We start from the raw sequence: 244,765 nt of genomic DNA, 5'->3' as shown, positions 1-244,765 counted from the left end.
TGGAGCCATCACAGTCTCCACCCTCGTCATGCACCTGCTGCTATGCAGATGGCAGCTGGGAGGGGGACCCCAGCTCTGGCTGTGGGGGGAGCACTGCCGGCAGCCCCAGCCAGGGGGACGCAAAGCTTGCTCGCTGGGATTTGCTGTAGGGGCCAGACCCTGAGGTGTCCTGGGCTGAGAGGCTGGACATGTCGTAGCAAAGGGCTTTCTGGTGAAACCTCTTCCAGAGCTCTTTGGCAAGCACAGAAAACTATGCAGTTTTGCTCTTTGCAACACTCCCTGCCCTGGGCAGGCACATCCATCATGACCAAGACCAGGCTGGAAAATAAGACTGGCACGGGGCGGGTCTTGCTGCTCGTGTGCTTTCCTCCTGCTGGAAAAGGCAGCTGCTGAGCAGCTGATGCAGCAGGCTGCAACTCCTCTGCTGGCAGGTTCAGGAAAATTAGGCCCAGACACCAGCTGCTTGGCACTGGGAGGAATTCAGGGGCCAAACAGCAGCTTGGTGAAGCTGAGCTCCTCCAGGACCAGTCGCAAGAGGAACTGCAAGGAAAACCAACCCAGAACTCAACGCGACATCTTACAAGAGGGAGCAGTGATAGCCCTGAACCCTTCAAGCAAGTGGCTTTAACCTGCTCACAAGCACCCAGATGGTTGTGCTGCGCTCTGGCCAGGGTGACTCATGCATGACACGGGAGAGGGACAACAGCAACCAGGGCTCTGCTATGCTCCTGGGAAACCTCTCGAGTGCTGATGACTGTCAAGCCAATTATGATGATGATGATAACCAGCAAGCTGTTGGACTGATATTTTTTAATAGTCTCAGGGAAATATTTTCCCCATGTGCCATACTGGGTTTGTTCACCTGATAACTTTGAACAGATTGTGCTCCTGCTGAAGCGCCTCTGACACAGCCCAGTGCTCCCCTTCACTCCTCGCTGATGCTCCATGTCCCACCTGAGAGCACACCCTGTGCAGAGTGGCTGCACAGCACCGAGGACCCAGTATGGGTTTCCCAGTAGCAAGCACACAGGGCACACCACACAGGCTGCAAGCAAAAGCTTCACCTGCTCAAAGTCAGAGTGATCCTTACCACCAGCTTGGCTAAAGTGGAGCACTTGCACCTCTTGCAGCAGGCCAGCAGCCACCATCTTTAGCACGCTGACAGTAAGATTTTGACTGACCTTAGACCCGCTAGGCATGGCACGCCCTAATGGGGTGGCCCTTTGCTAGTGGGTCCTGTTCCATTCAGGTCCATGAACTCGAGAGCAGCTTGCTGCCTGCTGTCTGCTTTTCCCTCAAGTCAAACATTAGCCTGAAGGCAATGCCTGCAGGCTGTTGGAGGCCATCCTCCTACTGCCAGGACGCAGGGCCATCTGCCAACACGTTGTCCAAGTTGCCCCACGTGAGCAGGGAAGTGTCCTGGGACCCGTGGCCCAGGAAGAGCCTTCTCCATTGTCAGCGGGGGCACTGCTCTGGCTGCACTGGGCCTTGTGCTGCTCCCCTCTCCCCATCTCCATCTGTCCATCCACCAGCTTGCACTGACCCCATCGTTTCCACCGACACCCCTCCCCAACAGCCGTGCTTCGGCGCACCGACAAGCACCTGCCCCGCAAAGACGGGGCTGAGGCCGGATGGGGCTGAGGCCGGCTCGGGCTGCCCCCCTCGGTGAATGCAGGGACGAGCCGCGCAGGCCACGGCGGGAGAAGCAGATTGACCCCCGCCACCTCCGCTCCTGCCCTCCGGGAGTCGCCTGCACGCAGCCGAGAGCGCCGGACAGTGGCTCGACGCCTTCCCCTGCCGTGGCCTGGCTCCCGCAGGAACTCGCTTCCCTGTGAGGGAGCCCCGGGCGCCGCCAACCCACCCGCACCGGGCCGGACCACGAACCCGTTAGGCTGGCGGCGCTGCCCCGGAAGAGCCGCTCGCCCGCAGCCCCGCCCCGCCCCCGGGGGCGTGCCCGGCGCCCGTGCGCCGTTTGGCCAATAGGAAAAATCTGCTGCCCTGCGTCAGCGCCGCGCGGCGGTGGCGGAGGCTGTTGCTAGGCAGGCCGGCACGGCTGGCCCAATGGGAGCAGGGCGCTGCGGCCGGGCCTGGGCGCTGGCGGCGGCGGCGGCGGCGGGCGCGGAGCGGCTGGGGCCCGGCGCTCACCATGCCCTACAAGCTGAAGAAGGAGAAGGTGCGGCGGGCGGCGGCGGCGCCGGGGTGCCCCCGCGCGGCCCGGGCGCGGCCCGGTGATCGGCCGTCCGCTCCCGCCGCCCTGCCCGCCGCGGCCTTCCCTCGGCGCGGCCCTCGGGCGGGGGCGCGCACGGGACTGCGGACGGCAGGGGGCGGGGGCGCGTGCCCGGGGCGGGCGGGCGGGCGGGGTGGGTGGTGCAGGAGGGCGGCGGGGGCGCGCGCGGGCGCGCGCGCACGCCGGGCGGGGCGGCCGCCGGTACCGGTGCCCCCGCGCGATCCCGGCGGGGGAACGGGGGCTGCGGCCCGCCCCGCCCCGCCCCGCGCGCTCGGGCAGGCGGCAGGAGGTGGCGGGGGCCGCGGGGCACGGCCGCCCCTCCCCGGCGATGCCCCCGGTGGGGGAGGTATGGCCCCACCCGTGTCCCGGTGCCCCGCGGCCCGGCGCTGCCCGCAGGCAGGGTGGGGGCCCGGATCCGCCTTTGCCTCCGCCCGGTTGCGGGCGGGCCGGGCCGTTCGCGGCGGGGCTGTGGGTGCCCCGCACCTTGTAGCTCCCCGACGGGCAGCGGCTGGGCGGGCGCGGGGCCCTGTCACCCGGGGATGCTCGGCCGGGGTCAGCCTCCGGTAACGGGGCGAGAGGTGCCGGCAGCGCTCCCGCCGCCGGGGGAGTCGCTCAGGGTGCCCTTCTCCGGGGGAAAGGGCTGGGAGTGACCGCCCTGAAGCAGGGCTTGCTGCAGGGGTGGAGGTGGGCTGGGTCTGTGGTAGCGCACAGCCCAACTCTGCGAAGAGATGCTAAAATTCTGCACAGGGTGAAAGTTTCTCTGAACGCATTTTCATCATTTCAGGAGTCTCCAAAGTCTACCAAAAGCACCACAAAGCCTGGCGGCAGCAGTAGCGGAAAGGATGGTGGAGCAGAGAATTCGGAAGAGGTAAGGCTTTCACCTTGGATGCAGCGGTGTACGTGTGCAGCTCATCTTTGAAGAGGAATAACGTCTTTCATTCTAGCTACTTGGAGCTGCTCTACCAGATAACATATGTCACCGGGATCTTAAGGAATTAGAGAAGATGGTAGCAAAGACTAAAGTTAAGATGAAGTTAGTTCCCCTTGAAAGTTGGCCCAAGGGGAACAATGGCTGTGGAGGAGACAGGATGATTCTCGTACTCTACAGCCGTTCAAAAAGAGATTTGACACGAAGCTGACACGAGCGCTGCTTGCAGAGATGGGCAGAGCATGGTAAAATTGGCTGCAGAGAGGGAACAGCCACGGTTATCAAGGAGGAGGAAGCCTGACAGACAAGAGCAGCTTCCTTGTTCCTCTCAGAGCAAAGCGCAATAAACTCTGTTGTCACCTTGTGTCAGAGTGGGAGAGCAGTGTGAAGTGATAAAAAAGGAACACGTTGTTCTGAAGCATTTTCTGGGAGAGTAAGACTAGGAAATAATGGATAGGGCACCTGAAAGAATAGAGGTAAACTGCTAGAGATGAAATGGTTCTTTGGAAAACAGCCTTGTTGCTGAACACAGCATTACTCACAAGAAGGCACAGTCTGTATTCCCAGCTGCGCGGAGACTCTTTCGCTCTCGGTTTTGGTGTTGCCAAGCTAGATGTGTTAGGATGGCTTCAGCAGAACATGATAATATGATAAGCTGTGCTTAGAATTAGTGAAAACTTGGGTAAACTGGAACTTTTCTGGTTTGAGTTTGTCTGGCACTCGGACAGTGTGGTTGTGGATTTTAAGACTTGGCTCGGAAGAGCATTGTACATGTGTCCAAGGAAGCATGCACAATATCTGCATGTTGTTTTTTTTTTAATACTGCAGTTTGGCAAACAAGCTGTTCCACTTCCATGTCCATAGAAGCCGGTGTGCTCATGTCTTGTCTGGAACAGGTTGCACTTGTAATTCAGAGGATTAGGGATAGGAGACATGTAAGGCTAATGAAGACTAGGAAGAAATCTGTAGTACAGTGGGATGGTTGTAGTCACAATAAGGTTACTTTAGAGTCTCCTTCAAAGCATAGATCTGTGTTGCAGAGCCTCAGAAAATATCTCTGCTACTAGCCACTCGATTTCAAGGTCCAAGCCATGCTTATGCCTAACCTGTGGTGTGGCTGGCAAGGAATCAGTAGCTGAGTTTGTTTGCCTTGGAGCAGGTGGCAGTTTTGTAGATCCTCTTATTATATCCCATCCTAGTGTCGGCCTCTGCCCATTTTATTTTGTGCATACAGCTGCAAACAACTTTCTGGGAAAGCTGTCTGCAGACTCCAAGGAAGTGAGAGAACTCCTGCCTTGGCATCATGGAATCAGGCTTGCCTTTCATGTATTTGGCATTCTTTGTCTGCTGAGTTCACAGCTCTGGGAAGAGGAAGAAAAGCCTGGGTCTCACAGTGTGAGGGTGATGGATAGCCATCAAAGCAGAGCACTCTGATGTCCCCATCGAAATCAGCGGTGGGCTGCGGCACCGCTCTCCTGGTTACAAGTGGTGCCATAAGAAAGGAAGAATAGCGCAGGATACAAGCTTCCTTCTGTGACCTGAAATGGCACGTAATGTCTGGCTGTACCTGGATACAGAAGAACCTTAGAAGTGATGCGTCCAACCTTCCCTCCCACAAAACATAGCCAGCCACTTCCTCATACTCCAAATGAAATCCAGCCCTTCTTTAAGATGGAAGGCTGGGTTTCCTTTGATCATAGGAACAGAGAGCAGAGCAGAAAGGAGACACCTCTGCAATGTGCACTGCCACAGATCTCTTCTCCCTTTCCCTGTTGAGTTTGCAGTGAAGTTTGTTCTCTCTTGGTGCTTTACTGTTTCTGAACTGCTCTGCTGCAGAATGGAAGAGAGGTCTTTGCTTGATAAGAAGAAATGTATACCAGTTTGAATGCAATTTTCCTGCTCTTCAGGAAGCACAGAAAGGTATTTTGACTTTTGCATTGGGGGACCATGAGGGATTAGATAACATGCTGGGGGTGAGACTGCTTCCTCGTGTCAGAAGCGGGAGGGGGTTTGACTCGTGGAACACCATGCTTGGTGGGATTGATGGGCTGAGCTTAGCCCGGACGCCTCTGCTGCCGTTGTGAGTTTTGTGCCCTGTAAATTCCTCCATGGAGTTAGTGTTGGTTGGTTGCCTTTTCTAGAGTGAAAGTTGTGTGCACCAAAGAGAATTTTCTTTTTTCTTCAAGTCTTGATAGGTGCTTAATGGGCTTGCAGCAGGAGAGCAGCCTTTGGGCAGCCCTCTTCCAGCATGCGCTTTCATCTCTCATACCGTGCTCCAAGGAGCTGGGGAGGACTCAGCCCTAATTTACTCTGGTACCAGAAAGTTGTGACTTGTTTTGCAGGCAAGTTGTCTGGCTGGTGGAATGAGTAAAGCTTCTTGAAGAGCAGCTCTTTTTTGACAGACCTGAGCAAGTGCAGCGGATGAGGACCTCCTGTGGGGATCTCTGTGGAGGGAGGGAGATGAAGAGAGTAGGAGTCAGTCCAGAAACCCTTGAGCATAGTGCTTTGTTCTCTGCAGCGAAGGAGCCTTTAGTGGAGCTGATCTGGGAGGGCAGATATGTTCAAAAGCAGACACATCCCCACAAGAAAAGGCAAGTGTCTGAGTTCCCTCATAAGTACAGGAGTAGTGCAGTGCTCTTTCAGATGCCCATCTTGGGGTGAAGCTATCTGAGGTGACGAGCTAGCAGAGCTTAGCTAGCTCCTGGCTTTGAGGGGGCAGTTTGCTCAGGAAGAGACAGCAGAGTGGAGGAAAACACGAGAGCAGAGAGTAGGAAATAAAAGGTTTGTTTAGTTCATTCCATCTGGAACATGATGAAGATATGAATGGAGAGAATTTCTGCATGGCTATTTAAGGAGAAAAAAGAAATAATGTCAGAGACCAAGGCCATGTTAAATGAGAGGATGAGAAAGAGCTACTCCTCCTGGCCTGAAAGACTGGGAGAGGCAGCTGGGTGGGGAAGAGAGTTAACGACCTGGAAGTGGGAGCAGGGATTAGCAGCAAAAGTGAAGAGGAGAGAGGAGGTGCTCTGCAGCCTCGGGGGCAGCTTGGAGCCTGGTTGGTGAGATTTGCAGCTCTGGGAGAGGGTGCTCCTTTTCACTGAGCTGCTGTATTACGTGTTTTGCAGATATCTCCATGGGGCTCGTTACTGCAGCCTGGAGTTCATTATTCAGAGACAGGCGTTACAGTGTGTTGATGTTACTTCTGAGGCAGAGAGCTTGATTTTAATAGGGAAGCTGTGTAACAGCAGACAAAGAGAGCAGGTACTGACTTGAGGGATGGGAAGGGAAGAGTCATCTGAGGAGGAGGAGCTGAGAGCAGATCTGGGCTGAGAAGCTTAGCGAGCGGGGGATGCTCAAGGGACCAGTGAGGCAGAAGGGCTTACTGAGTGGCGATGCACCCAGCCGCGGTAGGAGTGCCTGCAGAGGTGAGGTCATGCATGGGTAGGAGAGCGGAGGAGAAGCTGGCACAGCTCTGGGTGGCTGGGGGAGGAGGGTCCCTGTCTCTGGGAGCCCGGGATGAAGAGAAATGGCGCAGAGCAAGCCCAGGGCCTGGGGCTCATTGACTTGTGCAGGCAAGTTCCTAGCAAGGAGGAGAGGTGGTGGGAACCAGCGAGGAGGAAGTGCTACAAGGCCAGGGAGCCTGTGCTTGGGGGAGTGTGAGTGGGGTTGCAGTTGGGGCTGGCCTGTCCTGTTGGCATGAGTAGCCACTCCACCACAGCGAGGAAGGTGGGGCTGCCGCACCGCGCTTGGGCGAACAGCTTTGTACTGTTCTCTGGTCTCCTCAGCATATGCAGATTAACAGCTGCTGGCAAACGGTGTCTCTCAAGCAGCTGGCTTTGCCGTGGTGGTGTGAGCCCTGCGTGTCAAGGAGGGGCTGAGCCTGATCACGTAGATGTGTGCCTGCAACCCTGAAGTGGTCTGCTGTTATGGATGTCAGGGAAACAGTCTGTGAGGTTGATACCTGTGCATTAAGAGAAAAGCTTTCAGTTTTGGCAGTCTGCTGTGCTTTCAGAGATGGAAACTTCAGAGCAGAAAGCATTAGGAAACTTAAAACGAGCTGCTTCTGATTCATGTGGACAAGGTAGGAGGTGCTGAAAGCGGAAGGACAGCAGGCTTGCCGTAGGAAACACCTCTTGAAAGCAAATATTCAGTTTGATGCCGGAAAGTACATATAGAAGCAATCTGTCCTAAAACCCTCTGAGCACTGCAGCATAAGAGTGTATCTGATCACCCCATCATCGTATTTTCTTTAGCAAACTCAATTGTGTGATTTTTGCATATGTGTATGGCTGTTTCTTAAATAACTAGCAGCTAAACCTGAAGCTGTGTTTTGTCTCTCTTCGTGCCAGCTGTTGAAGACTGTAGAAGCTGGTGGCGGTATCCATAGGCACACCTATGGGTGTGCATAGGCATGTCCCATCAGCTAGGAGGACCCACATGTCCTGCTTCCCTCAGTGTTATCTGATGCATCTCGTTTTTCTCTCTATACCATCTTTTCTCCACAGTGGCTCAGCAGTCAGATATTGCCCTTCTTTCCTGTGAAAGGAGAGTGATGCAGAGTAGAGGACTTGCCTTCCCAAAAGCATCTGGACAACATCTGAGTGGCTTGTGCTGCCCTGATACCCAAATATTCAGGGTGAGAAATTAACTTCTCGCTCTTGGAAGGCTGCCAGCAAGGATTCAGCCTGACTCCACTGAGGAGAGACCACTGCTCATTATAAGTTGCCTCCAATTTGTAGTCTGGGCCTGCTTTGTCTGGCAGAACCAGCTGTTTTCATCACAAGCTCATCTTGCTTCCTCCTCTCATTGTGGGACAGTGCTGCTTCATGAAAAGAATCAGATCAAGTCTAAACTGAAGAGAGTTCCAATCTTATCTCCCCCCACTTTGGCTTGAAGCTGAGTTTGAAACAGAACCACTTAAGATTTCCTTCAAGCAGAGCCAGACCAGAACCAAAATATTTCTGATTTCTGGTTCAAAGTAATGGCCTGACAAAACAAATGGTGTTCCGTGTTGGGCACTGTTCTTCACAGGGAGTCTTTGCACTTGCTCTACAGTTCCTAACCTGTAGAGCAGTGTATCCCTGTAGGTAGCTTTCCCTGTTCCTACCTCGCTGCCTCCCCACATGCTGTGGGTGCAGTAACTCTTGCTGTTGCACTGTGGTGCTGTGCTGCACTTCTTTGGAAACCATCAGGACTTAATTCAGGGTAGGGACTGCCTGCCTTGGGTAAGCTGCCGATCAGCTTCTCCTCACAGGAACAGATTGGCCATACCTCACTTGGAGGAGAGCTCTGATGAGCTTTTGCACTGCTGGTGCTTTCTCTCAAAATCCTGCTGATCAGTGTGTTTGTAGCGCTGTTTTGTATGCGTCAGCTGGGAGTTTATGGGGAAAGGAGGGGGTGATGTCCAAGGATTCTACCCACCTCTGCTCCCCATCCATTGCACTATCCCTGTTGTATCCTAAACACATTTACCCTGCAGCTCCTTGGCTTCATGTGCCAGCAGGAATGAGGTGGCAGAGCTGAGGAAGGGTGCATTGCTGGGCTCACACAGCAGAGCCAGAGTAGGCTGAGTGCTGTCTCCAGCTGAGCCCTCTGCTATAGGCTTGCTGGCGGGATGTTGCCCTCTTCCATATTAGGATTTCCATGGGCTGGGTCAGTGTGGTGTTAAAGGGTCAGTTATTGAGCCATTATGGCCCAAGTGGGACTTGAACCAGCAGAGCTTCAGCAAGGTCAGAACAGAGCTGAGCTGAGCTGAGCAAGCACTGGCTTGAGTTCCTGGTCACCTGATAAAAATAAGAAAGGGCCCCTGTAAGTGCTATATAACAAGCATGAAGTGGAGAGGATGTCTGCTGGAGGAAAGTGCAGGCAAAGAGTTTGTGTGGCTAAAATGGGTGATGTGGAAAAAGCAAATCGGCAGGAGAAGTCTAGACAGCAGTGAGGCTGAGACAAGGCGGAGATGGAGGGAGCAGCCAGGATGGGCTGGGAAAGCCCACAGCCTGGGCCCTAAGGTTTGAGTATGGCCCATGGGATTTGTAGACTAGCTCCTGGTCTATGGATGCAGCAATGATTTTCGTGGTCTTCACTGTTGCCTTTCCAGGGCTGTCACGTCTGCTCTGTACTACACGCTGCTTTGCTTTTTCCTAGGTTGTTCCCTGAACAAGGGTAAGAGAGCAACTTGCTGGTTTTCAAAACTTGTTTGCTGTGTGCTGTACAGAGTGCTGTAATCAGAGGCAGCGGCACACTGAGATTTCTGCTTGGACCACGGAAAATTCTTATTTCTGCTTTTTTGTTTTAACAAACTCCTGTAACGTGTTGCAAGACATGGCTTTGCTTTCCATATCCCTAGCACCCGGTGCGCCAAGAGACTCTAATGTCTTTGTGATACCTCGCAGATATGAGTGAAGCTGATGCTTGCTTTGCAGGTACAGTGCAAATGCAACCAGCTGGTCTAGAGCCCTGCAGGACTGGGTGAGATGCACTGAGTTGCAAGTGCAACAGTGAAAAACGTGCCCAGTTTCTTCAGTCCAAGAAGATGCTGACAGTGTCTGGTTGCTTGTGAGGCTTGTAGATAAAAGCTTATGAGTTGTTTTACTCTGTTCTCCCTCATCAGGCCCAGCAGCCTCAGCAGCAGCCACAGCCACAGCAGCAGCAGCAGCAGCAGACAACTTCAAATAAGCGGCCCAGTAACAGTGCTCCCCCACCAACCCAGCTGAATAAGATTAAGTACTCGGGGGGACCCCAGATTGTGAAGAAGGAGCGCCGCCACAGCTCTTCTCGCTTCAATCTGAGCAAAAACCGGGAACTGCAAAAGCTCCCAGCCCTTAAAGGTGAGGAAGCTGTAAGGTGGGAGTGACCTACATGATAAGCTGTGCCTTCTGCAGGCAGAGTGCGGTGGTGTAAAGGCTCTTCCCAAAGCGACACTGGCAGTGTCCTGCTAACCTTCTGCGGGCAGTGCAGCAGGGATGGCTCTGGGAAAGGTGCTTGGCTTGGCAGCAGGTTGAGAATTGATAGATAGCCTAAAAGAAAAGGAAGATACTCAATGCAAACTTCAGTACCTACCCTTCCATTTGAACTTATTTAAACCCTTGTGCTTAAATGTACTTAGGACTGCCTCAGATTTTGCAGGTTGTGCAGATAGGCGGTGAAGTGCAGAGACCTTGGTGCAGACTGCTCTTGGTTCCTAGAGCCACTGGTTACTGGGAGAGGACCAGGCCTCCTCCTCCTTGTTTTTCCATTGCAAATTGTGGTAGTGCTATTGCATTAGGGCAATTACCCAGCATTAGCAGTTAGTCTACATAATGGTGCAATTAAACATGACTTAAGCGTGGACAAGGAGAAAGCGTTTTCAGCAGTCACTCAGCCAGACCCGTTGCTGACATTGCTCACAGAAACAGGCAATCCTTTTAGGAAGAGAGACTGCCTTGCAGCTCAGCAGCCGTTCTGCAAGCAAAAGGTCAGTTTGCCTGATGGGCCCTAGCAGTGCCTAGTTTCCAGTGGCAACGTACCAAGAAGAGAATGCTGTTAATATATGGCCTCTGCCACCTTAGCCCCTCTCTTCTGGGCTGCTCTCTGGGAGGAGGGTTAGCATACAGTGTGCTCCCTTTGTGGCTGTGGGGTGCAGGGCATGGGTGTCACTGGTCTGTAATGGGAGCTAGTGAAGTGAATTCCTTTTCCAGTGTACCTTTTACTGGGAAGGGATCGATGCTTATCAGATCAGAAACCACTACCATGCTTGAAATCACCTTACGGGGTAGTTGCTCCAGAGGCCTTGCAATCTCTCTGCCTCCATTGTCCCACCTCCATAGGGCGGAGTGGGATAACAGGGATACACTGCGTCTCCCTCTGCCCCGGCAGGTTCAAGGAGGACTGTGATGGGGGCAGGGAATGCAGGACAGGGAGCAAACCACACTGATACTTGGACAAACCAGGAAGATGTCCTGCCGATCTCTAAGGACAGACGTCTCTGCTTTCTCTGACAGATGCTCCTCCACATGAACGAGAAGAGCTTTTCATCCAGAAGCTGCGGCAGTGCTGCGTGCTTTTTGACTTCATCTCTGATCCCCTCAGTGACCTGAAGTTCAAGGAGGTGAAGCGAGCAGGTCTCAATGAGATGGTGGAATACATCACGCACAACCGTGACGTTGTCACTGAGGCCATCTATCCTGAAGCTGTTATCATGGTAGGGCGTGGGGCCAGTGTATGCTTGTGTGCCAAAGAAATGAGGGCTGTTCAGAAGCATGGTGGGCTGGCGGGGAATAGGCATTTGTCAGACAAGAGGGTGACCCCAGTCCTACCCATCCCTTATTACCTGCCCACCCCCAGAAAGAGAAGAAGGGCGAGGAGGGGTGAGGGGGAGGCAGTGACAGTGCCTGGTGTAGGGAGAGGTGGAAGCTCTTGTCCCTGGCACAGGCTGCACTTGTGGAGTTCGTATACAGACTGTAACCCTGCAGCCTCGGGAGGGATTTCTTTGTGGGCACAGCTATGGCAAATTACAATGTGTTGCTCTGCTATGAGGGATTTGCTATGGGGAAGGCCATCATGAGGTGCAGGGATGTCATTCATAAATCTTTTCACTCGCCCCAGTTTTCAGTTAACCTCTTCCGGACACTCCCGCCATCATCCAATCCCACAGGCGCGGAGTTTGACCCTGAGGAAGATGAACCTACATTAGAAGCTGCCTGGCCACACCTTCAGGTGAGGAGGAGTGGGGGATATAGATCTCGTGAATTTATCTCCAGGAAGTTGAGAGTCCATGGGGTGCTGGAGCCTGGCAGCCCTGCTGCTGGCTGCTTCCCCAGCCTGTGAAGGTTGCTGATGTGGAGACAGGGAGAGACCAGGCCTGCCACTCGTGGGTCAGAGGTGGCTTGTACACAATGCTGGTAGCAGAGGTGTCCTGGAAACAGGCTGATGGCTTTGTGCAACATTCACCTGCAGATGGCTGTAGTCCCACGTGGCCCTGAGATAAGGCTGGGAGTGAACACTTTACTGGGAATGAGGGAGTTGTGCTGTATTGCCTATGTAAGAAGCAATTCCCAGCAGTGTTAAGGTCCCTCCTGAAGGCTCAACAGCCCTCATCCTTTGGGCTTCAGCAGCATTGGCGGCAGCACCCCTGTCTGCTTCAGTGCTTCTCTCCTTGCCTAGCTCCCTGGGAGAAACATGGAGGAAGAGGACTACTTGGTGCCAAAACAAAGCCTGTGCTGGCACCTGGCACTTGCTGACGTGTCTCCAGTATGCTGGATGCAATTTAGTTTATTTATCTAGGAGCAAACTTTTGACCAGAAGAGACAAAGAATTGCAGGGAGGAAAAGGCAAAGAGAGCCAAGGATCTCTTCATCAGGCTGTGTGTCCTGGGAAATAGATTTTAAGACAAACTGGGTGAAAGGAGTTGTGAAAGCAACAGTGAGCATGGTTTAGCAGAGCTCAGCAGTGGAAGTCGGGAGATAAGCTTATGGGGGTCTTCCCCAGCGCTTGCACTGGACACGTTGTCAAGCAGACAAAGGCAGAACAAGAACCAGGCACTGCAGAATGAAGCAGAAAATGCAGAGAGGAAATAAGGTGCAGTTCTGCAGCAGTGGTTAATCGCTTCTCACTGCTGCGGTTGACATGGGGATGTGAGCGTCAATAGAAATGGCATGTCCTCAGCACCAGAGTGCTATGATTGCTCGTTTCTCAGAGTTAAATCAGCAGCAGCGACAATAAATTTGTGGCAAGCGTGTGCTGAATTTTTTCATCATCACATCATTTTTTTCTGTGCTACTGTCCTTGGCAGCTAGGCCCTGCCTGTGTGTCGGTGGCTCCATAGCTCCTTCAACTCCAGAGTCAGACCTTTGAGATGCAGTGCTCTTGTTTGGCCTTGTCGCCTCTCAGAAGCACTAGGCAGGGTCAGCTCTGGAATGGACTTGTCCCTCTAGGAGGACAGCAGGACTAGAACTTGCTGTTTTGGCACTGACAGCCTTCTCAAATCAAGCTGCCCTTTGTTGTCCAAGTGGGACACAGCATGCAGCTTGCGTGGCTTAGTGGGGCCAAGCCAGTCTGGAGTCAGTCCCCAGGAGGCAGAGGACACAACATGTTTTTTGGGGTCTGTTTCATTTCTTTGCTTTTCTGTTCTTGCTTGGTGTGTCTCAAGGGCTTCCAGTGAAGCCTGTGCCTTTGGCATGTCCTCTGGAGGTTTCTGTTCTCTGTAGAGACTTGGGCTGAAGGTGGGAGAAGAGTTTCCCAGGCTAGTGTCTTTATCTGAGTAGGTGGCTGTTGTCTTTGATGAAACTTGAGGTGATGAGACCTCATGCAGACTTGGGCAGTTATGTGCCACCGTGCCCATCAGAGCAAGGGAAGCTGAGCTGATCCCACTGGATGGGGAAACACAGGTTCCTATGTTTTCTGTGTTCCCATTCAGGCTTCCCAGCCTTTCCCTGAATCCTTAAGGAGAAGGAAAACATTTAAAATATGAAGTAAACACTGGTGAGAGGATGGAGGAGATTTCTAAGTGTTCTCTCCTTCTCCCCCAACAGCTGGTGTATGAGTTCTTCCTCCGATTCCTGGAATCACCTGACTTCCAACCAAATGTAGCCAAGAAATACATTGACCAGAAGTTTGTACTATCTGTAAGTATTCATTGCCCCTGCCACTGTGCACCACCTTTATGAAGAACATACAGCAGATTTTGGTCAAGGTGTTATGCAGACAGTCCAGCTTTGTCAACAGGTGCTTGGTGATGTGGGCTTTCTTTTTTCCTGTGTCTAGTCTTGAATTAGCAGATAGAATTCTCTGTGCAGGGCAAGAGTGTGTGTGAGCTGTAGTCCCTGAAACTCCTCACTCTTTGTACAGGTGGAGAAGGGCACAGGGGGCCTTGCAGGGGAAACGTGGGGACATGCAGCTTTGTAAAGTGTGCAGACCATCACTGTGCTTCAGGAGACGAAAGAGGTGCTGATGGTTCCAGCTTGTGACTAGGAGGCTGCATGTTTCAGGAAAGTGACCACTGTGCTCAGGGTGCTGAAAGAATGACCCAGCTGAAGGAGCCACTTTTGTCAAGCCAGAGCACTGCCCACTGTTGCTGGTAAATTTATCCAGACAGGCAGTATGCAGACACTGACTGAATTTCTCTCCCCACAGCTGCTGGATCTTTTTGACAGTGAAGACCCCAGAGAACGAGACTTCCTAAAGACTATTCTGCACAGGATCTATGGGAAGTTCCTGGGTCTGCGAGCATATGTGAGGCGGCAGATCAACAATATATTTTACAGGTGAGGTGCTTCTTAGTGCCACTGGCCTAGTGAATGAGTGGGACAATCCAGTGAGATAAATTTGGTGCACTAGGCTGTGATTCTAATCCAGACTGTGTTTAGCTGAGTGACTCAGTTATGTCACACTGCTTTGGTAGGGATAGCATTCACCTGTGCTTAAGAGCAGTGAGGATGTGATAGCACTATCTTCAGTGCATATAGCAAGTGTTTGGGACCTGTGAGCTTTAGCTGATCTAGGGGCCATGAATTTAATTGCTTCTGTTTCTTGCCCTGTCACCTTGGAGTTCGGTTATTTGCTAGGAAATGCCTGTCTCCAGTGTTTTTCCTTCCTTTTGCTTATCAGATTGGATCCAGTGTTTGGTAATGACCTCTCATTCTTCTCTTTAGGTTCATCTATGAAACAGAGCACCACAATGGGATTGCAGAGCTGCTGGAGATCCTGGGAAGGTAAAGGACACTTTTGAAAGCCCCAGAGAGCCTATAGTGAGTGAGACCTCCCGGCCCAGCCTGCTGAGTGAGCTAGCAGTGCCTTCCTTCGGCAGTTCTTGTAGGAGCCACCTCCTCCAGAGAATCTCAGTCTGGCAAAGCACACAATACTCTCTAGCCTGCTGATAAAAACCGTAGTAGCCTTCTCTTCCCCAGATTTGTCTCTCATTCTGAGTTTGAGTCCAGTCGCACTTGCTGTCTTGCCTCAGCAGGCAGTAAAAGGGAAGAGTTCCTCACAGCCCTGAAAAGCCTTAGCAGCGGGCAGCCTTCTCCATGGCTTCAATTGCCCTTCTGTTTGCAGCCCTCTCTTATGCTGCCATCCTTCTGTAAAGTACAAGCCTCGAGGACTGGGGTGCCTCTGTGCTGGCCTTCCCCAGAGGTTCTGTTTAAGTGTGTGTGGGCTCAGCCTGGCACAGGACAGAACAGAGCCCAGGCTCCATCAGAGGTGTTTCACTGCCGTGCCTGCTGAGGAAACTCTCACTGAGCGTGGTATGCAGGTTGGGCCTCAGCAACCACACTTTTTCTGGTGAGTGCTTTCTCAAGTGACTAATAAGAGCTAGGGCAAGCCACTGATTCTTTTGAGGTGAGGAATACTGTATTTCTGCCGGGTGAAGATGTCTACAGGACTTTTGTTTCTTCTCAGCATAATCAATGGGTTTGCTTTGCCTCTGAAGGAAGAGCACAAGATGTTCCTCATCAGGGTCTTGTTACCCCTGCATAAGGTGAAGTCTCTCAGTGTCTACCACCCACAGGTAAGAAGTGCTTCAAGTTCCCAGGGCAGAATGTCATTATTGAAAAAGCCATTGTTTGGGCTTCCTTATAGCTATTCACTGGGCTGCATTACTGTGTTGTACAAAGTTCTTGCTGTAAGATGTCTTGGGCTCTGCGCTAGTTCCTTACTGCAGTGATTTGTCCCAGCCTTGTGGTGCCTGGGCCTGTGTTTATATGTGTGTGCTTTTTGCCACTGGCTGATAGCAAGATATCCTGACATTTCCTGCTGACTTAATGCTGTGGCCTGCTTTGTCTTTCTGTGCTGGAATTTTGTGAAATATTGGGGCCCTGCTGAAACAAGAGAGGTAAAATTCCGAGCTGCAGTTATCAGCCTATGTGTGTCGTGTGTCAGGTGTTAATTACCACTGAGATGTGCAGAGAAATCAGTGTGCTGGACTTCTAGGCTTGTATGGAGATTCATTTCTTGCAATTTAGAATACATAATAGAAGAGTAGAGAAGATCAGGACTCAGGCTAGGAACTGAAAAAGTATGGGTACTGAGCAGTGATGTCTGTTCTTCCAGCCTTGTTTTTATGGGGCAGGGCTTTATGATAGTCAGGTTTGTTCCTTCCCATGTGTGCAGCTGTGCTTACATTTGAATGTGTTACCTGCAGACTGCTCTAGGTGGCTCAGGTTTTATCCTTTATGCTGCACGAACGTCCTGAGCTGAGGCCCTGCCTGCTTGGTCTTAGAGCCTTCACTTGCTGTCAGAAGACCTGGGTTCATTTGGAGCTGCAACTGTCTGCTCGTCACACATGCTGTGGAGGGCATAATGTGACTTCCAGATGAGGGTGGTGGTGGCACTTTAATCTCCAGTACACTTGAGTAAACTCTAATCTTACCATGGTTTTGTTTCGTTTTTTTTTTTCCTGCAGTTGGCATACTGTGTTGTACAGTTCTTGGAGAAAGACAGCAGCTTGACAGAGCCAGTGAGTAACCTTGCTTAACCTTTGTGTGTCATTCATCCCAAAAAAGCTTCACGCTTCCTTAGAGTACAGCAAAGGTGAAAAAAGGGTAAAGAGACTGGGAGTGAACTAGATTGTTTACTGGGTTTGCCTGATACCCTGTGGGCAGAAGGGGCTGTGCTGCTCATGTGCAAGCCTTTAGCGTTCTCTCTTGAAAGCTTCAGGAAGGTGGGCTGTAGTCTTCCTTTGTGCTTCAGATGTTGTTGTAGCAGAAGCAACACTATACCAGGCTGTCCTTTCAGGGCAGAGCTTTCAGCTACTGACAGATGCTGCAGAGACAAAACACATGGCCATCTGGTATCTGACAGAACCAGCATGAGCTCACGGTGGCCCTGAAATAGTAAGAGTTCACTCCAGACTGTCAAGAGTTGGCTGAAGAACTGTGAGGATGAGGTTAGGAACCTGGAACACAAAGGTCTACTTGGGCAAGCCACTGTTCCTTGATGAAAGTATTCTCCTTCCTGCTCTGGCATCAGTTTGCTGCCTCCGTAGCGTTAAGTGACATTGTAGACACTTCGCCTTCGGGGTGTAGTGCTGGGAAACAGCAGGTTCTAAAACGTGTGAGCAGTGTAGTGGGGACCTCACATATTCCAGCTACTGACTGCGCAGACCTGCAGTGTTAACCAGGCTATATGCCGGCTTGGCAGAGGGTGCAAGCAGGAGACAAGTGTTCCTCCACCCACTGCAGGCCAGGAAACGTCTTCTACAGAGCTGAGCTTCACAGCCTCAAAACAGCAGATGGTCAAAGAACGTATGCTTGTGTCATTGTAGCAAGGAGCACCAGAAAGTGTGAGCATTTTAATGACTAACACTGGCTGAGGTCGTTTTGTTCTCTGGTTGAAATGTGTGCATTCATGGTGAGCCTGACTGTGCTTGGTGGAAGCCGGTCAGCTCTTGTCAGCTTTCTGGCTCCTCAGCTCTGACACCAGCAGTGCTGAAGCAGACCTCCCAGCTTTTTCTTTGATGTAGATCCTCCATTTCCTGTGTTCCCAAAAGCCTGCTCTGAAACAAAGTGCATAAAGTAGCTTCCTGATCGTACTGAGTACTTCCTGTGGCTGACATCCAGCCCAACAGCCTCCTGCCAAAGCACTTACTGTAGGGTGAGGGAGAAGAGAGAAATAGAAATTTGGCAATATTTCCCAGATTCATTTTGCAGCTTATTCAAATAGTAAAGCTCCATAGCTCGTCACTGCTTCCTGGGTAGTGGGTTAGCGGCCCCTGGATTAGAGACCCGAGTCTGGTTTGGAGCTTGGGGAAAGCAGTGGGATGACCCAATTTCATTACCTTCGGTGGGTGTTGCAGTGAGTCTCAACCAGACATACCAAGGCCATACTGCCACAGGTTGTGTCCTCTTGAAGCATCCTGCTTGTGAGGGTTTTGAATAGACTCCTGAGAAGACTGGGGTTATTGAAGTCTTGAAGAATTACAGGGCTTGTGCATGAGCAAGGCTCTGAATGCACTAGGAGATGTTGCCACCAGTGCTGGAAGGAAGCCATCACTCACTAGGTCCACACTTGCTTAGAGTGGGCCTCCCAGAACCTTGCTTAGTAAAGCTTGACATGGTGGCTCTTGCGTTAACAGCAGCCTGGACGACTGCCAGGTGAGCAAGACCTCAGATGTGCTCAGTAATAGCAAAGACAGACTCGACACACCTTGCACCGCCTTAGCTGTAGGAGAAATGTCTGAGTCACTGAAGCTAGCTTTGCCTGAATGGCAGACCTGTGTGATGACAAACACCAAGGATACCAAACTGTTGGCTTCTCAAGTCTCGAGCTGGTGGGAACATAATGCTCAGATGTTTCTAATCTTGCTTTTGCATTGCACACTACTGTCCCTTCACTGCTGTGAACTTCCTCTCGAGTGCTGGCTTCAGGATCAGGTTGCTGCAGTACACAGAGTTTGAAAGAGCAGCTCCTGCCATCAGCTGTGTGTGCATTTAGTGCCCACAGAGTTAGCGTTTCTGTAAATGCCGTGCCAGTGGCTCCAACGGAGTGAAGATCTACAGGGTCTTGGATCCCGCCTTTGACCTTGTCTAGAAGCAGATGGGCAGGGAAGGAGGCAGTATTAAAAATAAATAAATAAAATCAAGCGGAATACAGCCCTTCCCCTAGCATATTCTTCCTATATCTTGTAAGCAGTAGTTTACTTAGCCAGAGGTTGCATCTGCATTGTCACCGTTACATGTAACCTCCATAAACTTGTCTGCTCCCTTCTGGAGTCTGTTTGGACTTCGAGTCTCCACGAAGTCTTGCAAGAATGAGCTCTGTGTGAAATGGTGCTTCCTTTTGCTTGTCCCAAACCTATCCATTGCATTATTTACTGGGTGCTTCCCAGTATTCAAGCTCTGCAATGTATTAAATAATAATTCCTCAGTGACCTCCATAGCATTTCCAATTTTATTATTTATTTTATTCCATGGTTGCTCTGCACCCACTCTGGTTTGAGCCTTCCTCGTTAAGCTGTGTTTGGGGAAAAAAAGTGGTTCTAAGCTTTGTGGTATGTAGAATCATAGCAGCCTAGGCAGTGCTACTGTCTTGCGTGTAACTTGGCAGAGGTTGGGCTTTTTTTTCTTTCTTCACCAGTAACACACCCAGCTTTCTGAGAAAGTCTCTTCTGTAGCTTTCTCACCTCTGCTGTTGTGACCAGACCTTTAAAAATTTATTTTGCATCCAGTGTTGACTTTCAGCCTCTTAATACTGTCTCTGTACCCTCCCCACTCAGGTGATTGTGGGCTTGCTGAAGTTCTGGCCGAAAACTCACAGTCCCAAGGAGGTGATGTTTTTAAATGAGCTGGAGGAGATCCTGGACGTGATTGAGCCATCTGAATTTGTGAAAGTTATGGAACCCTTGTTCAGGCAGTTGGCCAAGTGTGTCTCCAGCCCACACTTCCAGGTGGGTTGCAGCTCAGGGATGGGATAGGGCACTGGCTTGTAACCCACTTGGCATGTGGGGGTGACACTACAGCTTTTGGGTTTGTCTTTGTGGATCAGTGGTGCATGGAGGTGTGACCAAGGTGAGTATTGGGGTGACATGTGGTGAGAGGCAGCAAGAGTCCTCACCACAACCACAGAGCAAGCTCAGCCGAAGAGAAAACAAAGCGGATTGGTGGAGCCTCTTCTGCTGCACTGTGCTGTTCAGCACCGTGTCTTGCAGCAGGCTGGAGCTGGAGCAGGGGTGCGCTGCCACCTCCTGTTTTGGCTAGCCAACACCGAGGAGATCCATCCAGTGTTGCCCTGTCACAGTAAAGCCAAGCTGGCTGTAGCATTGGAGGGAGGCCAGCCAAAGAGACAGTGTGCAGAGAAGGTGCTTTTTATTATTCTGGTGTAGGTAGTATAGAGTGAGGTATACTCACTTGCACAGTGAGGCAAACTAGCTTCAGTCTGTCTTTTGTTACAGAGGGGTACAAAATCAGGCCAAAAATAAGGTCAATGTAGGTCGTGTATGTAAAGATCACTGTTTCCTGGAAAGGACTGGGGAAGCCTGATGGAAACCAGCTGGACATGGATTACTGGTGTGGTGAGGAGAACCAAAGAACTAACGTGATCTTTGTGTGTGGAAGGAGCTACCATAGGAAACTAAGGAGGTTGAATAAAGTAGCGTAAAGATTGGAGGAGAGGCATCCTGTACTTGATAGCAGCCCTCATCTGCTGCCAGCTCTTTTTAAAACAAGACTGGAAAACCTGGAGAAGGTGCAAACACTTTCTAGTCTGAGAAAATTAACCCCAAAGGTGTCCCATACAACCAGGCTGAACAGTCTCTGTGTCTTCAGCTTGTATGAGAGCAAAAGTAGGAATTGACTTCTTGGTGAGTCTGAACACCTTGGTAGGGGAAAGTTTTCTCTGAGTGTCAGTCCAGCAGACAAAGTCTTAATAATATCTAATAGCTGGAAGGCAAAGCTAGGTAAGTGAACGTGAGGTGAGTTTTGCTTCATTTACTCATGTGGAACAACACGTTAAGGGGATGTGGGGAGTTCTCCATCATCTGAAATACAAAACTGAGACTGGATGTCTCTTCCTAGGTTTTTAAGCCATTCTCAAGCTAGCACTAAATGCAGATATTAGCCTGGTGATCTGCATTGCCCAGATTTGTGGTTGAATATGAAGAATTGTGGCTGAATCTATCACTATGTGAAAACTTGTTAGACTTGTTTGTCTTGTTAGAGCAGGATGGCTGCTCCAAGATTTTCCATATTTTCACCAGGGGGATGTGTTATGGGCCTGGTGACTGAAGCATGCTTCAAAGCCCCGAGGGACTGTCGTGGGGCAATCCTGGGAGGAATGGAGCTTTACAGAGGACAGTTTGAGGAAACAAAGGAGGCTTGGAGCTAATCTGAGCTGGAACCTGGAGTGGATGACATTACTGTCCTCAAACGTTGTGTAAAGAGCGTTGGAGTCATCAGTGTATGATGTATGTAGGTAGACTTGCCTGGTAAAGAATGTGAGGTTTTCCTCAGGAAAGTGAGAAGTGTCTGGCAGAGACTAACGGAAACAAGGCTGGGCAGCAGGGATGAGTGGCCTCGTAGAAGTTGGTGAAGGTCAGCCCCGCTGCCCATGCTGTGGGGAAGCATTTGCTCCTCAGCTGGGTGGTGGCAAGCCCTGGTTTCTGCACTGCACAGTTTCCCCGTGCACCACAGGTGTTACTGGAAGGAGCCTCTCCAAGGATGGCTTTCTCTCCCACTGCAGGTGGCAGAGCGAGCGCTGTACTATTGGAACAACGAATATATCATGAGCCTGATCAGCGATAATGCAGCCAAAATTCTCCCGATCATGTTTCCAGCGCTCTACAAGAACTCCAAGAGTCACTGGAACAAGTAGGTCTTTCCGCATGCCCTGGCACTTGCTGTGCATGCAGGATTGCTTGACCTACTAGCAATCTTGGGGCATGCTGCTACGGTACAATGACACATGGCACTTGGTGACACCAGGTGCTAAGCCAGAGGGGTTGTTAGTAGGATCAGCATGGAAAAGTGCCACAGCAGACCACAGCGGCCCGCTTCTGCAAGCGGTCAGGGACCTGCAGTGACCTGTCTTAGGACCATTGAGTCTACTTGGAGTTTGATACCTGCATATCACTAACGCTGCAGGTCTCTTGGAGATGTGCAGTAAGTCTTCCATCTGACTTCTGGTTGCTTGTGAACTAGTAATCACCTATATGCTCTCCGTGACCAGAGACCTTGCCTAATGCAGTGCCTGACTCCTTGAGTACAGGAAGGACAGAGAAAGCAGAACTAACCAGGCAGATGTCCCATGTCAAATTATTGCTCTGTGTCTGATTCCTCTACACTACTGTTTTATGGTTCTCCCATCAACTTCCTGCTTGCCTTTCTTCCAACTGCTTCTTCAGTTGATTCCTTACCTGGTTAATTCAAGTTGTGAAACTCGCTTCCTGTAATGAATTAGCTAAAAATACTCAGTCCACAGCTGAGATCCTGAAGTCTTCCAGCAAAAAACATAGAAAGGGAAAAAAAAAAAAAAAGTAATCTTCTCCTATTCTAGAGAGTGGAAAAAAGTAAAATAATTAATTCTAGGGAGGCTGAGCAAGTTCAGGGCTTAAGGGTATAGTGTGGTAGCAAAGACAGTGTTGTGAGGTGGAACTTCTTTGCAGAGAGCTCCCCACTGGTCTGCTGTTTGACTGCTTCCTTCTCTTCATTGCATCAGGAAGCACAAACTTGAGCCACCGGTCAAGAGGGCTCTGAAGACTGGAGTAGACACAAGATGCACAGACATAAACATTCAGATATGCACACATGTGCACCAGCAGGGACATGTGTCTGCAGACAGGCACGCACATACACAAACATGTATGATGTGTGTGCACGTGTGCATGCAGACAGATGTACACAGACACACTCTCACTCAGTGTTACTGCCGCTCCCGATCAGAGTTCAGAAAAGGACTTTATGTTCTTGTCTGAAACCCTTCACGAGTTCTTTCTCCTTCTTGCACCAGTCAAGATTCATGATTCTGCTGTTTCTGTCTTCCTGTCTCCTTCCCAGTGGTATGGCAGAAGAAGTCCTGAAGGTGTTTTCCTCTTATTTCTCCTTGTCTTTGTTTTAGCACTAGCCACGTCTTCTCAGGTTCTCTTCTTCCTTCCCATAGCTTATCTACTCCAACACTTTGTCAGGCAGCCTGAATAAGTCCAGCAGGGCTGTCGCTTTCTTCCCTTTTCTGTCTGTAGAGCTGGGGAGGCACAGAGCTCAGTCTGTTGAATCTCTCATCTTTTGCCTCTAGGTCAGGTATTTCAGAGACAGCTTCAATACCTGTTTTTATTCCCTAGGAGAGCTCTTGTCCCAGAGAGAGCTCAGACACAGTGCAACCTATTCCATAAATTGCTAACACAAAGTTGGCTTTTCTTCTGTGGTATTCTTTGTGCCAGTTCCCATCTCTACAGGACTGGTGAATGTCTGCATTCTGGGCAGCTCAGTGACAGAGCTCGTGACTGAACACCAGGCAGCCCAAAAAAGTAATTGTGTTTATGTTGGAGGCACTAAAGCTAGATTAGGTAAAGCCCCCTTGAGGACAGCCCTGAGCAGATCCCTAGCATCATAGAATAGTATAGAGTCGTTCAGGTTGGAAGGGACCTTTAAAGGTCGTCTCAACTCCCCTGCAAGCAGCAGGGACGTCTTCCACTAGATCAGGTTGCTCAGAGCCCCGTCCAACCTGGCCTTGAATGTTTCCAGGGATGGGGCATCCATCACCTCTCCAGACAACCTGTTCCAGTGTTCCACCACCCTCATTGTAAAATTTTTTTTCCTTATATCCAGTCTGAATCTACCTCCTTCTATTTTAAAACCATTACCCCTCGTGCTATCACAGCAGGCCCTGCTGAAGAGTTTCTCCCCATCTTTCCTGTAGGCCCCCTTTAGGTGCTGGAAGACTGCTATAAGGTCTCCCTGGAGCCTTCTCTTTTCCAGGCTGAACATCCCCAGCTCTCTCAGCCTGTCCTCACAGGAGAGGTGCTCCAGCCCTCTGATCATCTTCATGGCATCCTTCCTTTCCAGTTTCTGACTACAAGAAATAAAGTGTCAATGCATATTTTTGCAGTCATTAGTCAGACCACAGTCAGAGCAGACCTGTCCCACTGGTCTTCTCTTTCTTCCCTGTCTCTTTCTCCCTGTGCAATAGTCTCTGCTGTGTTTGTGCGGGGGGTTTTCCTGTGCTAAGAACTGGGACTGTGTAAAAATCTTCTGTCACATTGCTGTCATATGTGAGTGGCTATTGCTGTTAGCGCTTGTCTGTGCTTCTGAGGCTAACTCAGGGCTGACAACCCGGAGGATACCATCATGACTTGTTCTTCTTTCCCCATTTCTTTGCAGGACAATCCATGGGCTGATCTACAATGCACTGAAGCTGTTCATGGAGATGAACCAAAAGCTTTTTGATGACTGCACACAGCAATACAAAGCAGAGAAGCAGAAGTGAGTAAGAGGTTCTTGACAAGTAATGTGAGTTCATCCTGGAGTCTCCTTAGGGTACGGTAACAGATGGCAGATGCCAGTAGGCAGAGGGGAAATGGAAAGGTGGTACAAATAATTTTGTCAAAAAGAAGGATTCCTCAGCACTAACTATGTGTAGGGATGAGAAGAGGTAAAATGTATGCACTGATAAAAATCCTTTCAGATTCTGCTGAAGCAGGTGGCTTGGAAAAGAGTGACAGAGTTTGCTGGGTCATGAGGAAATAAATTGCAATGTAAAGGATACTCAGCTTTGCAGAAACACTTATGCTCTGCCTTGGAAATATTTACCCGTTCCTATGTACCGCAATGACGCCGGTAGAATCCTGCTGCTTTAGAAAGACTTTTCTGAAGAGCTTTGCCGCGGTGGGCATAATGCATCTTTCACGCCACAGGACGCTTTCAATTTTCCAGTAATAAAGATGGAATACCTGGAATTTCAAAGAGCTAGTGGTGAGGATAAAATCTTAGTTCAGCAAGTACATGTGCCATGATGCTGTAAAGAGGAAAAAATTCCACTTTTTCTGCTTCCTTATGCTGGTTTTGGTGCTTGTATGACTTGCCTTGATGAGCTGAGTCAGTTCAGTTAAGCTAGAAAGAAACTTTTTTTTGTTTTTTTTTCCTGGGTCTGTTTTCTGCTGACTTAGTGACATAAAATAGTGCTTCTTGTTCTTGGGTGAACCAGGGTGCCACAAGTGTGGCAGTGGGGAGTGCAGGGCTGCCAGTGGGGAGCTCTTGGATACATTCAGTTCTTTTGTGAAAGAGGAATAAATAACAAAGTTGAGATACGAATCAGAGCTTGGGGATGGGTAGCCTGCATATGGAGAAACTAAAGTTTTCTTAAGATCTAAATTGGGAGCAAGCAAGAATTTTTTTCACCATTCTAGGGCATTTGTCTGCACATATATTTTAAGTCACAGTGACAACACATGTGCTATGGGATCTACCTGCTGTTTCCACCAGGAGCTTTTTCTACCTGTTTAGCTTCTACCCATGCTGACCAGCATTGGTGTGTGACTGAGATTGCTCTGGAGAAGGTCAACAAGGAGTCCAGAGCTGTCCAAGAAATGGATGGGTAGAGCTGCACTGTTTTCTGCTCATTTTAAGATAGTAACTTTTTTTCTCTAGTGCCTCTCTGCCTTATTAAGCTTCAGAAAACCTTGTGTCGCGTTTCTATCAAGGATATACCTTTTGCTATCCTAGATAACCAAATTTGGTAAAATGTTGATTGAAAGCTTGGTGGGTGGGGTGTAAAAATGTCTTTTAGCAGCTGAATCTGAGATGAGCTTCCCTACAGTGAACATGATCCAATTCCTTAGCTAAGTGGGATTTCCCTGATACAGGAACCCAGATAAGGAGGCCTTTCAGGACAAAAAAAATGAGCAGGCTCAACTCTGCTGTTGCTAACACAGCATTAACGGCTGTTTCTGGCTTGAGAAGTGTGAAAAGGTCCCCCTGGGGGACTGGAGCTGGGAGGGAACTTTGTGAAAGACCTGTAGGGACAGGCTGGGAAACAACTAGAAAGGGAAATTGGTGGCAGAAGGGAATGCGGTAGGACAGCAGACTGAGAGGAGGAGCAGCTTGTCTGGTCAAGGAGATAGAAAGGAGGTAGAGACTTTGGGCTGAGGTACAGTGGAGAGCCAGGTTGAGAGGTGGTGGTAGTGTTATTCTTAATGTCGACAGATAGTAGGAATTTGATACGTAGAGGGAATAAATTAGAGGAGAAGTGAGGAGATTGGGGTTTGTTGGGCAAGGGGCCTGGGACTGGATAGGATATGGGACAATGGTGGGGAAAAAGAGCATACACCTGGGAAGATGGATTAGAAACTCAGTATGCCTAAGTTCTTTGAGTAAGTCCATTATGAAAATGTCACCATGTCTTTAAAAAATCCAAAAATATAAGCAAATCCATGTGCACTTAACACTGTGGATGCATGTTCTGGAGTGTAATAGAATAAATCATTGCTGGAATGAACGGGATTAGGAAAAGCCTGTTTCACAGGCAGGAGAAAATGTTATTTAGTGGTGTCTTCCCAGTGGAAGGAGATAGTTTTGTAGCTGAAGAGCCTGCCTTGGAGTTTGGGATGCCATTCCTACCCTTGCCCTATCTGCTTTTCTTTCCGCAGAGTGCTGCGACCTGTTCTGGTGAGCAGCAGGTCCTGTAGCCTCCCCTCCAGTGGAGAAGACGTGCTTCATCTGCAGCTCATTTCTGCTGCCTCCCTGGCAGAGCTGACTGCAGGCCATGCCTGTGAGTGGACAGGAATGTGGCCTTGCAGTCAGTTGCTGTTTTCTTTTCAAACACGGAGATTTAAACAGAGTAGAAATAGAATCATAGAATGGTTTGGGTTGGAAGGGACCTTCAAAGGTCATCTAGCCCAAACGCCTGCAAAGAGCAGGGACATCTCCAACCAGATCAGGTTCCTCAGAGCTCCGTCCAACCTGGCCTTGAATGTTTCCAGGGATGGGGCATCCACCACCTCTCTGGGCAACCTGTGCCACTGTTCCACCACCCTCAGTGTAAAAAATTTCATCCTGATGTCTAATCTGAATCTACCTCCCTCTATTTTAAAACTATTACCCCTCATCCTATCGCAACAGGCCCTGCTAAAGAGTTTTTCCTTGTCTTTCCTGTCAGCCCCCTTGAGGTACTGGAAGGCTGCTATAAGGTCTCCATGGGGTCTTCTCTTCTCCAGGCTGAACAGCCCCAACTCTCTCAGCCTGTCCTCATACCATCTTCGTGGCCCTCCTCTGTGCCCGCTACAACTGGTCCGTGTCCTTCTTATGCTGGGGGCTCCAGAACTGGACACAGTACTCCAGGTGGGGTCTCTCCAGAGTGGAGTAGAGGGGGAGAATCACCTCCCTCAGCCTGCTGGCCATGCTTCTCTTGATGCAGCCCAGGATGCGGTTGGCCTTCTCGCTGCAAGGGTGCATTGCCTGCTCATGTTGAGCTTCTCATCTACCAGCACCCCCAAGTCCTTCCCCTCAGGGCTGCTCTCGATCCATTCTCCTCCGAGCTGTATCTGTGGAGTACTTTTTTTTTTTTTTTTCTAATAAAATCTGTGGGGCTGTGAAGTCAAGTGCCTCCAGAGTAAAGCAGTGTGCTGAAGGCTGCCTGTGGGAATGCTGGCTGGATCACTGTGATGCAGGATTGACCTTTAACTGTGTGATACCTTGCTTTTTCCATAGGACCTCGGCCTTTTTCAGTGAGACTGATGAGTTTGAAACGCTGGGGCTTCTGTAGCCTAGATAGAAAGAGGAAGAGAAACCTGTGAAGTATTTTCCTAAGGAGCCGCTAGAGACCTTGTGCTATGAACTAGAAAATAGCAGGTGGGGGAAGGACTGCACATGCAAACAAAGCCAGTAAATGTGAAACAGTGAAAAGGAGAGAGCTTGTAAGTACACAACTGGGCTGCAAGCAGACGTTGATAGGCCTGCTGAGAACAGGCTTAGCCATGTTTTTATTTAGTTACTGTGCCTACAAGTGATACCCAGCTCAGGCCTGTCGCCGCTGCACCCCTGGCTGTGCAGCTGCAGCCAAGGCTGGTCATGGAGGGACAGACTCTCCCTGGGACATGTGGGAAGGCTTTCTGCTGTTCCGTGTAGATGAACTGACCACTTCTTACTAATTTCCCCAGACATCTTCAAGCTGTTTGAATTATTAGAACCCTTTAGAAAACAGTTGGGATGTTGGGGCAGATGAATAGTGCCTTGTCCTGAATGTGCCTTCTGTAGAAGTGTGAGGGCCTTGAGCGCTGCCTTTCGAGAAGTGTGGTGTCAGCGTGCCCTGGGGCCACCCTGAAACCAAGGTAGCAGCTACCTTGCCTCCTTCTGCATAGGCCACAGCAGCAGAAGGGGAAGATACCTCCCAATATAGCTCTTATTTTGCAAATGTCCTGCCAGTGCCTTTCTCCTACTGCTAGTAATGGGGTCAGGAATGAAGGGAGCTGATGAGGTGCACATCACCTAGAAAGCAGGGTTGAGGGTGCTGCTCCTGTAGGCTTAGCGCTGTCCTGTGAGGCATTGCTGTTTAGAAAGGTGGGATTCTCCAAAGACTCACATGGATGAGTGACACTTTCAGATTAACTGCAATGGAAATGTCCTAGTGTAGGAGGTGAAGCCAGGCTGGTTGATGAGGTTGGGAGGAAGCTTCTCCTATAGAGAGATGTTGGACAGCGATAACAGTATAGTTAAGTCCGTGTGGCATCAAAATAAAGATGACACTTTGTTTCATTCTTTGGAAATACTTGTTTGGCTGAAAAGAGTGATCACAGGTGTAAAGCTTTCAGATTTTTAGAAGCACTGCTCTTAGTCAGACTGGGTATTCTCTTTGTAAGGTGGACTTTTGCAGTATCAGCTGAGCACATGATGGGTAAACTGGTGGATCTCAAAGCACAGTGAGGAGTGGAGGGCTTCCCTGGTGCTAGTCAGACTGCTCTGGTGATCTGAAAGGAAGGAACTGCTGCTAGAGATGCATGGGGCTGAATAACTGGCTCATGGTGTACCAGTCTAGTAATGTAGTTCGGCCAAGCAAAATGAGCTTTGTTACAGCCTTACATGGCGTGGCGGTAGACACAATACTGGCAAAACAGACATTGCTTTGGAGGGGCAGTGGCCCTCATGAGGTGAGGGCCTTTGTGGACAGACATATTGGTCTGCATTTCTAGTGGCAAGATTGGAGTAATGTGTATGTTTCTGTTTACCAGGCATTTAAAGGGATGCCAGAAAAATTGGGGATGAGACCAGAAAGAGCTAGGAAAGATCACTGCTAACTTCTGATCACAGTCTCCTGCAGAGATCTCCAGAGCTCTGTCAGAAAATCAGATGTGGGATATTCGTTTGGGGGTTGCTTTGGTTTGGTTTTTTTGACCCTGTGTTCTCTGATGGAGTAATCTACTGCTTGAATACTTGGCAGCTTCGTTCTAATTTTTGGCCTCTTTGCTTACATATATTTCAAGAATGTAAGGTGATTACAGGGCATAAGAGCTTCCTTAGCATGGATAGTAGGGCATTAGAGAGACCAGTAGCTGGGATGAAAGTCAGATAGTTAGAATCAGAAATAAAGCAAAAATTTTAGTGCAGATGTTTAAAACATAGATGGATAACAAGAAGTGGTGGATGTCCACCTCTGTTTGCAGGGAATGTTCACTGCCCCGGGATTTACAGGTGGCCCAGTTGAACGGTCACTTAAGGTATGGGCCAAAATCTGTGCCAAGTTCAAGAGGTGTGCCTGGGGGTTTGGGCAGCTCTCTGGTGTGCTAGGGCCAGAGAGAGGGAGCTGTGGGCAGTTGAGCCCCAGCTTTATTAGAAGTGGCAGTTTGTCCTTCTGCATCTGTGGAGCACCAGGAAAATGTGTGTTTGACATCCAAGCTGATGTCATTGCTTTCCTCCAGAAGCCAGTCACTCTGCTCCACTCTGCAGCACAAAGCCAGGGAATAAGTATCTGCGCAGCCCACTGCTGCCACCCTGTGCTCTGAGGTGAGCAGGAAACGTGCCTGTCTACCTCCTGCTAGCTGCAGTGTGTCCCCTCTTCTTGCCACATCTCACTTGTAGGTAGAATTAGGGGTCTCTGAAGGACAGAGCAGCTGTTCCCCTCACCTGCATTTTTCTGCTCTCTATTGCTTTTGTCTTCCTGTAAGTGAAAGTTGCACTTTCCCTGGGAGTTCACACTTGTGTGCTCTCTTTCTCTGCAGGGGAAGGTTCAGGATGAAGGAACGAGAAGAAATGTGGCAGAAAATAGAGGAGCTGGCCCGGCTGAACCCCCAGGTGGGTAACAGTGGGACCTAGGAGGAATGAGACAAGAATGCACTGGGGGTCTTGGGCTGCTTCCTGAGCTCGTAAGAGTGAGCTCTAGCACCTGATCTCAGTCCTGTGCACACAGCTGCAGCAGTGGTCCATCCCTCCCAAAACCCAGTGTCTTAGGGACGCTGGCAGTATTTCACCATCCTGATCCTCTGCAGCTGACCTCAAAGTAATGCCTTATAGAGAGCATGCGCATGTTTATGGTCTCCTCTCTCAGTTCTGGCTGCACCTGCAGTGTGCTCTGTGGCTCAGAGGGCACGGGTAGGAACGGGTAGGAGAAGATGCTCCCTTCCTGTCTGTGTACCTACTGCTGCCTTTGCAGTGCCAGAGAGGGCGACTGGAAGAAGTGTGCCATGCTATGTTAGGGTGCTGGGGGAGGAGGCTTGGTGTTGGATGGCGTGCTGACTCTCCAGCTGTCTGTGTTGTCTGCAGTACCCCATGTATTACGCACCTCCACCCTTGCCTCCTGTCTGCTGTATGGAGACGGAGACCCCAACCGCGGAGGATATACAGCTACTGAAGAAAACGGTGGAGACAGAGGCTGTGCAGGTGTGTAGGTGACTAGGGTCCTTTCACAGTTCCTCTCAGACCACCCAGGACATCAGCATAGTCAGTCTGGGGTCCTTCAGCCAGAACTGGCTCCTTCCAAGTGTTCTGAGGGACAATGCCTCTACTCTCATCCCTGATCATTACAGATCAACCTGTAGTCTGAAGAGTGGAGTTCATCTAACCTTCCCACTCTGAAAAGAGTGCAAGTGGGACTCTTCTGTGTCCTTTGGGTCTATGTTTGGCTCAGCCTGTTCTGCAGCACGCTGTGTCACCCAGCTTGTCCTAGAGCAGTTGGAGTTAGAGACTGGGGAGGTTCAGGCTGGAGGGGTGAAGGGGTTTGCTACTGATCCCTGACTCCTTTGGTTTGTCTGTAGATGCTGAAAGACATTAAGAAGGAGAAAGTTTTGCTGCGCCGGAAATCTGAGCTTCCTCAGGACGTCTACACTATAAAAGCCCTGGAGGCCCACAAGAGAGCAGAAGAGTTTCTCACTTCAAGCCAGGAGGCTCTCTGACGGGCTCAAGAGCTGGCCCGAGAAGCTCTGCCCCATCCCTTTCCCCCAGGGGTCACGGAAATGCACTCGGTTCTCATGTATAAATAAGGAATGAACATGGTGAGCTGTGCCTGTCCTCCACTCCCATCCACATCCCTCCAGGGTAGATCTGGTTTTACGTTGTAACTTGTATCTCACCACTGTCACGTCCTCCTGCTTTTCCACCTTGGGTGTGCGTGCGTGAAAGGAGCCTGCCTGACCTGTGATTGTATCAGCCTGGGTAGGAGTCGCTTCATTTCCAGCTGCCACCTGGTTCTTACTCTGCCTGGGAGCCAGAGCCTCGCTGCCCTGCAACACAGGCTCTGTGCTGGCCGGAGGCTGCCGCGTGCGGCTCAGCATGCTGCTACAAGCCCCAAGTGCTCACCTCCGCCGTGCCTGCCCCCGTGCTGCCTGTGCAGCCAAGCCCTGCAGCGGTCAGAGGTCAGGCTGAGCTTGGAGCAGGAGCATGTGGCAGAGTTTGTGGGGGCTCTGCTGCCTCTCCACCCTGCCTTGGGGTGCAGCTCCACAGCTGGAGAGTCTCACGTACTGCGGAGGAGATGTTCGCTTTCATCTTTCTTTTGCTTCAAGCCCCTAGTTCTGTTCCCCTGTCAGTGGAGTGGGGGTTCAGTGCTTCGCCATCCCAAGTAAAGCTGGGTGCAAGCACTACTTACTATTGCAGCCCTCCCTTTAGAGCATCCTTAGAAGCTCTCGTGGGAAAGTGAATTCCTTCAGCTGTTTGTGTTGGTCCATGCTGACTTGTCTCCATCCCAGTGTCTTGGGTTAACTGTGGGCCCAGAATTAACTTCCCGCTTTGTAGCAGGTGTCAGCCACTGACTTCTGCTTTCTTCTTCTACCTGCTCAATTAAAATACTCCTGCAGCTCTCCCTTTGTCGCTGTATCCCATCCTTAGCTCTGCAGTGGCCAGGGTTTCTAGGAAGCTTGTGCTGCTAAAGTCATTTCTGCAAACTAGTGGAAGCAACGGATACTTGGGGGGCCAGGCTGAGTTTGTGAGTGTTCAGTTGTCTCCTCTTTATGATCAATGGCTAGGTGCTACTGCTGAATTGCTTCTGTGGGTGCTCCGAGCAAAGTTCGCCTCGCCCTCTTACTTGGACACCTGCTGTGGGCAGCCCGAGGCCCTCATTAGTTATCACACGGTGCATCAGGGGCGACTTGTGCTAATTTAGCATTTAGAGCGCACTTGCTGATAGCCCAGGGGGTTGCGCAGCACTTGGGTGCTACTGTGATCCAGCTTTCTCCCCTGCCTTTTGTGGGTGCAGATCCAGTCCCGGGCCGAGGTGCCACCTCAGAGAGGCTGGCTTGTGATAGGAAAGGGAGTCTTCCTTCCTGCTTACCTGCTGCGCTTGCTTTCTTGACACATAAGCTTCAGTGGGTTTGCAATAGCGCAGGGAGCTTACAGGGTCAGTGCTAGTCTGACACTGCTTTGCAGCATCGTGGGCTGTTGCAGAAGGTCCTGGCGTATCTGCTTGTCCTCACCAGTAAACCATTCCCGGGTCAGAGGTTCATCCTCTCTGACCTTACTGCTGGCATGCAGCGTATCTTTCCTCCAACCCAGCTGTTTTTTCCCTGTATATCCTGTAACCCCTGCCCTGTTTAGCTCTTTCGGTTCAGCCCTCATTAGGCGTGCCACCATCTCTCAGGAGCAGCTGGCAAGTGTGAGTACATTCGAGATCACCCAGTCACACAGGACCCCGCCTCCCCTCCGCTTCATGCAATGGGCCAGTTCATCAGGAGACTTAACAAAACACCTCAGGGAGGTTATTGCTTATTTTGAACGTTAGTCCGAGCTCATGGTCAGCTGCCAATCAATTACCTCACGCCTGGCACAGCATGTAGACATGCACCGGGTGATGCCGGATGGCGCACAGGAGTGGCAGGCGCCTCTGGGCACGGCGGAGAGGAAGACTGCCGAATGCCACCCGCAGCAGGGCTCGGGCCAGGGAGGACGTTTCTTCCCGTTGCAGTAGAGGCTTTTCAACTCGTCCTCTTAGCATTACAAGCCGCCGCCTCATTTTTAGACTGCTGCCGCACATGTGCGCCCTCGCTCGAGGCTGCTTGCTGCTAGGCAGTGGCTGCCGTTCCCTGCTGCGGGCTGCTCTGCCTGCAGAGAGACTGGTGATGCGCAGAGGCTGTCGCTGTCCTGCGGGTGGCCTGTCTCTGCCGGCGCTCCCCGAGCGTGGCTGGAGGAATGCTGCCAGGGTTGTGCCACGCACAGGGGCAGGACTGCAGCGCATCACGACTACACGCTGTACGGCTTCGGTGTTCTCATAGCTTTGTGTGTCTCGTTTTGGGTCAGGGAGCTTATGCTTAGTACCTTCACATTGCCCTTAGTTTGCTGCCTATCCATTCCAATGTCCTGGACATCAAAGAAGGGGACCATGTGAGAAAGGGGGGAGTGCGTCCACCCTCTCCGCCACACGTACTGCTCACACGCAGACCTGCATCTGCCACGCTACAGCTGCCCCTTGCTCAACACTTGATTTCTAGCGTTAGCGCTGCTCATTTCTGCCTATGCCTTTCCCCACATCAGCCAAATGGACAGAACTGGAGCCGCCTCTTCCGCTTCACCTGGCTCCCTCCTCCCGAGGGAACGAGCAAAACTAACTACTGCATTCACCCCCTGGACACAAGTATTAAGCTGCTTACAGTTCATATGTACATATGGTGTACTTTATTTTCAGTAGAGCATTACATAGTATGAAAGTGTTGGATTTTGTACAGATGTCCCTGTATGTACAGAACTAAATAAAACCGATCTCTTGGAAAGACACATTGGGCTCCACCTCTGATTTTCCAACACACAGCCCCCGTCCTGGGAGGGGAGACCCTAGCCTGGAAAGGGACCTCTCCAGCACTGACAGCACGGAGACAAACCCAGTGTTTGTCCCAAGGGAATCTGGGCAAAGCCAGCCAAGCCCCCTCCCTCCACATGCACACAGGTATGGAAACCAGTCAGGCTCCTCAGAGGCAGAGGAAGCCAACACAAGGACATCACAGCGACTTAGGCGCCAGCCGGAAAGAGGAACAGGAAGGCAAGTCGAACAACGTCAGTGGGAGAAACTGGAAGGCTGATGCTGGCAAGTCCCGAGGCAGCTGGCTCCGAGGCAGCGGGCGGAGGGAGGGCTGGGGTCAGCAGCCCCCGCGCCACAGCTCGCCCCTCACTTCCACTCGGGTCTGGGGCCACTGAGGCTCTGGCGGGCCTGCAGCGTGCGCTGCACCACATCCTTCCACTGATCCTCCGAGATCTGGCTGGCCCAGGCGGGGATGCCCAGGCTGGGAAGCTTCACGCTGGCCATCGTCCTCTTCACCAGCTCCACGTGCTCTGCGAACAGAGAGGGAGTGAGACCGCGGCCGAGCCCTGCGTGGGGTGGCTGGGGGGGGCGGGGGCGGCCGGCGACGCGGTTACCTGCATCCATGGGGATGGAGCTGCGGCTGCTCGGAGCCGCGGCGCCTTCCTCTGCCGCCTCCTCTTCCTCCTCCTCGCTGTCCGCCGGCGGGTCGGGCAGGTGCAGCCTCAGCATCTGCGGAGAAAGGCGGGCAGCGGGGGTCGGGCCCGTTCCCCCCGCCCGCGGGACCGCCCCAGCCCCGGCCCGGCCCGGTACCTGCAGCCGCTCCTGCAGGCCGGGGCCCGCCTCGGCGCAGCCCGCCGGGCCAGCGGGGGGGCCCGCCTCGCCGGGGCCCTGCTCCGGCTCCTGGCTCAGCGGCTGGTACAAGTACCCGCCGCTGCCGCCGCCTTCCTCCTCCTCCTCCTCTTCCTCTTCATCCTCCTCTTCCTCGTCGCCGCTCCAGCCCGCCGCGCCGTCAGGGGCCTCCGGCGGCCCCGGTTCCTCGGGACACACCCGCTCCGGCCCCATGCTCCGCGCCACCGCCATCCACCGGGCGCGACGCTGGGGAGGCCCCGCCGCCCGGAAGCACCACCTGTGCCGCGGGGCATTCTGGGTGTTGTAGTCCTGAGGCCAAGGGGGCGGGGGAGCTGTTGCTGCTGTCGCCGTCTCCCGCCTCCCCCGGCCTCTCCAGGCGCCGCCATACCGGTGTCCGGCCGCGGGGCCGGCGCAGGGCGGGGTGCGGGAGGCGCCAGCCTCGGGACGGGGACCTGGGCCCAACACCCTCGGGGGGGTCCCGCGGGGCCGTGCCGCCCCGGCCGGGGAGGGCGCCCGTGGTCTCGAGCGGGGCGAGCCGGGCCGAGGCAGAGGCCGGACTACAAGTCCCAGGGAGCGGCGGGGGCGGCCGTCGGAGCGGGGCTGCCCGGCCGCTTTCCCGCCGTCAGGTACGGGAACGGGGCTGCGAGGAGACCGGGGCTGAAGAGAGGGACCAGCGGGCGGGGCGGGGCTGTGCCCGGGCAGGCAGCGCCAGCAGCGGCGGGGGCTGGGGGCTGGAACCTGGAGTTACCGCCGAGCCCCTCCATGAGGGGCCGGGGGCGCAGGGCCGTCGCCCTCCACCGGTTGCCCTCGGCCGTGGGGCGGGCAGGACCGGGCCAGGCCCTCGGGCAGCGGTTGGGGCCCGTGTAGGGGCGGCCGGCCGAGCCCGCTCACCTGCCCCCCCCCCCGCCGCTGCCTCCGGCACGGCAGAACCAGCTCGGCAGTAGCCAGAGGCCGGGAGACATTCCCGGGTCGAGGAATTTCTCCGGAGCTCAGGGGCGCGCTGTAGAGAAGCGGGGAGGCGAGGGGCGAAGCCGGCTCAGCAGGTGCAGGCGCTCAGCCGGGCTTTGGGCGAGAGTGAGCCAGCGGTGGGCAAAACATTTGGGCAAAAACAGGTAAGGAGGCGATGCTGCCGTCTGCGGGGAGGGACGCTGGAGCGGAATTCTGTGATTCCCGCGTCTGACGGGAGCTTCCAGCCGCGTCCCGGTGAGCGCGCCGGGGGACACCGAGCCGCTTCGGGCGTCCGAGCCGCCGAGCTGGATGTGCAGGCTTGCAACTTCACGCTGCCTTCGCGTAAATAGTCAAAGCATCTCATCAGCGCCGGGCGTGAGCGAGGAAAGCGGGTGGTTCTGGGGCTGTATCTCCAGCAGCGAGCTGGACGTGCCTGAAATAGCGCTGTCTATATGGGCCGCCTGAGCTGACGGGGCTATTTTAAGTGTCGCTAAACCTTGTGGCTGGTGGCATCTTTTGGGAGACGGGACCGAGGCAGCCGCACGGTAGGGTTTGCTCTCCAGAGCAACTTTTTGGGGGTGTTAGGTTGCTCTGCTTGGGGTAGTGGTGTAATTCTGGGGGGGTGACAGAGCAAGGGCGCAAAAATCCGGGCCACTTTCTGCTGGGTTTCTCCCCCTCGCTGTGGGAATTGACTGCAGCAAGGCTAATCTGAGCGGCTTTCAGAAACGGCTCTAGGTTTCTTTCTGTGTGCGCAGAGGAATGAGGCAGCCTGGTGAACCCTCTGCGCAAAGAAGCGGATCCAAAGATACATATTTTTGTTCTGAGATTATCATCTGGCTGCTGTACTTGGAGATGGTCAGTAGTTTTCTATCCCAAATGAAATGTTTTCATGGTTAATTGAAGGGACTGAAAATAGAAAGTCTAAAGCAAACAAAACAAATAGCTAAAAAAATCTGATTGTAAAACCCACAATGACTTCTTTTTTTTTTTTTTTTTTTTTAAATCTATGCCACTTTGCTCAAGTCACCACAACAGTTTTGGAAGGCATGCTGGTGAGAAGTTATTGGGTGATTTTTCTGGTGATCTTGGGTGGCTATATGCTGTGCTGGTAGACTCGTTAAGTTAAGCTGGGGCGGTTAGGTTGTTTCAGGCACCACGTGCATCTTCAGACAACAGCACAGCCAGCAATTCGGGAGGTTGTCTGTAGGTGCTGTATTCAAAGAACAGAGGGCTGGCTTAAAATCTGGTTGTTCCCTTGTTTAGCAGTGAAACACCTCAGGTGAATTGCTACACTCCCTTTGCTGGATGTCAGTGCTGACAAAAAACAAGGGAGGTGTTGAAGGACATTCTCTGCTAACAGGCTTGTGAGCTTCCACTTGTGGTCAGGTGTCACGCCTGACTGCAGTGACAGAGCCAGTCTGCGGTCACCCCATGGCTCTTGTTGCGCCACATACTCTGGAAGTGTGTACCTGGGCTTATAGTGCTGTGCTCAGCCAGTGGAGGGCTTCAGGCATTTCTGTGGGACCACAGAGGGTTATTTTGAGCACTTTTTAATTTTAGCCTCCATGTGCTTAGTGGCACAGGAACAGCTCATTGCTGCACTCACGTAATTTCCAGCGTCATCAGCATCGAGTACTTCAACAGTAGGTGAAGTGTAACCTGATTTTTAGAAACGTTCTTATTCCTGGTGATTAATGACAGAACCTCCCAGGGTTTCAACTCAAATTTCTCTGCGTTCTCTGTGCTTGACGGTAACTCTGGACAGATTATGCCAGACCAGGGAAATGGGGAGTTGTGAAGATTGTGTGATTGCTGCTTGCATGAGTGCAAAATGAAATTAAAAGATCTATTCGTTTTTGGCGAGGTGAAGTGGGGAGCTCATACATGCATCTGGGAAAGCAAGCTTGAAAAGAAGCACATATGCCCTTCTGCAAAGGAGACCCCGCAAGCGTTTGTGTGATCAGGATGCTCAGCACGTCGCTTCTCCCAGCTGAGACTGGGGGAAGAGAGGCAGCCGTAGCTTCCTGATCTAAGGTGAGCGAGCGTATGCCAAGCTAACAGAGCATGTGCGAGTGCAGTTTCTTTGGTTTTGTTTCATCTAGAAAAATCTCTTCTCTCACTGCGTAAGAAACTTGTACTTGTTTTGGTGGAGCTTTTTGGTCTCCCTGTATGTATACAGACGTAGTTCCTGGGGGTGTTGGGGTGTGATTCCAGCTGGACATGCTGAATCAGTGAAAGGAGGTTCCTCAGACCTTCAGCCAGCTTCTGCTGTGGATGCAGATGATCTGCGGCGGCCGCTTTAAAAGAGGTGCAGCTCTGAGGAGGAGAGGGGTGGCTCAGCAGGATCCAGAAAAGGGACACATGCTTAGCTCAGCGTCTGCACAAATCCATGTAGGGGGCAAATCTCCTCTTACCCTGCTGGCTTTTGGCAGTAGCAATAGCTTCTGAGATTTAAACGATTCAAGCTTAATTCTTCTGTGGTATGAAAGCCCTCCCTCTGATCCATGACGAATGTTAGCGTCGCTAACTGTCCCTTTGGTTTGCAATGTAGGGTGGAAAAGCACCTGGTTCGGCTCAGCTGGGACCGCCTCCTGCAGCCAGTGCCCTCCCAGTTCTCTGCTACAATTTGCCCCGGTCTTGTCAATATTTCTGTGGTTTATAGTCTACATCCCTGTTGCTGGTGTCCTAAATGAGAAATCACAGAATGCATTTTGTGTAACTTAGTATTGTAAAGTTGGGGGGAATTGTTGGCAAATTGTTTCATATCGGTTTTGCTGTTCCCCTCTCTCCCTGGCTATGCCCTGTGTAATCCTTAAAGAAATTTAAGGCACGCTGCCTAATGTCAAGTGTATTAATGCCTCCTGTGAAGGAGTCCTCGTAGGAATGAGACTGGAAAGTGGTGTATTTATGTCTTCATTTATATCATATCAGTTATTATTAGAAATCCAAACTTGAAATGCTACTTAAGAGTGTGCATAGTTGTAGGGCAGAAAATAACTTTTTCTCAAAAAAATGCGTTTAACTCATGTTTGCAGATAGTGCAGAGAGGGAAACTGCAGGAGGAAAATTGACTTTGGGACAGAAGACTGCTCTAATGAAATGATTTCAAAAGAAGGCAGAAGAGGAGAGAAGCTGGAGCTGGATGCAGAAAGTATGGGGAGGAGTCGGGAGTCCTTGGGAGATGGGGCTGTGAAGGGAGGAGAGCGGAGTGGACCTGTGCGTGGCCAAAAAGGGGAGATCAAGTGCTTGGTGAAGGCAGGAAGACGTGACAGTTTCAGGGTAGGGTTGTGGCCAGTGGCAGAAGAGGAGATGGAGTCTGGCTGGGTGTTTTTATCACAGCATAGAGAAGAGCACTTAGCTTTGGAGAAATCCTGTCAGCTTGTTTAATTTGCCTTTTAACAGATGAACTTGTGAGGACCACTTCACACTTGTGATTGTTTGCTTTTCATAAAGCAAATGAGTGTTTCTGCGTGCCCTGGGTCTGAAGAGTGGCAGCAAGAGGCTGTGCTGGCAGGGTTTTGTGTTTGCTCCGAAGGGGTATCCCCGTCCCGAGCCAGCCTTGTCACCACTGCCCCAGCCTGCCTTCTGGGAAGGGCTGATCTCTGGAAACACCTTTCCCAGTAATTGCAGTTGTAGGAAACAACCTTGCAATGTGCTGCTACCTCATCGTTTCCTGTGGTGTAACCAGCCGGGCCTTCAGTTGCTGCCTCTCAGTGCCCAGATTAACGTCTTAGGACGAAGAAGAGTTTTCCCAGCCTTTCTGGTGAAAAAGGCAGGCAGCTTGGTACAGTGCCTGCCTGCCACACCAGCCTGCTGTGCCCCTCTACCCCAGGAGGAACCCAGTGGAGAACTTGGAAGTAAGATTCATCCACTTAATTTTCCAGGATCAGGCTCTGTTTAAAGGGCGTTGAAAATACTGACGCTGGTGATGAAGTCCAGCTAAGCTCCTTGAGGAGTCTGTCACAGAATCACTTAACCAAGAAGTGATTTTGAGGAAAATATTGGTTGGATTTTTCGGTGGTAACTCATGACTGAGGCAGGAAACAGATTTAGATATGTGGAGCATTCAAAATAGCCTGAAAGGTGACTTTAGTGGTCTCCATGGAAACTCATCTGTTCTGTAGCTTTGCAGAGGACTTATACAAGAGCTGTTGCCTAGCTTAAAAAAAAAAATTATAGTAATTTAAAAAACAGAAGCCAAACTTGCTAGATCTGAATTTGGAGTGGTCCCAGGCATACGGTGAAGCACGACCTGTAGCAGAGGGGGGCTGTTCCTGGGCCCTTTTGGAGCAGCTCTGCTGGAGGAAAGCTTGCTGTGGCTTCCTGGGCTGCTGACTGTGATTTAGGTTATGGTGGTCGCCACAGGAAGAAGTGGCTTCGCAGGAGGGACTCCTTGGTCTGTGCTTATCTGTTACAAGCAAGACTGCAGGATGCTCTCTGTTCAGACTTTGCCTGTGTCCTGTTGCTGTGATTCCAGGTACAGAGCATGCTCGGGCTGCGAGTCTCTATTTTGGGAACAATTTGAAAAATAAATAAGTTTAAAAAGAAATTACTCAGACTTTGCTGATATTTAAGGAGTTCTGGAATTAGGTGACTGGTTTCTGGATGCTACTGAACTGTGTGTCATATGGATGGGGGCAGCTGGAAGCCTGAGCTCTGCTCCATGCCAGGAGCCCCCTGTTGAGTGGTGTCTCTGACTCTCCGCAGGTGCAGATAAAATGGGAGCGGGCAGGTGGGCCAGGTGCTGCGGTGATCGGGCTGCTGATGGGCCATCCAGGTGCCTGGTTGTGAGCAATGGTTCTGCTGGGCTGAAGCAGCATGGCGCTGCTCCTTCTTGCTCCTCTCCAGCCGCTTCAGAAACTTTAACGAGGGGGAAGGTTCTCCTCATGACAACTCACTACTTTCCAAAAAGGAAAGGAACGAGGAAAATGTGTAGGAATTTTATTCCTCATTGTAAGGCATCTGCAAATTTATTTGCAGTCTGCAAATGGTGAAACTGGGTGTGGGGTGGGAGTGTGCTGACTGCATCTTCCAAGAAGCTAGAGCCAAGCAATAAAACCAGAGAATTTTCTTTGTGCTGTCGGAAACACTGACTTCTTTTCTAATGGGTGTTTTTCAGCTGGGGGAAAACTGTTAAAGAATTGGTCTGACCCACTTTTTCAGAAGCACCCAGGCAGAACTGTGCTCCAGATCCTTAGATCCAAAGGAGAATCTCTGCAAAAATCAGCTGTGGTGACTTCTCTAAGCGCTGGTCTAAGCCATCTGTCTGAAGCGTGAAGCATATCAGTTTCTTAACTGAGATAGGATGTTACAAAATTTTTACAGTTATGCCTGGATTTGCTGTGGGAGAAAAAAAGCCTTATTCTGCTCATTAGCAAAGAGCTTTCTCTCCAGACCAGGGGGTTTCTCTTCTCTTGTGTTTAATTAAGTTGAACCCTACTGCTCAAATCAGTGAGGCCAAATGCTAGTGTTGTAGCTTGCCCCTGTATCCGAGAGTCTATGGCTTTATATGGGAGTGGTTCTCTGGGGGGTTTTGTTGGGTGGATTTTTTTGGTTTGTTTTTTTTTTAAACATTTTCATCTGCTGTTTCTTACGACCGATCCAAAGAGCACACTCTCTTCCTTCTGGCTCTGTTCTTTTCACCTTCACAATTGGCTCTCACTGTGCTTTTTCATTCATGCAGACAAATTGTTCCGGCGTGTACATGATGTATACATGACCAGGGCACGGCCGGGCGCACAGCACACTGTTGCCTTGGCCAAAGGTGCTTGGCTTGGGCTGTCTGTACAGCCATCCTGAGGGGCTTTTTTTTGTATGTGAGGGCATCTGTGCTTGTTCTTCCAAACCTTGCTCAGGTTACTACGGTACCTGCCTTGTGTCTCCTTCCCAAGGGGAGAATAAAACCATCTCCAACTGGGAGGCAGGTGAGTGAGGATACAGCAATGTGACCTTTGTAGTTGGCCTTCAAGGAAGACAGGAATACCTGCAGGATGGATCGTGTTATTTTAGCATTCTCTCTCTGTTACAGAGCCAGGTGACATCGTGGTGGCCCAGGAAGCATGCAGCCGTGGAGCTGGGGGCCCTGAAGACTGTCTGGCCTGCAGGGAGGAATGCTACGGTGGGCAGTGCACTTGGAAGGTGGGCCGCGGAGAGTGAACCACGCGGCTGTGGCCGTCGGACACAAGGTCTATTCCTTTGGCGGATATTGTTCTGGAGAAGACTATGAGACGCTGCGACAGATTGACGTCCATGTTTTTAATGCAGGTAAATGTGTCCTTGTGGCGCATGAAGGAGCAGTTTGCTGGGCTTGGTTATTAGTTTTCTTGCCCACTGCTGTTTAATGTGTTACGCTCTGTAACATGCTGTCTGACTCTGATTTCCAAAAAAGTCATCAGTGTAGATGGGAGCCTCTTCCCTTGGCCAGCTCTGTGTTTTCAGCTTCAGGGGCAGGGCACAGAGGGGCTGAAGTTCAGCAGACTGCTAGGATAAGGCTTCTCTAGACTTAACCACGTAGCCAAGGGCTTGTTTTGTCCTTGTCTGAGAACACTAACTCAACTAGGTGCGAAGAGGCGATGTTTAGCTGCCTCAGGTCCCCCATCCAGTTTACAGCGTGACTGTGCTCAGCTGCCCATGGGGTGGAAGGGGCAGGGTGGGAGCCAGTGCACTCAGCTGAGTCTCCAGGTTTAGAGTCCTGAGCTGTTTCCTTGTGGGGGCAGCTGAAAACCACTGCCAGCACGATGGAGTCAGGAGGGGCATGTGGCTTGGATGGAGGCCTTCCCATTTTGGCAGCAGCTATCGTGCAAATTCACAACGTGGCTTAGCAAAGCAACTGGAGCTGGAGCCATTTGTGTAGGGTAGTCAGTGTCTGTCTGACAGCACAGTCGTGACTGTGCTGGGAGAGGCTGTATTTCTTGATCCAGTGCTCTTTGAACTGAAGAGGTTACTGAGCTGGTCCATTAAGTGCTTATCTGTAATTAGGCAAGTGAATGAAAAACTGCACAGATGCTTGGATGGGTCCAGCTGAAGAGAGATAAGAGTGGAGAACCAATAACCAGTTTTGCAGACTGGACAGCATGCTGAACGCTCTCCTAACATGCAGGTGGCATGTCGATAAACCTAGTTTGTCTGTAAGATAGAGTGAATTCACTCCTCTAAATCTGGCTGTGGAGAAGACTGACTTGTGCAGTGGCGGATGAAGGCATGGGTTACACAGGGCTGCAAGGGTGACCTGCTCACAGTGAAGAGGGGAGCGTAGCTCAGGGTCTTGTGAACAAAGACATTCATCTCTGTCCAGAGAGACTGAGCTCTCACACTCAAGACAGTTGAATGTTGTAGCTTATAAAACGTGCTGGTAGGGCCCTGCTCTTGTGGTGGAAGCATCATTACTGTGCCCAAAGGAATGCTGTTGCATTGTTGTCCCTTCTTACCACTCCCAAATATTAAAGGGTCATGATGCTGCAGCCACCGCATGAGAGGTGACACTGGCTTCCTAAGCCCTTGCTCAGTTAGCATTACCAGGTTCCAGTGCTAAGGTCAAGATACCAGATTTTGAATTATTTCTTTCAGTCTTCCAAAGAGGAAGACTGCGGTTTAGGTAGGAAACATCCCATCTAGCTTGACTTTACCATTGGCTGTGCTTCCTCAGTGCCCTTTCTGCCTCTGGGGTAGATGCTCACCTTTTAAGATGGTTGACCCTTTCCCTATGTTAATATTTCAGGGGAACTGTTTTCTGCTGTATTTTGTGTTATTTCCACGTGGAAAACAAAACTGGAGGCTGTGTGTGTGGTAGAGAGAGGGTGTCTGGGTGCTGTTGTGTAAATGGCCGTGTAACACTCGCTGTGACTCTTGCACTGTCATTAAACCCCGTCATACCTGTTGACTGCTCTGGCTACTGCTGAACACGATGTGCAGGCTGCCCGGAAGGAGAACCTGTAATCACAAGGATCTTCTATTAGTAACACAAGGTTAGGAGGGAGACCTCAGGTATGGATGAGGGTAAGGGAAACACAGCTGTCTCATCTAAAGCTTAAAAAATAAAACAAAACAAAAGCAAGCAAACTCTATTCCTACAAAGCTGCTGCGTTGCTTTACTTAACCTGCCCTACTGCAAGTCCAAATGATGCCTTCAGATGTGTTCCCTTGCATGTTGCTGCAGTGAATTATTCCTGTGCTGCCCATTCTTCCAGCTTTGAGTCTCTGAAAAACGTCATGAGCACTACTGAAGTAGTGTATGCATTCATTATCACCTCTGTACTTTGTCCTTTCCCTATTTTTTTTGTTTGTGTGTTTGTGTGCTGTACCTTCAGTCATGGTCTAGGATGAGCCGGAGTGGAAACCTCTTCAGTGTAATTGATGCAGAATGGAGCCAGAGTCCAGAGTCCTCTGGTCCTCCAATGCTTCCTCTAGTCTCGCCTATGATGGGGGCCTGTGGAAAACAGTGCTTCCATACTCCTTAATTAGCTACTGCTCAGGGTTGGACACAGCTTCGTCTTGCTTACTAGACTGCTTCTGCACCTCGCCATTGGTGATTAAAGCACTGTGCAGGGTTGTGACCCGTGAGCACGTGTAGTGGGCTTAGTGTTTGACATGGGCTCAAATTTGTGTTTTCAGTGTCTCTGCGCTGGACCAAGCTGCCTCCAGTGTGGACGAACAGCCGAGACCATGTGAGAGAGGTGCCCTACATGAGGTATGGGCACTCAGCAGTGCTCATAGACGACACAGTCTACATATGGGGTGGTCGCAACGACACTGAGGGAGCCTGCAACGTGCTCTATGCCTTTGATGTCAGTAAGTTCCAGCTTCTCACTCTTCCTTCTCACAACTGCTCTTGATGAGGTCTTCCCTTTGCTCCACCGCACTGCTCCCAAACTTGTTTTCCTGTGCCTCAGTCTCTCTAAAGAGTGACAGTCTGGAGGAAATGGTGCAAATGAGGAACTGGTGTCACTGGCTGTTTCAGCAGGTTTGGAAGGGGAGCAGGGTAGCCAGTGTGTCTGCACACTTGAGTCTCTGTAAAAGACTTTGAACAGAGATTACTGATCTTGTCTAGTAGCCAAACTAGTTTAAATTTTTCTGTCAGCTTTGTATGCTCTCTCTGATAGTAACTACAACTGAAGTGTTCTCTTTGTGTGATGTACAAGTCCTTAACTGTGGCTGAAGGTTGCAGCGAGAAGGGGCTAGAGCTCTTGAGGTTTGTGGTTCCTCTCCAGGGTGGTCCTTCTTTCTGAAAGCATGAAGGAGAGTGATGAATAAAACACAGAAGTAGTCAGGGACAGGATGGCAAAATAAGGGAAGGCATGAGTCAAGTTGGATAAACGTGAAAGCTAAACTCCTTGAGCCTTTCAGTTGGCTTCTCTGTAGAGAGAAGCTGGAGCAACTTGGGAAAACAGGCACCATCAGGAACTGGGTGGACAGGAGTGTCAGGAAAGGAAGGGATTACATCTGGATTCTGAAGGCAAGACCATCTAAATACCAACCAGTAACTGGCTTGCTGGACTTGCAAAGAAACTGTTTGCTCTGATGCTTGGTCATGGGTTCCCTTCTTCATAAGGAAATGTCTCGCAGCTTGGAGCTGCTCTCTAGGCACAGGGTTTCCTCCTTTCCCTGACACGTGCAGCTGGGAAGCCACCAGTAAACCTCTGCCTACACAGAGGTGGGAGCTGCCTTGTCTCCCTGCCAACTCCAGCACTTCAGCACTAAGTGAAAATTAACAGAAAGACTAGACTTCAGTCCTGGTCCAAACCCTCTGCAGCTGTCTGTACACACTGTGCCTGTCTCCTGCCAACCCTGGAAAGTGAGGCTGGCAGTCGCAGTCCTGTGTCTGTGGTTTAAGTTCCACTGTGGGAGTTGCATCAGGCTGGATAAAGTCCTGCCTGAGTGCAATTTTGTCCCCTGGGGTGCTGAGCAGATCATAAGTCGAGGTCTTTTCCATCTCTAATTCGACGTGCTGCACTTGGGTGAGCTCTTGCTGCTACCATGTGACTGGGCTTGGAAGCAGCCCCGTGAAGGAAAGGAACTCGATAGCCTCTGCAGCTTTCTCACTAGAGGCTACCCAGGGATTCTGTTGACCTCGCAAGACCCTGTGTGTGGTTCCAGCTGGAGGCTAGGTGGATAGCTGTGGCTGCAGGCCATGTTCAAAGAAGTTATTCTCGTGATGAATGTTGCTTTGGCTCCAATGTTACCGCTTCCTGAAATAAACACTGCTCTTGGCAGCTCTCAGCAGTTAGGGAGGACGGGGGGAATGTCTCCCGCTGCCTCGAGGCTTATCTGTGCCTCTCTGGGCTCTTGGGACAGGTGCCTGTTTGTGCTTGGCAGCGAATCGCTGGCTTGGCTCCATGTTGCCCTGGCAGGGAGAACAGCTCTGGCTGCATTTAAAGTCCTTCTATAAATCAAGCCAACCCCCAGAGTGTGCAGGCTAAGGGGCTGAATCTGGCTGGTGCAGGCTTACGGGGAGCCGTGCGAAGGGAACCGTGAAGGGTGGAGAGTGAGGAAGGCTCCCCTTGAAGAGGAGATGAGAATGTAAGAAGAGGAGCAGATAAGATAGGGAGAGCTGTGCTGCAGAGGTGGGGATGTGTGCAGTAGCTCTGTTGACATGATGAGCTTCTGCTGAAGTGACTTCTGCCTGGATTTGAGAGCTGTTTCTCCTCAGTCTGTTAGTCAGCATCTCCACGCTGTGAGGTCAGCCGAGCTTAGCATTATTGCTTCATTGTAATTGAAACTGTAAATGCAGAGTTGATAAGTGACTCACAAGTAGGCTTTGCAGGAGATTCAATAAAAATAACATTGCTTAAGCAGTGCTGTACTACTCACACTTAAAACGTGAGCTGTTTGTCAGCTCAGGCAGAGTCAGCAGCTGTGCCCAGCAGCTGAGAACTCTGTCAGCGTGCCGCTCTGTGGAGGCTCAGGCAGGCAGCCTTGCCTGAAGAAACTTGCAGCCTCTCTAGTGAAGCAGGTGCTGTGTGTGAAAGAGAAAAGGATTTCTGTTTTAGAAATGAAGAACAGTAGTAAAGAGCTGTCCCATCCCAACATGTACTGTATTTTCTTAGCGTTGCCTCCCATTCTGTTTCAGACACGCACAAGTGGTTCACGCCAAAGGTGTCTGGAATGGTCCCAGGCGCGAGAGATGGGCACTCAGCTTGTGTCCTGGCAAAGAGCATGTTTATCTTTGGAGGCTATGAACAGCTGGTGAGTATTCTCTGTAACTGTTATTTGGCAGTCCCTTGGGAAAGAGGGTGTTCCTACTCAAGACACTGGTAGAGGCATATTTGTATCCATGGTGGCTTTCATTTTATAACTTAGCAAAGTTATGGCATTAGTTACTCGGATTATGCTCATTGTTTTGCAGAGAAGATGGTCAGAAAAGTAGGCCTAAAATATTGTGAATTTTCTTTTTCTTCCCTAAAACATATAGATATGTAAAGGTAGAAATATGAATATTTTTGTTTATATATTTTATTCTGGCTCATTTCTTAGCCAGATTAGATAAATACATAACATTTTTGATAAATATATATTGATCTGCACTTAATTTAATTTGGCTGAGAAATGAGGCAGAAAAATCTCTTTCCAATGTCTGCAGTATTGCTGTGAGGTTTTGTCCTAATCTGGTGCACGTTCCCTGTGTTCTGTACCTGCTGTCACAACTTGATGATCCTCCAGCAAACACTTGCTTGCCCTCCCATTAAGAATACCTTGAGCCCAAGGTCATCCTGCTCTAGCTGTCAGTGTGCCTAATGCTCCTTTGAGCAAATCCTTACGCTGCGATCTTAAGAAGTGGGTAAATATCATTTCAGCCTATAACCAGGCTCCAGAAAAGCTGCGCAAGGTCACATCTGTTTATCGGGAAGAAAACTGGGGCTGTGTTGCGGCAGTCCCTGGATTATTCCCCCTCTTCTGAGGACAATAGCCTGCCAAATCCATGGTCTTGATTACAGCAGCAGGAGCAGTTCGAATGTGGCTTGTTTTTAACCAAGACCAAACAAGCCTGTAGCTGTCTGGCTGCTGTCTCCTCTGCCTGGAGGAGCAGGAATCTGTGCTGTTTGTGTGAGTGCAGGCTCTTCCAGGCTACTAGCTGAAGATGAGTTTTTGTGGGATCCTCAGAACCCCGAATGTATTTGCTCCTGGATGTTTAGCTTCCTAGAAGTAATCTTAGCTTCTACCTCTCATCAGGGGGCCTTAGCAGAGCCAGTCTGACTGTCCCATTACTGCCCCTTTCTTCTGTTGCTGCATGGAGTGGAGGCAGGGTTCTGCTGTGAATGTACATCTTGTGTGCAGGACAGCCTTAGGGGGAGAGACTGAGACCAAATAAATGGGAAAGCTGCAGGGAGAGGCAGGACACCTTTGAGGAGAAATGGGCTTTGCCTCCCTCTTGTTAAGTGATAAGTGTGCTGCCTACCCTGACATTTTGGAGCAAGCGCCATGTCTCTTAGGAAGTACATCCAAAGGCATGCTCCAGGTCTGTAGGACAGTGTCCTTCCTGGAGCTGGATGTGACCAGACTTCAGTCCCTTTGTGACCAGGCTGCCCTGCTGTCTTCCAGGCTGACTGCTTTTCAAACGATATCCACAAATTGGACACCACAAACATGATGTGGACCTTAATCTCTGCCAAGGTCAGTGTCTGCTTTTCACTCTGGTTTGTAGAGGAAGCTTTGTATCTGCTGCTCTCTGGGGTAGCTGAAACACTTGTATCTCAGCTTCTGTCTGATGTGGCTGGGATCTGCAGGAGGGGAAGCTCTCCAGGAGAAGGCAGCCACCCAAACTTCCCAGTCAAGTTGTGTCATCTCTGGGCAATCTGCATTCTTTCTCTTGTTCTGTTTTACTGTCCCTGCAGGGTACGCCAGCTCGCTGGAGAGACTTCCATTCAGCCACCATCATTGGAACAAAGATGTACGTATTTGGTGGCAGAGCTGATCGTTTTGGGCCATTTCACTCCAACAATGAGATCTACTGTAACCGCATTAAAGTATTTGATACTGAAACAAACTCCTGGCTGGACTCCCCTCCAACTCCAGTGCTCCCTGAAGGCCGGAGGAGCCATTCAGCATGTGAGTGTGGGTCTGCTGAGAGAGGATGACAGTGGAAGGAAATTTCTGCCTGCTTCAGAAGGGGTGTCTGGACGGCTGGGTGGAGATGTGGGTTAGCAAGGGGTGCACAGAGCCTGGCTTCTTGTGGAAAGCTGCTGCCCGCTGAAAAGCCTTGCGCGTAGCCCTACACGTGAGGGTCTTGCAAGCAAAGATGGATAACCAGCGCCACTTTGCTTTGTATTTGATGTTGGGACAGGGACCTGCTGGGCTCTGCCTTGGGTGGCACACTGATGTCTATGTTTATTCCCCACAGTCAGCTACAATGGGGAGCTATACGTATTTGGTGGCTACAACGCACGCCTGAACAGACACTTCCACGATCTCTGGAAATTCAATCCAGGTATTTATGCTTTTAACTTGTTGCAGTGACAGTGCTCAAGGCCCTCAAGCGCCTGAGTGCTCAGATGAGCGTACTCTCCAAGGGCTAGGAGCCTGCCTGGGGGGAAATGCCTCTCCTGACAGCATTGACAGGAACTTGCTACCATGCTTGGGACCCCTGTTCCTCCTCAGACTATCTCCAAATCTCAGTTAGAAAGTGGAAAAGGAAGTACTTGCTGAAAGACACACCTAATCAAAGGCTGGCTGGCAAAACTTTGTTTTGTTCTTAAATACACAGAAGTGTTGGCAGAAAAGAAGATATGGGGAAGCAATGGGATTAGGAGACAGAGAGACTAGCTGGGGAAGCCACTCAACTTGAGCTGCAGGATCACCATACCACACTCTCTGTGGCTCAAACTATGCAGCAGAAGGGATGGTTCTTCAGCTGATACTCTGAATATCAGTCAGCTGTGAGCTGTTTTGGGGTCCTCAGTCACTTTTTGCAGTCCATTAGACTGATTTTGTTTGCTAATTGCTTTGCATAGTAAAGTTACCTGAGAGCAGCCAACTTGCTGCTCCCCAAGCTGATCTAGAGCTAGTGTGAGAGCTCCTGAAGGCTTCAGTGCTGTGCGTTAGTGAGGAATCGCCCCTCAGTATCCTTGCCACGGAGAGCAGCAAGGACAAAGGCTGCTGTCTTCTCCGCCTGGTTCGGTTCCCTGTGTTCCCACGACCAGGCTGTCCGAGTGGTCTCCGCTCTGCGAGGATGCTCTGCATTCACAGTGGTTGCCAGCAGATGGAGCTGGTTCCTGGGTCTCCCTCCGGATAAGGACTGCAGCAGGGTGCTGGGAAAGGGAGGCTGCCTGCCTGCTTCTGGAGCTCTGCCCCGCATGGCTCCCTGTGGTGTCCAACCTGCTGCCGTGGAAGCCCCGTGGGTCCTGGTGCTCAGGCTTTGCAAGCGAAAGGCTTTGACCTGCCACTCCATCTCTGGGAAGAGCTCTAGGGCTGTGCCTGGCATCTCAGTGACACTTCAGTAACAACCTTATAGAAGCCGTCAACATCCTAGAATGGAGGGATGCCATCCAGAGGGACCTTGACAGGCTGGAGAGATGGGCCCATGCCAACCTCATGAAGTTCAACCAGGCCAAGTGCAAGGTCCTGCACCTGGGTCGTGGCAATCCCAGGCACAAATACAGGCTGGGCGGAGAATGGATTGAGAGCAGCCCTGAGGAGAAGGACTTGGGAGTGCTGGTGGACAAGAAGCTCAACATGAGCAGGCAATGTGCCCTTGCGGCCCAGAAGGCCAACCGCATCCTGGGCTGCATCAAGAGAAGCGTGGCCAGCAGGTCGAGGGAGGTGATTCTGCCCCTCTACTCTGCCCTGGTGAGACCCCACCTGGAGTACTGCGTCCAGTTCTGGAGCCCCCAACGCAAGAAGGACGTGGACCAGTTGGAGAAGGTCTAGAGAAGGGCCACGAAGATGATAAAAGGGCTGGAGCACCTCTCCTATGAGGACAGGCTGAGAGAGTTGGGGCTGTTCAGCCTGCAGAAGAGGAGGCTCCGGGGAGACCTGATAGCAGTCTTCCAGTACCTCAAGGGGGCCTACAGGAAAGATGGGGAGAGGCTGTTTAGTAGGGCCTGTTGTGATAGGACGAGAGGTAATGGTTTTAAAATAGAGGGGGGTAGATTTAGATTGGAAATTAGGAAAAATTTTTTTACAATGCGAGTTGTAGAACACTGGAACAGGTTGCCCAGAGAGGTGGTGGAAGCCCCATCCCTGGAAACATTCAAGGCCAGGCTGGATGAGGCTTTGAGCAACCTGATCTAGTTGGGGATGTCCCTGCTTCTGGCATTGGGGTTGGACTAGATGGCCTTTAAAAGGTCCCTTCCAACCCTAACCATTCTATGATCCTATAAATGCGTCATTTTGCTGCTAGCGAGAAGAGGAGGTTGACAGGGAGGGTGGACCTTGGCTAGCTGTTGCCTGTGGGGCAGTGAGCCTCTGGTTTTGCTGTGATCTGTTTCCATCTGTAACCTGCTTATACCCGGCTCTTGGCTAGGCTCTTGTGACAAGCTGGTGCACTCTTTTTCACCCCTTAGTTTCTCTTTCTTGGAGGAAGATCGAGCCCAAGGGGAAGGGCCCATGTCCTCGACGCCGGCAATGCTGCTGCAGAGTGGGGGACAAAATCATTCTCTTTGGAGGCACCAGGTGAGTTGTGTGGGGTGGCTCGGCGAGAGGGTTTGCCATTGCCTTCAGCGCAGTGTCCCTCCGTGCTCTGCCCCATGCACTTAAAGGCATATGGCGACTGTCCATCTACCCTACAAGTGTAAGAAGTCATGTAGGTCAGGGCTCCTCTGGAAAAGGGCGAGGGGGAGGCTGAAGATGTTGTGTAAGCTTGTAAAGCACCTGGTGACAAGCCTTCTTGTACAAGTAGAGGCAGAAGTATGTAACGTGGTGTTCAGGAGGGGTTGTGCAGTGATAAAGCTTTCTGTGAAGGAGGTGGTAGGGAGGAGATCCTGCCATCAGAAGGACAAGTATCCTTGTCTGCTGTGCTGTAGCAGACCTCAGACTGAGCTATCCTCCCCTACATGCTGCCCTGCTTCTCCCACCAGAGTTTTTCTTTAATTGGCAAGTGTAGTGTCTGCCCAGCTGCAGTGGTATGTTGGTGCAACTGGGAGCTGTTTGAGGAGCTCATACATACAACAAGGCAATCTTCCCTTGTGTGCCAGTGTTCCTTAGCAAAGTTTCCATTCACAAAAGGGACCAAGTGTTAAGGATTCAGCTGTCAAACACTGGAAGTGATAGTGTCAGAGTGCAGGGCAGCTGGATGTGGTCAAGAGCCTTAACAGCTGCTAAAAGAAAGGAAGTGGCCCATCACCACAACATGCTCTGTGCTGTCTGGAATGACAAATTGCAGCTCTTGACCACAGGTCTATTTGCCAGCATCTACCTTGCAGATATCTAAGATGCCTTCAACCCTCCAGATGGTTTGGAAAGCTTTGGGGCTTTCTCTGGGACCCTGGTAATGGCTTTTGGGGGATACTTCTGAAGATAGGTTAGGGAAGAGGACAAGGCAAGGCAGGTTCCACTGATAGGCTGACCATACCAGCGTGTGATGGAGTGAAGGGCCTTCAGGCCCCAGGAGTGCTGGGGGTGTGTGCTCAGTTATAGGGTGTCCCTGCAGGTGTGGAGGAGTTCTTAATGCAGGTGAGGTGTGCAGAGGTGCTGAGTTTATCCAGTCTCCTCAACAGATACTGGGTGCTGCTCTATATGGTAGAGGGCTTGGTAGGGCTTGATGGCAGGTTTGGATGCTCTCAGACGCTGCGGCGTGGATTTGTGTTACTTTAGCAGCTGAACTCTGATGTTAAACCTGGGCACTCCTAGGAAGTGCTAGCAAACCACAACAAATTTGACACCAGCTTTTTGGATTTTGGTCCACCTCTGCAAGGCAATGCAGCAGTGCCTTGTCTTCTCTACCAAATGACTTCAGTATTCAACTTGTTCCTTAATCCAGGCTCAACCCCAATGCAGGCCGGTTCATCAGCACTAGTTTGGGATAGGAAGAGCTGCAGGCAGCCAGGAATGTGGCCTGCTTGGGCTGGAGGGAGCGTCTTGCAGGCTGGGGAAGGGGGAGACGGGGTTGGGGACTGTGCTTGCTTCCTGTAACAGTTATCAGGTGTATTCTAGAGCTGCCTGGCGAGATAAGAAGTTTTCCAGGAAGTCTTTGTAATGGAGAACTCCCTGCGGTCTGCCTCCTGACCTGCACTCCCCTGCCCGGGAAGGGGGAGGGGGAGTGCACAGCACGGGGGGGGGGGACCCGGCGGGGCTCCTTGGAGGATGAGCTGGCAGGCTCCGCTCGCTAGGCAGCAGAGCTGCGGGACGGGCAGGCAAAACCCCTTTGTGTCCTGCCTTCCCTCGCGGGATGCACGTACTCTGTAGGCTCTTCAAGAGGCGCTTCTGCAGGGTGCCTGCTCCTGTGGCAGCCAAATGCTTCGTTTCTTTTATCCTGCCCAAAGCCTGGTCTTTTTGCCCCAGCTGTGGTCTCTCACTGCGGCCAGGAGCAATCCGGTCACTTGTGTCCTATTTAAGTGACCGGGAGGTCCTGTAGCGCTAAGCTCAGTGTTCCTGTTAGATGTGTCACAGTTGTGGCCCTGGTCTGGTTTCCTTCCAAACCTGCCAGCACCTCAGTGTGCAGAGACCATCCACAAGGGAGAAGGAGAGCGAGGGGGGATGCTCTGAAACAGAGTTTAGCTGAAGAGATGCTGGTCCAGGTTTGGCTTGAGGCTGTGTTTTCCTGACAAGGGTTAAAAATGCCTGGCTCTGGTGAGGGAGCAGGGAGTCTTGCTGGGTGCTTGGTGCAGGACTCAAGAGCACTCACCAACACGCCGTGTTGCTGTGCAGCTGGAACAAGCAGTTTTGCTGGGCTCTGGCTGGCAAAGGGGTGTCCTGCACTCTGCTGTGTGGGAGCTGGGGCTCTCCTGGTCTTGAACTCCAGGCTTTCCCTAGCTGCTCGCAGTTTGGTGATTAAAACCACAGACGTGGTGCCTGCTGGCTTTCCTTTGAAAGATAAGGGATGGTCTAGGGTTTCCTGTGACGTGGATGTGAGATTAGATTGTGGTGTGGTGAGTGCACGAGGGTGGAATTAAAGGGGCTCTTGCCTGTATCCGGGCAGATGGGACCCATCAGCAGCAGGTCTCTGCCAGCAGTGAGCTGTGCCCCGCAGTTTGTGCTGGGGTTATGGGAACCTGGCAGGGGCAGGCACTGTTTCATGTCCTGTGAGATGTGAGGCTTAGTGGGCCCTAGGTGGGGAAGAAAGTGACACTGAGGTGAGAAATCACTGCATAAGCTCCCAGCTAAGCAGTGAGGACACATTAAATTGCCTTGTCACAAACCAAAGCAGGACTTAAAACACCTTTCTTTTCTTTCAAATTCTCCAAACAACCATCATCCGTGGGAGTGCTTTCCTCTGGTCCAAGCACTACTGTTCCAGCACAGGCTGGTCTCTCTCTGCTAGGGGATGCAGTGACCTGTCTGTCGTATGCTTTGGCTGTTCCAGCAAGACTGCAGAGACAGGAAACCATAGGTGAGGTTGTCCCCTAGAAATCCTGGAGTCATAGCTCCTCACTAGCATTCCAGGACCACCATCAGATGGGAGTATCAGCAAACTGGGATTGGTTTAAAATGACTGCTGCACTGATCAGTGCCTGACATGTGCTCAGTTACAGTCTTCTGGAATGCTGTCCCCATTTTGGCACAATCAGGGAGCTGTGGCTGGAGCCCACGGTGATTCCTGAGTCAGGCTGTGAAATGTCTGTGCTTGCTCTGCCATGCTGATGTTTCCTAGCTGCTTTCTCTACACTTCTCTTACAACATCTGAATGTCCATGCTCAAGTAATTGCAGTAGATCTTGACCACATGAAAACTGGAACAAGGAACAGCGTGTGGTTGGGCAGAATCTGTTTCAAATCTTGTGCTGTTATGCTTGGCGCACAGCTTCAGCTCATGCCGTAGAACCCAAAAGCAGTCCAGCTGCTGGCCTAGTCAGAGGAACGCAAGGTAATAAAAAAGGATGTTCTCCAGGCTGCAGGTCACTAACCTGTGGATTTTGCTGGAGAGTTTGTGCTGATGCAGCAGGGACATATGGCTTTGTGGACAAAGAGGGAGAGAGCTGCCACTAAGCCAGGTGAAGACGTCAGTGACTGCTTCAGGTGTTTATTCCTGCTGCTGCCTTCGCTCCTCTGTAGAAAAAGTTGAACTTCTGCAAAGCACCCTCCATATCATCCTCAGAGAAAACAGCTTGGCTTATCACACTCTGGCCTACTGCAGTGCTGCAGCACTGTGGTACAGTGCATGCTGCCTCTGTCCCCAGCAGCGTCAGTGCTCCTGAGAGCTTGCAGACAGGAGAACCTAGCTCACAGGTTTCCATGTCGTGACTCATGAGTAACATACGGCGTGTGGCAGTCTGCGGATGTTTCATGCAGGCCTGGGAAGCTAGGGCTGAGGTGGGCAGGGAGAGCTCTGCAGTGTTGCCTGCAGTATATTGCTGCTTTCGTTGCTTCTCCAGGTTGCAGGAAATTTGGATGGTCACTAGCTACGTGCTGAGGCTGCCACCATCTCTGGAGATAGGTCAGGGCTCCCATGATCTAGATGACCTGTGAAGGTCCCTTCCAACCCTAACCATTCTATGATTCTATGATCTGTGGCCCTGCGGCATAGCTAGAGCGCCTTGCAAAAAGTCCTCTTGGGTCTCCAGCTTATCTCACCTACCTCACTGGGGACACCAGCACAGCTTTTTAGACTTCCTAGACCAGATGCCTGTCCTGTCCTGTGTGATGTTCTCACAAATCCTTGTACTTTCCATTACATGCCTCCTCTTGGCTGTAAGGTGAAGCTGGAAAAAAAAACAAACAAACAAACAAAAAAAACCAAAAAACCACTACCACCAAAAAAACAAACCACCTCAGTGTGGGCTGTGCCATGCTGCCCCATGTGGTCTTTGGAGCCAGGCAGGGATGGGCTGACCCCTGCCTGCCTAGGCAGTTTGGTCTGAATGCGTTTCCTAACGCATTACCTACACACAGCCTTCTGTGACGTGGCATTGCTGAGAGGCTGGTTAGTCTCTGACAGGGCGCTGGGTTCTCCAGGTGATGCCAGCCTGTCTGGCCCTGCCTGCTGTGAGGCAGCTCATGGGGCCTGTTTATCACACAAAGAGGAGGACAGATGCTTGTGCAAGCATGCCTGCCTTCGGGAGCTGCTGTAACGTCCCCTCTCCAGCCTGCTTAGAGTCATCCTCAGCCTCAGCCCGGGGCTCAGCTTTACCTCCCTGGAGCTCTTTGGAGGGTCGGATCCACTGAAATTGCTGAGCAAATAGAGCCCTGAAACAAGCCTCAGCTCTGGAGGCAGCTGTTTGCCAGCATCCTCCTCGTGCCCTGAGGGTGGGTGCTGCACTTCTGGGGGAGGCCCCAGAGTTGCTCAGTTGCTGGAGAGCCGTTTGGGAGGTACCTTGGGAAGGAGGAGTGTGAAGCCAGCCAGAGGCTGGTCAATGTACAAGAAGGGAAAAGGGATGTTCCCTGCAGAGTGGGACCTGTGCTTGGAGCTGCAGCAAATAACAGAGGCGGGTGAGGTGAGGAGGAGCCTGGCAGCTCATTGTGGTGGTGTGTGAGGAGGAGGCAGCTCCCTCATTCCCTGCTGCGGCTTGCAGAAGAGATGGTGTGTGTTTCTGCCCAACTGCTGGGGCCGGGCCAGCCAGCCAGCCCTGGCTCTGTGCAGCTCTGTGTACTCTGCAAGGAGCTGGGAGAGTGATGGCTTTGGGTGCTGCTGGGGGAAGCAGAGGGACAGGAGGGATCAGAGGGCCCCTGCATGGGGCAAGCAGGCCAGGAACAGTCCTGGACTTGCTCAGCCCTTGGGAAGGGACCATAGCTGGTGTACAAGCATTTTGGTACTGACTGACAAACTTTGCTTGGCTTCTGCAGCCCGTCTCCAGAGGAGGGAATGGGTGATGAATTCGACCTGATGGATCACTCGGATCTCTACATCCTTGACTTCAGTACGTGAGCACTCCCTTCCCAGCTTGCACCTCTTACGACAGCGTGCCCTGTGAGCAGGCCCTGCTGTGAAGCACCGTACTGTGTCCTGCGTGGCTCCAGGTGCCCGCCTCTTGGAGCCAGGCAGCTGTCTCTGGCTGGTATACACAGCTTCGGGCAGACCAGCCAGAGCTGCAGCTCTGCTTGCACACCTGAGCTGGGCGCGTGGCACTTCATGCGCTCCTTCACACAGGCTTCTTGTGGGAGCACAGAAAACCGCTCGGAGAGATGGGTGGGGTGCTCTGCCCTGTTCCCTGTGACACCGATTGCATGATGCCTAGACCCCCCCCCCCCCATCCTGTCCAGACAAGAACTGCTGTGGCTAATTGCCCTCTTTCCGCAGGCCCCAGTCTAAAGACGCTGTGTAAGCTAGCAGTGATTCAGTACAGCCTGGACCAGTCCTGCCTTCCCCACGACATCAGGTACTGCGTGCCTTGCTGGGAGGTCACCCCATGGGTGCTCCCTGGCCTTGGGGTGCTCCAGCCCTGGCTGAGGGCTGCCTGGGGCCCTCCCCAGCACTGTGCAGCTTCAGGGCAGGTTGGGCTGGAGACCACAGCTGAGGCTGACGTGCAGCGAAGCTGCTGCAGCCCTGGGCACTGTGTTTGTGCTTCCTCTCAGTGTATCCCATTGGTGTGTTGCAGATGGGAGCTCTCGGCCATGACAACAAACAGCACCATCAGCCGTCCCATCGTCTCCTCCCAGGGCTGATGCTGGCTCGTCCCTCTACAACCCTGCCCTCGCCCCTCCACACACCGACCTCTTGATTCACTGCCTGCATGAATTTTTAGCCCTTTCAAGCAAGGAACATGTGAGCTCAGTTTATCTTGCCCTAGCCAGGCCTCCCTCTGCCCTTGTCACGCTTCAGGCAGCACGACTGTATGGGCAGAGCAGGCCACCGGGGAAGAAATCGTCTCGCCCCAGCAGCACAACTGTGAACTCCCCTCCTTGCTGATGACTCCAGCATCTCCTGCCTTCCTTCCCCTTGCCTGAGGAGCTGCAGCCGTGCTGATCTGGTCCCTGGCCACTTTCCAGGGGCCTGAATTGACTCCTACCACCAGCCGTGACCCTGGGGTTGGCCTCAGGCTATGAACTGTTCCTGCGCTGCTGAGAGAGAGAGCAAGGACCTTCACACCTGCAACGGGCCAGCGCTGACCAGCTTCCTGGCACTGGATGGCAGGCCCCAGCCCTGATTTGAGCCTGATGTGGGGGCCTGGGCCCAGCTGGACCCCCTGCCCAGCTCCCATTGTAAAACAGCAATTGGGGGGAGTTTTATAAATGTTGAGGCAGACGTGGTTTCTGCTGCTCTGTGCGTCCAGGCGAAGTGTGGGGAGAGAAGTTGTGGGAGGGGAGAGACTGAACCAAGTCCTTTCTGCTGCAGCTGTGGGCCACCAGTGGTTTGTGCCAGCTGTGGCTGCTGTGAGCTGTGGCCCTGGCTGGGGTGGGAGAAGGGGAGCTGGGCTCTTCACAGCAGCACTGCCCTGGTCTGCTTGCCTTCTGCCTGGGGCTGTGCTGCCCTGCGAGAGGGCAGGGAGGAAGATGGTGCATGGCTCCTGGGCTATGCTGCCTCAGGAAGGTGGGTGCAAGGGCACCCCAGAGGGATGGGTGAGGCAGCCTTCCCAGGCAGCACAGAGGGCTGTGCCTGAACCCCTTCCCGTGGAGGTGAGGTATCTGATGTGAAGAGGAGCTCCAGCAGCCACTGTAGCAGAGCTAAGGCAGGAAAAGCTACAGAAGTGCTCAGGGTCTTCCCTGGGATGCCAGAGTCACAGAGCAGCCAAGAGATGGTGATGGATGCGTTCCAGGAACAGGTGGCAGAGAGCCCAGGCCATCTCTTCTGCCCCGTAGCCAGGGTCAAGTGCTCCTCATCCAGCAGCACAGGCTTGCAGAGGTGCCTGGGCTCCTCAGCCTACAGGAGGCGGCCAATGTGGCTGCAGCGGAGCAGCCTGAAGTGGTACGAGAGCAGTGAAAACGCCACGGCAAGAGAACAGAAGGCACCATAATTGCGACAAGAGTTTGTTCTTCACGAAATGGCAGCACCTTGCTGTGGTGGGTGATGAGCGCCAATGGCAGGGCTGGGGTCTGACAGGAGCCAGGGTGTGCCGACAGCACATCTGCCTTGGGGAGAGCACCCCCAGCCTGGGCTCCCCCTTTGTGGTCCTTGGCACCTGCGGGTCACCTGCAAGGGCTGGGTGGGCATTGTCCAGCAGTTCCAGCTCCCCTGCTCACCCAGCTGCCCCAGCCACAGGCGCTCTCTCTCAAGCCGTGCCATGAAACAGTGCAGTTTTTTTGCTGCGGCATCCCCTTCCCCAGCACTGAAGCACCACGTTCACTCTCCTCACAGGGCGTCGGGCACTGGGAAACACCCCCAGACCACCCAGGCTGACTGCGCTGGGCAGCGTGGTGCTGAGCACAGAGGCTCCCCGAGGTGCTCCTGGCTCTGTCTGAATGGCTGCCACTGGGGCTTCTCCGGGGAGAACCACAAGCTCTGGGACACTGAGTGGAGACAACAGGCCCTCGAAAGGCTCAGTGCCCCATGCCAGCTGCCTCTAGGAAAGCAAAGTCTTGGTGGGGAGAAGGCTCTGAGAAGAAAAGGAGCTCTTCAGGGAGACGGTCACAGGCACCCCACTCCAAGGGTTCCCTTGGGTTCAGGGGCACTGTGGCCCTGACGTCCCTCTGCCAGGACCCTGCTGCAGGCGCAGGGGTGGGACACCACTCGCCACCTTGGTCTGGATGCCTCCAGTGCGTTTTCTTGGCGCATCAGCTCCTCCCAGCATCCAGCTCAGTCACCAGTGATGCTGGAGAGCAGCTGCTGGGCAGACAGACTTGCCACAGGCCTTCAGCCCATCACGGACCTTCTGCTGGGCTGGCAGCAACGATGGGCCAGGAGCTGGGCAGATGCGTGCCCCATTGGGGGATCCCTGCTACCTCCATCATCACCCCCTCCTGAGCGACCAGGTTTGTTTTAAAGACCCTGGCTTCCTTTTATTGCTTCCCCTCTCAGATTGCAGCCGGCTGCACGGGCTATTTTTAGCAGGCTGCCTTCTAAAAATAGCCCCGAGCTGTTTGGAGTTGCGTCACAGAGAGGTAACTCTCTCCATGCGCCGCTTGGCCCCTGTGCCCCAGAAGCGTACAAAAGGAGGCCGGGAGCAGCGGGGTCAGCAGGTTCAGACGCAGCCAGAGGCGAAGGAGGCAGCTGTGCGCTGCCAGCTTCGGTCATCCTGGTGCCGGCACCATGACCATCTTCTGCAGCCACTGCCACAGGCCGCTGCAGGCGGAGACGAGCTGCCTGCCCAGGAGGGGCAAGCAGGCGCCCAGCGCCTTGAAGCCATTCAGGTGAGCTCCCTCCCAACCACAGGGCTGCGATGGCCTAGCTGGGGAGAGTCCCGGGGACAGCTTGCGTAGCGCTCCACAGCCCTTGCAAGGGGCTGCCAGCCGGCGCGTGGGGAAGAGATGCAGGAGCTTGGAGGGGCAGAGGGATTTCAGGTGGTGGAGGGGTAAAGGCAGATGCAATGGGCTGGGGCTCACATTCTGGCACTGGATGCTGTTCCCGTCCTTGCGGGGTTTAGGGGGGCGGTCCTGTCACTCAGGCTCCCCCGCAAAGCACAGGTCATCGTCCAACCTGGCCCCAAGCGAGAGGGGCACCAGCCACACCAGCAGTGTGTCCGTGAGCGCCTCTGCCTGCATCTGTTGCAGCGAAACAGCCACCAAAGTTTGCTCTCCTAGAGGCAGTCAGCATGGGTGCTGAGCCTAGGGGAGCATCTCCACTCCGCGTCCCCAAACCTGCAATTCTCCCCATTGCGTGGGGTGGGGAACGTTGTCCCTCTCCCTCCCGGGACACATCTCCCCAGACGGCTGGCTTTGCAGGTCAACCAAGAGTGCCTCCAAGGCTCGCCGGGACCAGATCAACGTGGAGCTGCAAGTGCTGCGCTCCCTGCTGCCCATCTCCGCGCGGGAGAAGGAGCGGCTCTCCTACCTCCACACCATGGCCCTGGTGTGCCTCCGGCTGCGGGGGGCTCAGCTGTTCCCTCCAGGTACCCACGGCACTGCTGTACCCCACGCTAGCTGGGCTCTGCACAGGGCACTGCTCCTGCCCCGGAACAGCGCATTACCCTCTGCTCCCCCTCCAGATTCGGCTCCTCCTGTGGGACCGGCCCTTGGTGCAGAGCTGCTCTCCCTGCTGCCGGGGTTTCTGCTTGTGCTCTCAGCCAACGGCAAGCTGGTCTACATCTCAGAGAACGTGGCTCAGGTCCTGGGCCTCTCCGTGGTAAGGCCTGCCCGCTGGGCATACGCGGTCACTGTCCCCGTACGTGTCCCAGTGCCTTTACTGCGTGCATGGCACGCTGCTTCAGCAGACGCTGGCCTGTGGCTGCACCGGGGCAGGTGTAGCCTGCGACGACAGCCCCCTCTTTATCAGGTGCAGCTGCTCGCCCAGGGGGACACAGTCTTCGACATTCTAGATGGGCGAGCGCAAGAGGATGTGCGCAAGAAACTCCTCCTCGCCCAGGAGGAGCCTGGCAGAGGTAAGGGAGGCCCTGACTGCCATCACACAGACGCTGACACCCTGTCCTGGCCCTTCGTGGCTGTGGTCAGAGAGCAGGGCCAGCCAGCCCTGCTGCGAGCATAGCGGGGGAGCCCCTGACCCGCTCCGGCCGGTCTGTTTCCCTGCAGAAGTCACGTTTGTCAGCGAGATGCGCACATCCAAAGCCTTCCGGCTGCAGCACGGGGGGAACCGGGCCGTGGCAGTGCACGGGCGCTTCACAGCCCTGCGCTGGCCAGCCTCCCCCTCCACCACAGCCTTCCTGGCCCTCTGCACACCGGTCGCGCAGTTGCCAGCAGACAGCGATGCCGGTTCCCAGGATGATCTATTCCAGAGCACACACATCCTAGACATGACATTTACCGATGTCACGGAGAGGTGAGGGGTGCCTACTCGCACCACAGCCCCAGCCATACATCTCTGACAGCAAGGGTCACTTCCCTTCACCAAGCCTGTGTGCGGGACACAGGCTGGACCCTGTGCAAGCAGCGAGGCTCTCCCAGAAAATTCCCGAGCCTCTTCCCTCTACCGCTGTTCTTTTGCTCTCTCCTCCATCGTGCAACAGCCACTCCTTGCTGACACGGTGCAGACCCTGCAAAGCACTCAGTCCCTACTCCCCTTGTCTTCCCCAGTGTCACCTACCACCTCGGCTACCGCAGGGAGGAACTGATCGGTCAGTCATGGTACAGTCTCCTGCACCCCGAGGATGCTGACCTAGCGGCTGCCCAGCACAGGGCCGTGGGTGAGTGTAAGGCCTGGGAACGCGTGTGTTCTCTGGCTACGTGGTGTGGCTACACCTGAAACCAGCCTGTCCAGGACAACAGAAACAAAGTGAATTTAGTCCTGCCCACTGTGGCTCCCTGCTCTGAAAGGGACAAAGCAGAGCATTGGTTACATGCCCCATAAACTGTCTGTAAGGTCACAGGTACCTTCTGAGCTTGGGAATACAGGCCACCCTGCTTTGCCACAGTGCAGAGAGGAGGGATGAGCCCGCTTTAAGCCCCAGCTTTTTAAGAGGGCAGGACTGTTAGAGACCTGACTCCTCTGCCCCTGGCGTCTGTCCCGCTGGGGCCAGAGCCGCAGACTGACCACAGGCCCCATCAGCGCGGCCTGCGGGGTGCACAGGCATCAGGCCGCTGTGCCCCGCCGCAGGCTAAGGCAGGCCCTTGCCCGCAGCGCTGGGGGCCGGGGCCGCCGCAGGGACAGCAGTGCTGCGCGTCCTGCGCAGAGACCGCACCTGGGCCTGGGTCCGCGTCTCGGCTCGGCGGGACGGCGGGGGCCGCTCCATCACCTGCACCAGCCGCTGCCTCAGGTGAGGAAGGGCTGGAAGGGGGTGTGGGGGGGCGGGCAGAGCCGGGCCGTGGCCCCGGGCCGCTCCTCACCCCCGTGTCCGCCGCAGGCAGGAGGAGGCGGCCTACCTGCGCGACCGACTGCACCACCCCGCGGCCCCTACCGCGGCGCCTGCCGCCGCCTCACCACCTCCACCGCCGCCGGAACGGGAGCTCAGCCTGCTGGCCGCGCAGCTCCGCGCCCTGGCCGACCGCCTCTCGCCGCCCACCGCCAGCCCTGCCTGGGCCCGGCCCTGCCCCGAAGCCCGGCCCTGCCCGTACGACCCCGCCCAGGCCCCCCCGCTGCTGGGCGGTGCCCTGCAGTGGGCGGAGCCCCTCGCCGCGCAGGCGCACTGCGCGCACTACCCTGGACAATAAACGTCCCTTAACCCCCCCCACCCGCCCACCTGTCTCCCTTTCTGCGCCTGCGCCGCCGCTCTTCGCCCTGCCGCTTCCGGTCGCGCATGCGCTCTCCGCCTTCACCGCGCTGCTTCCGCGTTTGCCGGGTGTCGCTGCCGGGAGCGGGCGGCGATGCGGCCGCGTCAGGAGGCCGCGGGGGGGCGGCCCCGGCGGGACCGGGCGGCGGGATGGAGAAGAGCCGCTGCCGCGGAGGAGGCCGAGGCGGCGGCGGCGGGGGGGCGGCGGCCGCTGCGCCGGGGCGCGCCGGCAGCCGCGGAGCAGCCCCTCGGGAGGCTGAAGGCGGCGGCGGGCGAGAGCTCCGGCGACAGCAGCGACGACGGCAGCGAGAGCCTCCCGGGGGCCGAGGGCGCGGAGGAGGCGGCGGAGGCCGGCGGGAGAGGTAAAGGCAAAGGCAAAGGAGTCAGCCAGGCCGCAGCGCGTCTCCCGGCGGGGTCGGGGTGTAGCGGCCGCCCGCTCGGCGGGAAGCGAAGTGGCGAACGGCCGGGTCCCTTCCCGCCTTCCCGCTCTCCTCCTGCTCCGCCCGGGGGACCAGTTCGGGACCAACAGCGGGACCTCGGCGTCAGCTGTTTGGGGGGGTCTCTAGCACAAAAAACGCACAGGGGCCTCTTCTCCCCAGCCCCAGGTGCAGAGGGTCTCGTACACTGTCTCAAGGGCAGTTGCTCTGTGCAGATTTAGAGCTACTGTAGCCTGAAAGGTCCTCAGCAGGGTATACAAACTGGAAGAACCAGGGCTTGTGCAGCGGTAGCACTTGGGTGCAGTGTCCTGGGGCGATTTTTCCCATCTGCAGCAGTGTATGCAATGTGGTTTCCTCATCTTAAAATGATCAAGATGAGAATGAAAATCTTGTTATAGCAATTATAGGTATGTCAGCGTGTGTACCAGAGGCCCTTGAAGAGAATTGTGAGGGAGGGGACATTAGTGTTAAATACATGGCAGCGCATGGTGTGTCACAGGTGTGAGAAATGACTGGTGGTCTTGTGAAAGGAGTCTCCTTGCTGTGTGTGTGGGGCTGTGGGGGAGACAGGCCTTATCCAGAGGCAGGCTTTCAGGAAGAGAACTTGATAAGACAGGGGAAAAAAAGAAAAAGAGCATTTTGTTTTCCTCTCTTAATGGTGAGCTGTGGCAAAGTTCAGAGAGAAGGCCACTTGACAATCACCCTTTCCCTCCCACAGCTGGGTGTGAATGGGAACAGCAATTTTGCTTTTACCATCTGGGCCCTCTATAATCTTGTTTCTGGAACAGAAGTAGTTATGCTATGAGTCCAGTACTAAGTTTGTCTCAATAGGGAATGACTGGGCTGATACAAGCTGTTTCATCAGCCATGTGTTTTTGCATCCTGGACACTCTTTGATGTGCTCAACAGGTTGTATAGTTCTCAACAGGTTCAGCTGAGAAAGGCGTAAGGGGTCTATGTGTCACAGGATTCTGCGGAAGCAAAGGGAAGTTGGAGAGGCTGTGCTGGTCGGCAGGAAATGCCCATGTTACCAGCAGGTAACAGTAGCAACAGGTGGAAAGAAGAGGAAACAATCCCCAAAATAATGTAGGAAGGGAAAAAATGACAAGAGGGAAGATGAAATGGACTATAGAGACAGCACAGAAATGGGAAATTTTATTCTAGGGGAAAAAAGGAATGAAAAAAATGAAAGTGTGAAGAAAGAATGCAATAAACAAGGAAAGTAAGCTAATCCTGTCTTTTAATGGAAAACCCATCAGCTCAGATTTTAAGGTTCATGAACTCTCCTTGTGCAGAGGCCGCGGGCAGGACCAGCCACTCTGGAGCAGGAAGCCAGCAACCTTTTCACACACAGAGCTGCCAAATCTGCTGCCCACTAGTGAACGCCTGTTGGGACTGTTCGCTTTTGCCCAAAACAGATGACTTTTTTTTTTTTTTTTATGCTGATGTCAAATGATGTTTTTATCAATGAGTGGCACATTCAGTCTCCTACAAATAGCTAGTAGGGGGTGTTTCATGGACTGATACTACTGTATGGAAAGCACTTTCCCCGTTAGGTTTTGGGTGGTCAAGTCTGGTCTGGTATCTCATACCAGTATTGAAATATTTCATCAGTGGAAGCTCTGCAGGCCTCCACTCGGTCTGATATATACCAAATCTCTTTTCTAATCCTTCGCTAAATGTTGCATCTTTTTATATGGTGTCTTTATCTCGTTTTCATTGACACCTTGTAAGCCTTTGCTATTTTAACAGTATTGCTTTGGAATTGCAGCCATATGGAGTATTGTAGTGCTAGCGATGTCTTGTCTGCCTTTATTGAATGTTAGAGCAGCTTCCACATCCTTCTTCCTTTCCTTTAATGTTTTCTTCGCCCTTTTGACTGTTCTTGCTCAGTCTTTCATTTGTCTGTCTGGTGATGTTTTTAGTATCCAGTGATACTCAAGTATTTCCCTATATAGTGACTAATTGCTTTATGCAACAGTAACTTGTATTATTAGCACAGATTTTTCCTATAGTGCAGCAGTCTAAAGCTATCTGCACTGAATTTAAACAGTGTGGTGGCAGATGCTCTTGGCCAAGTCCTAGAATTTATTGTTTTTCTTAAGTCCCTGTGAACCCCAACAGCATGATTGCTTTAAATTGCTGAGCTGCTTGGCGCTCGGCTCTTGCCTAAATGCGGGCACAGTTTTTTGATCTGAAGGTGGTTTCAGGTTCTGAGCAGGCAGGTGATAAGTGATGGCACAAGAGTGACACGGGAAAAGATGGGGGACCTGAAGGAGATCCGAAGGGGTGACAGTGCTGTGGTCCTGTGTGAGGGATTTCAGTGATGGTCTTTGTAGGGCCATTGTGGGAAATTACAAGCTGCACACAGTTGTCAGAACGGGACCTCGGAGAGGGGAGCTGGGAGGGTTGTTATCTCGGAGAGGGGAGCTGGGAGGGTTGTTATCTCGGAGAGGGGAGCTGGGAGGGTTGTTATTGAGCAGGGTGTCGCTGCTGTCCAGGAACGCTGTTAGCCAGCACGGCACGTACTTGGCAGCCTTGCTGCGTGCGCTGGCCACACGTGCACCAACACCTGGCCAGTACTCTGCCACTGAATCTGCTGAGGGGATAAACAGAGGCGGCTCGGAGCGGAGGAGAGAGAAAGGACCCAGAGTTCACTCTGCGAACAACAGGGGATGCCCTGAAGGTGCTGCGCCTACCTCCCTTCTCTGCTCTGACCCCGCTGATCATCATCCTCCTGCTCAGCGGTGCCTCCGGCTTAGTCAGGGTGGTGAGACTCTCACAAAGGGAAAACAATACGCTGGTAACTGCTTATACTAGGAACTTAACTGCTTATGCTGGTAACTGCTTATGCAAGGCTATAATAGAGCAATAAATACTGTTGTGCTTTTAAATATCATATGCTGGGTGAACTTTGTGCATAGGAATCCTGTGAACCGGTTACAGATCCCTAAGTAGATAGGGAGCGAGGGTGTTTGTGGGAGCCCGTGCACAAGAGGATATCAAACTGCAGTAAGATAAGTGGTAAGGGTCTTTTTGGGAAGCAGTGCCATGAAGTAGGGCTGTATTCACACTTCCTTTGTCCCTTGTGTGGCAAACTGGATATACAGTGTTCCCTTAACCCCCCTCAGAGGACTAATGAGTGCTGGCAAAGCAGAGTTCCTGGGTGCTCAGAACAAGCAAAAAGAAAACATTTCTTGAGGCAGTGCTTGGGTATGCTCATTATGTTTTCTGGATGATGTGAGTGGATTCTGAAGCAGAAAGTCTTGGTTATTGCCAAATGAGAGTGACTAGGATGATGAGACCATGCTCTGAGCCAGTGTGACCTCACATTGCTTCTTGGATTTGGCAGCAGATTTTGGCAGAGCATGCAGAAACCTTGTGTCATGGGGCACTGTATTGGGTTTGCGTGGCAAGGTTTTGCTATCAGGTGGTGGGCTACAGGGATGGCTTCTGTGAGAAGATGCCAGAAGCTTCCCACATGTCTCATTAGCTCAGCCTTGGCCAGGGCCTCTACCAGCAACAGTGGGAGTACCTCTGTGTTAACAGATTTAAGAAGGAGGGAAAAAACCACCTGCACAACAGCAATTGCAGCTGGGGAGAGGAATGAGAATATGTGAGAGGAACAATTCTGCAGGCACCAAGGTCAGTGAAGAAGGAGGAGGAGGTGCTCCAGGCACCAGAGCAGAGATCCACCTGCAGCCCATGGAAGACCCCACGCCAGGGCAGGCAGATGCCCCAAAGGAGGCTGTGGCCCCTTGGGAAGCCTGTGCTGGAGCAGGCTCCTGGCAGGACCCATGGACCTGTGGAGGGAGGACCCCATGCTGGAGCAGGTTTGCTGGCAGGTCCTGTGACCCTGTGGGGTCTCACACTGGAGCAGTCTTTTCCTGAAGGACTGCGCCCCATGGAAGGGACTCACACTGGAGAAGCTTCTGGAGGACTGTCTCCCGTGGGTGGAACCCCACGCTGGAGTACGGGAAGAGGGTGAGCAGCAGAGACAAGGTGCAGTGAACTGACCACAACCCCCATTTGCCATCCCCTGCACCACTGGAGAGGAGAAGGTAGAGAAATAGGGAGTAAAGTTGAGCACAGGAAGAAGGGAGGGGTAAGGGAAAGGTGTTTTAAGATTTAGGTTTTATTTCTCAATATCCTACTCTGATTGGTAATAAATTAAATTATTTTTCCCCAAGTTGAGTCTGTTTTGCCCATGGTGGTAATTGGTGAGTGATCTCTCCCTGTCTGTATCTCTGCCTTTCTCAGAGGTGTTGAGCAGACAAGTGCCACCCAGGTGGTGTTTGCCAAGAATTTCTCCTTCAGAAGGGAGTCACTGCAAACCTTCCTCTTCCTCCTTGTCCCACCATCATCCCGAGAGCAGAATGAGCATATCAAAGTGCTCCTTTAAAAAATGTTTTCTGATTGCTAGTCCTGTACACCCAGAGGTGTAAATCCAGAAAGAATTGTTGACAATATTTTTACATTGTGGTTATAAGAAGTGTTAAAGATTACTTTCACTGAAGGATATTAAAGAAACCTAGCAAAAGAAAATTGCAGAATATCTTGTGCATTCATCAGCACTTTGGGTAGAATTGGCTTTGCTGTTTCTTCTGTTGTTTTTGTTGGTCTTCTAGTCAGCAGTCAGAGGAGAGAAGGAATATTCTATGAAACACAAGATGTAATTAACCCTGTGGGGAGCTCGCAGCAGGGCTAGAATATGCATCTGCTTTTTTGGCATTGTGGGGTTTTGTTCTCCCCCGGTGAATCAGGCTACAAGCCTATTCCTGTCGGTAGTGAGATGGTGAAGGCTGAATGTCTGGATTGCAGTAGTTCACTGGCCTCTGGGGTGCTGAGGAGGCTCTGCCGTGGGAATCGCTTTGTTGCAGGCTGAGCGGAGCTGTGGTGGATGTGCAGCAGGAGACTGTCTCCGAGTCTTGATAGATGGGAGAGGACACATGGTTTTCCTGCACCTTTTGGCTGGTCTCGTGGTGTGAGAGATGTGATGATGCCCATTCAAAGCCAATGAGACAAGGACAGTCTGCTGAAGTGAAATAGTCAGGACTGAGAGGTCACCTCTCAGAATTTGCAATGGGGCCAAGATATAGCCCAGTGCAGAGCTCGTACCACTCTTTATACAAGGTAAAAACCTTGAACTGATCTTGTGCATGCTACCAAGTGGAGAGAGAAGCAAAGATGTTCTGGGGAGAGGGGCAAACTATTTTGGTGCTAAAGACTGCAGTGATTAATCAAAGGCTGAGAGATGCAGTGGCTTCTTTCTGACATGCGGTGCCATAGGAATGGCACCGCTATACTTGTGTCACTGTCTCAGGCTCTGAGACATCCCTCTTGGTGGAATTTTGGGGTGGGAAGCGCCTTGAGAAGCTATTTGGTTCAAGTGTGCCCTGCGCTCTCTTTCAGATCAAGCTCACGTTTCTTTTGAGGAACTACTGCGGGTGCAGAGTGATACGAGAACGAGAGTGCGCAAGCAGGTGACCAGTGGGAAGAAGACTACAAAACCTACCAAAGCTACAGTGAAGCAGCAACAAGGCAAAAAGGGGTAAAGATGTTCTTTTGTGATCAGGAAAATGTGCATGTGTGCTCTCAGCACTCCAGAAGTTATGCCGGGAGCTCCTCACAGTGTTGCCGTTGCCTTGGAGCTGGGGTAGATCTCCTTTAAGGTGCTACACAAGAATGCCTTTGTGTTTCATTTGGGAATGGTCTGTTGCTGTTTCAGAGCTGTGTGTGTCCTATCCTGTTCAAATCCCCAGCAGCCGCTTGTTACTTGACAGTTAAATTGGCACTCAATTCCTTTACACCCTCTGTATTAAGGCACTTTTAACCCGTGGCATGATATGCTTCTCTTTTAAGCTATATGGTGGTGCTTTACCTGTGTCCCCTGGGCCCTGAAATAGTTAACCTGCTGTTTTCCAAACCCCTTCCACCTTATCGGCATCCTCTGCCTGGCTCCCACTTGCTGGAGTTGCAGTGAGAGCCAATTGTTCTGGAATTCCATTCATCCTTCTGCTGTCTCATCTGTGGCTTGTCTGTGTTGATTGTCCTTTTTCCCCCCTCTCCAGAACATAAGTCACTGGCTTTTTTCCTGTCCTCAGTGGTCTTTACATCTCCTATTTTCATACTCTATAGGTGCTATTGATGTTGTGGCGACTATAAAATGTATTCAAGAACTGTCAGATCTTTTTACAGTCCTCCATGGGCCCTGGTAACAACTGTTGTACCATTACTCTTTATTTGCAGTAGTTAGCTGGTTTTCAGTCCTCAGAGTCGTATTAAGTGATTTGAACAGGTTTCCTCTGTTACACTGGCATTCCCTAACCTATTTCTGAATCTCTGCTGAATATGTGTTTCTTCTGTCGGAAACAGGTGGTTAGAATAATGTTTCTGCTTTAGCTTTTACCCAAGAGTCTGGGAGATTTTGTGTAGTGCAACATCTTTACATAGTGTCTCTATTTATGCCACGGGGTTCGCATAATTCTGTTTTTATTTAATTCCCCTAATCCTTTAAGTGATGCATCACTAAATCCCACATGCTGTTTCTCTCATGTTTTTGTTATGGAAAGGACTTTGTTAAAAAAAGGACTTTGGGGAAATCTGCTAGAACTGAGCTGGCTTCAGCAATGCTGCGTAAAGCTGACTTGAGAGCATTGTACAGGTTATGTAGCCACGTCGGTGGACATGAAAATACACTGAATTTGTGGAATTTGGAAAATTTACTTATGCCTGTGGGGTTGTTTATGCTCCTCCCACAGTGTCATTGTGTTCCTGACTGTAGGTGTAATGCCCACATTGTGGGTACTCTCAGCGGGTGGTTCACAGGTCTTTTCATATTTCTAATAACTTATCTGGTTTACTGACAAATTGCAGGACACATCATTCAAACAATATGGGGAGAGTAATACCCTGTTTTCCCACCTTATACTGTCCCCCTGGTACACGTAAAGCATCAAGCTCTGGAGGCTTGTGTTTGCTTAATTGGTTGTCACCATGGTCCTGATACACTGTGAAATCTCTTTTGGGATGTGTACGTAAACTGTACAGCCCTTATTCCTGGGGGCTGACCTTTACTTGTGTTACGGCATGCTTTCTTGCTGAGCCTGGCCGCCGTAGAATTGACCTGTCTTTGTAATACCAGGTCAGCGCAGAAATCTTCAACTTTAATCTCACCTTCCAGTGTATTAGTCAAGAGTGGATGAGTTGGTGGGCCAGGAGTAGATGAGGGTTGCTACATGATGAATGAAAACATGGAGAGGAATAACTGAGTACGACATGTTTACTGATGCACATGGTGGGGTTTTACTTGACACAGTGGGGCTGTATCAAGTTCTCTGTAGGATTGTTTTAACCACGCATTTGTAGGTCATTTGGTTGTAGTAGCCCAGTCTGGCTGTTGACTGAGTCACCTCTTTGCTCTCTGTAGGTACCATGGTGAGGATTGAGGGGAGAGTCTGCCTTTTCAGCAGTGTGCAGTAATGTTCCCCTGAGGGTCCGGCTAACCTCCTGACACATTGACCTGGACCTCATTCTGTCCTCTGCTCCTCTTAAGTACATTTTTCTCTTTTTCAGGCCATTGGAGATGTCTGCCAAAAAGCCTGTACCTTTTCTGCGACAAGTCATTTCTGTTACAAAGAAGGTGGGTGCTCCCCCTCAGCTCAGGAGCTGACTTCCCTTAGCAATACTGATAGGGCACAGACATGGTGATGGGGCTGCTGAAGATGACACAGGCTGTTTCTGGAGGGTAGGGCTTGAACCACTGTCTGGTGAGCACTGGTACTGCTAGCGTGTCTCTGGGGAGAGCAAGAGATTGGGCGCAGGACCAGCTGCTCTCTATAACCTGCTGCCCTGCAGAGCTTGACGAGTAACTCAAACATGTGAGACCCAAGCATTGCTGGAAGACGTAATGGCTGTCACAAATGGCAGCAGCACTCAAGCTGTGGTCATTGTTCAGTACTCATCACACTCTAAGTTCAAATGTCCATCTAGTTTCTAATCTGAATATAATTGTGACTTACCACTGCTGAATCATCTTAATATGTTAATTTTCACAGTTAAAGAGATTTCTTTCTGTCTCTCTGTTTTTGTATGACCTGATGCAGGTAATCTGTGAAAACCTAGATAGGTTTGAATTCCCAGATCCATCACCTTGACAACACGTGTTCAGCCAGCTCTTGGTCTGGGAGTTGCAGGTGTTTGGAGGCAGCACTCATCCTGCTGTTCCTTGAATTGGCTCCTCCTGGGTGGTGTACTTGCATGTGGAAATGCCTGTTGTATGCAGGCATGATGACTTTGTGAGAGACTGTCGCCTTGATTACTGGATTCAGTCCTTGCTAACTGCAGATGTTTTCAATGGTGGGTGCGTAATATTGCTAGTAAAAAAAAAAAAAAAAGGCAAGGTCTGAGCCATGAGAGGGAGAGTAAGCAGGCTATTAACAGGGTAATCATGGTTGCTGCTCTTACTTTTGCCTTCCCTGCCTTCAGGTCCACAGAGACCCTCGATTTGATGACCTGTCTGGAGAGTATAAGCCTGAAATATTTATGAAGACATATAGCTTCCTGGACAGCATCAAGAAGCAGGAGAAGGAGGTGATGCTGCATGCCTCTTCCTTGGCCAGAAGAACCTTGCTTGGCAGGGACAGCTTCTGCAAAGCCCTCTCACAGTGGAGGTGGCAGGCAGGCAGTGACGCAGCTTTCTGCTCTCTTTTTCAGATGGTTCAGAAGCAGCTGAAAAAGTGCCGGAATATGGAGCAGAAGGAAAAACTCCAGCAGCTGCTGAACCGCATGGTGAGTTCAGTGCAGCATCTCCTCCTTTGTGAGGCAGTGCACTAGAAGAAAGGATGTGTGACCTGAGGTCTGCCTAGACACTTGCTGACACAGGCCATCCTTTCTGTACAGACACAGCAAGAACAGGCACAGAAAAAACAGCAGAAATTGAGAGAGAAGGAGCTGTCTTTGAAGAGACAACAGAGGGAATTGGCCAAGCAGGGAAAGAAACCCTTCTTCCTAAAGAAATGTAAGTACTCAGTGTGAACATGCTGCAGGAAGACCTAGAGGGAGTACTGCTGAGAGGACTCCAAGCACTGGGAGTTGTCCATAATATTCCACGGAGCTGTGGAGGGATTGTTCTAGTGCTGGTATGCAAGGGACAAGCCAGGCCTGGAGCCAGGGAGGGAGAGGTGAGAAAGGGCTGCTCTGTAGAGATGATTTGTGCTTCAGTTTAAAACCTTGCTTCCCTCTCCTTGACAGCTGAGAAGAGGAAATTGGAGCTAGCAGAGAAGTATGCAGAGCTGAAGAGGAGTGGAAAGCTGGAGAGCTTCCTGAACAAGAAGAGGAAGAGGAATGCCATCAAAGACAAGCGCCGTCTGCCCTCACAGAAGAGCTTGTGACTGCTGGACAGACGTGCTGGTGTCTGGCACTGGGATTCACTCTGCCCTGGCCAGGCCTGGAAAATGGCCATCCCTCTTCCCAGTATCTGCCTTGCACTGTACAGTGATGCTGTTAGGCAGCAGAGCAGAGGCTGAACTGAAGGAAATTGTGCTTTTTGTGGCTGAAATGTCCTCTTCGCTTGTGGTGACAAGTCTGTCAGGCAGATGCACATGGTGTTGACAGCTGTCTCTGTCTTTGCTCCTGCTCATCTCTCCTATTGGCTAGGAGGGCATGAGCCCTACCCTGCACTGTCGGCTCTACTCCAGGTCCTATCAGACACCAACTCAGGTGGGAAATGGCCTCAGGTGGGAGGGCTCTGGTACAGTGCCTGCAAAGAGTACTGACTAGTACTGACTTCAGACCAGGTTGTCCAGGGCTTCTTCAGTGGGGTCTGGGAGTGTCCAAGGACAGGTGCCACCGCCTCTCTTGGCCTCTGCTCCACTGCTTCAAGTTCTCAAGATGAAACTTGGGTTTTTTTTTCCTCCTCCAGGAAACCTGCCTGGTTTCAGTCCATAATCGTAGGTCTGGGGCTGGGGCAGGGGGAAGGGGTGCTGTTAGGTCTCCCCAAAGCCTTCTTTTCCTGAGCGTGAATAAACCTTTTTCCCTCACAGTGCTCCTGCCTCTGACAACTTTCACATCCTCAGCTGGAGTCAGCCCAGAGGACCACCGTCTGTCTTCTGGGGACCCAGCCTGGGTGCAGTATCTGGGTGTAGTCTCACAAGTGCTGAGTAAGGGAGGGATGATCCTGCTGCACTCTGGTGATGCAGCTCCTGGTGTGTCTGGCCTTCCTTGCAGCCAGGACAGGCTCCTGGCTCTGCTCAGGTGCTGCTGCCTGTGATCTCTCCAGCTGGGCTGCCTCTCCTCAGCTTCTCAGGGTGGCTGTTTCGGGGCTATTAGTGCTTCTAGGAAACTGATTCTATATGAAATAAAATACCTCAGTTTTCCTTTATTCCCAGTGTCTGTGCTGTTACACTGGAAAGTGAATTTATGGGGAGTTCATGCCTCTCTCCAGCATCACATTTGACCACTGGCTCTCTTGTTTCTCCTTACTCCTGACTGCCCCTGTGGCTGTGCTGACAAGGAGGTGATGTGGACGTGACCCAGGTGATCTGTGTCTGACAGGTTGAAGTGAGTGCTGTGTGTAGGCTCTGCAGGGCAGAGTGTGCCCTGGGCGCAGCTGTGCTGTGGGGGTGTGCAGGTGGGCACCTGGTGTGTGGGGCCTGGGGAAAGGTCTCGCAGTGAGCAAGAAACTGAATGATGAGCAACTCCTCCATCATGCCAAGCTGAGGGTGTTGCTGAAGCATCTACCTCCACCGCAGTTCCTGTGGGTAATGTGAGTTCTGCTCTGGTGACAGGTTTTAGCGTAACTGGGGGAAGGCACTAGAAAATGGGATGTGCCACATGGAAATCCTCAGCTGCCTTTAACCTGCATGTGGCTCATTGCTTCCCACTGCGCCTGGCTTCCTCCTCCTTGCCTTGTGATGTGCGATGCAGTGCCTGCTGCATCCTGGTGCCTTCAGAGGAGAGCTAGCGGGGGAGCGGTGTGGCAGCACCAAAGCCCAAGGCCCCTTTGTGGCATCAGTCCACTGGTTTAGGCTCTGTTTTTGATCCAAAGCTGAACACATCTTCCCCTGCACTTTAAAGCAAGAAGGGAAGGCGGCTGAGGCCCGTACAGGCTGGAGGGGGCTCACCCCTGTGTCACCGCTGCCAGAGCCTTGCTGAGGGGCCAGGTGGGAGCAGTGTCCCTGCATCCCCATCCCCAGCTGCTGGTAGGACCTGCCCAACAGGGAGCAAACCTGGTGCACCTCCAAAGTGATCCTGCTTTCCCCTCTGGAGCCAAATGGCTCCCCCCTGCTGAGGCCTGTGTTCCTGCCCGCAAGGAGGACATCCTCACTGGGACGTTGCCTGCTCCTGTTCGACACATTAGTGGTGAGGAGCAAGGCCTGTCTCCCTGCCCGCTCCTGGGGCCAGTACCCCACAGCAGGGGAAGCTCTGGGGCATTGTCCAGCTTGGCCAGTGTGGTGGTGGCACTGGGGCAGGCGGCAGCATGGCAGCACCAGCTCATGGGAGGAGATGCTAGGGGGAATGTGGGGACTTGCTGTGGGTGTCACTGGGCTTGGCTGGCACCTCTTGATGTAACTGCAGCTGGCTGCACAGGTGCTGGTGGCTGACAAAGCTTCCACACCTGCACCCCCACCTCAGTGACCCACTCAGAGCCCACCGGACTCTCACGAGGCCCTGCCTCTCCTCTCCCAGCTGCTGGCCAGGAGGAATGGCTTCAGTCCCAGGTGCCTGGATGCTCTCCCCAGGCCTGGGTGGTCACTGAGCGAGTCCCCCGGTGCCAGATGTGCCTTGCAGCTGGACATCCAGGCACCCATGGGAACTCGGGGGACTTGCCTGCTGGCAGGGACACAGACAGGAGGCTGCAGGGCTCAGGTCTTTTATTGCAAAGAGGGAAATACGAAAAAGGACAGTCACCCCTTCTGAGCCCCCCCGGGCCTGCGGCTGGCTGAGAGGGGTGATAGGCAGGGGAGGCCCATGCCTCCTCGCTCCCCCAGCATGGGGACCCTGGCTCGCGCAGCAGGGACCAGGCTGCTGCCAAGCACCGAGCTGGAGACAGAGCCAACCACAGCAGCGGAGCAGGTGACCCGCAGCGTCCCACTGCAGCCCCCCAGCCTGAGCCCTGGCTGGCTGGAGGGCAGTGCTGCATGGGGAGCACTGAGGAGGGAGGGAGCCTGGCACAGGGTAGGGCTGCCTGGCCCCAGACAGACACGGCACACAAACCTGGCCTCTTCCTCTGCTCTGCTGCCCGTCTTGCTCGGGGGAGTGCTGAGGTCCCAAACTGCTCTGCGGCCTTATGGAGGCCCTGGCCATGCGGCCCTCAGCGACCACAGCAGCTTTGCCCAGGGAGGGAGGGAGCAGGGTCGTTACCCTCTGTCCAGGCGGGGAGCTCAGCTGCCCACCTCGTGTTTGCGCGTTCGGTGGCGCCCAGGCTGTGGCTCCTGCTGGCTTGTCACGTGTTGCCCTGGGCCAGCTCCTCAGGGCAGGCAGGCTGGTCCCTAGACTTGTGCAGTCCTGGGGAAGGCTGGGCCTGGGTGCTGTGCTGCAGGGCCAGCTCTGGCCCCTGGGGCGCGTGCTGCCGGTGCCGCTGGTACTGCACAAACGTAGAGACCTTCAGCCCAATGGCCAGCATGTTCTTGCCCATGAAGATGCTGGAGACCCGGGCGTCCCTGAAGAAGACCATGTTGCTGCCTCGGATGAAGATGGTGGTGATGTTGACAGTGAGCATGCTCAGCATGGGGTACAGCATCATCCGGTGCGGCATGATGCCGATCCCTTGCATGCTGATCTCACAGAGGGACACACAAGGGAGGACCAGGAGCAAGATGTAGCAGTAGAAGAACATGATGCCCTCAGCCCAGAGCGGCAGCCCCTTCTTCTGGGGCTCCCACAGGTTGGCCTGGATGTCCAGTACGTCCAGCATGTCCACAATGACCCAGAAGAGGCGGTTGCGGAGATCTTCCTTCTTCTTGAAAGTCCTGACATACTCCATGCGCTCCGTGGCCACTAACAACATGTAGAGGGCTGGGATGCAGATGGAGAGCAGCAAAGTCAGTGCTTTGCGGGCTATGAGATCCAGGCTTTTCCGGTCAGCTTTGTAGTTTTGGTAAACAAAGTAGACTTTGATCTCCAGGACGAAGACATACAGGAACCAGAGGATCATGGCGTAGCCCCGCTTAGCTGTCTTTACCTCTGCCCCAACCCAGATGGCCACGTAGCGGAGCACCAGCAGGAAGCACAGGTCACCCACTGCCACCATGACACAGATACCCAGCTTCCTGGAGCCCTGGCTCTGCTCCACCAGGTAGGCATCCATGAGGACGAGGCTGGCCATGATGAGCACAGTGGAGAGGCACACATGGGGTTTGCTGACAGGTGGTGGGGGAACCATCCTGCACAGAGGAACAGACAGGGCTATCAGGGAGGTGTTGAAATTCCCCATCCCCACCCTTGGGCCCCCTTCTGCCCCCTCTCCCCAGCAACTGTGGATGGCTGAAAGAAGGTGAGGGCGTTCACAGACTCTTTTCCCATCCTATGTGCCTGGTTTGGTTGTTCCAAACTCAGAATCCCAGCCAAAGTGCTTCTGAGACTCCTGGCCAGGCCATGCTGGTGGCACATGCAGGCTAAAACCCAGCTCCTAGGCCATACATGGGGATATGGCAGGGGAGGCTGGAGAGCCTTCAAGCGCTCGGGATGCTACTGCCTCTCCCAGTAGCCCATCATGCTGGTTAGTCTCTGCCACTGGGAAGGGTACATGCCTTGATTTCCATGGGATTTCCCAGCCAGTGGCACCGGTTATATTCCTCCCCCACCAAAGGCACACAAGACCATATCTATGCTTTTAACCCAAGCAGGTCCTTAACCAGTATGATCCAGGACCACTCTCTTTTTAGTCGCCTTTATTTTCATAATGCGCAGCGTGAGGCGAAGGATTATTTTTAGCCTGGCTGTCCTGTGGGGTGGGAGGGAAGAAATCAAGAAATAAGCCCACCATCTTCAGTTTCCTTCAGCCTCACGCTCCCCGAGAGCTCTGCCTACAGCTGTTTGCCCATGCCCACCCTGCCCCAGCATGATAAATCGAAAAGCAGCACCAGCCCACGGCTTCAGGGCAGGAGGAGCTCTGCAACAGGCCCTCAATTTCAGCTGGATGCTCAGCTTTCCCAGGCTGGGGCAGAGCAAAGCAGGGAGCCCCAAAAAGCACCCTGCCAGCCTCGGGCAAGCAGCAGGGCTGCCAGGCTCCCTCCCCCTGCCCGAGCACAGCTGCAGGCAGCTGCTGCCAGAGACGGAGGGGAGGATGGAGCCGGAGCTTCGCTGGGCACGGCTCGGCAGCTGCTCTGGAGGGGAGCCAGCCCCCCGGCTGAAATGGAGGACGAAGCCGGCCGCTGCACGACGGCTGCCCGCACGGAGCCCGCTCAGCCGCACCCGGGCCACGGCAGGGACCCCGGGGGCACCATCCTGGTCACCCGGGCGGGTGGGTGGCACTCGGCCGCGGAGGTCCGGGAGCAGGACGGGGAGCCAGCCGCCTGGCTACCGGTCACCTTTGCGCACCCACGCTCCCGGCACCGACAGCAAGGGCCCCGGGCACAGGCTACCCCAGCTCCGGGGTTTTGGCCGAGTCCTGCGCAGTGGTGCCCGGGAGCACCCCGGCACGCTGAGGGAGGCAGCGCAGCCGAAGCCCGGCAGAGACGGGTGCCCCCACGGGAGAGCGATGGGAGGCTGGCGGGCACGCGTGGATGTGGCAACACCCGGAGCCTGGTAGGCGGCGGGGGGGGTCTCTCCCGGGGTTCAGCCCCACGCCAGGCCCTCGGAGGGGCCGGCCCCCGCGCAGCACCTGCCCCCCTGGGCTCAGAGCGGGCCCACCCCGCCCGCTGCCTCCCGCCACGACAAAGCGCGACCCCCCACCCCCGTGGGCTGCCCGGGCACATGGACACCCCCGGCCCTGCCCGTCCCCAGCCCCCTGCCCGCGGAGGGGCCGCAGCCAGCCCGCACTGGCCGGGCCTGGGGGCGCCGGGAGGGGAGGAAGAGCCAGGCCCTGCCCGCCGAGGAGGGGGCCCGGTGCGGCCCGCCGCCCCCCCGCCCGGGCCGCGCTTACCTCGGGCGGCTCCCCGGGGCGCCGGGGCAGGGCGGCGGCGGCGGCGGCCCCGGGCCCGGCGCGGCATCGCCCGGCGCGCCCCGGCGGCGGCTCTGCGGCGGCGGCGGCGCTTGGCCCCTCCCGCCGGGCGGGCGGGCGGGGACTGCGGCGGCCCCCGCCTCACCCTACCGCCCGGCACCGCCTGCGCCCCTCTTGCGCCGGGCACCTCTGCTCGCCTTCCCCCGACAACCCTGGGGCCGCCTCCCCACCCCGCCCCGGGCACACCCCGCTCCCCTCCGACCCTGGGGCCACATCCTGCACTCCCCCCTCCCGCCAAGCTCCTGCCCCGGCCCCTCGACACTGACCCCCCCCCCTCCCAGGGCCATGGGTGCTCCCTGCCGCAGCCCATGAGAGGCCCCAGAAAATACCTGGGGTACCGGGGAAGCCTGGGCTGGCAAAGGTCCTGCCCGCTGGCTGCCCCCCCGGGCGCACCCGGGACCCCTCCTCGCTGGTGAAGCAGGGCAAGGGCACCCACGCACCTCCGTGACCTGGCACCCAGGCGTGCCGGTCTGCGCGGTCCTGGGGAGCCCCAGCTCCAGCTCCGCAGGACACCGGTAGAGTTGGGCTGGGCACAGCCGAGTGCAGATAAACCAGGCCAGCAAAGGCAAAAGGTTTCCCTCGCCCAGGCAGGCGGACATCCCTCTGCAAACGCTCTTCCATCAGCCTGAGCGGCTTACTGTGTTTAACTCTGAGCTTGTTCCTAATTGATTTAGGTCTTAGCTACACAGGGAAGGTTTTCCAGTATATTTCCACTCTGACTTTGAAGTGCTCACTGTAAATACACGTACTGTGGAAGATAAGGAGGCGCTGGGATCTCTGGAGATGGGCTAAGAGCAAAACCAGGCATAGAGCTGAGCGAGAGGACGAGTGCCGGTCACAGTCACTGAGTGCCAGGAGAAGCGCAGCCCACCTCACCTCCACTGCTGACAGGGTGGCCATAAGTCCCCTGTTGTATCCGATGCCCCGGGGCATCTCGTGTGGCACTTGGAACATAGGAATCCCACCTATAGTGTCCATGACAAATGGAGACACTGAACCAGCATCCAGCTTCAGCTCATGTGTCCCGTGGTGAGCATGGGCTGATTTACGCAGGCAGGTGGAAGACTTGTGCCAAGGGAGCAGAGCTCTGCATTACAGAGGTGCAACGGGGTAGTTTGGCTGTGGGATCATTCTTCTCGTCCAGGAAAAAAACAGCAATCGTCTCCAGAAGGGCTGAAAGAGCAGGAAAACAAAGCAGTCAAAGCAACCTGCCTCCAAAAACAAAAGCGGACCTTGCAACTCAAGCTGAGTGGAGAGCATCATGAGGCACGAGAGGGGAAGCCAGCACAGAAACAAAACCTAGATCTTTCCTGCTGGACACAGAAGCACCAGCTCTCACTCAGTGTCAGGGCAGTCTCTTGCAGGCTCTCGGGAGCAGCAAAGGGTCTCTGTGTGTGGAGGTACTCGGGGGTTGACCACAGAAGAACCCACGTGAGAGAGGTGCTGGAGGCAGCTCCCAAGCAGTGGGGCTAAGGACAAGATGATTCATCCCTGGGCTGGAATCATAAAACCTCTGAGTCTTCACTAGAGGCTAGGACAGGAGGTGACAACATTTGTGTGGGAAGCCGTAAAGAGCTGCTTTAACAAGGCACATAAAAATAAGCAACCAGAGCAAGAGCAGATACTTACGTGCTTCTCTAAAACCCGATGCTGGAATCAGGGTGCCAGAGTTCACATGTGGATGCAGCTGCAATCAGAGACAAAATAGAAGGAAACTGAAAAGGGGTACGCCAGGGCTCCTGGGCAGATAGCTGCTCCCTGGCAGCTCCTGCTGGCTCCAGACGTGGGAGGAAAAAGCACCTTCAGCTTAGCCCTGTGCTGCCTAGGACACCTGCACCCCGTTGTTATTGCTGAACAGTCCCTCTAGGGCAGGGACCGCAACACACCTGGCTGTTGGGAAGAAGCCAGAGAAATCCATCTGTCGCGTTGAACACCCTCGAAGGGGGACTGCAGGAACTGGGGGAAGTTTGTCAGCAAGGAACCGCAAGTAGTGGTGGTGATGGGGAAAAGCTGGCAGTGGCCTGGGGGCCATGCTGAGAGCTTCAGCTGCTCCAAAAGAGCCTTGTGGCCACGCTGGAGCCAGGCCACAACGTGGAGAGTGAGAGGGGGCTGGACCTGATGGGCATTCTTCCAGAGGGCAATTTAAAAAAGCAAACTGGGAACAGCTTCAGAAGGTGCTGAAGGGTACTTGAACATCACAAAAAGGCCAAACGTAAGCAAGGTGCTGGAAGGAGACATCAGGGTGGAAAAGCAAGAAATTGGGCGTACCAAGTAGGAAAACAAAGAAATGAACATAGAGAGTCAACCCAGGTAACAGTTTGTCAAAATAGAGAATGGAGGGGATGGAGCTAAGCCATGGTGACAATGTCCCTTGGGATGCGGGCTGGCCCTCTGAGAAGACACTGTCTATGGAAAAACTTTAATTTCCAACACAGCCACATGCGGTGTCATGCACCTGATAGGACAGAGAGTGGATGCTGCTGCTTCTGCCGGCAGCAGCTCGGAGCAGGAGTGGAAAGACCATCACGGAAAACAGCGTGATGAGGGGCACTTGGTGCAAATCTGTGGCAGCTCACGCGCTGGGCTGCCTCGATGCACGCAGAGGGGAAGCCAGTGGCCGATAACGCACGCGGTCCTGGCAGCCTGGGCTCGAAAGGATTTTGAAAATCGTGGCATTGAGTCCGGAGCACACAAACCCTGGAGGTGCCGCGGGGCAGGCAGCCACCCCAGCCCTTGGCAAGGGGCGGTACCCGAGTGGCGGAGCAGGGACCCGCAGCCCACGCACTGGTGATGTGGCATTGTCCCCGCAGCCCGGCTGGGTGCGGGGGGGACACACAACCCGCGGGAACGGCTGTTCGTGCCACGGCCACCGGGGGTCAGTGCAGACCCACGCAGCCTGCTGAGGACAAAGCCACCCCTGGCTCCTTGTCATGGGGCGGGGCGGGGGGGGGGGGGTGTGGGGGGGTGTGACCAGCAGCATCCGCCTGTACCACCCCGGTCCCGGCGCCAGAGTCCCCCCGAACATCCGCCCTAAACCCTCCAGCCCCAGCCGTACCCCCAGCACCCTTGGGGTGAGCTCCTCTGAGCCCCTATGGCCCAGGGCACAACCAAAGACGCCTGCGCTGAGCCTGGTGCCCCAGGACAGTGGCCTTTCCCACCACAGTGGGCTGCGGCCGCTGGCAGCAGGAGCCCGCAGGTTGGGGTCACAAGGGAGAAAACATGGCCTGGCACCACAAAAGGGGCTCTTGCACCTAAAACTGGGGCAGGAGAGGGACATCCGTATCGAAGAGAAATGCTCTGCTCCTGAGCAGCTGCCATGTCTTGCTGCACCTCAACCTTGTCCAGGGTGCAAAGGCTCACAGGAACACATGGCTCTTCCAGGAACAGCACGGCTGTGGAAAGTGCTGGCCCAAAGGGATGAGGTGCCCTGCGTGGGCTTTACCAACGCACAATGGCACGCTGTGGTGCCTTGTCTGCCAAGGACAAAGATGCCGGCTGCTACAAGGTCTCGGAATGGTGTTGAAGTGCTGGGGAGAAGCTGGTGGGCATGGTTCATTTGGATAGCAGACAACAAAGGGGGCTTCTGGGGGCACATTTCAAGCTGGTTGCCTGGACGCTAAGGAGCAAGGGTTCCTTGGCTGCTTTCCCTGACGTGCTCGAAGATCACATCCCAGATGAAGCAAACCTCAGCTGGTGCTTGGCACACAGAAAGGTCTCGGCTTAAGAGGAGGTGGGGAAGCAGATAATGAGATGACGACTCTACCAGGCTCTGTTTAAGCTGAAAGACAACCAGGCTTTAGTGCTTACAATGAAAAACATAGGAAAAATTTAACCCCAAAGACAGTCCACCTCGTGTGGAAGAGCACAGTTTTGGGTAGCTCATCCTGTAGGCGCATAGTCAATGGAACATGAAGACAGAAAAAAATGAAGAGCAGGCTGTGTAGCCAAGCCCCCAGATAAACAAGGCCTGTTGAAATAGCCTGAGAACAGATGCATAGGTTCATCTGTAGAAAAAACAGAAGGCCGAAACAAACAAGTGAGCTGCACTAAGGATGGAGGTACTCTAAGGGAACAGGCTGCAGGGAGAGAGCCAGAGAAATCTGCCTCAATCACACCGAGCATCCCTCCAGGGGAAATGCAGGAAAAGGAGGAAGCTCCTCAGCAACAAACTGCAAGTGGTGGCTGCCATGGGGAAAGGCCATTTGTGACCTGGGGAGCATGCCGAGAGCTTCAACGGTTCTGAAAAAGCATCACAGAGCAGAGTAGAGGTGGCTGACATGATGGGCATCCTTCAGGAAGGCAGGGGAGAAGCAGCCCTCCCAGGCCAGAGAGGTGGCCCAGGACCGCCAGCCCTCGGGGGCTGCCTGGAAGGCTGCGTTCAGGGACTGTCACTTCACCAGGCTGCCTTCGGCTGAGCAGAGAAGTGCCTCTGGCCTCCTGGAAGTGAGAGGGCATCCCTGAAATCCTGGAGCACTCAACGCTATTAAAGTACCACACAAATAGTTGGGAATGGTGACTAAGACTGGAAGGCAAACAGGAAAGTAAACAGCTAGGGGGAGGGGGGGGCATCGCAATGCATTTTCTAGGGACAAATCAAGCCCCCAGATCTAGCAGGGTCCTCTGGAGCAGTCAGCTGCTCTTGGGGAAAGGCAATGATGATACCCAGCTGAGATCAAACCACAATCGGTAGAAATGCTGAGATAAGGCCAGGCCAGCAGGACCATCAAGGTTTTCATATGAAAATGCAGCTCATCCTTGTTCCAGCTGAACTTCCACAAAAGCCTCTGCTAAGATCCCTTAACAAATGCTCTTAGAGAACCAAGGCTGAGAGGTCCTCTTATGCATTGGTGACTCGCTTAAAGGAAGGAAAACACCTCAAAGCGTCAAACAAGCTCTTTTGCAAGGAGGTCTGCACAACTCTGTGCTGGGATCCATGATGTTCATCAGATGCAGAAACAGGCTAGGAAAGGGGGTAGAGAACAGGGTGGAAAAGTCTGATGATGGTTCAGATTATTCATCTAGTCAAACTGAAAGCTGATGTGAATACCTGCATGTTACTGGAAGATCTGAAGCTCCACAGCAGGTGAAAGGTAGAACTGAGAAATGTAAGTAAAAGAAGAGGTCCAATGCACAGATTATAAATTAGACATCAGTATTCAGGAAAGTGACCCTGAAATGCTCATTGATAATGCTCTGAAAATACCAGTGCTGTGCTCAAGATCCAGAGTTTTATACTGCTTTGCAAGACTGTGCTGCTCCCGCTTCTCAAATCCTAATCCCTCCACTGCCATGAGCTGCATTTTACAGTCTGCCTGTAAATAATAATAACACCGCATCAGTGTAAGACTCTGTCACTGCTGAATATATTGAACAGCAGAGGTCCTGGCATGGTCCTTGCAGAAGCTGGGGGCTTCTCTCTGTTTTGTGGTTTGGCTTTTACTGACTTGGCCACTCCTTTCGGGTAGTTTTTGTGAGGAACACCGCAGTTTTTGGGGTTCATCTTTGCCTCTTTTTCAGGATCCCTCAGCCAGCATTGCCCCACTCCAGCGATTTGGCACAATTCCTTTCCCATTTTTCCAGAGGCACTGCGCCGTTTCAGACAGATCCTCTGCTAAGGCCCTGTTAAAGACGAGGTCCTGTAGGGGACCCTTCCTGCTTTCTGCTGGCGCAGCACCACAGCAACACGTTGGTGCAGCTGCTGCGCCACAGGCCTGCCCCAAGCTCTGCCCCTCCGCGCGCTCGGGTGGGTCCTTCTTCCCAGGGGCTTTGAGGACAGAGCCACTTTCGGCTCTCAGCTTCCTGTCGCAAGGCTCGGCTCGCCTTTAGCCTCAGCCCGCCAGGCCCCCGGGCCTGCACGTTCCCCGCTCCAGCACTCGGAAGGCCCTTTCCTCCTCACACCCACCTGCCGCCCTGCTCCCGCTGCCAGCTACCCCTTTCAGCCCCGTTCCCTGGGGGCCCCCTCCCCACTCGCCCCGGGGGGCTGCGGCCGGGCCGCAGCTCCTCCAGGGCCGGGCTCTGAACCGGCCCTCGGGGACCGGCAACAGCGCGGCCCCGCTCCCCGCTGCCATGGCAACCCCGCCGGCTAGGCCGCGGCCCCTAGGCGAGCGGCGGCGCGCCCGACCGCGCCCCTTCCGCGCGCTCGCGCAGGCCGCCGCTGTTGCGCTTTAAAGGGCTCGCCGCCACGCCCAGCCCAGGCAGAGCCGCGATGCTGTTCCCATTGGCTGACTCCTCCCCGGCGGCGGCGTCCTTTTCCCTCTTCGATTGGTTACTGGCCGCTCCGGCCACCTCCCTCTCGGTTCCGATTGGCTAGTTGCCCAAGTCGCCCTCCTCGTCCTTTCCCGACTCCGATTGGCTCGTCTCACGCCGCAGGCCGCGCCCTAGCCGCGCTCTGATTGGTCAAAGTCTTCTCCCCGCCGCTCCCTGCCACGCTCCGGTTGGCGGCTGCCGAGCGCTCGGGCCCACCCCACCCCGCCCCGCCGCGCGCGCGAGCGACCGAGCGAGCGAGGCGGGGGGGTGGGGGGGGGGGGTGTGCGCGCGCGCGCGCGCCGAGGCGGAGGCCGGCGCTGAGGCGAGGGGCTCGGGCCGCCCCCCATCGCCAGTGTCGGCGGCGGCGGGATGGCGGCGGCGGCGGCGGCCGGTGCGTTGGGCTCGAGCCCCGCCGCGGGGCCCCCGGCGGTGGCCGGCGGGGCGGCGGCGACAGCGGCGGCGGCGATGGCGGTGGCCGGTCCCGGGCCGGTCCCGGTGCCCATGAACCTCTTCGCGACGTGGGAGATCGACCGTTCGGCGCCGAGCTGCGTGCCCAGGTGAGCCGCGCCGCCCGGGGCCTCGCCGGGGGCCGCCTCGCTCCCCTCCCTTCCGTTGCGGGGGCCCTGGTGAGCCCGCGGCCGGGGATGGCACGGGCGGGGAGGAGGAGGCGGCCCCCGGCCGGCCCCGCCGGGATCGGCGGCCCCTGCAGCATCCCTGCCCCGCCGGGCCCGGGGCCGCGCCCCCTCGGCGGCGGCTGGGCCTTGCCCCAGCCGGAGGCTGGATGCGCGGCGAACGGCGAGCCAGCCCCGCCGTTCCCCCGCCCGGTGGGAGCAGCGGCAGCACCGGGGGCCGGCGGGGCTGGGTGTGCCAGCACCGGACCACGGCTGCGTTGACTCCATGTTGCGGCCGCTGGCTGGTGCCTGCCGTGATGGCCGTGGGAGGTCTCCGTGGAGTGGGGTATGTCCTCGCGGCCACGCTGCTTCTGAAAGCTGCCCCTGAGCCCCTGGAGTGAACGACACCGGCCTTGCAGCCGGTCCCCTGACGCCAGGTAGTGGCCACCTGGCATCCACGGGCCCACGGGGTTACCTGTGTCACACGCACTCCGGACCGTAGGTAACAGCCAAAAAGGATGGGCTACACAGCCAACTGAACTCACAGTTATATCTCTGGCAGAGCTGGAAGACAAGCTGAATGGTGTAAATGTCCTTGCCGACTGTATGGTTATGGGTATGTGCAGGCTAGATGTGCTTATGGGAACAATGCAGAGACCTGTCTTGGAACTGGGGGGTGCTGGATGTGTCTGGAGGATGTGTCTGTCCTCCTGTGCTGGAGGAGCTAGGTGTCTTTTGTCCCACTTATCAGACATTGACCAGGAGGCCTTCGCGTGAGAGCTAAGGGGCAGGTTCAAGAAGTCACTCTGAATCATGTATCTCTGGCCTGTGGTATGTTGTCTGTAAGTGATGTGTTCAAGTGCTGAGGAGTAAAATTCAAGAGGGGAACAATAGTTGTTCCTGTAGGGCAGGAGAACACCAGCCTTTGTGAAGGGGCTTCAGAAGGTTGAGGTGTTTCTAGGGAGAAACTTGGTGACTGAGGGCCAGATGGGTTGGAGTAGAACTGTTCTGAAATATTGAGAGCTACTAGAGAAAGCCTGTGTGATTCCGGTGCACAGGGAGGTCCGGGGCTGAGCAGGCAGCAAATGGGAAGCAGTTTGTAATGTGTGCCTGTGAAAAGCCAATGCACCTTTTGGTGACACATGCTAAGGCTTTTGTATGGAGCAGAAAGCAGTGATCATTCTACAGCTTTAAAGTAACTTGAGGTATTGTTTATTTGTGAGTAGGTTATTCCGAAGCTGGAATTTGGAGAGCAGGACAGAATTACCAGGTTGACTTCCTGCAGAAAGAGTAGAAGTTGCAGATACAGAGCACAGAACTTTGTGATGGTGAAGCGTGTGTATGAACACAGTCTTCACAAACGGAAGTATTGCAAGAGCTAGAGAGGAGGAACTGCTTTGGGCAAACCAAAGACAAGATGACTGGGAACAGTGAGACCAAGTTTAGCAGTGGGTTACATGGGTGGTGGGATGCCAGTGGGTGAGCAGAAATGGTGTGCCATCAGTTTGCAAATTGTTTGAAGAACAGCGCTTTCTTCACAAGGACAGTTTCCATCAGCATTATGTAGATTCCTGTTCTAATGCACAAGCTTCTTTGTGCATTGGTAGCCATGGGGGCAGCCATCTGACACACCAGCTTGGAGGAAATTTCTGTTGAATTAATCTGAAATTTCATCTCTGGAATGTCTTCAGATACAATGTTTGTTAGGGTGGGAAGAAGCTGGTGGAATCTGATTCTTCCTTCAGAGGCCACAGCTCTAGCACCACGTGTTGCTGTGCCTGTACAATCAACTGGTGTCTGGAGAAGTCCTGTCAGGCCACAGTGACCAGTGTGGGACTGATGCTTCTGTGTTTTCAGCTAGCCCAAGCTTTCCCAAGTGAGTGGGTCAAAGGTGGACACCCATCAGGCAGGTATTTGTGTTCACTGAAATGAAAGGGAAATCAAGCCCCACATCTCAGCTGGGTTAATGGTGTATCTGTGCACCACGCTTACTTATTTCTTGCCCATGTTCTTCTTCTACTGATCTGCTTGTGTAATGTTTTAGTCTTGACATCATGTTCTTCCAGGTAGAAACTCTGCCGTGCTGTCCTAGTGCCCAGCGCAGATGGTCTCTGGTCTTATTGTGCTTTCAGAGTGGTGGTGGTGGCAAAATAATATCCATTCCAGTGCAATAATCCTTCTCCCTTGGGCCTCTATGTCACTTATGCATGCGTAGTCTCAGTTCTTCCAGCTCTGTGCATATCTAGGGAAAGGAGACCTTTGCATTGATTTTAATGCTATATAACATGCTTTCTTTTTCTAGACTCTTTATTGTAAGTCTTTTCTGTCCCTCTGCTCCTTCTTAGGTGTTTCATTTTCTGAAAATGCAGCTCTGGCTGCTGCAGGAGCGAGGCTGGGCCAGATCAAGCTTTGTGGGGTTACTCTGTGTTTGGCTGTTAATGCAGGACTATTGAGAAGTTGCGTCCAGGCCCTCAGGATTTCAGAGAGACAGTCTGGGCCAGTAAAAATAGACACTGTGAAGTATAAGCCCCAACATACTGAACAGTTCAGTAGTGTGACTGTAAGACTGCTGGTGCCTTATAGGAGAATCTTGGCTTCCTAAAATGAACTGTTGCCCATAATGGAAGTCTTTCCTGCTGAATCAGGAATGCGCCACTGAACTAAGTCCACGTTTAGTTTTGGAAGTTGCCTTGCTCTCAGAACGGAGGTATCATCCCTCCTGCTGGAGTCTTCCTTTTTTCAGGGCCGAGCTGAGAGAGATCTGTGAACTCGTAATGCCCTTCCTATGAACTGAGTAATAGCCTAGACCCAGCTGCCTTTTGCTCAAGTGGCTCTCAGGGGAGGCAGAGCTGAATTTTCTGGGCAGTGGGCTATTATGCAGAGAGGCAGAAGGAAGTAAACACCTGGAAACCAAGCAAAATGCTCTTTGCGTCTTCAGTTAGGCTGCTCACTGGGACAGGGATTATTGGCTTCCCATCGCGATGCCTTAGAAGGAAAGCAATCCTGGTTGATTCGTGGTGCAGGGTGTGAAGCATGCTTTTGCTAAAATAGTCAATCTATCAGCCTTAACTTCCACTTACAGTTATCGTAGTCAAAGTCTTCATAGCAGGAGGCGGGAGAAAGTGTTTTTATTGTGATACCACGTACATAAGTACCCTTAAGGGATGTAGCAGGCTTTCACGGTATGGAGACTGCAAGAAATGAACTAGAGCTTTGCCAAAGTAAAATGTCTGTCTGCGTCAAGGTAATGTCTTACTGTGTTTTCGTTGTTTTGTATGCTGGTCAGGCAGTACACTTAGAAAAAATGTGTGAAAGGGCGTTGTGCAAACATGCTTGGGGTCTTGTTCTTTCTGAGTAATGGTATTTTTCAACCTTTGTTAGTAGGAGTGCTCTTCCTTTTTTTTTCTGTTTTAATATCTGAGAGCCCATAAATGCAAGTTCTTAATTAGGAAACAAGATAAGATTGTGTGATTGTGTTCACTCTTACTCTTTTTCCATGACACAGCTGTTGTGCTCAGTGTTGTGTGGATGTTGTTTCAGTGATAAGTCATCACATTTCTAGTTAGAGGTGAGAGATACGAGCTGTATTTTGGCTAATGCGTCAGTATTGTTAGCTCAGATTGCAAAGACAGATTCAACCTGCACAAATTATGCTGTTCACGGCGCTGCAAGGATTCAAATACACTGCATGTAGTCCAGAGCACCTCGTATCTCGGTACGATGCATGAGCTGAAAAACATTCCAAGTCCTGCTGCCACCCACACAGTGTGCTCGAACACAATGTCTCCTGCTTATGATAGTTAGAAAAGCATTGACTGAAGGCGATGCATGTGGTTTGGGCTCGCTTTGTGAGACTGTGTATGTGCACCTTCAGGACATGATGTTTCAGAAGATGCTCTGCATTCTCTATCATTAAAACTTCCAAATGCGTGTTTTGGAAAGTTATAGCCTAATGAATGCCTTCTTGGAAGGAGAGCAGTTATTGCAAGTGCAACTGGAAATACCACATAGGTGCCAGCTACGGCGATCCTTTGCAGTGCCGTGAGGTGAATGATCTCCTCTCTGCAACCCTGTTGTCCTGTTTGGGCAGACAGTATCTCTTACCTGACACTTCATGGAGACTAGGGTAGGACTTCGTTTGTGCAGCTGGTTGTCTCCTTTCCTTTGCCTGTGGTCTGGCAAGCCTTGCGGTGAGCAGCACATGCCGTACAGTATGGAGGAACGTGCTCTCCTCTGGCACAGCTGCGTTCAACTGGCTTGGCAGCATCTCGCAGTCCCATGGAGCAGGCTCCTCTGTCAGCTGTGGACTCAGGGATCTGGTTCCTGTCTGTCTTTTCTACAACCCTTTAGAGTTTCCTTTTCTGAAACTGATTTGGTGATGAAGAGCCTCTGAACTGGGTATTCCTTTAAGAAACACTTATTCCAGCTGAATAACATGTATTTATCTGCCTGAGATGTTCTTGAGTGGTTTCCTGGGTAAATGAGGCATTTTCATGGTAAACTTCCAACCTCAGCAAAATCTGCTCTGTTTGGGTAAGCTATGGAGTTGCACCTCTGGGAATGTTAAATGATTCCAGATTGTTCCCTCAAAAGATACTACAATGCCGTGACAAACCAAAGCAGCTCCAGACAGAGAGTGCTTGGGAGAGGCCACAGTTTCTTGTGAGGAAATGGTCTCTTGTAACTGATGATATTTGCTGTGTTTGAATTATGATTTCCTTTTAGTCCAATATAGAAAACAAAATGTTCTAAACGGCCATCAAATTGCTTATTATTCTTAATATGGTGGGCTTGGCTACAAGCCTGCAACATAATACGTCTGATGTGTTGTCCACTGTCTGTCGCTCTCTGTGGCTTGTCTGTCACAGAGGAGAACGTTTGGGATTTCTCCTCTGGCAGCGTTTTATTTCCCTTCTGAGCGTACGATCATTGAGTCACTGTCTGTTATTCCACTTTTCTGCTCATTAGTGGAACTCGGGACAAGTGTCCTTTGCCAGTATGATTGATGGGGGGTGTGCTCCTTTCAGAATATTAATAGTGACTTTCCTGAAGGCTTAATTTTATTTGAAGTACCTGTCACGCTGCCTCCTAGCCTTGCTCTCCAGTGTTTCATTCATTAGCTAGGCTGTGTTAGCTCGGTTGTCTGATGGCTCATAAAAAATGTTGCATTGTTCTTATCATGCTAGTATGCTATGAGTGCTCATTCCGCTTCCTCTGGCATGTTCAGTTACTTGTCATTGATTACTGACAGGCATGTAGTATGTGTATAGAGCACTCTCCTGTGGGATGGAGATTCCCTGACCTTTATTCCGTCAAAGGAATAAATTGCTGAGCACTAGTATCTTACGGAGTTTCTGTAGCAGATCCTTTCTTCAATGGAATCTGTGCCGATGCTTTTGTGTAATTGTTTGCAACGTGGAATGATTCTAGACTGAATGCATGTCTCCAGTCCACTTCAGAAGAAGTTATTTCCAATAAAGAGCCAGAGGTGAGAAATGTACTGCATTTTATAGCATGCTAGATGAGCATCCGGACAAGGCTGTTTTCTGAATAGCTTGTGTTCTTATCTGGTCTAAGCTGTCAGCATCCCAGCTGATGGGGAAGCTGTGCTTGTGTTTTGGTTTGGTTTGTGGTTGTCTTTTTTTTTTTTTTTTTTAACTACAGAAAAGCTAGTGGATGCTGTTTTGGGAAACAAGAAGTGAGAGTGTCTTACCCCTCTGTGTAGGCTGTGGCAGTGAGAACCTGTCTCTGCCGCTGGGGAAGCAGACAGCTTAAGTGATACTGCTCTTGTAGTTAGAAGTCTCTTAGATAAATGAGGCTTTGTTTGGATACTTCAATATACTCATTGCAGTGGACTCGAAGGACAGATGCAGTATTTCAGGTACCTTAACACATTGCAACTGTGGTTACAGAGACCACTCCCTGCTCTGCAGTGTGATTCAGCCTCTGTGCACGCAGCCCAAAATTACGCTGGCTTTTTCTGCAGGCCCATTGCAATGCCATCTCCTTTATAATTTACTGCCCACTGTAGTTTCTTGTACTCTTTGTGTTTCTCCTGTCTCATGTGGTCTAACCCAGTGAAGGATTCTGTTTAGTAAATAAAAACTCCTGTTCTATTTTGGGTGCTATTCTTGTTTTTCTAGGTTCTCCTTATTTTCCTACTCATGCTGATTTTTACACTTCCACTATAAATCCTTCTTATCATGCTGCTTATTCTTCAGTGTGAGCATATTTTAAGTAGCATGAGATCCAAAGTCAGTGCATGTGGGACCATCTTCTGGGCAAAAAACATCCAAGTTCCATGCCCAGCTCTGTATTTTTCACTGTTTTTCTGTGCATATGAACTAAATTCTCATCAGTGTATGCAGTTTGGGATGTTGGCAGAACCCATGTGTTTGGCTCCATTTTCCAAAACTGAAAAAGCACTAAAAATTAGCTGTTGTGCTTTTACAATGGTAGTAGGGTTAGAGTAAGAGTAACTCCCTTGTAAAGAGTTCTGCTGCTCCTTTCCTGTTCTTTTATACCTTTTCTCTGCCAGGGCAGAAGATCATATTCGTCCAAAGCCTCCCATTGATTCTTCTGCTATCTGATTTTCAGTAACAGTTCAAGCAGCGTCTCTGAATCCATATGATTTAGAATAGGTTTTTTTAAGGTTTACATTATTATATCTTTTTAGAAGAACTCTTTTCTATTTGTTCTACATATAGAATGTAGAAAATGTTCTACATTTTCTCCTGTGTTCTTTCAGCTATCATCTGGTAGCCCATTTATTTTCAACCTTATCAGTACATCCACTTTCTTCTTATTGCTCTTTTCCCTCAAAAGCCCTAGGCACGCCTGCTGATAATTTTGGCACTGTTCTTACATTTTTTTTCCTGGCTTCTGTCTTGCCTTGCACACCTGTAATTGAGTAATATTTGGTTCTGAATCTTAATTTTTTTTCTCTTATCAGCGTAGTTTGCTTTTTTTCCTCAGAATTTAGAGACTATTCCTTGTCAAGCTGCAATGGCCACATCTTGTTCCTGTATGGCTTGTATTTTTCAGCTGGACTATGTTCTTGATGTGCTTGGCTTGTTTTTTAACAGCTTGTAGGTTTTTTCACTGTTAATGAATAGCAGCTTTTTTTCTTTTCTTAGACTTTCTGAATTTTCTTGTATGTGCATCCCTGAAATACAGTCCCACAAGTCAACAGTTCTTTCAGTCCTCTTATATCTTATGCTTGAGACTGCTTGCCTCAAGTATTCCTTCCTTTCTTGTGTGCTCCTTTGTCAAATGCAGACTGAGGATGCCCATTTGGATTTCACAGCATACTGCACATATGAATAATTTACAATTTTTCTTCCTTGACTTCTAAAGCTTTTTCTCTGCCTATTACGTTCCTTAATCTCCAGTCAGACAAAAGGACAACATTCCTATCACTCTGTATTTACACTTTGTTCATCTCACCTGTGTATTGATGAAGTGTTCATACTTATTTGGGAATAACTTCATCTGTTGCAACACAGATTTGTGGAAGTGTGGACAGGTCACTTCTTATTTCAGGGACCTGCTCCATGCCCAAAGATCTGAGCAGAGAACTGCATTGTACAGGCTCTGGTTATTAACAGCTTGTGTTGCAAGTGGATGAAAAGCCTATGCACAAATTTGCCAGTTTTGGTGAGAATCATTCTTTTGAGTGAAGAATCTTAACTGTGTAACTGTTTAGAATTAAACTTTTTAAAATTTTTTTTAAACATAACATTTTTTTTTCTTACAGTTATGAAGAAGCCTCAAAAATGGATGCCCCTGCTGGTTCAACACTGTCTCTTCCAGGGGCCTGTATAACTGCTATTGTATCACTTCAGTCCCTCGCCTGTGCTCTCTTCCCAGGTGTATCTTACCATGGTACCATGTTCCTGAGCCTGCAGGTATTCAGATCTAAGGTGCTCGAGATAACAGCGAAGGAAACATTTGGGATGTTTGGTGGGTTTGCTACTTCAGAAGTAGCAAGCTGTAATAAAACCTCTAACTCTGCGTTTATTGTTAGGGAAGTTGTTAGACTATGCATTGCAGAAGCTGCTGTATTGCATATGTTCCCTTTTTGTCAGCATGCGTGGAGATCTCTACTAGGACGGTCTGGACGATGGAGGATGCCGTGTGTTGTAAGTCACTGTAGCAGGGTTTGCCAGACAGGTGTCTACTGGCACTTGAACAACTGCCCGCAGGAGAGAACTGGAGGATGTTGGTGTGGATCAGTGAACTAACCTTGACCTCATTTCACTGCTTTTGCCAGCTCGGCTGCATTGGCACATCTCCAGTGGACGTGGAGGTGCACCCCAGCAGACTCTGCCAGGTGGTGAGTGTTAGGATGTAGCCTGTCCTGCATCCCAGTTAGCACCTTCAAGCTTGTTTGAAAGGTACTTGTTGCTGTGTCTTAAGCACATGTTCTTTTCCTCCTGTAGACAAGGCTGCAAGTGGTGTTCTTGTAATCACTCTCTGCTTTGTGGTGGTTAATTCATTAACATGTTTTATTTTAGCCTGGAGACACAGTGAGCAAGCTGTTTAGCAACAGGTATTGTGGCAGACTGCTAGTGCTGTGGCTCCATGGGGGCGTGGTGCATTTGTGCCTTGCCATGCCATTGACTGCTGCTCTCAGCTAAGCTGGGAGTGCAGCATCTTTTCTTAAAGCAGCCTTGGATTTGGGGACAGCTGGTGCAGCAATTCTGCTGCGTATATAGACAGAAAAGTTCAAAATCTGTTACGTTTGTGAAAAAAGTCCCGTGACATTAGCCATACTAATGCTAATGCCTAACTTCAGCATGGCTAAAATGAGAGATGATCAATGTGCTGCTGCAGACTTCCACTTTTTTCCCTCTGTCCTGAGGTTGCTTTTGGGCAGACCCCAAGTGAAGAGCTGGAAGTTCAAACACAGTGATCTTAAGTAAAGCAAGAAGCAGTTAAAGATGTGATGTTTCCCAAATAGCATACCCTTTTTGTTGCTTAGAAAAAAATAATTTTTAAAAGTTTGCTGCAGCATGTAGGCTTGCCACTGACCTGCGGGTTGTTTGGTAAGCTCCTTCTAATGTTTCTAGGGAGGCTGTTAACGCAGCAGCAATGAATTTGGTCACATGCTTTTTGTTAAACAAGTTAACTTGTTTGAAAATAGTGCAGAAAGATGACCTTGTGGTTTGGACACTGAAGCAAGGCTTAGATTCATATCCAGGATCTGAAGTTGCTTGCTCTTCTTCTAGTTCAAATAACCCTTTCCCTGCCTGAAGCCATAGCTGTGACTCACGTTTCTGTTCTCCCCACTTTGTTCCCACTGCTTGTTTCTGTGCTGCAGTGTTGCTGTTTCCTTGCTTGTGCTAGGAACTGTGGAGTTGTATTGTAATGCAGACGTGATCTTGAGGTGTGGCAGGGTTGCTCCCAAAGCCAATGCCCTGCAACACAGTGTCAGTACTCATACAGGAAGAAATCTGTCCATCTTGGGAAAAATTGAGTCGGAACAAGACTGCCCGTACACTCTGGTGTATTTGCCAGAGCTGGAAAGACAAAGCTGAGCCTAGAGGAGAAGGCTGGGGATTTTTCCCTGGCTTCCACAAACTGGAGAGCTGGACTAGGAAGCCTGAGGGTGCTCAGAAAAGAGCAACTGGAGAGAAGCCATCTGAGAGCCAGATCACCAGCAGAGTTTTCCTTCCTTCCATCCATCCAGTCTAATCTGGATGCTGCTGGCTGGGAATCCCCTGAGCAGGCTTAGAGGACCATGGGAACTGGTGGAGTCTGGAGGAAGGTTTAGGGAGGAAGATGTGGAAATTAATTGGAATTTTTTTTTGTTTTTTACTTTTTACTGAGGTTTTAAGGGCTCTTTGTGCTGAGGAAAGACGTTGCTCCTGGTAGGGGCAATTAATATCCGCATAGCTTGCAGTGGAGCATGAGAGAGGCTTAATGGCTGTGTGACTGCTGAGCATGCTGTGCATGCTGGGACAGGCTGTCTGGGCAGATCCTAATGCTTCCTCGGGAGATGCTTCTTGACAATGTGCTTATTATCTGGAAATCAGCTTGTGTGACAGGAGGCGCCAGGAGGCTATGGCACAGTCTCATGTCCTGTTGTGGTAGATGCTGCATGATGTGCTATAATGAAACGCTGCCTATTCTGTGGGGGTTTTACTCCATGCTTTGGACAAACATGGGTGAGGGGGAAGCAGAGGTGAAGTGATTCATCCAACAGTTAAAAAGTGGCAGAGACAGATTAAATCTCCCCTCTCTGCCTGGAACCAGATCTTAACTCTAAATTGCTTCCTTCTGTAAAAGCAGTGAAGTCTCGCTGTAGCAGAGCCTGGGGGATGTGGTTACATTACTGCAACTTTACTGTGCACATGGTGGGGCAGCAGTTGTTTGATATGGCTTGTCCTAAATTAATTTTCCTTTTTTTTTCCCCGCTCCCCAAATGTTTGGATATTGCGAATAACACAGCAAATGAGTTGTAGCCTCATGCAGAAAATTACTAAGAGAATACACAATGTCTGTCCAACTCTCCCAACTTCGTATCTATTTGCCCAGTTTTGTCCTGGCTTGTGAAGGGCAACAGCCTCAAAGAACCATGTTCCATAGAAATCAGTGGTTAGAAGGAGGCTGGAGGTCCTATCAGATCCCCTGTGATGGAGAACTTGGCTCTCTTCCACCCCTCTGTTTGCAGACTGATGTGCCTGGGTGCATTGCGGAGGTAACTCTCAACCATCCCCAGGGTTTGCTGTTTTTTTCCAGTGGGGTGGTATTGAGAGTGGGAAGAGGAAAAGAAGGGTAGAAGGCAGCCTGGAAAGAGCTGATACAAGTGCGGGAAAGGGGGTGGGAGAGAATGGTGCCTTTTCAGGCTGAGCTGTTTCATGACTAGCAGCAGTAGTTTAAGCAAAATTGGAGCGGTGATCTTTCCAGTGATGCATCTGTGTGGGTATTTAATGTGAAAGGATGCAGAGTGGTGGGAGGGTGGTTTCAAGGAGCCTGTTTCATTCATTGTTTGTGTGGCAAGGTGCGCTTGCTCCTTACATACGTAGGTAAGTATGCCTTTAAGCCAGTGAGGTGAGAAGTGTCAGCTATGAGTAGGAGGCAAAATTAACAACCCTAAACACCCCTCTTAAGCAATTGGAGGAGGAAAGGTTTAACAGCCACCTCTGCCTTATGACTTCTGGCTACTCAGAGCCTAGCCAAGAGGATGGAAAGAAAATCTCTTAACCTTATTATTGTTTGTGACTACAGTAAGCAATCCAGTTACTGCCATCCTTTAATCCTGACACTGTTGGACCCCAATTAGAGCAGAGAATCCTTGGTTTCATACCCTAGCAGGCAGAGATGTGGTGTCTGAAGGAAGGCACCGAACCTCTCTGTCCCTTGACTGTGACCTGAGGAAACTGTGATGAGGCTTCACACTGATCTCTTGGAGTTGGTCTAAGGAGCATGAGAACAGTTAGCCCCAAAATTTGAGTCCTGTCTATCTGTCCAGGTAAGGAATGACTGCCTGACTGCCACTGGGCTCTCCAGCCTCTCTTTTTAAGTGACCTTCACACATCTAAGTGTCTTTTGGGGGTAGTTTGGAGCTTTTATCAGATCCTGACAGTTCCTTCCTCTTGAAAAGAGGAATCTTGAAAAATGTGTTCTAAAGACCGCTTCTGCCACTGTGGCCGTGGTTACGTCTCTGAGTAGCTAGCAGAGCTGTGAGATATGTAAGAAACTGGGCCGTAGACTGTGGTAGTTTGTGCCTGTGCCTGGGGAATGTTGTTCTTTGTGCTAGATGCAGAAAAGCAAAAATCGTTGGTGATGGAATAGCAGAAGTGGTCAACATCCCAGCTAAATGCTGCTGTAAATAGAAGGCAGAACAGTTAGTTATTGGCCCCCAGAAGATTTTATATTCTCTTCTGAAAAATGATGAGGCACATGTGTCCAGTCCTGACTGTAATGGGAAATATTCCTGTTGACATGAATATGAATAGGCTTTGGGTCCCAAGTGACAAAAGATTAATAACTCTGCTTAATTACAACCTATTTTTTTTTCTAATACACTGAGAGTAAATGACTTTTCAAGGAGAGCTAACTGTGAGATGTGCAGGATGTTGGAACTCTCTTTGGGAAAAAGGCAAAACTAAGTAGATCAAGGTTTAAAATTCAGGGTAGCTTTGTGTGAGAGAAGCTCCATGGTCTCTGTCTTCAGAGTACATGTGATTTCAAGCCAAAAAAACTTTCTGTTGAGGTTAAAAGTGTTCAGTGTAGATCTCTTCCAGAGTAGTTACAGCCCCAGGTGTCCAGAAGGACACAGTTCTGCAGAGCGCTTTCCATGTGATACCCAACAGCACAGCACACTGAAAGAGGTTATGAAAAGGAAGTGTAGACTTATATGTTGTTTTGCCAGCACTAGTTATATTTGATGGTATAAATAAAGCTTGTGAGGTTTCAGAATTCAATTTATGTTATCCAGAATAAACATTTGTTGCTGACAGGCCTCTAGAAGGATCCCTGAGTTGTCAGCAATGCAGGTGAATTGATATCTGATATGGTTTCTCTGTCTAAGCACTAGGGCAGAGAGCAGGATGAGGGACTTCCTCAGAAGTAGCAGGTAGAACAACAAATGCTAAAAAAGGAATCTTCTTTAAAAAAAAAAAAAAGACAAAAAAAAAAGATAGGTTGGTGAAAATGCGAGGATTTCTCAAAGTACCTTTTGAGTGTCCTGGCTCTTGATTCTTAACTGACTATGGGAATTGAAGCCACTGAAAGGGAAATAACTTGTTTCTTTCTGGGTTTGAGAGAAATCTCAGGCTGCCTAAAAGGAGACTTTCAAACAACTTCTTCTTCCTTTATTTTGCAGTAGTAAATCGTTTCTTCCCACAAAATATGTTCTGTAGAACATCTGTTGCTCTTTGGGCATGTAACTGAAACACGCACACAATCACCCCCCCAGCTCCCCCTGCCCACCTGAAAGACAGAAACTAGACCTCAGTGACAAGTTACCACCGTTGTCAAGGACACTTTGGAAATGCATGCACTGCAAAAGACCCATGAATTTGAGCAGTGGTGACATGACTCTTAGTCCTTCCTGCTTCTCCATGTACCTGTGGACTCTGAGAGGTCTGCGTGCTAGCTTCCAGACCTGTAGGATGCTCATAGGGTTGCAAGTGACAGCTGCAGCTTCTGAATGATGCCTGGTCATGAGAGGTGGTGATGGAGAGTCTTTGAAATGCTACCTTGGAAGCACATGTCTGTGCAGAATGCTGGGCTCCACCAGCGTGCTTGTCCCGGGCATCACACCTGCACTGTGCTAATCATCAGAAGGTGTGTCATCCACTTTCTGGGACAGAGGTGCTCAGCTTTTTAGAAAGGCAGTAAATACATTTAAAGCAAACAAGTTGCTAGCTGGTACTGGCCACGTCTCTGGTGCAGGTCTAGGGAGAGGGGGCAAAAATGGAGAGGAGTTTGTGTTCTTCTGTCCCACTGAACCCAGAGCCATTTTGCGACTGTATCACCAAAGCACAGTAGGAGCAAAAGCCTGTGGTGTTTGCTTAGGATCTCTCTGGTTCCCACAGTTCTCAAGCTTTTCTGTTTCCTACAACCTGCAGATTATGTAAAAGACAGGTGAGGTTGAGTGACAGCCAGCCATGCTTTGTACTTGCTCATTTTCTTCCCTTTATATTTTCAGGTTTTGTATTACCTTGAGATTTCCCATGTTTCAGCTACGATACAAGTATTTTGAAGGATTAAACCTTCATGTTTAGGATTAGATAAAAGGGATGTTGAGGGAAGGAGTCTGTTTTGTGCCTGATGACCTTGTTCTTGTGCATGGACAGCGTGCAATGTTTGGGAGGAGAAGCAGCTCCTGAACAAACTGTTTGTTGAGCACGTCTGCTAATGACAGGTCGTGTGGGCTGGCAGCTGCTGGTGACCTGGTAGTAAAATGACCAGGCCAGTGAAGCAGGGTAGCAGAGAGATTTTTGGGTTTGGAAATTTATAAGAGGTTGTTTATGACTCATTCAAAAGAGCTTTTCACTACGTTACATTTAAAGCTGTGAATGTGCAGCCGTTGCCAATCATAAATCTCCAACTTTAGTTTTGACATACTGTCTTAAGATTTACAGCCTGAAACACAAGGATTTGCTGCTTGTGCTGAGTTTCACCACACTCTTTTACTAACATTAAATTGCCCCGATGGGGGATAAACTTAAAGCAAATTCACCTAAGCTAAATGCTTCCTTTCCTCTGACTTACCTGCTGTGCTTTGAGCAGTGAACCTCATAAGCTGTCTTACAGTATGTATGCCCTAAATATGATCTATTTTATTTTTCTTCTCTAATGAAAGGCCTTGAGACATTGTGGACTAGGAAGAATTCTTGCTCTTCCGTGTGGACACACCTGAAAACAAAAGTGTTTAGAGTTGCCCGGGACCCTCAAGAATATTCCTTGTTTGCCCATCTTTCTTCCCCACCCTCACAGAATTTGCCATGTGCTTTCTGTTGCGTTGATAGTAGGAGGTTTTTGTGATTCTTAAGGCAGACTTTGGCTTCTTTTTACTTTGCCTGCTGGGGTTATGCTCTTAGGGAATGTTATCCTCTGAATATCAAGGCTAGCAGCTTTCTTTTTCTTAAGAGTAAAGATCTGATTTTGAAGGTTTATGCAGATTTTGCTCTGAAGGAAGGTGTCTAATAAAAGAAGGAATTTTCCATCAGGACAAGCTGTGTATTTCTTGGTGGCTGCAGCTTCTAGATGAAATGGGTGAGATGCTCCTAAAGCATATGTTTCAGAATCAGATCTGTCTTTAGGCTGTGAATTACTGGGCTACATCCAGTTACAAAACTGGATGTAAAATCCTGCTCCTGACTGCAGACAGCTCCTGAGGCCACAGCTCCAGAGTGTAACAAACATGTTGAGTGTTAGGTTGTTCTTCAGGCACGTACTTTATTGCAGATCTGAGAAAACTGAGCGATGAGGTGTGTGGTTGAGTTTTTTCTCCTGTCCTTTGGGATGCATTTCAAGCTGTTTCTCAATGGCTGTTGGCAGACTTCCAGTCTCTCGCTGCCTTGCTAAATCACCTGTAGTGTGAGTAGTTTAGTAACACATGAGAATTACAGCAAGCGTAAGGTGGTATGACTGCAGTGTGTGAAGTACGCTGTTGTGTCCTGGGAATGTGGGTGGAAAAGCCTGCCTGAAAGTGGTGTTTGGGGTGACTGGTTAGTACGAATTTTGAGTGCAAATCCAGCACTAATTCCCAGCAGCTAACATCCCTAGCAGGGGATTAGCTGGTAGTTGTTGTTTTCTCTCCTGAGTTAATTTTCTCACCAACACAAAGGAGAATGGAGTGATGTGGCAAGAATGCTGAGAAGCTGCCCCTTCATAGAAGAGCATTGCCTGGTGGGACTCTCTAGAGCTAGCAGCAGCTCTGCTGGAAGGCAAAAAGAGGATGTGATGAAAATTTACTCTGAAACATGGCTGCTGGAAGGACATGATGTTTTTGATTTCTTCATCCATGGTAGCCGACTTCCATCTTCTATTGTATGGACCTGGGTGGGATTAGTCAGCGTGTTTTTGGTAGAGAAAAGACCAAACCAGAAGAAAAACTGAACCAAGACCCTGCCAGCTTTCCAGTCTTTTGTAAGGAAGTTTGTCACTCAGTGGGCAAGGGGAGAAGTGCCAACTTTCCAGGCAGTGGTGCTGCTAGGGATGAGCACCGCTCACCTTTACTCCTTCCTGCCAAGAAACGTACTCTTCCAGTGCACCTGAAACCCCACCCTTCCCCCTCTTTTCCAGAAGAGGTGGGAAGGGGCATGCAAACTGTGAAGTATCTACTAGAGATATTGATCTCCCATCAGTTTCTCTGCTTTTAGACAAAGCAGGGGGCTGGATAATTACAAATGTTATTTCTTAGAAAATAAAAGATCAAGCTTTTCTCAAGCACAGTCTCACCATTTCCTCTCAGTTGCTTCTTCTTGGGCATATGGAGAAAAGAAAAGCTGCCCGCAGCCCTTCTGGAAGTTGCCTGAAAGTTTGGCTGACGATGGTGTGAAGCAAATCCTATAGCTGCTCTGATGCCCTTTGTAGGGTTGTTGGTTCACATGTTTTGGGTGTTAGGGGAGCGTGTTAAGGTAGAAGAGGCATTTACAGTTCAAATATCATAGAATCTCCTGAGTTGCAAGGGATCCAGGAGGATCATCGAGTCCAACTCCTGACTCCATGCAGTCTCACACTTTAACTGGAAATGGGTGCTTCCAAACCTTGCAGCAGGTAATGCAGTATTAAGTCTGTGGCTTCAGGTAACACAGCAGTGGGGCCCACGCCAGGGAGGAGAAGGTAGGGAATGGTAAAGCCCACCAGATGACCAACCAGCCAAGCACTTGACATGGGAACTGGCTGTGGGCAGGTTGTGCAGATGCTTGTGTGCAGTTAAGCTCTGCTGTCCGCTTGGGATGGAGGAGAACAGACTGGTCATGGTATGCTGCAGTCTGGGTCCTTGAGATTGTGCTCTGCTGTGAGGCTGTGAGGATGGATGATGGCAATTGTCCCCATTTTTAAAGAACATCTTGAAGTTCCCTGGCTATGTGTTGGAGACTTGCAGTACAGTGGGGAAGGGAAGCTTTCTCCTACTGATTAGTACATTGTTTTGGAAAAGGAAGCTATTTCTAGGAAACAACTTGAAGAGCCATCTCTGAATCCAGGCAGAGCTGTTCAGGATGGGAAACAGAGCTCTTCAAAAACCTGCAACTTTGCTTGTAAGTGTAAAGATTTTGGGGCTGTTTAATGCAACAATGAGTTTGAAGTTGTTGAGTTTCAACTTCGCAAATATTAAATTCAGCTCCTGTGAGTGCATATTGGCCACTGTTGCTGGAGGAGTTACTCCTGGAATCAACTACTTCTTTGTCTGTGGAAAGGAGTTGCATCCAGTACCTGACGGGTAGGCACTTTTTCAGCTGTGTAGCCTTTCATTCTCTCGATATACATTACAAAAAGGACTCTAAATGTCAGAGGCAGCTTGACACCAGCCTAAATTTTTTTGTTACTCACTGATAAATGATGGACCATTTTTCTGTGGTTTTAGTTTTTGGTATGCTGCCATTTTCTATTTGGTGTTTGTGTTTTCATATAGTGTTTGTGTATGCTGTACAGAAGGTCAGGCCAGACAGACCTTTAAGACAAATGTCCCTCTTAATCTTAAAAAATATGGAAAAAAACCCCAATGAGAAGTCTCACACGCTGAGCCTTAGGAGGTAACATGTTAGATCCTGACATTGAGTGGTTTTCTAATAAAAGCATCTTCTCAAATATCAGCTTTTTTTTTTTCCCCAAATAATATGTGTTGTTTGGCGTCTTTCATCTTCTGTAATGCACGTAGCTGGGATGTGTGACCCAAAGCTGTTGTGTGAGCTGTCATCACAGCACAGCCAGTGTTGTCAATAGAAATCTCTGTAGCAGATTGCAGGACTCAGCACAGGACAAAATAGGTGAAATGAAAGTACTCAAACAAAGCTAACAATACTGTCTTGCTGAAGTTGCGTTAGCACTATGGTATGCTGAGGGAGAGAAAGGTGAAGGGCACCCTAGGGTGGCTAATTGCTGTTGTTTCGCCTTAATTGGAAGCCTCGCTGAGTTGCATGCCTTTCTGCTGGGGTGCCGGGTGATATGTGTAGCTGGCATTAAAAGTGCTTCCTGTGGGTGACTCATGCTTTAGGTTGTTTCAAAAGAAAGTGGGAAAGCTTTATTCCTTTCTCAGACCAAGTTCCAAACTCACCGTACCTACACACGGCACGGCACCTTGGATGGCGTGAAGTGGCAGTCCTGGCCTCACAGCTTGGGACTGGCACCCCTTCTCTGGCACTAGTTCCAGCACATGCCTGATGGTGTGGCGAGCCATCTCAGTGCTGGCCTGGAAGGAAACAACTAATTATTTTTTAGGTTTGTTCTTTGCTGGATTAGCAGGTTGAGTCAGATCGTCATGTGCTCAAACACATGGTGGTGGTGGGGGGGGATCACAGGGAGTGGAGAACAAGGCATTGGCTTCTGGTGGTGGGAGCTGCTGGCTTGGTTCATCAGCTTCTCTGCCTGTATCCTCTGAAAAGGATGTTGGTGTTCCCAAAGAACTGGTGTGATACTTGATTTCTGCAAAGATCTCTTACAAGGGCCTGAAAATGAGCTTGGAAATGAGCCGTATGGACCCCGGCTGGCTCTGAGCCGTAACCTGTTGCCCCAGATATCTGTCTGCTAGATGCTGCCTCTTGCGTGCTCTCTAATGGGCACAATCTGCAGCACAAGGTCCACAAAACTGAAGCAGTGCTGTTTTGTCTGCCGGTGGACAGCTGTATAAGGAAAAGGTCTGTCTGACTTAGCCCTAGTGTAAACAGATTAAACCCTCCTTTTAATTTCTTCACAAATGTCTTTTTATGCCTGTGATTAATGTGGATTGTGGTGGGTTGGCCCCAGCTGGATGCCGGATGCCCCCCAAAGCTGCTCTATCACTCCCCTCCTCAGCTGGATAGGGGAGAGACAGTATAATGAAAGGCTCGTGGGTCGAGATAAGGGCAGGGAGATCACTCAGAAATTGCTGTCACAAGCAAAACAGACTAGACTTGGAGAAAAATGATCTGATCTATTACCAATCAATCAGAGTAGGATAATGAGAAATAAAACCTAAATGTTAAAACACCTTCCCTCCACCCCTCCCTTCTTCCTGGGCTTAACTTTACTGCTGATTTTCTCTACCTCCTCCCCCTCCAGTGGTGCAGAGGGACTGGGAATGGAGATTGCCATCGGTTCATTGCATGTTGTCTCCGCAGCTCCTTCCTCCTCAGGGGGAGGACTCCTCACGCTCTTCCCCTGCTCCAGCATGGGGTCCCTGCCGTGGGAGACTGTTCTCCATGAACTTCTCCAGCATGAGTCCTTCTCACAGGCTGCAGTTCTTCACAAACTTCTCAAGGCGTGTGTCCCTTCCGTGGAGTGCAGTCCTCCAGGAACAGACTACTCTAGTGTGGGTCCCCCATGGGATCACAAGTCCTGCCAGCAAACCTGCTCCAGCGTGGGCTCCTCTCCACAAGTCCACAGGTCCTGCCAGGACCCTGCTCCAGCACAGGCTTTCCATGGGGCCACAGCCTCCTTTGGGGCATCCATCTGCTCTGGCATGGAGTCCTCCATGAGCTGCAGGTGGATCTCTGCTCCTCCATGGGCCTCCATGGGCTACAGGAGGACAGCCTGCTCCACCATGGTCTTCACCACAGGCTGCAGGGGAATCTCGACTGGGAGCAACATTACTCCTCCCCCTCCTTCTTCACTGACCTTGGTGTCTGCAGTGCTGTTTCTTTCATGTATTCTCACTCCTCTCTTCAGCTGCAGTTGCACAGGTTTTTTTTTCCCTTCATAGATACGTTATCTCAGAGGCATTACCACTGTTGCTCATGCGCTCGGCCTTGGCCAGCGGCAGGTCCGTCTTGGAGTCAGCTGGCATTGGCTCTGTTGGACAAAGGGGAAGCTTCTAGCAGCTTCTCACAGAAGCCACCCCTGTAGCACCCCCGCTACCAAAATCTGGCCACATGAACCCAATACATAGATAAATAGTCGTCTTTACGTTTTGTTTTGGGCAGTTTCAATTAATGGTGATTTGGAGGATAACTGAGTAGAGTAAGCACTGAGTAGAGTAGCACCAGTTCTAATGGATATATTGTCAAGTGTCTTCTTCCCTGGCACCTTCTCCAGGTGATTCCTTGAAGAAAATTCTCTGCAGAGAATATGTCTCTAACTGGAAGAAGGGCTCTTCCAAAAGCACCAATGCATAGCGGAGTTGTGCTGAAGCATAGGGATTCCCAAGGAGATTGCAGCAGTGTGTGCATGTGTAAGACCTCATCCTTTCTCATTATATTTGAAGCTGTTAGAGAATTTCCTGGGCACAGAGGTGTGCTCAAATTGCCATGGTGTACCTGGGGCGGCAAGCAAACATCATTCAGCGAGTCAGTGGCAGGCATATTCACAGAGCTTTGAAATTTGCTAGAGACAGTTCAATCAGGAGTGCAAAGGTGTGTACTAGACAGATTATCAATAGTGCTCAGATACCAGCTTTGTCAAAAGCAGCGCAAAATCAAGAAAAAACTGCCAGAAACAGCTAACAAATAACCCTCTATTTCCTTTGTAAATGAAATGTGTGCATGTCTGGGGTTTATTATGTTTTCCAAGTGTTCAATTGCAGAGTTTCTGTATCCCGCAGCATCACCAAAAGTGACACTGGGCTTGCTGTCAAACTGGGGTATTGCAGAGGGAGGCAAAAGCCTTGCTGACAGAAATGCAAATGGTAGATGAGTCTCAGGTTATCTCTGGAACTGCTGGAGTAATTTGTACTTTCTATGTGGCAGTTGGAAGCAGTCATAGGGGCTGACAGGAGCAATTGCTTTAAGCCTACTAACTCGTGCTAATACTGCGAGCCGGAGGGATTGATGTGTTGTCTGACTGAGGCTTAAGGCAGGTGTTTAATATCATGTACTTAAGTTCAAGCTTTAAGAGATGATGTAAACAAGGAGGAAGGGAAAATGCCAGTTTTATTTCTGGGATTTTGGAAAATGCTGGAAGACCGCTGTGCTCTGAATTATTGTCAGCCCTTACAAAGTGGTTCAGAGGACTACTCGCTCCACTTCAGTACATCTAGTTTTATGATTTTATTGCCTGTTGTGCTGAAGCAGCTCAGACTACTTTTTAACAGAGAAAAAAGCTATGCAACATACATGCTGCTCTGAAACCGATGTGTGCTGTCCTCAAAGATCTCCGATGCATCATACTCTAAATGGAAAAACTTGGGGAATCAGTTGTGGTGGCGATTCAATGATCTGCCTTACGGTACCTTCACAGCCTGGCTTTGCTGGATGCCGAGCCTGTGCCGGATGTCCCAGCTGCTCTGGTGTCCCTTGGAGATCTTCCATTCATAAGACTGGGCTGGGTTGATCTTACTTAGACTTGCCGTCCTGTTGCCAGCAAGCTGGGTAACTGGCGACCATCCAGGTGCTAGAAGGGCTTTGCTGTTTGAATTTCTGAGTGTGGTGGTCTCCAGTGACATGGATTTGTGGAGTTGCTGTGGCAACCTGCATAGGTTCCCTCAAGCCCCAGCCCGGTTCTGGGCTTCCCAATTAGATTTGTTATTCATCCCGCTTGTGAGAGAGGGAGTGGGGCTTGTTTGGGCAGTTTGCCTGCTGGAGGAGCAAAGCAGCCTCTGAAGGGGTAGGGCAGGGAGCACCACCTTCCCAGAGAGCATGCAGACAGCTGCCTTCTCCTCCTCCAGCTCAGCAGATTAGCCAGAGCCTCTGCCTCTCTGCAACCTCCCTGCTGCCTTTGCTTATTCCTGCCTGTAGTTAAAGGGTTCAGTTGTCTCCCGGGCCTAATGCATTTAGGTCAGAGTGAGCTAAGCCACAATTTAAATCAAGCTTTTTGGTAGTAATTTGGAAAATTGTGCTCTTTTCATTTTAGGTGAAAAAATATTGGTAACTTAAGCAGGAACATGGCTCTTAAAACAGTGCTCACTGCAAGGGCGCTCATTCCTCTGAAGTTTGTTTGAGTGGAGTATAGTTCAAACAGGGCCTTGAGCTAAGCCCTTGAAGGCAGAATTTTAAAAGCTCCCAAGGTAATTTAGGACCTGATGCTTCCTAGCTAAGGTCCTCCCTGGAACGTGCAGCCTGTACAGAACCATCCCCTTCACTCCTGTGAGTTCAGCGTGCAGCACTGTTGGCTCCACATAATCACAAATTTTCTTCCGAAGCTCCAGTGCCTTCTTATAAGGATGATCACCAGGCCCTGGGTGGATATCTCTTTGAGCACGACAATGTGAATCACCAGGGAGAAAATGAAACTTCCCATTTTCTGTGGATGTTTTCTAACAGATAAGAAGCTGATTATGAAATGGTTGACACAGCTGTAATATAGGGAAATTAAGGGTTGGAGAGAGATAAAAGTCTCTTTTTGTTTCTTTTAAATTGAATTTTAAACATATCCTTCTTGTTATGCATCGTGGGGTATTGTATGCATATGTGGGTTGAAATTTTCTTGTCTCCTTTTCAGCATCTGACCACCCATCCCAGCATAATAGTCTTGTTTTCATGTTTCTTGTGAGGTGCCCAGCACTACTGTGTACTTAATGTTCAGGGCAAAGTAGTGCCCTGATGAACTAGTGCAGTGTTCGTCAAAAGCTGTTTTTATTTTTGAGTCCAACAGGTTCTGCATAACTGATGTCTTTTTATGAATCTTGATTCAAATATAAAGCACATAGTTTTCTCCCATTTCTGTGAAGTTTAACAGCAATTGTGGAGAAAAACATAAGCTTAGTGAAATGCTGCTTGGAGTTCCAAGACAGCAAGAGTTGCCTATGTTTTGGGCTTTATATGCAATTGAGTATGCACTTGTGTCATGATCATAACAGTTTAGAGTCTGCTGGACGGTGGACAGCAAAAGTATCAGCTTCTCTTGGTGCCTTAGGGAAGCTGGAAGCATCGAAGTGTTTGGACCTGACCCTTTAGTTGCCATCACACCTCTCAGTGATGCATGTCGAGGGCTGGAAGATGTAGAACTCATGGAGTAGCCTTGGCTAATCAGCCAGGCGTAACGCCTGCCGGGATGCACAGGGTTATTTTATCCCGTATACCTAGCAGATGAAGGTGATAGAGCCAGACATGGTGACAGACATTGCAAAGTCTTTCTGCAGCTTCTGAGGATTTAATAGCCTCAATATAATAGTGGCAGGTCAGTCTTTGTCTAGATGGAAGGTTGATCTCAGCATCCGTACCCTCAGCTACTTTAATGGTGCTTTCTTACAATATAGATATTTTTCTGAGACTAGATTGTTGCCAGATGGACATGTGTGTCGGATCATTTTGTAGTGTATGTTCACTGCAGTTACTGTTCCCTTTATACTGTCCAAGCCACACAGTTCATTTAAAGTAACCTTTGACTTATCGCTACACAGCTTTGAGCTTGGAGAAGTTCTGGGTATTGCGTGTGTGTGATAAAAATAACAGAGAAGCAAATATGTGATCAGGACTTGAATTCTTGCAGTCTCAGAAACCACAGGAGTGTCATGTTACTCAATTCCCAGATGGAGATGCCTTGTAGTACCTATGTGAAATCTTCCCGCATGCTATAAACATGGAGCCTGGATGCTGCAGAGGCCATGCATGGATAGAGAAGAGCTGTTTATTGAATGGTAGCACAAGTCCTGATCTTCAGTCTGAGCACAAGACTGTGTGTGCTAGCGCCTGTGCAGTTGACTCGCTGTGTGAGAGGGTGTGCAGGAGCAGCTCTTGCACATTTGGGTGAAGCTTGCAATCCACTTTGTGTCTCCTGCGCATATCACAAACATACCTGAGTGTCCATTCCCAAAGTGCTGTGAGGGTGATGAGAAATTTAATAGACCAAGGGGCAGAGGGTGATGCTGGGGACACAGAATTGCTGCTTCTTGTTTCTGCTTTTGCTGTTTCAGAGTCATCTTAAATATTTGTGTTACATCTCATTGCATTCTGCCTCTTACTTGCCAAGGCTGGTTGCCTTAGTCACCAGGGCTTTGGTAACTAGGACAACAAGATTGAGCAGGCAAAGGTAGAAATAATGGTAATAACTTTCTCAACTCTTTCTGAAATTGGCTTGTATGAACCAATATCTTGCATGTGGGCGGCTTGTGTCAGCAGTCTGTTCTCCCTTTCTGCCTGACACATCCTAAAATCCTACTGGCAGCACCACCTTAATAAGGCTGTGTGCTGTGCCCTCCTGCAACTGGAAATAAGCCCTGCAGGGACATGTGAATGTTGCTGGTCATCTCCTTCCTGGAGCATGGCAGCCTGTGCTGGGGCTGGAGCAGGGTCCAAGGGACACCTAAGGCAAGCCCTCAGGGGCCAGCACTTGTTTTGTTTTGCTTTTTAACTTATGCAGTCTTACCTATGGCTTTCATTTATCATTGCTTACTCTTTTGGTGCAGACCCTAAAAGTCTTCTACAGGCCCAGGAACATGCTGAGACCTTGACAGTGTTCTTGAGCTTCAGCTGGTACCTGGACTTGTAGCTGTCAAGTGTTGTGTGAGTCCAGTGGTTATACACTGTTGACCTACTGTGAAAACAGTTGGTTGCCGACAGCAGGGTGCTAGACTGAAGGTGGCTGCTGTGGGTGCAGTAACTCTGAGGAGTTACTGCAAATCCAAGGGTGCCCTTAGTGCATTGCCCTCATTGTGGCTCTTCAGGGAGGACTCTGGAGAGCAATGCTGGGATGAGATGTCCTGCCATCTCTGTCACCAAGGAAACAGTGGCTGCATTTCACAGCTGCTGAGGATTTTTTTATTCCAGAGTAAAATATTAATTTACAGACTGCAGCTGCATCGAGCTTCTTCGGCATGAGCATGCTGATCTGTTCAGTTGTGTCCTGACCTCTTGGCTGAGTTGCAGCTGGATCTCAGATGTGAGTTTTCTGACGCTTTGGGTCTCTGCCCAGCAGCTTTTTAAGTATCCGAGGATCCTGAGATTTCAGGCTAGCTGCAGTACTTTGAGAGGGCATTGGAAACAGGTCTTGGAAGTTCATCCCTTTCTGCTGAGCTCAGCTGGCTGTCCCTGCTCTGCTTATCTGCCCTGTTGCCAAGAGCCCATTTATTGGCTGTGCACGTTGTGTGCGTACACAGAGATCCACAATGGATCATTGTGGTGAGGAGCAGCAGCAGTAGTCCATGGTAAGATCTGCAACAAAGACATAGTTAGGCAGTATCTCACAGTAATACATTGTTTTATTGACCACAAATATTGCAGTCATCAGTGTGAGGAGTTTCTCTCTGCTTTAACTGAGCATAAGAGAGCTGTTGATCATACTGTGTTTGATTCAAGAGGTCTGTAGGGCCTGGCTGTCTTCTGTGACTTGTACTGGGGAGGGTGAGTTTGTGGTTGACCAGCTTGCTGCTGACTGGTAATTTTAGGGAAGTCATGGATCGAAGAGCTGAGAAGTCTTTTGGAGCAGGTTCTCATTGGGGTATCTCCTCGTCATTTTGAACCATTGTCTGATCTGTGAGTTCTTTACTAAGATCACTTCCTAGGGTGAATCTGCAGGCTGTTCTTGCTCAGACACCTCGTTATGGACCTGTCTTCCAAAGGAAAACGAGCTGAACAGTCATGGCTTGGCAGAGGGGCAGTTAAAGTTCTCTGACAACGTAAGTCAAAGTATAATTTTTGGGAAGAGCACTCTCTCGCAGTCTACGTGGCTGCAGGAAAGGTGCTGTGTTCCCAGGGTTGTGCATGATGCCTCCTGTGTGTGCCAGGGATGCAGCTAGTAGTGCAGATATTGTGGAGGCAGCTGGTAGGTAGAAAGCTGGCAAAAAGACCTTCTCTCTGCGGTCTCAGTTGCTAGGGGAGCCATGCTCAAGGGCTCTGCTGTGTCAATCTGTTTGCAGCTCCCTGTGCTCTCTCCACCCTGTCTCAAACTGCTGGGATTTGAATGTGGTGCCTGAAAGTGACAGCAGCGGAGGCCAGCATGGCAGCATGTACGTTACAGAGGGCACTGAGTGCCGCAGCGTCGGCACTGTGGCTTTCTCCTGCTGTGGCCCTGTGCTTATCCAGCTGTCCACCGCAAAGGGTGGCGTGCCTTGTAAGTCTCTCTGCGCATCAGCAACTGAATGTGCCTGCAGGAATTCTGGAGGCCTTCTTGGAGGAAGGAAGGAGAGGATGTCTGGTGTAGCTGTGTGTGTTTTGGGGAAGCTCTCTGCTGAAGAGTCTCTGTGTTAGTGTTATTTCCTCCCACGTTCCTGGGAGCTGTATAGGTTCAGTAGTGTGTCTGACACTTTTCAGAGGCTGCCAAGCTCCGTTTGCTCTTTCTCTCTCTCTTTAAGGCTAGAGAAAGGGGAGGCTTGAGACAAAGTAACTTCAGTTAATTTAGAATCAATGACTATGTGTTTTTGCTTGTCCCTTCTGATATGATGGGCTAGTTCATAGACTGAAGTTGTTTTCAGGGAAGGATTTTCCATCTGAGGATGAATGACCTTGAGAATCACTGTGACAAATCAAGATTGATTTGTCATCGCTTCTCATCCCTTGGTTGCGAGGCACAGTGGCTTTGCTATCTTTGTTCTGGTGGACAAGGTGCTGCTAACAGCTCAGCCTCACACAGAAGTGTTGGACGCTGTATGGGCAATGTCATAAAACTGAAACTGGGATGCCAGTCATTCACTAAGAAACTGTTTCAAGAGCAAAGGATTATTTTATTTAAATAGTTTTATATTTCTTGATTTAGAAGATTAAGTTCCTCTTGCAAAAGGAGTTGGCCTCTTTCAATACAAGAAGAATGGACATACATAACCACCATTACATGGTTTGTTACAAACCATGTTACCAAAGCTTGAAAAAAGACCATTAAAGAAGACTAAAGAAGATTATAGGTACTCATGCAGCCTTGCTGTAGTTCTGCTGGTTTCTTAGCCTTGACATTTTGAATCAGTTAACTTCATTGTAATGTAGTTTGGCACTGCAGAGTCTTTAACAAAATGGAAAAAAATTCCAAGTAAGTATCCTACTATGTGTCATTATTATTATTATTATTATTATTATTATTATTATTATTATTATTATTATTATTATTATTATTATTATTATTAGGCGTGATCACTGCTTGGGCTAGGGTGGACCTAAGAAGATGAATATGGCTGTACTGTTTTGGTTTAGAACGGCCTTAGCCCTGAGTCCTGACTGACTGGCAGAATGTTTACAGGAGTGTAAGAAGGGCAAGCACAGCCTCCTGGCTCTGAAGGTGAACAGCTTGGGTGCTTCCTTGGATGGAACCTTTCTCTGTAGTGAATGCATTGGAAAAGCTTTTTACAGCTTGAAGTGGTGGCAGAAGAACTTATGGGGAAAAAATGGGGAAAAAACCTGAACAAGTAGCCCAGGACTAGATTCACAGGAGCAGTTTGATCAGATGCCCATCTGTAAAGCTGGACTGCTGCATGCAATATGTAGCCTCTTGCTTCAGCCCCTGTTTTTCCAAGGAGACTGGGAGTGGCTGATGGAAAGCTGCACTTCTCTAAGGGTTTTAGGGGAGATTTGAGAAGCTGTAGACTAGTAAGCATCAAGCACATTAGTAGAAGCTAAAGAACAGAGGTAGTGGGTCACATAGATAGGAGAAATGTTGGTGGATGGGCCCTTTTGTAAAGAGAAGACTTGCCACTTGGATCTTTTGGAATTGTTGAGGCATTGTGAGATCCAGTTGATATACTGCTTGGATTTTGAAAAGGCCTTCAGCAAGGTTTCTCAGAGGAGCTTCTTAAAAAGGAAGGCTGCTGTGGAACAAATGAGAAAGTCCTCACATGGGTAAATAATTGTTTAAATAAATAGCAGAAATAAATAGTCAGTTGTCATGGCGAAAGCTCATCAGTAGAGAAGATTGCTATAGCACTGAAGAACTCCAGCCCAGGGAGCATCTGCTGAGGGACCATCTTTCTCACACACACACACATACACACACACACACACACACACACACACACACACACACACACACACACACACTTACTCTCTGCAGAGCTTTAGCTGCCTAAATTTTTCGGGAGGGTTTGTGATGGTGTGCTGAAGACTTGGACGTATCTTAGATTTGCATTTCAGGAATGCAAGTTGAACTGTTCAGGCTCAATCTTATTTTTTTCTTTTTAACTTGAGAGTGTTAAGGATCTGATGTGGCTCTTCTTGGCAAAATACTGGTTTGGAGTTCTTGAAACTTTCAAGAGATCAGCACAGGTATTTAAAGTAGGCATAGTCCTTCATCCAATTTCTTTTTGTGAAGTGCCAGATGATATTAGACTTCTTCCCTTTCCTTAGAAAGAGGAACATCAGTGCTGAATCCTGGGGAAATAATCAAGCGTGGTTTAAGGAGTACATTCCGATCAGACTCTCACAGAAGCCATTGTGTGAGGCACCCTGGCAGCTGGAGACAAGTGATTGAGCTTACTGTGGCAACGGTCTGAACCAGCTGCAAGTTTTGATGAGCTCTGTTGTTTTGTTTGTTTGGTTTTTTTTTAATACATTCATGTAATGTACAGTAGTGCAGTAGCAAGCATTTTATTCTATACCTATGCTCATGTCCCCAGTGCCTTGGCTGTTCAGGCATGTTTATGTATAAGCTCTGCTAGCCAGACCTTCTACTCTCCCGTCTAAGAAGCTGGCAGTGGTAATTCAAAGTGCAGTGGAAACTGAGGAGGAAATAACTGGGAACAGAAAACATGTATTGTTCCAGACACTGGGAAAACAGAGCTCACTCATCAGCACTCTGCAGTTCGGCTCTGATCCATGAAATGTGCAGTGCCTGCTCAAGCACCCAGGGCTGAGCTGGCACTGTTTTGTTGCACAAGGGCTCTGGAGGCGGGCAAATCCACGTGCTGAAGTGGGTCACATTTCAGACTCCGTTCTCACAGCTACTTTGGCTGCCAGGGCTGTATGATGGCCCTCTTGCTCTGCAAATGTTCATCTCTGATCTCAGAAATGAGAACCCGAAAACTGAAATGAAATGGTGAACCCACAGTTTACTGTGGTTACTTCCCCTCCAAGGTGGTTGCTGTTGCCTCTTGGCAGTCCTCTCACCTGTATTGTGCCTGTACAAGGATCTAGCCAATTCAGAGAGGCTCTGAGCATTTGGAAAGGGATGACAACATCTGCTAGAGGGCTCATGAAGATGGGAGAGTGAGTGCTGTTGGGCCTCTCCTTCTCCAACCTCTGTGTATGGAGATGTGCATGAACAGAATGTGTTTAAACTTTCTGTGGGGAAGCACAGATATCTGTTCACATACAGAGCCCAGCTTGCATCAATTCTTGCTAGGCCCTGTCTTTGCACTGCAGTGTATGTGGATGTTTGGGTGGGCTTGCTTTGGTGGCAGGGCTCGGGGGCTTCTGATTCTCTCACAGTGCGGCTGTTTCTCCTGGGAAGTGCTGGCTGCTCACTCCCCTGCTCTTGAGGAGCTGCTTGCTGGCATGTGGAAGCTCATTGCAATTCAGGAGAAGTAGCTGAAACTTTTATTCTGGAAAAGCAGGTCGGGGAAATCTGCCTGTCAAGAATGCCTGGAGGGAGAAAAAGAGATTTGATGAAGGCCGTAAGAGCCCAACACAATCCACCTCCATCTGTTTTTATTGAAGAGATCTGTGGCTTGAATGTAAATCATAAAGGTTTCTATAAAAATACCAGTTCCTGCTTGAGTGGCGTCTGGTGACCTGAGGTGCAAGTCTAAAGTGGGACCTTTGGGTCTGACTTCTCTGTGATCTTGCGCATCTCACTTTCCCTTTCTGCGCCCTGTGCCTTCTCATCCAAAAAAAAAAGGAGCAGTGCTGGAGGGTTGAGGAGCTGTAACTGAATGACCAGCAGCTTTGCTAAGTTGTGCAGTGGGATAAGAGGATGAGGTGAATTGTCCAAGCTCTAGTGATCTGTTATAGTAGCAAAAAGGAAGAGATGAGTACAAACAGCTGTGTTTTGGCTAGTTGTTTTTTATCTGGAGAAGAAGAGCCAGGGGAGTGGTGTGTGTGTGTGTAAGGATTGCTGTTACTTGTCTTCCACTACAGTAGTGGAAGGCAAATTTGGTCAGCCAAAGAAACGCTGAGTCTGGTTCAGACCAGGCTCGATGGGAGCTGAGCATTACAGTCCAACTTCTGGCAACCTGGCTGGCTTGAGTAACTCTTGTTTGTGCTTCTCACTCTCCCAACAGGAGTGTTGAGCCTGCTCCAAATGAGTCTCTTTCCTCTTACCTGAGAGCTCTTCAAAGATGTGCAATTGCAATTGCTGCTGCAGGACCCCTGTCAGATGAGTGCTCTGGTGGGAGGAACTTTTGCCACCGCACCCTGATCTGCCTCCCCTCAGCGATGGCACATCCCAGGCCAGCCTGCAGCAGGAGTGGTTCACAGCAAGGTGGCCTTTCTTTCCATATCCCTCCTCTTTTCATGGCTGTGTGTCGTATGCTGGAGACAGAGCCGTGCCTGGTAAAGGGTCTTTGGACATACATTGCTCACAGTCTGGTAGAGGCAGGCAAAGAACAGAGCTCAGCCGTGGGCACACTTGCATTTGCATGGGCTGCATTTGTGCGTTGCTACAAAAAGCAGTACCTTGTAGGATCTATTTGCTTGAGCTTGCCACAGTGGGAGGTGAAGTGTGGACATGGGGGAGAAGGGGCTTATCTTGTGCCACTGGCTGGCACAGTGACTTGCAGCCTGCAGAAGACGTTGGGAAGTGTGTCATGGTAGCTCTTGTGTGTCTGAGGCTTTGCTACCTGGGAGATGGGCTCTTTAACAGCGTTCTGGACTTGCAGGGTATGGGCCGACAAGTCTTGGAGGGCAGCACTGTGTCCTCCTATAAGCTTGTGCTGTGCCTAGGGCTCTGGTTTGACCACAATACAGTAGAATGATTGTGCTTATAACAGGCAAGTGTGTGCATAAGGCAGGATGGAGGAGAAATGTTGTGAACAGCAGCCTCTTCTATTGCAGTAGATAGACTTGTCCTTGCATTGCTGAGAGCAATCAGCATTTAGATAGGTCTAACCTTTCTCGTAGTCTTTGTTAATGTGCATAGCTGGTAATGAAGTAGGTGCTGAGTTTTTTTAGCTGCCTCAGATATGAATGAAATTTATTCAATGTTGCTCCTTCCAGTAGATGCTGGTTCACTTCCAAAATGGGAAAAGGCAGTTTGGTTTGTGTTAGTGAGGCAGGTCAGGTTTTCAGGAACATTGATGGCTTTATGCCATTCTCTGTGTATCAAATTGATTTTGGGTGGCATGAGGAAGAGTTTTTCATGTTGCCAATTCTTAGCGCAGTAACTAGTCTTTGAGTATGCCAAGAAGACAACCTCGGTCTCCTGCTCTGCTGATGCCTTGGGACTGAAGTCCAAATCTAGATCAAAAGCATCAAATGTGGGTGTCTTCAAATGCCAGAGTAATCTAGGCGCGTAAATTTCAAGATGGAAGTGCCTCACTGGTTATATCATAAAGGCGTGTCCCAGGGAGAGAGGTTTGCTTCAGAAAACCCACTAGGACTTACCCTAAAAATGTTGAGCTAATGAACATAATCTTGTTTAGGCACAACAAGATCAATACATCTTTATGTTAATTACTTCTGGCAACGTACAGTCATCTGTGACTTCTGCCAGCACAAATGCAATGGACCTCAGGCCTCTTTGGCAGAGTTCAAGATCTGTGTCCTGTTAATAGGAGTCCTCAGAGACTTGGATGATAGTTGGATCCCTTGTCCCTTTTGGTGGTGACAAGAGAAACATGCAAGACTGTCAGACAATATAAACTTCCTTTCTTCAGAATGGGTCAGAGCTGGAATACTCTACTGCAGCCTTGCTTCTGCTTTCTTACATTCTGGAGTATCTCAGCTGTATGGAAAAAGCTTTATGTACCTTCTCACAGAAGCAGATTGAAGTCAGTAATCCGTCTCTGGAAAGTCCTTCACCATTTACCTGTAGCGTAGCTGTTGACAGCAGCGTGGGCTCAGGATGATCACCGAGGTAAAGCGTACCAAATCACATGTGAACTCTCTGCAGTCTTTCCTCTTGAAGTCCTATAAAAATTATAGGATTATTCAGCGTATTTATTTCTCGCTTCCTTTTTTAAAAGAGGGAGAGTGACTCACTTTGTGTTTATTAGGTTGAAAATTCACAAATAATTAATCTGCTTTTGTATGGAAATGAAAATTCAGTTAAAATCTCCAAAGTTAGTCCCTTAAAATCAGCTCATTAAGACTACTTTAGATGTACTGGATTATAAGAACATTCATCTAAACATGTTTTATATAGAAAGCCTAGTTAATTGGATGGAGGATTATTATTCCTGGGTAGTCAGAAACCAATGGATTCTATTCAGTGCCCTCCAAGAATCTGGAGTTTAGCACATCTTATTGTATACACTCTCCCTTTTTACTTGGAGACTCAAACAGGAAAATCAGCTTTCTGCTTTTTCAAGCTTCCAGTTGGGTTTCTCAATTCCGCAACTTGCCAATGAGCCAAAGCGTTTCATTTCTGTTTGGTCACGGTATTCTCTCTGTGCACCCAGGGCAGGAAACGACTGTCAAGTCTGGGGCTAGCACTCAGCTAACTCTGGTTCCAGATGTTCGTCTGCTGAGTTCCCTGTGCTCACTTTAAAGTTCTTCAAAGCTCTGAAGCATTTTTACTGCAAAAGCTTTTTTTTTAAGTTCACAGAAAATAGTTTTTATCAGCTGCATAGTAGGATGATTGTTAAAATTTCAATGCACTTTATAGGTGTATTTCTCTTTTCTAGAAGATTTGAATAGAATATCTCAACTTTTGTAACCGCTCTAAGAAGTGCTGGCTTGGCTTTTATCTGCACATCTGCTCTGGAGGAAGGCCATTACAGAGGAGATTAAATAGAAGAGCTTTTTGCAAATATTCTTGCTGCACTGTGGCTCAAGTGTAATGAAATCTGAAGGGAGACCCAGGATTGCTGAAGGACAAAGGTTCTCAGCCCAGGTGAAAAGCCACTGTTGTGTGGTCTCCAGAAAGCGTACTCACCTGAAAAGTATTACTTGTGTATCTGTGATTGATGAATCTGGCCTGGGGTCTGGGCAGGACTGTGTACTTTATTAGCAAGGTCCAGTTGTAAAATCCTGGCCTGAAGGGCTGTGCCCTGTGAAGTGCAGGTCCTGGGAAAGTGATTTTCAGGGGCAGGTGCTGTGCTGCCAGGACTTGCTGTCTGACTTCTGCTCATTCTTGGCTTCCCCAGCAGTGTCAGTTTTTGCCTGCAGTGGTCCTGCTCTTGCAAGATGCTCTTACCTCTTCTTCTGATGTGAACCTCCTTCCTTCCTTTGATTGTCTTGTTTGTTCCCATCCTGTCCTCGCTGTCACCTTTTGCCTCCTCTGATGACACAAACCATGGATGGATGCTGCTTAGAAGCCCCCTTGACACTGAACGTGAGTTGAATCCCTTGGGATATGTGGGATGATTAATTACGGTTGTCTGCAGATGAAACAAAACAAGTTTCAGAAAAAGCTCTCAAAAAACTCTGTGCTGAACAAGACTGATATCTACATGCAGAGCATTCACTTTTAACTAGAGTATGATCAGATCAGCTTGTCCCCCGTGACAGTGCTGGAGTTAGTTGCTTCTAAGTGGGTAAATTTTGAACCACAGCTAAGACATGCCTTGACCCTGTGCTGCATGTGCTTTGGCTGTTGCAATGTGAAGGATGGCAGGGTTGTATATATGCTGAATGAAAGCAGGAGTAACTTCAGTGGGGTCCAATTTTAACTGACCTGTACATGCTTCTCTAATTACACGGTAATTTTAAGCAGGGATTATTCTTGTAAAGCCATAATTAAATTTGCCAATGCAATTTTAGTGCATATTAAAAACCCTAAACTAGCGCAGGCTTGGCATATACTCTTCATCAGATAGAAGCCAGTTGTAGATAGCATGCAATGGGTGCAGCTGAACCTACTGTGGCAGTTTGAAATCACACTGTTCAGCCTCACATGGGTGTTGACAGAGAAGTTCTAGAAAGCAGTGCAGTGGTTGGTTGTGGACCCCAGTAAGCGCCTCTACCTTTCCTCTCAAAAGCACTGCAGTGGTTTCCTCTCTGGCTGAGTAGCAGTGCTCTTTAGCCTTTCTAAAGCAAAAATCTCTTCCATCAATGGTTGATGCCTGGAAAGGGAGTCCTCCAGACCTTCTTCCTTCTTTCAGCGTGCAAACTTATTTTAATTCTTCCTGTTGCTAGTTCAGTTCCTGGGCTGTCTTTCCGCCATGTACAAAGCAGGGTTGGCTGCACTTCAGGTCTGTAAAGATTCACATTGGTTTTTTGTGGAGTTGCTCATCACAGCTGGTTATTCCTGTTAAACAAGCATCTTTAGGTGTCGGTGACATCAGAGGACCTTGGTGATGTTTGCTTCTGTGGACAGGACCAAATTGTACTCCCGTTCCCTGAATGTGTCAGTGTACTTGATACTGGAGCCAGCCACAATGATACTCCAAAATGGTTCTTCCAGACAGCTTTGCCAGGGTTGCAGTGGAATAGAGGTTCACTTAAGCTTGAGTGGGACTTCCCTGTACCGTGTCATGGCTCTGGGGCATGCTGTGTTGGCTGTGAGTGCTTGTTGGTGGGGAGCTGATGGGGCCTCGCTTTTTTATCTACTGTGGGACACACTGGGTTGAATACGGGAATCCTGGAGATGCTGGGCTGCTGCTGTAGTGCAGGTGTGGGAGGAAGCATGCTGTATCTGTAATGGTGGTGGTGGAACTGCTTCTCCTGTGTCAGGTTGGTCTGGAGAGCAGCTCTGAGCATCTCCTGTTCAGCAGGATGCAGGACTGCTGCTGTTGGGCTGGGCATCCCATGCCACTGCTGGAGATATGGCTTGTGTTTGTGAGGCTAGGTGCTCTGAGTGTGTTGAATGGAGCTCTGCAGCTTCCAGGATTCTGGGTAGTCTAACTGCTGAGCACAAGCTGCAGTGCCTTTGAGAGCAGAGCCTGCGCCTGCTAGGCAGCCTGATGGTCTGCTGGGAGATCTTGTGATGCCAGTGAGCATGAATGACTGCAGACAGCAGCTGCTTTTGTGCTTTGCCTGGAGAGGTCCTCAAGGGGAGCGGCCTTTGCTCTGGACCACTGTAGCTCAGGCTGCTCCCTGGACACAGCTCTTCAACTTTTGCAGGGCAGCCATGCTTCTTGATGCCTGCTCCCAGGGAGCCTGATGTTACAGGGGTGGACCTGAGCACAAGGCACTATTCTATTGCTGGGGTTTTCTGGTAAATAGCATGGTACTCCTCAGCTAGGGATCTGGCATGAGCTATAGCAACATGTACAGCCTTCTCACTTCCACTCCAGCTGTATGGGTTGTGTGGCATCTCTGCCTCAGAAAAGCATGTGTGGTTGGGTAGAAACAACCTGGCAGCTTTGAATTGCAGTGGTGTGACAAGATGGACGTCTCTGCCAGGAGGGGCTATTTCTGAAGCTGACTGATGAGGAAAAGCAGTGCACACTAGTGTTTGTGGGTGTCTCCACAGTAAAAGGAAGGCTGCTCTGTAGCACCAGGTAACCTGCAGCGCCTTGCTATGTGGCATGTGAGATAGCTCTGGTATGTCTGTGACAGTGACAGGTTGAAGTGGCTGACAGGGTCTTTCTAAGCAGATCTCAGGGTTTCCATCCCACCCTCTGATCTTGCTTTTGACACTGAATGCACAGAGTGGTTGTTCTCCTGTGATTTTAACAACTGTCCTTTCGTAGCTTCTCTGCTTTTCAGAGAAGGGTCCTTTTGTCACGTGTGATCAGCACAGTGGCCTCACTGGTCTAGATCAGTGGCTTAAGAGACCTGTGTATCAGAGAGGTTAAAATCCTCTTGGGGAACTCCATGCAGGAAATTTAAGCTCACTTTTAGTCAGCCTGAATCCTTTTTGCTTCCCCCTGGAAAGCAGTCCAAAGAGACCCAGAGGCCTGGGGTGGTCAGTGAAAAGCTGTGCTTTCAGCAGTGCTGCAGTATGAATGTACAGGTGGGTACCAAATTACAAACTGGTTAAAAGGAAAAGATTTAAAGCAAATCTAGTGGGGAGGCTGTGATCAGAGGCTGAATACATCTGGGAAGACAGCACAGCAACTTTGTTAAAATAGCAGTGTTCCAGCCTGTGCAGATCCTGGGGATGATAATACTAGGCCACGATGCTTCATTTTTCAATGCTGTTTTTATATTGCTGACTTTTTCTAGCACAGAGCAGCATGACCAGACTGTAAAATGACATTATGAAGTGCCAGGTTTGTGTCTGACTTGAATCAGATTAAATGTTAGCAGGAAAACAATTTTGTTGGAAAACATGCAGTTCCCAAGAGTATTTTAGTCTTTCCTCTTAGCTTTTGAACCCATTGGGCAACTTCATTTGTTGTTTATGGAAAAGTAGAAGGAGAGAAGTTTTAAAAGCCACATCGCTGGGTATAAGGAAGGTGCAGGGAAGCCTCATGAGCAGCAAAATGTGTCAGTTCAAATTTTGAAGCTGCAGCCCCATCAGAGCAGAGAGATGGGCATTCTCTGCGTTGTCATTGGTACCTGTTCCTCGCATCGTTGTATTGCCTGCTGGTGCAGACTGGAGGCTTGTGGGGCAGAGCTGTGTGAGGGATGCATTTAGTGCAGCTTTATAGACAGGCATGAAGCTGTGATAAAACAGTGTAAGTAGTGCTAAGTAGTAGTAAGTGGTAGCTGTGCTGTGTCCAGGGCTGTGCCAGTGCCATCAGAGATGGAGCAGCTCTTCCCTGGAGTGCCTTGGCTCAGAAAGAAAGTGTTTAATAGCGCAGAGGGAAGCTGGATGTGCAGAAGGCTGTAGCTTGCCTCAGTGAACAGTGGTACCTGCCTTAACTCTCTGTACTGGTAGGTTCAGTCTCTGCTAGTTCATATGCTCTGCTGGGCAGAGCTCTATATTGCATTCTGTCTGGAGAGAGGAGACTTGCTAGGGAGGAGGGACAGGAACAGCCCTGCCGATGCTGACAGGCTATAGTGATCTGTTTCCTGTTGCCTAGGTTCTGCACTGGCTGCATAAGAAGGCAGCGCTCATCCTGCCTGGGAGTTTGTGGTGCTGGGTAGGCCTGGCACCACAGTAGCAGCTGTTCTTTCCTTCCACAGTGGGACTAGCTGCTTTGGCAGGAATGATCCCCGAGATCAGGGTAGGAAGGACGCATGTCTTGTGTGTGATTTGCTCTCCAGACTGGCAAAGCATGTGGGAGCTCTCTGTCCACAGCAGGGATGGGTCAGGAGGTAGCATTTTTCAGGAGGAAGCAGTCTTCAGGTCAAGAGGTGGCGTTTGGGTTATATATTGACTTTCTGTCTCTTTGTCTGCTGTGTACAGTGTCCCACACTGAGCCATCTTGGAAATGAGCATAGCAGCAAGTACTTGCGTCCTAGACACAAGTCAACAACACAAACATCTAGTAGGCCAGTGTGGTCCACTTCTTTTCAAGGCTCCCTGTATTGCTGAGTCCAAAACTGTGGAGCTGTCTGTAGCTGTGGAGCCTGCAGAGGACAGTTGTGCTTAGAGAAATCTGCCTGGGAGTAGGAAGGGAGCATTTAATCATACAGGCTTGTCTTCGACCTGCCTCCACTATTGCATTTGCATTGGTCTGAGAAAGCAGCATCTGTCTTGTTTAGAAGCAATTTGCATGGAGAGATGCTACTTGCCCACGTGAACGGGCACATCCAAACCTTGGAGGATGGCTCAGCAGCCGTGAGAAGGAAAGTACACATGCTCTAGAGCAGTCGGCTGCAGGCCTGACTTGTGGGAATCCTGGGCGGCTTCGCTGGGTTGAGAGTGTCCCTGATGTCTGTGCTTAGTGGGGGTGCTGGAGAACAGAGAATACTCACTCCCTGATTTGGGGTATGGCCTTGGCCAAGCATTTGTGTGAGAAAACTGGTTTTCCACTGCAGCCAGGCCTGCTCTGTCCTGATCTGGGATGCCACGACTTCTGCAGTGGCACCAAAGAAGCCGTGCATCGTCATGCCTCTGCTTCATTGTCCTGCTGCTTGGAGCAGCCCACCCTTCCTCACTATGCCGTGGGCAGCAAACAAGCAGAGGGATCTTGTTGTTAGCTCTTGTCCTGAACAGCCATTCCTTCATTAGAAATGCAGTGTTACGAGTGGTTCAGATCTTCTTCTGTATGCACTGCCTGCATGTTATCATTCTAGCAGCACAAAAGCTGCTGAAAGCCTGTAGCAGATGTAGCTTTTTGGAAAAAAGAAGTGCTACACACCTAGAGCACAGCACTGCTGCTGGTTTACCTGCCTCTCCTCCTGTGACTCCCTGTGTTTAGGGCTGGTGTACACTCAATAACACATCTTGGCTGATGTCTTTTAACAAGGATGTTCAAAAGCATAACCTGTTAAAACCCTGTAAAGGAAACATAGTGGCTGGTCCAAGAACAGTTTTGGCTACAGTTTGGCTACAGCTATCATCATTGAAAGCCCTGGGGAAGACAATGATTTTGCACATCATGTTAGATATTTAGAAAGATTTTTATATTCTCCTAGATAAATCCAACAGATCTCTTCTGTAACGCTGAGTGAATCTTATGTTTTCCAGACAAAGTCAGTGAATCCAATTCCTGGCTGTGCTCGATCCTCTCTCATGCCTGGCTGCTTCCGCACAGGCAGCAAGCAGCTCTCATAGCTGTTGCTGGTGATCACAGTAGCTACTGCTGCTGGCTGAGACGTGCACATGGTCTGTCAATGTTCTTGGCCCTTCTCTGAGCTGCCTTGTCTTGTCAGTGCATTTGAACCCAGCCTAGTATGTCTGCTGTGCCTTGTCCTAACTGTTGTGTCTCTTTGGGGTGTGACCTGCTCTTTCCTGTGCATCTGTTGTGAGTGGCTGTGCTGTCTCAGTGGTACTACAACACTATGAAATACATATCTGAACACAGAGGGGAGCTAAGAGTTTGCGATGGGAGAGCAGGCTGTTCCCAGGAGGCCTCTGGGTGGCAGTCAGAGCTCCTGGGTAGACCCATGCATGGTCCCTGCAGTGGGAAAGCCGCTTCTGAGTGTGTTTAGCAGAGCAGCTGGATGCAGCAAGCTCAAGGGCAAGTCACTGACCAAACGAGAGCTGTTCTGAGATCATCTGACCAGAGATTAAAGAGTTAGGCACTCTTCCAAGGGCTGTTTGGAGCAGGGCATGCCTGATAAATGTACATACACGGGGAAATGCTGATGTTTCATGCAATTAAATATGGACTGTCCAGTCAGATGAGAACAGTGGTGGCTGTTGGGGTGGGCTTCCTCTCTTGTGGGCATAGGAAAAATGAAAAAATGAGGTGCTCCAATTCAATACAGTGGTGCTGAAGTCCCATTTAGTGTGCTGGGCCCGCACTGGCCTCTTTGAAAAGAGGCTGCAGTCTGTCTTGAATGGCCATCCCAGGAGGCATGTGCTAGCCATGACACAAGGCTGTGAGGAGGACTCTGGGCAGCTGCAGGCAGCCACCCATGAAGACATGGTAAGGTGAACATATCTACTTGCAGGACACTGTTTTCATCCCTTTGCCTCCCATTTGTCCTGACTGAGGATGCCATCTTACTCTTGGTAATGTATACCCTGCCGACACTGGCGTTCTTCGCTGTTCCCAGCATGCCTTTGCCCTCTGTCCTCCTGCTGCATAGTGTGGCCAGCTTGCCGTGGGGAGAAGGAACCGCTTCTCAGCACGGGCTTTACGATCCTTTGCTGTTATAGCCCTCAGACACAAAGAAGGAAGAGTGTCAGCTAGTCCTTCAAGATGTCTGAGCTTTGCCCTTGGGTTTGCTCTGTCTAGAGGAACTTAGAAGGAGGTAGGATGATGGAGGGGACCAGGAATAGTCACATGGGAAAACAGACTGTATTTCCTAAGGCAGCCAGACCATAAGCTGTGTAATGCTTTACAGGAAATGAAGGGATGTAGTGGCCTGTGGACTTTTCTTCCTGTCCCTCATGCCTTCGAATTTGCTTTGGGAAGGTCACCTGGGAATTGAGATGAGTCAAACCTACTGCAATTTGCAGTAAGAGAAGCCTGCTCTGGATGCAGCAGCAGGGCAGACATTTGCTATTGGCAACAAACTGCTGTTGACTAGGATGCTGGGAAGCCGAAAGGTCTCTCTCATGGCAAGGAGAGGATTGCTGGTCAGCACCAGGGCGGTTGTGCTGCACACCACCTTGTGTAGCTCAGGTGGGGGACCTGATACACAGCAGGCATTTGGTGGCCCTAACTCTAGCTCTTTCTTTGGGGACCCCAGGAGGGTGCTGTCATTGCCTTGGGCCTCTGGGTCCTGCTGTGTTACACCATTTCAGTGCAGCTTGCTTTACTTACCCTTCCCAGGCTGCAGCAGTTGCAGTTGCTGGAACGCAGGGAGGCAAGAATGTGCCAGCAAGCCTTGTGTGCTCTGTCACAGTTTTCCTTGGGGGATGCTCTCAAGCAGTCTGATGTCGACCTTCATCCCAGTACATCTTAAAGGATGTAATTTGCCCACCTACCCATAGAATCATAGAACAGTTAGTTTTGGAAGGGACCTTTAAAGGTCACCTAGTTCAACTTCCCTGCAAGCAGCAGGGGCATCTTCAACCAGATCAGGTTGCTGAGAGCCCCGTCCAACTTGGCCTTGAATGTTTCCAGGGATGGGGCATCCACCACCTGTCTGGGCAACCTGTTCCAGTGTTCCACCACCCTCATTGTAAAAATGTTTTTCCTTATATCCTTATATATAGAGGGAGGAAAATACCTCCCTCTATTTTAAAACCAGTACCCCTCATCCTATCACAACAGGCCCTGCTAAAGAGTTTCTCCCCATCTTTCTTATAAGCCCCCTTCAGGTACTGGAAGGGCACTATAAGGTCTCCCTGGAGCCTTCTTTTCTCCAGGCTGAACAGTACTCCAGGTGGGATCTCATGACAGTGGAACAGAAGGGGAGAATCACCTCCCTCAGCCTGCTGGCCATGCTTCTTTTGATGCAGCCCAGGATGCGATTGGCTTTCTGGGCTGCAAGTGCACACTGCCAGGTCATGTTGAGCTTCTCATCCACCAGCACTCCCAAGTCCTTCTCCTCAGGGCTGCTCTCAATCCATTCTCTGCCTGAACAGCAGAGCCTAATGAAGAGCCTGCTGCTGTCCCAGTTCATTGCTCCTGTTTGCTGGCAACAGGGACTTGGTTTCTGAAAGTGGAGTAGGTCTCTCCTTCCCTCTGCGTGCATCAGTGGTGTCTTGTGCGTACATATCACTCACTTATGGCTCAGGGGTTATCTCGACTTCAGAAAGTTGTGGCTGAGAGCACATTCTGGGCAGTATCTCACTGCTCGCACTCTGTTTGTTGCTCTTCCCTTGGCCCCTGCTTTGGCCACGATCAGAGGTGAGCTGTAGGGCTGGACACCCCTCTGATCAGAGCGGGTAAAGCTGCTTTTACAAACTGCTCTATGAGACTAGGCAGTCCGCAGGGTGAGCTGCGGGGCATCCCCATCGCCCGGGGGTGCCTGCTCCTGGCTGGCTGCCTTCTGCCCTCTAGTGGGAAGCTTTGCAGGAAATGGGTGCTGCGCAGCAATTGAGCAGGGGTGCAGGAGCGTCCCCTGTGACTTGTGAGCCCCACTGAATACCCGGCGTCTCTCCAGAAGCCCAGTCTCAGAGGTGGATATCAACTCAAAAGGCAAAGCTGAGCTGTCAAAGTCAGGAAAAAATATTGAAAAACTGCTGCTATGGAAGGCTTAGCCCATGACTGTGCATCTAATAAGGGAGGTAGTGTTGACAAGGATGGGTAGAGGACCAGTGCTGGGAAAGGTGGATGTGCCTGGCTGCTGCCACTTGAAGAAATCCATGCAAATGTTCAGGAAAATAATCCTGCCAAGAGAATGAGCTGCCACTCACCAGTGGTCAGTAAGCCAAGCACTGAACAGCCCAGAGTGCCAGGAGAAAAAAAAAAATGTACTATGTCTGCAGAAAAGGAGTGTGAGACCTGCTATTAAGATTTTGTATCCCGTTAGAGGCCAGATGTACCATTCAAAGAGCCCTCGCTGCCACCTGGCTTTGTGCTCTCGCCTTTAGCTTCCATGTATGATCCCAGCAGAAGTGTTCCTCAGCACCTGTGCCTCCTCACTGCCTGTGTCCTGTGCAAAAAGAGATATCTGAGGTTCCTTGTTTCCAGAGAGCTTAAGCTGCTTCTCTGCCAGGCACCTCTGACAGTTTGTAGATAAGTTTTGTGTAGTTGTGCAGCTCCAGTTTTGCAGGATGATTCTGAAGCTGCTGCTCCCCAACTGTGTATGATGTTCCTCCAGATATTTTTGCTGAGGGCATAGGTAGATCAAAATTGTTTTCCTCTCCTTATTAGTTGCTCTCAGGCTTACAGGCAAAGCACAGGCTCAATGTGCTCCTCCTATACTGTGCAGAGATGTATTTTAATTCCATTTTCCTTTCCTCTGTACCAGTCTTAGGAACTGTACCTGTGGCTTGTATTCCCCTTGCATCAGGGGCTTTAGAGGTGTGTGGCACTCGCTGAAACATTGGCTTTGAAATGCATTGGTAAAACTGGCCGTTGTGTCTGTCATCTGTGAGCAGCAGTTGCCTGTTGGGACAGGAGATTGGATGAATTTGCAAACCATAGCTGGAGCCAGCGCTTTGCTACTGGCACTGAATTTCACAAAACACAGGTGTTACAGGAGCTTTGATTTTCAAGATGAACTCACAGGCCAAGTTGGTGACAGTGTTATGAGTGTTCCATCAGACTTCAGGGGAAAAACTCCAAATTTGTCATTTAACTAGAGAGGAAGGAAATGACTGGGAAGCTGCAACCAGGAGCAGAAAAAAAAAGGGAAAAATGTGCCTAGGATGATGCTTTGGAGTGTTTTTGAAGTATGACTTCAGTGTCTAAGAACATACTCTAGAAAATTTCATATATGAGGTTTTAATGCTGTCAGACAGTTAACTCTGTGAGTTCCTGGGTTTGTTCCTTTCTCCCTCTCCCCGCCCCCCCCCATCTTATTTTGATGTAATTGCTTGCGGTTCAGAATCCCAACTTCGAAAGTCAGTGCTTGATGAGCTAAGGTGAGTGCAAGTGTGTGTCTGTGTGCACGTGTGTCGGTGCACACATGCGCACGCTCCTTAGGCAAGGGTGATGCTGTTGGGATGCACATGTATGTGTGTGTGCTCCTTTTCTTTACCGTCATCTTAGCTGGGGGTGGTGGCAGTGATGGGTGTGTGAATATGTGTATGTGTACCTCCATGTTTGTCACCTCCTCGGCCAGCAGCATTGGTGGGGTGTGTGCTCCTGCTTGGTACCAGGTTGCATAAGGAGATAGAGCAGCGTGAGTGAAGAGCAGAAACTGCTTTATTTTGTTGCATGTTTAAAAAGCCATGATCAGAAAGGGGATTTTTGTCTGACTGACCATCCCAGATAGTGATGGAAAGAAGGCAGCACTTTTTAAGACAATACCAGGAAATGGTGAGTTTCTCTCACCAGTAAATGACCAGGAGTGGAGTGTAGGAGTACTGGAGTTCCAGGAGACTGTCAGACTGTTTTGCTGGAGCTCCTTTTCCTTCTTGCTGTCAGTCACTGTTGCTGTCTGAGTGCTACACAGTCAGGTTTACCACAGCTCGATATAGTAGTAGTAGTTCCACAGCTCAGGAGCAGTTGCTACTTACTCTGCTTAGTATGAGCAAGTAGACCCAGATTTATAACTTACCCAGATTTATAACTTGTCTAACAAAAAGTTCAGTGACTTGGGGAGATCACACAGTGATCCGTTCTGGGCAAGACGATGGGGTAGTTACCATGGAATTTAGCTGAAGTGTTCGGAGAGGCATACTGTTCGGATCACTGTGGGTAGATCCTGTCCTATAGAGATCCGCACGGATTAGCATGAGACCCACTGCTGTCCAGTACTGGTGCTGAACAGCTAGCGGTCACACAGATCTGGGCGATGCAGGGATTGGTTAAGTAACAGATCAGAAGAGGGTCATCAGGGACAGCCAAGCTGTAAGGAGCACCCTGTTAAAAATTGTGTGCTCTTGTGCTGCACATAAGTACACCTAGACTGCAGAACATGGATACCAGTCCCTGTGGGGTGGATAGTAGTATTTCAGAAAGCCCTGTTTTGAGAACCAGCTGGAGTTGCAGGGTACAAGCTGTACCTGAGCTAGTAAGATCTATTAGTGCTGCAAGCAGGTGGCATGGGGGTAACCACCTTCCTGCACATGGTACAGGAAGGACCAGGGGCAGAGTACAGGATCTCCCACTGTGTAAAACAGATCTTGAAAACTGGAGAGAGGAAGAAAGAGAAGAAAGAAGCTTTAAAGTGCCGTATCGGAGATAAAAGAGCTGCCCAAGTGGGCAGAGCTGATCAGTTTGCACGTTCTCTTCCCTGAGGAAAAATACCAGGTACTGATGGGTCTCCTGAGTGCCTCAGAGAGGAGCAGGAAGAGCTAATGAGTGGACCAGTTTGGATAGGGAGCATGCCTCAGAGAGGAGCGTGGAGAGTGGCTAATGAGGGGACTAGTTTGGATCAGGAGTGTTTTTATGAGGACAACTGCCAGGTAGAATTATAATCTTTCAATATCCTCAAATTAAGACTGGATATATCCTTATGGAAGTTTTACTCTTTCAAGGATAACTTTTCCATGCAGGTAACTATTATGACTAGATAAATGCTTCTGTGGAAAATTTGAGTAGATGTTTTGTCCTTGGCTTACACATTCAAGCTTCATTCCTCTCTGTGGCTTGTCTAGGGACTAGGGACAGCCAAAGTTAGCACTGGTTAGTGGTGACGTTAGCAAAGCTTAGCCTCTTTGCAAACTTTTCCTTAGTACATCTGGTGTAGTTGCTGTACCTCGTCTTTCTGGTTAGCACTCAGTCCTGCCCTCCCTGCCCTAGAGGTGGCCTCCTTGTCTTTGGCCACACTCCCCGCAGCTCATTCCTAACCTTCCCTAAATATTTCTGGGGAGCAGGAAGCCTGCCCTAGATGATAAGATTTCTCCCTTCCTATAAGCAGAGATTCAGAGGGGAAGGGTGGACAGAGATGGGATCACTGATTGCGTGCTGGGGTACACAGGGTACGAGGGCTTGAGGGGCTATAGCCGTGAGCTTTGGCTGAAGGAATCCGGGCCGTCTGGCAAAGAGGCGGGCAGAGCTTGCCTGCGCTCCCAGCTTCTTGACTTCTGGTCTCCACCACATCATGCTATCCAGCATCAAAGGACAGAACAGCAGGGTTGCAGTCACAGTCCAGCAAACTTTCTGCACAGGCTAAAATAATTTTAGCAGGGAGAGCAGGGGTGTGATAGGAGGTGAGTGCTCCCTATAAGCCCTAAACCTGTCCTGCAGTACAGCTGTCTGTCCTTCCCTTTCAGTATCGTCCCACCTCTGGGCTGTTCTATCCTGTTGCTGTATGTTAGCATAGCAAGAGCAGGTTTTTTCATTCTTTAAAAAAAAAAAAAAGAAAAGCAAGGGGGAATAGATTCAGCCTCTGATAGCACAGTGTGTCAGACAGGAAAGTATCTGGTAGCAGGCCATCTGTTCTCCAGGAAGGGTGGCCTTAAATATCAGGCACAGCACACTGGTATCCACAAAAGTCCTGGGTACCACTGGCTGCAGCAATGCAGACATTGAGCATGGAGCAGAGAGGCTAGCTTGCAAAACATGTTGGTGTTGCTTGTTGTAAAAATGTAGCTGGCCTGTGCTCCCAGACTCATAGTTCCTTGCAAGTAGTCTCCATGGGAGTCCTGCTGCAGGCTCTTAGGCAGGAGTTTGGGGTGGCTGGCTGTCTCACAGGCACAGACTACTCCTTTGAGCAGCAAAAGTAGGTCTTCTCACTCAGCCTCAGGCTCCTTCGTGGGTTTTTCCTGGAAGTTCCACTTACCATGCTGAGTCCTGAAGATTTTGCATTGTCAGGATGGCTCTGCTGTATGAGGCTTCCTGCGGGGCTGCTGCCTCCCAGCTTCCCAAGTCAGCTCCGTGTGCTACTGTGCTAAAGAAGAGCTGAGTTGTGATGTCTGCATGGGCACATTTGCCTTAACTAAGTCCAGGATAAGAGTGGATTTAAGTACTCTGGTTTATAAATAAACAGCACTGTGGCCAAGGTAGATTTAAGCAGAGCTGGCAACAGCCCTACTTGGGAAGGGATCTCTTTACCACATGGCCTGCTGTTGGACTTCCTGTCGCATGCTAATCCCTTAAGCCTGCTTTAGCTCTGTTAATTTTCCTTCTTTCCTTTTTTCCCCAATGGGCTGTCTCGGTGGCATGTGAACGCCAGTGTTCCTCGGCCAAGCTTGTGCCTGCGGCTGGGCCAAGCATCCAGGCTGCCTTCCGAGCACCGGGTACCATGTGGCAGGGCTCCAGGGATGGTGGTGCCTGAATGTGTCCCATTCTCTCTGTCTTATAGGCTCTGCAGTCTGCGCCTGAAGAAACTCACGGTGCTGAAAGAGCTGGATAAAGAGCTGAGCTCTGTGCTTATCGCTGTGAAGATTCAGGTAGGCTCCTCTCCTTGCTTCTGCCTGATGGCAGGAAGCTCATCCTTGTGCCCTCTGTGAAGTGCTGGTCTGCATGTCCCTTGCTTTGTGCCAACCTCTTGCTTCTGTCTCTGTGAGCACCTCTGGGGAGATTTTGTCTCTCAGGCAGGTGGGAATGATGCCCCAGAGACAGCAGCAAGCTGCCTGGTGCTGGTTTGTGTCAGGGATGAATTTGATAAGGCCCGAGTGTGTCTTGCTTCCCTGCTTGCCTCAGCCAAGGCCCTCCTCTCAAGCTGCTGTTCAGAGTTTGGCATCCCCTACCCCACCATTCCCAACCTTTTAGACAGGCTCAGCACTGGGTGGTTTCTGGCAGTGTCCTCCATCTGGATCCCCCCTCTGGGGAGTGAAGGGTGGGACAGGAAGGGCACAAGGGATCAGCGGCTCTGTGCATGACTCCTGCTGACATTTGCACCGTGTGTGATCTCACTGCTGCCTTTGCTGTCCCCTCCCTTTCTCAGTGCATCCCTGCTAGTCCTGGTGCCTCTGCTCTGAAGCAGGCAGAGGGGAAGAGAGAGGATCTTTGTCACCAAGGGGAGGGGGAATTTGCCCCCATCCTGGTATGTGCAATCCTTCCCCCTCCCTCTCTGCAGCTGGTGGTGAAGAGATGAGCCCCTGTGGGTGCAGGCACATCCTTTCCGCCTGCCAAAGGACAGCATGGAAGCAAGATGCCTCTAGAGTATGCTGTCCTCGCCACAGCTCCTCTAACCCAGCTGGGATGCTGGTGTCCTTCCTTCGTTCTTGTCACCTGGCAGAAAAGCTGCTGATCCCATTGAAAGCACTGTGGGGCAGGAGCTCAGCAGCTTTGCACTCCCACAGAGCTCTTTGTGCCGCACACATTAGGATCTAAATCCTGGATTAGTGCTGGAAGCTGCAGTATTAGTCGAGCTCTGGGAGCCGGGGTTTGCTTTCATGGCAGACCTGATTCGCTTGCGCAGAAGGAACTGAAAGCGAAATGTGTGAAACCCAGGGCCTGGACTGAGGACAGCAGGAGGAAGCTGTGGTCCACACACCATTGGTCAGTGTCCCACCTTGCTGGCCTTTCCATCACTCTGTGTGTGGTACCTTTCAGGAGAGCGAAAGCACTGGGCTTTTAGCCCCAAGACCTGTGCCCCTTTGGTGCAGGCTTTAGCAAGGGAACAACTTGGGCAGGAGAGAGCTGCCTGGACCCTGGAAATGTGGGAGCAATGCTGGGCCACAGGTGCCAGCAACACAGGACTGGGAGGCTGGGAGCCAGCTGGGGGCTGTGGGTCCCACGCGGCTGGGAGAGCTAGGCTGGTCCCTCACTCCTTTTGTGTCCTGCACTGTTGACCCAAGCTGTCTGTGCTTCTGTGGACTGAGGAACCTTGGGCTCCCATGCACCCCACTTATTTTGGGGCTGCCATGTGCTGAGCATGTGTGTCCTCAGCTGCCCCCTCTCTCATGCGGTGCAAATGTGAGACTGTGGAAGAGGCTGCACAGTAGGACTCCAGCTCTTTCAAACAGATCACCCCTATCCCTGCCACAGGCCAGCCTTGCACCCTGTTGGCCAAAGAAATTAGGAGGCCTCACCAGTGACTGTCTGAAGCCCCAGGGACTCTTTACTGCAGGGCTCCTTTCCCTGCCAGGGGACAGAGGCTGCATTCAAGGTCTTAATCTAAACATGGTCACCTCTCTGCGTGGCCACATACCCATGGCTGCACACTGGTGTAGGCTTCCTGCAAAGCTGAAGGAAACTGGAGGAGAATGGCTTCTGCCCACATTACGCTGTGGCTCGACCCTCTTTGTGGGAATGGGGTGTATTGTTTGCCTCCTCAAGCTGCTTCCACCTACCAGGCCAGTCGCTTTGGCAGGGTTGGGGACTGCTGAGCTTTTCTGGAAGGCAGACGGAAACTGTAGGCAGCTTCAGTGCAGCCTGCCTACAGAGTCGACTCAGATGGATCCATCTCCCTCCTGCTTCTCTCCTAGGTAACAGATGAGTCACGCTAGCAAGAAGCTGTTTGAAGGCTGCCCAGTGAGCACTGCCATCTCCATCTTTTGGATGGAGATGATTCGTGTAATTTGCGGAGGACCTGCAAGTTCCCAAGGGGACAGCTGGGGACAAGTAGAAAGGGGAGCTATGTTTTCTCTCATTTCAGTAGTAGTTCTATTGGGTTAAGGAAGTTGCCTGTCAGGAAGTTGCTGCTCTGAAAGGCAGGTTACATGGAAACAAAGCTCTGACCCTGCCTGAGTGGGGCCGGCACGGCACGAAGACAACAGCCCCAGCACTGGAGTCAGTCTGCTCAATGAGTGTACATGACCAAAAGGATACTGTAAGCCTATCTAGAATATCTGATCTCCTTCTCACAGTGGTCATGCCCTTCTGGTCTTAAAAGACAGCTTCCAAGTGTGGCATGTGCTGTTATCTGCTCCTTCGTCTGAAAAGACCTCTGTCAATCTCTAAGGGAGCTTTCATTGTCTGTAGAACATACCCATCTCCCAGAGGTGATTTGAATATTTAATATTCAGTGGCTTCCAGTGAGATAAAGTCTGAATTACTGCAAAAAAGGGGACTTACTCTCATATCACTTGGGTGGTTTTTAAACCTTTATTACTCATGATTTGTTTTAACAGACTGGAGGTGTCATAGAGCATTTCCTTCTGTGTATTGTTCAGCATGGCACTAGGAGATTCAGATGTGCCTGGCTCAGCTCCATAAAGGTGCAGATATCTGTCTTGGTATCATAACTGATTATGATGTGAAGGTAAATGTGGTGCTCCCTCTCAGCAGAGAGACTTACTATAATTCAGAAACACCCAGTCTTGAGCCGTGGGTAGAGGAAACAATCAAAGAAAGAAGAAAACAAGCCACAACGCTCCCAGAACTTTCAGCTCCTGTGACAGGTGCTGTGGGAGGGATGCAGATCCTCCTGCAGCTGCTTGCAGGATGTGGCTGGTGACTCAGGTTGAACCCTTGGGTGCTGCTGTAGAGGGATGATGCTGGCAGCCCCTACGTAGTGGACTGAAATGTGTGCTACAAAATCAGCCAGGCTGAGAAGCTTGTTTGCCTCTGCCAGGCCTCCCTGCTCCCCTCCCTACTTGGATTTTTCGCTCCTTCCTGCTATCTGTGGAAGGTACATGCAGAGTTTTCTGTCTACACCTCACTCATGCTTCTAATTAGAAATCTTCTAAAAACATTTCTAATTTTTTTGCAACCACTTGTAGGATTTTCCCGTCCTGACTGAAGAATCCCAGCTACCCTCTAAATAACTAAATTTGCTGATGATATTTAATGGGCTATTCTCTCCGAAAATGCACCTTTAGCTTGAATTCTGGGTAGTGCTTTATTGTCCGCCTTGGCCTGGTGTCCCATCTTTGTTAGTTCTCTCTCCTTTTCCAGGTTTGGTATGCTCTTCTGGCCTCAACCCTGTGTTTTAAACGAGACCTATCAGGACCTGGGCATCATGTGCCTCTTGTATGTTTTCAGTCTATTTAGGTAGTGAAAATCTGTGACCGCAGCCTCTCCCTGTTGCTTCTCACTTCCTTGACAGTCTGTCATCTGTGATCTTCACTGTAACAGTCTGATATTAAATTTTCCTATAGTACTGATTGTGATGCTCAACTGCTGAGAAATTGATCTTCCCTGACATTGTTCAAATTGCAGAACAGCTGAGCTACATCAGGTGCTCAAGGCTGTGCCAGTTAAGGTTTGAATTTCTTTAGGGATGGAGAATCCTCAGTCTTTCTATGTCCTGTACCAAGGTTTGACTGCACTCATAGAGGAAAAAAAAAAATCCCAATATCTAATAGTAATTTTCCATGTTCCAGCTCATCCACATTGCCTCTCGCTCTGTCCCTGTGCGCCTCTGAGAAGAGTTCAGTTCTGTCTTCTCTGCACCCTCCTGCTAAGTGTCTGTAGGCAGCAGTAAAGTACCCTCCACCTCTCTTTTTCCAGCTGAACAAACCCAGCTCACTCAGCCTCTCCTTGGATGTCCTGTACTCCAACCCCTGACCATCCTGATGTCTTCTGCTGGACTTGCTCCAGTCTGTCAATGTCAGTTTTGTAGTGGGGAGCCCAAACTGTCTCTGGAATCCAGTTGTGGTGTGACCAGTGCTGAATATAGGGAAGGAATCCCTTTTCTCTGCCTGCCCATTTACTGAGGCTGAGACTGGTGTCATTGCTACAATAGGGCATACTGCTTATGTAGGGGTACCTTCATGTCCCCCAGGATCCCCCCTGTCCCTTCATGCTGAGCCTATCCTGCTGCCTGGGGTTCTTCCCAGGCAGCAAAGTTGTCCTTGGGAAGGACTTTGCTTTTGCCTTTATTGAACCTCATGAGGTTTGTGTCAAGGTTACTAGAAATCCCAAATTGTTCTTAACTCCCTGTTACTGATAGACAGGTAGTAGCCCTCGGGTGCTAGTTTCTAATCTGTTTAATTAGAGCAATGCCAGTTTTTGCTGGGTTGTGATTTGCTTCTGAAGGTGATCAGTGTTTCCTACTGGATATGGGAGTGCCAACCATTTCATGAAACCTAGCATACCTTGCAGGCTGAACTTGAGCTTTGGGTAGTAGGTTAACATTGCTGAGAGGACTGCATCTCACGCATTTGCAGTACAATGTCTAGCCCTTTTTCTACCCCGTGTCCCAAGTGCTTGCTGTCTGCTTTCAGGGAGGCAGGAGAGAGCGAGGAACCACCATGGGCGGCTATTTTATGCTTGAAGCTGGTCCCACAGCCCTGCAGGGAACAGCCAGTGGGCATGGGCCTTTTGGGGGGTCCGTGAGTTGTGCCATCTTGTGACCAAGACCACGTGGTACACGCAGATGGCATTTTTCATCCCCATTCAGTGTCTCTGTCAGCAGCCAAGCCGTAGAGACAGTCTAGATAGGACAGAAGTAAAGAGTTTGAGTTGTCCCGTTGTTAGAGTGCCTCTCTCACTGTGCTTCTGGGGAAAAAAAAAAACATTTGTATATGTGAAGAGAGAAGTATTGTTACCCGAGGAAAAGACTAAGAGGAGTTTTGTGAGAGAGAAACTGAGCAAGCAAGGGGACCCCTGTTCCCCTGGGACATCCTGCCTTGGTCCCAGCAGAACCATCCTGCCAGCTGTGCTTGCACGGGGGTCTGCACTGGGTCTGTCTGCTGAGGGGCAGAGGTGTGCTCCAGGACCTGTCCCTTTCTGGGCTAGGCAGTGTCTTGGGACCCTTTCCTTCCCCTGCTGCTGTGCGCATGCTTCCCTCTGGCTTTAGCAGTGTCCCCTCCACAGTGTCTGGTGGGCTCTGGGTGCAAGGAGCCAGATTAGGCACAGCAGGCTTGGGAAGAGCAAGTGTTCCCTGGCAAGTGGGCAAGGAGAAGGGGCCTTTGGCAGCTCAGGAGAAACTGCAGGCTTTTGCGAAGCGTTGATTGGTGTATGAAGCGGGGTCTGTGAGGTGCAACACAACACTTGCACTATCTCTTTCCTTGTGGACTGTGAACACCATTGGCTTGTGTGTGTGGTGCAGTGGAGTCTGTGGCCAAGATGCTCCAGCTTAGCTGTGTGCATCTACCAATCTTGTTGTAGGGTTCAAAGCGAGTCCTGAGATCGAATGAATACGTCCTCCCACCTGGCGGCCTGATGGAGACCGAGCTGGAGCTGACCTTCTCACTGCAGGTACCTTGTGCTGCCTGGTCCCCTGGGCTCCCTGGTGCTCCCCTTACCTGGCATTTTTCAGCAAGTACAGCTTTGGAGGCTCAGTGTGAAGGGGGCAACCTCTGAGGAGGGGCTTCCTGTGGTTGCCCATGCTCAGATCATAACAGCACAGATTGCTGCTGCTGGCCAGCTGCTCCATTGCTCCAGGGGTTGTTTTGCTGGGCAATGTGGATTTGGAGGATGATGTGGAGTGCAGGTGGCCTTTGAGGGGCACCTCAAAGCTCAGCAGGTCAGATCCTGCAGGGAAGAGTTTTCTACTTGTGTGTCACGCTGAGCCCTGCCCTCATGCTGCCATCTTCCCTGTGCTTCCCTTCCCCAGTACCCACACTTCCTCAAGAGAGATGGCAACAAACTGCAGATCATGCTGCAGCGGAGGAAGAGATACAAGAACCGCACGATCCTGGGCTACAAGACCCTTGCAGTGGGCATCATTAACATGGCCGAGGTACAGCGTGCTTGCAACAGAGGGGAGCTTTGCATGGCCTCCCTGTGCCAGCGCTGGGAAGGGGGCTGGGCTGGCTGGCAGGCGCTCGGTGCTGTGAGTTCTCTGGCTTGTTGACTAGCTATAAGACAGAGGGAGCGGGCTTCCAGCTGCCATTGTGTCACCCTGGCAGGGGTCTTGTTTGTCTGCCTAGGTGATGCAGCACCCGACAGATGGCGGGCAGCTTCTGAGCCTCCACAGCAACATGAAGGATGTGAACATCCGAGTGGCTGAAATCAGCATCTACTCTTTGTCCAGTCAGCCCATTGACCATGAGGATGCAAGCGTCCCCTCAGGCCCTAAAATCAAAGCTTCAGGTGTGTTAGCACTTGTCACAGACCTAAGGCAAGCGTTTGGGACAGGACATGGGTGACGGAGTGCGTCCCCAAGCAGCTGCCAGCAGTACCTCTCATCTCACTGGAGCCATGACAGGAGTCATGCTTAGCTGTGGCATATGTGCTGTCTGCTTTCAGATCGCTCCCCAGACATTGATAATTACTCTGAAGAAGAGGATGACAGCTTCTCCTCAGAGCAGGAAGCCAGCGATGATGCTGTGCAGGGTCAGGTAAGGGAGGCCTGGCAGGGCGGCTTAAGTTCTGGTCCCATTTCTGGGGTGAGAGTCAGGGTTTGAGGATCTTGATCACTCTGAGTCCTCTCATCTCCCTTGTAAACATTTGTTACGGTTTCAGAGGGCAGAGAGCCACAATACCTGACAGCAGGAAGAGCTGTGGGCTGCTGTCCTGTCCATGGTGGGCCAAGGGACTTTGGAGGGCCATAGGTCTCACCCATTTGTCCTTGGAGCTGTCTGATCTGCAGCATAAAACCCTTGCTGAGTCCCCTCCGCTTCGCACCACAATTCTCTCCCGTCTCCCTGTGGTAACAGGCCAGAGGCTAGCCTCTCTCTGAGAGAGAACAGAGCTTTTAGGAAGAAGTACAGTCTGGGTCTGAAAATGGTCATAGGTGGCAGACCCAGCCCTGTGATGAGCTGTGCCACTGCTGTTTGCTCTCCTCTTGTTGTGGTGCCTACACTTGAGGCCAAAAAAGACTTGTGGTAGCGTGTTGATCAGGCACAGTGACAAACCCCTATTCGGGTTACTTGTCCCATTGTGCTGCATTAACACATCAAGACCCCTTGTTCCTGGGAGCTGTGTGTATTGTTGAGGCTGATCCCTGGAAGAACACTTTTTGTGAGCTCAGGTGCTGCGCCCTCTGAGCTGGCTCTGGGGAGGGAAGAGCAGGGGTGACACATGGGTCACAGGGAGACTGGTGAGTGCAGAGAGAAGAGTTTTAGGTTGTAACAAGGACTGTTGCAGAAAGCTGCTGTCTCTCCTCTGAATCTTGCTGGTGCGTGTCCCTCTGGAGGGGCCTGAGGGCAAAGGCGCTAGGGAAGAAGATCTACTGGGGGACAGTGCTAAGGAGAGAGAAGGAGCTGCATGGAGAGAGGTGGGAGAAGTGAGAAGCAAGACTCTAGGAGCAGAGCGGACCACAGCTTTTCAAAATGAGCGCAAGCATGAGGCTGGGGAACTTGTAGGAGATGCTTCTCCCTGCACTCTGAGTTGTTCTGATGTTCTGTGACCTTTTGCCTGCAGGATCTGTTTGACGAAGAGGATGACTTGAGGAAAACCAAGAAGGCTAGGAGGAAAATGATCCGAACCACATCAATGTCCAGAGTAACATCAGCATTTACAACATGATCAAAGGGATGGAAGGGAGTCACTTCCTCCCCTCCCTGCAGGGAGAGAGGGGGGTTTGGGAGGAATGCTGGCACTGGTGCAGAGCAGAGGAGAGGACCCTTGGGTCTGAGAAGAATGGGCAAACTTCTTGCCATTAATGAGTTAGCTTGCTGCTCAGAGCTGTACCCCAGCTCACAGACTGTACTGTGTTTAGCCTGGCTTTGTATCAGTGATTATCTGTGCGCAACACAGTTTTGACTTGCTGCTGTGACATGGTCTCTTTTCCTCCCCAAGGACAGGGAAGGTTGGTGCAAGGAGGGGGGAACCATTAGCAGCTCCTCTGCCTGTCAGCAGAAGCAGGGATCTGCCCTGCCAGCCCCCTGCTGTCCAAGTATCTCCTCATCCTCATCTGCTTCAGCCCTGCAAGTCCCTGGGCACCTTCCTCCTGAGTTTGTTCCCCATCTTTTCTTGCTGGAAAGCAGCATTCCTCAACCAGATGGTCTGGGGAGAAAGGGGATTTAAATGGAGAGAAAGTGCTATTCCAGCCTGTAGCAGAGAGAGTCTGAGTCCTTGCACCCTCCCTCATGCCCAGATAGAGCAGCTTCTTGTGGAGTCCAGATTTAGTCCAAATCCTACAGCAAATTCAAAGAGCAAGGGAGATCATAGCTGACCTTGGGCCTGTGAACCCAGAAAGGAGCTGACGGCATGTTAAAAAGAGCAACCATGGCCTGTGTGCTAGTCGTCTTGGAACAGGATTTGATAGTTTTGCTGATCTTTTTTCTTGCCTTGCTTTGTTTTAGCAACCCAACTTCAAGCAGAAATTTGTGGCTTTGCTGAAGAGGTTTAAAGTGACAGAGGAGGTAAGAAGCGGGAAGGCTGTCCCACCTGGCAGTGTCTCCTGCAGATGTGTAGGTGTCAGAGTGCTGGTTCCCACTCACTGAGAGCACAAGGCATGAGCTGCAGGCGCTCAGGGGTGTTGCCAAAGGTGGTGTGAGACATGGCACAGACTGGGCCTTAGCTTTTCCAAAGCCTTCTGCCTCAAGAAGTTAGCTCTGAGCCTTGTGCTCAAATCAAAAACACCTTTCTGTTGGGGAGAGGGCCAAGGGGAAGAAAGGTGTCACTTGCTTCTTCCACAGCCTGGATTTGCTCTCTGAGGTGGGAACGGTGCCGTGGTGTGCTTTGTGGCTGGGAGGGAGCTTGTACATGCCTGGCCTGGGATGCAGGTGATTCTATGTCTCTTCATTGCCCTCTGGGCTTGGTCCCACAGGTCCTGGACTCTGACCCTGTAGACCAGACCCAGGAGGTGGAGGAAGACCTGGGCTTGCTCTATGACAGCCTGGAAGAGTGCAACAACAGTGACAGCGGCCCGGAGATTGAGGACAATGAGAGTGTGCACAGCACACCCAAGCCCACCCTGAGGTAAGGGTTGCAGGGAGTCACAGGCCGACAGCAGAGACTGTGGAACCTGGAGAAATACCCTCTGACACTATTCGGTTGCTTGGGCTGATGTAGACATTGTCTTGTCTCCACTTCCATCACCTTCTTCTGTTGGCACCACTGAACTCCTCACTTGCACATCCTGCTTAATAAACTCAAAACTGCCCATTAAAACTGGCTTCCTTCACGTTTAGTCTCATTTAATTTCCTGCCAGCCCAGCATCTGGCACTTACTGATCTGCTGGAAGAGTCTACTTGGTCTAAGCCCCCGCTGTTCCCAGCTCTCATATCTTTCTGCTGAGAGTCCTCACCTTCTCAGGGCTCTCCACACTGAAGCATGCCTGTCTTTTGAGCATCTTGTGACTGCTTGGGCCGTTCTTTGTGTCCCTGTGAGATCTGCATGCTGTGTTCCCACCCTTTGCGGAGACGTGTGACTAGCAACCATCAGCGGTGTTCCTCACCCCATTCCCCAGGCGCCCAGTGGCTTGACTTGCTCTGCCAAGCACTGCTGACTTGGCATGAAGGTCTCCAGTAGACCATGCAGTGAAACTAGGCTTTTCTCCTACAAGAACTGCATTCACCTGGCCTCTCTGCTCATGGCTGTTCTGTTTCTATGCTGTTCTTTTGTGAGAAAGTTGCCTCTTTTTTCTTTCTACTTGGCTGCCTCACGGTGTACTGGGTCTCTTCTAGCCAAGCCGTGCTTACTTGTCATTACTGTTTCTATAGTTTGGTACTTAAATATAATTTGGATTAGTTGGAATACTTGCTGAAGGTACTTAGCAGGGGTAGCAAACTTGGTCTGCCACAGGCAAACTGCTTGAAATTAAATCTGCTGGATTCAGGAACCTATGGGACACTGGGGAAGAAAGAGGAACACGACAGAAGTGATGTTTTCCACAAACCCACAAAGTCGTTGTGAAGGAGACAGCAGGCATGTGGGCAAGGGGGAGCTGCTTAGGTGGTCTGCTTGGACTCCAAAAGGAGTTTCACATGGTCAAAGGCTTTGAAGAAACAAAGGTGCTGTGAGAGAAAAAGGAAGATCTTTTTGTGGTCAGATAACGGTGTATGTATGTAAAACTATGTAAAGTCTATTGAGAGTATTTAAATATAAGACCCTGCCCTGGTTCTGCAAGTGCCTACTTGCAAACATCTGCTCACTGGGAGAGCATCCTAGAGTAAGTGCTGGTTTGTGCTTGCACCTGCCGTTACACTCTTCCTTGGGTGTTTGCTGCTGTCTCTGGTAGGACGGCCTGTTGGGCCCTGGGCTGTTTTTCAGCCTGTTCACAAAGTGTCCCTAGCTTCTTCTCTAGTGCCTCATTTTCTGGCAGTGCTGAGTGTATATCCCCTTGAATTCCCATTACTGTGTCTCTGCTTTTTCCAAGGAGATGTGGGAGGTGGCTGCCAAGGTCTTTAGTGTAGACTGCATGGTTCCAAGGCCCTGCATAGCCTTCTCAGCTGGTGAGGACTTTCCAGCCCAGCCTGTAAATTCAAGATGTGATCCTCATGTTGGATTTATTTGTTGTCATAGACAGCTTTGCTAGACGCTGTGAAGATCTCTGTGGAGCAAGGCCGTTAAGGGAGTCCTTAAGGCTGAGCACTGGCTGGTGCCCTGGATTGGGCAAGTGGTGTTGGGAGCAGATAGCCATCATTTTGATCAGCCAGGGAGGCCACACAGCTGTAGGCTACTCCTGAACTGGGGCAAAACTGGAGCTAGAACTGAGGCTGTTAGGTAAGACCTCAACAGTCAGAGCCTTTGATTGAAGATTAGAGGTGAAGGAGCAGATGTCTCCATGGATGACTGGGAAAATGGATGGGGAAGAGGGGGCTAATTCATTGAAGACAGGAGGAGGCTGTGCAGAAGGGCTGAGATTTACCTAAATCTCAACCTGCTGAGACTCAGACTCAGTCATGCCTGTAGGAGAGCCTTTAAACTGCAGAGCAGGGAAAGCTGAGAATTGCAGAAAAGCTCAGTGCAACACATCCTCTAGGGATGAAAGCTTCTGAATTGCAAGTGAGAGAGGGCAGGAACAGACACAGCTTCTGTGGGGAAGGGAGAGACAGCCCCATTTAAATGGAATGTTGAAAGCCAGAGCAGGTGTATACAATCAAGGCACATCCAAGGTCTAAGAAAAAGGAGGAGATGAAGATAGCTTTTTGAGGTGCCAGTGGCACCAGGGGTACGTCACATTCTGGTGGGATTACTGAGATGGTACAGAGGAGTGTGGGAGAGAGGTTGACTGAAGGGGGTGAATTATTATAAGGTGGTGGATGGCCCATCCCTGGAAACATTCAAGGCCAGGTTGGACCGGGCTCTGAGCAACCTGATCTGATTGGAGACGTCCCTGTTCCTTGCAGGGGGGTTGGACTAGATGACCTTTGAAGGTCCCTTCCAACCCAAACCATTCTATGATTCTATTAGAAAACGTACATATTTCTCTGGTTTGACTCTTAAGTTATTAACATAATCTGTACGGATTGAAAGAGCTGGCTGAGGAAAGGCAAGTGTAGCGTAATGACTGTACAGGGTGGTGACAATGCCTGAGGTCCTGTAGCAGAGATTGGAGGGGAGGATGAAGCAGAAATATGTTAATAACAGGAGACATAATTTATCCCTGTGTGACCTGGAGAAAATGTCCCACCAGGGCACAATGCCGACTCTAAACCTGTAGCTTTGGTAAATGAACATGTGGTGAAGCAGTTGGTCACAGAGCCATTGACAGGAGAATCGAGCCTTGACTTCTGATCAGTGTATAAACACTGCTGCTGAAGAGCTGCTCTGTGGTGAGGACCATCGTTTACTGATATGAAATGTGCTTGTAGGAGCAGTAAAAGCAAAGAACCTGACAAACACTGCTGTGCCTGGCAGCACAGTGGGCTGTATACAAATGAGGAAACGTGTTAAAAGGGAAGTAAAAGGAGCAGCCAGGATGTTCAGAGGTCTGTAGGTGTCCTGCAGAAAGCTGCAGATAGATCCAGATGAGAACAATAGAAAACAATGGAAACCTTGGCAGAGTCCTAACAGAAGAATTGCTCTGTATCCTACACCTTTGTGGCCATCCCTGGAAACCTGCGACCTGGTATCTCCTTCTGCACACCAGGAGAATCAGGGAAAACTTTTCCTGGGAGTTAGTGAGCAAATGCATGCGTACAGCTTAGAGGGAAGCTGGCTCCCATCTCCTGCAGGAAAGTCACACATTGCAGATGGGCTGCAGTTGCTGCAAGGGTGCTGGGAAAGCTGATAGGTGAGACCCAGTGATAAAGCCTGCTTGTTTCATAAAGACTGGTCTTTGAGCAGCCCACGGGATGTGAGGGGGTCCTTGGCAAGTAAATAACGGGTGGAAAAGGGGGAAACAAAGGCGGAAGCTCACACTGTGGTGGCAGAGACAGTCGTGCTGCCCCAAGGGAGTTCCTGTGTTGACCGTTGCAACTTGGGAATAGGACCTTGGAGTTGCACTGTGCAGCTTTACCAAAACGTCAGCCCAGAGACCTAAAAAAAAGTCAAATTTAAGTGCTGGGGAACAAAACAGGATATTGCTGTGCTGCTGCACTACCTGCAGTGTGGTTCTGTGTCCAATACTGTGGTCTTCAGAGCGTCAGGAAAGAGGAGAGCAGAATGGGAAGGTGGAAGTGTGCCGTAGCAGCAGTCAGAGGCAAGGAGCCCTTCCTGGGAAAGGGGGAGCAGAAGGGAAGGCAGCAGAAATCTGTGGAAGCCATGGTGGTGCAGAGGGGGCAAAGAGGCTCAGCAGCACATTGGAGTTGTGTTGACAGAGACGGTGTACCAGTGAGATGGGACAAGGTGGCGGTTCCTCACCCTGTGCTGCAGTGGTAGGGGATCATCTGAGAGAGAAATTGCTGCTGGCTAGGAGACAGGGACCTTACCTCCAACCCCCTGGGTTTAGCCTTGTTGGTTTGGGGTGGTCCCATCCTGTCCCTGCACCCAGCATTGTTGCAGCAGACCGTGGTGTGTGGGGCTGGCAGTCTGCTGGCAGATCTGCTCCTAGGCTGTGAGTCGCTCGGAGACTTGAGTGTCTGGCCCTGTGTCCCACTGGGGACCTCTCAACAGTGTTCTGTGCTTGGGACAGGCTGGCGGGGGTGTGCTGGGATCATGGTGACTTTGTTCCTCTCTTATTCCTGCCTTTTTCTCTCCCGTCTGTCTGTCTGTCTGTCCGTTCGTCTGTCTGTTTCTCTGCAGGCGTTTCTTTGAGGGAGTCTCTCATTCTGGTTCCCAGACTGAGATCGGCAGTCTGCACAGCCAGAAAGGGCAGGATCAAGAGTCGGGCAGCCCTGTGAGTTACACCACCACCACCACCACCTCTTGCCTCCTTCCCTCCCCACCCAGCCCAGCATCCCCACAGTGCCTGCAGCTCCCTCTGAGACCACAGCTCCTGGCAGCACCTGCCTGAGGCTGCTCCTTCCCTTCTTTCCTCTTTTTTTTCCCAGTGCAGGCAGACAGGTAGCGATGGGGGGCATCCTCTGGGGCCAGTCCCAGGGGGATGCCAGGCTCCCCTGTGGGAGCACATGTTCTGTGAGGCCAGGCATGGGTCACTGGCGGCCGCCTCACTCAGGGTGCTCCATCCTGCTCTGACCCTGCTCCCTGTCCCCCAGGGCGAGGCAGACAAGCGGAAGCCAGGAGTGCTGCGACCACAGGAAGAGCCAGGAGTGGAAGTCCCTGCAGTGGTGAGTCCAAGCTACGGGATGTGGAGTGGGGCTGGAGCTCCCTCAGGCACCACCTTGCACCAGGGGTGCCCACCAGCCTGGGAGCAGGACTCGGGGGACAGGTAGATTGGACTGGAGAGCAGCAAGAGTGGAAGGAGGGTTAGGGTCTGCAGGAGATGCAGCCCAGCCCCTCGAGGCTCTGCAGCCTTGGCTCTCCAGCAGGGCCACCAGACCTGTCCTCGATGGAGGGCACCCATGGGTGCAGGGAGCGGGGCAGGGAGAGCAGTGTGTGTGTGAAATGACTGTGTGTGGCCCTCAGGAGCTGGCTGCAGAGGAGCCCTGTGCACGGCTGGCCCCCGCAGAGGCTACCACGAGGGAGGGCAGCGTGGACAGGCTGGCCCAGCTGGGTCCCGGGACCAAAGCCGAGCTCCCCAGTGCTGTGTCCCCCAGGTGAGGTGGATCTGCACCCCATACCAAGGCTGAAGGGGCTCAGGTTGGCTCCCTGGAGTGAGTGGGGGTTGGTGGAGATGGGATTTCTTCAACAGTGTCGCCTTTCCTACCTCTCTCTCACAGCAAGGCAGAAAGCAAGCAGTTGTGGCGTCCCCGCAGCACCTCTGTGAAGGACCGGCAGAGCTCAAAGGGACAGGGTGGCCGTGCAAGCAGCCTGGATAGTGAGAGCTCTCCAGACTCATGGCACAGCACCCAGGTGAGGCCCTGGAAGCCACCTCACCTGGAGGCTTCTCACTCAAGAGTCCTGCCAGGCCTTCAGCCATGGGCAGAGCAGCCAAGGCAGCCAGCTGGTGTTAACATTCGTGGTGATGCTGTCATAGGTGCCCCGAAAGTCTGTTTACGATCAGCTGAACCAGATCCTGGTCTCAGATGAGCAGCTCCCTGAGAGCATTGTGCTGGTGAATGTCGCCGAGTGGCAGGGGCAGGTGAGTAGGCATGACGGGAGCTGGATGCATGGGAGGAGCTGTAAGCAGGGTCCCAGGGGATTCTCTCAACCATGGCAAAGGGTCCTAGGAAAACTGGCACCAGCTGTGCCCTCCTCTCCCCCAACATGGCCCTTCTTTCAGGGAGACAGTGCATTTCACAGTGCTGAGCTACATACACAAGAGTCTGGTGTCTCCTCCATCATCTGCCAAACACCACCATTGTTGGATCCTCCAAGCATGGTACCCTGGGCGGTCCCAGAAGGGTTGGTTAATGAACTGTGCATTGTGTCCTCACTGCTTGGTCCTGACTCCCAGTGACCACACTGGTCGAAGCTTTTTTTGAATGCCCTGGCAGAGGTGCCAGACTCCCTGGGAAGGGCCTGGGAAGCAGCAGAGGTGCTGTTTCCCACTCAGAGATGGGAGAGCATAGCCCACCGCTCCCAGGGAGCATTAACTGCACTGTCAGAGCTGGGGTCTCCGGGCAGGGAGGTACGTGAGGCCTTCCTGCCTCATGCTGGTGTGCGTTGTGTCTGTGTGAGGATGAGCCCAATCCCTGAAGAGCACCTGCCTCCTCCATGCATGGTGGAGTTGACCGCTGAAGGTGAGCAGGACCATGTACATGTGTGCAAACATGCTATCAGCAGTTACATAAAGCACTGGTGAAACCCCTTTGGGATCCTGCAGCTGTGTCTGACATCCAGATACAGTGCTGGAAAGTCAAGGCAGGGTTTGTGGCAGAAGAAACAGCTTCTCAGTGAGAGGTGATGAAGTCTTGACCCAAGCTGCACATCCTTGGCATGTTCCTGCTCTAGCTCTTGTCCTGATGGGTAAAAAGGAGCAATGTCCATTCCCAGACCCTGGCATCTTCTAAGCCCCCTTGTCAGCATGACTGCCTGTTTTACCCCTGTTCAGCTGCACGCAGACTCCTGGAGAGGCACAGAAGGATTTTGGAGAGCCACAGTGGGAGAGAGCAAGTGAAGGGAATGAGTAGAGGAGGACTGAGCCTACAACGGAGCCCTGCTGTGGGATGGCAGGATTTAAATTGGAGGGTCCCTGGACCAAACCCTTTATCTCAAGGAGCACAGCCTGGTTCATGGGACAGTTTTGCCCTAGTCATTGCAGGGTGGTGACTGCTGTGCTCAAAGGCCAGAGCAAGGGGCTGGCTGCCCCCCCTCCCCGGAGCAGAGCTGGGAGGAGCAGGGATGCTCGGGCATGCAGCCAGGTGTGACCTGATGGTTTCAGCCTCCCCACGCAGCATGGGTGGGGACAGGGTCCCAGCTCTATCCTGGGGGGCACAAGGGCCAGGGCAGGCATGGGCTGGTGCCGGCCAGCGCAGCCATGGCCCCCCAGGCTACCTTAACCCAAGCTCTCTGCATTGGCAGTACGTGAGTGAGCAGCTCCAGGCGCACAAGCAGTTGGTCGTATCCACCTGCTCCGTGGCGGACATCCAGGCAGCCTTCAACACCACCGTCTCCCGCATCCAGCGATAGTGAGTACAGCTTGGGCTCGGCCTGGCGGCTCCCTGTCACTGCAGAGAAGGGCTGGGAAGGGCCTTGGCTTGCCCAGGGCTTGTTAGGACCCGTCGGGATTGTGGACACAACTACGGGAGCTGGTGTAGGCCCTGGGGAAAGCGGGGGATCCCAGTGCTGGCTGTGCCCATGGCAGTGCTCAGCAAGCTGGAAATTGTCAGCAATGAGTTTCTGATGCTGGGTCGGCTGGCCTGGTGGGGCATGTCCTCTGCGCCTCAACCCACCTGCTGAGCCGCTGCGCATCCCTCACAGTCTCTGTTTCTCTCCCTTTGGCAGCTGTAACTGTAACTCCCACATGCCTCCCCCGGTAAAAGTGGTGGTGGCGGGGGACCAGAGCTACCTGAGCATTGTCCTCCGTTTCTTTGTGGAGCAGCTGGCCAGCAAGACACCCGACTGGCTCAACTACCTTCGCTTCCTGCTCGTGCCGCTGGGTGAGAGCCACTGCGAGCCCGGCCCCAGGACTGTTTTCTCCCACCAGCCCAGGCTCCCTAACCTGGAGCCAACATCGCCCTTCTCACCCGCAGGCTCTCACCCTCTGGCCAAGTACCTGGCCTCGGTGGATAACAAATACAGCACTCTCTTCCTGGACACAGCGTGGCGGGAGCTGTTCAGCAGGGCTGAGCCACCCGTCGCAGGTGAGGAGCTGGGCAGGTTGGGGCCAGCAGTGCCCTGAAGGGGATCTCAGCTGGTACCAAGGCCCTCACCGGCTCTTTGTGCCCACAGACACTGTGGACATCGCGGGCCGCGTCGCCCAGTTCATCGCTGGAGCCAGCTTCTCTCACCAGCTCCCCATCTCTGAGGCCATGCTGACGTACAAGCAGAAGAGGTGAGTGTGGCCCAGGGGCGCCTGTCCTGCCTCACCCGGCCCCAGTCTGGGCTGTGCCTGGGACTGGGCTGTGGGAGACTGGGGACAAGCAAGCGAGGCCCCACGCTCTACTCCACTGGCCAGCAAGCGTGGTGCTGAGGGGAGCTGGGGTTCCACAGTGAGCGGCCTGCAGCGCCATCCCCTGCCACCCTCTGTCGCGCTTGGCCCCTCCGGCAGCTGTGGGCTGCGGCAGCCCCACCAGTGGGGACCTGCTACCAGGGCTGGGCTGGGCTGGGCTGGGGGCCGCGAGCCGGCAGTGTGCCCGGGGGTTGACGCTCGTGTTCCAGCTGCACTCTCACCTCTCCCTTCTCTTGGTTTCTGGCACCCAAGGAAGAGAAGTCTCTATTTTGATTTTTATATCAGGTATTGGCTTGTGCTTGCTGTGCCGCTGCCTGGCCCCCCACCCTTCCCCCCATGTGCGTCCGTCCCTCTTGCCGTGCAGAGGAGCCATGACCCCCAAAGCGGGGCAGGGCTGCCCTCCCGCATGCAAGCCCTCTCCCAGCACCGGAAGGGCCGACTCCTTGCCTCCTTGTGTAGTGTGCCCTGTGCTGCCATGTCGGGGACAGGGGGTCCCATGGGAGGGAGGGCAGACGATATGGTCCCAGTGAGCTAGCATTGGCCCCTGCCAGCGTGGGGGAACCCTGGGCCACACGGCATTCGGTGCTCAGCACACCCAGACCCTGACTGGCCTCTCTTCCTTGCGCAGCCCCGACGAGGACTCCTGCCAGAAGTTTGTGCCCTTTGTCGGGGTGAGTGTGTTGACAGACTGGCAGGGAAATGGGACTGGGGGGAGAGGGGCAGTGCGCGGCCCTGCTGGTGCTGGCAGTCATCTGACTTGTCTGTCCGGGTAGGTGGTGAAGGTGGGCCTGGTGGAGCAGTCCTTCAGCGCCTCTGGTGAGTCTCTGGGAGCCTGGCAGTCCCTGGCTCCCTTCTCCATTGGAGAGAAACCTTTGTTGGTGTCCCCCAGGCCCCCCCCGACCCACACTCTTCCTCCCCAGTGGACTCAGATGATGCCACGGTCTGCACCCCCTCCCTGCTGAGCTCAGCACCCGCCGCCGGTGGAGCAGCCCCTTATGGCAAGGAGACTGTGAGCACCCCACCACCCTCCCCGTCTGTCAGCAGTGGCCTCTCAGGTGCTGGGTAAGGAAACAGGGGGTGCTGAGGTGGGAGGACCTGAGGTGCTCACGGGCCAGGCTGCCACGTCCTGGGGTTACTGGGCCAGGGTGCCCCCAGGGCAGGCTGCAGCTGGGCCTTGGGGAGGGAAAGGAGCAGGGACAGCACCCATGTGCTGCACATCTTGCCCAGGTCTCTGAGCCCTGGTGTGGAGGTGATGGGCCTACAGGTGGACTACTGGACAACGCAGGGGCTGGACAGGAAGAAGGAGGGCGAGAAGCGAGAGACGGGTATCAAGAACACACTCAAGAGCAACTTCCGCTCACTCCAGGTCAGCCGCATCCCCGGCACGGGGGAGCTGGTGCCCCCTAGCACCATGGCCATGACCGTGGTCACCAAGGAGAAAAACAAGAAAGGTAACCAAGCCCACCCTGGGGTGCTGTGGCCCCCAGCTGTGGGGCCACAGTCCATTGCAAAAAGGGCAGGGGGGGAGCCCACAGGAGGGCAGGGCTGAGACCCGGCCCAGTAGGGGCCAGTCAGCGCAGCCAGCCCTCGGGAGAGGGCTCCCACCCGGGGCCAGGTGGGGACATCCTCACGTTGGTCCTGTCGGTCCTCGGCCCACAGTGATGTTCCTGAGCAAGAAACCAAAAGAGAAGGACCTGGAGCCCAAAAGCCAAGTCATTGAAGGGATCACACGCCTCATCTGCACAGCCAAGCACCAGAACACCATGTTGCGAGGTGAGGGGAGGCGCAAGCCCCACAGGGCTGTGTCAGCCCGAGCAGCACAGGCTGCCTGCCGCAGGGCTGCGCCTCACTGCACCCTCTCCTCTCAGTCTCCATAGATGGGGTGGAGTGGAACGATGTGAAGTTTTTCCAGCTGGCAGCACAGTGGCCAACGCACGTCAAGTACCTCCCTGTGGGCATCTTTGGCTACTCGAAGAGTGTGTGATGCGTGGGGCAGCCCTGAGATGGAGCTGCGGAGGGTTGCAGGAGGAGACAGGGAGGTGGACACACTCTTGTACCCTCTCTCCTGCGGCCCAGCCCCTGCCTGCTCTGCAGAGGGAGACCCCACACCCGCACCACTCCCTGTGGGCCAAGACCCGTGAAGGTGAGGCCAGCGAGACCGGGTCTGCGCACCCTCCAACACCAGCCAGGGCACCATGCCATCTGCCTCCCGTGACCCCCAACAGCACCCTGGGACAAGGGTTGGCGCCAGCCAGCAGGGACCCAGAAAGGGCTGTGGGCCCTGCTCTCCTGCCAGGCCAGCTCCCCGGCCAGCCAGGGCCCCAGCTGGGCTGGGCCCGGGCCGGTTCCCCAGTGCTGGAGCCAGCAGGATTGCTTGGGGCGAGGGGGCAGGTGCTGAGCAGGGCCCACCAACCCTGTACCGCCCCTTGCCAGCCCTGCTGCCACCCTGGCCCTACCCTTCGGGGCTGAGCCTCAGCAGCTTTTCTAGTCCCGCTGCAGCCCTGCTGCTGAGGCTGGTATAGCGCTGCTGAGGCTGTCCCCAGGCTGCTGAGGGTCACCCTCATCTTCCCATCCCTTCCCAACCAGCCCTGCCCCGAGGCGCTGCCAGCTGGAGGTGTGGCATAGGGGCACCTGGGTTTTTTTTTTACAAGATTCTATTTTTTTTAAATTTATTGTACGGTTACTTTTCGGGATTAATTTTAATAAATTAATGCTGGTACCATTATGGCAGAGGGGGAGCGTGTGTGTCCCTCCGTGCCTGAAGCCGTGGCCCAGCACAGCTGGGTGAGAACAATGCGGGGCAGTGTAGCTACTGCTACCACTCCAGCGAGCACAGCCAGCAGGGCTGCCCGGGCACAAGCAACCAGTGGATGACCTGACCTGGTCACATTCCGACACTCAACGAATGGGGACTGGGTGGAGCTGGGTTCATTTATTTCAAATAAAACCCACAAGTACTCAAGCAGAGACAGACTGAACCAAGCCCGTGTTCTCCCAGCCCAGTCAAGTCCTCGTCTACCTGAAGGTAGAAAAAGTCTGTCTCCTTTCGGCAGAAGCTGGGCTTGCTGCCATCTTGATCTCTACAGTCTGGAAGGCCACCTGGGGTTGGACCTGAGAGGTAGGAGGTGTTGTGGGTTCAGCAGAGATATATTCCAAGACATGAGGCCTCTTCTCCTGGCGCTGGAGATGGCCCTGGTTCAACAGGTGCAGGACACAGGACAGCACATCCACACTGTGGCAGCAGAAGCTCAGGAACTGGAGCCCTGGCCCCAACTCGCCCTTCTGACAGGCATCAATCACCTACAGCAGCAAGGGAGCCCCACGTTGCAGCGTGGTGCAGCACCCAGGCGGCCCCTCGCTGCCCCGCAAGCCCTCCATACCCTGAACACCAAGTTGTCGATGTGGAGCTGCTTCTCCACCTTGAGGATGCGGGTGATGAGGCAGCAGAGGATGTTCCTCTTCCTTTCCAGGGCGCTGACCTCAGCCCTCTCCGCCCGCAGGTACCTCTGCTGGGGCAGCAGCCTCAGGTGGCGGCCAGAGGCCTGGGCCAGGGCTGCCTGGTTCAGCTGCAGCACACCTGGAGCTGGCACCCGGCCCAGGGTCAGCCAAGCCCTGAGCTGGGCCCTGAAGCAGCCCCAAGACACGCGTGTGGCTCTTGGGCCCAGCCCTGGGCCTCCCACTGCTGCCTCCACAGGTGTCAGCCCCACTCCTGCCCCCCATACATGGCCCCTGGCAACAGCCACACGCACAACCCCTGGCCCCGGTCCCCAGCCCCACACAGACCTGAGACCCAACCCCCCCACCCTAACCCAGGCTCCATGCACGGCCCCAGCCACAGCCCCCCACACACCCCCCAGCCCTACACGTGGCCTCGGGCCCCAACTTGACACATGGACCCGCGCCCGGAGCACCAACAGACAGACTCGCCTCAGCCCCATCGCGTCCCCTATGAGCTTGTGCACCCCGACCTCAGCACCTGCCTGGGGCTCAGCCCTGCACCTCCCCAGGGGTGCCCCAGCCCCACACTCACCTCCTGGCGTGCAGCTCCACACCAGGACACCCTCGCCGTGGGTCAGCGGCGTCAGCGCGTGGCGCACCAGGTCTGCAGGGAGCCCCGTGGCCTGCAGCAGGGCCTCCACAGCCACCTCCTGCAGGAGGGCATGGGAGGGGAACAGCCAGCCAGGACCCATGAGCCACAGGCCCACCCAAACAAGGACCGGGACCGTGCCCCAAACACCACTGGAGACCCCACTGGAACGGAGGACGCGGCCCTGCTATGCTCCAGCACCCACTGCCTCCCTCGCCCCACGGCAGCCCCAGCTCCTACCTCGGCGCTGTTGAAGCACAGCAGGATGTACATCTGCAGCGTGGACACGTGGAGGACGCAGTCTCCAAACCGCAGCTCAGCGTGGCCCAGCCACGTCCACTGCAGCCGCCGGGGCTTCGCGCACGCCCAGCCCAGCTGGCTCTGGCCTGACAGACACAGCATCAGCACAAGGGCCGGGCGCTCCCAGCACAGCCCAGCGCTCCTGCCGCTTTGGGCAGAGCTGTCACAGAGGGCTCGGGCCCCGGCGAGACCCACACGCACCCCCGCGGCCACGACACCCACTCTGCCTGCAGAAGTCAGCAAACTCATCCAGGGGGGAGCACAGGGCCACCGAGAAAAACCTCCGGGGTTCATCCATGTAGCAGAACGGGGAAATGGGCCAGCAGCGCGGGGACAGGGCCACCACCTTCACCTCCGGCACATCCGCCACCGAGGCCGTCCCCAGTGCCTGGGCATGTGGACACAAGGGCAGCTCAGGACAGGGCCCAGGATCCCCATGAGGAACATGGGCGGCCCCCAGCCACCCACCCCACCAGCACGCTCACCTCGTCCAGGCCCGCGTCCAGCTCCAGCAGCCGCTTGTCCTGCTCCTGCAGCCGGAAGAGGTAGAACTGCTGCTGGAGCTGCTCCGACTCCGCCAAGTTGCTCAGCATCTCTTGGGGGAAGCGGCTGGGGAAGCACAGCCCGATCTGCTCCACGATGGCTCCTTCCAGCCAAGATGACCCTTGCGCCAGGAGCCGGTCCCCCAGGTAGTGCCTGCACAGCAGCCGGCCTTAGGTCAGGGGCCGGCCCGAGCCCCATGGCCATCAGCCACCCGCCAGCCCCATGCCGGGCCCTCTGGTCCCGTGGAGACACCGCACCCCTCACCGGTAGAAGTCCTCAAAGGTGTGGGCGAGCTCCAGGCCACTGAAGACAACGAAGGGCTCCAGAATCCGCTGCAGCTGCTGCAGTGGCCCTGTGCTGCCCGCAGCCCCATGGAGCTCCTGGATCTGCCTGTCAAGGTAGCGGGCAAACTGCTCACTCACCTGCAGAGGGACAGGGCTGGCTGCGGAGGGGGCTCACTGGGCTGGGGGGATGTCCCTGAGGGGAGCAGCTGGGAAGCCCTGGGGCTCTCGGGCAGGGGCCAAGGGTGCTCAGGCAACGGCCTGAGACAGGGGCCACGCTGTGACAAGCGCCACGCAGGCGCAGATGGGCACCATCCAGGACCACTGCAGGGCAGGGCTCCCTGGCTCAGTGGGGCCAGGACACGGCCCACCCGCAGCTCACCCAAGGCTGTGGGCCAGGGCAGCCTCTCCAGCCTACGCCCGGTGAAGCCGGGGTCCCAGCGCTGGTGCCGTGCTCCCTCGACTCACGTGCAGGGCAGCGGGGAAGGGGAGCTGCAGCAAAGCCCCTGCGAAGCCCTGGCCCAGGGCCAGCACAAAGGCAGCCTGCTGCCCAAAGAGCTCCTCCGTGGCGCCGCGCAGCCGCTGGTACAGCCCGCAGTATCGCTCCACAAGGTCCGGCGCCTGCCCTGCCGCCTCCAGGAACCGCTGCACCTGCGGGACGCAGCGCGAGAAGAGTGAGCCACAGCGGGACGCGCCCATGGCCCGCGGGAACGTCCACAGCCCCAGCCTCGCTCTGCCAACACCAACAACTCCCCAGGTCCTGGCCAGGGGCCAACTGGAGGTGCTGCTGCCCTCAGCTACCCGGAGCTTGTGGCGAGGCAGGAGCGCAGCCCCGAGGGCTGGGCAGGGGCAGGACAGGAGAGCAGCAGCAGCCCAACGGGAAATCAGCAGCCCGACACGGTGCCTGGCTGCCAGCCTGCAGCACCAGCCTGAGCCCTGCCAGGGTGGGAAGCGGGGCTGTCCCCACACCCTTAGGGCACCGTGGAGGCCAGGTACAGCCCTGCGCCCTCCCCACGCTCCCAGGGCACTGCCAAACCCCGCTCCCTGCTCCCCCTGCCCCGTGCGGGGTACCACACGTCCTCTCCAGCCCCCAGGGCCGGCCCTCCAAGCTCTACCTGCTGCTGCACCACGCCGCGCCAGCACTGCGAGATGCCCCAAAGGCCGCTTGACTTCTCCACCACTGCCTTCGCAGCCCAAGCCGGCGCCTCCTTGTTCTTCCCCTCCTTCCCGCCTGCCAAGGGACAACCCCGCACTCAGCGCAGCTCCACGCGCAGGCTCCACGCGCCCACCGCCAGCAGCCTCCCCCTCTCCCTGGGGGGCGCAGGGCAGAGAAGATGCCAGGGAGGCACGGCCACTGAAGGGCCACGGCCACGAGCCTTCCCTGGCTCGGGAGCCTCCCGTGCCACAGGGCCCTCCCTCCCCCCAGAGCTCCCCAGCGGATCCCCGTGGCCACAGCCTGGCACTCCAGACAACTGCCCTCCCAGCCCCGTGGGAGAGCAGCCCCTCGCTTCGCTCACCAGCTGCTCTTGTCTCCTCCGGCTCTGGGCCACCAGGGTCCACATGGACCAGGAGCTGGGTCAGGCGCCGCACACGGCAACCAAAGACAGCACTGCTGCTTGTGGGGCGGCAGGGGGGCTCCACGCTCTCCAGGTACTCGCTCAGCAGCCAGGCCAGGGGGCTGATGCCGTGGGGGTCTGCAAAGCCAAGCAGACTCAGAGTGGGGTGCCTCAGCCTGGGGCACGGCACAGATGGGCCGGGGAGAGCGCAGGGTACCTGGGCTGGTGATGCTCTGCACCAAGGGGCTCACCAGGGCCTCCCAGCACGTCCTGCCCAAGGCCCGGGCTGCCTCCTCGTCAGGAAGGAAGCGGGTGGCGAAGCCCTGCTCGTGCTGCAGTGCTCGGTTCAGCCTGCAACAGCAACCGGCTGGCACACAGCGCTGCCAGACACCTGCTGACAGCCAGGGGGACTCCCCCAGGAAAGCAGAGCGCGGCAGTCGCTCCCTGCCCTGCCCCTTGCCAGGCACAACAGCCCAGTAGCCCCACTCGTCCCCAGCAGCCAGGGCCTCTCGCTGGCCCCGGGCCCTGCCCACACTGGGCCTCGGGGCCCTTGCGACCCCTGCCAAACTGGGGGACTATGCGGTGCCTGCAGCCATGAGATTCTGCTTGCGCCTGACCAACCTCTGCCAGGTCAGGACACGCTGGCCCCTGCAGGGCACCTGTCTGCTGGGTTACCCATGCCCACATGGCTAGCTTAAATCTAAGGACCCCAAGGTGGCCCTGGCACTACAGGACCACAAGGTGGCCAGGAAAGAGCCAGGGCCCCTCCCTGTCCAGGCACAACACCCACCTGCTCCTCTCCTGGCGCTGCAGTCCCCTCACGGGCTGCCAGCCCCGTCCCCCCAGGCCCCGGGACAGTGGGAACACGACAAAGCAGCCAGGAGACAACTCACCTGCCAAAGAGCTGCAGCAGCTGCTCCCGGTCCCGGCAGATCTCCTGGCACCAGGCGTGAGCCTGAGCAGTGCAGGAGAGGAATGTCCGCCGGCACAGCTGCTCCTTGAACATGGGCCAGAAAGTGGGCTTGGGACCCAGCACCTCGATGCCACGCACGCGTGTGTCAATGCCGCCCTACGGGGAGAGCGCGACCCTCAGCTCCGCAGGCACAGCCCTGACGCCCCACGCTGCCAGCCCCCCGCTCCCCTACCTGCTGGCACCGCTTCACCCGGATCTGGATGACGGGCCAGAAGCGTGTCAGGTTCTCCAGCAGGACCACTCTGCTGTCCGAGGGCAGGACGGTCACCTGCAGGCAGACAGCCAGCCCTCAGCACGCCAGGCAGCGAGTGCCAGCCACCCTGCACCCTCCCCTGGCCACCCCCCGTTACAGCCACGGCCTCTGTACCCCCCAGCAGCCCCTACACAGCCCCTGCCAGGGCCCCACTTCTGGCTCACAGCCCCGGCCCCCAGCCTGCTGCAGACAGGGCTGCAGGGCACCCGCTGCCCACAGCCAGGAGCTCCCGCAGCTCCTGCGGCAGAGCTACTGCCATCCCCACCTCCCCATAGGGCACCTCCCAGGGCCCCACATTGGGGTGAGACCTTCGCGCGGCGCAACAAGGAGCAGCCCACCGCTGGGCCTGAGCGGCCTGTGTGCAACTCACCGAGTTGAGCTCCGTTCGGATGGTGGCAGGGCTGTCTCCCCCCAGCACCACCACGCGGGCCGGCATGTAGCTCGAGTCCTCGCTGGCCACCAGCATGCTCATCTCCCTGCAGCACAGCAAACACCCTGCTGCCCAGGAGTCCCCACCTCCCCGCCTCGGCCCCTGCCAGCCCCACGCACTGCGGCCCCCATCCAGCGACCCCCAGGATGGGGTCCATTGGGGCAGGGCTCACACACACCCCCAGAGCCCTCTCCTCCCCGCACAGCCACTGGCCCTCCTGGCCCCACGGCCCCCCGGCCCAGCCCCACCTGACCACCACGCCACACTGCATGTGGACGGTGATGAAGTGGGAGCCGGTGCTGCCGTTCGACTCCCAGTACGTCTTGGGGTTCCTGTCCGTGAGCTTGCTGGCCCGGTGGGGGTTGGAGGAGACCTGCACCTTCTCCCAGCACTTGTCCTCCTTCACCTCCACGCTGGAGCCTGTGGGGAGAGCACACAGAACCTCCAGCTGCCAGGTCAGCCCATGGGGCTCCAGCCCCCACTCCCCGCGCTCACCTCGGCACAGGTTGCGCAGAAAGACATCAAAGAAGGGGATGCTGATGGGCTGGTGGCTCCGGCGGTGCTCCTCGATCTGACCCAGCACCAGCTACAGGACGGGGCCAGGCTCTTACCGGGGGGCCTGCGTCCTCATCCCCTCACCCACCGCAGGGCTGCAGCAGGCAGAGAGCAGAAAGCCGCCCCTCGATGCCAGGCACAGCTGGGTGGCCCCCAGAGCCCCAGCCCAGCCGGGGCGGGCCCCCCCAGGCCCACCTGGATGCAGCCAGCCAGGATGCTGGTGGTCAGCTTCTTGCAGAGGCTGGCGTACTTCTCGCAGTCCGTCACCAGGTCGAGCAGGGCTGGTGCCAGCGACGGGGCCGTGCTGTGCTTGTCCAGGGCTTTGGACAGAGCCTCGCGGGCACCCACACGGCACATCGCCACTGCACAGTCCTTGCTGGCGGTGGCCAGGCGGTGCAGGAAGCTCACGACCTCCTGCACCACCTGCTGAGCAAGCGGCCGTCAGCGGCTGGGCCAGCACTGGGAACCCACCGGCCCCAGCAGCAGGGTGCCGCAGCCCTCCCTCCCCTCCACCCCGACACTGCAGCAGCACCCACAAGAGCCTGGCGGGGCACGGCGCTGGGCACACCAACTGCCGGGACACGTCCATGACAGCCCCTCGCAGGACGTTGGCCACAACAAGGCCAGGCTGCTGCAGGCGGGGACGCCGCTTCACCCACACCAGGCCCGGACGATGCACGGCACAGCCGGCACAGCCACCCCTGCCCGCCAGGAGTCCTGGGCCCCCTCACCTCCCGGTCGCTGCTGTGGGCACTCAGGGAGGACAAACAGGGCTCCACACACTCGTGCCAGGGCAGCACGTCCTCCTCGTAACCGTCCAGGAACTTGTTCAGGATTCTGAGTGACAGAGGGGGCCCGTTCAGGCCAGGGCACGCAGACAGCACTGCCAGAGGCAGCCCTGCTTCTGCTTCTCTGCTCCACTTGGGAGGCCAGCACCCCACACGGACTGGGAGCCAAGGCCCCCCGGGCACCTCAGACACCCCACCAGCACCTAGGCACCTGCTGCTCTCACCCCACATGGCCCCGTGCCCCAGGACACCCCACTCAGCACCCACCTCTGTGCTGGGGTGCACCCACCCCTGCCCCTGGGGAAGAAAAACAGCCCCACCAGGACCCACAAACACGTGCCACCTCCCCCCAGCATCACCACCAGCACTCACACATCTGCTGCGGAGGCCCCAGACCCCCACCAAATCCCCCTGGACCCACCTAATGATGCTCAGGCTCACAGCCTTCTCTGCCCCCAGCACCTCAAAGCTGTGCAGCAGCAGCCTGAAGCACTTGTGGTCCTGCAGCAGCTGGGCCACTTCACCCGGGGGGACGGGGCCTTCACCACACAGCTGCCTCTCCAGGGCCACCAGCATGTCCTTGGACAGGACGCCGTCCCCTAGGCTGCCCATGAGCTTCCGCAGGTCCTTCAGGTCCAGTGGGGCCTCTCTTCCTGCCACGACAAGGACACGTGGCCCCAGCCCAGGCACTCACTTGAGAGGCGCCAGCGGGGTGCTCTGCCCTGGCAGGCGACGCAGCCCTGCCCACTGCATCCCTGGGGCAGTGGCGTGGCGGGCGGGGGGCAGGCAGCACGCTACCTGCTGTCTCTGGGCGCAGGGGCAGCCGGTGCTCCGCGAGGCGGTTGATTGCGCTGAGGGCCAGCATGGCGTGAGGGCAGCCGGAGCTCTGCCCGTCCTCCCAGCAGCTCTGCAGCACCACGGGGAGATGGCAGCTCGCCAGCTGCTCTGCCAGGCCCCGGTGGCCGTCGATCAGCATGTTCACCACCAGCAAGCCGTTCTGCACGCCTGAGGAGCCCCTGCGGGGACAGAGCGACGTGGGCGCCTTCCTCGCCCAAGCATGGAACCTGCCCTGCGCCCACCTGCCTGCCTTGCCCACCCCCGCCACACAGAAGGTCCCCCCACCCCCAGTCACCATCCTCACTCTGCCCCTACCCTGGGACCCTCTGCATGGAGCTCATGGCAGCAGGGATGGCACTCAGCAGGCTTGCCGAGCCCTCACTGGAGGCAGAGCCGATGCTGGCAAAGATCTCCCGCATCATCTGCGCGTCCGCGTGGTTCAGGGGCAAGAGCTTCCCACTGTCACCTCCTGGCTCGCCGGCCACAGCTCCCACCAGCACCTTCAGGGTCTGCAAGGTCAAGAGCGGTCAGGAGGGCCGCGGGCATCTCTGCCACCCCTGGGCGAGCCTGCACGCTCCAGCACCCCCTCCGCCACGCTCACCGCCAGGCCAGCCTGCTGCACCAGGGCGGAGGAGGCGTGCTGCTGCATGCAGGCCAGCACGGCCCGCACACCGCCCTCCGTGGCAAACGGCACGCGCCAGTCGTACTTCGCCATGAGCACGGCCAGCAGCCGCAGCGTCACCACCACCAGGACCTTCTCTGCCACCTCCGTGCTCAGCAGCTCCACTGCCACCTTCACCAGCTTCTCCCTGCATGGGAAGGACGCCTCAGGAGGAGCCTCCTGGCACTGCCACGGGCACCCCGGCACCCCAGGCCCTGCCAGCCACCTCCTCCCTGCCCACGGGGCTCTACTGCAGCTGGGTCAGCCCCAGGAACGAGCCTGCCTGGGACAAAGGGACCCAAGACCCACCTCTCTCCTTGCCAAACATGCAGGGACATATTGCCACCACTTCCACTGCCACCTCCCAAATTCCCACCTCCAGTCCTGCCCCCACCCTGCTGACCATGGCCCTCCCCAGCCAGCAGGAGCAGCACACAGCACCCCATGGCTCACCCAACGCTCCTGGTCCCCAGCCCACCCTGGGCTTTGCCAAATTGCTGCTGGGGTTCAGGCTCCTCCTCCAGGGTCTTCATGATGTGCTTGAGCCCGGCCAAGCGCAGCCCCACCTCTGAGCTGCTGCTCTGGATCACGTCCACCACGGCTGCAATCTTGGCCAGCGAGCCCCTCTCGCTCACCCCCTTGGAGCTGCCCAGCGCTGGTGGAAGGGAGGCAGGGGCACAGGTGTCAGGGCAGCAGGAACACCCCCAGCAACAACCGGGGTGCCATGCACCCACAGGCCCCCCGCTCCCCAGGCAACCTCTGGCCACCTGGCCTCCCAGCCCTGCTCAGAGCCTTCCTCCATTGCGGCACCGGAGCTGCTTCCAGCACCGTGCACGCGCCCCAGCGTGTAGCAGGCATTACCTTTGGTCTGCTCCTCTGTCTCCTCTGGCAAGAACAGCCCTTCCCTCTCAAGGAGCTCATTGAACAGCTGGGAATCTGACTTCGCCGCAGCGGGGGCTTGGGGCAGCACTGTGGCTGCAGAAAGGTCTTCCTTCACCATCTTGGCCATCGTGGCTACAGGGCCAGTGCTCCAGCAGCTGGCACCCTCCAAGGACACCACAGTGCTCCCCTCATCATCCTGCTTGGCCTCGCTACCGAGGAAGTATTTGGCGTAGATGTGGGAGCCACGCAGGTCACGCTGAGTGCTGCCCTGGCACCGCTTCTCCAAGACCTGCAGCACCTTCTGGGCCACCTCCACAGGTACCGACAGCTGGATCAGGGCTTCTTCATCCACCTCTAACAGCTGGACAGATGGGGTCACGTTAACCCTCATGGACTCACCACAGACCCCACACCCCTTGTGACAGCCAATGCCAGAACAGGTGGAATGGCTGCACCATCAGACATCCCCAGGGCCACTCCCCAGTGCCACTCTCCCTGGCCGTCCCCAACCCAACCACCACCAGCCCAGACCTCCCACCTGCACTCACCACCCAGCCGCAACTGGCAGAATCACCCCATGGCCTTGTCGCGCCTACCCAAACCTTGCTGGACACAGGGTCACGGGAGACTGCGTTTCCTCTCGGCTGTCCTCCTTGCTTTGCTGTGCCCAGCTCCCCTCACACCTGTCATCTCTTCCTCCAGGCCCAGTCCCTTCCCTAAAGTTCTCCCTCCTGTTTCCCCACCGCAGGCTCTGCCCCATACCTGCTCTCCCTGGTCCTGCTGGATGAGACACATGATCTCCTTCTGCTCCTGCGCTTCCAGCTTCTTCACAAAGAAGAGCAGCTCCCACCACTCGGCGCGGCTCAGGGCCTCTGCAGCCTTGGTCGGCAGCTCCCCCAGGTAAGGCAGGGAGTACAGCCCCCCAAAGGGCTTGCACAACAACGGCTGCGCAACTGCAGGAGAGCAGAGCAAGGAAGGGCACTGTCAGCTCTGCCAATTCCCCCGCGCTCTGCTGCACACCCCACCCTCCCCAGGGAAAGAGCTCATGCCGGCCGTCTGGGCAGAAGAGGTCCCCCCCGTCCCACAGGCCGCCGTGGGAAAGGGAGGTGACAGGAGGGCAGTGAGAGAGGGGGAACATGCTGGGAGGAGACCCCAGAAGCTGTACAGATGGGAATTCCCATCTTCACTTGAACCTCTTTGGGCTGTAGAATGGAAAAAGCACACACTCAAAACGGGCACCTCTAGCTCCCTGCTCCCCTAATCTGTTCCCACAGTGCCCAAACCGGCCAGGGCAACGCACTGCGACACCCAGCACCAGCAGGGTCCACAGTGCCAGCGCGCAGCTGCAGAAGGGCTGGGGAGTAAAGCTGCAGGCCCAGCTGCCAGGCTGCTCACCTGCCACCAGTTTATGGCTGTGTGTCAGGGTGGACACCTTCTCCTGGCCCTCATGCTCCTCTTGCCCTGAAGGGCCAATGATCTCCACCATGTGCCAGTGAACCCAGTATGTACAGCCCAGGGCTTGCCAGTACACCTGAGGAGAAGAGCCCAACACAGACCCAGCTGAGGGGAGGCAAGCCCAACCCCACCACTCCCACGCAAGACTGCGTGCTTCCCACAGCACAGCAGAGCAGATGGACCCCTTGACAGCCCCTGCCCTTCCAGCAGAGGGTACCTGCACAGGGGGCATGCCGTCGTTGCTCTGGCGGAAGTCACCCTCGTCACCCGCGCTGACCTGCTCGTAGTCCTCCAGCATGCGCACCCGCATGCCACGCGCCAGGTTCGCCTGCACGTACTCCACGTAGCTGCTGCGACTTGGGAAGGCTGACCGCGTCTTGAAGACGCTGGGCTCTTTTGGTGGCGGAGGGGTTGCTGCTTGGGCAGCAGTGCAGGCTGGGGCCCTGTGCTGGAAGATGGAGTGGGTGTTGCGAGGCCGCAGCTCCTCTTGGGGCAGCAGCTCTGGCTTGTGGCTGTGGTCCCAGCCCATCACGTGCACCAGCTCCAAGATGAGGTTCGCCATGGCCATGCTGAACTCAAACTCCTGCTTCACACGGCTCCGCTCCTCACGGAGCAGGCTGGGCCAAGCGCAGTCCTGCTGCTCCCCTCCCGGCTCAACGCCACTGCTGAGCTTGTCCAGGAGAGAAGTGACACACAGGTAGCGCTTCACCAGGACGAACAGCAGCTTCCCGGGGATCTGTAACAAACACAGCTGTCAGACTCCAGCCTGCAGAGCAGCTCCAGCCCCCAGCTCTCTCCCAGCCACCAGCTCACCCACGGTCAGGCTCCCATGACAGAATCACACAATCTTTAACGTTGGAAAAGACCTCTGAGATCATCAAGTCCATCAAGCTCCGGACCAGCAGGCAGCAGCAGAGACCTCAGCCCACCCTCATCTCCCTGCTCAGAGACAAAGCTCTCCATGTGCCCCTCCACTACCCCCCAGCCCCAAGCCAGGCCCAGATCCTGTGCCAGCTCTCCCAACACCCAGTCCTGCTCAGCTGCCCACTGGCAACTACACTCCTGTCCCAAACAAGGACACCAGCTCTGGTCCCCTGCTCTCACACCTCCTGACCCCTAAACCCCACACACCCAGCACTGGCAGGGCCTGCCGCTACCTGGGGAAGGTGAATCCCCTCAAAGGACATGCAGTGCTCTTCAAAGGATGTTGTCTCAGCAAACAGCTCCAGCAAGGTGTAGCGACTGTCAAAGTCCATATGCTGCTCGATGCCATCCTGCTGGCTCAGGGACAGCAGGACATAGGCCCAGCTCCCTGCAACAACAATGAAAACCCTTCAGGCTCCCTAAAAATAACCTTCACCCCACCACCCCCCTTCCTGAGACAGACTTGCAGGCAAGGGACAGCTTTGCTGCTCAGTGTAACCTGGAACCATGTTCTGCCCTTTAATCTGGATTGGCAACATTTTGCTCCACCAAATAACACTGCAATTTTCCACCCCTAAAGCTGCAAGATTCCCCCAAAGCAGCAACCCCAAATAACTGACTCCAGAGGACGATTCCAGGGAAGTTTTAACCTGGATCAGCCGTCCATCTGCCCCACTGGAGAGCCACATGAACTTGGACACTAGGACACGGAAAGCCACACCTCCACTAGCAACCTTCCTGGTGCACCCAACCCTCATCAGGCATTTCCGAGCCACAGCAGCTGCTCTCAAATGATGAGGACGGGGCGAGGAGCAAGCCTCTACCCACCAGGGCTCTGCCAAGCCCCTTGGCACAAGTCTTCCTTGTAAGGATCTGTGGAAGGAGACTGTCTGCTCTTTTAAGTGCACCCAATTAAGGACCTTTTCGCTGCAAGAAGCAACAGTGACAAGGAAGCCATAAACAAGAACATAAAGAATCGCAAACCTGACTGGCAAATGCTAACGGAGGCAGTAAGGAGGAACAAACCTGGTCAGCCACACTAATTGGTAAGGACATTTGGACTGTGAGAATGATTATTTTTCAGTAAGATTATCTAAGGACCTCGCAAATTGGGATGATAGGGAAAGAGGGGGAGAGAAACACACAGAAACATAAAACCTGAGCAATTACCGTTAACAAAGACAACAACCAGAAACAAACCCAGTCGGCTGCACTGACGGGCTACAAAGAAACTGCAAGCAAACTGGGACTTTGCAACTGACAGGGACGTAATGCTGAGGGTCCAAGATACTGGAGGGGGCTCAGTGGAACTATGTCGACAGGGACACGGGAAGGGGATCAACAAGGAGCACAAAGCGGGGTGCACAGAACGGGACAGAAAAGGAGCCAGTCACATGTAAACCACGGCTGGTCAGGGCTCTTGTCTGACTGAGCCCCGTGCCCGATCGCCGCAGTTTGTCCTACTTTTTTACACCTTCTTATGAAATCTTTTCTAACCACCTCTCTATCCCATCTGTGTGGGCACTGCAAGGACCGAGTGCCAGCTACTGGCGAGACCTGCGTGTCCGTGAGTGGACTGGGTGCCAGCAACTGGAGCCTGACTGGGGGTGTGGGAGCCCTGCGGCATCAGCAACGGGAGCGAGCGACAGGCTTGACTTTAGCAGTTGGAGGAGCCATTGCTCTCTGGATCTGGGGTGGGTCGTGTCGACTTTTGACACCAGACACCAGAGTGCCAGTTACTGGGGAGACTGGCGTAGAGGGGATTGGGTGCCGGCTACTGGACTCAGCCCAGGGGCACAGGCACTCCCAACCTGCGATGCCAGCCACTGCAGCAAGTGCAAGGGTCTCAGTGCTAGCGACCAGAGTGGGTGGGGTCCTTGGCCATCAGCCACTGAGGAGGGAACGGTGTGTGTCCCAAAAAAACAGCTACTGAGAGGGAGGCAAGTGAAGAGCTCAGCTCCAGCAGCTGAAGCAGGATTGCAGTGTCTGGTGCTTGTGGGGGTGAGGGTAAGCACCTGTGTTTTCCCTGATCCTCCTGTCCTCCTGTTCATGGGGTGTGCGTGTAATTCGTTAGCAAAACTTCACGCTGGACTAACTGCCAAGTAGGAGGCCCTGGGTCCAGGCCAGGGTACGAGGTGGGTGGTGTTCTGTGCTGGCAGTCCAAAGAGACATGTGAACGTGAACTGCATGAGTGGCGAGTGTCTGAGCGCTACGTGTTTGCTAGTAAGCATGGAGGTGAACCAGCTGGCAAACAGGGGGACCCCTGAGGTGGGTAGGGGGGCTCGGATCCAGGTAGGGGTGCTGGGCAGACAGAAGGGCCGTGCTGGTACTCAAGGGGTCCATGAATACGTGTGTGCTTGTGAACCTGGAGATGGCCTTGTCTGTGGCCGGCCATGTCAGTGTCCTGTGTCTGTCCGTGTGTCTCTGAGATGGGTGCTCAGCTTTGCTACCGGTTGAACCTGCAAACAGGAAAGTGGCAGCTGCATCCCTCAGCCTGAGGGACCCCAGACCCTGGGCTGGGCTCCAGTGGCAGGGTAGGAGAGGTGCTGGGCCTGCTGGAGGAGACGGCCACCCCTAACATCCATTAACAGTCCTAACAGTTAATCAGCATCCCAGCTCAGGCCTCTTCCCACCAGGGCCTGAGGAAAGGCTCCCTGCCAAGAACAGGCCACAGCCTTTCCCACTGACAGACCGCAGCACAGACACCCCAACACTCTGCCAAGCCCCTTGGCACAAGTCCTCCTGACAGTTAATCAGCATCACAGCTCAGGAACCCGTCACGGGAAACAGCTCCCAAGTCTTAAGAGCACCCCAGGAAAACTACGACCGAGGAGCCGCCTGGAAGCTCCAGTCTGAGTCTTCCCCTTTTGCCAACAAGCCCTGAGACACGCTGCTTCCCAGGCGTCCCGCTCCTACAAAAGGACTGGCACCCCTCAGCTGCCCAGCCGCACCCCCTCAGCGGCACAGAGCAGCAGCTGCCCCCACCTGCATCGTGCGAAGCCAGGGCCCTCAGCATCTTGCCGGCACTGCGGCGGATCTGCTTCTCCTTGTGGCACAGCATCTTCATCAGCAGGTCGAGGGCTCCGGTCTCCCTGAAGGCTCCCGCCAGTGAGCCAATGCTGGCGTACGCGCTCAGCACATGGATGGTGTTGAGGACGGAGGACTCGGGGGCCCCGGTCTCGGCCATCTGACGGCCAGCTCGCTGCACCAGGCTCCTCACGTCAGCCTTCATCTCCAGCAGCGAGGCCTCATCCAGCGGGACATCTGCAGCCGACGGGCTGGACGCCTTCTCCTCTTTCACCCACCGCCCTTCCAGCTTCCTCTTGCCCAGCAGCGCTGGGCAGCTGGCGCACACCTCCTCCGCTGACATCCACATGGAGATGTTCTCCGGCTTGGTCTCTGCAGAGGAGGCACTGCCGCCTCCCCCTGCTCTCTCTTCCAAGCTGACGATTCTCCACTGGACCAGGTACTCAGGCTGGCCGTCGTGGCCTCGCCGCTGCCGGAGCAGCTCCTCCGGGTAGGCCTGCAGTTTGGGTTCCAGGTGCACAAGCAGGTTGCCATTGTGCCTCTCGTTCACCATGATGGAAAATGTGCCTGCAGAGACAGAGGGGAAGCAGGAATCGGGAGAGGTGGCTGTAGCACAGGTTTTGCTATGGCTAGAAGTCTATGATCCTGCGGGTCACAATGCTTGTAATGTGGCAGCGTAACGAAAATAAAATGTACAGGCTGAGAGGGTTGGGGCTATTCAGCCTGGAGAAGAGAAGACTCCAGGGAGACCTGATAGCGGCCTTCCAGTGCCTAAAGGGGGCCTACAGGAAAGATGGGGAGAGACTTTTTAGCAGGGCCTGTCGTGTTAGGTCATGGAGTAATGTTTTTAAAATAGGGGGAGGCAGGCACCAGGAAAAATATTTTTACAATGAGAGCGGTGGAACACTGGAACAGGTTGCCCAGACAGGTGGTGGATGCCCCATCCCTGGAAACATTCAAGGCCAGGCTGGATGAGGCTCTGAGCAACCTGATCTGGTTGGAGATGTCCCTGCTCCTTGCAGGGGGGTTGGACTGGATGCCTTTAAAGGTCCCTTCCAACCCAAACCATTCTATGACCCTACCCACAGTCAGTGCTGTAAGCCCCTAAGTACTAAAGTACGAGAGACAGCTCAGTTTCTCCTTGGCAAATAGCGCACTTGCAGGACGCGGTGACGGGGCAGGACACAGGGGTCTCCAGGCTGTTACACGGCAACGCGGACAGCAGGGCCCAAGGAGGGCAGCTTTTCCCGGGAGCACAGCCAGGAAACCTGGCTCTGTGCTGACGGAGCTGCCCAAGCCAGGTGGAGGCAGCCAGCGCTGGAGAGCCCCACCGCACCGCGCCCAACCGGGGCTGGAAGCGCGGTGCAGCAACCGGCCCGCGCCCCGGCCACCCCGCTTCCCGGGACACGCACGGTAAAGGCGGGCGGCTCGGCACCGCAACCACCGGGGAGCGGGCTGGCCGGCGGCGGCCAGGAACAAAGCTCCTTCTCAGCGGGGGCCAAGCGACAGCTCCCAAGGCACCGAGAAGCGCCTGGCCCCGCCTGGTCCGCTCCGGCCGCCGCAGCCCCTCCTCGGCGAGCTGGGCTGCCTCTCCTCGGGGCTCCGGTACCGAGGCCTCCCGCAGGGCTCCCCAAAGAGGAAAGGCCCGGGGCCGCCCCAGGACGGCGCCACTCGAGGCGCTGGCCAGGCCGGGCCTGCCCTGGCCCGTCCCCGCCCGCCGCCCTCCACCGCGGCGCTGGGCCGGGCCGGGCCGGTCCGCGTTACCTCCAACACCGCTCCCACGCCGCTGCCGCACCGGCGGGCGCGCATGCGCACCGCTCCGCCCCGACGGGAGCCGTGCGGGGCCAAGCCTCGCCCGCCAGCGGCCCGCTCCCAGCCGCCTGCGCCGGGGCGGCCGGTACCGAGGGGCCCGGGACGGCGTGCGGCTGGGGCAGTTCGGGACCGGGGAGTAGTGGGGGCGGCGGTGCCGCACAGCGATCGAGGAGGGCAGCGAGGGACGGGGAAAGCGGTGTCCGGCGGCAGAGGTCGGGGCTGGGGAGCAGCGAGGGGGTTACCGGGGCCGGCCGGGCTGACAGCCGCCCCCCTGCCTCACCGCAGGGCTGCACGCTCGCCTGCCCTGCCAGCCGAGGGTGAGGGAAGAGAAGAGCCCAGCTGCCCCACAGCCAGGTTTGGCACGATTACGCAGAGCTCTGCTTGACCCCAGCAGCCCAAGTCCCACCAGGGGCTGAACGCAGCCGAACGCGTCCCGGGGGGAACGCACCTCCCCGGGCCCTGTGCAGTAAAGGCGGCAGACACGCGACAGCGGTGGCACGGAGAAGGCTTTATTACACCCCAGCATCACTCCTGTGCCGTGATCCGCGGCAGGTTGACGTAGCTCTTCATGGGAGGGAGAGGCTTGATCTTGCGCCCGGCCCACCCACCCTTGCGATGCCACAAGCCCGTGTGTGGGCGCTTGCCCAGCCAGCGATTCCGGCCCGCCTTCCCGATCACCCGCTTGTTGTGGTCAACGTTGGATACGCGGCCCACCGTGGCAATGCAAGTCTCCAGCACCTGGGGGACGGGGAAGAGCTGCAGGTCTCCCTGGGGACACACGACTGCGTGCGCAGACAGCCAGGTCAGGGACAGCACGGCTCCTCTACCTGCATATGCCTCTTGGAGGGCAGCTGCACGATGGCCGTCCCATTCACTTTCCTCAGCAGCACCCCACAAGTCCCTGCAGCAGGCAAGAGGAGGAGGCAGCTGCCCTGAGCAGCAGGACAAAGTATCCCACCCTGTGGCAAGCACATCCCCACAGGGGGAACTCCCCAAAGCCCCCGTAATTGCCCTTTGTGCAGCACTTCTTCCTGAAAACAGGACCTCAAGGCATCACCAGGAAGCAAACGGGCAGAGCTGCCCCCGCCTCTCTGGAGGGCTGTTTTGCACCATAACACGGGGAAAAGAGAGGACAGCAACTCCCTGTCACTGTCCACTCAGAGCGGTGCCCCCCTGCCCTCCTCTCCATCTTTGCTGAGCCAAACCCAGCTATAGATGTTGGGTTCCCCCGCCCAGAGACGCACCAGCTGCCCGGATGTACTGCGCTCCCTTCCCAGGGTGGCTCTCCAGGTTGCAGATCAGTGTGCCTACAGGCAGAGCCCCCAGCGGATAGGCGTCCCCTTCGTTGGCCAACACTGGAAGAGAGAAGTTGACGAGTTGGGCAGGGGGCAACCGACAAGCCACTGGCAGGGCTGGCACAGCCGCCCCCGTCCCCAGCGTGCACCTGCCATCCTGCCGATGTGAGAGGAGTTCTTGATGATGTCCCCTGGCTGCATGTTCTCTGTGGCAATGATCCAGCGCTTCCGGTTGCCGCCGGCCACCAGGGCGATGTCAGCCGACCTGCACAGGGAACCCACGGTGGGGGCTTGCCACAGGCGCAACCACCCGGGCCCGGGGCCAACTCCCCACTCGCCTGCAAGGGTCGTATCGGACGTTGATGACCTTCTCAGTGAAGGGCTCCGCCGGCGCCCCCTCCTCGTAGCGCAGCCGCTGGAAGTCGATCATGCGGTACCGCCGCTTGTGCCCCCCGCCGATCCCTCGTACGCGGATGCGGCCTGCGGGACAGCGGAGTGGCTGCAGGCGGCCCCGCACCGGCCGGCCGCGGGACCCCGGCCGCCCGCCCACCCGCCCACCCACCCACCTGTGTGGTCGCGGCCGCCCGTCTTCTTCATGCCCACGGGCCGCACCGTGTACTTGACCCGGCACTTCCAGAGCGGGTCGGTGGTGCAGCGCGGCGCCGAGCCGCCCAGCCCGCGGCGGGCGGCCGCCAGCGCCGCTCCCGGCAGGCAGAGCAGGGGGGCAGGCGGCGGGGCGCGGCGCGGTGCGGCCGACAGCAGCAGCGACCCGAAGGCGCGGCACAGCCCCGCCGCCATGCTCGCCGCCATGGTCGCCGCCGCCGCCGCCACCACTGCGCCTGCGCCAGGGCGAGGGGGCGGGCACTCCGCCGGAAGCGAGGGGCGGGGCCGTGTCGCTGAGAGACCGGCCGTGCCGCCGACAGGTGGCGCGCGCCCGCCGGTAGGGCCGAGGCGGCGGCCATGTTGGATTTAAAGGGGCTGCGCCGCTGAGGGGGGAGGGCGGTGCCGGCCTCCTTTCTCGCCCCGCCCCGGCCAGCCCCGCCCCCGCTGCCGCACCGAGACTGCGACCGCAACCGGGACAGCGACCGCGCCGCGGAGGCCGTCGAGACCTCGCGCCCAGCAGGTCGGGCGGGGGTGTCGGGTGGGGCTGTGGCGACCGGTGCTCCCTCGTTCCCCCGGCCGCCGCCGACAGGCGCTGCGACCGGTCGCCCCCTGCCCCCCGTCGGCCCGCCCACCGGCCGACCGACCGGGAGATGGCGGGGGGAGGGGGCGCGCGGCCTCCCGGCGGCGGCGGGAGCGGGGTGGGGCCCGCGCAGGGGACCCCCCGCCGCGGGCCTGGGGCCGGGAGCCGCAGCGCGGCCTGGCCACCGGCGGAGCGGGGGCGAGGGGCAGCGCCCGGCCCGGGACCGGGACCGGGACCGTCGTGCCGGCAGCCGGCGGGTCGGGGCGATAAGGGCGCTGGTTCCGCGGACTTTGGAGCCGGCCGGGGTGCGCCCCGCGGCCGCCGGGACCCTCCCCTCTCCGGCACCGCGGCGAGTCCCGGGCTCGGGGGACCCCGCCGGCTCCTGCGGTACCGGCTGCCCGGGCTCCTGCGCTCCTCTCCGCCGCGCAGGGAGGGCTGGCGGAGGCCGGGAGCCCCCGGGGGAGGGGGGTTTTGGTGGCAGCGGTGGCACAGCCTGAAGTCGCAGCCGCGGCAGTTTCCAGGGAGCTGCGGGCGCAGGCTGCAGGATTCACTGCTCTATAATTAGGCTGTGTCTTCACTGCCAGGAACGGCTTTCGGTCTAAGATAAATAATACATGTTTGCTCTCCTGCTATGTAACTTGCGTGAATTTTTTTTTTTTTTTTTTAACTGTGCTGCAGCTGTGTACCCAGTGCTGTAGCCAGCCAGATTTGCCCTCCAGAACCCGGAAAGGGAGAACAGTAAGATGCTTTAGTGAAGAAGTGTGTGTTGTGAGATGAGGCAAGGGAGAGCCTGCGTGTCAACATGGCTGGGCTCCCTCCAGGGACACCTGAAGCCGTTCTCCCTCTGGGGGAACCTGTGGGGTGGGGCAGGAATCCTGAGGAAGCACTGGCTTAGGCAGATGCAGGTAATCAGAGGCTCACGCAATGTTGTAGAGAGCGCTGTGAAGGTTGTGTGTTCCTGTGGATAGGACAGTTGTAGCAACAATCCACTGGCTACGTTGGATGCTGTGGCGTTTGTCCTCTCTCTGCGGAAAGCATCTAGAGATGAAACAAACGCTTCCAGGCGGTGCCTGGCCCAGCTCTGCACTGCGCAGTGCTGACACAGTAGGATTCCCAGCGATCTTGTCCTGTATCTGGCCATTTCTGTGGGCACAGTGATAGTGGTCGCACAGCTGGCGAGTTCTCTGCAGCTCCACCTGCTTAGCGTTAGGGGCTGGGATGGGGTCAGCAGTGGGGACGATACCAAACAGGGTGTAAAACCTTTCGCCGCAAGATTGAGCATAGGATGGAGCGGATCTATCTGGGTCTAGGACGGGGGTGACTTCGGCCATCTAAGCAGGAGCCTGACGGTGGGGTAGAGCCCCTTGGGCAGCGGCAGCCTGGGGGCTCGGCTCTGCTCCTTGGTGCTCCAGTTGGTCCCTGAGGAGGGAGCCTTGGGCTTGGCGTGCACGGCGCTTTCTGCGCTCCCAGGAGAGCATCCGACCGTCCTGTTTCTGGAGCCTGGCTGCATCTTCTCCCCTCCCCCTGCTGCAGTGTGGTTGGCTGCCGAGCGCCTGGTGCCTGCGCTTCTGCTGGAACCGGAGGGCAACGCGGCAGACGCCGTGGGAGCCGTGCATCGCCGCGGCCTGCGCTTCTCCACGGCGCTGGGGCCTCCGGGAGTGCCAACGCTGGACAAGCCGCTGCAGGCAGCCAGGTACCGCTCCTCTGCGGTGCGGGGTGGGGGAGGATTCCCATCCGGTGACTGAGACGGGCAGGGTGCCCAGCCGTCCTGTAACAAAGGGCCGCTTTGAAGGGCAATTTCGGGCAGAGTTGATGAAAACTTTTATCTGTGGGAAGCTTGCAGATAGCCGCGTGGGCACAGGATTTCTCTGTGGTGATACTGAGGAGGGATGAAGGGGTTTTTCTGCCTCGCTCGTCCCAAGGATACACAGCGGGCGTGCCTCCCGCTGCCAGACAAAGCCGGAGAAACGGTGACGGAGGCAGCTCCTAGCATACAGCAATGGCTCTCAAACTTTCGGCGCCTTGTTTCCCCTCTAAACCTTCCTCCCATTAATAAACTGCTTACTAAGCTCTTCTGAAGTGGAGGTGCACCCTACCAAAGCCGGGGGGGGGGCCAGGGAGGGGCAATTGCTGGTAAGCTTCTGAGAGGGAGAGGATGCGGCTGGGAGGAGGTGTCTGAAGAAGGGCTGGGGGATGGCGTTGCAGCAGAATGCTCTGGCCAGGCAGCCGGCAGAAATTTGCACAATAGTGGGAAGCGGCGGCACATTACCAGCAGGCTTCCCTGTGTCATGCATAGCTGGCATCTGGCACTTTCTTGTGACTCCACACTAGGGTCTCCTCTAGTGCCCTTGGTCTCTTGTCTCACATGCTACCTTGGAGACGTGGAAAGCACCTGCCCCTCCGCTCTGCGTGAGCGGAAGGAAGGTGGTGTTCAGCACACATCGGGTCAAAGATCTGGCCAGCTCAGACACAGGGTAAATAAACATGGCTGAGCTTTGCTGTAATTGGCAGAAGGAGCAGGAAGCATGTATTCTCTCCTCTGCTGTTTTGGAGGAGTGTCCAGGTAGGGAAAACTGTATTAACCCCGAATATCAAAATGGCTCTCAGGGCACAAAGGACGTGTGGCAAGATTTTGACCTTGGCAGAGTTGCTGGATAAAGGCTTGATTTGCTAGGAAGGAGCCACGTAGCTCCTCAAAGGACTCCATCTGGTCGGACGAGCCAGGGGTAGAAACAGATCCTTTGCTTATTATGCAGGTAGAGCTTTGTCTCTGTGAATTTGGCTGCCTTGTTACGGTTTACAAGATCCGTTTGCTTCTGGAAATAATAGCACAGTCCTGCAGCCTGCAGTCAGCCGGTCTCTGCAGCTGCCCCAGGTTCACCGTGGCAGGAGTGTGGGCACTCCAGTGCCCTTCAGGGTACACCGGTACCAGGGCACTTGCTGGTCCAAGCTGCATCCTGGCCATCTCTCGTACTCCTGAGGCACGACCAGTGCGTAGCCCTCGCATTAGACAGATGCCTGCAGAGGCACCGGCTCCTGGGAGTTATTCTGCGTGCTTTAATAGTGCTTCATGCTGTCAGGGCAAGGTAATGGCTCTCGCTGTCTTTTATAGAGCGAGACTCCCAATCAGATTCTGAAGCTAGGAAGAGATGCTTGTCCTGGCTTCGTTCCAGCTGCTTAGCTTTTGTCTCCGCTAGCCTGGAAACAGATTTTAATGGTGTTCTGCTGTAGTCCCAGGCGCAGCAGATGCGGAATGGATTTGGTGGGCTGCTGCAGACATGAGCAAGAGTTTAAAAGCAAGGTCTTATCAACTGGTTTGGAGCTGCTAGGACAAGCTTGCTGGTGGGGGTGGTGAAGACTGCTGTTCTGGTTCCAATGACGCAGAAAGGTGCATGTTTCCTTGGCCAGCTGAGGTTGTAAACAGCATGAACTGCAATAAGGGGCAAAATAGCTTTCTACTAATGGCGCGTGTTGGTGCTGTTCCGGGGGTTTTTGGTTGGTTTTTTTTGTTGTTTTTGTTTGGTTGTTTTTTTTAACCCTTGTTGCCTTCAATGTCTGTATTCCTTGATCACTAATGAATGGAGTAAGACCTTTCTAGTCTTGAAAGGAATGAGAGCTCTGATACAAAGCCAGCCAGACCATCTCTTCTGTCTTCCTCAGAGCACGTATGCTTACTGAGATTGCATCATGCTTTGGTAACACAGAAATCACTTGCTCTGGTCAATTGGAACAAACCCTAGTAGCTTTTGACTTGCCCTTTTCAGCTGTGGACTGGAAAGAGGGAGGGAGATGGGAAGCTCGCAGGTCCTTTCAGTAGTGACGTGAACCTGAGTCACTGTGGCCAACTCCCTGTAAGGCCAGCTTATCACCACCTTGCCCTAAGTTTCAGGAAGGTTATGTTCCGGTGCATTTTCTGCTAGAGATTGTAGGTGGTGGGGAGCTGAAGCTTCTAGGAGAGAGAGGAGTGTTTAGTGCTGAAGGAAAAGAGCACGAAGGGAGCTTCCTGTCTCCTTGTGGGAGAACCCTTCCACTTGAGCTACAAATCTGGGTCCTTAGTCCTACTTAAAAGCCCCTGGGGCTCTTGCAGCCTGCTGGTTAGCACAGACTTTCTCAACACAGGCCTTCTGGTATCTAGAAAAACCCCTGAAGCTTCACACTCAGCTAGAGCTGGCATGTGTCAGCTGCTGCTGAAAGAAGCAATCCTGGCCTTGATCCCTGTCCAGGGGATAGGGAGAGCTGGGCTGTTTCCAACAGCACAGTCAACTTGTGCTGAGTTACAGATGACCCCAAAGTGTGGGGAAGCTGGTTGCGTGAAGCCTTTCTGGGCTTGGAGATTGGCTTTAAAATCGTGTGATGGGGTGCCTGGATGCTAAGGAGAGTCCTGTTTTGGGGGCATAGAAGAATGTGAGACAGCTCCTTGCCTCCGCTCCCTGCTCTGCTGCTGGAAGTGGATTGCATTGCCTCTCTCGCTCTGGGACAGAGGGAACCTGTCCCCGTGGGACTCTGCTGAAAGGAGACGTGCTGCATTCCCTTCCTCTGGGTCTAGGCTCAGTTCCTAGCCCTGTGGTGCCTGGCCCCTTTGTTCTGAAGTGGTGTTTAGCAAAGGCAAATGGAATAAGGAGTTTATCCAAGGAATTCAGATGAGGATTTATTTTTTTTTCTCCCACGCGAGGATAGTTAAGCCATGGGACAGAGGTCTGAAGAGCTTGTGGTATCTCCATTGTGGGAGATACTCAACCTTTGACTAGACACAGATAATTGATCAGATACCTGCTTTGAGTGAGAGGATGGACCAGAGACTTCTAAGAGACCTCTAGGCATTCCTTCCAAGTGATACAACAGCCATAACTCGTTTATTAGGGAGAAAGTTGCAACATAACAGTCTCTCTATGGTACTTGAAGTCATCTATCTGTTGATTTGACTCTCTAGAGTGTCTGCAGTGCAAGAAAGGTCCAAGCTGGAGGATGGGGTTGGGAAAGAACTTTGGACAGAAGATGGGGCTCTAGGTGCTCCCTTTTTTGACAGCTGAGTGACTCATGAGCCAGAGACAAATGGTCGCAGAGGACCTCATGCATGTCAGAGTTTGTGTGACATCTTTTGGCTTTGGGATTGCAGCTCAGAGATGTGCTGGGTGTGAACTCCCAGGGTCCTGACTCCTGACTGATCTCTTTGTCTGTTCTTGGTGGCTCTAAGGGAGCGTTTGATGTACCAGTGGCAGTGGTAACAAGCATCAGGGAGCACCGTTCCTGCTTTGTACCTTATGTGAACCTCGGCAGGCACGTATCCCAGGATGGAGACATATACTGCAGTTATTCCATCAGTTCCTACTTTTAGGAGCCCAGTATTTGCCCTCTAATTTCTGTCTCTTATTCTTAATGTTCTTAATGTTACCTTGAAGCTGACTGCACACCCATCTGTCCCTTCATTTGCAAAACATCCTTCTCTTGCCTTTGTTTCTGAAGCCTTAACATGTGTCTGTGCAGCTGCTCTTAGCTGTGAAGTTCTTGTGCGCCATACAGAGCTGATTATATTTCTTGTTTTACCCATATTGGAGCAGCTCTGGAAGTGCTGACTGTTGGATATGCCGCTCAACAGCACCAGTTCATCCCTCTCCCGTGGCTCTGTTGCAGGTGGCCTGGGGTGGTGAGCGTGAGCACAGTGGCTCTTCTGGCAGCAGTGTGGCAGCCTGCGAGTTTCCTGGCAGTGTCAATATGTCCTGGCTGTGTGGTGGAAGCCTCAGAGGCGCCGCGCAGCTGGCTGTGCAGTCTCTGTTTGCTTTCTGACACTATGGTATCAAAATAAGGAGAAAACTTGTGCTCATGACACAGCCTCTGTGATGGTTGCAACCTTGGCACTCTGTTTGGTTTTTACTGCTTGTAATTTATTTTTCAGCGTCGAAGCTATTGGGTCTAGGTTTTGTTGCAGTATCCCTTAGGAATGCAGACTCAGCTGCATATTGGCAATCTCGCCTCTGGCTTCGTTGGAGGTCAACCAGCCTTTCCAGAGACCCTTTCTTCTGTTATTTAACAGTAATGAGCTGGCAGATATCCGAAGCAAAAAAAAAAAAAAAACCTCCCTGCTTTTATCAAGTTGTTTTGCTTCCCAAATATGTAACCTTACTGTTTCTCCAGGTAGCAAAAGCATATCTCACAGCATCGGGCTGGGATAATTGTTGTGAAAATAAGACTTTAAGTGCTGTGTTTCCATTTTAAATGCTACCATTGCTATCTGTCTCCCAAACTTGCTATGGGTCAGACTTACTCTTTTCCACAGGAAGCTTTTTTCCAGAACCTCGCTGGTTTTTTGCAACTACTGTATCCTTAGATCACCTTCTCCTACGGAAAAGTTTGCTGCTAAAAATCTGTGCCCGCTTCTATACAGAAAGTGCTGGCAGGCCATCTGCAGTTTGAAGGAAGCTGCAATTATTGTCTTGACAGTATTGCTTGTGCAAGTTGTGATGGTACCCTGTGTCTTACATATACTTGGTCCAGGGACATGTGAGGAGACAGTGAAGTGAATTGAATTTGTTGAGACGTGTAGACCTGAAGTCTCTGTCCTGTCATAGTTGACTCCTGATTTCCCTGGTCCGTGTATTTTTTTACTCTCTGTAGTCTTCTAACATTAGGCATCATAATATAAGCTTTAAGATTCCCTTGGACCCATTTAGTCTGGCATCCTTGTTTCTATTGTGGCAGCTGGGTTTAAGTTACGAGCAGTGAAGCTTCCAGCTCTTTCCTCTTGAAGCTCTTGCGTGTGGGAGCAGTTCTCGGAGACAGAAAAGTGGGCTGCTGAAATTGCTGATGCTCAGTGATTTCCCAGTTATGCACTAGAACACAGGAGGAAGATTTCTGCCTGGCAGGATGTGCTAGCTGGTGGATTCCTAGCTGATTGCTGCAACTGCCACAAAGCTTCGTGCACGCATGTTCCCTCCCCTGCTCCCATTTGGAGGAGTGCTGCAGAAAGACAGGGAAGGGAGGTGAGATGGGTGTTGCCGGACAGCCAGGCTATTCTAGCAGCTCACTGTAAATAGGGAAGATGTGCCAACTAGAGCAGAAATGTGCTGGTGAGACTTGGGCCGTGACACCTGCAGAGCTGTGAGGAATGTAGCAGGATAAACTAGGAGCTGGTTTCTCCAGCTCACCGGGAGCTACATTGGAAGAGCATTCTTTCTTCCTGTTCCAGTCTGAACCTCCCCCTGCCAAAGGATAATGATAGTGTCTCCCCTCCTCTCTGCAGAAACCTCTGAGTGCGTTTTCTGCCTGGATAAAGGACAGTCAATGCCCTTTACTGACTGTGGGGGAGTAGGAAGAGTGCTTATACAGCAGCCTCAGCCTGCCTGACCTTGGCATCGGTTGCCATAGAGCATGTTTCCTCTCTGGAGGTCTGGACACTGAGTGTTGACCTGCCAGCACCAGGAAGAGCTAGAAATAAGGCTTTATAGGGGAGAACTGTCACTTTGCAGGGATAATAAGCCAGCTCCCACCAGTGTTTGTTGGTTTGCTTTGCTGTGCAAGAGGTAGCAGCATTTGAGTGATTTCTCTGAAGTCTTCTCTTTGTTTTCTTGTTAGTACTTGGAAGTGAATAGCCCATGTGCTGTTCTCAGGTTTTGCACCCTGTATCTAGCCTGGAGAATCCCTTGTCCACTCTTGAATGCTGGAAGAACGTTGGTACCAAGCTTCTAGGATGTCATCATAGGTGAGAAAGACCAAGCTTGTGTAGAGATGTTTGCACAACCAGCAAGAGAAGAGGAGCCTGTATTGGTATGTCGTGAGGATCTGAGGATGCTGTTGCAGAGTAGGATGAGTCTGATGTGCTGTGGGTCAGGATGTTTTGATTATTTTCCCTTCTCAGACAGTCTGAAATCTTTACAGTTCTGAAAAACAAGTTGATAACGGTGTCCTGGTTCTGGCTAGGATAGAGTAATATTCACCTGAGCTGGGAGGACTGTGAAATGCTCAAAGCTTTTTCTGCTGGAAGGGCTGAAGAAAGGATGTTGCTGTAGATGCACTGGTGATTTAACACACAGCTTAGCGACTTCTCAGTTGAGGAGTAGTTCTGTGCACACTGGAATTAATGAGGCTGATTTTCTATGGATCTGGGTCTTGTCTGACTGTCATCTAGCCAGGTGCAAGCTCTGGTGGCTTTTTATCATGGTTTGTAACATGTTCCTCTTCCCAGTGTGTCTGTATTGTACTTTTTAAATGTGGCAGTGAGATCTCTGTATGGACATAAGTAATGCTTTCATGAAAACTGTTGGCATTTCACAGCAGACCCAGTACACAGAGGGACAGATGAAGAGGCACTTGTGCTGCACAGCTGTGTGAGCCTTAGGGCAGTGCTCTAGTTTTGTTGTATGCTGGGTATGAGGCTGCTCCTGGGGATCTCCTTGTGTCCCAAGCATTGCCTGTGCTCCAGAGAACTCCCACTTCCTAATTTCCCTGTTTCTGAGACTGGGGCTGTGTTTCCTTATGAGCTGAAACCAGTGATGAGGCCATTTCACCCTTTTGCAGTTGTTACCTTGGCTTCTGTGGAAGCAGATCAGTGCCTGTCGAGCCTTCCTGGGAGGCTCTCTGGACCCATTTCAGAGCAGGACAACAGTGCTTTGCCAGATGTGGCAGCATTGGCATCCTTTGGGCTGCCAGCCTCTTCCTCTGAAGCTGGGAATTGTTACACATCTCTTCCTGAATTGTGCTCACCTGCAGAAGTCTGCCTCAGGTGGGGCTTCCCTTGTTACTTTAGCACTCAACCGCTCCCCTAGATGTGTTATAACGGTGGGGAAAAAGAATAACCAGGGAAATTTTGGACCAGAATGCTTAGCTGCCGGTTCCTGGAGACTCAGATTGGGAGACAGGATGGGAGTGGCAGCCTCTCTATTACTTTCTTTGAAACAGTAGTCTGTGCCCTCTATCTTGATCTTAGTGAGGTTTTTCATGCCATTCTTATCATATGGTCTTCTCTAAAGCAAACTAGGAATTGTCACAGTCCAGATAAGACTTTTCAGTGTAAAATGCACAATGCCCAGTGTAACTGCACGTGGAGCATGGCAGATACCCAAAAGTGAAGGATACAGTGAAGTATGGCTCAAGGTTGGTGCTAATGCTGAATCATTGAGTGAATGTGAAGTGAGCATTGTGACTCTGGGTTGGGTGGGGGAGGACTCGGCTCTTGTTTGAAAGTGTGAATAGGAACCCAGCCTTCGGGTGAAGTGCTTTCGCCCTGCTGAGGTTCAGTAGGGTCTCTGTTGTGTGTCAAGAGTTTTCTGCCCTTCCTGAGGGATGGATGTGCATCACTGGGACAGAAACCAAAGAGGAGTTGAAAGGATTACTCGGGCCTACGAAACAACTCAAGGAACTTCTGGAAGAGTGAGGCTAAGGAGGAGGAAGAGAGTGGGTATAATTAGATGTGTATACTTATAGCAACTGCCCTAGCACTGTTTGCTATCTTCACTTTCAGTGCTGCAGTGAGGAAGAAAGCGGACCTCTCTATTGCTTAGGGCCCACTCCTGGGCAGGGATAGTGGTAGCTGAGCTGGGGGATCACCCTGAGCCCCCCTGGGCAGAGCGCACAGCTGGGGAGGAGGAGCTGAGGAGCTCTGCCCTCTCTCTTCCTGTACCTAGGGCAGCATTTCTGCTCACTCAGTAAACCAGGCACAAGTCTGCTGCTGAACAAAGAGCTCAAACCATGCTGAGGTGGGTCCTGCGGGAGGGCAATGACAAATCTGTTGGCAGCTCTTCCCCCAGCTCCTCCTGCGGAGTGCCTGGGCAATTTTCCAGCTTTCTGCCACCGAGGCCCTGGGTGCTCATGTTGCCCTGCCTCCTGCCAGCTCCAGGCGGCAAGGCCGTGCTGCTGGGCAGGTGCTGCCCGTGTGGGGCATGGCGGCTGGCTGCCTTCAGCGCTGCAGCAGACTGGCCTTGGGGTGACCGATAGCGTGGTGGGTGGTGGCTTTCCTGCTGTCACTGAGTAATCAGAAGAGGTTGCTGGGGTGGCCCAGCAGGAGGGACAGCTGTGGGGGAGACTGAGAGAGGGTTAGATGAGTGAGTTGTGGAGCAGATAGGGTAATGTTGATCTGCTGTAAGAGGTCTTGCCTGCTTCTTATGTCTCTCGCCCTCTGGCCTGCTGCATTTCCCTTGTTCCTGGATTTTCTGTGCAGGGATCTTGCAGTCACGCTAACAGTGTGGGTTGTAGCGCTTGGCGTCCCTGTGCAAAGGCAGTAGTTCGGTATTCTCCTGTTCTATAACTAGGGGGGGAACGGGACAGGGAAGGAGCACAGAGCCCTTATGCCCTCCTGAGGAGTCCTTGGGTTGGCAGCAGGGTGGATGGAGCTGGGAAAGCTGTTGGTGTTTCAAGCTGACACCCACGCGGAGGTGACAGTAGTGTAACTGTAGCAGTTGGTGTAAGTCAGCTTTCCCTCACAGCCTCATTCCGTTCGTGCTGGCGGTGTTATGTCCCTTGTCGCCACAATGGCCATTCTGTGCTGCGGCTGGGATTGTCAGTGTGCGGTGTTCTGGTCAGGGAATTTTTCCTTTGGCCCAGTAAGGCCACTGATGCCTCCTTGTCTGAGAGATGCTCTTCTGGGAGATTTTCCATTGGGGAAGCAGAAATCTTTGAGTTGGCATCCCTACACTTTCTATTCCCTTCCTTCTGCAGTTGGGAGAGGTGTTGAGCTCTGACAGCCTCTGTGCATCAGTGGTCTGTGGGCAGGTGTGCGCATTGCAACCCCAGCTGCCAACTACAAATCTCTGCTCTTAAATGGAAGCTAAATCAGCTTTCCTTGCTGCTGGGAGTGTGGGGGTGTTGGAGGTCAGCACTGATTCTAGCCTTTTTGCCTCCTGTTCACGTGTGCCACCTGCACTGGTTGCCAGCACTCCGTGCCACGAAAGTGGAGACACGTGCCTTGGCAGCCGCCTGCTGCCAAAGGGAGAGGGGAAAACGCAGGGGAAGGGCTTAGTGTGGGCAGCCAGTTGAACGCTGTCTCTGGCTGCTTGAAGGAGGCTGTGACACTTGTGTCTGGTTGTGGCTTTCTGAAATAGCACTGAAGTGCTCAGGTTTTGTCTCTCTCTCCGTGTGTAGGGCTGCAGGAGCAGGACTATGTCCACCATGGTGTACCCAAGGGAGGAGAAACTGGACAAGTTGAGCCAAGAGGAGATAATTTCCAACACCAAGCTGGTGATGCAAGGGCTGGAGGCACTTAAGAATGAACACAACTCCATCCTGCACAGCTTGCTGGAGACCATCAAGTGCCTGAAGAAAGATGAAGAAGCCAATCTCGTGCATGAGAAATCCAATCTGCTCCGCAAGTCAGTGGAGATGATTGAACTGGGTCTCGGAGAAGCTCAGGTGAGAGTGGTGGGTGCTCTCCTAGGTGTTACTCAGGACTGAGGGGGAAGGTGGGCATGTGGCTGTTCCCCAGAAGCTGCAGGGGCAGCAAGGGCCTGAGTGTAGAAGGTCAGTGTGACCTTGAGGGCGGGCCCTAAAGCGTGCATGTAAGGGAAATACAAGATTGTGGTAGTTACTGACTGGAACTTTTGACAAGGTGATGATGGCATTGTCCAACCATCTGAATGCTGTGGAGTCAGAGAAGCAGAAGCTGCGTGCTCAGGTACGGAGACTGTGCCAGGAGAACCAGTGGCTGCGTGATGAGCTGGCTAACACCCAGCAGAAGCTGCAGCGCAGTGAACAAACCGTGGCTCAGCTGGAGGAGGAGAAGAAACACCTTGAGTTCATGAACCAACTGAAGAAGTATGATGAGGATGTCTCACCTTCGGTATGCCCTTGTCCTGTCAAGCAGCCAGCTTTGGGGATGGGAGAGGTTGGACCAGCAGGATTGCCTAGGTGTGATAGCATTGCCCTGGATTTCGCTCCTTCCCAGCTACCGTGCACAGCAATGCCTGTAACTAAAGGGAGCCTGCATAGGACAGGATCTCTAGAAGAACATGGAGTAGCATGCCCACATGCGTTGGGGAAATTTGGCTTTATTAGTTTTGCTGGATGGGGGGAAGATGGTGGCAGGGACGACAGGGGAAGTTGAGGGTGTTGGTGGGCTGCAGCAGGGAGGAGAGATGGTGGCAGGGACGACAGGGGAAGTTGAGGGTGTTGGTGGGCTGCAGCAGGGAGGAGAGATGGCAGCTGACTCAGCCCAGGCTGCTGCTGTCGCCTCTGAGAACTAACAGTATTGTGATTGCCACCCTCTCAGGAGGAGAAGGAAGGAGACTCTGCCAAGGACTCTCTGGATGATCTGTTCCCAAATGAGGAGGAAGAGCATGGTCCTGGATGTAAGTGTTTGCTCATGCATGGTTGCTAGCTCTCTCTGTTCAAGCCTGCTGTGCCAACTGTGCCCCTGTTTATTCCTCTGTGCCTGCAGTGCCCCACCAGCACAGCAGTGCAGTGGCAGCTGCCCAGCAAGGAGGCTATGAGATTCCGGCACGCTTGCGCACCCTCCACAACCTTGTCATCCAGTACGCCTCACAGGGACGCTATGAGGTGGCTGTGCCGCTCTGCAAGCAGGCACTGGAGGACCTGGAGAAGACATCAGGCCACGATCACCCTGATGTGGCCACCATGCTCAACATCCTGGCACTAGTGTACAGGTGAGCATGGTGAGGGGGGCAGGACTGGGCCACAGAAGAGCTTTCTGCCTCTCCTGTTTACTGGGACAGCACATTCTGGTGACAGGGAGCTCCCTCAGCTTCCAGTGGTTTGCCTTTCAAAAAGATTTTGGTACACATGCGGTATTTGGAGTGCAAAGCTCCCCAGTATAACTACAGAGTGGCTAAGGTAGGGGAAGTAGAGAAGTGAAAGCGCTGTGGGGGCTGGATCTATGTGGAAGGAGGACTGTTGTTTGCAGTTCTGCTTGCCATGGGCTGTCGTGTCCAAATCCTGAATCACTGGTTGGCTTTGCACTGCAGGGATCAGAATAAATACAAAGAGGCAGCACATCTCTTGAATGATGCGCTCTCCATCCGTGAGAAGACTCTGGGCAAAGACCACCCAGCGGTGAGTGTCTTCCTCCTCTTTCAGTCCCTTCCCTTGACTTGCGCGTGCCGCTGGGGCTGGAATGGTGCCCTTGTGGTGTGTCTGCAGCTGGACTGCCAAGGACAGCAGTGTGCCCTGTGATGTGAGGGGTGCTGTTCACATGGTGTGGAGCTCTGTTTTACTGCTTCAGTATTTCCTGCTGTCTTGTTCAGTATGGTCTGTCAGGAGTTGGCTTCTCCTGGATCCTGTGATGTAGGCAGGGTAGCCTTCTGCTTTGGGACCTCCTTCACTTCAGAAGCAGCTGTACTGCAGGCATGAAGGAAATGGGACAGTCACTGTTACTGCTGCTTGCACCCCTTGTTTGGTCGCACTGGATTCTGCTTTGTTTCATGGAGGAGCTTATGTCTCTGCAGGTGGCAGCAACTTTGAACAATCTGGCTGTTCTCTACGGAAAGAGAGGGAAGTACAAAGAAGCAGAGCCACTGTGTAAGCGAGCCCTGGAGATCCGTGAGAAGGTACTGGTCTCCCGCGCTCTCCTTCCTTCCAGCTCTCTCTGAGAGTTTTCCCCCATTACCTCGCTGCACCTGGGAGATCCAGGACCTACTTAATCTCTTTGGCTGCTGATTCTGCCACCACCTTTCCTGTCTCCAGTGTTTGCAGCCTTGGAGAAGCCTGCCAGGAGGTGGCAGCTATAATTTCTCCTCTTTACCCCTCTAGGCCTTGGCTTCTGTCTGACATAGGCATGTCCTAGAGGGACTGCAGTGTCTACTAACTCCAGGAGTCCACTTCAGTCTTTAAGTGTTAACTTTTTGTGGCTTCTTCTTTTGTTTACCAAGGTCCTAGGCAAAGACCATCCTGATGTGGCCAAGCAGCTGAACAATCTAGCCCTGCTGTGCCAGAACCAGGGCAAGTACGACGAGGTGGAGTACTATTACTGCCGAGCCCTGGAGATCTACGAGAGCTGCCTGGGTCCTGATGACCCCAACGTGGCCAAGACCAAGAACAATCTGGTGAGACCCTGGGGAAAGGCTGTGTGGGGTTGGGGAGTGATGCCTTGGGAAAAGTGAGCATTGCCTGGTGCTTGAAGAAGCAGAGAGATAGCTGCAGGAGGGGGCGGAGTTAAATTGTGTTGCCCAGTGGGACTGGAGCTGTTTTCTTGGTTGCAGGCCTCCTGTTACCTGAAGCAAGGCAAATACAAAGATGCAGAGGTGCTGTATAAGGAGATCCTTACCCGTGCTCACGTGAAGGAGTTTGGCTCTGTGGATGGTTTGTACAGCAGAAGCTGTTGGGGGCGGGGAAGGGTGAGCAGTTTGGCCTCCCAGCTCTCAGCCTGGGTTTGGCTGGTTCTGGTATCCCCCTGACAGATGGGATGCCTTGCAGGGCCCCTGCTTTGAACAGCCCTTGAGACACTGCCATTCTAGTGTGTTATGCTGCTCCATCTCTTCTCTCAGAAGGGGTCTTGGAGAGCTGCAGCTGTCAGTCTTTACTGGGTTGGGAATAGTTGTGGCTAAAAGGGGGAACAGCAAGTGCCGCCATCATTCCCAGGCATAGGCTGAAGTTTCTCCTGTATATCTGGCACAGGTACTCCCCCATGGGAGAACTCATTCCTTCCTTCCCCTGTCCTTCCCTTGCAATGTCAGCTGCCTTTCTGGGGGCTCTGGACCAGGGATCAGGGGGATCTGGAAGCCTTGTCCCTTCCTTCTGGTGAGCTGCTGGCTCTGGGGATGGAGTGTTGGGCTGTGCAGGAGTCAGAGCCCCAGTGGAAGTGGCAGAGCAACAGGGTGAGGTGGTGAGCGGAGGTGTCTTGCATTCTTCCCCACACAGATGAACACAAGCCAATCTGGATGCATGCAGAGGAGAGAGAGGAGATGAGCAAGGTGAGTCTGACCTGGTGGTGCTGCCCGTTGATAGCAGCAAGAGCCCTGGGAGGGGAAGCAGATCCAGAGGTTTCGATCCTCTTTTATCATAGCCAGACCCTCCTTCTTGCAGTCTGAAGAGCTGCCATGGCCACTGATGAAGGCCAGGAGGGATCTGGAGAGTGGGGAGGGAGCGTGGCTGCTCCTTGGGGCAGCAGGGAGGGAAGGCCCATTAGAGAGCCTGATGCCTTTCCTGGTTCAGCCTCTCAGCCATGGCTGCATGCTCTCTCTCTTTGCTTTAGCGATCCCTCTAGGGCATGCAGAAGCTGGAAGATGGCGGATGGCAGAGGGTTGTGCTGCAGGGCCTTGGCACTCTGTTCCAAAGAGCTGCTAGTATCCAGAGTGCAACCCGCTTCTGAAGCAGCCCTAAGGCTGCCTGGGGAAAAATGGAGGTCAAGAAGAAACTGTTGCCGTCATCTTGCTTAGGAAATGGAGCCAAACCTCCTGAAAAATATCTGCACAGGGAAAGCCTTAGCTATTCTGTATCCTACCTGGCCTCTGAAAGAGGATAGATGTGTATTGTGCTTGCCTTGGCCTAAGCTGAGAGGCAAAGAAGCTGTTGCTCCTGTTGCCCAGGCCCTGCTCTGTGCTTAGCTGATAAATGCTGCGGAGTCCTGTCTCTGCTTTTCCTAAGTCTGAGATCTCACCTGCTTTTTGGCAGATGGGTGAAGAAGCAGAATTAAGGGCTCTGGTCTAGTCCTCTAGCTGCAGTGGGAGCAGACAGTGTCTCTCTCCTTTTCCTTTGCCCTCAGAGCAGGCCCCATCCCTACACGGGCTCAGACAGCAGGCTGACAGGTTTGGCTTAGTGACTCACGAGTCCCATCCTGTGAGCCCTAAGAGCAGGGCACTAGCAGCTATCTCCCACCAGCATGCTGTGTCTTCCCGCTGAACCACTCTGTGTGGTCCCTAGTGCAGGGCAGTGCTCAGCTCCACCTTGCACTGCTTTGATTGCTGCGCTATGAAGGCTCTGCTCCCAAGAAATTACACTTGCTGCAGCACCATCCTGTTCAGGAGAAATCAAAGTTGGAGTAGAGATCAGGGTCCCCTTGTCCCCTCTGAGATTCAGACACTTCTGATGTTATCTTTGGAGAATTAAGAGGTCAAAAGTAGACACTCGTAGTGTGGAGCTATGCTCCAGATAATGCAAGCTTTGCTACAGGGCAAGAGAACAGGCTCAGGGACCTACAGTTGAAGTGAGATTTGTTTTGCAGCCTCAGGCAAGGGCTGAGCCTCCTTCCCTGCCCTTGGGGCTCCTGTCCCCAGGGCAGCTGTGCCTGTACCCCATGGCATGGTATGGTTGGCATGGTCTTCCTGGCCAGGTGGCAGTAACCACAGACCTGCTTGTACTGGTCCCTGCTTGTACTGGCCCAGGGGCTGGGGCTTCTGCACTCTTTATGTTGTGTTTCCACATCTCCTATTAAAAAGCATCAAACCCCCCTTGCAGAGCTTCACTTCTTTTTTTTTTTTTTTTTTTTTTTTCCCCCCGCAACCCTCTTTCCCTCTGCTCCCAATGGCAGTGGGGGGAGGTCAGCTCATGCCAATAGCAGAGCCTTGGGTGCAGCTGGCAGCCCTGGCCTGCGAGGCTCTTTCTGCCCCAGTGGGTTTGTCACATTTCCCCTGGGGTTCAGCCACCCTCTTAGGGCTGCCTCTGTGCAAGCTTCAGAGGTGTTTTGAGTCCTGAGCTCTCTGGTCCCTCGAGTCTGCCCAGGCTGTGCAGGCTCTGGCACAAGGAAACCCATGTGTGTGTACGGCTCAGGGAGGCTCCAGCATGCAGAGTGAAGATCTGAGCAGTGCTGTGGGACTGAGTTAGAAAAACGGTCCCTGTAAGGACAGTTTCTTTTAGGCTACAGCCCCTGCCCAAGGGAATCTCCTGCTGTGGAGCAGCGGGCCCCTGCATTTGCTTGGCAAGAGGAGACCTGCTGGGCTCGGGGCTGAGGTTGGTGCTTCCTGCCCAGCCCGTGTGTCCTGGGGGTGCAGAGCCAGGGGCATGGCACACCCTTGGGTGCTCCCCACACACCAAGGTGCACAGTGTGCATACAGGCAGCCCTGCTCCCACAGTAGTGGCCATTCCTGCCTGCAGGTGCTGTGGTCCCTACTGACCCAGGGCAACAGTGGCTAGTGACTAGTGCCCTGCAGAGTGGCTCATCCTGGCCCTAGATCTTTCTCCTTGAGCATCAAGCTCTGTCCCCTCTTCTGTTGCTCCGGCCAGCAGCCTCTTTGCTCCTGGCTGTGGCAGGGCCAGCCAGCCAGCTTTGGGGTGCAAAGGCTGGGCACGGAGAGGATACAGCTATCTGGGCTAAGCTGCTGCGGGGCAGGCCTGACCTTGCAGACAGAAAGCTTGGATATGGCTGGCTGATTCCTTTGCTAGCCATGGCTGAGTGGTTTAGTACTCAAGCTGCCTGGCATGCCTGTGGAGGTTTTTGTTGGTTGAGGTTGTTTTCTTTTTTTTTTTTTTTTTTTTTTTTTTGTCTCCCTTTTGCACGCTGAGGCTGGGCAGGGGGGTGTGTCACATCCTCTAGAGTGCTGTGAGGATCGGCTGCGTTGTCCCTGCTGCCTTTGATATCATGGAAGGGGCAAGGAGATGGGATTATGCTCCTTGCTGGGGCAGGGAAATCACTTCTACTTGTGGCCCAGATCTATTGCAGCTAATGGGCTTTCAGCTTTCCCACCAGGAACCTGCTGGGCTTCATCACTGCATTTGCACATTATGTTTCCAAAGGCAGAGCTGGTGCAGGGGTGCAGCCTGGGGCCTGACCCTGGCACCCAGTGGGAGAGTACAGGCCAGTGAATGGCAGCAGGCATGGGGCTAACAGCTCTCATCTCTCCTCACTCTGTAGAGCAAGCACAGAGACAGTGCTCCCTATGCTGAGTATGGCGGCTGGTACAAGGCCTGTAAAGTTAGCAGGTAAGAGGTGGTTCCTGGGCAGCTGTGGGCTCTGGAGGGGGTGGCCCCAGGACTTCTGCTCACCTTCTGTCTATTACTACAGCCCGACTGTGAACACCACTCTGAGGAACCTGGGTGCGCTCTACCGACGCCAGGGCAAGCTAGAGGCAGCTGAGACCTTGGAGGAGTGCGCAGTTCGCTCCCGGCGGCAGGTAACCCCAGAGGGACCTTCCCTGGTGGAGGGGGCGTGGCACAGCATTTGGCTTGGGATGTGGTGATGGACCCTCCTGAGCCTTGCAGCCTCTGATACCATTGGTTTACATTCCCAACACCACCAGAACACCTTGGTGGTTGAGGTTGCATTTGTGCAGGGGTACATATGTCTGTACATGTGTGCAGCTGTGCACGCGTGCATGGATGGAGCAGATGTCAGTATGTGTACTTGTCGGGAAGAAGGCATGGCTGTTCGAGTGCAGAAATACTGCAGCTGGGTTAGGGCAGATTACTGGGCGTTGTCAACTGCTGAGGAGATCTGCACTCACTGGGATGTTTTCTTCCCACTAACTTTTTGTTCAGGGAACTCACTATGGATTTCTTAGAGTACCTCTGACCCTAAATCCTCTCAGTCCTCAAATAATAAAGCAGGAGCTGTAAGCACCTAACACAAAGACTGAAGGACAGCAGAAACCTTCACAAACCAAAATGTGAAGAAAAAAACCTGCCAGCTTTGGGGTAGCAAGCCCTTGTCCACCAGGACGGTTTATGGCTTGATGAGAGGCTCACTGAGCTGGGAACCTAGCAGGGACTGCTCAGTGCAGGATGGCATTCGGCTCCATGCTTTTTGTGCTAGAGAGTTTTGGCTGTGATGGAACAATGGCCAAGAGAGGGGATGGAACCAAGCACAGCAGATTGCTAGAGGGAAAGGACGCAGAAGGGCAAAACATGATGCTTCCTGATCCCTTTCTACTTGCAGGGCATTGACCCGATCAACCAGACGAAGGTGGTGGAGATCCTGAAGGACGGCGATGGCACAGAGAGACGACGGAGCCTGGGGGGTGGTGTCAAGTACGAGAATGCCACAGACGGTAGCGAGGAAGTGAGTATGGGCGTGGAATGGAGCGGGGTAAGTACAAGACACCATCAAGAATGGCCTCAGCCGGCTGCCAGAGGGAAGGGACAGCCTGGCTCAGGGCTGTCCCCGCGTGGCCTGTCGTGGCATCCTTGTCTGCCTCCATTTGTTCCCTGCACACTTCCTTCCCCTCTTTCTTGGCATGAGCCAGCCAGCCCGCAAAGATGCGTGTCTGGGCCTGGCTTCTGGTGTACAGGCCAGATATCTCCAACTGAGGGCTCCTGCTTCCAGGGGACTGCCAGGCCCTGGCAACACACAGCATGAGCTGGTCCTGGTCTACCCTTAATCTTAGCCTTACAACCTTATTAACATCTCTACCTGCTGCTCCCCTCTTGAGGCCCTGGCTGAGAGCGTCTGCCTTACCTCAGGCCCACACAGCCTCTGTGAGCAACTTAGCTGTCTGTCCTGCACTGCGCCACAGGCGATGCTGAGCCCCGGGAGGGGGCTGTGTGTGTGTGTGTGCCCAGTGTGTCTGTGACTGAGTGACTGCAGGGCATGGGAATAGTCTGCAGCCGTTCCCCTCTCCTGGTCTCATGCCCTCCGTGGGCTCTGGCCAAGCAGAGGTGGTAAAAGGCAGGTCTCTGTGGGATGCCAAACCAGGCTGACTAGTGGTGGCAAAAGAGGCTAGTGTTAGGCACAGACAGGGTGACCTGAGCCTGTCTGGGCTTCCTCTGAGACTGAAGGGCACTTTGGTCACTAGCATTGAGTGTGGAGGAAGGTAGTGGTCCAGGTCTGGGACCGGTGCCTTTTGTCTTCTGCAAGGAAGAGGATGGAGAAGAGGCAGCAAGTGAGCGTAGTGCTGGTGGGTGCTTGGCTCAAGGGCTGCTAGAGCTGTTAACGCTTACCATTCTTCCTGCAAACTCTAGTTGAGAGCATAGTGTAGCTGAGTGCCCAGGGGCTGTTGCAGCCTGGCACAGGTGACACACACTGAGCACACAGAGTCCTTTGCTCCCCCGTCATATCTGCTGTCACTAACACTTCCCTACCTGGCTCAGCTCCATCCCCACCCGCATGCGCTCCCTCCCTTCCTCCTTCCTCTTCCCTGTTGCCATGACAGCCCCTCAACACCCAAACCTGAAGCCTGCTGGCTCTCTTGATTGTGGATTGTACCTACGAGGTGGCTAGAGGGGACCTGGGGAGCAGAGCTTTGAGGGGACCCGGCAGCTCTGCCAGATGCAGGGCTGTCCTCTGTCCCAGCTCTTGGCATCAGGAATGAAAAGAGGCCTAGCCCTGGCAAGGCATCAGCCCTGAGCCCTTGCACTCCCTGTTTAGTAGAGGGGCTAGACGAGCACAGAGGGAGGGCTGCAGGTTTGGATTAGGCTCACCTGCTCCCTGTCCTGGCTGGTATCTCTCTCTGGTTCCTCCTGGCTGTGGTTGGTGTTGGGTGAGCGCTTTGCACTGGTGATGGTCTGGGAGACTTTCCTGATGGTCTCTTGAGCTGAACATCCCAAGGCAAGCAGGCAATGCCACCCTCTCCCCTAGCCTGACCCAGCCAAGGGGGAATAGTCCCAGCTCATATGACCCTTCCACAGGGAGCTTGGCTGGGCTTCCCTGGCCCAGCCAGCTGTAGATAGAGAGCTTGAGGGCTAGCCCAGCACCCTGGGGGGCATGGCTGCTGCCACATGATGCTCAGTGCCTTTTCCAGCCTGCTGCACACATAGCCAGCCTCCTTTCCCCAGCCAGCAGCCCTGCACTGGGCTGCAGCTCCCCCCAAAAGAGGCTAAGGCAGCTCCTGCTGCTCCTGTCCGTCATGGCCAGTTGTTCCCTGTGCTGGTCTAGAGACCTCGGATGTGCTGCCTCAGGGCAGTCTCTGCTGCCATCCCTTTGCTGTCAGCTGCTGCAGGCAGGGCTATGGGAACCCCCAGGGTGCCAGCAACCTCTGTGCCCTGCTGCCAAGGGCAGCTCTGGAGCACCCTAGGGCCTGGACAAGCTACTTGCTGCCCAGGTAATTGGGCTGGGAGAGCCAGGGTCTGCGCTGTGAGAGCAGGGGTGGCACCAGCTCAGTGGCACTGAGGCCGTGGTAGGCACCCCATGCTCAGGAGCAGGGACCCCTCAGAGCAGGAGGCCCAGGCTGTTTCTCCCTGAGCTAGCTGTTCTGACCAGCCTGCTAGAGTGCGCTGGCAAAGACGTGAGCCCGCTGTTTCAGCCTCACAAGACTTCCTCCCTGCCCAGACACGGCCCGTTGTCTCTGCATGCAGCCTGGGCCCTGCCCCACCTGATCCCTGGGTGACCTACAACCTCACGGCCTTGTAAATTGTGTCTTTCTCCTCTCTGTGCACTAGGCTTAAATGCCTCCCGAGACTCCCTCTTTCCCCTCCACCGCAATCACCTGGATGTTTGTGTTGTATCTTCCGACTTTTCCTCCACACCATCCCTCCTTCCTCGGCAAGAACTCCACGCCAGTTCCCCAACCCTCCCGGCGCGCGAGGGCACCGCGACGCCTGCAGAGGAGTGCCTGGCCACGTGGCCCAGCTCCAGTCCCATGGCCAGCAAGAGCAGGAAGAATCTGCGAGGAGCTGCCCGCTCCCCCAGGCCAGGGCGATGGGCCACCGTCCCCTTGCGTGCCCCCACCCCCAGCCTGCCCTGCCACATCCCTGGGGACCAGGCCTGCGGGGGATTGTCTTCACTCCAGGCGTGCCGACTCCACCGTCATTAGACATCCTCAACCCTCCTAGCTTGGTCCCTCCATCTCTGCAGAGGCCAGGACAGAGGCACGAAGATGGGGGGCTGTTTTGGAACAGAGAGGCCTGGCCTTGGCAGGGCTGTCATGTGCCCAGTTGCTTTCTTCCCCGTAGGCTTAGCTGATGTTAGTGCCCTGTAGCAAACCTGCGCTGGCCACTGGTGAGCTGGGCTGTCCCTGCAGCACAAGGCAGTCCCTCTCTTGCTATCCTCCTCCCTGCTGAGCTCTGCAACCTGGGGGCAGCATGTGGGTGTCTCAGCAGGGTCACAGAAACGTAGGACAGCGCATAGCTACTGTACATCCAAGATGAGGTGAGGGGGTGACAGCCAAGGACCGTGCGTGGAACAGGGACCTGCCAGGACAACCATGTTTGGTTGCAACGTCCTGAACTGATGCTGTAGCAGAGTTCTTCACCTGATGGCCTTAAGGGATGAATCAGCTCCACATTGCTCCATTGTCCCCCTAGGTGTGTCTGCTGGGAGAGGGAGAGGTGGGGGTGAAGCTGTTTGCTGTTCCTTGGAGGCAGAGAAAGGGTAGGAGGAAAGCAGAACTTTTCTGCAAGGGGCCAGGCCATTAGAAGTGGTTGAGATGGCGAATGGGCTGGTTTGGAGCAGAGTGGTTGGGAGGAAGAGAAAGTATGAAGAAGGATGAGAGGAGAGGAAGAGCTGGGGCTTGGGGTGCTCTGAGCATGTGGGGGCAGATGGGATGGCTGGAGGGAGGTTTCCACAGGAGAAGAAGGGGCCAGGTTCTCATGGAGGAGAGCAATTCTTGAACACAGGACTTTGCTTGCCAGGTATGGTCCCTGGGGCTGTGACTTGCTGTCAAGTGGGTGGGAAATCTGTAACCCTGTCACTGCTAGGAGGACAATGCTGACCCTGGGGGTGCGTGGGGTGGCTCAGTGCCTCTGATGGAACTCCAGGCCTGCACAGGGTCTGATGCTGTCAGTTGCTACTGGGAAAGGAGATGTTTCCCAGGGCCAGAGCACCACTGCCTTGAGCCTCACACCCTCATCCCACCTCCTGTAGTCAATCTCCCTGGCCCTTCTGCCTGGGAAGAAAGCTAGGGAGGCTGCAGCCAGCAGGACAGAGCCCAGAGGCCAGCGCAGGATCTGCCCCACCGCCCCTTATTTATTTAGCTAGGTAGTTTCTCCCATGCTAGTCATTTGGCAGGCTGTGATACTAAATGTGCTCGTGTCTGTCTGGGCCTGGCTTTCCCGTGGTGGTGCAGAGGCCTTGGGGCACATGCATGCTGCTCCTCTGGGAGCTTGTGCTTGCTGAAAGGAGGTTCGTCCTCAGGACCACGGGGTGTGGAGCCCAGGGCTGAGTGCTCTAGGGCTGTGCCTTCCTTGCCTCTCTCTCCTAGCGCTGCTTCGTGCTTCTGGAGAGGGGCAAGTCCCTAGTGCAGGGCGCATTCAGGCCTCAGTGCCACCTGCCCCTGTGCTTTGCCATGCCCTGGACCTGGTGCTGTAACAACCGTACCTCTGATTAAAGGTAGACAGACCCGAACTGCTGCCCTGTGCTTCTTTCCATGCTCTGTAGGCCAGCGTCGGTCAGCCCTGGGGTAGCAGGTCCAAATGCTGCTGGAGCAGGTGTGGGGCTGCTTGGTGTCTGTGTGTGTGCAGGGGGACGTGCTGCCCCCACGGTACCTGTCCTAGGCTGAGTGTTGGAGATGAGGGACCCAACTCCGCTGTGCCTCTCCCTAACCTCCAACCTGGGGTTGCTACTAACTTCAGCTCTGTAGCCCTGGGGCGCCCGAGCTTGGGCCTTCCCCAACGGGTGTTTCCATTAGCCAGAGAAATACCCCATTGTGTCCCCCTGCGCTGTGCACCACATCCTGCCAAATCCTGCCCAAGTCCTCTGCCTCCATGCAGCAGGCAGGGTGGGAGCATGCATCGGAGAGCAGCTCAGCACTGGAGCGGCTTCTTGTTCTTTGAGTGCTCTCATCCTGGTGGGTGCAATGGGGTGGGGGCTCTGCGGTAAACCAAGCCCCGTAAATGTTCCGGGTTAAAAATAACCCTGCAGAAAAGGGAGTGGGGAGAGAAGAGAGGCTATTTTTAACCCAGCATGCAGCAGAATTTTGTTTTGGTGTTGGTCTGCAGTTGGTTTGCATCACTGCAGTTGGGGAAATGTGGTTCCATCCTCCAGCCCTGACCTCAGAACACGCTTCCTGGCCGGATCCTGCTGCCCTTGTGCTGTGGTCCTGCTCCTCTGCCCCAGCTGCATTCCCTTCTCCACCCCGGCTTGTGTGCCCTGGCAAAAGGAACAGTGCCTGGCATGGCAGTACCCTGCAGGGAGGGTGGTGGCCCGGTGCAATTCTGGTGGGGAGGCAAAAGACACCCACCTGCCACCATCCCCCCCCCCCCCCCCCCTCCCTTCTTTGCTAGTCCTGCATACTGATGGCCAGCTCCTCCAAAACCAGTCCAGGATGCCTGGTGCGGGAATTGAACTGTTTACCTTGCTTATATTTCTTGTGCTCTTTGCATTCCTGATGAGTGGGTCCCTTGCAGCAACAGCACATGGCTCCCAATTTGGAAACTCTTCAGCCTGATAGGGAAGTGAAGAGGTTCAATGCACTTGGCTTATCCAAGAAGAGATGAGATTAATACCAGGAGAAAGGTTTGCTGGTAGGAAAATTCCCATTCAGCTGCTGGAGAGGGGTCTAGGGCTGGATCAGCTTTGGGTAACTAGAGCAGGGAGGTGTCAGAAAAGCCTTCCCCAGGGCCACAGCCCATAAGGGGTCAGCACAAGGGGGTGACAGACCTAAGGCAGGGACCCTGCTTACCTGCATGGACAGTCCTGGGGAAATTGCTGCTGCTAGCCTGGGCCACGGGGCATTGTGGTCATTTGGGAGTGGCGCAAAGGGGCACCCACACACGCTTGTAAGGAACAAAGGGCTTTTAAGGTCGCCTTAGCTCCCATTTCTTCTGCCCTGATGTGCCAGGGGCCATTGGGATCGGGAGCACGGAGGACTGCTGTTATCAGGCCATCGGAGCAAAAGTAACCACAACAGCAGTGGTGCCACAGCCTTGTGCGATGAGCGTGCCAGGCCACAGGGGAAGAGCTTGGTGCCATGGTGGCACAGTGGCATGAGGTGGTGTTGTGCTGGCAGCCTGTGCCTTGCATGTGGACCTAAATGCAGGAGATGGACTAGAGCCTGTCAACGGCTGAGTGCCTTTCTGAGTACTGGGGACTTTCGGAGGCACGTGGGAGGAAACAGGCTGCGGAACAAGATTTAGGGCTGGTTTTGGTCTTTGGAAAAAGCAGGCAGCTGTAAAGAAACCCCTGCAAAGTGCCTCCTGGGGCACCTAGCAGGGCTGGGCGCAGCTGAAGTTGGGGGGTCAAGGACAGCCGTGCCTGCTTGGCAACACAGTATTGTTGCAGCCAAATGAACGCATCCCAGATGGAGCTGCCTGAATTGCTCAGCAGGCTCAAAGCTAATCATCCTGAGGGCGTTAGAGGTGGGACAAGGCTGCGTGTGTGGGTGTGTGTGTGTGTGTGGACTGGTCTTGTCTGACATGAGTGAGCCTGCAAAGTCCCACATGCAGGACCAGGATGTGCACCAGGACGAGCGCTGGATGGAGAGGAGGAATAGCAGTGGCATGGCGAGGAGGGGCAAGGGACGGGGGAGGATAGTCTCCAGCCAGCAGCAGATGAGGAGAGAGTCCTTGAAACGAATGTCCTGGCAGCATGTACTGGCCTGATGAAGGTACCTCCAAGCTTGGGGCTCCCATCAGGGCTTGGTGCTTCCCTGGCCACTGGGACCCCCTTGGTAGCTGCTGCAGGTGGTGAAGCTCGCTGTATTCAAGCAGGGCTGTGGGGATGCTGGTGGCCTGGTGCAGGTCAGCAGCGTGGCTGGGTGTTGGGCTTGCACTGGGCAGGAGGAAGGGTCGGTCTGGATGAGCCAGGCCATGGTGCTGGGGGTCCCCGACTCCATGGTGGTCGTGTACTGTGGAGCAGCAGGATGAGGGAGAGCCGTGTAGCAAGCAGTCGGCCTGTTGTGGGCCAGGGCTAAATCCTGAGTGCAAGTGGGCAAGAGGGTGTTTGGAGCCAAGCCCAGTCCTGGCCACTCATCTGCAGCATGCCAGAGCCTGATCGGTGCCACTCAGCCATCGCCCCGGCTTGTGTCTCTGTGTCCAGGATGGCAGTGGCACCCTCCAGCGCAGCAGCTCCCTGGGGAAAATCCGGGATGTGATACGGAGAAGCAGTGAGATGTTGGTCAAGAAACTGCAGGGCAATGGTCCCCTGGAGCCCAGGAACACCAGGTAGGGACCAGGGCTGTTAGAGCCAGGCTGGGTGCAGGGCAGGTGGGGGCCCTGCCACCTTGGGGGTCGGGGGTCTGGCCAGGCATAACAGCATCACACCTTCTCTCCTCTGCTTTCTTGCAGCATGAAACGAGCTGCGTCATTAAATTACCTGCACAAGTCTAGCGATGCTTCGTTTGAGGTAAGCACCAGATGGGTGGTGGGGCTGATGCAGGAATGGGTGCTGGGGTGGGGGCTTTGCAGCTGGCTACAGGGGCCGTGGCCAGCGACACAAGCCGCGAGGGGCACAGCGAGCCCCATGTGTGGTGCCCAAGCCCCACACTGGAGGCGTTCATCCATGTAGATGTCCTCTGCTGCTGTGCAGGGCGGGAGCTACTCTGCCTTCCTGAGGGGTGGCCTGGGCCAGTGCCCCCACTGCACCCCCCAGACAGCCGTGCAGCCCCTCTTGTGAGATTATAGCTCCAAAACTGAAAGCGTTGTCCCGAAGTACCCACCTCCCTGCCTGCTGAGCTCGGCAAACCCTCCAGCCGCAGAATGGGAGCAGAGAGGGCAGGGGTGGTACCTGATGGGGCCGAGTCCCGGGGGGAGTCCTGGCTTGAAAGGCAAGGGGTGCAGGGGGTGGGCTGGCAGCTTTGGGCTGTGGATCGCAGGTACTGATCCTCACGGGCGATGTATTTTCCAGGGCACCCAGGGCCTCCGCGCGGAGAGCAGAGGCCTCAGCGCCAGCAGCATGGACCTGTCCTCCCACAGCTCCCTGCTCTCCTCCAACTGACCCGCCCGCAGGTGCCCCCCGCCCGCCCCGGCCCCTCTCCTGCTGGCGCACCACAGCTTGGCGCTGCGCGGGGCAGCACCCGGCACCTCCCCGCCTCAGCTGCTCCGTTTCCTCCACCCCCGCCTCCACCCCCACCGCCGGTTCTCCTGCCACCGTCCGGCCCGGGGCTCCCGGGAGGCCCGCAGCTCGTTTGGGAACCGCAGTCCCACCGCACGCATGCTCCTTTGCCGCACGCCCCGGGGCCGGCAGCTCGGCTGGCGGCACGCTCGGCACCGCTCGCACACGCAAACCAGGGAGAAACGCCGGCCCGGCGGGAGCGGGGCGGCCCCGCACCCCGGGCGAGGGGGGGGCGGCAGCGGGGGGTGAGGAGGGGGGCGCACCAGGCGAGGGGGGAACGGGGGGCAGCCGTGCGTTGATGATTTTTTCCTCCTCGTGTCCCCCACTCCCGCGCTGGTTGATCGCTGTACTTTATTTTATTAAATAAAACCGACCCCAGGAGCCACCGCGCCTCGGCCCGCGGCGGAGGGTGGGGAGGGGGCGCGGGCGACGCGGGCGGCGCCGGGGGGAAGCAGGGGCGGCGAGGCGCAGGCGCGGGGCCGCGCGCCCCGGGCAGGCGGCCCGGTGACGCGGGCGGTGACGCGATCGCTTCCGGGTGCGCGGCGGGGAGGGGAGGGGCAGCTATGGCGCGCATCACGCTGGAGGACCTGGACAGGCTGGGCGAGGAGGCCGAGGGCGGCGGCGGGGAGGACGCAGAGGCGGAGGAAGATGAGGAGGAGGATGAGGAGGAGCGGAGCCGGTTGTTCGCCCACTGGGAGGCCGTCGCCAGCACGCACCGAGTGAGCCTGCCCCGAGGTGAGCGCGGCGGCGGCGGCGGAGGCCTCGCAGCCGGGAGGGGCCGTGAGCCGGGCCGCGGAGGGCGGGATAACCCTTCCGGGGCTGACAGACAGCGCCCTGCCAGCCGCCTCCGGGCCCGGCGGCACGTACCGGGGCGGGCCGCGGGGCTCCCTCTGCTCTCCGGCCCGGGCGAGCCTCGCCTCTCCTGTGCTTTGCCTTGCAGACATGGCGGGCCCGATCGTCCAGATGAGCCGGCACAGCCAGGCTCGCGAGCCCGTGCCGTACGTTACCCTCTCGCAGCATGAGAAGGTGAGGCCTGCACCTCTCCGCTCTTTTCGTCTGCTGCCCGCCTGCGGTGAGGCCGGCGCGGGCGCTGCCGCCAGCCCCGGGGGAGCAGGAAGAGCGTGTTCCTTGGAGAGAAGGCGGCCGCACGTCGGCTCGCCTACACCGGCCTTGCAGAGGTTTCTGCGGAAGCACTGCACCCAGGATGGCAACCCTGTATTGGTGCAGCGTTCTGGCGTTCCTGCGTTTTCTCTTCTGTTGAGTAACGGCAATGCTCAACTTCCCAGCCCTTATTTTAAAATTGGATTGGTCTTGCTGCTTTCTCTGGTCTCCTGGCTTCCAGCTGCCTCCTCCTTTAGCAGCCTGTTCTGCTGGGGTGGGCCCATCCAAGAGAGTAAATTTTCAGTTCAGAGCCTGCTCCCTGCCTTGCTGAAAACACCTTGTTGCACAGCTTGAAGTCCTGCTGGGTTTGTGTTTGTGTTTGTGCTCGTTACGTGGCTACTGCTTGAGCTGGAGATCTCAGCTGGCTGTCAGACGTGAGCACGTGGTGTTGTTTGTCACAGCTGCCAATCCAAACATGGTAGCTTCTGCCTGAAGATCTCTTGTTCTTGCTGGCTAAGTTGCACACCTCCTCTCATCTCTTGCACAAAAGGGTGCTTCTGAGCTTTGAGAAATAACTGTGAAGAAGTGCTTGTCAGACGGGTTCCTGTCTCTCTTGCAGGCTTGGTTGGGCTTGCTACCAAGAAGTTTGTCGATTGTCCTCTATATCAGGAGGGCTTAACCAATTTCTTCTGGGATGACGTCCAGCACTCCTGCCTGTAAAACAAGCCTGAGCATGTGGGTTGTACAGCCCTGAACTGGGGCTTCACCACACTCCCTGTTCTTTTGGGTCCCAGGGACTTAGCCTGGGCTCTTCTCTACCTATGCTGGTCCCAGGCAGGAATGGGGCCCCAAGACTTTGTGGAGCCTGAAGATCTTTTGCTGTTATAGACACTCTGTGTCTGAGTTTGACTCCAGGGCTGGGTGAGGAGACGGGAGCCACTTCCTGGCGTTAGTGCTGAGGGGACTCTGGAGCTGGGGCCCTTAAGGACACGCTTCCCAGGCTCGGGCAGGTCGGTTGCTCCTCCTGAGCTGCTACAAGCCCTCATCCTCTTGGAGGCAAGTGAGTTATGCCACCTACAGAGTCTTGCTCAGCCAGATTGCCCAGCTCACATTGCAGGGACCTGTTGTGAAGCATCTTCACTCTTTCTCTTGGTCTCAAATTCCAGAGTGATGGTGCTTAATATAGGGATCAGGCTGTGGAAGAACCAGACACCATGCCTTGCTGGGTTGATAGGCTGATTTGCAGATGGTGTGGCAGATGAGAGCTGCAAATAGTCTAGAGGGACTGGCGTCTTCCTTGCTTGGAAAATGCTCCTGCTCTGCATCGCTTGGTGGAACAATAGGAGGCATGGCCCCATCTAGAAAGCAAATGCTGGCTGGCCTGCAGAGTTTTGGGGCAGTCGTCTTCCTGGCACCCGCTGATGCACATGAGCAACCCAGATGCCTTCCTTCTGCCTTTGGTTTGGCTTTCTGAGTAGAGACCTGATTTGGGTGGGGGCACAGGGAGGCTGCGCTCAGTGTTGTGGCTGGTCACCACTTCCTGGCTTGCTCACTGCCAGCACAGCCGTGAAGCACAGAAGTTTGGACAGGTGCCCTGAGCTCTGTGGAACCAGGTTGTCTCATAACCGCTTTAATCTATCTGAAGAACAAGCTGAGAGCAGGAAGATAGGCTACAACTTCCCAGCCCCTCTTTACATGGTCCTTGTGGTGACAAGGCACCATGCCATGAGCTGAACTATGAGCAGATCCGGATGCAATTTCCCCACTCCCTCCTGCCCCACTTCTGTGTTGGATTCGTCCAGAAGCCTGGGCATCTGTGCTGGAACTAGAGATTCTCACCTGCCCATAAAGCTGTCCCCTCTGCACCAGCTGGATTCATGTCTTCTTTCTCTTGTCCCTTTGTGGTATGGGAGAAGGATCTGAGTGGAGCTTTGTTCCAACCATCACAGCTCTTCTGGGTGCTAGAGCTTTTCTGTCAGACTTTCCCTGCTACTGGGCAAGAGGCTTTTTGCTTGTTCTCCTCTGTGCACGCAGTGCTCCAGGGAAAAGGCACTGCACCTGAGCATCACGTCAGCCTTACTGGAGGCCTCTGAGTGCCTGGAATCAGGAACATCCTTGTGAGTAGGCAGGACAGCGACTGGAGAGGAGTGGAAAGTCCTGTGCCCCTGCTGAGGATGTGCTGCATTCCTTGTGCATGCCAGGAGCCTCCAAGCCTCCCTGCACCCTATTCCCTCTCTGTGCTTTTCCTTTCGCTGATTTTTGCCTGGTGCTATTAAATGTCCTTGTCTGAGGTGCCTCTGATGCTAGTTCCCCTCAACTTCTCTTGCCTCCCCTGCCCATTGCTGACTAGCAGGGGGTCTCGATTTTGGCAAGGTCCCGTCGCCTCACTTTCTGCCTGTCAGTGTTGATTTGGCGACCCGAGTGCTGCAGTGTTGTCAGCGCGCTTAACTCTGACTTGGCTTGTCTGTGGCCTGTTTCAGTGCGAGGAAGCAGCCTACGAGGAGCGGCGGTACCCAGCTGGGAAGTGGGCGTGTGTCACCAAGGGGGAGCCCATGTATGAGCAGAGCGTCTCCATGAGCTTCATGAAGCTCATGCGCTACATCTGCAAGGAGAACTCTGTAGGTGTGTGCAGGCAGGGGCTGGCGGGGGCTGGCAGGCTGCACAGAGGGAGGGCCCTGCCACTGTTCATCGGAGCGGGGAGGAGGGCTGCCGCCACTGACCCCGCCATCTCATTCTGCCCCCTGCCTTCCTACCTCCTTCCAGGTTGCTACCTGGGCATGACAGTCCCAGTGCTCAACGAAATCCACCTGACCAAGGAGGGGACCGAGCTGGAGCGTGAGGTCGTAACTGCCTATTATCTCCCGGGAGAGTTCCAGCAAACCCCCCCTGTTCCCACGGACCCCGAAATCCACATCACCGAGAGGGCACCGCTCCGGGTTATAACCAGGTGACCCCAGCACCAGAGGGATTTTCTCAGCTCAGCAGAGGTGTATTGACGCCCTGCATGGCTGCTGTGGCTCCTTGGGCAGACGGCTGGGAGCCTTGGCTGTGGAAAGGGGGAACGTGCTGGCTCTGTTGCTTACCTTGCTCCCTTTGCTGCAGGGTTTTCTATGGGAGGACCACTGAGGAGACGATTCTGCGAGAGATTGGTCTCCTCTGGGAGCTCTTGGGCTCCACAGACGCCGTGCTCCGGGAAACCTACATCGTGGCTGTTTACCAAAATCCCAGCATCCCTCAGCGCCGCAATGAGATCTGGTTCATCTGCCGAGCAGAGTGACTCCCCTCTGTGACCGCAAACAGTCCTGTGGCTGGACCTGGTGTAGATGGCAGTTCTGACCCAAAGGAGACGAATGCACATCCTGACCCACCATCTACCTACGAAATGACAGACCGGGAGACTGCGGGGTGGGTTTGCGCTCTGCCCTGCGAGGGCCCAGCCAGGGGAAAACCTGCCTGGTCTGCACTTCACCTGCCCCCGCAGGGGCCGGCTGAGGCTGGAGCAGCACTGAGGAGAGCCTCCGCAGCAGGCTCCCGGTGGGAAGCACGTGGTGGGGGCTCGTGTAAGGCTGTAACTGTGTGGGCTTGTGCAATGTGCTAGCCTGACCTGGGCTTCTCTCAGCCCTGAGCTGGGGTTGCAGAGCTGTGCCAGGCACGCTGGTGGGGCTTGTGGTTGGCAGAGTCGTAAGCTGATGGCGTCTAGAAGGCAAATGACTGTGTACGAGGTGTGGGGCTCCGTCTGGGCTCTTGCCTGCTTCGATGAGAATGGCTCTCTGTCCCAAACGGAGCCACTGAAATGCTGCTACAGGGGCAGTGGGGTTCGAAACGGGAAAGGTGCATATCCTGAATGTTTCCTGCTGGGGTGGCTCTCTTTGGGCTGTTGGGTGCCTCCCTGGCTGTCACTCGCCATCCCTCAGCCAGGACCAGGGCGCTGGCAGCCTTTGTCCGTCGGTGCTGTTTTGTGGATGTGCTGCAAGCTGAGAGGGACAGATCCTGACAGCAGCAGCAGCAGCAGCACCGCTCTGTGTTTTATTGTGCATTGATCAATGAGTTTCACATCCATGAATACCGTCAAGCTTTCCTGGGGGAAGCTGGCAGTGCCAACAGTAAATAAACCCAGCTCAAACCACTGCAGCTGCAGATCACTGGTGGTGGGGATAGGGGGTGCCCAGATTGGTTTGGGAAGAGCCTTGCTCTCCCCCTCCTCAAGATGCTGCAGGCTGCAATGCTGTAGCTAATTAGGAGGGCTCTAGTGCTCGCCCAGGTTATGGCCTCGTGTTCAGCCAGGCACAGCCTCTGCTTTGCTGTGCAGGCTGCTCACGTTGCTGCTACAAACAACTGTGGGCACACTCCCCTGCAGGTAAGATGGTTTTCTGCTGGATGGGTATTTTCTTCTAGCCTCATTTTTTCCCTTTGTGCAAAAAGCTGGCTCCTTTGACAGTACTGCACGTGGGCGCCTAGTCTTGGGGGGCCAAGAATCTGAATGTGACTGCACATCGTGCTGGCTGGCTGCAGGAAGTGGTATACCTTTGCGGGGACGTGCTTAACTGGCTCAGAGTGGAGGGACTTCTGGGTGCTTCTGACCCGGTTCCCAAGGAGTTTCCTCCTGCTGCAGCTGGAGGTGTACTGCGTGCCTCACCTCCTGCCGCTGGAACTCTGGCTCTGGCCCTTTGGCCCTACAGTGCAGCCGGAGGGTGGGAAGGGGGGAAGGCCAGGGCCAGCTCTGTGGTCTCAGTGCCCTAGCACTGCAGGTGGCTTCTGCCACCCCATTCTCCAGCCAGACACCCTGTCCAGGCTGGCTTGCCCTCTGGCAGCGAGGGAGCCTGGCTGCCCAGCCTGCGGCTCTGAGGAGAGCAGGGCTGAGGATGTTATGACCTCTTTTGAGGGAGCAGGGTCGCTTGAGGCAGAGTCTGGGCAAGCACGACAAAAGCAGACAGTGGTTTCCTGGGTACCTGATGGTGCAGTTCTTGTCCCTGGGGCACCAAAGGCAGGTAGGGCTGGGGAGGTGGTGCGATGGCGGGCAGCTCTGAGGGCTGATGTGGCGAGTGCATCTCAGGTAAGCGTGGCGATGCCTGGATCAACAATGTTACGCTCGCTTCCCTCCCTTATGTGAGGCTGGGATCAGATGGCTCAGCGTCAGTGGGAGAGCAAAGTCAGCCAGCGTGTGCGGGACAGAGACCCTTTCTCTTAACTACACACCAGCTCCTTTGCTTGCTTGCCCTGAGCTTGCAGGTGGAAGTAAAACTTGCTTTCTAGAGCTTGCTGAATAGGCTGCCACTTCCTCTGAGGCTGCTCGGTCTCCCAGCCACAACCAGAACAGCTTTTGGTGACAGGAAGCGGTGGTTTCCCTATGAGAGAACTGATCTGCGGCTACCAGCAAAGCCACACAGCTGCCGGCAAAACCGCGCAGCCACCAGCAAAGCCGCACAGCCACGCGCTGTGCCGGGGCAGCGCCGTGGTCTCGCAGGCCCCTCTGGAGTTGGTGACAATCAGGGCTTCTGGTGCAGCTCCGGGAAGCAGGGACGCTCCAGTCCTGTGCCACAGGCTTTCCCGCGTCAAAGCCTCAGCATCCTCTGTGACGGATCCAGCAGCGCTCTCAGGGACGCTGCGGGGTGCCTGATGGTGAGTCTTCCACGCAATGCCAAAAGCAGCCAGCATTTTGGAAGCTCAACCAACCGGCTGGAAAGCTGGTGTTCGGAGCTGCAGCTGCCACAGCCAGTGGCCACCCTCGAGTGAGGAGGCCTCTGGCCTGCACCCCTCTGCCCCGATTTCGGGCGATGCGGAGGAGCAGTAAGGAGCCCGCGATGCCCTGTGCGGCGGGGGCTGTGCGTCTGGCCCTCTGCCCGCAGGTGCCCCTGTGCTTTCACAGGGCCTCTCAAGGACGCTACGGATGGGGAGCATCTCCCCCTAATAAACAGCTGCTCCCCCTGACAAAAGCTTCTGCCCCTGCCCCCCTTGGTGGGAGGGGAGCTCCGCTGCCTCCTCACCGCCCCGGACACCTCCCGTTGGGGCTTGCTGCGGAGGGGAGCGGGGGCACCCTGGCGCCTTTGGGGGGGGAATGTAGGAGGGCGCTGAGGCGGCCGCTGCCCCCGGGGCCCCGCTCCCCACCGCCCGGGCCCCGCCCGGTTTCCGGTGCCCGTCCCGCCTCCGGAAGCCCCTCCCAGCGGCGGCGGCAGGCGGGGCGGCGGCGGCGGCATGGCCAGGGGCCGGGGCGCGCACTGACCGGCGCGGAGGATGGCGGCGGTGCGGGCGCTCCTGCTGCTGGGTGAGTGTGGGCCGGGCCCCGCAGCCTCCGCCGCCCCGGGGATGCGGGTCCCGGTGCCCGCGTGCGGCGGCGGGGCTTCGCGACCCCCACCCGCAGAGGGGCCGCGCCTGGGGCCGTCGGTGGGGCGAGGGCGCGAGGGGCTCCGCGGCCGCCATCCCGCGGGGAGGGGCGGAGGGGGCGCGGTGAGCCCGGTGAGGATGGGGCCCGGTCGCTTCGACCCTGGAGGGTGGTCGCGGCTTCGCTCCGGCGTGCGGCGGCTCACCCTCCCCGCCCGCTCCGTCGGGCTTAAATGGGCTGGGGTGCAAATGCGCCTGTGCCGGCCGGGGGGCGGCGAGCGGGCGCTCCCAGAGCTGCCGGGCTCCGGGGAGGGGGCTCCTGGCTCCCCCGTTCCCCGCCCCCTCTCGTTGGGCTCGGCCCCGACTGGCAGCCTCTCCGAGCCCCGAGGTGAGGGCTGACACCGGGAAGGCTGTTTGTGTGCAGCGGTGGGTGGTTTTCCCGTGAAATCCGAGCAGAGCAAAACTCGGAGAGAAAAAAAAAAAAAGGCAGCGGGCTCCCACCCGTGGAAACTGGCCTCCCAACCGCTGAGGGGGTTTTGTCTGTCCCGTACAGAGCACATTTGGATGAGCCGTGTCCCCCTCCCCGCTCCACGCCACCTTGCCACCCTCTGTGCTGTGCAGGGGGTGTGCCAGCCTCTTCCCGGGGCTGCCATCCCCGTCGGCGCCCAGAGGCTTGCGGGGCAGCCGCTTGGTTTTCCCGGCTGCTGCTTTTCACCGTGCCCGAGCCCAGCTGCGCGGCCCAAGCCCGCCTCCCCTCGCCCCGCTCCGTGGTGTTTCTCTTGCTGGCCTCCTAGCGCCATTTTCCTTGCCTGAGGAGCCCGGGGTTTTGGCTGTGAGCTGGTTTCCAGCCTGGATTTGAAGGGTCCTGCGCCTGCCCCGTGCCACGCCGCCTTGTTTCTCGCCCTCTTGGGTTGGGAACCCTGCAGACGGGGTCCTGCGCGTCACCAGTATCCACTGGTGGTCCTTTCTGCGTTGCTGTGCACAGTTGTATGGTTTGTTTTGCATTTTTTTTGCTGCAAAATGGAAAACAATGTTAGTCCAGCACCTGGGGATGGAGGGGAGGATGCTGCGTCTGAGGGGGAGATATTTATAGCTGCTGCTCTTTGCGTGTCTGTAGCTGTGGCTGAGCCCTGCTGCCAGCCTGCAAGTAATGTCTGATTTACAGCTGATAAGCACGAAAAGCAACACTTAATTTAGCTGATTAGCACTGTAATTGCCCGATTGTCTTGGTAGCCTTCTGGGAAGGCTTTGGAGGGGGAGTGCATGCTTTGCTTGTGCTCTGGTTTGGAGCCACGGAGCCCTGTGCGTCTGCCGCAGCGTTCGCCCGCCTGCCAGCGTGCGGGTACCTGGGGTGTGCGGGCCTGCCCGTGAGGGCTGTCTGCTGCCTTTCTGCTGGCACGCTCGCCTCTCCAGTTGCTGGAGTTTCTGTTCTGCTGCAAGCATGTACTCTCCTCGTTTCTCCTGCTCAGCAGGACCACGTCCCACAGCACTGGGAGGGACACGCTGCCATCCGGCTGACGGACACTAAAAAAAAATCTCAGGTGCCAGCAATGTGGCTGAAATGTACAGCTCAATGTTAGGTTTTACGAGCTAGTGGTGAGTTTTGTGGGTTGTGGGGCAAAGTCGCCCTTTGCCTGCAGATTCTGTTGTGAGAGAGAGCGGGGGAACGACCAGTGAAGTGTGGGGTATCCATGGCTCCTGCGGGTCCGTTCTGTGATCCTCCTGTGCCACGTATGTGTTCCAGGAGTGCTCAGTGCCTGGACTGCTGGTTCCTGTTCCTCCATTTCCGTTGCTCAGCGAAGCTGTGATCTTTCTGGCAATGACACTGCAGCGTGCCAGATGTGTGCTGGCTTCTGCTGGAACATGTGGTTGAAATGCTAGCGGAGGAAATATTTTGCTGAGTCAACTTTTCTTTAAAGCTAAAAAACCCCAAAAGATCTATTTAGTTCTGGAAGTCCCTCCATGTCCTGTGTTGAGCTGTATGTTTCTGTCTGGTAGTGCTTTTCTTATGCTTTCTAGCAAGCCTCTTCCTAAAGAAGAAAATCTCTGAGAACAAGAATAATCAGATAGGACCTGAGAATTTCTTTTGAGTTTAAAGGGTCCAAAATAAATTTCCAGTAGTCCAATTTGGGTGACTTTTGCTCTTTGAGCAGAAGCTGCCATCTGTTTTCCAGCAGCTCAGAGTCTTCTGCAGCCAGACCAAGTACTGTGATGGTTGATCTGAGTAAGCGCTGCTGTAAACATCCGAAAAGCTGTACATCTGAAAAGCTGTACTGCTCAGCACATTTCTGGGTTGTTTGGGGGCAAAGCAGTGACAAGCTAATACCATTCTTTTCTTATAAAGCACGTGATCCCCCTTGGGACTTGTCTGTGCTCAGGCAGTGGTCCGTGCAGGCTGTAAGTAACCCCGCCATGGCAGGAGCTTCAAAGGCACAGCGACTCCATAGTCATGGCTGTAGGCATTTCTTTGTCTGCACAGTGGGTCCAGGACCACTGAGAACTGGCACCGTCCAGAGGGATGTCATGTTCTGCATCCTTTAAAGATGTCCTTTGATTTCTTAATTGATCTGGAATGAGACCGTCTTCTAAAGGCAGATGGGGAGATGTTTAAACTGCAGCAAGCACCTGTATTTAGTTACACACTGGATGATGAACGCTCTTGCTGATGGGAGCACCTTTCCTCCCAGTTTGCTGAAGCCCTCTTGCTCACAAGACGTGGGTGAGGGGAAGCTGTGTGTTGCTCAGATGGATAGGTCTCACCTTGTTTGACCAAAGGCTGGTCCATGTTGGATCCAAGCGGAGAAGCTTACATGTCCTTGGGAGGGCAGGCTGTGCTTTCTCCAAGGGCCGTGGAGCCCAAGGAGGGTGGAGGGAAGAAGGTAGGAAAGGAGTGGGAAGGGAAGAGCCTGGCTTGGGGGCAGCAGGCGACAACGCAAGGGCCAGTCTGGCTGTAAGTGATAAGGCACTTAAAAAAGATCTGAAGGCTATGAGGCCTGGTCACAGGTATTTACTAGTGTAACTTTACACTAATATTTTTCTTCCCTTCATTGCAATTCGTCTGCTATTTGAGCTGCAAAGATCAAAGCTGTCTTCTAGCAAGCACACGTGGACTTAAGTAAATAGCTGGACCTACACCTCTCTCCAGTGAATAAACACTCTTTCCTCTCTGAACATTTTCAAGCATAGCTCTCAGGCCTGGAATGCAAAATATTTCACATTAGCAGTGGGTGTTTCCACTGCTTTCAATATTTAGGAACCTGGAACAAATGCTTATTTAGCAGCAGAGGGACTCGGGTACAAGCCTGCTCTTTGTGAAGGCAGTTGCTGCTGCGGTCTTTGCGGGGCGATTCCCCTGAGACCGGAGGACATGCGATTGTTTGTCCAGACCCCAAGGAAATGGGTCTTGTTCTCCTGACACGAGTGGTGGTCTCATGGGCTGGGACAGGCAGCTCTTTGGAGGCCTGGAGGGCAGCAAGGCTGACAAGATGCTTGGCAGACGCACAGGAATGTTCTCCTTTATGAGGATTTAAGTTGCACGGGCTGTTAACATTGGGTTTGAGAGGGTTTGCAAAAGCTGCGAAGTAGCGCTGTGGGTTTTGCTGTGTACGTGAGAGAGGCAGCTGTGCCAATTCACTTCCCCGGGTGAATGAACGTCTTTGGCATGGTGATACTTTCTGGAGAGGGCTGGTCATGCCGGAGGTGGGAGAAGGACAAGTGTAGTGTCTTTCACCTTTATAAGAAATCAAACATGTCTTGGGGGAGAGGGGGAAGGGAGATGAAGAAATGACAATTTGACAATTGGTAGTGTTCATTCTTGGGCATCAGTGTGCATTTCAGCATGGCAGCGGTGCCGTGCTGGGTGGCCTATTTCCTTGCCCTTCTCCTTGTTTGGAGGGTGTTGGCAGATGGCATCCAAGACCTGCTTGGGAATGCCTTTAGTCCCTTAGAAAAGCAGATGTTGCATTGCACAGCGGGGTTAAAGGGCTTGTGCTGTGAGCGTAGCACGCCTTGTGTGCCGGCTTGCCTGGAAGAAGCAATCCCGCTGCTGGGTGTGGAAGGATTTGTTCTTTGAGAGAGAGACCTGACAGGGAGCAGAGAGGGATGCTGCAGGTTTTCAGGATTTTTGTGTGGCTGCCTGCTAGAGCAGGGGCTGTTCCCTGGGCTTTGTCATGGTTGGGAGGCTCTGCACATGGTTTGCATCTTGTTCCTGCTGTCCTTGTGAGCTCGCAGAGGTTCAGATATGTTGTGCATCTCTTGCCCTTTAGGGAAGTTGTTCAGAGGGAGTGTGAGTAAGGCGGGGGACCCTGGGGTCATTTAGAAGCTGTTTGCTCACTTCCGAATGACAAAGCTATTGAACCACAGTGTGAGAAAGCAAGCACACAGCTTTTTGATCTTGGAGGATGTGGCCTGGGCAGGGTCTTGCACTTCCATCCAATCTAGCCCTGTCAGGGTCTGCTGTGCTGTTTGCCTTCATGAGCTGTCAGCTCTCTGTCTCTCCTCTTCGTCGCCTGTTGCTGGGGGATCTGATCCCAAGGCCGTTTTCCTGCATTGCTGTTGGGTGCTGTGTGAGAGGTGATGGGACACTGCTCCCTCAAGTCACATGGTGCCAGCAAATCCACCTAGCATTGTAATGGGAACTGTTGCTATTGATGCTTGGTTTAGACCAGACAGCTGGTGTCCCTAAACAAAAAAGGGCCAGACTGAAGGATCATAGTGAGGAAGACCATCGCCTGTTGCATTCTGCCCGTGCCTTCTGAACGTACCACTCTGCAGACAGTGGGAAGGAGGAGAGGCTTGGAAAGCATGGCTTTATACAGATGTGGGTTGGTTTGGGAGCTAAACTAGAGTGCAACAGAGCCTTTGCAGGGTGCTCGTAAGTGTCTGCAGTCCCAAAGAGGTTAGCGCTGAAGAATAGTTGTCTGGGGTTTCTTCTGGATGTTCTCCTCCATGGGAGACAGGCACAGGCTGGTTGTAGTGAAGCTCCTGTGGGCTCTTGAGGTTGGAGGCACATTCAGTGCATTAAGCAGCTGCAGCTCTCAGGGTCCGGGCTGCGTGTCTGTGGGTCTGGGTGCTGCTTGAATTCGGGTTGAATAGAGTCATGTCTAAGGTTTGTCCAATCTTTCCTCTTGCCCCTGCCTGCTTTGGCACATTGCAGCACAGTGAGGATGAACCCGTGTCACTCTGTCAAGGCAGGGACTCCATTTCGGGTCATTCCTTTGTTCTGGGGAAATACTTGGCAGCAAGCACTGTTCTCCCGTGTTTACCTGTGTCTACTTTTAATCTGTGCAGCCCCTGCCGAGTAGCTGTGGAAGATCTTCAAGCCAAACACAAGTGGTCTTTGTTTCAAAGCATCAATTTGTGTTGGCAGCCAGGTCTGCAGTGCATGTGCTTTTCATTGACTGCTGCTCCAGCTCCGCTCCTTGCTCTTGCCAGCTTTTTTTTTTTAAATTTAATACAAAAATGTTTTTCCTGAGCTTAAAAGGCTGAGCTGTACAGTACTCGTAGTCTTAATTTAAGCCTTGCCTTTTTCGGGGAAGCAATCTGTGTGCTCAGAACAGACTGCTTTCCTCCCCTCCGAGAGGTAACTAATACGTGCTGTCTGATCAGCAAAGAGAGAGGCGAGGGGGACTTCGCAGTGGTTTGCGAGCTTCTGAAAGCCTGGTCTGTGTGCCTGGGATGCGGAGCTTTGGGTGCTGGCTCAGGCCGTTCCCGAGTGTACTTTTCTTAGAGCGCTTGGGGAAGGTTGATGGGTAGGTGCTTTTGTTGATACTTTTTTCAGACTGTTACTGCCTGGGGCTGCTCTTTTATTATTTGGTCAGCTTTCAAAAATCTATCTTCTGTTCTCCGATTTTGACCCTCTGAAGTTGTTCTGCAAGGACTTATCTTGAAAAATGCACTGGAATCCCTAAAAATATTAGGTGATACCCAGGTGAGGGCCACTCCTTACAACATTCCTGTTGATAGTGAACAGATGGACACTGAAGTGTCTGGGTGCCCCCGAGAGCAGAAATGAAAACTAGCCAGATCCAACCATGGGAGAATTTGGAATGGGACTTGCCAGGGTGGAACATCGCAGTGATGAGAACTCATGAACTCCCTGTCCCCTTGCACAGTGGGTGCACACAAATTACGTGTCTGGAGAGGAGACATGGCTGCTTTCGACCAATGATTCCTTGTGTGAGATGGAGCTTGCCGGTGGGATACTAATGGGATACCTGTTTTCTTCCTGTCAGATTAATCTCTGATTTGAACAAAGCAGGTGGGAAATTTGACATTTGTGGGCTAGGGTGTGCACAGGGCCCCTGAGTGTGTGTAAATTGAAACCACGATTGTCAGATGGTCTGGACCCCTGTGGGGTTGGGATGTCTTGGATTGGTGTTTATTTTGTGCAGGATGGCGAATGAGAAAACCTGATACAAGCAGACTCCTGTCTGGAAAGTGGGGTGACACATTGGATTTTGAGTGTGTGAACCCTCCTGCTCTGGAAAGCGAGACGTGGCAGGCTGGGAGAAAGCAATGACACACGCAGGGTTGCTGCCTGTGCTGGGAGCCGGTGCGGGAAGGGGCTGGGGTTTAAGTAGATTATTAGAAGTCTGCTTGTGTTTCAGCTCCTGACTGACATACGTTCAGTTCCTAGATTACTTCTGTCTTGGAGGACAGGAGTGTCCTTGAGCGCTTTGCACTCAGACCTCAGTGCTAATGACAGATATTTGTTTTCAGCGTAGCTCTAAGGTGACAGGCTTTAAAACTTTTCCTCTCCTGCGATGCTGTTGTGAGGTGAGGTTTGTCCCATCATCAGGATTATACGCCTGGGTCCAGCTCAGGCAGCCCTGAAAAGCAGCCAAGACAGTGCCCTGCTGCTGTCAATACAGCCGTGCCAATGACTTTCCTGTGTCACCCCAAGCTGGACGGCTCTGTCCCCAGAGCCATGGCACAGTGAGGCCAAGCCCCATTTTGGCCGCAGAGAGAAGGCTTATGTGCCTCTGGACAGCTCTGTGCGGGGTTGTCCTTGCTGTCAAAAGGTGATGCAGGCACACGATAGGCACGGTGTTGCTTAAGACCAACTATAAACATTCTCCTCCTTACGGTTGCTCGTTGGCTGCTTTAGGAGCACAAAGAAAGCCTTTGATTCCAAAACATACAGTGGCTCTCCAAATGGCAGGACAAGCTGCGGCTTGCAAGTGCCTTTATTGCTCTCCACACAGCGTGCTTTGGTGTGTGTCCTGGCTCTGCAGGGGAGGCCCATCGCTTGCGTGGCACCGAGCGGCTCCGTGGTGCTGGCTCTGTTGAAGTCGCTGGCAGTGCTTGCATCGGTGGGAAGCTTTCATGGGAGGAAAGGTTATGGTTTTTGCCTTTCCCAGCAAAGACAAGATCAGAGAAGATAAAACCAGACAGCTGTGTAGGGTGCCACACAGGTCAGTGCATCCAGCTCTCCCGAACCATCCGTGGGAGCACAGATGGGTTTGTGCTGCTGAGGATGAGTTGTTCAGTGGCCTCTGCAGCTGCCCTGGAGAGGGGCCGACATTGAAAGTCTCTTCCAGCCGCTGAAGAATTGTGCAAATTGTCTAGGAGCAAAGAAAATAGAGCTCCCTGTGAGTTACTTGGCATTCTTTGTTCCTAGCCCTCCAAACTGCCGGCTGTGAACGCTGGGAGCCTGAGAGACATCTGAAAGCACCTGGCAGGTGCTATGGGAGTGGCTGCTTCCTAGGCTGAGCCTCCTTCTGCGGGGGTGAGATGGCTGGATGTCAGCCGATGATCTTGAGATCACCCTTTCCTCCAGCCAGGTTTGAAGAGATGTTTTTCCACCATATTCCAAATAAAATCTGAGCTACAAAGGCGACACATGTGATTTTTCCCTGCTGAGTTGGCTCCTGATGACTCTCCCTGCATGGTGTATGTGCTTGCAGCCTTCAGAAGGGTAAATGGAGGAGCTGCTTGCTGGGGCCTCACCTGGCACAGCAGCGTTGACCCTTGTATCCACGTCCTGCCTCTGTCTTCCTGCCTTGTTGCTTTTCCAGTTGTGCCTTCTGTCTCCCCTCTTTCTGGTTCCTCTTCTGTATCCAGACCTCCACATGGCATGCCATGCATCCCCTTCACGGACTTCCCTGTTCCTCGACTTCTCTCCAGTGCCTGGCTGTGAGCACTGCTGTTTTGCCAGGCATGGCTGTGGCTTCCTCATCCCATCTTGAGATTGCTCATCTCCTTGAGCCAGGCCCCCAGATCATGACAGGTGGTGAGAAATCAGAGCAGAGCTGGGACAGGCCTGCTGAGATGTTCAAGTGGTTCTTGGAAATCAGAGACTTTTTGGATAAGAATTTGTTCACTCAGCGAAGGAAAATTCTCAAAACCACGTGGCCTGAAGCAGAAACTGTTAATCTGAATGGTTAACATTTTGGGCAAGCAAATAAGCATCCAGGAAACAAGAATGTCATGCTGGGTATCCTTCAGTGTCACACTGTGTTCCTGTGGCCTGACTGGGATTTGGCCCTGCTTCTCACTGGCTGGAGATGCTCTCCTGCATGGCTCCTGTGCAGACAAAGCTGTGGGTTTGGTGGAGCAATCCATTTTACCTGGATTGTGAGCAGCCAGGCACCTGCAGATACCTCAGTACAAGTTCTTACTCTCCGGGACCTGGTTGCTGGGTGTCTCTTGCCACTGTTTGTGAGCTTCCTTGGCATTTGGTTGCTTAGGACATCCTGGTGTTCTTCCCACTGGTGGATTAGTGACTGCCCAGTAAGAATTATTTGTTCACCAGATACATTGGGAATCAACTGTCTTGCCGCTATGGAGAAAAGCACTTGCGTTTCAAGGAGAACTGGTTTGTATGAATTTCTGTCTCTGCGAGTCCATTATACCCGAGCTTTTCTTTAATTTGTCACTGGGGCTTTGCATCAGATCTATCTGTAGCAAGCACTCTGCCTAGTTATCGATTTGTAAAAGTATTCCAGAAAGTGCCCTGCTCACATATTCTTCCCACTCAGTGACTTTTCTCCATTTTTAGCTGAGAGGTAATGTAGTAATGTCTCATAGAGAAGCTACCTTTTAATTAATATTGCATAAGCAGAGGAAATAATAGCTTCTCTGTCTACTTTCCTATTTTTTGTGGCTTTTAATATAGATTCATAAATGGCTCTAATGAAAATAAACACGCAGCTGTTCCTTTCTGTGCCTTTGTTGCTTTCAGAGGTGATAGTGCAGGTCCAGCTTCTCCAGTGATGTTTCCCCCAGGAGACAGGTCCTGGGATGTAGCTGGGCAGCAGTGCTGCCCTGCACAACCATACGTGGTGACTGTGAAATGGGGCTGGTCTTCAGCTTTCTGGCGATGAAAAGAGCTGAATGAAATCTGCAGACCTGTGGGGCATAGTTGGAGGCAGGTAATGGGGAGTTGTGAGTGACACGCGGTAGCTCGGAGAAAGGCAGTGCCACATAGACTGAAAACGGGTGTGCAATGCACAGCAGGGAGTATGAACCGGTGTCCCTGGAATGCTTGTGAGGGGTGACACAGAAATGATACAAACCCGGAGAGAAGCCCTGGGTGACCAGTCCTTCCTCTGCAAGCTTCAGTTGCAGGCAGAGGTCAAAACCCAACAGTGCAGAGCCCATATAAATAGGAGAGGTGTCAATGCAGCCAGTGGAGTGAGACCTATTTCAGGTGTCTCGTCGATGCCTTTTGGCAGCCCCATTTGTCTCTGGCACTGCTGGTAGTGTGGGGCAATTTTTAGTTTGCAGCACCATGATGGCTGCTAGGAAAAGCTGATGCATCTTGTCGGGAGTGCCTTTCCTGGGAGCTTTTTCCTTTGCTATGGGAGGGGAGCAAACAGGTCAAACCTGCAGTAAAACAAGTGGCAAAGCAGGATGCTCCAGAGACTCACTCACCTTGAGCTGGACCCACGGCACAGCCTTGCTCTGTGGGGAGCGCGGCTGCAGGATTGCCCCCGATGCTGCGCTGCATGTGGCATCCCCCAGCCGCCGTGCCATCCCCTTGCTCCTGGGAACGCGGAGTGGCTGGATGCGTGGCTTGTGGGTGGGCCATGCAGAGGCAGCTGCATGCAGGGGTGCACAACTGAATCCCTGCAGCAGTTGCCACGGCACGGGTGTCGTTTTTAAGACTATGGCATGGGATGAACCATTCCTCCCACGAGCTGTAAGCTGTCTGCAGAGCTTGGCCAGCTGGATCTTCCTGGCAAATCCATCTGAGTCTCTAAAGGCAGATAACTAAGGGAAACTTAGCTGTAATTATACCGTCATGACCTGGAGAGAGATTTAAAATATTTATCCCAGAGCAGGGCTTGGGAGATAAATAAGCTCCCTGTCTGCTTCCTTGCACGCAAGGCTCAGGAGTGCAGCTGTCCCTTTGTCCCCAGCTCTGAGAGTCCTCCCTGGGGCTGGAGGGTTGCTTATGGTGGGCTTGAAGTCCCTGTAGGCCGTGTAAACGTACAGCTGCCAGCAGAATGGAGAGGGGGACGCTGAGCGTACTCGTGCCAGTGTAGATGCGAGTTCTTGTCTGCATCCTCTCTCCCCACCGTCTGTCTCCTCAGCTGCTGTCCCTGCTCTGTTGCTCTTGGGGCTTTTGTGGAATGTGCTCGTGAGCCATGTCTGGCTTGGGGTCTGCCAGGTAAGGTTGTAACCCTCCCACCTGGCCCCCTGAGAAAGCAATGTCTGTCAGACATCTTAAAACAAGCACATCCGAGAGCCAGCACAGGTCTGGGTGGTCCTGGGGAGATTTTCCTCCTTGCAGTGGGTTTGGTGGCAACATTCAGAGAAGCAGCTCATTCAAGCGGCTTCACTGCCAAATCTGCTTTGTTCTCCAACAAACGGGTCTGGGAGGGCTTGCTGGCAGGAGCGCGCCGTGCCCAGCGCAGCCTCGGCTCGAGTGCTGGCCCAGCAGCCTCGCGGCGCAGAGAGGACCCGGCTCTGAGCAGCAGCCTTGTCTTCTCCGACGGTGTGTTGATGAAACAGCTGGCTTTGCTCGGAGGCTTCGTGTGCGTGCTTCTCTTCGCACGGTTTCCCTTGCCCTGGCCTCCTCCTCCCCGCCCCCGCATCCCTCTTTTGTCTCTGCAGCCTTCGTTTCCATTCTCTGGGCTGTGTGGGGCTCCTGTTTGCTGAAGGGAAGCGCCAGGCAGCTTTATGGAGCTTGTTCTGGTTTTTCCCATCCTCTCTTGGAACAGCATTTCAGCAGGAACAGGAAAAACGTGAAACCCTGGCCAGGGGCTTCCTCGGCACACACGGCACTGTTGCGGAGGAATCCCTCTTGGCTGGGCTTGGGATGGCGGGAGCAGCATCAGCCTTCAGCCCTCAGCCTGAGTGAAGGGACGTGAGGATGTAGCGGCAAGCGCTCGTGTGATACCTGGAAGCGCTGGCCCCAGCTCCCATGGCACGAGTTCTCAGCCGCACGGACCTTGCGGGTGAAGGAACACAGCCTCGTTGTCTCAGGGTCTCACCTCCAGCCCTGGGGCAAGGAGTGCTGAGCCCTGAGCCGCCTCCGTCGCAGCTCTTCCCTGCTGGCAGGATTTTAACGCTGCCTGGGCTCTCCTCTACCACCAGAGGAGTTTTGCTTGGTAAAGACCTTGGCATTCTCACGTGCCCCTTGCTTACATTGTGGGAGAAGCATTGTCCTTCGAGGCTGCTGCACAGCTCATCCTGGCTCCGCTTGGCGCCTGTCTGCCATGCTTCCCTTCGTGTCAGAAAAGCGCGATACCTTTGCTGTGCCAGCCTGGGAGCTCGGCCCCCAGACCAGCTGCGTCTCCAGCCTGCCACACGCTGCCGGTAGCACACGTCAGCTATAAATCAGTGTTTCTGAGGAAGCCAGGGAATTGCTCAAGGGCTCTGAGCAAGCCTGGGAGAGTCGGTTGGCAGGACCGGTGGGTGCAGCAAGCCTGTCGCTGGTGCTGAGTCACCCTCGAAGCATTTGTGTTTCTCGCTGGAGCTTGGCAACACAGTTGGCGATGTCTGCTCCTCGAGAGCCTTTGGCTGCTGTGCCACTGAAGATGGTTTAATTGAGCCAGAAGGATTCCCAGCTCCTGTGCTGTGCTTGTGGCCTTCCTGTCTCGCTTGTTCCTCTGTCTCTGTTAATCTGCCACCGAGATATTGTTCTCACCTTCCTGAGGGTGCTGTGGCCACTGCTGCCCACTGCGGCTCAGCAAGCAGGCACGGGCCCACCTGCCCCTCCAAAGCAAGCTTTCTTTTCCGCAGGCCAGAGGCTGAGCGGTGCAGACGGCTGCCAGCATACGCCTCTGCCCCGAGCATTTGGGCAGGAGAACCTGTGGTCTGGTCCTATGCGCCCTCCCAGCTGCACCACCCCAGCACTGCACACATGGCTTGAGCTCGTTCTCTGAGGTGGGGGCTCAGGAGAAGTGCCTGGGCTTCTCTTAGGGGCCTGGGACCACCCGTTTGCCTCAGTGCCCCCACAGAATAGCAGGCTTTCCCTGGGTCCAGGCGTGTCCCCCCAGACATGGCTGTGCCTCCTCTTATGGCAGATTCCAGGCACACGGGCACAGCCCTGGTGCAGAGCAGGGCTCCCAGGAGAGACAGGGGCCTCCTGCGGGGCCAAGGCCAGTTGTTCTGGTTCAGCAGCCCCAGCTGTTGCAGGGAGCCAAGGAGCTTGGCTACCACTGGGACTTCCCTGACTTGCTCCAGCTGTCCCATGTTTGAGCAAGGTGCTGAGATGTCTAGAGAGGCTGTGGGGCAAAGGCACAGCTAGACACATCCTCCATACCCTAGAGACCACTAGCGAATCCCTCAGCCTTGGAGACAAACTGCGCGGTGTGGTGGCTGTCCCACCAGCCCAGGTGAGCTTGCAGTGGAGTATTGGTTGGCAAGGAGCCCTCCTGTGCTTGGAAAGGAGGAGGAACGTCCCTTAATGTTCCCATCACTCCATGGCTGCAGTGTAGCACCCTTGTTGCTGTTCTTGCTCATTGCTAGAGCAGCACCTGGCTTGTGCGGTGGGAAATGCCCTGGATCTTGCTCCCTCCCACTGCTGTGTCCCTGACTGCAGAGGTCATCATGTCATGTTGCTTTGGGGTGGTTCTTCTCTTGTCCTGCTGCCTGGCTTTGAGACTCAGGAAAGCAGGGTCTCTGCTTGCTGCTGGTGCAAGGATGAGGGCAGGGAGCTGTGGAGGACAGATGCTGCAGAGCTCCTATGGCAGAGTTAGGAAACTGAACTTGGGATGCTCTTGGAGGAAGCAAGCCTGAGGGGCGTGTTGCTGGGGAGGCGTCTGGGATTCACAGGGTCTGTGCAGGGGAAGCAGGATGGGCAGCGTGGGGATCAGAGATGGGGAGGCCCCAAACTCGCTTGAATTGGGTGGGTGAGTGAGGTCAGGGCCAGGGTAGCCTGGCTATCCTGGCACGTGCCGGCAGCCATTGGGAGTCTGCATCTGGGTACTGGGGCTCCCTGTCCTTGCGCTGAGACTTTTTCTCAGCTAGAGTGGTCGTTTCTCCTGCAGCACATGTGTGAGCAGTTCCTGCCTGCTTTGGGACGGGGGCTGCAGACACCTCCCCACTGTGTGTGGCAGCGAGCTCTTCTCTTGGCCAGCTGCACCCCAGCGTGTTACTGCAAGCACTGCCTCAGAGTTTGCTCCAGCAATTGATTTACAGCGTTCAAACCCCAGTGGCTCTCTTCTGGTTTCTTGCGATAATTGCTCAGAAATTGGGCTTAGCCGTTCCCACGTATGGGATCCTGGGCTTGGAAGGGCAGGGAGGGTAGCTAACCACGGGGCAGAAAATCACCCGTAGCTTGCAGCCTCTCTGAACAGTTTTAGGGAGGTAATGGGATTGTGCTAAGTGGTTGTGGCCATTTTTTTAGTTCTAAAGCTTGGTTTGAAGGGCAGAGTTGGCTTCTCAATGGTTAACTGGAGCCTGTGTTTGAAAGCACCCCTCCATGCAGGGGGCAGTGGAGAGAGGTGCAAGCTCAGGCTGCAGTCCCATTGCAGAGCAATTGTCACTCGCTGGTAGGCCAGCAGCTGAGATGTTTCCAAACAAAGGCTTGCATCTGCCATACATCATAGGGCTCCTGGATGGGGTCTGGACAGATGTGATCTTGCATTGGCACACAGGGATGGAGGTGAAGAAAGAGTGCACCGGCTCTACAGTTTTTTTTTTGGGACCCAAGCGAAACAGCCAAGTACTGTGGGATGAGCAGATGCCCCCAGCTGTTACAGAATGGGGAAGCCACTGTGCCTACTTTCATCCTGGGTTCCTTCTCCCGTGGGTCAGTAAATCCCCCTGGAAAGGTTGCATATCTGGGTGCTTTGCAATTGAAACTTTGCTCATAGATGCAAATGGCTGTGCTACAGGCTGATTTGACATGTCCCTCCATGGAGTGTGCAGAAGAGAACCAGGTGCATGGCCTGTGTGGTGGTGGTGTGGAGGCATCACGTCTCCTGCGAGTCTGGAGCAAACTGCCTCGAAAGCGAGAGGCTCAGTGGTTGTCTGAGCAGACCCACACTTTCAGAGCAAGGCTGTTGGATCCGCATCTGTGGTGCAACTGTAGGGGCAAATAGATGGAGTTTTCCCAAGTCCCTCATCATCTTGATCCACCCCAGTACGGCCATGCTGGTTTTACCCCAGACCTGGAACTCCTGGGTGCTGTTGCAGTTCCCCCCAGCTCATGAAGCCAAAGCCAGTCTAGCTGAGCATTTCTTGGAAATGCTGGTTTGTACCCATCCAGTTGTGCTGGAGACTCAAATATGAATTTTTTTTTTTCCTGTGTGCAGAGTGAGTTTTTGTTTTTACTTTAACTGGAATGGGAAACAACATAGTTTTAAAAGGCTTGTATGACGGGTGCCCAAAGACTTTCCAGATGTTGGGCTTGATCAGAGCAAGCCTGTCGTGTTCAGAGCTCCTTGCTTGCATCAAACCATTTCCATCTGGCCTGGTGGGAGAGAGTGGTTTATTGCAACCCTACCCGTCTGAGAGCCTTTCTCAACTGGAACCTCTTGCACAGAGGAACATGCTGGCTGGAAATCACTTGGAGATGTAAATCTCTCTGGGTGTTGGCTTAGCTGCCGTTTCCGCGGTATCTGCTAAGCGGTGGAATAGGCAGTACGTGGAGCAGGCGTGCTCTGAGCAGCTGCTTTATATGGCTGTAGGGACTGACCTGCGAGGCAGGGGGTTTGCTTGTGTTATTAAGCATTCATGATCTTTCTTGCCTGCCTCTAACAGCGTCAGCTGGTGCAAATGAGCCTGCTGGCTCTGTGTTTGTGACCAGGAGGGGAGGAAAAGCCTGACCCATGTGTTGTTCCCAGTCCTGGCATGCCAAAAATCTGCTTTTATAGGAGCATGTTCATAATGAACTGTGCCAGGAAACACATGGCTTGCTCGAGCCATGAATGGGAGGTCTGTATGGGGCCCTGTGCTCACTGAGAGCCTTGCGAGGACAAAGAGCAGATGCTGGTGTGTGTTACTCGCTGTGCGGCAGCCTGCATCCTCTGGGCTGCAGTGGATGGGGAGCAGGAGGTGGGTTCAAGGTGCTAAGTGCTTGGCTGGTCCAGTGATGGCAGAGAGGGCGGAATGAGAGGCCAGGCGAGTGGTTTTACTGCATGTCGCTCTTTGCGGCTCCCCTGGCCTGGGGAGGGCTGGCCTGCCTCTCTGCAGATGTGGCTGTTTGCAGTGGAGGCTGGGCTGGAAGGCGCCTGGGTGCTGCAGGCAAGCAAAGAAGTGCTGCTGACAGCTTGAGATGATGATTATGGATGGGGAAGAGAGAGAAAAGGAGGGGTGTGTGGAGTCCGTTGGGGCCCAGATGTCATAGGGACAGTGGGGCTGTGCATGCCGTGTCTGGCTGCAGCAGAAAGGAACGGCTGTCAGGTGAGAGTTGCAGTCCTGAGCATTAGCGGCGTGTCAGTGTCTGGAACATTGCTGCCTTGTAGGAGCTGCTGCCAAGCCTGCATGGGCTAAGCTGCTGGTGAGGAACGCGCACCCAGCACATAAGGAGTTAAACCTGCCTGCGGGGAGTGGAGCCTTGTTCTCACAGGGGGCTCAGTGCTTCCTCTGGACCAGCAAGCTCTGAGATGCTCTGGCCCATGTCCCACTGACTCGATTGCCCAACCTTCTGAAGCAATCTGGGGCTTGAACCCAGAGTCTGCTACTCTTTGATCCAAGAGTTGCTAAAAGGAAAGCTCTGGCCTTGGAGCCATTCCCAAGGACTTGTCAACAGAAGGGACTGCTGCCTGCAGACAATGATGTTTAATAAATTGCTCCTAAAGACAACACCTGTTTGATAATCCTTTCTGGGAATATGTTATTGAAACCTGTGAGAGTCCAGGACGCCAAACCCTAACACGATTCCTGCTGTCTCTTTTGTGGCCTTGGGATGGAGCACAGGTCATGGTCTTTTCTGAAAATATGTCTATGGTTGCCTGTGACACCAAACTTCTGCTGTGACCTGATGTCTTTCCCAGAGAACATGGCAGTAAATCAGTCCCGTGTTTGGGGCTGCCTGTGTCCATCCCATGTTGAGCTCCTTTGGGACCTGAGTGTGAGCTGCTCAGTCCGTTCTGCTGAGATTTGCTCTTTTTCCTTCAAAGGCTGCCTTTCTTGTGGCCCTTAGCTCTGCCCCGGGCCCGCAGGGAGCCAGGTGGTCTTCGTAGCTGTGGCCTGCATTGTTGGTTTTGTGCGTGGTTAGCAGCAGCTAAGCGTGCTGCTGAGGGATGTAATGGCAGCTTCAAAGCAATGCTCTGCCTGTGTCTTCCTTGGCTTGTTACATGTCTGTGGAGCTGGGAGCAAGTGCTGCAGTGACATGGGTCCAGAGTGCATTAGCATATCCAAGCCTTCCTTTTCCCCTCGTGAATCCTCATCAAAGAGGAACAGCTTGTGTTGCTGCTGGGTTGATTGCAGGGGCTTTGTTTCCTCAATGGGCTGAGCAATAGCAGCAGTGTAAAGGTGATAGTGTGGATATGGTGGGGTGGTGATACATCAGCAGTGGATTCCCAGGTGGCAAAAAGCCATCGCTGCCACCTTGCTTTGCTGAGGTTTGTTAATTAGCTGACGCATCCAGAGTTGGTCGCTTGATAGAAAGTGGCGAAAGTGTCTCTTAATCCTGCTCTTTCTGTCTGAGGCTGAAGGGCTGCAGCCTGGGGATGGATGTGGGCTATTCCGGCTGCCCACCTGAAGTTAGTGGTGGGGGCTAGGGCATCTCTGGCCAGGTCACTGTCCGTTCTCCCAGCTGTATCCCCAGCCTCCTCTCTTCAGGAAAGTGCACTGTGTGGTTGCTGCAAGCTACCCAGGGCCTTCCCCAGGTGAGCTGCTGGGCTCCCTGCCCCTTGGGTGTTGCAAAACGCCCCGCATATTTGGGGAGCCAGGGAGAGCAGATTCCTCCTCCTAGGCTGCAACAGTGCCTTCCTAGGGAACATGGCATCTTTGCTAACCATTAAAGAAAACGGACAGGGAACAAATGTTTAGCAGTGTGTTAGCAAGCTCTGACCAGTTCAGTGCTGAACTGGTGCTGTAAATACATCCAGCTCCCACTTCAGGGCTGAGACTCGCGAGCTAGTTGTGCATCCCCAGGGAGCGATGGCTCCACAGTGGAGCTGGGACAGCTGTGGGCTCCCCTGCTTCGGCATGGGAGCATCTGAGGTCCTCTCTGCTTTCAGAGGCCAGTACAGACACTGACCAGCCATGTCCTCTGACAGAGCTGGCTGTGCTGGTTTTTGCAGCTAGCTCCTTCCATTGCATTCTGGTACGTGTGGGTCTTTGTTTTATTTGTTTTCTATAAGCCAGCTGTCCCCCTCCACAGCTGGGATGGATCTAAGGCCTCTTGCTGTCAGGGAGGAAGAGGAGGAGGATGGTTCCGCTTTGGGGAGGAAGGATGCTGTTTGGGTGCTCTGGGCTTTGCTGCCCTCGGCACTGCAGATGAGATGCAGCTCCTCTAATCTGCTCTTCCAGATTCAGAGCGTTAAAGGCTTGCACATCTGGCTGAGCTGAGCCAGGGTGAACTTTGCAAAGTGCCCCTGGAAGCAAGTCTGCAGAGTAACGCTCCTGTGGCCTGGCTGGAGCACAGGGCTGGGCTACAAGCTGCAGAAGCCCCACAGTGCTGGGCTTGGTTTCCAAGCCAGGAAACCTTAAACTTGCACAAAGCCGTTTCCCAAATCCCATTCCCATGCTTTTAACTCCTTGTTTGGTTGCAAGCAGCCTTGGGATTACTCATATCCTTGCATCAGCTGCGGTGTCTCAAGAGATTGGTAAGCTAGGTTCTTTTGGGTACAAAGTTAAATGGATCCTTCTCCCTTTCTGTCCTCTATCCAGAGCCCTTTTAGCTTGGTGAAGAGGTGCCCAGGAGCTGGGCACTGGGCATGCCTGGGGGTAGGTGGCTTGGGATTGAGGGGAGCATGGATCTCCCGTGGAGCTGGGGATGTGGAGCACTGCAGTGTGCTTCCTGCTCTGCTGGCACCGCAGCCATGGCAAACACCTCCTGAGGCTGTGCATTGCCTGCTGAGATCTGCGCTGGCTTCCTTTCCTCCACAACCACTGCCCTGGGTAGGCAGAGGGCTGCTGTGCTGGGGCACATGCCGCTGCTGGCCGAATTGCCCGTTGCTTCCCCAGCATGGCTGTAGTTGAATGAGAGGCTGCAGAGACAGCGGGGATCAGGGGCTGTGCGGCAGCTGAAGGCCTTGTGGTCGAGGCTGCATTCCCAAGCGATGTCGTTAGGCAAGGAGACAATGATTTTTGGATTGCTTCAAGATGTGGGCGACTCGGCCTGTCAGGCGGGGCAGGAGATGTGCTGCCTGGTCTCCCCGGCTTGCACAGTTGCTCTCTGGCACCCAGATGGGGTTGGGCTACTGGAGGGTCCCTAGGCGAGTGTTTGTGTGGGGCTGGCACGTTAAGCGACGGATGGAAAACGCAGCTCGGGTCGAGGCCTGGCTTGTAATGCTGCCCCATGCCCTTGCAGCCTGAAAGATGAGCGTGAAGGTTTGGGCTTGCTGCCATGCCAGGGACTCACCAGGCAGCATCCGTGGTGCTCTCAGGCCTCTTGGTGTGGTGCAGGAGGTGGGCTGGGTACTTCCACTGCCAGGCTTGGCCAGACTGTGCCAAGGCCACAGACCCTCTCGTTGGCTGCAGCCCTAAATAAAGCCTTAGAGATGGCTGGTCCCCCAGGGGAGAGTGCTCCCACCCCACGCATTTTCTGCTGTGTCTCCGTGATTACAAAGCCCAGCACCCCACGAGGGTCTGCAGTCCATGAAGTTCATTGCCTCTTGCCCGGCTGTCTCCTTGGCACAGCGCGGGAGCCTCAGAGGTGAGCATTGGCACACATGGCTGGGGGGTTTGCTACCACCTCCTTCCCCAAGAGCCCTACAGTGTCTCTGTGCCTGGGATGTACCAAACCTGGTGCTGCCCAGGCAGGAACAGGGACGTAGGATCTCCCAAAACTTCAGTCCCAGTTTCCCAGTGGTAGCCCTAAGCTCTGCCATGGCTCCCTCAGATCCTTATTATTCCTTTGGTGCATTTTCCTACAGCTCTGACTGATGAGAACAGCAACACTGATGTCTCTTGCTTTTCAGGTTCTGGAGAACAGCCCTAAACCAAAGCCATTCCCAGGCTGTGCTGCTGTCTGCTGCCAAATCACTGCAGTAACGCTGTGGCAGCACTCACGGGGGTTTGGCTACCATGGGGCTGTATCTTCTTTGCCAGAGGTGTGGAGAGCCCTTCGTTCCCCAACAAGCTCATAGGATTGAAAACTCGCTTCTGCCGAGCTTCAGGCAGCAGTGACTAACTTCATAGGGTTGCTCACAGTCTGTCCTGGATGTGGCTTTGCTGGTTTTATTTGTCACCCTGAAATGCTCAGCCCGCTGTGGCCCTTGGAGGAGGCTGCAATGGCCACATCCTGGGGACATCCCAAGCTCAAAAAGTGAATTGGGGTACACTTGGTAGAAATTCAGGCTGGCATGCAGGTGTTTGTGTGAGTGTTCTTCCTGGGAAGCTGCTGTTTGCCTCCTTAGGTAAAAGAAATTAATTTTCACCAGGGGATAAAGGAAATTAATTTTGAGCATGAAGGATGCTGTGTTCCTGCATTCAGATCTTTTCCATAAGTATGCTCTCAGAGCCGGGATGTGATCCGAGCCCCTCTTCTCTCTGTCCTTGTGCATCCTGCTGGTGCCTGACCCCTCCCTGCAGATTACTTACTCTGTGGTGTGTGGGAATGATACCCTGGGGACCTGTAGGTACCAGTGGACTTCCCTACACAGTTCACTTAACCTTCATCTACTGCCTCAACAGGAGGGTTTTGCATTTCAATGAAATATCCTTTGGGTAAAGCACCATTGGGTGTTTTCGAGTGGGCTGCATTTCTAACGTGTTTAATCTGGCTGAAGCTTTCCTGAAAAGCTTTCTGTAGCCACAGTTGAAATGTTTTTAGGCCAGAAACATCTGTTGAGGGTTTCTTTTTCTCCCAGCCAGGGGTGGCTTGTGTCACGTACATATGCAGAGGGTGGGTGTCTGCCAGCGCACGCTTTTGGGATTGCTGCTTGGCGTTGGCTTTGTGGGACTGTGGCTGGCCCAGCTGTGCTACTCAGGGAGAGCTCTGCACTGGCTTGGGCTTTCTAAGCTGACTCCCAACAAACTTGGTGTTGCTGGGTGTTTTTTGGAGTGGCTCTTGCTAAGGGAAGAGGAGAGTCACTTTGCTTCTTTCAGCAGATCCTAGCAGTGCGGCTCAGCCCAGATTAGCTCATGAAGCCACAGCAGGAACATGCTGTTGTGAAGGTGTCCAGTCAGACCGAGCAGGGATCGCCTTTGCTCTCCACTGGCTGCTGCGAGAGTTCTCTCTCATCTGCCAGCTCGGGAGCTTCTGGCAGCCTCTGATGGCAAAACCGTGTGTGACCGTGGCTCTGCCATGCAGCGGGGCTGGGAGGTCCTCTCGCTGGGTGAGTGGAACAGACAGAGGCATTTTATTCTTCATTCGGTACACGTGGTGATGTCTGTTGGCTTTATACAGGTTTTACCCAAACTCTGGCGTAACGGCATCCCTCACAGGTAGCCATCTGCTTGCACAGCTTTCTTGAGCCTCTCCCAAAAGCCCAGATGAGGTGGAGGGGATGTGTGAACCCTGCTGACTGCAGCCATTTCCTGGACAAGGGCCATGCAACTTTTATGGGCATGGGCAGTGCTCTGAACACTGGGCCCTAGTGCTCTGGATTTAGAGTACTGTGAAAAGCTGTGTCCAGCTCTGGGCTTCTGATGTCTTCTACCCCAAAACATCTGGACCACATCTAGATGCTACCAGTCTTTCCTTGCAGCCCAAATCTGATATATGGTTGGGACGGGGGTTTCCAGCATGTGCAGCCAATCCATCCATGGCACCTTGGATGCTATTGTCAAAACAAAACACAAGTTTAAGGCTCTTACTGCACTTTAACACTTATTTATCCCCATTTGCTTTGGCACTTGTGCTCATGAGATGCTCATCAGAGGGATCTCGCTTGAGCTGAAATGGTTGTGTCCATTTCCCCAGCATTGGAAGATAAGGACATAAACAGATTCTCCTGTTTCACCAGGGAGCTGGATCCCAGTGTTTCCTGACACCTTGTAAAATCCCTGCTTCCCAGGTGGAGCTTGCGCTGGCAGTGATGGGGCAGAAGCAGTTCTGCTGCTGTTTGGTGTTATACTGCTAATGCTAACAATTTAATGCTAGAAGCACACTTAATTTTAAATATCATATCTTAATACCGTTATGGTCTACAACTTCAGAGAGAGGTGCCTCCTCGCTAGCTCCAGCACTAGTATGACTAGTAGACTGTGAAAGGTTTTGGGGTGCTGAGACCCCAGGAGGAGGACTGATCCATCTCCTTTGTCAGCTCTCCTGCTTCACACTGCTGTCTTGCACATGTTTTGTACCATGCAGGTGTGGTTTGATGGACATGTGCCTTGGTGCCCCAAAGTGTATCAGTGGAAAAGGACAGACCCAGCTCCCATAGATTCAGACCGGAGTGGATTTGATTCTGTTCCCCTTTGCTCCTGTCTGTCCGTCCCAGCAGCCTGTTTTGGCACGAGCTCAGCTCCTGATACTCTGGAGCTGTTGTGCTATTGAGTGCGTAGCCGTGTTTGTGTGTGGTCCCTGCTGAGCGCTCTTGGTGAGACAGATCCGATGTGCGGGGAACTAGATGCGTGTACCTAAGTAACGACACATGTTCCCACACACTGTGTCGCCTTGGGGGGTGTGTTCATCTTGTGGTGTTCAGGAGACAACTCACAGAGCGATGGACAGCTCCTACATTTTGAGGCAGTGCATGGCAGCTGACAATGGAGACTTCACTGGGCATGCTGACCCTTGGAGCACGGCGTGCTGACGGGGCTTAGCTCAATACGAGACCCAGGAGGTAGGACTTTGGGCACTGTCTGCAACTCTGTCATTCAGGCCACAGGGGGTTGGTCTGTGGCTACTCCTGGTGGCCTTAAATGCCGTGAGTGCCGTTGACAAGTGATGTCCACCCAGAAGCTCGGGGACTGAATCTGGCTGGGGACAGTCCCCTGGGAATGTTGCCTGCACACCAAGGTCAGTGGCACAATTGGATGCTGAAGATAGAAAGCCAGGCTGCCACAAGCTCTGTGTCCTAGACCCTGTGGGATTTTGGCATGCACTGCTGTTCCTGTGACTTCCCAATTCCTTGCTGCCCCCTTCCCGGTGGCTTCTTCAGGTGACTGGAAATTAGAATTGAACCCATAGTCCTGCTGCAGGCGGGAGGGGCTTTGCTTGGCGATCACACTACGTGGCAGGCTCCAAAGGCTTTCGAGCATGGAAAGGGCTCTTGAAGCTCTCCGGAATGCGGTAATCTAAATGCCTCCTTCAAGACATCCCCTTTAGAATAGGATCCCTTACCATTAGCTCTGGGTGACTAAGATGTCCTGTCAAATTGTGTCCCTTTACCAGGCTTTCATACAAATACTGGGCAGGAGGATGTGGCTGAGCCTCCAAAGAGGAACTGCCCTTCACCCGAGCTTGGATCTTGTTCACGTAACTCGTCCAGGCAACTGCTTTCTGGAGCCGTTTTCCTTGCAGTGGTGGGAACGCACCATTTTGACCACTTTCCCTTTTGCCTTTCTGAGAGATTGCTTCTAAGATGCTCAAAATCTGCCTGGCTTGGCCTCTCTCCCTACAGAGCATGGTGCTGGGAACAGAGTCCAACAGCAATCGGCGTGTGCTGAATTGCCCTTTGTGTACTTTCCTTTCTGCGGCCAGCTGGTAACCGGAGCAGAGCGCCTGCATGGCTGGCTGCGGCCAGGCAGCAGCCAGATTTAGGAATATGCTAGCACGGTCCCTTGGCAGCCACGTCAGGCAGTGCCTAGGGAAGCGCTGGCCGCTCTGTCCTCGGGACCCTTTGCTCTTGGGTGGGGGTTAGTGTGTGGAGGCGGATTCTGGGACTTTTCCACCACTGCAGAGAGATGCTTCCAACCCTCCAGAGCTACCCCATGACTGCTATCAGACCTTGGGGTCAACCATTGCAATTTCTTGTTTCCGCTCCTACTTGGAAGTGGGCTGAGTCTCCAGCACGAGCTTGTTGTGTCACTGCTGCATCCTCTCCTGCTGCGCTCCAGCAGCTACTGTGTTTATTGTTCCCATGGGCAATCCTTCTTCCAGACCAGTTCTTTCTCTGGGTAATTTCTGAGGAGGTGGAGGTGAGGCGGAGACGTGATCCCAAGGAGAGAAAGTTTGAGGAAAGCCTGGAAACAGTCTATGGGTATTTCTCATCTGGGCCAATCTTGATGTGTCACTGGGACTTAGGATGCATGCCAGAAAACAGGACAAGAGGAGCTCAGAGAAATATCTGAATTGCCTGGGAAGCTGCTTGCTCTCCAATATTTTGGTGACTGACTTCCCAGCTCGTACACTGCAAGACGCCTCTCTGTTCAGGCTGGAAGTGCAGCACTCAGCAGTGGGTCACGGGAGCTCCCTCCTAACACCCGGGACCCCGAGGAGCCAAGGATTCTCCTTGGCTTGTGGCGAGCTCAGGCAGCTCTGTCCCAGTGATGGCTGGAGAGACAGCCTTCAAGCGGCTATGCTGGAATCTGAGCACAGATCTGTCTAAACATCCCAACTGGGGATTGGTTTTGGCAGATGTGCTTTGGGATGTGGTTCTCCTAACACGGCAGTTTTGGCTGTCTGGAGACCCTTGAGAACAGCACATGCTTACCTACTCCCTTCTCCCCATCGCCATGCTCTAAACGTGCCCTCCTTTTTCTATCTTGCAGCTGTGGGGACTCAGGCAACGATCATTTTCACCAAGGAGCCGTACTCCCAGGACGCCCTGCACGGCCGCAGCGCCATCCTCCGCTGCGAGGTAGAGGAGCCAGCAGATGTGGAGTTTGAATGGCTGCAGAATGGGCTCCCCGTTCAGGACACAGAGCAGCGCTTCAAGGAAGGCAGCAACCTCCAGTTTGCTGCTGTCGATCGGCACCGGGATGCCGGGGGCTTCCAGTGCTTAGCGAGGAACTTGCTGACTGGGGAGGAGGCTCACACAGCCAATGCATCTTTCAATATCAAGTGTGAGTGTGGGGCGAGGGCAGCCAGGCATACGCTGCAGCCTGGTGCTGAGGGCCTCAGACTGGAAACAGCTTTGCCAGGCTGCCTGTTGATGGCTGTGGGGATGGTGGGTACACAGGGAATGACCGGCATGAGCCGTGCAAGTAGGTGTCCTCTCCAGCTACCACGTCCTTCGTGCCCTCTAGGCCGCTTGTATCTTCTGTTGTCCCCAAGGCTGTCAGACGTGCTTTCTCCTGCCACCTTCCCCATTTGTGTATATGAAACAGGAGTGTTACTGCACCAGGTGTGTCCTGAGCACTGCAGACCCTTTCAGAGCCCCTCTTGTCCCTCTGAGAACAGCTACACAGGGCAAAGTGGGACATTTGCAGGGTGGGTGCCCCTTTACTCCATACTGGCTTGAGGGCTTACGTGTCTCTAAGCATGTTTGTGCCCTTGCTGCCTGCTCTGGTTATTACTGAGTCAGCATCCACCTGGGCTCTGCAGGTTTGGAGAGCCAGCTGTGTTGATATTCTTTGATCCCACAGGGATTGAGACAGGCAACGTGGTGCTGAAGCAGCCGGCCAGCGTAGCTGAGATCCAGCCCTCCTCCACAGTGGTACTGCGGTGTCACATTGACGGCCACCCGCGGTAAGGGTTGTCTCCTGAGGAGCGGACCCTGCCAGGGGTCCCCCTGCACCTTTGCTGCGTGTTCTTCCCCTTTCTCTCCGTCTCTCTCTCCTCTCTCCTGCGAGGATTCAGTAGAGTCTAGGGAAGGCGAAAGGCAGGATTGAGCCTGTGGCTGAGCACCGGGGGAGAAGGCAAACGGCTTCCTCAGAGCCGCGTAGCGAGGAGCACAGTAAGGACGGGCTGTCACAGTCCAGTCGCTGAGCTGCTTGATGTGCTGCGGTCACTCTCCGTTGCTTTCCAGTCATGTTCCGTCCACTTGGCTGCATGTCTCATGGCTTCGTGTCTGTGTCGGGGCCAGCAGTGGGGACGGAGAGCCAGGGAAATGGGCCATCTCTGAGCTGTCTCCTCCGTGCACATGCTCTCTGGGGAGCCCTGCCTGTGCCCTGCACCCAGTCATTCTCTTGACCCTGTCTTGCAGTCCCACATGGCAATGGTTTCGGGATGGTGCACCCCTCCCCGACAGCCGCAGCACCTATTCTGTCAGCAACAAGGAGCGAACGTTGACCCTGCAGAGCGCCAGCCCTGACGACAATGGTCTCTACTACTGCTGCGCCCGCAGTGCTGTCGGCTTCGTCTGCAGCCAGAACAACTTCACGCTGAATATCATCGGTGAGTTGTGTCCCGGCTGCTCAGGGCTGGGGGTTGGCTGTTTTACTGCTCTACTAACAGGCTCTCCTCTGCCGCAGGGCAGGAGCCAGGCTGCAGGGAAAGTGTCAGGCTGGTGTGACTTTGTGCAAAGCCTGCAGCCAGAGACAGGCCTGACACACCTGGCTGGGTTTGAGCCCTACCCTGTCTACAGGTGTTAATTTGCCCTTGCATGTTTCTGGAGCAGGTCTATGCTGTCTTCTGGTACTGGAGCACCAGGGTCCTCCCTCCTTCAACAAGGTTTGGACCCTGGAGGCTGTCGGTGCTGCTGGTTTTGCTAATACCAGTGCCACCGCAGTGCCATGTGGGCAAGACACCCTTTGGAGGCAAGGCCCAGGGAGGGCAGGAGATGTTGACCTCAGAGAGGTATTTGGAATTGGACAAGGGAATTTGCAGTCCAGTGACAGGTTTGATCTGTTTGCTAGGAGCCCAGGGTGCTCAGGCCCTTGCTGGACCCAGAAGGGGTTTTCCCCAGAGCAGCAACTGCATGCAGTCCTGGGTTCTGGCCATGTAACTACAGCTGTGCTGGCATGCCTGCCTCCTTCAGGCTCACAGGGTGTGCCCAGCTCTCTTTTGAGTTTCCCCCAGCGCACTGGTGAAGGGACACCACAGGCCGCTCTGCTCTTCTCACTCTCTTGTGGTGTCTGCCATTGCAGATGAGAGCTTTCCTCAGGCGGTCATCGTTCCGCAGGACATCATCGTGACCAAGAACGAAGAGGCCATGTTTGACTGCCAGTTTGCAGCTGTGCCCCCTCCCACGCAGGAGTGGCTCTTTGAAGACAGCCCCATCACCAACAGATCCAAGTAACAGGGACCCCGGTGACGTGGGCAGGGCTGGGAGGAGAAGGGGGTGCCATGTTCCAGAAGCAACAGAGAGAGGCCAAACCCTGGCCCTGCCCAAGGGCAAGCATTCAACATCAGGCTGGCTGTTGGGACTGGTTTCTCACTTTGGCTGTCTTGGGTTTAGCAGGCCTTTGGTACTTGTGCATGGCTTTTATCTGCTGAGGACTCAGCAAGCAGTTTGTCCTCGAATGAGTCTGTGGGGCTGTCAGTCCTAGATACCCATTCATGATGATCCCCAGAGCTGGGGATGTCTCCCAGCCCCTGACGTTGGCTTGTGGTGATTTCATGGAGCCAGGGACAGCTCAGGCTCCAGACATCCCAGAGTCAGGGACGTGTTCCAGTACCAGCTGCCCACAGGTGGCGATCCCCAGACTCGGGGAGACCTCCCAGCCCCCAGGAGCAATCGCTGGACCTATGGGTATCTTGCACCTCCAGATACCAGTGCATGGTGATCCCCAGACCCAGGAATGTTTCTGAGTCCCAGGCACCTACGTGGGGGGCAATCCCCGGAGCTGGGAACATCTCCCAGCCCAGGCTGCCCCTGGATGCTGCTCCTGAAGCCGAGGATGTCTCTCAAACAGACTGTGCGATGCAAGCGGTGCTGTCTGGGTGCCAGATGCCCAGTGGCCTGGCAGCTCCCGGGCGCCACCTTGTGCCCCCTACCCCCTTTCTTGGCTGTGCCAGCTTTCAGAGCTGGTCCAGTTTAGTGGATGCATCTTTTGGTGGGAGTCAACTCTTCTCTGACTTCTGTTAGCTCATTTCCTTCATGAAGCATGTGTCCCATCTCCTTGTTGATGTGTGCTGCTGCTCCCCCTGCACTGGGAAGCTTTGGCTCAGCACAGTCTCCCTCTCAGTTCCACGGGCTTATGTAGGACATCATGGGGCTGTGGCTTTGGCCCATGTCCTGCAGAGATGCCCACTGAGCCCTGCCTCTCCCCACGTGCCCAGGACCACCGTGTTCTCCAACGGCTCCCTGCTGATCACCCAGGTGAGGGCTCGCAGCACTGGTGTCTATAAGTGTGTTGGCCGTGGGCAGAGAGGGAAAGCTCTTGTGCTGAAGGCGACTCTGCGGCTAGCAGGTGAGGATCTGGGACTGGTAGCAGGGCAGGGAGGGGGTCTCAGAGCTGCAGTGTCACTCTGAAGCTATGTGACAATATAGCGATGGGTCAATACATGGAGAACTGCTTGGTTTACCTCTGAAATGGCTCATCCTTGCTGCCTGAATGAGGGGAGCAAACACAGCTTGTGTGCTCTCTCCCTTGGCTGGTGCCTCCCATGGGGATGATGATGTTGGTGGGTTGGCTACATGTTCCTGCCCTGTTTGAGCCCTGCTGTGTATTGCTTCTCTCAGAGATCGAAGAAATGGCACCCTTCTCCCCGAAGGTGTTGACAGCGAACCAGGGGCACCGCGTGGCCTGTACTGCCCCACGAGGCATACCCACGCCCCAGGTCTGGTGGGAGAGGAACCAGGAACGAGTTCCCACTACTGGCAGGGTGCACCAAGAGGCAGAGCAGCTCGTTTTCACCAGTATCACCGAGACAGACGCGGGGATCTACACATGCCACGCTGCCAACAAGGCTGGAGAGAAGAAACAGGAGCTGAGCATCACTGTGGCTAGTAGGCAGATTTCAGAGAAGGGCTGGGAGCAAAGAAAGGGACTGGATAGGGGTTTGGGGTGAGCTGGGGCGGGATGGCACATCACCTCCCTGATACAGAGAGGCACATCTCTCATGGCTGGGCGGCAGGGCCCCATGTCTGGCTGCACTCTGCCTGTCTGATATGTGCTGGTGCTGGCCAGAGGGGTGTTGAGCGGCCCTGTGTAACCCCTTGCCTCCATGCCCAGCGGTACCCAAGTGGGTGGAGATGCCCAAGGACAGCCAGCTGGAGGAGAGCAAGCCAGGATACCTGCACTGCCTCAGCAAGGCCTCCCTGAAACCCACCGTCACCTGGTACCGCAATGGTGTCTCCATCTCTGAGGTGAGGCAATGGGGCAAGCCCCAGCCACTCATAAGCACTTCTGCCAGGCACCTGCTCAGCTCCTTCCTCTCCTGCTGCTGTTTCTCGCCTTGCTCTGAGGCCCAGCTTCCCTGTCACCCCCACTCTGGCCATGTTCCTGGCGCCATCTCCATCCTCCTGGTGTATGAGTGCACAACTGGCTATCTCTAGTCACCTGGCTGGCAGCCAGCCCTGTGCTTTTAGGGCAGTGACAAGAGAGATGTCCCTCAGAGAGGGACTGCAGCTTGTCTTTTCTCCATGCGTGTCTCAGCAGGGCTCTGTCTATCTGAGGCACAATGTGGGCACATGGACCGTCAGGAGTGCCCACGCAAGGTCTGAGCTGGTGACAGTGTCATTTCTGCCCCGTTGCCTCCCTCTCTCTGGGCAGGACTCGCGGTTTGAGATCTCTGACAATGGGACACTGCGCATCAACAACGTGGAGGTGTATGATGGGACCATGTACAAGTGTGTGAGCAGCACGCCAGCAGGCAGCATCGAGGGATACGCACGGGTGCACGTGCTAGGTATGCTGCTAAGCACTCCACATCCTCCCGTGGTGGGGAGCTCTTTTGCCTGGCAGGGTGCAGACATGATACCCCCAGCTGCGGTGCCTCCTGCAGCTGGGGGAGCCTGACAGCACATCTGCCTCTTGCAGAGAAGCTGAAGTTCACCCCTCCGCCCCAGCCGCTGCAGTGCATGGAGTTTGATAAGGAGGTTACAGTGTCCTGCTCAGCCACTGGCCGGGAAAAACCCACCATCCAGTGGACTAAAACAGGTAAGGGGGAGTTGGATGTGGTATGTCTCTGACCTGGAGCTTCAGGAACTTTGTGTTGGCCCACCTCCCACATTAGCAAAGCAGCGGTGCTGCAGCTGCCTGGGAAGCTGCTATGTGGCACAGTGCTTCACGTGTGACTGCTGCATCCCTCTTCTTGCATCCTGCAGATGGGAGCAGCCTGCCATCCCACGTCAGCCACAATGCTGGCATCTTGTCCTTCCACAAAGTGAGCAGGAGCGACTCAGGGAACTACACGTGCATCGCCTCCAACAGTCCGCAGGGCGAGATCCGTGCCACCGTGCAGCTCGTGGTAGCAGGTGAGGGCTCTCTGGCAGGCAGCTGGGTTTCCTGCTGTGCTGGCCTTGCACTGCATTTGCCTAGGAGGCACCCAGCTGGCATGCAGAGAGAGAAAGGTCTGGCCTGACCTCAAGCTCTGCCCTGTGGCACTTGAGTGCCTGGTTCGTCAGTGCTTTGCGTACAGCCTGAGGGCATGTGCCAGTGTTGGCCCTGCTCTCTTGCGGGAGCTCAGCACCATTCCCAGGAGCTGACAGCATTCATGTCGGCCTCTCTGCCTTCAGTTTACGTCACCTTCAAGCTAGAGCCAGAGCCCACAACGGTGTACCAGGGGCACACAGCCATGTTCCAGTGCCAGGCAGAGGGGGACCCTGTGCCACACATCCAGTGGAAAGGGAAGGACAAGATTCTGGATCCTGGCAAGCTCCTGCCCAGGTATGCAGCCTCAATTCCAAACTGAAACCTGGCACAGCATGGCATTCCCCATGCCTGCCCAGCATGTGGGTGCCGATGGTGCAGTTTTGGGTTTCCAGCTTGGAGGGCACATGGTCAGTTGTCTCTGTGTCTCAGGGCCTGGACTCTCTGTGCTCCAGGGTTACCCTTTCTGCCACAGCCTGCCAAGTGGTGGTTGAGCTGCAACCATTTGTTCTTGAGTATTGCACAGCCTGAGGTTCAGGATGATTGCACTGGAAACATGGGGCTGAGGCTGAGGCATCCTGGGGAGATGGGGCTGCAGGTGCTTGCAAAGGGCTCTGTGTGGTTGACAGGATTCAGATCATGCCCAATGGCTCCCTGGTGATTTACGACGTCACCACCGAGGACTCTGGAAAATACACCTGTATCGCCGGCAACAGCTGCAACATCAAGCACCGCGAGGCCTTCCTATACGTCGTAGGTAAGGGAGGTTCCCAGCATCAGCTGCTGGTATCCATCCCTGGCAGCTCTAGGTGCTGGTTCTGGTGGGTGCTGCATGTCAGGTCATGCCTGCTAGGGAGTCATGGCAGCATCCCTGTAGGGATGCAGTGCTGTGGGCTGTGCCCAGCATTCTGTGGCTGAATGAGGAGGGTGGCCACAACAGTGGGGCGAGAGGGGAGGCTTTTTTAATTCCTCCAGCACATTCCTGAGCAGGATTTGGGAAATCCCTCCTCACACTCATGGGTTTGGTGCTCTCTGCCCCACAGACAAGCCAGCAGCGGAAGATGATGAGGGACTTGGCAGCCACACACCCTACAAGATGATCCAGACCATTGGGCTTTCGGTGGGGGCAGCTGTTGCCTACATTATTATCGTGCTGGGGCTGATGTTCTACTGTAAGAAACGGAGAAAAGCCAAGAGGCTGAAGAAGCACCCAGAGGGCGAGGAGCCCGAAATGGAGTGTCTGAATGGTGAGGCTGGCACCCCTGGGGGTGGGGGCTTCACTGCCGGTCCCTTATCCCTAGGCTGGAGGGGCTGAGGGGCAGGGAGCTCCCAGGGAACAGGGGACTCCTTATCCTTGGAGTCTCTTGCTCTTGGTTTTGCCAGTGGCTGGTAGCAGAGACCTGCTGCCAGGTAAGAAACAGGCACGTTAGTGTGAAACCTGTATCCCAGCCCCACATCATGGCCATCTCTGCTGGGTTATGTATTGCTCCTGCTTTCCAACACCTGTACCTGCCATCACATACACTCTGCCAAGGGGAGGGGAGTATCCCTATTGCAATGTAATGTAGAGCTCTGTAGTTCTCTGCCGGCCTGTTGGAATGACAGTTCAGCAGCTCCTGGTGCTGGAGGGAAGACTTTTCACTAAACAGCCCTGAACTCTGCTGTGAACTCACCCTGTTATCTCTGAAACCCATATAAGCTTTGAGCATCTACAGCATCCTCCAACAAGGACTTCTGAAGCATAACAGGTTATCTAAAAAACTCTCTCTTTGCTTTTCAAGCTTGTCACCCATCAGTTCTGCACTGCAACAAACGGCTCTTCTGTGTGTCTGAGCGTTCTTTCGAGCACCTTTTCTTGTTGCACTGTCGCCTTTCTGAGATGGGGAGCCCCAGACAAACTTGGTGCATCCGGCTTAGCAGAGTGACACAGCTGTGCTGTGTCCTGTTCCCAGCTGTGCCACTGGCTTCAGTTCCCTGACCACAGAGCTTGCTCTGGAGAGACAGCAGGCAGCTCAGGGCTGAGCCCACCACTGTGGATGGGTCGTTGGAGTTATATCTCTGGCTGCACCTCCCAGTGCTCAGTATCCCTCTACAGCTGGCCACAGCTGGCCTGTACCTTTGCCGCTAGCTAAGTTGTCAGCTTTGGCAAACAGCTGCCAGCAGCGCCCCTTCTATGCTGTACTGCCTTGGTGCGTACCTTCTGTGTGTCCGTTGGAGGATGTTCCTCCTGTCGTGTGGCAGCTGAGCTGCTTTTTAACAGCTGTTTCCATGAGACCCTGCAAGTAGACTGAACTGAGTCCCTATTGTGCATGAGCTACGTGACTCCCTCAGTGAACCCAGGAGATCTCTGGGGCATCATTTTTATTTCCAAAAACTGTTTCAGCTCTTTCTCCTGGCATCACGGTTCTCCTTGCATCACTGATACCAGTGAGGACTTGTAAGTGATGGAGTGCAGTTGAGTTTGGTGCCCTTAAAATTCCCTGTATCTCACTCAACACCACTGTAAATGCAGACATTGTGCTTTCCCCTCCCAGTTCTCCAGCATACGGCCATATCTGGATCGTGTGGAGGCTGCTGTGGGGTTCTGGCAGAACATTACTGCTGGGTTTGTCTCCAGTTTGTCCTCTTGTATTGGTACTTTAAACAGAGACAAACCTCCAGAAGAGAGGTCTGGCTGTGGGGAATCTCCTGGGAGCAGGGATGCAGGAGCATCTCTGCAGCTTTGTGCTCTGCTGCTGTCACCGCTGTGTGCTCTTCCTGTGGACAAGTCACATGCACCAACAGGCTCTGGCCAGCATCCTCTTCCTGGGAAAGGATTTGTTTTAATCTTTTTTGAGGTGGTCTCAGATCTTTATTTTGGCCTATCTTTATTATATTTTTCTTTTTATTCTGCCAGAGTTTGCCTCTTCTTATCTCCTTCGTTTGGAACCAGTTTAGCTGTCAGAGAGATGCATCCTCACTGCTACAAGCAGACCCAGCTGCTCAGATGTCTACACTTCTTTTGGGTACTTCCATAGCCTCTCTGGAGGACTGGTTTGTGTTTGCTGTCAGCTCCAGTGGAGTCACTGCCTTCACCATGGTCTTCAAAGATGGGGCTCTTTTCCTCCTTTTGGTGTGGTCCCTCCTTAGCTGGGTGACCTGAAGTATCTCAGCACCTACCTGATGACAAGTACTCCCTGGCTGGCCACCAGCTGACTTTTCCAGTGCCCTCAAGATCCAGACAGATTTGACCTTCCTATGGATTTGCAGTGGATCCTTCCTATGGATTTCCTATGGATCAGTGCACTCATAACAAGTCAGTCATCTTCCAAGGTCACGTCCTTGGTGTGCCACATCCTCTGTGTAGCAAGGGTGCTTGCTCTCAGCATCCCTCTGTCTAACTGTGTTGCTTTTTTTTTGGGCAAACACAGACGTAGCATTTGGGGAGGTTAGCAGCTCTGGGGACTGAGGGAAGCATTTGATTTCCATATTGGCATGTGCTAATTTCTCCAGAGCAGCATGGCCGTGTCTCTTTTTCCAGGAGGTGCTCAGGTGTTGCAGGCAGATGGGCAAAGCAGGCACCTCCTCTACACTTGGTTCCCGTCTGGACTGCTGGATACATAAACTAAACTTCCTGTTCATTTTTGCAGTCCCTTTGTTATCGACTGTCTTGTCAAAGCTCTGTGAAATGTGGGGATGTCTGTTCTCAAAAGTTTCTGTCATTGCTCCCCGCTGGTGCTGTCTCTCAGTGGCAGCGTACTCGCTCTGCAGCCTTCAGTATTTTCTTGGCACAGCTGCAGGGGTCATCTTGTGTTATCCTCTTGGCTTCGAGCTTGTGGTCTCAAGATGCTATCAGTCATGAGTGCAGACAGCACGGGGTCAAACAGTCTTGCTAATAATTAGCATAAAACCAGGGAGAGTGTAAGTAGCATCAGGCTCTGATTTATAGGGTAGATGCTGTTTTTCTGCTATGGTCATCTGCAGATATTACTCCAGCCTGTCAGAGAGGACAGCTGTCAGTAGCCTTGGCTCTTAAGTCAACATATCTCAATCTTCAGAGCTCCAAGCCTACCTGTGACAAAGCCACAGTCCCTGTTGTGACGAGACCTGCTCACGATGTGTTGGTGGGCTGGTACCTCTCATTTATGCATGCATTGTAGGCGTGCGTGTACACATGCTGCTGTACGATACCCCTTGATTGAAATTATGGGCAGTGGGATTCCTGTTGGAGTTACCTCATGTTGGGTCAAATCCTGATTTTGTGATTAAGTCCTTTTGCATGGCTAGGTGTTTCCTCAATGCTTGCTCCTGGACTAGCTGAAATGGAGTGTGCAGGGTGATGCTGCACATGTGTCAGCCTCCTTAGCTCGGTGCTGTGCCCCACTTTACTTTCAAACTCCTGCCTTCAGCTTATGGAAAGTACTGCTTCCTAGTGCCAAGTCTGATCCAAGCAGTAAATGTGTTCAAAATCAAGGTTTGCTATCTACACAGCTGTATATACAGTTTTCCCACTACAGGCTGCCTGCAAAATGCAGGGGTTTTTTTCTTTCTTAAGGCAGTAGTGTTTTGTCCTGTTCACTGTCTTCTGTTTGTGCTGGGGAAATTTCTAGTGGAGTTCCTGAGCAGAAAGCTCGCTGGGATTGATTGCAAGGACAGTGCTCCCTAGCACTGCTTTAACCCAGGTAGTAAAGGGAACTCCAGGCTGGTCTGGTCTGACAGGTTCAAGATTACCAAGGTCGTGAGCGTTGCCGGCTCGCTGGGAAGCGAGCAGGAGCAGGGTTCAAGCTGCAGCAGCCAATGCCACTGTGGTGACAGTGAGCAAGGTCCTCTCTGCTCTCTCTCTGCCTCACACATCCCAGTTCCTGCTGCAGTTCTGCAGAGTTTTGTCAATGGTAGCTTGGATGTAGCCACCCCTTTGGGATGACTGAGGGGCATGGGATGGACAAGGCCAGATGGGGCTGGCTGGCTCTGGGACTAAAGCCATTGCTCAGCATCTGATTTCAAGGGTGGCTGCAGGGCTGCCAGAGATGGGGCCGGACGTGAGCCCAGAGGGAACGTCTTCGTGGAGGGTACTCTGTAGCCTGGGGCTAGACATCAGGCTGGGGTGCTTGGAGCCAGTTATGGGCACTTGGAGTGTCAGGCCCAGAAGGGGCCGATCTCCAATGTGATGTCCTCTGCACAGCCTGGCAGGATGATGAAGCCATTTGTGCTTCCTTTGCAGGTGGGGCTTTGCTGCAGAATGGGCCGATGACAGCAGAGATCCAGGAAGAAGTGGCCTTGACCAACTTGGGCAGCAGCTCTGGGGCCAGCAAGCGGCACAGCGCTGCCGACAAGATGCACTTTCCACGTTCCAACCTGCAGACAATCACAACCCTGGGTATGCTGGGCTGCTCTGGCCCTGACCCCACTCCAGCAGGAAACCTGTGGCTGAAACTGCAGCATGTCCCAGCCTCTGGGGTACAGAGGGCCCTGCAGCCGCTGGGCTGTCAAATACACGTGCTGTCCTAATGTATGCTGTCCTCCTCTGTGCTGCTCTACACTTCCAGGCAGGGGGGAGTTTGGTGAAGTGTTCCTGGCCAAGGCAAAAGGTGCAGAGGATGGCGAGGGTGAAGCACTGGTCCTGGTGAAGAGCCTGCAGACGAGGGATGAGCAGCTGCAGCTGGACTTCCGACGAGAGGCAGAGATGTTTGGCAAGCTGAACCACGCCAACGTGGTGCGGCTGCTGGGGCTGTGCCGTGAGGCAGAGCCGCACTACATGGTCCTGGAGTATGTGGACTTGGTAAGGGCCCTGCCAGCAGTGCCTGCAGGGAGGAGGAGGAGTGGACAAAGGAGCATGGGGCCTGCAAGTGTGACATGGTCCAGGCTGGCAGCACAGGGCAAGCAAGGTGTAGGGAGACCAGGCTGAGCTTACCACTGTTCCCAACGTGTGGAGGACTCTCAAGGGGAATGGGGGGGGGGTGGGGGATGTCTCCTGCAAGACCTGGAGGTGACTTCATCCTCTTCCACATCCTCCTGATTTCTGGTTTATGTCCAGGACTCAGCTGAGTAAGTTAAGCTGTGGGACTCCATGCTTCAGAATGGCTGCAAATGCTAAGGCCTACTATGGGGAGCCTGGAGTAGCTCATGGGAGAGAAATCAACTTGTGGCATGAAAAACCTTCTGGAAACATCAGGCCTGCTTGCCCTGATCTTAGCCAGTTGAGGCCCAGAAGCGAGGTACCGGCTTGTCCTACAGGGCAGGGAGCGGGAGGACAGGCAGGGACTGTGGCCCCAGAGATGAGGACCTGTGGGTCTCCCAGTGGGCCTGCCATGTCTGGGCACTGCAAGGACCAATGCGGCTGGCAGTATGGAGAGGTGCTGCCTCTGAGTTGCTCTCTGTCTCCCAGGGGGACCTGAAGCAGTTCCTGAGGATCTCCAAGAGCAAAGATGAGTCTCTGAAGCCGCAGCCCCTCACTACCAAACATAAGGTGATAGTGCGGCTTTGGAAGTGCAGTGGGGCTGGGGACCCTGACGAGGGCAGCCAGTGCTGACATCTCTCTGGGGTCAGGTGTCTATCTGCACACAGGTGGCCTTGGGCATGGAGCATCTCTCCAACGGCAGGTTCGTGCACCGGGACTTGGCAGCCAGGAACTGCCTGGTCAGTGCTCAGCGGCAGGTCAAGGTCTCATCCCTGAGCCTCAGCAAGGACGTGTACAATAGGTCAGCTGGGAGCCTGGCAGGGGAATGGGAGGGGATGGGATGGCGCCAGTCTCATCGCTTGCCTCTCCTGCCTGCAGCGAGTACTACCACTTCCGCCAGGCCTGGATCCCGCTGCGCTGGATGCCACCTGAAGCTGTGCTGGAGGACGAGTTCTCCACCAAGTCAGATGTGTGGTCCTTTGGGGTGCTCATGTGGGAGGTCTTCATGCATGGGGAGATGCCCTACACCCCACTGGCAGATGATGAGGTCCTAGCAGGTATGTGGAGTACCTTGTGCTCTCCCTAGCACTTTAGCCTACTTCTTTTTCTGGTGGTAGAGGGGGCCAACCGGGCTGTGTGATGTCCCCTTTCTTGACCCATGCTGCTCTGGCTGGGGTGGCTGTTCCAGCCCACATGGAGGAGAGATGCTGCTCTCCTTGCACCCCACGGAGAGGATCACACCTCATCCCAACAGCCCTTTGAACTTTGCTTTCAATCCAGGTCTGCAGTCAGGAAAGACGAAGCTCCCACAGCCCGAGGGCTGCCCTTCCCGCCTCGCCAAGCTGATGCAGCGCTGCTGGGCCCCCAGCCCTAAGGATCGACCCTCCTTCAGCGAGCTCGCCACCGCCCTCGGGGACAGCCCAGCTGACAGCAAAGCCTGAGCATCCCTGCCCTTGCTGGGGAAGGACGCGGTGGCATGGGCAGGGGTCTGGAGGTGCCCGGGGAGCCCCTGGCACTCCTATGGCCCCTTGCTGAGCCCAACCCTGACGCGCCAGCGAGCGGCTCAGTACCAGCAGCTGCTGGACTCAAAGCACAAGCCAGTGTACCCCAGCCCCCACCACTTTCCTCCACGGGTCCCAAAAGACAGTCCTTGCTGCCTCTCGCTCTCCGCCTGCCCAGCCCAGCGCCCTTGGGCTGCTGGCGTGGATGGAGGGCAGCTCCCCTTCACCCGGCGAGAGCTGGGCTCCAGCACCAGGCTCTCCGTCCCCGCTCACCACGTGCATATCTGCCGGCCTGGCCCGGCTTCTCTCTCCGTCCGTCCGTCTGTGCTAGGCATGCCTGCCTCCCCCGCGCCCCACGGGTACAGGCCAGCCAGCAGGAACACAAAGTGCCTGGCGTATGAAGGAGCTCACTACCTTTCCCAACTACCCTGTGCCTTTTTTTTGTACGATGACACTCGGGGCAGCGCCCCCTCTCTCCTTCTCCCTCTTCCAGAGCGCTGACTCCTCCCTACCATAGTATTTCTGTTACTGGAATGCAGCCTAGAGTGGGTTAGTTTGTTTGCTTGAGTGGAGGGTACCGCAGCCAAGAAGGGTTGGGTTTTGTTGGGTTTTTATGTGCTGCTCTCAATAAAGAAGGCTTTTTTTTTGGTTGGGTTTTTTTTTGGTCTTTGTGCAATGATGCTGTCATATGGCTGTTTGACTGTTTTGTTCCATGTGGTTCCTGGGAGGGTTTGGGGCTGGTTCCTCAGGCATCAGTCTCCTATGTTTAACCCTTTTGCCCCCTTCCCAGCTGAATCTGAGATGCGGTTCCCAGCCTGTCGTGCCCTGAGGGAGCGCTTTGCCTCAGCACTTACCATCTCTCTGGGTTGCTCTCCAAGAGCGACATGTGTCTTGAGAAAATGGAAAATGTCTCTCTCAGACCCCCTGCAAGCAAGCACTTATGGGCACGTTTACAGCCTCCCCCACAGTTCAGGTAGCCAAGCTTTCAGAGCAACTTTTCTCCTTTTTCTCCATAGGCAGCATGGGGTAGGCCTTGTTCATTGGAGCCAGAGCAGGACCCTGGGTTTGGCCAAGCTGCAGGCCAGCAGTTTCGCTTGCTGCACGGCGCTGAGTTGGGGTGCTATAGAGAAAGATCTGAGGTCTTCCAGGAAGCGTGCTGGGGCTGGTCTTGAGGTGATGGGCACAAGTTGCACAAGGGAAATTTGTATTGGATATTAGGGAAAAAGGCTTCTTCTTAAGGGTGGTAAGGGTCTGAGATGGTTCCAGAGAAGCTGTGGGACCTTCATCATCAGAGATACTCAACCCTGGACCAGATAAGACTTGAATGACCCAATCTAGTGGGCTTTGCTTTAAGTAGGGATGGACCAGAAATGTCCAGGATCCCCTTCCCACCTCTGCTACCCAGAGAGGCTACAGATATGCCAGAGGGTGAAGAGGGCCCATTTCTTGAAATATGCTAGCTGCTTCTGAGCTCAGATTCAGTCCAGGGGTTGGAAATGGGGTCAGCTGGGCCTGTCTGGGTGCAAGCAAGTTTGCTGGCTATAGAGCAGAGTTATCAAAAGTGTTTGTCCCTTTCCTAACACTTGTGTCTTGCAGCTGGGAGCTGTGGAGTCTCCCCAGGCTACAGCCTCTTGGCGAGCTAAGATATGGCTGTGGCTGGCTGTTGGGCCCCTCTCTTCTCCCTAGACCTGGTCCTCCTTTGCACACTGGGCTTGGCAGCAGGCTATCGCCACCCTGAACCCCTGCTGCCTCCATGACCCTTCCGCTGATGGCCTGCCCACAGCCTGGGGCTGGTGGCATCGTGCACACTGGGAGGGGCTGGTATGGGCAGAGGTCTTGGGGTGTGCCTTCTCTCCCCTGTGCAGCTCCATGTCCCAGTCCTTCCCTGTGCGTACACAACCCTTTTGAACCATGCAAGTGCTGTAGCACTACTACATGCGTGCTCTCCAACTTGCAAGTGACCTCTTGCACACATTTGCTGTTGTTTGATGTCCTTTTGTTCCATCTCTCCCATCCATCCCACTCTCGTGGATTTTCCTGCCTGCTGCCCTATGTCTCAGGCAGGACAGCTGGACACTGTGGGTTGATTCCTGTGCCAAGCCACTAATGAATGTGTCCTGTCTTACCTGTTCATCCCTCTGGTATTCTTTACCTCTAGAGCACATCTTGCCCCAGAAATACCCCCAGGTGGTTCTGCAACTGCTTCCTTGGGCACTTGCATATAGACCACATCAGAGTCTGTCACTTGGTCCTTCTAGCTGGCCTGTCATTCCTACCCTGCCGCATCTCACCTGTCCCTCAGCAGTGCTTACCTGCTCCATCCTGGTCATTGGTGCTCTTCCTTGGAGGCTGGCTGGGAGGTGAAGAGCCAGTTGTATGGCAGTTGTACGGCATCAGCTGACAGACGAGCCAGCGAGTAGCCTTAAGTCTCTGCTCCAGGCAAAGGTGACCTGCGTATCACACACAATGAATGATCCCTCGTCCTCCCACCTTGGTGCCACATGTTGGACATGACAGGCAGAGTAGCAGGGCTGTTGCTGTGCTCGCTCAAAATGCTCCTGGGTAGGCTGGAGGTGGAGCCAGGCACCATCACTTGTGGTGGCCCAGCCAAGCAGCATCTCTGTGATGCCACAGCTAGAAAACAGAAGATGCCAAGGACTTCTGGAGTGACATCCCTGCTCCACCAGCTTCATGCCTGCAGGTATCTCTGTGTACTGTGAGGGAAGGACACAGCTGCAGTGGGTTGGTTCTGTGAGCAGCATCAGGGTCCTCAGCTTTATTCCAACACGTCCTGGGGACGCGAATGCCTGTTTACCAAGCAGTCAAGACCTGGTGACTGCAGGGATGCACCCAAATGGAAAGGCACCAAAGCTAGGACAAACTCCAGGCCCAAAGAGTGCAGAAAGATGGGGGCTGGGATTGTGTATTTTGGGGAGTGATGTCATGAAAATGTTCTGTATCCTTGGGGATGGGACAGATATTAGCCAAACTAATTGGAAACAGTGAGCTGTGCAAATATAGTCCTAGTTGAATGTGGTGAAGGAGAGCAGGAAACCAGAGCT

At 53.7% G+C, this 244,765-nt stretch overlaps 12 protein-coding genes across 20 annotated transcripts; 8 read left to right on the top strand and 4 right to left on the bottom strand.

Annotated features, from left to right (window-relative positions):
* The first annotated feature begins 2,076 nt into the window (after positions 1–2,076).
* Positions 2,077–33,736, top strand: PPP2R5D (protein phosphatase 2 regulatory subunit B'delta). 2 transcript variants are annotated; one of them, XM_086744286.1, is made up of 16 exons: positions 2,077–2,173; positions 3,012–3,095; positions 9,766–9,982; positions 11,135–11,334; positions 11,739–11,849; positions 13,664–13,756; positions 14,265–14,395; positions 14,783–14,842; positions 15,525–15,633; positions 16,528–16,581; positions 19,339–19,509; positions 21,300–21,427; positions 23,933–24,034; positions 29,761–29,833; positions 30,302–30,418; positions 30,793–33,736. In XM_086744286.1, the coding sequence occupies exons 1-16, from the start codon at positions 2,147–2,149 to the stop codon at positions 30,928–30,930; spliced, it is 1,815 nt and encodes a 604-aa protein (XP_086600412.1). In that variant the 5' UTR covers positions 2,077–2,146; the 3' UTR covers positions 30,931–33,736. The 2 variants fall into 2 exon arrangements, with proteins under 2 accessions (XP_086600412.1, XP_086600413.1); XM_086744287.1 differs by lacking the exon at positions 2,077–2,173 and adding an exon at positions 2,538–2,573.
* MEA1 (male-enhanced antigen 1) lies at positions 33,615–34,870 on the bottom strand. Its single transcript, XM_086744295.1, has 3 exons — positions 34,569–34,870; positions 34,373–34,487; positions 33,615–34,288 (listed from the first exon to the last, which is right to left on the bottom strand). Exons 1-3 carry the CDS (start codon positions 34,836–34,838, stop codon positions 34,125–34,127), a joined length of 549 nt encoding a protein of 182 aa, XP_086600421.1. The 5' UTR covers positions 34,839–34,870; the 3' UTR covers positions 33,615–34,124.
* Positions 34,871–35,000: 130 nt separating this feature from the next.
* Positions 35,001–57,821, top strand: KLHDC3 (kelch domain containing 3). 3 transcript variants are annotated; one of them, XM_086744290.1, is made up of 11 exons: positions 35,001–35,233; positions 41,584–41,819; positions 44,166–44,342; positions 46,621–46,736; positions 48,090–48,161; positions 48,383–48,596; positions 48,889–48,975; positions 51,050–51,158; positions 56,423–56,496; positions 56,877–56,955; positions 57,175–57,821. In XM_086744290.1, the coding sequence occupies exons 2-11, from the start codon at positions 41,666–41,668 to the stop codon at positions 57,239–57,241; spliced, it is 1,149 nt and encodes a 382-aa protein (XP_086600416.1). In that variant the 5' UTR covers positions 35,001–35,233; positions 41,584–41,665; the 3' UTR covers positions 57,242–57,821. The 3 variants fall into 3 exon arrangements, with proteins under 3 accessions (XP_086600416.1, XP_086600417.1, XP_086600418.1); XM_086744291.1 differs by lacking the exon at positions 35,001–35,233 and adding an exon at positions 35,408–35,719; XM_086744292.1 differs by lacking the exon at positions 35,001–35,233 and adding an exon at positions 36,295–36,410.
* A 1,433-nt stretch (positions 57,822–59,254) lies between these two features.
* Positions 59,255–62,792, top strand: LOC147601273 (neuronal PAS domain-containing protein 4-like). The gene is made up of 8 exons (XM_086744288.1): positions 59,255–59,863; positions 60,395–60,561; positions 60,658–60,794; positions 60,945–61,050; positions 61,199–61,445; positions 61,700–61,809; positions 62,244–62,379; positions 62,467–62,792. Exons 1-8 carry the CDS (start codon positions 59,763–59,765, stop codon positions 62,771–62,773), a joined length of 1,311 nt encoding a protein of 436 aa, XP_086600414.1. The 5' UTR covers positions 59,255–59,762; the 3' UTR covers positions 62,774–62,792.
* Positions 62,793–62,907: 115 nt separating this feature from the next.
* Positions 62,908–73,650, top strand: RRP36 (ribosomal RNA processing 36). Its single transcript, XM_086744293.1, has 7 exons — positions 62,908–63,194; positions 68,682–68,820; positions 70,845–70,911; positions 71,757–71,861; positions 71,985–72,059; positions 72,171–72,288; positions 72,522–73,650. The coding sequence occupies exons 1-7, from the start codon at positions 62,927–62,929 to the stop codon at positions 72,659–72,661; spliced, it is 912 nt and encodes a 303-aa protein (XP_086600419.1). The 5' UTR covers positions 62,908–62,926; the 3' UTR covers positions 72,662–73,650.
* A 1,475-nt stretch (positions 73,651–75,125) lies between these two features.
* On the bottom strand, positions 75,126–78,428 carry LOC104473344 (transmembrane protein 121). Its single transcript, XM_086744979.1, has 2 exons — positions 78,355–78,428; positions 75,126–76,654 (listed from the first exon to the last, which is right to left on the bottom strand). Exon 2 carries the CDS (start codon positions 76,651–76,653, stop codon positions 75,715–75,717), a length of 939 nt encoding a protein of 312 aa, XP_086601105.1. The 5' UTR covers position 76,654; positions 78,355–78,428; the 3' UTR covers positions 75,126–75,714.
* A 6,622-nt stretch (positions 78,429–85,050) lies between these two features.
* LOC104479183 (phosphofurin acidic cluster sorting protein 1-like) lies at positions 85,051–151,239 on the top strand. 2 transcript variants are annotated; one of them, XM_086743512.1, is made up of 25 exons: positions 85,051–85,235; positions 131,093–131,180; positions 136,732–136,821; positions 137,180–137,305; positions 137,496–137,658; positions 137,815–137,906; positions 138,931–139,011; positions 139,815–139,874; positions 140,282–140,433; positions 144,644–144,737; positions 145,057–145,128; positions 145,427–145,557; positions 145,681–145,813; positions 145,938–146,042; positions 147,425–147,531; positions 147,848–148,002; positions 148,096–148,206; positions 148,295–148,397; positions 148,767–148,799; positions 149,143–149,185; positions 149,288–149,330; positions 149,435–149,576; positions 149,742–149,965; positions 150,174–150,287; positions 150,383–151,239. In XM_086743512.1, the coding sequence occupies exons 1-25, from the start codon at positions 85,144–85,146 to the stop codon at positions 150,496–150,498; spliced, it is 2,670 nt and encodes an 889-aa protein (XP_086599638.1). In that variant the 5' UTR covers positions 85,051–85,143; the 3' UTR covers positions 150,499–151,239. The 2 variants fall into 2 exon arrangements, with proteins under 2 accessions (XP_086599638.1, XP_086599639.1); XM_086743513.1 differs by lacking the exon at positions 148,767–148,799 and having other exon boundaries at positions 85,052–85,235.
* Positions 151,240–151,424: 185 nt separating this feature from the next.
* On the bottom strand, positions 151,425–167,288 carry LOC147601272 (cullin-9-like). The gene is made up of 30 exons (XM_086743514.1): positions 167,224–167,288; positions 166,025–166,633; positions 163,273–163,427; positions 162,333–162,851; positions 162,056–162,191; positions 161,423–161,613; positions 160,640–161,021; positions 160,232–160,433; positions 159,719–159,926; positions 159,433–159,626; positions 159,079–159,296; positions 158,702–158,933; positions 158,224–158,329; positions 157,688–157,915; positions 157,433–157,523; positions 157,186–157,357; positions 156,878–156,983; positions 156,427–156,522; positions 156,175–156,350; positions 155,499–155,632; positions 155,243–155,419; positions 154,841–154,956; positions 154,194–154,376; positions 153,709–153,866; positions 153,387–153,597; positions 153,124–153,289; positions 152,842–152,987; positions 152,545–152,662; positions 151,895–152,091; positions 151,425–151,814 (listed from the first exon to the last, which is right to left on the bottom strand). Exons 2-30 carry the CDS (start codon positions 166,617–166,619, stop codon positions 151,530–151,532), a joined length of 5,898 nt encoding a protein of 1,965 aa, XP_086599640.1. The 5' UTR covers positions 166,620–166,633; positions 167,224–167,288; the 3' UTR covers positions 151,425–151,529.
* Positions 167,289–168,371: 1,083 nt separating this feature from the next.
* On the bottom strand, positions 168,372–169,993 carry MRPL2 (mitochondrial ribosomal protein L2). Its single transcript, XM_086744740.1, has 6 exons — positions 169,740–169,993; positions 169,512–169,653; positions 169,323–169,438; positions 169,123–169,233; positions 168,706–168,779; positions 168,372–168,616 (listed from the first exon to the last, which is right to left on the bottom strand). Exons 1-6 carry the CDS (start codon positions 169,981–169,983, stop codon positions 168,404–168,406), a joined length of 900 nt encoding a protein of 299 aa, XP_086600866.1. The 5' UTR covers positions 169,984–169,993; the 3' UTR covers positions 168,372–168,403.
* A 217-nt stretch (positions 169,994–170,210) lies between these two features.
* On the top strand, positions 170,211–197,321 carry KLC4 (kinesin light chain 4). 5 transcript variants are annotated; one of them, XM_086743507.1, is made up of 17 exons: positions 170,216–170,296; positions 171,890–172,049; positions 181,427–181,693; positions 181,890–182,120; positions 182,550–182,628; positions 182,718–182,943; positions 183,262–183,349; positions 183,742–183,843; positions 184,165–184,338; positions 184,495–184,594; positions 185,153–185,205; positions 188,082–188,149; positions 188,232–188,340; positions 189,102–189,224; positions 196,074–196,198; positions 196,322–196,379; positions 196,881–197,321. In XM_086743507.1, exons 3-17 carry the CDS (start codon positions 181,445–181,447, stop codon positions 196,968–196,970), a joined length of 1,875 nt encoding a protein of 624 aa, XP_086599633.1. In that variant the 5' UTR covers positions 170,216–170,296; positions 171,890–172,049; positions 181,427–181,444; the 3' UTR covers positions 196,971–197,321. The 5 variants fall into 5 exon arrangements, with proteins under 5 accessions (XP_086599632.1, XP_086599633.1, XP_086599631.1 ...); XM_086743505.1 differs by having other exon boundaries at positions 189,102–189,251; XM_086743506.1 differs by lacking the exon at positions 171,890–172,049 and having other exon boundaries at positions 170,211–170,296; positions 189,102–189,251.
* Positions 197,322–197,633: 312 nt separating this feature from the next.
* LOC104482099 (heme-binding protein 1-like) lies at positions 197,634–202,315 on the top strand. The gene is made up of 5 exons (XM_086745373.1): positions 197,634–197,822; positions 198,028–198,113; positions 200,669–200,810; positions 200,952–201,135; positions 201,291–202,315. The coding sequence occupies exons 1-5, from the start codon at positions 197,651–197,653 to the stop codon at positions 201,463–201,465; spliced, it is 759 nt and encodes a 252-aa protein (XP_086601499.1). The 5' UTR covers positions 197,634–197,650; the 3' UTR covers positions 201,466–202,315.
* Positions 202,316–204,352: 2,037 nt separating this feature from the next.
* On the top strand, positions 204,353–242,358 carry PTK7 (protein tyrosine kinase 7 (inactive)). Its single transcript, XM_086745089.1, has 20 exons — positions 204,353–204,450; positions 228,678–228,971; positions 229,494–229,596; positions 230,054–230,244; positions 230,937–231,084; positions 232,072–232,202; positions 232,475–232,741; positions 232,968–233,101; positions 233,508–233,643; positions 233,775–233,894; positions 234,062–234,211; positions 234,473–234,623; positions 234,956–235,083; positions 235,370–235,573; positions 239,527–239,682; positions 239,852–240,084; positions 240,691–240,771; positions 240,852–241,003; positions 241,081–241,259; positions 241,483–242,358. The coding sequence occupies exons 1-20, from the start codon at positions 204,420–204,422 to the stop codon at positions 241,641–241,643; spliced, it is 3,150 nt and encodes a 1,049-aa protein (XP_086601215.1). The 5' UTR covers positions 204,353–204,419; the 3' UTR covers positions 241,644–242,358.
* The last annotated feature ends 2,407 nt before the right edge of the window (positions 242,359–244,765 follow it).

This window comes from Chlamydotis macqueenii, chromosome 3 (assembly GCF_036417535.1).
Source record: "Chlamydotis macqueenii isolate bChlMac1 chromosome 3, bChlMac1.mat, whole genome shotgun sequence".
Lineage (NCBI taxonomy): Eukaryota > Metazoa > Chordata > Aves > Otidiformes > Otididae > Chlamydotis > Chlamydotis macqueenii.
Note: the sequence above shows the minus strand (reverse complement) of the source record. Positions and strands in the feature narration are given on the sequence as shown.

Coding starts and splice junctions, on each gene's coding strand:
- PPP2R5D (XM_086744286.1), top strand. CDS start 2,147: ATGCCCTACAAGCTGAAGAAGGAGAAG. Junction 14,843..15,524: donor CTGCTGGAGATCCTGGGAAG/GTAAAGGACACT, acceptor GTTTCTTCTCAG/CATAATCAATGGGTTTGCTT. Junction 15,634..16,527: donor TCAGTGTCTACCACCCACAG/GTAAGAAGTGCT, acceptor TTTTTCCTGCAG/TTGGCATACTGTGTTGTACA.
- MEA1 (XM_086744295.1), bottom strand. CDS start 34,838: ATGGCGGTGGCGCGGAGCATGGGGCCGGAGCGGGTGTGTCCCGAGGAA. Junction 34,488..34,568: donor GCCTGCAGGAGCGGCTGCAG/GTACCGGGCCGG, acceptor CTTTCTCCGCAG/ATGCTGAGGCTGCACCTGCC. Junction 34,289..34,372: donor CTCCATCCCCATGGATGCAG/GTAACCGCGTCG, acceptor CTCTGTTCGCAG/AGCACGTGGAGCTGGTGAAG.
- KLHDC3 (XM_086744290.1), top strand. CDS start 41,666: ATGCTACGGTGGGCAGTGCACTTGGAAGGTGGGCCGCGGAGAGTGAAC. Junction 41,820..44,165: donor CGTCCATGTTTTTAATGCAG/GTAAATGTGTCC, acceptor TTGTGTTTTCAG/TGTCTCTGCGCTGGACCAAG. Junction 51,159..56,422: donor ATTCTCTTTGGAGGCACCAG/GTGAGTTGTGTG, acceptor TGGCTTCTGCAG/CCCGTCTCCAGAGGAGGGAA.
- LOC147601273 (XM_086744288.1), top strand. CDS start 59,763: ATGACCATCTTCTGCAGCCACTGCCACAGGCCGCTGCAGGCGGAGACG. Junction 60,795..60,944: donor AGGTCCTGGGCCTCTCCGTG/GTAAGGCCTGCC, acceptor CCTCTTTATCAG/GTGCAGCTGCTCGCCCAGGG. Junction 62,380..62,466: donor TGCACCAGCCGCTGCCTCAG/GTGAGGAAGGGC, acceptor TGTCCGCCGCAG/GCAGGAGGAGGCGGCCTACC.
- RRP36 (XM_086744293.1), top strand. CDS start 62,927: ATGCGGCCGCGTCAGGAGGCCGCGGGGGGGCGGCCCCGGCGGGACCGG. Junction 63,195..68,681: donor GGCGGAGGCCGGCGGGAGAG/GTAAAGGCAAAG, acceptor GCTCTCTTTCAG/ATCAAGCTCACGTTTCTTTT. Junction 72,289..72,521: donor ACCCTTCTTCCTAAAGAAAT/GTAAGTACTCAG, acceptor TCTCCTTGACAG/CTGAGAAGAGGAAATTGGAG.
- LOC104473344 (XM_086744979.1), bottom strand. CDS start 76,653: ATGGTTCCCCCACCACCTGTCAGCAAACCCCATGTGTGCCTCTCCACT.
- LOC104479183 (XM_086743512.1), top strand. CDS start 85,144: ATGGCGGTGGCCGGTCCCGGGCCGGTCCCGGTGCCCATGAACCTCTTC. Junction 140,434..144,643: donor ACACCCAAGCCCACCCTGAG/GTAAGGGTTGCA, acceptor GTTTCTCTGCAG/GCGTTTCTTTGAGGGAGTCT. Junction 149,331..149,434: donor GCAGTCCTTCAGCGCCTCTG/GTGAGTCTCTGG, acceptor CTTCCTCCCCAG/TGGACTCAGATGATGCCACG.
- LOC147601272 (XM_086743514.1), bottom strand. CDS start 166,619: ATGGTGAACGAGAGGCACAATGGCAACCTGCTTGTGCACCTGGAACCC. Junction 161,614..162,055: donor CAGCCATAAACTGGTGGCAG/GTGAGCAGCCTG, acceptor GCTCTCCTGCAG/TTGCGCAGCCGTTGTTGTGC. Junction 159,297..159,432: donor TCCATGCAGAGGGTCCCAGG/GTAGGGGCAGAG, acceptor CTGTCCCCGCAG/GGGCTCCTCAGGCGTGCAGA.
- MRPL2 (XM_086744740.1), bottom strand. CDS start 169,983: ATGGCGGCGAGCATGGCGGCGGGGCTGTGCCGCGCCTTCGGGTCGCTG. Junction 168,780..169,122: donor GCAGTACATCCGGGCAGCTG/GTGCGTCTCTGG, acceptor TGCCTGCTGCAG/GGACTTGTGGGGTGCTGCTG. Junction 168,617..168,705: donor CCTCCAAGAGGCATATGCAG/GTAGAGGAGCCG, acceptor CCCGTCCCCCAG/GTGCTGGAGACTTGCATTGC.
- KLC4 (XM_086743506.1), top strand. CDS start 181,445: ATGTCCACCATGGTGTACCCAAGGGAGGAGAAACTGGACAAGTTGAGC. Junction 182,944..183,261: donor ATCCTGGCACTAGTGTACAG/GTGAGCATGGTG, acceptor TTTGCACTGCAG/GGATCAGAATAAATACAAAG. Junction 196,380..196,880: donor CTAGCGATGCTTCGTTTGAG/GTAAGCACCAGA, acceptor TGTATTTTCCAG/GGCACCCAGGGCCTCCGCGC.
- LOC104482099 (XM_086745373.1), top strand. CDS start 197,651: ATGGCGCGCATCACGCTGGAGGACCTGGACAGGCTGGGCGAGGAGGCC. Junction 198,114..200,668: donor CCCTCTCGCAGCATGAGAAG/GTGAGGCCTGCA, acceptor GGCCTGTTTCAG/TGCGAGGAAGCAGCCTACGA. Junction 200,811..200,951: donor CTGCAAGGAGAACTCTGTAG/GTGTGTGCAGGC, acceptor ACCTCCTTCCAG/GTTGCTACCTGGGCATGACA.
- PTK7 (XM_086745089.1), top strand. CDS start 204,420: ATGGCGGCGGTGCGGGCGCTCCTGCTGCTGG. Junction 235,574..239,526: donor CGAAATGGAGTGTCTGAATG/GTGAGGCTGGCA, acceptor CTTCCTTTGCAG/GTGGGGCTTTGCTGCAGAAT. Junction 241,004..241,080: donor AGCAAGGACGTGTACAATAG/GTCAGCTGGGAG, acceptor TCCTGCCTGCAG/CGAGTACTACCACTTCCGCC.